This window comes from Musa acuminata, chromosome BXJ2-3 (assembly GCF_036884655.1).
Source record: "Musa acuminata AAA Group cultivar baxijiao chromosome BXJ2-3, Cavendish_Baxijiao_AAA, whole genome shotgun sequence".
NCBI lineage: Eukaryota > Viridiplantae > Streptophyta > Magnoliopsida > Zingiberales > Musaceae > Musa > Musa acuminata.
The window spans coordinates 3100762-3377771 of NC_088340.1; the positions used below are offsets into that span (position 1 = coordinate 3100762).

A 277010-nucleotide genomic window follows, 5' to 3' on the forward strand; every position below is an offset into this window, starting at 1 on the left:
CAACAACTATGTCGACGTAAATATAAAGCAACTCTCACCCTTTTGTCGTTACTTTTTTTATAAATAAACTTAAATATTTTACTTTCATAAGTGAAGATAATAACCTCATATATATATATATATTATATTATGCATCCTAATTAGAGAAGATCTTAACTCATCAACTAGTTTTAAAGTTTTAGTGTGTGTGTGAGAGAGAGATTATTAAGAACGTATATTTCTCTAGGAGCATTGAGATATGTATATTTTCTTTCTACAATAGAATCTAAAAGAAAGTAAATATAGCATTAGGCTCTTGTCAATGTGCCATGTAAGATGATTGATGTGTGCAACTCTGTATTATTATATATAGAGATATTATTTTCGGAGATTCGAACTTTAATCTTTTATGTTCTAAGGAATACTAAAGCACATCTTTTTCTATATACAACAGAATGTACTCATGGATGATGGTGATGATATTGGAAACAGTCAACGCCTAGTAGGCGTTGACTGTTTTGATAGACTTAGGAACCGAACAAATGTCTGAGGTCAGATCAACCGTCACACTTGTCCTCCATGCTCCGATCATCCTGCGTCACCGGCGGCCAGCGACCGATCGATAAAGGCCTGTTCGCAGCTCCCCCCGCGCGTCGACAGTGGTGCATATATGCTCACTTAGTTGGAAGCCTCGCCGAACGATTACGACTTGACGTCGTCCTCGGAGGTGTTGAGATCGTCGACGGCGTTGGCGTAGAGCTCCTCCATGGGGCGGTCCCGGTGTGCTGGTCGGCCAGGTTTTGGATGTAGGAGGGAGTGGGCGATGGTGATGTCAAGGGCGACGAGGGTGAGCCCATTGACGGCGGTCGCGGTGATGCATCGGGGTTGCATGCTGGTGCATGTGCCGGTGATGAAGGCTTCATTTGCGTGGGAGAAGCGGACGTGTGGTGGCGAGGATATCATCAAGATATAGCCATGTAGTGAGAAGAACGAAGGCTTTGACTTGACCGTTATGTGCGTGTATGTGGCTAGCGCACCTGAGTCAATTCCCAGGTTGGCGGGTCAACGGCGGAAGAGATCAGTACAGCGAAATAGGAGGAATCATGTGATGCATGCTTCAACCACTGATGTAGTCTTTGACTTGACCGGTGGACGTAAGAAGGGGAAGTAAAGCTGTAGAAGACGATTAAGCGAATTCACGTGCGTGACACGTGCTCATGGGCTGTCGTCGAGAACGACACGTCCACATGGATCGGGCCGCCATCACTGCGTCGAATGACCCATTCGCCTTCTCACCTCCTCACCTCTACCGGCTATTGACGTTCACCTCAAGGAAGACAACGAGAGGTAAACCAAGCAAGATAGAAACAAACAAGGCGAGAGAGAGAGAGAAAGGGAAAAGGGAAAGCAGAAACGGGTCCTCCTCCTCCTCGTCTTCCTCGTGGGTATCTCCTCTTTCCAGAGAGAATTCTACTGCACACAGAAGAGACGCAGGTGACGATTCGATCCACACTTGTTCCTTGTGAATCAGCTTCAGTGCTCACCTATTGCTTCTTCTTCTGCTCGCTTGATCGAGGTAGTTTCGGGAAGGGAGCAGGCGGTGATGATGGAAGGCTTCTCGCCGGCTTCTCCTCCCCGGATCTTTTGGAATTCCCGCAAGAGATCAGGTGAAGCAAAGATTCTCATCACTGTCTTCTCTTCTCTTCCCCCCAATCTCATCGGATTCCCTCTCCAATTTTAGTCTATTTTATCTATATTTTTCCTAAATTTCTTGGTCGAGACGGAAGAGAGAATTATTATTGTTGTTGGTAGAGAGCAGAGATGATTGCTTGGGTGATACGATACGTCACGGATCAGACAGTGCAGGTTTCTTACCGGTGATTGCCGATTTGGGGCTGCCGTGCCAGTTATTCCCGCATCTTCGCTTTGCCGGCATCACCGGGAGTAAGCAGAGGGCACATTGCCTCGAGCTTGCCACTGTGTAGAATCTGCTGATGGCGCAGGAAGAAGAAGTACTGACGTGTGATCGGAATCTGCTTACAGCTACTGCCCGGAGCTTGGAAGACGCAGCGGTGCGCGCCGTCGCTCGAGCGAAGGAACCGGGTGAAACAGCGAAAGCCCACCCGGCTGCGGCTGACGAGCACCGCCCGGAGGAGGAGGAGGAGGAGAAGGTAGGCAAAGCCGCTTTGTCCGAACGTCGGCAGGCGCTGTTCGAGCCACTGGAGCCCAGCTCCTACGGGCGTCGCACCCCGGCCGACGTCCTGCTCCCTCCGCCCGACTTCGATCCCACCTGCTACCCCAAGGGGTGGCTGGTGGGGAAGAAGCGGAAGCTCGTGAACGTCGACGTGGTGGAGAGCATGCGGAGGATCGCGATCCAAGAGATGAACAGAAAGGTCTGTAGCTTCCACGCACGCATGGTATTTGCAGAAATGGCAGATCGGGATTCACGGGTGTGCGATTGGTGTGACAGGACAAGGAGATCGACGGACTGAACGAGCAGCTGGAGGAGGACGCGCGCTGCCTGGAACACCTGCAGGTGCAACTACTGGAAGAGCGGAGCAAAAGGGTGGAGGCGGAGAGGCAGAACGCCATGCTTCAGGACCAAGTCTCGATGCTCATGAACGTGCTGGAAGAAACCCAGGCAGTAGAAGAGGAGGCCTCTGGGGATCACTAATGCCTCCGACGATACCATTCCTTCTACCTTCTACTCTATATGGATCACATTAAATTCATATGTTCAACTAAATTCATGTACGTGTGTTGTGTGCATTCACTTGTAATGTTGCAGTCTGCGAAAGGTGTGAAGATGTAATTAACAAAGCATATATACAAAAGATTAGTTTTGCTATTCGATCAAAAGATTGATGGCTCCAAAGCATATGAGAAGAAGGCTAACATCAGTTGCATAGAGGCACAAATTGAGGAGGGGCAAAGAGTTACCTGGTTTCCATGCCTGCTTGTTTCAGCATCTTTGAGACATGTCGATCAACAACTTTGGCCACTCGAGGGAGATCGAGAAGCACCTCAAATATCTATCTCTTGAGATGAGATGAGTGACTGTCCACCATCAAGTAACTCGTGTTGGATGATGTTCATCATCAAATCCAGCGTTGTATGTCGTGTCAGTCTCTATCACTGAGAAGAAGATGCATCAGCTTGCACGTCGCTGCTGCGCTCCATTTGGAAGCTGTGTCAGCCACTGTAACACTGAGAAGAAATGTCTGAGGTCATCGGCATGGATCCTTGAGGTCCAAGAAAGTTCAATCGATCCCACCAGTTCGGGTAGATTGCCCGTCCCCCATTGATACTACTTTCTTCCACGGACCAAGCTTTGGTATCTGAAATGATAGTGCAGGTTCAAATTGAGAAAGATCAAGGTAATACTGGATAACCAGTTTAACAGCATAGCTCTGGAGCTGGTCTTATTACCTGAACTTGGTGCAGGAATATCCTGAGAATCAAAATCTGGTGTCCTTCCAAAAGAATTGTGTACCTCATTCTTATTACACATTGACGAAGTTGCAAAAGGAGAATCAAGTTCAAAGAAGGCTGAGAAGGCTCCATAATCATCCTTAATGTCATCAAGAATATGGCATTTATTATCACCTTGATCCTTGTAGACAGAGTATGAAGAATCAAAGTATGGAGAATCTGATACAATGACTGGTTGCTGACTTAGTGACTTCAGATGTGGATCACGATCAATAAGCTGCTTCGAAAACTTGATTAACTAGCCTCAGGGACATTGAAGGAGATGCCTCCTACAGCAACAACACCACATGAAAAATCACTTAGGTATGACAAAAGTAGTATTGCTTTTGCATTTCCAATCCGACAGTCAAAAGCATATTGCAAATTTAGGAACAGAAACCATAGTCGAGCAGTCAGCAGTCAAACTTATTCTTGTAATGTGAAGAATAGGGATAAACCTGTTGTACATGATAAATCAGAGGTGGAGGTAGTTTCTAGGCCTAACAAAAAGAGAATTACTGGACAGAGATAATGCCTAATACACTAATTGCGTAGTTTACAGAAAACTGGTATATTTTTGCAGTACATAAATCAGCTGCAGTTATGTTTTAAACAGCTTGAAATAATAAACTGGTGCATTGATTAAACTTACAAAATTTTGTTACTGACCGGTTTGATCAAATTAGTAGCTAATTAACACAACACCAAACTAGTAAATTAAAGTGCTGGCGTTTGACCATATATTACAAAGTGAAAAAAAAAAAAAAGGTTTCCTTCAATATAAGGAAACATGTCATTTTAGTACCATAGTCTATTCTAAACATGTTCCAGAAACAACCAATTTTGAAACAAGAATAAATTTTGTTCATTTTCGGCATGGCATCTTCGATAACACATAACTGGATCCATACTTGATTTGTAGAAGCACCAAAATCCTTGCAAAATATAAATGACAAAGAGCAAAGAATTTTTTTTTTTTTTTTAACTCCAAGATTATGTTGGTGCGCATGGCATATTAATCAAAGATTAAAACATTCAAAAGCAAAAGAACATTAACAAAGGTTAGAAATGCATCTCATGTATATTGTGTGAAAACATATGAAATGTCCTCATAAGACAATTTTGGAGACAACAGGTAATCATTCTGACAACAATTTCCTAGTAGATTTCCCAAAATTATTATCCCTCCCCCAACTAATCTTCCATGGTAGTCAAATAGCCCACTCAGCCCCAGGTGACAAACCATTCCTTGAGTTTAGGCAATATCCTAGGCAAATAAGCAAAACCAAATGTCAAAAGCTTAGATAATGTCACTTTATCTTTCTTAATTAGCTATCACATAACCATTGTAAGTGACTGATACTATTTTTCAGAAATTACAATCTCAACATACCTCTAGTATTGTTGTAATATCGGTATTCAATGATACTATAATAACTTGAAAAAGCAATTAGGCTAAACATTTTAAAATAAAAACATTATGATTTGTATCTCAAGTGAAGCAGTAAATAAATGCACATATGCATGCATAAATGCATTTGTTCTTGTCATAATGAGTATACAAATATACATCCAGTACAAATATACATGATCACACATACGATACATTAGTTAACTATTGCCCAGCCATTGCGAGACTTGGCTATCACCCAGGTATTAGATCAAATGCCTAGTTGATAACTCGTAATGAACAATGTACTGAAAGCTCTATCTATTGACCCATCATTTGAATGAGGAACTTCTGCTCTAGTTTAGGTGATCTAGTGTGAAGATGAACAAATTTCTAATCTCAGGTCAAGTACGCAGTCACTAATCCTAAAACAGGGTGGACAGTTCCCCAAGACTTTGAAAATGGATAAATAGTCACTCGAGATGAGTAGGTGATCTCTTGTGACTGAAGAGCAACTTCCTAATCTCAGGTTGAGTAAGCATTCTGTAATCCCGAAATAGGATAAATAGTTCATCAGACATAAAAATGGATAAATAATTTCTCAATTTTGAAGATAATGTGAATACCCCAATATTCATCAGTCACTAGTTTCAACCTCTTTAATAGTATTTTAAACATACACCTGGTTACCAACCATGAATTTTACATCAATTTTTTTAATTTCTATTTTACTTTAAATTTTGAAAAGAAAAAGACAAAAATAAAGGAGGGGCTCTACATTTTAAGTTGGGAGAAAATCTATATAACAATTTGGAAGTAGGCTTATACAAAAATTTGATGCAAAAGGGACATCACTATGATCAAATTTCTACATCAGATCTATTAATTAGCAGAAGATGACATACCTAGTGGAACTTTAGCATAGGGAAATAAGTATAGGGGCCTTCCAAAGTGGTTTTTATTGCTAAACTAGCCTGATGCCTTAGACATTTACCCAAAAAGAGATGGGCTTGCTAACAGCAATAGCATAATTTGGGAAAGAATATATATGCATGCATATTAAGGACAAACTGTATTACATAAGGAACTAATAAATGAATGCACCTTTTTTCAGAGATCTGGTACGCCAAAGTGGTAACAGACCAGTTCTGACTATCAGCAATGGATATCTGGTATGCCAAACCTCCATTATTTTGTCTGCCCAAATATGAGTAAGCTTTTAAATTGGAACCAATATTTTCTTCAACTGGTTCATTATTAGCTTAAAAACTAGCTTTAGTGACACAAAATAAAAAATTTGAATCCATGCATCTTGCGAATTCTGTACCAGTGCTCTCCAGTTATGGACATCAACTGGAAAAGTACAGTCCTGTATCAAGGATGTCAATTTACAACAAACAAAAAGCAAGTTTTTCTGAAATTAAAAAAAAAACAAAATGCAAGTTCAAGACAATTCGATTCACAAGACCATCAGCATACTAACTAGCCAACACCAAAGACAAAAACAGCATAAAATAGTATACTTCCTCAAAAGTAAAAAATTGAGTTTATTGACATTTTGGTATCATGAAAGGACAAACATTTGACATCGATGGCCAAATCAAGAAATGCAATTTACCTATGTATTCTTGATTGACCATTTGTAAAGTCTGGTGCTGCTTGCCACATCGTCTGCTTCTTCGACTGAGGATCAGTCTCTTGGAAGAAAAGAGATGGTATTGAGTATTGACAACTAATAAACTTAGCTTGTTAATGGCTTGTTAGTGAAATAAACATCCACTTAAACAACATCCATAAAAAAAACAAAAACATACCACTATATCCAAAGTTCCATGACCACCTTTACAGCATTTTGCCTTAATAACAATGATGCCAGACCAGTGAAATTCAATCTTGCTCTTGAGGTGGTATCCGAGAACTTCCCATATAAGTTTATGCTTCGCAAAGTAGCATTTTGCCACTAGATCAATTTCATTCCTTGAAACAAACTGTTCATCATCAGAACTCAGTTAAATTTTCAATGATTATGCCAAATCAGGAAAAATACTTGAAAAAAAGAATAACACAAACATACTGATCTGCATTACTATCAAGAATCCAAGATTATAATTGAACCAAGCTACAATCTTATACAGGGACTTTGAATCAAAGATTTAAATCGCAGTCTAATATTGATTTTGGTAACCCAGATATTGAAAAGTACCAATACCCTGAATGGTAAACTGACCTGTGCAGCTTGGAAACATTCAATGAAACAATAAAAAATAAAGATAAATGATATTGTACTAGTATCAAGCTGCATGTCTCAATACTAAAGTTTGGTCCAAGTGGTAAATACTGATTCATATTGACTGGTACAATCGATACGTGAAATATTGTTATTAAGAAACAATGTGCTCAACAATAAAACCCTCTGATTTATAACGATTGAAATCGAGAAAGTGAAGGTGAGTGACACAGCTTGGTTCACAATAATCAACCGTTTCACAGAAAGGAACTAATGTCATATAAGAAGCAGAGAATGAGCAGTTATGTAGACCATAAGCAGAGAAAATTTGAACAATCGAGTAACTTAGGATGCACGAATGTACAACAAATTGTGATGAATGAATGGATGGGCCGCACGATCTATCTAAAACCCCAACCATGTTGTCACCTACAGAAGTTCTCACCTCCCAGTTCCCAATCCTCAAAAGTGATACAGAAAATTTCGTAGGTTCTGTCTTGTTAGAAGAGCACCAAGAAGCTAAAGGATTCAGTCCATGTCTGCTACCACTTTCCGAACACCCAAAGCTAGTGGAGCACGACACACAACCTGATGGAGGAAGTATCTTCTGAACCACATCCACTACAGACGGGCTCTTCGTGAGATGAAGACCAAACGGGCTAGCTTCCATATGCGCATTGTACTAAAAAGCCTGTAACAAAGCAGCATCAAAAGCCCTTCTTACCCCTTTACCGCACAAGCAACCAAATCAAGAAAAAAAAAAGATTTGACGATTACTTTCTACTCGATCGAGTAAATAAAGATCAAATGGAGAAACTGGATGGCATCAAAGAGCAACGAATCTAAGGAAAGAACCGTAAAGCCGAGAGATATATCTACCTGCTGATCTGGAGGGTTCGCATGCCCGGATCTCTTGTTCGGAGGGCCGTGCTCGTCGCCCAACGAGTCCTCGAATCCCGACATCAGCGCTTGCGGTCGTCCGGCAGCCAAACCATACCGGAAAAGATTCCAAAGACGACGCACTAGAAAACGATTTCCACCGCCCCGTACCCCCTACGACCTCAAGAAGTCCCCGAGAAGAGTGGATTGAGACCTAACCCCGGACGCACGAATTCGGTAGAACACGAGTGGGACAGCCAACATCTTTACATAGCTTCATATGGACCACGTCACCGAGGTGGAGAGATTTCTCCGGAAAAGGAAGGGGACAAAGATGGTCGATTTGGAGTCGAAGGACGGTATGGAGACGAGGAAGAACGGCTGACACGAAAGCAACCGTACACTTGTTTACACGTGTCACTCCGACGTTTCCACGTACGTAGTTGATGTTTTGACTTGACACTCAGTCAAATCTTTGGCGAATTATCGAAAAACTTTTGATCTTTAATAAATTTTCATAAAATATCACTTGCTTTTGCATGAGGAAGGAGGAGCGACGATCATTGGCCCTCAACATCCTTGCTCGTAACCCTCTTGCATGAGGAAAGATCTAGCAAGATCCATGAATGTGACGATGATAACCATCATACAATGGAGGGGGTATGACGATCCTCATCATTTTTTGTTTACAACCCTCGCATATAGAAGAGGATCCAACAAGGTCATCATCATAGCCCGCTACACAGGAGCAAAAACAACAACGATAGATCTAAGAAGAGGGGGGGGGGGGGGAGCAAGACGAAAGACTTCCGTTCATTAAGTATACCATTATGCTTAATATTAGTTGTTGGGAGGTGATGCAAATGAAATCCTAATTAGCAAACAAGGTCATGAAATATGTAAAGATTAAGTAGACAAATCTTCAATTTGTAGGTCTAGCTTAATGGTGTGATTGATTATACAAATAAGTCCACAAGAAGAGTCCTAACAAAAAAAATTATGTAAGCAAGAGTTTAGATCAGAAAATACCTTACTTGATAAACCATTCATCAAATATGTCATGACTCCCAAATCAAATAGTTAATATGAGAGTAAACTCTAGATATGTCACTCATAGCAAGTCATGTAAAATATTAACTGGCTAAGTAAAACAAAGAAATCAATCTTGTTGAGTCCAGTATAAATGTAGATTAGTATACCAAGTAGCTGACATGAGCTAAAATAGCATTAGAACTTAAATCATGAGCAGTACAACCCATTGATCTCTGGTACAAAGTACTAACAATCCTCTTCATGTTGGTGTTGAGAAACAAACTTTACTGAACATGACTGCCAAATTTGTAAAGATATGAATAAGCACAAGTCATCTAACTACTAAAGGCACTGAAGCAAATGGATATAAACATGATTCAGATGGTATTCTAAATGTTTAATGCAATTATTTGTTTCTGGCATGATGGAAAATAAATTTGGAAAGAACAAGAAAGAGCATAGAAAGAAACAAACTGCAATAGTATGTAGCAACAACCTAAGGGGATTCATAACATCTAAACATTATTGCTCAAACTTGTCCCACTCAAGTTTGTGCAACCTCTTACAAACGATTATACATTTAGATTTGGCAACGATATTCTGCAGCAAAGTATATTCTTGGCAACAAAATAGAACTGATTTATTCTCAAGAATCAAGCATGTATTTATGGCTTATACAATAAACAGATATAACATTGCCAATAGTCAATAAAAAAAACTGAGACTTCAAGCTCTATCTTGCACAAACTTAACCGAGATTGTTGGTTCATATCATCAACTTTCTAATATGGTGTGGGGGAGGCGTCTTTGATGTTTTAGGAGCAAAAAGGAAATGATAGCATAGGGAAAAGGAACAACATGAAATATCAGACAAAGGAAACTTCAGAACATGTTATACAGCTTGTTTTCCTTGTGTATGTCTATGACTACTAAGAATTATTTACTGAATTCTATTTAAATAGACATTTGCATTTCTTATAGTCATAGTGTAAGTTCAAAAATTTGATAAATGCTATGACTAACATGATGATGTAAGCAACAGATATAGATCAACTAGATCAAAGAAGGTCCACCACAATTTTTGCATGGAAAGACAAAAGACTGAATGACTGCAAGTAAAAATTGTCAAAACTGATGCTGTTTGTGTTAAAGAAGCCGAAAATTGTTAATTATGTAGTAAAATCATTAAAATTCCTAAAATATTTTGAATGTCATATCTTGTTGTTAACCACCATTTAATTAGAACAAGGAAACAAAATACACACCGTTACAAGATACAACAACAATAACAGCAGTCTTAAGTGAAAGATGTAAAGAAAAATGCCCTTACATTTTTCGGCATTACAATCCCTAACTCATGAGTATATTGCATACTGAATGTAACAAATATTCGAAGAATGAAGACCTTACAATCTCACTTCTGGATCTTGACTTCTATTAATAAGATGAATATTGAATAAACTGACCCTTTCTTCTGGATGCCCTATCAATTATCATTTTATGGATACCACAAGAGAATCAACAGCTTCTTCTTCCTGTCAAATATATGGACTTCTTGGCTCAACTGAGCAATAAATAAAAAAAGTCTTCAAATAAATCAAACCTACAACAGCCCTCCAAATTTGGCATGTGTACATTCTTCCACTCAATATCGGATTTGATCAACAAGAGAAACCAGTTCAATATTTTTGATGTCATCTATGTCTCTTTCATGAGCTTCCATATTATCATTTCCATTAAGCAAGTCAGCAGGAAGAAGCGTAGAATTTTGATCACTTATGGGTACTAAAAACAACAGAACTAATGGTATTACTCGCATTATGTTCCTAATCAGTATGGCAGCCCAAAGATTACTGAATTCTGTTCGTGTAACTTTTAGCAAATGAAGTAGTAGACCACCAGCCCAGGACGATGTGAGTAAGCCGAAGTTATCAATGGACATGAGCAGGGCAAAAAAGGTGCCCTCGATGCCAGAAGGACAAAGCTTGGAACTCAGCACAAGAAGTGGCATCCACTTGATACGGCTAATCAAGTGTGAAACACTCTCATCGATCACGGCAAAGAAATAATCAGGCAATCCAATCTTCAAGTTTAAACGAAGTACCAAAGCTAAGTCCAACATTCCAGCAAGACCAGTAAGCAACTGACTCCAAAAGAGCAACTGGCGGAAGGGATATTCCTTCAGAATGTTTTGGTACAGTAGCACTCCAAGGAGAGAACCCACAGAGGCAAAGGAAAAGATAAAGCCAATCGTTTCCTGCATGAAAACAGAGTTTCCATATGGTCCAAGAAATGAATATGATGTTCAAACACTTAAAGAGAAGAAATACCTGAGAGAAGGATGGGCCTGATTTTTTATCTGTGTACCAATAAAACATTCCTTCGTGGATATTCAAGCTTAAAGCAAGAGACACGTACATGTATACACATGGCCTCCAGACATAAGGGGATTGTAAAGTTGTCCACATTGTTCGGCTGGCTTGCTGTAACTTTTCGAAGACCTGATAAAAGAACATAACATAAAAGAATGAAACAAAATATTTAAAATTGACAATGTAACTTATCCTCATTTTCAACAGCCAAATCTAACCTGTCCATAAGCAAAGTTTGGTATGTGCATGTCCTTTAGTACTAATCCAACAGAGAGTACAAGTGCTGAAGGGATGCTAAGCACGCCAAATACCCCCTTTGCGATTAAAGAAAGTGAACATTTAGACAAAGTAAAACTCAGAAGGAAGAAACTGTTTTCTTTACTAACAAGGCTTTGGATTTATACTTTAGTATTTGGATGGAAGGTGGAACACAATCATTGCTATTTTTGCAGCACTAATAAACCAGACAAAGGCTTGATAGGGAAAAAACTAGTTTAACTGGGACCTTCCAAGAAACTAACCTGAGAACCAAGTGCATGAACCAGTAGGCCACTGATGGAATAACCCAAAAGTCGTCCAATAGATGAACTTAATCCACACAAGCTTTGCATATCAGAAGCAAGGAAAGGATGGTTTATACTGTTCTGTGCAACACAAGCATCTATAGTCACATCTGCTATTGCCACACTTGCACTTCCTGTGGTTATCGCCAGCAAAGCAAACACAACATGGAGTTTGCTATGCAGAGCTAGAGTGAGCATCGATATAATTCCCAGAAGACCTGCATTTTTCATTAAGATATTCTCAGCTGATGTTATTGAATAATAGCTACAGAAGACACAGTTATGTATTGGTTAAGGTTAATAGCTATGAATCAATGCATAAGATCATAGCTTTAGCCAGTTAAGAACCATAGATGAAGTTTATGTTAGAACAATGATAAAGAAATTATAATGAAAACACAGTTTATTTTGGACTAAGAGGCTGGATAGGCAACAATTAATGACTAAGAGGCTGGATCGGCAAAAATTAAGGAGTAAGAGGCAGGATAGGCAATAATTAAGGACCAAGAGGCAGAATGACGATAACTAAGGGACCAGTGATGCAAGAAGATGCACAAAGAACATGCAAAAGACCCTACCAAAAATCTAAGTAGAGAAGCATATGACTAATATCCTTTTTGTTATCAGACATCACTAGTATGTTCAATATAAGACACCGTGAAGAACAAATAGAAAATTGAATCTTTTATTTGCAAGTCTAATGACTGATATCCGCAGGGCAGATCTTGGATCAAAACCTGAATTTTCTTGACCGGTGTAGACTCCATAACACCCTTCACAATCTAAAGATACATAAGGTGCCAACCCACAGTAAATTAACATCGAAAAATCCAGATGCTCAACAAAATGCAACTTGCAGATCAGAGCAAAATAAATATAATCTATATTAAGCTAAAGGACAATGGCATCGGCTTCCTTGCCTGATAAGATAAAGTAGGGTCGCCTCCTATACCCAGCCATGGGAAGTACGTCAGTAAGAAGACCCCAGAGAGGCTTGACGATCCAAGGAATCGAAATGATTCCATGGTAGACCTGCGCGGCCGAAGGCTGCACCATCTGGACATCCTTCCAGTAGTAATCCGTGGCAACCTTAGCAATGGCGCCGCCAAACCCCTGGCTGATTCCATACACTGTGATGACTCCAAATACAAAGCTCCAGTGCATCTCCTCCGCAAGCATTCTGAACCAGCGCAAAGGAGACCAATTCGGATACCGACACCCTCCATTGGAATCTTGGAAATCTTCATCAGGGGCTTCCTTCTGCTTCACGCCCTCTCCAGCTAACCTAATATTTTCTTCCATGCCCTCCGCATCGTCGTACACTTGGGAAGATAATGGAGACACCATTCAACCAATTTTTGCTCCTCTTTGTCAAGATCTCCACAGAGAACTTCCAATAAATGCCTAAAGGTATCGTTTCTCACGGTTCTTGTTTGAGCTCACTCATATGGGTTTCCTTGTTAAGATCCAAACGAACACGAACCATGAAATTAGGCTACAAGAAGGGAACTTTCAGATCCAGAGGCTGCCGTAATCATCACAGCGCCAGAAGGATACAAGATTTTCTCACCCAGTCAACAAATTTCAGACGAAAAATACGTTGCTTCCCATGGATTTCACGTGGCGTCGCAGAGAAAGGTGTCCTTGTTGCGCTCCAATATGGCCCAAGAACACCGAAGTAAGACAAAAAAAAAAAAGGACTTTTCGATCAAGAACCGTTCCTTTTGGCACCAGTAACTCCGATCCCGCGAAACAGGAACTTGCGTTCGGATCAAATTACTGAGAAGAGAGGGGAAAAAAGCAATTTCTATGACAAGGAACCACCAAAACAAGCACAAACAAGACAAAATTTGAAGACGAGAACGAAACCAAGCTCGGATTTGTAGAAACGACGCCGCAAACTCTCAGAAAATCCGGGATTCCTCGCCGGAAGGCGGTGAGCAGAGAATGCTATGGGCCGAGCCGCGGGGTTGACCAACCTCGCTGCTCGATCCAAACTTAACCCCAGAGGCGAATACTTCCCGCACCAGGCACTCCCTCACACGCGCGTCCCCGACGGCGTGGGACCCGCGTCCTGGTGCCGGCCGTTTTGTTGGAAATTAGCTGTATTTGACCGGCCACCCGTTTTTTGCACCCTTCTCATGCAAATGTTGTATGTGATATCATTTAATCAAAGGGTTACTTCACAAATCAGTACCAAACTTCAACCTAATAAATAGAACATTACATATACACCCTTGTCCTACACAAATAGAAAATTCTAGAAATTCTGATATTTATTTATTTATTTATTGATAACACTATCTTCTTTTTTTTAGGTTTGGGAAGCAGAGAAAAAAATATTAGATTTGGGACATTTGGATCTGGGCGCGTATGATTCGAACGTACGTATAACATCTCCCATTTAATAATGGATGATTTGGGACGTGGCGGAAGGGGATTGGGTCCATTAACTTGGGGACGTCATACAAGTGGATCACGTTGTTTGGCACAGTCAATGATCGGTGAAGCATTTGATCTATTTTTTAATAAATATTAATGATATAATAATAACAACAACAACAACAATATGAACAAGAAAATAAAACTACTGAATTAAAATGAGTAGTTAATTCATAAAATGATTATATGAAATTATCGATCATTAAAATCAAGTTATTTTATTATCTTTCCAATTTAATAATATTAAAAAAATAATATTGAAATTAAGAGAAAAAGGGAACGTAATAATTTCAAAATCAGGAAAGAGGCGGGAGAAGCACCGAAAAGAAAAAGGAGCAGAGAGATAACGGAACGGCGATGGAGGACGCGATGAAGGCCTTGAGCAAGGCGAGCCGCGACCTCGTCCAGCACCAGCACGATCAGGAGTCCCGGCGTTCCTACCAGAGCAAAACCCTAAAGATCAAGAACGATTATCTCGTCTTGTTGCTTGTTCTGGATTTGGATTTTTATCCCTTTGATCTGCAGGCGAATCCGTGCAATCGGCTCGAGGAGATCTGCCGCGAACTCCGCACGGTACTTCTCTCTCTTGCTTAGACGTGTAAGAATTTGTGGTGTATTGATTATATGGAGCTAGGAAGAGAAAAACCCAGTCATGGGCAGTATCGAACGGATTAATGGTGTGGGGATGTTATAGGCATGTGGGCGCATGAAGAGTGTTCGGCGATATGCAGTTGCTTGCAACCTGGGTCAAAGTAGCACTGGGAATGTAAAGTTGACTCCCGTTAAAGAGGATGTAAAGTTATCTCTGCGTAGGAAAGTCTCAGTTGGTCATCTTTAGAACTCGGATGATAAGGATACCAATCATATGAGACAACTACATCCATTGTCATTATAAAGCTGTCTTGTCATCTCAATAGGATTTCAATACAAAATGTAATTGCAAATGAAGGGTGAAATACTGTATCTTGTACCTACACATTGCTTTAAGTCTGCCTTTGGTCATAAAATATTGATAGATTCTGACAACAAGTTCCACTAAATTTGGAAATAAATTGAATGCTCACCATTTTCACCTGCAGGATTTAATCGACGAAGCAAGAAAATGTTTTGGTTGGGCAAAGACGTTCGTAGCAGGGGTTACTGGCTTCTTCTGGTCTTTCCTCCACGAGCACATAAATTGAATCTGATGACATGGCATGCACAAATTTGAACTAGGTGATCGATACTCTTTCTTTTGTTGCTTCATTATGACAAATTTTAGTGTGTTCTTTCTTGGTTTGTTCTATCCTTGGTAGATTTTGTGTAATGTTGAATATTTCTGTTGAATCATGTTAACATCTGAGCTTCTTTCTTCATCCTTTATGTAATTCTGTACGAGCACATTGTGATGAAATGCTTCGGGACTGTCTCAGGTGTGCTTGACCCTTCAGAAGGAAGCAAAATAAATGTGTTATAGAGGCCTTTAGAGGATAAACCATGTATTTGGTACATCGAGTGCTTCCACGATGTCGTGAAGAGTGTAAGTTTATAATTCTTCACCTTTTCTTACTTTGTGTTTGGTTTTTTAGATGGTACAGGATACTGTTACTTTATGTAGACTTTCCATCATTGCTAACCAAAGTGGGTCTTAAGATCCATAACAATATGGGATTTGATTTGAAAAGGCTTGAGAACTTGTGCTTTAAAACAGCTGAGCTCATCATGAGTTGCTAAGCCTTGTAGCAAAACCCGTACGGTGACTAGTCAAATTAAGGCAGCATGTTAAGATAGCTTGTGAAATAGTAGATGATACACATACAAAAGTTGAGTGTTGATCATGAATCTAGACCTGATCATTTGACTGGATGACAGCCAAATATGAACTTTTCCAGCTGAACTCGATCAAGCTACCTGCATACCCTGAACATACGCTTGTGCTGAGCCAAAGCACACCATAGCTAAACTTTTGCAGTTGAGCTTGCTCGACTGTGGCCAATGCCCTAGATATATGTCCGTGCTCAGCCAACATATCTCATAGGTTTTTAACTTCAGATTGTCGGTATTATCCCCAAAATATTGGAATGCACGGGGATCAGCATTGTTTTGCCTATACTCTATGGGCAAAGAAAAAATCGTTTGGTTTATTGAGATGTTTGGTCAATTCATTGGCTTAAGGTCTCTCAGAAACTTGGCTGGGCAAGAGAATCTTAATTTGGTCAATCCATTTATTTTAAATAATTTTTATCTTGTTCAGCTCAAGTTAACTATATCTGATTGCTTCATTATTATGAATGCCTTTGCTCCATGAAAATAGTTCCTCTTCTCACAATCAAAGTCAATGTGATTATGATTCCTCACCAGAAAATTGAAGCTCCTGTCAACTTCAACTTTATATTGCTCATCAAAATTATAAATGACCAATCTTATATGGAAAACAGCTTAACTCATTTACAAAATTCTTGCACCCATACAGGATTTTGAAGAATGGACAGCTCAAGTGAAAGCAAAAACTGATCTACCTCTGCACCTCCACAATATAAAATATATGACTAAACTTTCTCATAGAGACGAGGCTGGGATGCTAATTTATTTCATGGGACGAGAAAGACACTGATGAGTACATAAATCAGATGCTTCTATGGGCATTAGTTCAGGACAACTGAAGTGAGAGGCAAAGAGCAATAAAACCATTGAGCTAACGTGCATGGATGATGTATGCATATACTGGAAGATTTTTTAATGTTATGTTAACACCAGGATAACTTCCTCTTATGCAAATCCTGATAGCCCCCCCTTCTGCAGCATCTGAACCTTCTTCTTAGTGCTAGCCTCTTTTGTTAGTTGCTAAGAAGTGTATCATATAAACTGAAATCGTTCAAATGTATTATCCTACTCCTGTGTGATATTCATGTTGCTCATTTTGTGGATGATAGAGTATCAATTATAATCTCTAAATTTAATTAAACATATGACTTTTTACATATCTCAATGATGATAAAAAATCCATGTAGCTGACCCAAGATAGTTGAGACCTATAGTTTTATTATTGTTGTTGTTGTTAATAGCATATCAGTGATAATATTTCCCATTGATACCTATGACATCTTCATGCTTGAAATCTTCTATTCCATTTTTCCCTTTGAATTCTTCAGCAAATTTTATCCTTTATCGACCTCAATTAAACCCTATAACCTGTGTATAGGTATCAGATAAAGCTTCTCCTCCCAGTTTTGCAGACCTTTTCGATGCTTGGATTAATGATTCTGTTCCTCCATCTTGTATCCTTGCAGTTTTTTGAAGTATCTGATTAATGAAAACAGCACTAGGCTTCCTCACCTATCAGATTTCAATATAGAGCGAGCTTATTGCTAATCTTGTTCTTGATTTTGTTTGTTGACCTGCCATAAACTTGGAGGTGGCAATGGATCTGGTCAAATATACCAACCTGTGGTTCCACCAGTGCTTCCAATCACTTGGCAGGTTTGCCGTTGGGTACTTATTATACTTAGCTTGATGCTTCAACCTTCACATGTGTTTTCTTCTTTATGATTGAGAATTCTGCAGTGCTTAACTTGTACATTACTGTTGCAAACCAGGTGACCGAACTCACTGTTTGTAGTGGGTGATAACCAGTCGCTCCACAAAAGTTTTGCTTGACTATGGCAAGAGGTTACCAAGAGACCACCAAATAAAAGTTCCCCACATTTATCACAACAAAAAGCTCCAATTGCAGTGGAAGGTATGAGCTGGTTTAGCATTTATGATACTGCAATGCTTCTAAATTTATGTGCATGAGCATGTATCATTTTCTATGCCCAAATGTGCATAAGCATGCCAAAATTAAACCTATACGGCTAGCTGTGATACAGATGTATGGAGTCAAACCTTGGCTAGTTAGTTGTGCAAATAAATAGAGGTAGTTGAAGCTTTAATGTCTTCAATCTTTGTGCAGGAACTTGATGTGCCCACAGTGTGCATCCACTTCAACCCAAGTGACCTCATATCGCAGTGAAAAGAAATCCATATCCTGTTCCAAAGCTACACCGAGAATTATGATGCCAGTATATCCTATGAGAACTAAAAAATGCATCAGGACTAGCTTTACTTACCTGTCAGGGCACATCAATGGCTTTGTGTGCAGTCTTTTAGCAGCCAAGTTGATGTGGTTACCTGAACTAGTGACTGTATACAATTTCACCAATGCATCTCAGAAGCAGGTCAACGAAGTTATGTAAGCAGCATGGACAGGGCTTCCATCTCAATGAAGAATGACCCATTTACACACTGTAGCCAGTGGGCACAAGTTGCAGCTGTCGAGCATTTTCTTTACATATTCACTCTGCAGCCCAAACATTTCAGGTTTTGTTTCTTTGCAGCTGAACTAAAGGCAAGCAGCAGATGGAGGTTTGCTGACTTCTGAGATAATTCTGCAACACTCAAGAACTGCACTTGCATTGAAGCCGGTCAAATGGGTGCATTATTGTGCTATGTATTGGAAGCCTGAGTTGAGCTTGGTAAAATACAGTTGTGTCTATGACAGACTGGTGGAAGACTTACAAGGGAAGCCTGTTAATACCTTTACCATGACATTGAATTAAGGGTGTCAGATTCGTAGGCCATAGCTCTCCCACGATAAATGGTCTTTGGTGGTGCTGTACTTTGGTTAAGTACTCAGCTTTGTCAAACATTCTCAACCAGTAGATGTACTAAATGGCAAGAAGAAACATTATGGGTTCCAGCCAAAAGAAGCTCAGAAAATGTTGCCTCACTTCATAACTAGTGTTCACTGTGCTGAGCAGGAATCTTTACCGCTGCGTCAAAGATAAGTTTCTTGAGCTGATTATCATTTTAATGATTGGTTCAGAATCTAACCTATTTTCAATGTCCAGTTTAACTCTTGCAGTGTGGATTTGGTCCCTTCTCAACCAGCAAAGTTGCAGCCTTCGATGGACAGCTGTGGTTTAGCTGGAGAGCTACTTTGGCATTGAATTCAAGCTAATAAAACCTGTTTCTGAGCTACATACGATCAAGTGGAGCACACTGTGGTTGACGGATGGATTCCATTTATGTTCTCCTATCTGTCACCAACTTAATGCTGTCTTTAAGACACTCGTCTTATCCTGCCTACTTTCTCTGCACATTAAACATACACACCATTTCAAGTACCAGCCCTGCTCCCTCACCCTCTCTCATACAGCCAATGGTGAACTCCTAAACCTCTTTGATGGACCCTAAACTGCACCAAACCATCCTTCTCTCTAGCTTCAAGCTCATACCATTCATCTTTATTGCAGTGTTTCTCTTGTCAACTCCTTCGGCATCACAACTCTCTTCAGATTTCTACTTGTTCTCATGTCCAAATGTAGAACGGCTTGTAAGGAACACCGTGGAGTCGGCTTCTGCGCTTGACTCCACCATTCCAGGCAAACTCCTTCGCCTCCTCTTCCATGACTGCTTAATTGAGGTTCTAACAATGTCACCCCATTCCAATATTAGTCTTAAGATTGCTGCTTGGAGAACAGAGTAGCCCTGAATGTCTGTTACATATCTTATAAGAATTGTTTCTCGTTACAGGGATGTGATGCTTCTGTGCTGATACAAGGGAAAGGGACCGAGAGGAGCGATCCCGCAAACAAGTCGCTCGGTGGATTCTACGTGGTAGATTCAGCAAAGGAATTGCTTGAAGTCCTGTGCCCTGGAACTGTGTCTTGTGCTGACATCCTGGTTCTTGCTGCAAGGGATGCTGTGGAACTGGTAAGTTTAGAATGATGAACTTTCATGATTCTAAATGATCAAATTACATTCCAAAATGACGTTGATCGACTTTTGATGAATCGATACATGAATAGTTGTCCTTGTTCTAATACACATAGATCATATGTTATGATTATAAACAAAAAAGTGTACATTATCTTAAATCTTCCTGTGGAAATTGTAGAGTTTCAAAAATCTTTCAGTTAATAGCAATCAATGTTGCTTTAAAAACCTTTTTTTGCATTAGAGTCTTCATGAATCAATGACTTATATCTAATGAACACCTTGAAATTTGATGGCAATTTGAATTAACCAATCGATGCATTCTCATTGAACACATAAGCATCTTATTCCACTAAATCTAATGCAATATTTCGAATCATCGAGTATAGTCAACTGAGTTCTTGGAATTGGATATGCTTTCATCTTACCTTGACTTATCAACAAGATTAATACTCAGCTCAAATATTGGCTGTGCATTTTTCACCGCATTATCATGGGTGTTTTAAGGTGAAAAAAGGCTGAATTAAATGTTAGCATAGCCTTTTAAATCAACAAGTTTAATGAATTGTAGGTCGTAACAGAGTAAATTGCCTGCTAGTGACCTCAGAACCATTTGTGTCATTCCTTTTAGCAGTTGCATAGAGCAGGAAGATCAAAACTATTGTAGCTAACTGAACAAACTCTCGAAGAATTTGATCATATTGTCAACAATTTTAAGGCTCTATATCATGTTCACAGGGATATAGGTATTTGACACCTGAAGATTTAATTTTGTCCTGATTCAAAAGGACACTTAATTGACCATTCAAAAGTAGACTTTTTAAGATTGTCTTTATGTGAAGAACCAAATTCATGTAACAGCTGAAGCTGAAGGATGCTGCCATATTAGTGGAGAAGATCATCTATTTGGGTAATCAAGTATATACAAATTGTAATTTCCTAATACTCTTTGTACTTTGCTATGATGCTGCTTCAAAAATAGGCACATGCTCTTCATCATCAGATAACATAGGTTGGCAATGAACTAGTTTTGACCCATCATATTTGTGCTTCTTTTAGTCTTTGCAAGTTTCTGATACAATTACCACTCACTGACTGATGACTCAAGGCAAATTGTTGAATTTTGATAGACAGGAGGTCCTTCGGTTGAGGTTCCACTGGGACGAAGAGATGGATTGGTTTCATCAGCATCAAATGTCAGGCCAAACATGGTGGACACGAGCTTCTCTGTCGACGAGTTGGCTCAACGCTTCACCACCAAAGGATTGTCCATGGATGACCTTGTAGTCCTTTCAGGTAATCCTCATAGCTAATACTAACTTCCAATGCCTTTTGTAAGCTCATCCAATCTCACCGAATGATCTCCTTTGCCGTCCAAGGTGCTCATACCGTCGGTTCATCTCACTGCGACGCGTTCAGCGAGCGGTTCAAGCAGAGTTCCAATGGAACCATGGTGCCCGTCGACACTTCTCTGGAGAAAGGGTACGCAAAGCAGCTCGCCGAGACATGCCGGGCCGGTGCAAGCGCCACCACCATGGTCGACAACGATCCTTCGACTCCCTCTTTGTTTGATAACCAGTACTACGTCAATCTGCTGGCCAACAGGGGCCTTCTCCATTCGGACTCGGTCCTGGTCACCGATGCCAGAACAAGGAACACAGTGGAGGCCTTTTCCGAGAGCCAGGATGCCTTCTTCATGAGCTGGGCGGAGTCATTCGTGAAGCTCTCCATCATCGACGTCAAGACGGGCGACGATGGGGAGATTAGATTTTCTTGCTCCAGTGTGAATGGCTAGAGAGGGTGATAACTCATCGTGGATTCGTTGTGCAGTTCTTCTTTCAATCTTTGGTTCTACTCTATCCTACCTCTCAGGTTCTCTTCATCAGATAACTACTTGTTTCTCCATAAGCGTGGCAAATATCACTTGCATCAGATAATGTGAAACCAGCATAAGAAATTCCCTTGTCATTTTTTATATTTCTTTTATCTCATATTATTAATTAATTAATTTTAAAGATCTAAAATTAATATAAATAAAGACTCTTCTAAATATATGAAATGAAAAAAAAATATATCTTCAAGTAAAAGTCTTTTCCACTATAAAGAGTTGATATCGCTTGTTGTCTTTTGTCATTTTGTTATGATCCCTTTTAATAATATTTCTTTGATTTTATTTTCGTTCTACCTTAATTATTTTTGCTCTAATACCAATTAACATAATGAAAACAAAATCAAGAAAATACTAACAAAATTATTAGAGAAATTAATTTCTTATAGTGAAAAATATTTTTATAATTCTATAAACTTAGAGGGAGCCTTTATTTATATTAGTTTTAGATCTTAAAAATCAGTTTGTAAAATTTAAAAAAAAATATAAATACAAATAATAAATGAATAACTTTAAAATCTTTAAAAATAGTTTTTGTAGATTATTTTCAAAGAATTTAAAGTAATCCACTTATCATTTTTATGTTTCTTTTATCCCAATTATTAGTTAACTAGTTTTCAAGAACTAAAACTAGTATAAATAAAGGTATGGAATCATTAAACATAAACATAAGATAGAATCCATTCTACGTCATCTGCTTGAGTAAATGTCATTTCCTCGTTCGAGACCTGTTGGCCAAATAGGTGAAGTTTATACACACAGCAGGCTTCCTTTATTGCAGACATGTTTCATTACAAGTGAATCGATCCAAAAGGGACCTTAGTAAAGAATGGAGCAGGCAGCTGATGAGATGAGAGAGGGGACAAGATGAAAACTCCAAGCTAGTTTCTTGGATGATTTCTACAAGTTGGGTCTTGTCTCATCTCAATCAGCCATGCAAGTAGGAGAATGATGACTGCACAAGGATTCCTTGTCTTCATGGGAGCAGTATCCATCAACTCTGGAGATAAGATCTCCATGTCTTTCAACTCTAATGTCATCTATCAGTATCCATCAACTCTGGAGATCAATGTCATGATTAAGAGATTTCCCGAGGCAAGTAGTTGATGATGATGATGATGTTCTGCTGCAACAAATCAAGTAGCAGCAAAATCATATACAGATTTTGGCACCCTCTTTTTAGAACTGTGCTTGCTTAATTTTAGTTTCAAGAATCACCAAAAAATGTTCCATGTTTCTTTCAGATTCAAATCAGAGAGAGAGAGAGATGAAAGTAAAAGATGGCATTGTCATTCGAAAAGTTAGAAGACATTCCCCTGGTTTATCATGTATTCTGTACAACCATTGGCTTCTTCTTCGCTCAGATACTCGAGAATGGAGCTACACTTGCATGAAACAAGTGCTAAATGACAATCTATGCTGAACTAATAGACAAAAAAGTTGGTTCTCCTTTTTCATTTCAAAAGGTCTCAATCTGAACCTATCTCTGCCCTCCAATGAATCTCCACTGGTTCGTTGATGAGTGGTGTGTGTCAGTGGAGAGTAGCGATCCAGTCTGCTTAGAAATTTGGTATGGTTGTGTGATTACAGTGCTTTTAGTTCCTGACCTCCTCATTAGAGAAGACAACACAAATTGGAGTTCTTGTTGAACTCCTGTCATCACAGTGTTCAACATTCAACAACCAACAAAGGAGCCAATCATGTGCGCAAAGCAATGATCCAAGGAATCAGAGTACAGTCGTGGGTGTGCCATAGCACAGAAACCATGAACCCTACAAGACTGTCTGCTTGCAGGCACTGGGCTGCCATGACAAAGAAAGAAGAGAAGGAAAAGGAATATGAATAAAGAGAGGAAGCAGGTCCTCTGGTTGCAGCTTTTACTCCACATTCTCCTCTCCTTTTCATTCCTTGTCCCACGTGCATGGGATGGAAGGAAGCCACCAATCCAAATAACGACCTGATGAAATGGCACGAGCTGTCCCACATCCAAACACTCCCAAAGATTCGTGTGGCCATTTGAGATCTCCCAACAGTTTGCCCCTCAGATAACGTGTGCTGATGTAGAAGGAGAAGCCATGGCTCATGGCTGCAACATGAGCAGAGCAGCCAACACATCAAGCCAAGTGCCCGAGGATTCCAAGCTCGGCAAAGGGGCATAAAGAAGAACCAAACGCATCTCTTGCCACTGCTTCACGTGCACTCAACAATGGGCGGCAATGAATCCAAGCAACCGAGTTAGCAGATGCTCCAGTCCGAGAGGGAATGCAAGTCTAAAGCACACATTGCTTAGTTAGTATATTTGAGTAGGGCAGTGACCGAAGAGAGAGAGAGAGAGAGGGAAAGGCATGAGTGGAGATGTTATTCAATGGGAACGGCGCGTCGCCCACAAAGTAATGTTATAATGCCATTATTAATCGAAAAAGTAGGGGGAAGAAGATGGAGAGAAAGATGCAGCCACTGATGGCTTCAATTATGGTATGCTTACTTCGATGACAGTGATGGTTAGTTTAGGGTTGAATGGCCTTTCCCCTCAGGATCTTGACAAAATTTTGTCAGGAGCTGGACAAGGATCTGCCATCAGATCCCTCTCTCTCTCTCTCTCTCTTTCTCTTTTCTTTTTTGGTTTGAAGAACAGATCTATCAGCAAATCTCATGTCTGGATGGAGCATCCTTTTAATATTAGGTGCTGTAATGGGGAGTACTAGTGTTAGATAAGCTCTCTCTCTCTCTCTCTCTCTCTCTCTCTCTCGTCCTCAACTCCATTATTGCTCATCGTTCCTCTCTCCCTTTGCCTTAGCTCCCAAAATGGCTGACCTCTGCTCCACCATGTACTACTGTTTCCTCTTCCAACAGCAAATAATGTCTTGTCACTTTCTCCGTTGTTGTTGGTGAGAGCTATTAATCCAAGTTAATAAAGTAATTTTGTATTAGTTTCTGGTATATGTCGAGTTGTATAAATGCACCAGTGACTACAGAAACTCTGATTGATGTCTACTGGTTCTGCAAATGATTCATGAAAATGCCTTGATCTTGGCATACTTATGGTTTTTGATGGGTAACATTCTTCTTGGATTAATCCGAGCAGCACCAAGCAGGCTGTGGCCAGAAACCGACATGGGAGTCAAGCCTCGGAGCTGGGATCAGCGGGCTCCCCCCCCCCCCCGCCTCCCGCTGCACCGCACTGCAAGTGGAGAGATGGAGCAACAGCAGGTCGCCCGCCTGTAGCCAACAGTTCATCGACTGCCCGATGCAGCTGCTCTCCATCGATTCATGCATCCCCAACCTTGGACAGCACGTGGAAGGCACTAACCATGGCCACCTCTTCCTCCTCATCCGACTGCTCCTCAGGAAGTAGGCGTACACACGAAGGTGAGCGGTCAAAGCGGTCAAAGAACAAGGACAAGAAGAGTGGGACCGCGGAGGACCAGCAACGCTGTGTGATCTCAACCCCCCTCGACAACGAATCCCTCGATGATGCATGCAGGGTAAATTTCTCTGGTTGTTTTGGCCGGTTTACTTCTCTGCAAGGACCAGTGAATGATGGGCTTCTTCCATGAACGAGAGAAGGTGGAAAGGACGAAGGACAATGAGAAGAAGAAGAAGAAGAAGAATGTAAGGTTTGGGGATGCTAATGAGTACCACTTAGCTGCGATAACAGCTCCATTAGCTTCTCGTCTCAGGGACTGAGTAACTCTGCCTGCATGCGTGCAGTATGATTGCTCGTAGAGATAGGAAGAAACAGGTTTAACAGAGGAAGTAGATCTCAAGAGATCTCATGGAAAGCGACGGAGCTCAGACACCGTCAGATCTGCCCAAAACCATAAAGGTCGATCGCCATTCAAATCTCTCTCTCTCTCTCTCTCTCCCTTCGTCTTTGTTATCTTTATCTCGAAGCTGATGATTAGTGTATATGACAGAATTGGCAAGCTTGGCTGTATCTCCAGACATTCCATGTCTGGTCCTCCACGTAGCCATCTCATTTCCTTGTAGAAGACAATGGCGTCCTGCAGCTGCTCTCTTCCTCCCTTTCCTCGAAGCTCGATTCCAAGCTCCCATCAACCACTTCTTTCTTTTCCTTAGGGGAATAGTTTTACTACGGGGGTACTCACCGAGACCGCTGCAGTAATTTAGTACGCGGGAGGGTGGTCCGACCATGGCGTGCCCGTGCTTCCGTTGCACACCAAAGGCTCCTCGCCATATCTGAGGGAGGAGGGGGTGGTCATCTAGCCATTCCCCCACGTCGCGCCGGTGGTCCCCGCGGGTGGAGATCTCGTGGTCGTCTTGTTGCCTTGTGGTCGCCTGCCCACACGCACATGGGTGGGCGTAGGCAGCTGCAGCTGCAGCTACACCACCTCTCTCTCTCTCTCTCTCTCTCTCTCTCTCTCTCTCTCTCTCTCTCTCTCTCTCTCTACTGTTGTGCTCTGATCGATAACGTTGAACGCTTCTACGATGCATCAGGCAGCCAGGGAAGGAGTGCAGCGGAAATAAATGAGGCCAATAACTGCTCGCTCTACCCCGTCTTGAATGGCGAAAAGGAGAGCTGATGGATGGATAAGCCGCCCATCGCATTTCCATTCCTCTGAAAGCTCAGTGAGCGAGTAGGTGGGCTTTGGCTGCCGCTGTGGCAGCGAACGAGAGAGAGAGAGAGAGAGAGAGGAGGGGAGGGGTGGGAGACATACGTGAAAGCCGGGGGGAAGTACGTCTCCTTCAGCCCGGAGTTCCCAAACTGGCCCTCGATCTCGAGTCATGTCTTAAGAAGGTCGAGGGCTTTATAGTCATTTCGAGAGTTGAACTGTAACAGGGTCGGGCGTGTTGTGCTGGGTTTTGTATGTATATAAAGTAGGAAGAGAAAGTGGAGGAGAGATGAGAGCGAGTTGTTGTCTTCCTCAGACACTCTTTTCTTTCTGGGCGGAAGGAGAGGACGAGGCAAAGGCATTATTATTAAAGCGCCGGCATGGTGAGCACCCGAGGCAGTGCAAAACGAACGGTACATGGATTTAGTGCTTGCTCTAACACCTCTCTTCTCTTCTGTCGTATCTTCTTATAGAGAGGAGGGTGAAGGTGAAGGAGAAGGAAGAAAGTGGCCGGAAGAAAGCTAAGCTAAGCTAAGCAAAGCAGCAGTGCTTCGTTAGAGGATTCGTTGGTCTGCCAACTGAGGAGGAAGGAAAGAGATGGAAATGGTGCAAGTGGCCGCCAGGGCAGCCATCGTGCGGTGGACGGGTGAGGGGAGGTCTCACGACAGTGCAGATGAAGACGAAGGTGAGGATGCCCAAAGTGCGGACAATGCTCCCCTGTTTTGAGGTTCGTGAGTTCGTTCATGGGTTCTGTGATATTGGCATAAGCGGCTCAATCACTCTTCTTTCGTCTTCTTCTTCTTCTTCTTTGTTTCTTTTGGCTACTCTTGCTCACATTACCAACATTTGGTTCTGTAATCGCCTCTTGTTTCCGTCGCCAAATCCTGTAACATTGTCTTCTCCTTTGCTGCTGCTGCTGCTGCTACTGGTGGTGGTGGTGGTGGTGGAAAGAAGGGGATGGGACAGTGGATGGTTGGCCTGGGTTGTCTCGCTTGGCAGCATCATGGTCATCATGCCACCCCCTCCTTTCCCACATCTTCTCCCCTTTTGTATTGTGGGATGTTTTGTTTGGTTTCTTTCTCTTTGTCCCTTGTTGATTGGATGCTCTGGTTGGCTAACATTAGCAAAAATATTTTAGACCCACATTGCTGCCTATGTTATCCATGTGTATCTCAAGCACACCACAAGGTGGTGAAAGGGGACACCAATCTCTCTCTCTCTCTCTCTCTCTCTCTCTCTCTCTCTCTCTCTCTCTTAGGCTCATCCTGTGTTTGCATCTTTTGTCACCCAAACCACCCTCGTGTCAGCTGCCACATTTGTAGTAGGGGGCTACTGGACAAACTTCTCTTCTCTGCTTCTGCTCTCTTTCTTGTGAGCTGTGGGCTTTAGCCCCTGGGGATAGAGCAGAAAGCAGCAGTCCTCTGGGAACTGCCTTCTCTATGTTGATCAATCTCTCTAGCCATTTGCTCTACTACTGCAAATGGTCTGAGAAGAATGGCATGGTTTAGTCTGCAATGCAATTAATTGGGTGTTTCCTCTTACCCTTTGAATGCATGAGGTGTGTGCAGTAAGTACAGACTTTAAGACACTGGTCACCATGGCAGTAGTGACAGCAGCTGCTATTGTAATGTCTGCCCACTGTTTGCTAGAAAAAAGTTGCAAGAGCTATGTGGATGGAAATCAGTGCAGTGTGAGACTTACTCTGCTGCACAAAATGGGTTTGAATTCACTTGAATACAAGTATAGGCATTCCCAAGTTGCATTGTGGCCATTAAATAAGCTATCCAATTGACATTGTAGCCCTCAAAGGAAATATGAGACCAATTGTGGGCCATTCAAGAAGAAGAATGATGCATGTTCTACTGTCATATGTTCTCTCTTCTGTAGCACTAGCAGGTGCCACAGTGTGAGTGTTTCAAGAGGCAGATTGATGAAATGAATCAGCAACAGTGGTGCTGCAAACCATTGCTCATTCACAATAGTTTCAGGTTTCTCTTTTCCCTTGCCTTGGATGACAGCAATCTAGGTAGGCACAGAATGATTTTGTCAAGTTTCATAGCATAGCTAAGCAAATAATAATCATATGCTAAGTTCTCTCTTCAAAATAATATGCAAGGGGTTGTAATTCCCCCTTGTCTATGCAACTTGGGTGTAGATCTCAAAATGGGATGATGATGAGCATCATGCATCATGGATGCATTATTGTATCTGAAGCTAACTGTTCAAATACCAGTTCATGCTCTTGTATTCTATCATGAAAATGTTGGCCTTACATTCCCATCATATCTAACAACATCAAAGGTGCTCATGTTCAAACTTGCAGCTCTTTATCATGCCACAAGTGTCTCTTCTAAAAAGCATAGATACCAATCTCAACACAGATTTGAAGAGACATTCTTTACAAGGGAAGTTCTTACAGATGTAGCCACCACCCCATTGAAAACCAATTTAGCCTTGGAAAGTAATAAAGTATACTCTAAGAATTCACCAAAAGTTTACTATCACAGGCTTTTGTCTCAATGGTTTACTTTGTTAACCACCACCATCAAGAAGCTAAGCTTACTATCACTTTTTTTCTCATAAGAATCTCTTTGTTGAAGAGCCATCCAGCTTAAAGATGTCAAAATGTCATCATTAATTGCTGGCATTAAATAATAATTTTCTACTTGGAGACCAAAATATTAACCCATCCTGCTATAAAATGAACCCAAAATAAACTATACCTTAAGTAGTGTTTAATAGGTTGACATAATCAGTTGTAGCAACATAGAAATAATTTGGAACTTCAGTGTTTGCAATGCATCCTATGCAACATGTGCATGAATATTGTGGAACTGGGACCTCTAACCATCCAATTTGAGACAAGAAAAGCAAACTATATATGTGAGTTACAGCTTCCACAAAAATAGAAAAAAAAATTAAAAGATTAATTTCCATCTCAGTGGAATAAGCATTATTAACCCAGAAAAACATGCAAGCAATACAGGAAAGTATTCATAATAACAAAGACTCAGAAAATTTAAACTGTGTGCCTTCATGATCTATTATAACATGGGATGTCTTATTTAATGCAAGCAAACAAGAGAATAGGAATATATACCTCCTACACAGTAGCTAATTTCATTGAAAACTTTTTGCTTTAGAAGCTGGACCAGAATAAAGAAGAAAGCTACTCAAGTAATAAGAATTTGCCTACTCATGTTAAAGTAGGATTTCTAGAAATTTATCCATCATGAATAAGAATTTTACATCACAAGCACCCAAAAAAAATGAAACAATCAGCAGCAGCAGCATCACTAAATGATTTTTAATACTATTAACAATTATAATCACTCCAATTATAACCATGATTACATCTAGAAAAAATTCTGAATAAGCTTTAAAACAAATTCTATATAATAATGGTAAACAAACCTCTTCCTGAACAAATTGGAACTCAGTCAACTAAAGGATCACATAAATAAAAACTAATCTTCTTCTTAAGCAATACTTTTTATGTGATGACCAACAAGAAGAATAAAAATATGTCACCTGATTGATGCTGCTTTTAGATTGTTCAAAACAACCTTCAAAAATGCTTTCCGGCACTAGTGTGTCACCTTACAGCAGTAATTCCATGGTAACAAAACAATACGAAGATGGAAGACTTGATAAGCAAAATAATCCACTGGGTATCATTGAGTGGCTCACCGAACCCATGTAATATGATTTGATATGAACCACATAGCACAGAAGACTCGTATAACCCTTCCATAAGTTGAAAAGTTTGTTTATCTTGACTCACAAAAACTGAAGCAATGAACTGCAGAACAGCTTAGGTGAAACTATATCAGCCAGCAAAGAACAGAAAAGATTAACATTGTATTCCCCAGAATAACCAAGCATCAAGTAGCATTATAGACAACGAGCATCAGCAAACACAACCATTTTCTGACATCTGATTCCTATAAAAACCAGACTTCTTCACGATTTGTGTGTACAAAGAATTGCCCACAACATGATTAAAGTAGCATATTGATTTCCATACCCCGAAATAGTACTTGAACAATTCATCAATCAGAAGTCACTGCATGTGGCATTGTCATTCAAGTCGCAGTTACCCAAGGCACAATCTAATGCAAGTTGCAAACTTCTGGATGACCAAACAACACCAGAACAAATATTCAGTCTATGAAAATGCTGCTCATTGTGGCAGACACAGCAAGCCACCTAGAGCTTATGCTTGACACTAGTGTTCCTACACATACATATTACTTCAATGCAAGGCAAAGACTCAGATCATTGTGTAGGCAAATACCTATGCTTTCGCCATCTTCTTGACCAAACAAGCTAAAAGGAAACACAAAACACTAGAACCCCTTAAAGCATGGCCAACTTTACAAATAATATCGTCCTCTCATAAACTCTTCTTATTTCTCCATTACCTTTTCACTTTAAAAGCATCATCCTTTAGCATGATCTTTCGCAGTCCTATCCACATATTTGCCTTCCCAGTAAGGCAGGGTGGATCTTGGTGACACCGCAGTCACAGCAGAAGCAGCAAACATCTGGTATATCGACAGCCCACCACCTGGTAGCTCTTGATCCACTCTATCTTTGCAGGTGTAACCATCAAGATGTATCTTCTCAGCCCAAGTGCCTGCTAGTCCACGGTCACCTAAGATAGTAACTGCAACAGAGAACTCTGAAGGGCCAAAGCACCTAAGGACCCTCTCAACTAAGTCCTGATACACCAAGGTGAGAGAATTAAACCCCATTGCTTCATAACTGGCATAGCTGAAACCCTTCTCAGGTGTCACATGGATAGTAGAGAGAGCCGGGCCATGAATCCCATTCATGGAATAGCCACAGGGCTCGAACTCAAAGTCGCATATCTCCATCTCAGGAATAATATTAGAGATCCCAGATATCTCAGTCATCTTCTTGGCGGAAGAACTATGGCATTCCGCTGAATTCTTATAGAATATTAACGCCTGATCAGTGTTCAATCCGGTCATGCACATCTCGAGTGTCACCATCGGCAGCTCAGGTTTCTCAGTAGCATAGTATATATGCCATTTGCGATTTGCATTTGTTGAACCACCAAGCACATACGCATTACCACTTGACTTGAGGCTACCGAAGAACTGATTGAGCACAACGACTTCCTCGGAGAAGCTCCGGTGGGGAGACTGCTGTGCACCAGGAAAAATAAAGGTCCCACGGGAGTACCTTGCAGACAGAATAGATAGCGAAAGCTCTGCGGCAAGTTCAAGAATTCTAGGGATGGACAGAAGGAGCTTTGTAGTCCCGCAAGTTTTGAGGATTAACTTATAGGGGTAAATAAACAGGCTTGACTCAGAGAGAACATATGAATCGAAGACATTGTTCGAGAGCTGAGAAACAATGGTACATCGTGCCAGATCCAGAATGGAGTCAATCTGTGGCCGTGAAAGGGCACGCAGCCCCCATCCATGGGGGTCCAAAAAAATAGATGGCTCTGAGAAAGTGATCTCCAGGCGCTTCTCATATCCTTCAAAACCGATCGGTGAGGCTAGGAGAGAATTTGGAGAATCGACCAGTGAGAGTGCCATCGAATCAAGCAAGAACAGGTGAGCGTGGTGACAGGAAAAAGGGAGTGGGAGGTCAAAGGAGTATTTGAGAGACGGTAGGCTGAGATTGTCTAAAAGCAGAAACGAAGCACAGGAAATCCTACTCTACAGAAGAAAGCAGCATCGGAAGGACTCTCAGGATGGCTTCCTCACACACTGAAAAAGATTGAAAATTGATAAAAATTAACAATCAATACACCATATGCATACAACAAAACTAATATCCACATTCTAAATGAAGATAACCATAGTTAGAATTTGGTTCTTACGTTGGAGTATGTAGCAGACTGAAACTTCCTGATTCCGCCGTGTGGTCGAACGTCTTCAACAGTGTAGTCAAGGGGAACTTCGTACTGTAATGAGCTACTACTACTAGACTGCTTCTTCCCAGATTTAAATTCCATTAAAACATTCGCACCTCCTGCAGCAAGCAACAATGGAAGAACATGTTAATCATAACAACCACCTTGTCTTCAAGATTATGGACAACATAAAGTCCAAGTTCGTCAACAAGGCAGAAGAGACATTCTTCTAAGACCCACAAAGAAATTTAGACAATGGATATGGCTTTCTAACAACATGAGCAAAAACAGGAGCAATTATTACCATGAGAACATAACTTAGAACAAAAAGCTGTAAAAGGATACAAGAAGAACTGAAAAGGCTGCATTTTTTGGAAGAGGAAAGGCTGAAAGATGACTACATTACAAATCAATGGGAGAAATAAATAAGAACATAAAGATTAAAACAACATATTCTCTAAACTACAGGATAATTCATTGAGGAAAAAACAGAAATAAAAAGATCTGTACAGAAATAAAGGTTACAAGACAACAACACACAAAAAGATCCACCTTAATGCAAATCAAATCAGGGAAAAAGAAAGTCACAAAAGTAAACAGGAAACGCGACTAGAAATAGCAGATCATACCCTGAGACATAAGAGTAGTAACTACAGCTGACACAACGCGATACATGACGGCCAACAATTACTTGATAATCACACAGGCTAAATCATATCAGGGACCAACGATTCTCTTATCTACCATCAGAAAGCACCCCACGAAACAAATCCAATGTTATATCCTCAAAGCAGAGCACAAAGAGACGGCGAAAGACAAAAGATGGCCGCTTGGCAACACAACGTCAGGCGAAGCAAATTTTGTGATGATCATAACATATCAAGAAACCAAAGCATAATATTTACGATAAGACAGAGATGGAGTAGAGGAAAAGCTTACGCAATCGAAGCCGACAGGATCAGCAAATCAAACGGCCGAGGCGATGAAGAGAACAAGAAGGATGCGCGAAACCCTAGCGGACGATACGAGGGCCGACGACGAGCCGAAGAGACGGACGCGGCGAGGAACGAGAACGAGCACGGCCTTTATATAGGGCGCAGAGGGAATCCGCGAACGACGGGAGACTTCCCGATCCTTTAGTCGGATCCGGTGTAACGAACGAGGCACGGTCCTTCTAACTCTCCTATTCAAGCGAAGAATCCACTGGCAATTCTTTGTGGGCCCCATCTAATCGGCTAATCATCTTCTCTGTTTTCTGAGAAGAAAATTTCAACCATTATATTATTATTTCTATCACAGTTATTAAAGATTTATAGAAATTAATATAAAGTTTTTTTGGCAATGGCTAATTGATGAACACAATTTGTGGTTACCATCAAACAATCAATCTAAGTTTTTATCTGTTAAGTTAAATGATATCTTTAAAGATTTATCGGTTTAGTCAAATGATATCTTTAAAAAATAACTAATATTTTATATATTATTTAATAATTAAAAGACATAAACATAATATTTGAAGGTGTTGTTTTCTATCACAACATGGAATTGACACCAAAAGCAGAGCAGCATTTTGCCACCAATCCTTCATCATCACCACTTCTTCCTCTCTCATGAATGCATGCTGGAAGAGTTCATCCTCCTCTCACATGAACACAACCATCACAACCCACACAAGCTGAGAAGATTTAGTCACCTGTTAGGCATAGATTCTCTTGTCACCTGTGAGCTGTTTCATTCTTTTGCTTGCAGAGGATTTGGCAGTGGAGAAAGAAATGCTGTCCACCAACATTTCCAATTAGTGACAAAGCCACTCTCCTCTAATCAGTGTGATTATTCTATTGTTCTTGGAGGATCTACACTGATGTTTCCATTTGTTCATAGTTGTGGACAAACTTGGGTTCATCTGCAATGCTACTTTGTTGACTGAGGTTTTGGTGCCCCTTTCATTTGTTGATTTGTAAGTGAGATGTGGTGAGGTTTTGGTGCTTATGATGGAGAAAACCATTGCTGAACTTTCCTGCAATAGACTTCATCACCTGTTTCATGTGACATGATGCACTGGTAGCAAATATATTGAGAAAGAACAATGCTAGTTCCTATGATCCTCTCTCCATAATCTTGAGAGATGTTGCTTCCTAGACTTCTATCACCATTACATTCTCATAGCCATTCTTCCTAGTTTTAATGGTTCAAAGATCTGTTCCAACTTTTATCTGCACCTACAAAGTCTCAACAGAAGAAAATGGTGAGAAGCAGAGACAAGTAAACAAAGACTTCTTCTTCCTTAGACATACATCAAGTATTTATCGTGGGTCTTCCACATCAAGAGTGGTTGATAAGAGAGATCTCAAGTTGGAAAAAGTAGCATGTTTTAGCACCCAAAAAAAGGAGATGATTCCAAGGTCATGCTTATCTTTAACTTTTACAGGTGCAGCAAAGGGAGATGGCAAAGTGAAGAGGAAGGTGCTTGGCCTTCTTCTTCACCTTAGCTTTGTTCTCCTCCACTTTGCCTTTCTGATACTTTTGACAACAAAAGCATGCGATTAGTCGATCGTGGGCGAATCACTTTGCGCGGATCAACACACAAACACCTTCTCTTGCCAATCCTCTGAGGTTAACCATGCAATGCTTTCATGTACAAGGACTTTAGAGCTGGACTTCTCTCTCTCTTTCTCTCTCTCTCATCGGTAGCCAATTGACAAGTAGAATCTGTCCAGCTCCAATCTTGCAGATTAAACTGATCGTTGAGCACAAGAGATGGTGGCCTTCTGCCAAACACAGGAATGGTGATGGTGATGTAAGCTGCATTAGATTCTAGAAAAGCAAGCAAACTGCATCATTTATCTTAACTTTCAGCAATTTCTCTTCGTCTTTTTTGTTAGTCCCAACACCAAGCACAACTCACAAGCTTTTAGAAGGAAAATATGATCACTGGTTGAAACTTGGGAGACAAAACCTCTGAATAGAGACAGCTCAAGAAACCAAGGATTCAAATCTACGCAAGTTCCAACTTTCTGCAAAGTTGCTGTTTTAGTCCCACAAGGAGGCAGAGTCCATTTGAGCAAGCAACAGCAGTGATGGAGCTCAACACCAGCCGAATCCAATCCCCTCCCACCACCTTTATCCAAAGCAGAGAAAAGAATGCATAAACAATGGATGACATCTCTCTCTCTTCTTTCGCCTTTACCAGTTGTCTCTCTCTCTCTCTCTCTCTCTCTGTTTCTCCTTTTCTTCTGTCCCAATGAGTGTTGTCGCTCTGGGAAGAGGGCTCGCTACATGTTCATGACTCTCCCACTCTCTCTCTCTCTCTAAGCTTCTGAGCTTCATCAGATTCTGACACCCAAATTAGCCCACCCCATGCATTGCTGCTTTATGCCCATGTCATGCCCCCATCATGGACCCCTCTTCCTCATCAGCAGCCTCTCTCATTGTTCCTATCATCGGTCTTCTTCATGATGGGATGACATGGTTCCTGACAGAAGGCCACATCCATCATGCTCCTTCCTCCATCTCCCTTCTCCCAGTTGGTCACATATAGCAAACACCGCCTCTTATGCTGTGTATTCTCTCTGCTGCTCCGATGGCTTCCAAGTGCTTCTACTTAAATCTCCTTGTCGTATTCTTCTCCTCCTTCGACGTTTCCTTCTCCTTTGAACCACTAAACATTGAAGGTGTGTGCTTATTTTTGGATCTTCTCTTTCCATCCTTGCGTGTGTTTTCCCATGGATTGATCTGCTTGCTTGCTCTCCAGTGGAGGCTCTGATAGCCATTAGAAGCGAATTGCACGATCCGCATAAGGTTCTGAACAATTGGGACGAAGACTCTGTTGATCCCTGCAGCTGGGCGATGATCACTTGTTCCTCAGAGAATCATGTTATTAGCCTGTGAGCCCGCCACCACCTCCTCTCTTTCATTTCTGTGCTTGCCTGTGGAAGATCTTTCTTCAGCTACATCGAGACCTCCTGATGATCATATATTGGGTTTCGTTTGTGCTTATCTGTAGGGAAGCATCAAGCCAGAGTCTCTCAGGAAGGCTCTCTGCGAGGATTGGGAACCTCACCAATCTCCAACAAGTGTGAGCGACACTCACAGACTACTCATCTCGATCCTCAAAAACACTATGCCTGTTTCCTCTGCATGAGTAACTCTGCTTCCATCTTTCTTCAGATTGTTGCAGAACAACAACATATCAGGCGGGCTGCCACCGGAGCTGGGACTACTTCCAAAGCTCCAGGCCTTGGACCTCTCCAACAACCGCTTCAACGGCAGCGTACCCGAATCCTTGGGCCGCCTCCATAGCCTTCGATATCTGTGAGCTGTTTCACCAGTCTTGATCCTTAACACCATCGAAAGAATAGGAGATCTCCAACATCGGTCCAAGCCAAGCATGCATCTTTGTTTCCTTTGAATTGTTGTTCTAATCTTTCTTCCTCGATCCTCACCACAGGCGACTAAACAACAACAGCTTGTCTGGTGTCGTCCCCGAGTCGCTGTCAAGAATTCCACAGGACTCTTTCCTGTAAGTAACTCCGCTCCGTTTCCTCTTAAAAGAATGGATTTTGCTGTGTCTTCTGTTCTGTTTAGAAGCTTGGAACTCACCAAAGTTTCACTGGTTTCCAGGGACTTGTCTTACAACAATCTCAGCGGGCCTGTTCCTGTGTTCCCAACCAGAACTTTCAAGTAAGCTTTCTCTTCTCCTCCAATGGAAATTTTCTCCGATTCATACACTCGTCTCTAATTCATCTTTATCACTTTCTGTATCTGTCAGCATTGTGGGGAATCCTCTGATATGTGGAAGCCGGAGGAGGGAGGAGTGCTCGCGAACAACCCCCAGCCCTCTTCCCTACCTCTTGGATTCACCAAATCAGAGTAATTAATTCATCTCCTCATCATCTTACCAATCTCTTAGACGTGCAGCAAGTTTAGAACTTTAAGCTGGAATTTGCTGTCCCGTGTGTTTCAGAGAGATCGAAGGCCAAGAAGCTAGCCATTGCGATGGGCGCCAGCGTCGGCGGCTCGTCGCTATTGCTCCTCCTCGCGCTGTTTCTCTTCCTCTGCCGCCGAAAGCGGCAGAAGAACCAATGGAGACTCGGGCTGAGTGGTAAGTGTGGCATCATCATTGAGTTCTTCTTCTCCTACAGGAGAATTTACGTTGAGGGCATACGTGAACAGAGAGGGAAGAGGAGGAGGTGGTGGTGCGGGGGCTGGGGAACCTGCGGCGGTTCACTCTGCGGGAGCTGCGGGCGGCGACGGAGAACTTCAGCTGTCGAAACGTGCTTGGGAAGGGCGGGTTCGGGCACGTATACAGGGGCCGGCTTGCTGACGGCACAGTGGTGGCGGTGAAGCGGCTCCGGGCGGACGCCGTCGGCTCGGGCGACGGCGAGGCGCAGTTCCGCACGGAAGTGGAGATGATCAGCCTCGCCATCCACCGCAACCTACTCCGCCTCCTCGGCTACTGCGCTGCCGCCGGCGAGCGACTCCTCGTGTACCCCTTCATGCCCAATGGCAGCGTCGCAGCCCGCCTTCGCGGTACGCTCCTCCCTGTACCCTGCTTTTCCATCGGCCTCCGCGAGCCTCAGGATCGATCCTCTCCAATTGCTGCAAGCACACAAGAACAAATTTGCCCGTCAATCACGTGGGGCCCCTTAAACCGACGGCTATAATGTGCTCATTGGAAGGTGTCGCTGCAGTATAAAATTGGAGAGGATCCGTTTCCTTTTCCCTGCTAAGGCTTCGCGGTGAGGGGCTTGTTCTGTACTTTCGGTCTGGAACTGGGTCCCACTAGAGGGTCCTGTTTTGTCGCTTAGTAGTCAGTCGAGGGTACGACAGAGCTGAGTACGGTTAGTTCGGTTCGCGTGAGCCGCCCTCGTCTCCGCTCCGTTTGACCGCCGCGAGCTACCGCGGCCGTTCATGTGCTCTGATCTCGATCTGTAATAGGGTGTTGACGTGCATTAAGATGCGTGCTTTGTGATCGTCTGCCTCAGGTAAGCCTCCGCTGGACTGGAGCACGAGGAAGCGGATCGCGGTGGGCGCGGCGAGGGGCCTCCTGTACCTGCACGAGCAGTGCGACCCCAAGATCCTCCACCGGGACGTGAAGGCCGCCAACGTGCTGCTCGACGGCTGCTGCGAGGCCGTCGTGGGCGACTTCGGCCTCGCGAAGCTGCTCGACCACGGCGACTCCCACGTCACCACCGCCGTCCGCGGCACCGTCGGCCACATCGCCCCCGAGTACCTCTCGACGGGGCAGTCCTCCGACAAGACCGATGTCTACGGCTTCGGGGTCCTCCTCCTCGAGCTCGTCTCCGGCCGGCGCGTGCTCGAGTTCGGCAAGGGGCCGAACCAGAACCACAAGTGTGCGATGCTGGGCTGGGTATGTTATCACCTCATGCCTCCCGGTGTTCTGCGCCATCGCTGCTACGTAATGCATGCATGAACAACACGTCTCGTCTCGTACGTAGGTGTGGAAGGTGTATCAAGAGAGAAGACTCGATGCATTGGTGGACCGGGATCTGGGCAGCAACTACGATCGGATAGAGGTGGCGGAGATGGTGCAGGTGGCGCTCCTGTGCACCCAAAACCTGCCGTCCCACCGCCCGAAGATGTCGGAGGTGGTGCGGATGCTCGAGGGTGACGGGCTCGCTGACAAGTGGGAGGCTTCGAACCGGCCGGTGATGCAAGCCGATGCCCCCAGCTCGGGCACTCATCCTGACACCCACGCCTTCTTCGCGGTCAATGGCGACGACGACGATGGCAGCAACGATGACGCAGCTTCGGCCGACATGGTCGAGGAAATGGAACTATCTGGTCCCAGGTAGCGGTGGTTGAACTACTCCACCCTATTGTAGATCGACCAAAGAATACGATGTTGCTTGTCGTGCATTATCTGTTTCAGAAATGAAAGGAGAATATAATTCCTTTCTTTTTTTTTGTAGCTGTAAATGTAAGCGATTTCTTTTTAATTCTTTTAAGCAGCCTTTTCTTCACCTACAGGAACTATTTACATTTTAAGTAAGATAAAATTATTTAAAGAAAAACTTCGAGTTAATTAAAAGAAGAAAAAAAACATTAAAGTTAATAATAAAAAAAGGGAGATAATTAACACAAAACCTATCTTTGTGTACTATTAGTTGTTGAGAGAAGCATAAGAAAAAAAAAATGGAAGCATTTATAATGGACTATTTTACAGTAGAAATATGAATCAGTCATTTATGACCTCTATGCATGGATCTCTTTCTTCTTACCGTTGGGCTAATAAATAAAACTGATTCAGTAAACTATTATTCCCCAAAAAACACATTCATGAGAATGAACATAAAAGGCAGCGGGTGAAGGATGCATTAGACGAGTAAGGTAATCTTAGAATATACCATGATGCAGGACTTTGTATGTACATTTGACGAAACCTCAAGTTCTCAGCCTCAATCTCATTGGGGTGGGAAGAGGAGTTCTGCTCATCCATCCTTTCCTGCTGCTGAAGCAAACTGAAATGGTGGTCAGTCGTGTTGAGGACACAAGGGATTGGCCTGAGCATTTCTTGCTCTTAGCCTTTTTAGTTCGTCCTGCGTGCATGATAGCCTGCAGCGTCAAGCAAAATGTCTCAGATGGGAAGTTTTGAAGCTTGAGGATACTTTTCATTTGCATTGCAGTCACCTCCAGTGCAGATCACAAATCTCCTGTATCAGCTGCTTCTCCCTTTCGGTAGCTGCTTCCATCTGCACCACCAAAACAAAAGAGTGGGGCAAAGAAGCAATCAGAAGCAGCGTGTAAAATAGTTTGTGGTAAGTGCTTTTGCAAGGTATGTTTGATACAGTAATGGTTCAGGTTAGTTTCTTGATAGTGATTAAAAGATGTGATGCATTGGTGGTGTAAAGAAATCCCAACCTCCAGAAGCCAATTCATTAAAAATAATTCATGAAATATCATTGGACCCCGAACATTTAGGTTCTCAATTGTGACAAGATGGAATGGCTTGTGACAGACGACAGGTTTTATTCTACGAGTGAAAATGTAATATCTACTAACCTGTGTGCTTTGACCCTTTTGAGGGCAAATAGGTGCAAAAGCCTGTGGTAGTTAGACATCAAATTACCGTTACATTAGACAATACTAGCAAAGAATTAAAGGTCAGACAAGTTTTACTGGCTTACCTTATCTGAATCAATATTCTCAGACATCACCTTAAAACGGCCTTTACGTTGAACGAGTGGATGCTTTGATTTATCTTCAGCATCTTCAACACCTGCTGCTGAAGAAAGATCTAAAGTGAGGACAAAATTCTATCTAGAATTTTCTCTTATGGAGGAGGTTTCCGACACAATGCTAAAATAAATAAATATTAGATAAGGAGGTAAAAAAACAAAAACTGAATATTGTAATTGCTTGCCTGTCGATTTGGATGATTTAGGTGCCACTTCAGTAGGTATATCAGTTGCTTTTTGAAACTCTCCATTGTAATTTCCAATATTTTCGTGCTGATTTTGTTTCTTCGGACTAACAAGTATTAATTCATTAACAATTCTATCACGAGCAAAAGAAAACTAGAGATTAGTACATGGATGATTTTCAAGTGATTCATATGTGGGAAAGTTTTCAAGAGATCGATGCAGTATGAACCAGAAAAGGGACTTTTACAATCATTTAACAATGGGAGAATAAGCATGACATTAGCGAGTAATATCCTTGAACAAAAACAGAAAAAAAATCCTTACTGGAGAATATTGAGTTAAGTAGATTAGAAAAGGAAAAACAAGGAGAAGTGCCGCTAATCCTTTCATTCACTTTTTTTTTTCATCCATCAGTTGTTTCATCAGTCTATATGTTCTATATGTTCTTGATTTCCTGCATATGTGGCTTCCTTTTGTCTATAGTTTGAACTAAGTCCTCTGAGATTTTCCAGTTCAGTTACCTCCAACCAAGGCAGGAAGTTTATACATTATGCAAATACATCATTGATACTGATCAATAATAAGGGAAACATAACATGACTCAATCAAAGCAATGGAACCCTAATTGACTATCAAAAGGTGGCTTGAGAAGAAACATTTTTCATGAGCAACACATGATTGCAACGTTAACAATAATGAGGGAAATAAAGCCCATGGGAAACTAATAGAATAAGTATTAATTGAAGGCAATTAGGTACCATGTAAACACAACACATAGAATGATAATAACTATTGCATATGTTCTATGTTATGTTTCATAGGGGATGTAACAAACTAGTTCCCATTTGATGAAGAGAATATTCCTGATAAGTACAAATTCATAGAAGGCCTCTGTTCATAAAAAGATTGAGCATGGAAGTTGTCTAGATGCTTTTCATCATAATCTAGTCAGTAACTTTTACCGAAACTATTTCCCTCATGGTTGAAGTGTGTTTTCGCAAGAAAATTTTGATCACTCATATAGCAGCTTTAAATTCATGGTCTGATCCATCAGAATTGCTTTTGGGAGTAAAAAATTGAACAAATCTACTACCATCCAAGTTCAACAGTAATTACAAACCGGAATTTTATGTCTAAAAATATGCAGAACATAGTGACATAATCAACATTTGGCCTCCATGATCTTTAGACTGTAACTCTCAGTGACAAGGAAAGATACTAAACATATTGATTATAAATATCAACCCCCTTAGATTTAAGAAATGTGAATGATCAATCCACTGACTTGATAGCAATTATGGATGGCTTCTAACATTTCTTACCTCTGGTAGCATGCAGGTTGATAAGGCGACGAGAGAGTTGATTCATCCAACACCTCTTTTTTCTGTTCATTTGATATGTTGTTAGAATATAGAAATCTGAATAACCTAATGCCACTATAGAAAAAAATATATATCAGAACTTACCACATCATCATCATCATCCTTTGATGAACAAGATGCACTTTCTGATATTCTTTCTTGCAAAGCATGAATCCCAAACATTTGGCATCCATTTGATCCTGTAGTTTCATTATTTTCCAGAATCTGACAGGAATGCACATAATTTACCAAAAAGTTGTGACAAATGAATTCAGAGAGAAGGATTAAAAGACTGCATGATTACCGATGAAGCCTGAGCTTTCAGATCCTCAACATCAAAATTCCATGCACTAATTCCTCGTTTGTATTCCCTCTATTCATGATCAAAATGGCATCACTAATAAGTGAAAAACATATATGACCATGAATTTATGCAACAGAGAATCTCTAGCATCAAGCATGTAAAAGGATAAGGGAACGGGATACTGATACAAAATGATGCAGGTATGTGAGTCCACTAAATATTAAAAAAAGGAATACATGATGAGGACACAATAAAACAGTATCTTAAGATAAATGATATTATATATTACAGAATTTAAATTTATTTTGTTTGAAAATATGTATTTTCATAATTCAGATTATTAAAAACTATATAAGTAATTTACTAGCATCTCAGACCTATTAGTCATCAAAGATAATAGCATAAGAGATAAGACTCGAACAATGTAGAGACTATAATACAGATACACATGAATAACAAAGCTACATAAAGTCATTCATTATTTCATTGAACAAAATCTAAAATTCATAATGTAGAATCTGAAGATATATATATTCATCTCCTATTAATCAAAGGGAAAAGAACAACACACTTATACGATGCATTAATGTGTTTGACATAGATATACCAAGCAAATTTAAGCATCCATATTTTAGAATAGCATAAGATTCCATATGGCCCCTTGACCAAGTTATTTGAATGGAATGAAAACAATCATCCTGAACTAAAGATAGTTCAGACCAAAGAATGAATTGTTGATCTGTGCATTTACACTTAAGGAGGATGATATAAAGGACCAAGTTTTACAATGCTCCCAGCTCAACCATTTGATGCATCCAATTTCAGCTTGATCATACCATCACTCAAAAGGTTGCCATATTAATTATTCTTTTCTTCATGACTTTTATCCACTCAAAACTTATAATCATGATCCTTTAACCTTCAGTTCCATGATGCTATCAAAATATTCATTCTTACTAAAGGTCTCATAAATATTTGTAAGCTTGATAAGTTCTTAGTTTTTGAATTTTTCATCCTTTAGTCTGTTCACTCTAATAGCATTGTTACTTGTCCCATATCTCATACTTAAAGAGACATGATTATATTTTTTTTTCATTGAGAGCCTATTAATAGACTTTACAATGTCATTTATGTTTGTATTACATGCAGCAAAGGGAATCCAGAAATTATATGGAATTGATAATTGGGCCAGAGAAAGCTGGTTTTTAATTAATTTCTTCGATCCTCAATAATTCAAAATGGAAAATACTTTTAATCGGCTTAGCTCAGTGCATAATAACCCTAACCTGTGATAACTCCTCTTTGTCACTGTCGAGCATTTTCTTCTGTGCAAGCAAATCTTCTTCCTTCTCCTGTTCTCAATGCAAAATCAATGTGATAAACTTTGATGCTAAATTAAACTATAGGCAAAATAAGATCACAATTCATTACCTTCAAGGCTTGATGGCGATCACCTAGTGTAGGCAACCCATCCAAAATTTTTCGTACTATGTAGTCCTGAGATCTGGCTTGCTTGAAGAATGGTTGTTTCAACAGCTTATGTGCAGTAGGTCTTTTTGAAGGATCCTTCACCATGCACATAGCAATCATGTCCCTAAAAGACTAGTAGCAGAAGTAGAGCTTGAGAATGAGATGCTCATCCGCATAAGAGACTACAATTAAGTATAACACAAAAATACCTTTGAGAATTTTTTGTCACTTTCATAATCAAGGCCTGGTGGAGCATTCTGCAAGTTCATCAGCAAGGCCTGCCAATAATTTGATTCAACAACTCAAGAAAAATAGAAATTTTGGCATATGACAGCTTCCAAGATGTCTCAAAATTATCTACATAATTTGCGACCAATATGAAAAGAAAAAATCTTTAGCAAATTGTGATACGTTCACATGTTGTTTGGCATCAAAATACAGATAAAATATAAGACAGTATGCTTGATGCATTGGGGGAAAATATGGTGCCACTGACACAAAATTATTGATAAATGATGCACAATTCCAAATTGATGAAATACATACCTTAATTGGAGGATATTTTGAAAAAGGAGCATGACCATGAGCAAGTTCCAAAGCAGTAATTCCAAAAGACCATATATCAGCCCTGCCGATAATTTGTAATAAGTGCTTGCACTCAAAATAACAAATTAATGATATTACCAGACATAGAGAAGTTGGTAGACCAACTTGAAATCATAACCATGCAGTTGCTCCATCACCTCAGGGGCCATCCTATTTAAATAAAAACATTATATTTCATTTAAAGGATATTATATCATAATCATACGGAAATATCTGAACAAAAGAGCATTTGCACCAGCAAGGTGTCCCCACAAATGTATTCCTTGATCTTTGCCTGTTACCGGAATCGAAAAGGCAAGCTGAAACACCAAAATCTCCAAGTTTAATGCCACCTCGTGCATCAACTAGAATATTCCCAGCCTAAAATCATGAGTGAACAATATTTCACGGGAAGTTATTTGAACTAAGACAGCACATGAGCACCTATGATTAATGTGCAACTGTGCAAGTGCTTTTCTCAGGGTATAAGTCACTAAAGTTCTACTATAACAAAACAATTCAAATCTTCTAAAAAATTAATAAAATACATCCTTAAAAACTAGGTTTGTGGATGGTACTTAAATCCATTTTTTCTAAGATTAAGTGACTTGGTTATCTGGTAAAATAGGTTATGAAGTTACATGACCATTGATAATGTAATTTTTGTCAAGTCTAATAGTGTGCTTTATCAGCATATATTCATATGTCTATTTTACCAGCTAGTGTTGTATATTGATCTTTCTTATCATTTATTTTGGAGAGCTGTAAATCATTAGTGTATTGAATCTAATACCAAGTAAATATGCAAACACCAAACATATACAACATAACATGCCATTTGTATAAACCAAAACTGGACCTGATTTTGATCAGTATATCGTGTGCAGTTCATACACCGTTAAGGCATCAACAAACACATAATGATTACACCATCACAAGTGAACAATATATCCTCTCCATCTCCTCTCCTAAGTTGATGCTTCACATGCATAAGATGAATGGGCATCTTTGCATGCCCTTAGTAAATTAAACATACTAGCATGAAATTTCATTCTGAAGTTTCAACTGAAAACAATATACTGAACAAGATCAGTTACATAATAATGCGAAGATTGTATTGAAGAACAACATGCACATTAGCTTTGTTAACAGATGAAAACACATAACAAAGAAAAATTATGAGGGCCGACCTTGGCAAGGTAGAAAAATGATGATATGAAACTGATAGAAATGATGTTGCCATAGGTATGTAAACAGAAAGGATAAAGTTGATTTCCTTAGAAAAAAGATAAACAACCCTACAGTGAAAAAGAAGATTTTATTTGTTAGATTAACCTCTTTTTTTATCTTGATGACTCTCGCTACTACATTGGATGATATATCATCATACAATTGCCAAGAGTCGATATTAAGATTCATGACAAAATAACTATAATGACAACCACTTTGAAAAGTCTCCATCACATAAAGATGAGTCAACTTAACCAAACCTTTACATAACGGTGAATGTGCCCTTGGTGATGAAGATATTCCAATCCCTTCAGTACTTCACGTAACACTGTTGCAATTACAGATTCTTTAAAGCCATTGGGATAAGCAGACTTCATTATGTGAAGGCAAGACCCTTCCTCCATGTAAGGCATGACAACCCATAAATTGTGATCATTCACAAAGGAGCAGTGTGCCTTGAGAACATTAGGATGGTCTATCAAGATCATAGTTTGTGCCTCCCGACAGATGTTGTTCTGGAAAGAACATACAGAAAAAAAATCATTTACAAAGCCTCCAGACAGACGATGTGCTCGAAAGAGCATACAGAAAAAAATCATTTACAACTTTCAAGACAATGGATGAACTAGATGTACAGAGTTACTTATAGATATTTGTATTTTTTTCTAAAGAACACAGCCGTGTATAAATAATATAATTCTGTGGAGATTGCCAGTAGTTAGAAAATCAGGTAAACGCAATTAAGACACCTATTTTCTGCATTATACCCTGATGAACTAGAATGAAACACAAAGTACACAGTAATAGATATAGCCAAAAGAAACATGCTTTGCTTAAGTTGTCATGCTGTGTCATCTGCCACATGAAAAAAAGAAAAAGAAAACTAACAATAGCAGTCACCATAAATTTTAGTGACAACTATTCTTATAAAAAAAGAAATGGATACTGCAAGCAAGAAGTTGACACGATATGATGGTCATTGTGACACGAGGAAATTTTAAGTTTATAAACTTGTGTTAGATACATAGAACTGCTTGTTCTAAACATGTTATCATTAATGACCTTAGACATTATTTCCTAACGGTTGTATTCTTCTATCGGAGACCGTACACTATAAGGAACAAATAAATCCCAAGAAATATGCACAAGTTTAAGGTTATTTTTTGTGCAAAACAATCCTCCCTAGGCAAAATGATTCGTTTGTCAAATAGTCAATCTAAAATCTACGGAATTAAGTGAAAAATTGAAATTTCTATTTGTATCAAAATGGCATACCAATTCTCAGTGCACCTGGTTCCTCTCATCGAATAAAAAGAATATAGAAGAAAAAGATGAAATTTAGCTAATGACGAACGCACCAGATCGCTGTTATTCCTCTCGAAATCGACGACCTTGATGGCGACGACCTCGTCAAGGGGAATGCAAAGCGCCCGGTAGACCGAAGCGCTGACCCCCTGCCCCACCGGCTCGCGCAGCTGGTAATCCTCAGCGCGGATCGGATACTTCTTCCTCTCCATCGCTCTCTTCGCAGCGGGAACCGCTGCGACATCAATCCCTAGAAACCGATCCAGTCTGAGATCAGAAGCAACACCAAAGAATCCGAAAGTGAGGCGCGAGAAAGAACGAGAAAATTGGGGAATGACGCCTTGTTCGATCGGATCGGGGATAGGGAATCGCTAATTGGGAGGAGGAGAGTGCTTGTCGAAGAGGGCTTTCTCGTGATGCAGAGAAGCTACCGCGAGATTTAGGGGGAGAGAGAGATTTCGTAACCAGAGAGTGCGCGCGCCACGGGAGCAGCACACGAGCACGTGATCGAACAGTGCTGCACGTGACCGAACACTGATCATTCTTGTTCGTCACCCGTGAAGAATGCAGGAGATCGATCACAGCCGTCCGCGCCATTTCATCTTGGCCCTAGCTTTTCAAATGGACGGTGATTGATCAATCTGTTTAACGAAAAAAAATATTTTCGCACTAATAAAGATTAAAATTCTCTCTTTCTTTTCGGATTTAGTCGGGCCAACTCAGTTCGTCCCTCCGACCCGTTAAGACGGACCGATCTTTTCTGCTCCAGTTCTTCTCGAGGGCTTCGCTCTTGCTAATCGGAGGCGGCGTGGGGGAGGAGGAGAGGGAGGCGCGGCAGAATGAAGCCGGTAGTTGGGATCGTGGTGTCGAACAAGATGCAGAAGTCGGTGGTGGTGGCGGTGGACCGGCTCTTCCACCACAAGCTCTACAATCGCTACGTCAAGCGCACAAGCAAGTTCATGGCCCACGACGAGAAAAACCAATGTAACATCGGCGACCGGGTCAGTCATCTCCTCTTACCCCCTACATCTCTTGTCCCCCGCTGTTCCCATCGTACTTAGCTTCCCTCTTTTTTGATGTGAAGGTCATCTGTAGGTTCCTTTGTTGATCGGATAGCGTTTGGTAGTTTTCCACTGACGTCTTTTATTGTTTAGTCTTGTTTAGTCCACTGATGTTGGGGTTGTTGCCGGTGAGATTACTGATAGGATTCGCCTTCCCTTTATCTTGAGAAAGATTGGACCTTGGAAGCATGCTCTTGATGGTTCAGTCCTTGTAATGTAGGAATGCCTTAATGAGTTGTAAGAATTATGTCTTTATGTCAGTAATTGTCTGTATAATTTCTTAATGTGGAAACATGGATTCTAAGATTTGTGTGAGCAGTAACTGTACTTGGAGGTTGGAAGCTATTTTTCTATTGAAGAAATTGCCAAAATATTGAAGTTCTAGGTTCACATTATCAGCTGTCTCTCTCCTTTACTGGTTAATCATTTGATGCACTTAATGTTCTTCTTAAGCCTTATGCTTAAGATGACTGCTGGAGGAATCTTTTCTGTTCTCAGTGCAGAGAAATCTGATGAGCATAAACTAGCAACACGTTTGTGACATTGTTTCTAGCGTTTCACTAGATTTTGTGTCAACTATTATGACTTTTCATGGACAGTTAACAAAGATGCTTTTAAGTGTTTCCTACGATAATGCTGTACATAGATGGACAAAAAAGGGCCATACTGACAGATAAATTCTATCCTCTTATTTATACTTTCTAATAATTTCTTGCAAGCAATAGTATTATCTGATTGAAATTATCAGAATAAACCAAACATTTGAAAGGTTAATCAATGCCAACAATGCAAGTTAATAAGATATTGCTTTTTTATTAATAGAACCAATGCTGCATCCTAATAGTTGATGTACTAGATCAGGTAGATAAGAAATTATCTTCATGTAAGTTCATTTAAGGAAAAGTTAAATTTCAAGCGATGAATTACCAACGAAGGCTTCATGCTGAGGTAGTACAAGTGGCATAGTGTGCTCCATGGTCCTTTCAAGAAAGAGTTTGAAGTGGATGCTGATTGAAAATATATTTTTTACAACAGGAAGGCCAATGCATGGAAATGTAAGCTTTTTGTTTTTTTGTCAATAATATAGACTTGCATGTTTCAAATGCTAGCATTTTTTAAAATGTCTCTAATCATTCGTACATGTTTAAAATAGAACATGTTTGGGATTCTCCTAGAAATATTTCTTGTGATAAGTTAATTCTTTTATCTTATATGTTATTGCTTGTGGTAAGTTACTCTTGTATTCTGTTTCTTACTTGCAAATATTCTGGCTAGCCTGAACAACATGCAGCTCCGGTCCTTTTTAAACTGCTGACCAGTTAGAGCAGATTACCTTTGAACAAGGTTACATACATCGATATGGCTGATAGAGTTGCTAGAGGGGCTAGTAAGATTTCCGTCAATGTTGAACGTTAAGAGATGCAAAAACCATACATTGCTAGCTAATTTTATACATGCTTTCTCAATCTTCAGTCCTTAGTCTGTTTCCTTTCTGAAAATGCTTAATCCATAAAGATATCTGACCTCTGAGTTTTGATCTGTTCTGTTCATTGTATCTATTTGACGAACCTTTTTTTTTTTTTTTTTGCTTTTTTGCTCATAACCTGTTCCATGGTGTTGGTCTTGCTTGATACAAAGAAAGTCCACAGAATCTTCACCTCGTTTTGGAGTAATAACAGTTTACTTCTTTTAACTGCAAAATGAACACAATGATTCAATATTCATAGTTATGACATCCATTGATGGAAATGTTTTGCTTACCTCAAATTCTATTGGCTATTATACTAAGACTACTGTCTTTCTTGTAGTGTGAAAACATATGTCCTTGTCGCATGCTCTGAAAAGCTGCATCGCGAAAAAATGGTTCCAGAAATACATTTTAGCTAAAGCTTTTGTCAGAAGCTCTTGGTTCCTTATGCCGTAAAATATTCATGTGTTGTTTCTTTTTCTTTTCTTTTTTCCCCAGGTTAGGTTGGATTCTTCAAGGCCACTGAGCAAAAGAAAGCACTGGGTTGTTGCTGAGATTCTACGGAAGGCAAGAATCTACGTTCGACCATCTCTGGCAGCTCAAACACCCGGTGAGCCAGCTGCTGCTTCAACTCCATCTGGATCTCTTCCTTCTTCATGAGGTTAACAGCAAAAGCAGAATCATCTTGTGTAATATAGCAAAGTTTGCAAGCTTATGAGCTTCAATACCATTGATAGTGTTCCTCCATATAATGCATGAACCACCGTTTGTACAACTACCATCTTGTTCTGCATCCATTGTTTCCTGTGTTGCTCAAAATCTCTACCTGCACAGTCCAGTGTTTCGACAGGGTGTTTGTTTGATGTAGGAAAGAAAGAATTGAAAATAAACCTGCTTCAAATCATATGATCCGCATTCGATCAGCTGTAAGTGTCTCTTCACAGAATTTATATTTAACAAAGTTGATGCTGGGTGGTTCTTCAATTGCATAATCACGAACATTTTAAGTTTCTATTGCCACCCAAAGTGTTGAGATTTTGGGCTTAATGGGTATAGCCAACTACAGCATCTGTTTCTTGAAGCTGAAACCTGTGATGCTTATGAAGGCTTTGTTCCATATGGATAAATTCTGGTTCAATTGGTACCAAGTCATATCTAACTCAGACCTGCTTTAACGTGGCACTCATTTAGCACCATTTAGTCCCTAAAGTTATCTAAACTGTAAAATATGTATGAATTATATCTGTTTTCATCTACACTCTTTTTAGATGAATCAACAGAAATAGTAGTGTTCGAGAAAATATTGTCGATCTATTAACTTGATATAAGAGAGATGCATGGACATAAGTTCAAAGTGGATGATTATGAGTTGTCTTCTTTTTTTTTTTTTTTTTTTTACTGTCTACATGAATAGGAGTCCAAGAGTCGACCTTCTCGGAGAGTTATAGGTGGGCTCAAAGTGTATAGATCGACCAAGCACAACCCAACCTCCTTGGAGAGCTTAAGGTGGGCTCAATGTGTGTAGGTCAATTAAGTTGCACCTAATCTCCTCGTAGAGCTCGATGTGTGTAGATCTACAAGCTCGACCCAACCTTTTCGGAAAGCCCAAGGTGACCCTAAGGTGCATAGGTTAGTCAAGTCAGACCCAACCTCTTTGAAGACCTCGAGGTGCGTACATTGGCCAAGTGCGACCCGACCTCCTTGGAGAGCCCAAGATGGACTCAAGATTCATAAGTCACCAAGTCCAATCTGACCTCCTTGAGAGCCCGAGGTGCATAGGTCGAGCAAGGTCAATTTGACCTCCCCAAAGAGCTTGAGGTATGTAAGTTGACCATGCATTGAACATTCCTCCACTTTTATATGGCACACATGTCGAGATGGTTTATAGTTGTATTTTCAAACCTCTCAAAAACATCTCAGAGGGGAGACACAAATAATAGAAGAAATATTATCAAATACATGATAGCCTAGTTAGCATAGGAAAGACAAGACTTACCTCATCGGTCTACATGCATAAAAAGTTCAAAATGAACTATTAGAAACTGTTAAGGATTATCCTCTCAAATAATATACTATCCCCTTTTTTATCTAATATAAAAATCTATTTTCGACTTAAGAATCGATATCAGTCACCTTTTTAGCACTTCTGTCGGACTAACTTCGAATATCAAAATAATCATCACCTCGATAGTACCTCAACTGCATATATAATCGAATCAGACCTCAACATTGAATTATTTTCTCCAAACAAATAGCGATAGTAATATGATACAACCGTCACCGAAGGAAATGCATTAAGACGGCCACCGACTTTGCAGTGATGAGAAAACTAAGACTTGTTCATGTGCAGTTTTCTCTTTGAGAAGACGAGGATTGATGTCTGGATAAGTTGAATTCAACGTCCATTGACCTCTTATGTTTCCAAGTTTGGCACATACATCGGAGATCAGTACAGCATTTTAGTAGGTCACCAAGTCATTAGAAAGTCTCGTTTTGACATTCAAAAACACTATCAAGCACAGTTTCTTGGAGTTAAATCGATGCCATAAGCTCACAAGGGCCCGGCGCGCGTCTGGCGAATGGGAGGAGGACAAGGCAGCGCCGGGTCGCCCCCTCCCACGGCATCTCGCGATCACCGGCTCTCCTCGGACCTCTCCCGCTCATCCCTCTCCCCTCGCCAACCCCCACGTATCCTCCGCCGCGAACCCCGCCCTCTCTTGTGTCTTCCCCCCCGCCCCCCCCGGGCCAACGTGGCAAGAAAAAGCTCTTCGCAGTTCGGCAGAACCACTTCCCGACTTACCCATCCCCATACCCTTCTGCTGTTAAAGGGCGCACGTGGATCCCGTCTCCAAGCCAGGTTGGCAAGTATAATAAGCAGTTAGAAATGTCGTGTGATTAGAATTTATCCACGGCTGAGGTGGACGGTGGGCCGATTCCTCGGCCTCCAAGTAAACGGGCCTCGCTCGCCATTTATAGGCGGAGGGTAAACTGCCACAGGCGAAATACTCGAACACCCAATTTGCATTCGCTTCCCGCTCGGCATTTCCTCGAACACCCAATTTGCATTCACTGCTCTGCCTCCTCCGCCTGGAAGACAGCGGAGACGATGAAGAAAGAGATGATGGGGTCGATGGAAGACGAGTTGTTTCCGTCCACGCCCGGGAAGGTGAAGATCGAGCGGACGCACGCGATCAATCGTCAGCTCCACCAGTGCTTCGCGTCCACCAGTACCATGTTCCTGTGGGCGCTGTTCCTGATCGCGCTCACGGCTTCCTACCTCAGCTTCCAGAGCTTCGTCGACTCCTCGTCCCGGTACTTTGACGCGTCGTGGGGCGGGATGCAATGGGAGAAGCAGATCCGGGCCTCCGCCACCGTCCGCCGCCCCGGCGGCTTCTCCGTGCTTGTCACCGGTGCTGCTGGGTTCGTCGGCACCCACGTCTCCATCGCCCTCCGCAAGCGCGGCGACGGCGTGGTCGGCCTCGACAACTTCAACAGCTACTACGACCCCTCGCTGAAGAAGGCCCGCGTGGCGCTGCTGGACTCCCGCGGCGTGTTCGTGGTGGAGGGGGACATCAATGACGCTCGCCTTCTCGCCAAGCTCTTCGACGTCGTGCCCTTCACCCACGTGATGCACCTGGCGGCCCAGGCCGGCGTTCGCTACGCCATCGAGAACCCGGCGTCGTACGTGCATAGCAACATCGCGGGGCTCGTCGCGCTGCTCGAGGCGTGCAAGTCCGCGGACCCGCAGCCGGCAGTGGTGTGGGCGTCGTCCTCGTCGGTGTACGGCCTCAACGAGAAGGTGCCCTTCTCGGAGTCGGACCGGACCGACCGGCCGGCCTCTCTGTACGCGGCGACGAAGAAGGCCGGCGAGGAGATCACCCACACCTACAACCACATCTACGGCCTCTCCACCACAGGGCTCCGCTTCTTCACCGTCTACGGACCCTGGGGCCGGCCCGACATGGCCTACTTCTCCTTCACCCGCAACATCCTCCAGGGGAAGCCCATCACCGTCTACCGCGGCAAGGACCGTGTCGACCTCGCCCGCGACTTCACCTACATCGACGACATCGTCAAGGGCTGCGTCGCCTCCCTCGACACCGCGGAGAAGAGCACCGGGACCGGCGGCCGGAAGCGTGGCCCCGCCCAGTACCGCATCTACAACCTGGGCAACACCTCGCCGGTGACGGTGCCGGCGCTGGTGGGCATCCTGGAGCACCACCTCAAGATGAAGGCGAAGAGGAACGTGGTGGAGATGCCGGGCAACGGGGACGTCCCCTTCACCCACGCCAACATCAGTTTGGCTCGAGCCGAGCTGGGCTACAAGCCGACCACCAACCTGGAAACCGGCCTGAAAAGGTTCGTTAGGTGGTACCTCCTCTACTACGGCTACAACACGAGAAGCGGCGGCTTAGCCGGCTCAGCCAAGAGCTTGTAAAGATGCCTCTTTCCCCTTACATCTCCGACCCATTTTTTTCTTAAAATTAGGGCTTTTTTTTCCCCCTTCGTTGCATGAGATTCGAATGTATAAGATAATTAGGCCTCATTTAATCGAATCAGAAGTCACTGTATTTATTTTCCACATACGCGAAGGCAAAGCATCGCCATCTCATTATTTATTTTATATTATTTATTTATACATCAAGGATGGCAGTAGAAACACCCGAGTACGTCTCTCTCAGTTGCCAGAACCCGAGCCACAGCCCGAGCCGGAACCTTCGCCGTTCCCCGCACCAGAACCCGCGGAGGAACCCGCGTCCGAACCTGCCGATGATCCCGCGCCCGAGCCTGCGGAGGAACCTGCGCCGGAACCTGCCGAAGAGCCCGCGCCGGAGCCTAAACCAGGCAGAGTCACCGAAAACGAACGTGATTCCGACCTGGAAGTCGAGCTGGAGTGACCAAACCCAGACTCGGAGCCAGAGCCGGAGCCCGATCCTGAGACGGAGACCGTACCACCATCTACGCCAACACCGAGCCCAGTGCCGAGACCGACCCCGGTGCCAAGGCTCCCAAGATCCATCCTTGCCACCCGGCTCTCCACCACCAGAGCAGAGAGAGCGGCGAGAAGAGTGGCCAGGAGCAAGAGCTTCGAATGAGCCATGGCCGTGTTCTTGGTATTACCGGAGCAGTGGTTCCTTTGTGGAAGAACAGACGAGGCAAATGCTATTTATAGGCCGCAGAAGAGGAGTCGAAGAAGATGGAATGATCTGAGTTGGCTAACAGTAGCAATTAGCTCTCTGGTGGAGCAATTGCTGCTGCTAATTTCTTCTTCTCGCACGACACGTTACAGGCAGTCAACATCCACTTGGGTCCCTCGCACTAACTAAGGTCAACATTTGGCCGAACCATGTGGCCTCCGGGGCGCCATGCATGAGTGCGCAAGTCAACGCTGAAGTGTTCATTGCCGGGGGAAACACCACACGCCACAGGAGAGTCAAGCAACTAATTGGTTTTGGATAAGTACTCTTCTCCATTCAGAGCTTCGTTATACACAAAAGCAACTTTAGTCAGGTGCACTTGGTGACTATGTATGCATGTCATAGGCAAACGTAGTCTAAACCTCTCGGTGGATCAGATCAGCAACCATGTAGAAGGCTTCTTGTATAGTTTATTGCTCCAAGAGAAAGATGATGAACATTCCCGGAACAACCATAGCCATGCACTTAAAGCGAAGTGATTACGTGAACACATTCCAGTATCCTGTGCAGCAAAAATGGCAACTTCAGGTGCTGAAAACGTGCCTGTGGAGATGTTGTTTTCGGATTTCTAGTGCGCATGAAGAGGAAACCACTACGCCGAAACCCGGTCACTGTTTGATATCGATCTTAGATGAAGCTAACCTTGACAGATCGGTAGGATAAACTAGGAGCAGCTGGTCAAAGCTTGAAATGCTACTTCGTTGATCTTAATGGGAAGATGCCCTTCTTTTAGTCAGTAACAATGTCTTGGCAGAAAGTTCAGCTGAAGCTGCACTCCCAACACATAGTGCAACCACAGCAGCACTATGTGGCAGCATTCCTGCGTCTCGTATATGGTAGGTGTCTCGGGCAGTGGTTTATTTCTTGGCTTCTTCTTTCTCAGATGGACGTGTAAGATTCGCTGTGCATGCGTAGCCATGCACTGAGACCTAAGTGATTAGGTGAGCACACACAATCTGATGTCCAACTCCGGCAGAGCCCAGTGCTGATAACGTGCCACCTTACGTGTTCTTTTCGGAACTTTAGTGCGCGCCTGAGGGGTGGGGGGTGGCCTCAGAGTTGTCTTTATTGCTTCTCTTCCTCTTGCATCATCCTCCCTTTGACAGAGATGATGGATTCGTGGAGCCACCACTACCTTCTGCACCACCTCTCTCAGCCACAAACTTAATTATACGGCCACCTTTCTGCTTTCGGCCGATATCGTTCCAACTTACCCCGTCCCGTTTCCACATGATTGACAGGACTGTCGCATGCCTCAATAATTAGCTCGAGAAGAAGAAGAAGAAGAAGATCGCCTATAAATATCTCGTCACCAATGCCACTGCACTCCATCTCATTCTAAGCTTGTGGTTGCACTAAAAGAGTTTTGACTATGGCAGCTACGAGAGCTTCCGCTGTAGCATTGGTGTTGTTCTCATTGTCACTGGCAATGGTCGCCACTGAGTGCCGGCCTGCCCGGAAAGACCTCGGCCTCGCCCTGGGTGGCGGCCTGGGCCTCGGTCTCGACCTCGGGCTAGGTGGTGGAGGCTCGGCCTCCGGCTCAGGCTCCGGTTCCGCCTCCGCCTCCGCCTCCGGGTCTGGCTCTGCCTCGGGTTCGGGTTCTGGTTCCTACGCCGGGTCGTACGCGGGCTCGTACGCTGGTTCGGGCGGTTCAGGCGCAGGCTCTTCGGCTGGTTCTGGTGCGGGGTCCGGTGCCGGCCAAGGAGGCGGGCGTGGCGGGGGCTCGGGGTCTGGCTACGGCGAGGGCCATGGCTACGGTGAGGGCCATGGAAACGGGTCCGGGTCGGGTTATGGCGAAGGCTATGGATATGGATCCGGATCCGGTGATGGGCGTCACTGATGACGTTAAGTAGTCAGTCTGAGTCGATGCGGCTCGTTCAATAGTGGACGAATAAGGAGGGAGGTTGTGGCTTAGGTTGTTACGGAGGTCGTATCTTTCTTTGTTCTGTTGTTCTATTGGTCTCGTTCGAAGTTGTTTCCATGCACTGTGTCAATAAGATGGGGTGTTTCCCTTTCTCATCATCTTCACGTCCACCTTTTATCATTATAACTAATTATTAAAAAAACATGAATTTATGTTCAAATTCGAAGTTTTAAATAAATTTAAAATGAATAAAACAACTATGGTATGTGGTCTACACCTTATATATTCACGTATGTACCATACATATTGGTAAGGAAATTATGACGCGAGTGATATCTTAGCAGTAGCCGATACATTGATACTATATGTTGAACACATTGATATTACATGATCGAAACCTTGGTACTATTTTATTGACACCTTGACGTTACGTAGATGACACATTAGTGGTACATTGTGACACATATTGATACAACGTGATCGTTGTGTTGTTGACATTTTAACTTGCATCATCCACTCGATGGATATTACCAATCGTATCATGATCATTACACATTCTATGAATTCAACACAAACATAACTCCATGAAGATTGGGAGATGTGTGTGACCTTCCGCAATATCAATATAACATTCCTAATATCATACTATAAAAAATCCTCTAGATATATTCCACTCCACCCAATAATTCATGGTGTACATTTGACTATAGCAATCTTGACACATTTAGTTGATACTTCACTCTATAAATTAACTTAAGAGTTTGATAGACATCTTCGATATAATTTTATAGAGTTTTGACGCCCTTAATGACTCGATATTTTTTATTCTAATTAGAAATAAATATAAAATAGAACCTCAGTGGGTCCCAAATCAATATTCCAATTGATCAACCAAATTTTGACTTAACATATATATGCATATATTTCATATATATACATTTAAAAATTCTTAAATATTCAAGAATATTATTTTTTTACTCGATCTGCATCAGTTGTAAATGTTTTCTCATTAACAACAACAAAATTATAATATCTCAAAATATTGAAAGATTAGCTATATGAATCTTTTATGGTAAACAATAAGATTTCACATAGACTAGTTTAATTGAAAAAAAATTTCTTGCATCATCACAAGATTATTGAATTAAATTCCTACCATCTTAACTTATTATTTGTAAAAACAAAAAAAAAACATATTTGAATTAGTCAAATCATATGCCTCCACACCTTCTCACCAAATTGTTATTCAAGTATGTATCATCATCATCATCTAACTTTTTTAATGGCCCAATTGTGGATCATATGGGCCTTAAACGGGCCATGCAATCCCAATCTAAGTCAACATGCGAACCGCAACCGGCGGCTTCGTTCCGTTCCAGCTCGGCTACTCTCCAGTTCAGGACCGTCAATGGGGACACTAACCATCCTCGAGATTAGCAAACCAAAAAGATAGACGGTGTAGATCTTTCGCGAGGCCTCGTCGCGAACCGGTTCGCCGAGTTAATTAGGTGCCTCCGCGGTCGCACAGCCCATTGATTCGCGAGGTCGCGTTCGAAGGGAGCTTCGTTGGTTTCTGTCTCGCTTTGGGGATCTTCCGATGGCGGAGGTACTCAGCTCGATTGCTTCATTCTTTCTCTCCTCGTTCTCTCTCTTTCTTTCTCTCTCTCTCACACACACACTCGCGCGCGCGCGTAGATCACAAGCCTTGATTTGGATCTCTCGCGTGTCGGGTCGGCCTGTGGATCTTTTGGTTGGTAGATCATCCTGTCCTCCCATGGCCATCGGATCAAGGAATAAATCGGCGTCTTTTTGGGATGTTTTCTTTTTTCGTTTCGTCTATTTCAGATACTAGGGTTTCTTCTTTGACTGCTGATCTATTGATTCTGTAGCTTCCAATTAGGCTTAAGGTTGCGGCGATATCTAGAAAGATTTATTACAGATTATTTTGTGCATGTGTGTGAAAAGTGGTACTTCAACGTTGTAGAGTACGGTAGAAGTTGTTGTCATGTTCAACATCATCAAGAAATTTTGTGTATTGTGTTGGATACTCGAGATGAAGGTTGTTTCCTGATGCAAAGCCGACTTGAAGATGTTTCTTGTACAAGGACATCTGTTTCATTTCTAGACAATTTGCAACCCAATGGAGGACGATGATAATGATCTACTAACTAAGCAAGATATCTTGATCTAATTATTAAATAAAATAAAAAAGAACATGGAAGATCGATAATACTACATGGACTTTGATGGTCCCAATAATATTACAAAGGCAACAAAGGAATGCTTAAAAGGCATTAAAGGTAATATGTAGTTTCTTTGACAGGCTGATTGGTCAAATTAAAAGGTTAATGAATTAGGTTGTGCAAAAGAGAATGTCATGAAGTTTGGAAACTTTGTGAGAATAGTAAGAGGAGAGAACATCGAAAGATTTAAATTGGTCGAAAAGAAATCAAGAAGTTGCTAGTGAAAACAATTTTAAGGCTTCTAATATTATTTACAAGAAGTTTAGTAATAGAGGCTGAGAGTGAGATTCCCAAGCTTGCCGAAATTTGGAAAAGAAATGTTAGGTTTTTAGGTAAATATTAGGTGCATTCAGTTTGAAGATGATAAGATTTTGAACATAAATAAATGACCTATAAGTAGGGAGATGGAGTTCCCTTTCATACATTATTCAATGAGATTCATGCAGGTTAATTTAGTTTGGAGCTAAATAACTGGAAATTTTGCAAAAATAAAATTGTTACCGAGAAAAAAATAGGCCAAGTGAAATGAAACATGAACTACAAATCCGGTCGAAGGTGACTTGTTCTGAATAATCTTGATGCAAAAGTGCTTAGAGGACAACAGGCTGAATCTGTTTTCTAACTTTCTTCCAATAATATTTTAATAAATAGAAGAATGCTGGATTAACGGAAAAGTATTTGGTACCTATGTAAAAGAACAAATGAGGAATTCCTGTATTATGGTATTTAGCTTGTGAGGTAAATTATTAAGTTTTAATATAATAACAGTGTTCTTAAAAATCATCTTGCTTTTAAGCTAAGGAAGATACTAAATCATGCAGTCTATTAAAAATACATGTGATAAAATTCACAACAACAGCAAACCAAAAAAAAAGCCGTAATATCCCAATTATTTAAGGTTGATTGAATGGATCTTTTGCCTCTATTAGTCAAATTTAAAGTATTTTAATCTTTACTTGGGAAAGTCTTTTAAGGTCGCCTTCCACCTCTTTTTGTATTACTAATAGTAATTATCTCATATCTTCTAACTACAAAATCTATAGGTGCCCTCATAAAACATTCTCCATTACTTTATCCTCTATTGAAGCTATAATTAATTGGTCACCAATGAAGACATTGTTTTCTCTTATCTTTCTTATTAACTCCGCACGTCGAAGGGCGTACCCAGAGCATGAGGTTCTGCCAGTGCGGGGTCTGAGGATGGATCAATGTACACAGCGTTACTTTTAAATATTTAAAGAGGCTGTTTCCGTGATACGAACTCTGATCTCCTAGGTCATAAAGGAGCAACCGATAAAAACCAGAGCCTTTTCGACATAACTTGCTTCCCATGATCCTCAGACTTGAGAGTAAAATTTGACTCTTTAGGAGGTGAATCGTATTCTACACTCCCATGCAGCTGGGTTAACAAAAAACAGTAATGTATTTCTTGTCTATAACAGTCATAACTGTCATTCATTAGACGCATATTTACTCCTGCATTGACCAATTGAAATTTGTGTCTATTTGGTCATTAATTCACATGGTTGGCCTAGTTGTTATAAAATAGCTTGGTTAAAAAAAAAAAAACTTGTTCTTATGTATCTGATACGGTTTGCTTCTCTTTGTTAGATTGAGTTGAAAACAGCACCAGCCGATTTTCGCTTTCCCACTACAAATCAAACCAGGCACTGTTTCACTCGCTACATCGAATATCACAAGTATGGTTCAACAGCTGAGAATGTTTTGGTACAGAATACGTTAGTGTAAATATCTAATATCAACTTTCGTATTAGTCTGATGTATATTACATTGTAGGTGTGTGGCAGCTAAGGGTGAGGAGACTCCTGATTGTCATAAGTTTGCCAAATACTATAGATCTCTCTGCCCGGGGGAATGGGTAAGTCGTTATGCTTTCTTATTTCTACCCTCGATACTTGTGATTAACTTTATCATCTTTTCAAGGCCATAAGGTCTGTCTTGGCATCAACTATTTTTGTTGTGTTTACAAATTGTTCATGAGTTCTCTGATGATGCCTGGGGCTATTTGATCTATCTGATTAGATCCTGTGTTTTCAACAAGTTTTCATTCATCTACTGGTGGGCTTTTTCACCATCTTTCACCTTATGACCTAGGTTGAGAAGTGGAATGAGCAAAGGGCAAATGGCACATTTCCTGGTCCCCTGTAATGGTCAGAAGCATGAGAAGACAACCTCTTCCCCTGATCGTGGTGTTTCAAGAATCAAAACGTCGTTCCAAACTCAATCGTTTGCTTTAGTTTGAATGTTACATGATCAGTTCAGAATTGCCGTCTCTGATGTTTTGGAGTACTGTGCTGTAATAAGAGGATAAATCTATGTCCAGGTTTTGTCTCTATTTCAAGTACTGCGTCTGTTGTCGGCTTGCATGTTTCTGTTGGTCAGCTCATTCAAAATCTCTGCTTCTGTAATTAAGAAATGGACCCGACAATTGAATCTTGTTGCCTGCACAGTTGTTCTGTGATGACCACATCTAATTATTGCGGCAGAGGGGAGGGGACACCGCCTGAAGAGTAGCATGCCCTACAATTGGATCTCCGGTGGAACATTTTAGGAGGACTAACTGCGGTAACATGACTCTGTTCTTCCTCATTTCACATGTTAATAAAGTTTTATCGTATGTTATGTCATCCATAGCATAGTTTCTGTGCTAGCTAAATTTTTTGTACTGGTTATTTATATCAGGTTACCATTCTGGATATGAACATCGCATAGTTTGCTTGCATTACATGGATTTCTACGGAATCCATATTATATATATTGTCGAGACCAGTTTAAGTCTCCATATCACCAATGGTAAGATCAGTTTCTACGAAGGATAATGATTTTTTAGGATCATCTATGATCAAAAGGGTTCACCTAAAGTACTGATTTGATACTAGTCCAGAATCTATACATTTGTGCAAGAGCTGATGTAGCATCAAAACAAAACTGATGTGAAAACGTCAATCTCAAGTGCCTGGTTTGGACATTTCAGTACCATGAAGGAAACTTTACAGCTCTGATCATGGACAAATTTGGCAGGGTTCATTAAAAAAAAAGACAAGAAAACTCTTTTTTATTTTGTTGTCTTTTTTCTATATAAGTTGCTCCTTTGTATCAACTCGATGCATTATTGTCGACATGACAAAAGATCAAATAATTATCTACTAAAATCAAAGGTGCGTGCGTTCACACAACATCACCAAGATGTTCATGGGAAAAAAATCTATATATAGATTAGATATATACTACCTTTTTAATTAGAGAATATTATATAATGTGGGAGATGGTGTCCACCCACGGCCATATTCCACTACACTTACCACTGCGGACGTCTCGCACATACCGAGCGTAGTCTTCATCGCATTTCGTATTTTATGTTCTCGTTTTCCTCCTCATCTTTACCTTGAAATTATTATTATTATTATTATTATTGTTGAGCTAAACGGACGGTCGGATGGACTGCTCGCATAAAGAAATCAACGTACGGGAACATATCCGCCGTCTGCTTCCTCTATTCCACCTCACCTCCTGTTGTGGCAAAACCACAAAACCATCACACTCACCCCCTTCTCTCTTTCTCTCTCTCACAGTCGCTCTGTCTCTCCCTCGCCCCCTCCCCTAGCCGACATAGGCGATCTCCCGGCGTCAGCATCTCCTCCCGCAGCTCCGGCCCGATCGTCACCTCTTCCCCGCCCCGATCGCCGGCGGGGAGGGACCGATTTGTCTTCTTTCCGCCGGTTCGTCAAGATTTCTGGCGGATCTCCGCGTGGCCACCCGCATCCCGCTTTCCAGCTCTTCCGAGCTCTGGTTTTCCAGCTGCCGGTGGAATTAGGTCTTCGGACTAGTGAGCATTTCTTGATTTCGTGGTTCTCTTGGTTCTTGGTATTCGTTGTTTGCGATGAGAAGCGAAGATTTCGTTTGAGCAGAGATCTTCTCTTGCTTCGTCTTTTGGACAAAGTTAGGAACAAGAAATTACTTTTCCCCCAACTATATTAACATCCTTCTCATGAAATATGCGAATTTAAGATGCCTCTGATGGTCGAAGACATTAAGTATGTTGGCAAAGACTTAATAAAAAATTTTCAGTTGTGAGACTCCACCATGCCTTGAAGAAGTGATTCCGACTGCACGCATGTCGAGATCTTTGAATGCCATCAAACTACTGGAGTGTCGGCAGTGTGTCTATTAATCACTGGTCTTTCAGTTTAGACCCTTAACTTAGGTTTGATTCACCAAGTTTGAATACTAATGGAGGGGGGTTGTTATCTATTATGATGATTACGTTATGCAAGTTGTGCATGTAAGTTTCATGACTTTTGTATGCCATATTTGTAAATTTCATTCATGCATTTCATTTGTTACTCATATTGTTCCCTAAGATATGAGCCGTTTTTGAAATGATCAGAACCAATATTTTTTATGAAGCATTATCATTGGAGGCAAACTTAAAAGGGTGTACTGGATTGTGGATATGTAAATTAGTCCTACAATAGAGTTGATGAAAAGTTAAAACGAAATAGTGAGTGTGTAAATTAGTTATTGTTGATGTAATAATATATATATATATATATATATATATATATATATATTAGTCAGTGAGTCTTTATTTTTCAACTGTTGGTTTACACAAAGATTCAATTTTATGTATGTATCCTTTTATTATTGGTAATGGACATATCACTAGCATATGTAGGATTAACTTCCATGGCATTTGTTGTTTGCCGATGATATTATTGTACCCGATGAGTCTAATTGGAATTAGCTTTGAACATGAGTAACAAAGATAAAAATTTGATATTTTTAAACTAAGTATAACTAAGACCTATATGAAACCCAATTTCAGTAATGCCACTAGAAAAATTGAGGGTTTTGTAATGATGGGTGGACAAAACATTCCTGCAAGTGAAAGTTTTAGGTATCTTGTATATATTAATAAATAGGAAGGAGAGCCTGGTGAAAACATTATTCACAGAGTAAAAGTGGGTGGTAAAAATCAAAGATATCGGGTGTTTTGTGTGATTATAATATGCTTCTTCGTTAAAAAGTAAAATTTTGTAAGAAAGTTGTAAAGCTAACTATGCTTTATGGATTATGATGTTTATTGGATCATGGACCCAAGTGTTGTTAAATGGTCTGTAAAATCTTATTATCTTTGATCTGATTCTGTGATTTCAATGCTAAGGACCTCATATTGATCCTTAATTTGGGTAGAATCATGATCCTGACAATGTTCTTACTTCTTAGAGGAGGTAGATGCTGTTTTGCTGCTTGGGTTACCCGTTGGTAACCAATCATTGCACTTGATGTCACCCTTCAATAAAAGAAATTTTTGAACAAATTAGTTTATTAGAGATCCACCAAGGCATCATCATAAGTGAGAAATTCACAAACCATGCGTTGGCCTAGTGGCTTACTCCCTTCATCCAAAAGGTTCTTGGCTCAAATATATGTTGAAACTGTGTCCAAGTGTCTTTGATCCACGTAATTCTATTTGTGGGGAATAATATTTTCATTATTCTCAAAGAAGGTGTCTGAGGAATTTGATTTGTTTCTGTTTTTCCATTCAATAACCAAAATATATTATAGTGTTTGTTTGCTTGCTCATTAGTCATTTGCTGACAATGCTATTTATGCAAAACTTATATGTTTTTCTCTTACCTGTTTAGATTTCTTTTATTCTTTCATCTTATTGATGGAAATTTGAACTTTCAATGAAAATTAGGTTCTTGATGGAGCAGATGTGGACCATATAATTGTTTAACGTAGTCCCATTATGCTTGACGAGCACTTCAATGAGACAATTTTTGATGAAATGTCAGAGGCTACTCTTTGTTGTGATAGTGCCACTTTTAATGAGTTTAACCAACGCAATGAGTCCAGATGGTATGAGATGATTCTTTAGACTACTAAGTTTTGCTCTATTATTTTATGTATAACTTTTAGGCTGAATTATTTTACAGGTGAGGTGTTGCTTAGCATTAAGACAGCAATTGTTGGTTCAGATGGTGTTTTCCTCAATTGGAGACAAGAAGATCCTGATCCTTGTAGTTGGAGAGGTGTAACATGTGACAGTAGTACTAAGAGAATTATTCATCTGTAAGTATATGTTGGTAGGCTCAGCCGATCTCCCAATGGCTTCCAATCTGATCCTGTGAATACCAACCATTTTCCTTTTGGTTTTGGCAGACTTTCGGCAAATCCCTGTGTCCTAGCTAGGTTTTTTTTTTTTTTTTTTTTCGCTCAAGTTAATTTCCCAACTTAATGGATTCTGGTCAATCCTGATGATTTCAGTTGATTTCCAGTCATTTAAAAAAAACAAAAAGTTTATTCCATAAATGGTTTTGATGGGTACAAATTTATCCTGTTCCAAAATCCTACAAGTGACCCTGAACCCAACCTTATCCTGTGAACCTTAGCAGTTGTATTTAGTGCCTGTTACTCTGCATCTAAAACCACTATTGCTCAATAGATACTTCTTATCAACCAGCTACTGGTACCTTACTTCAAAGGGGAGCTTGAACTCTTTGTTGTAGTGTATGTGGGTCAAGATTGTCACTATGCTCTTAAAATATGTAAACTTCACATGCTCAAGTAATCATGATTAGACATCAGATATTTCTATATTTTTTTTCACCTCAAAAGGGGTAGTATTTGTCTTGCCATATTTGAATCTCATTTATAGCATGTGAGAGTCATGATGGTAAGGCATCATCTTGCTGCTTCTTGTATTTGGTGTCCAGTATGTTGTATATGGAGTTCACAAAATTCATCAATTGGATAATTTTTGGTCATTAAATCCTTTCTTTTTAGTTTAATGGTCTTGGGATTGTTGTTATGCATAACTAGTTTAGTGTGTTATTTGTTTCAGGAGGCTTGCCTACCACAAGTTGATTGGTTCCATATCACCAGAAATAGGAAAGCTAAATTACTTAAAGCTGCTGTCAGTATCATCCAAAGAGAGTCTATTAGTTTCCTCAGTTTCTGTTAAATAGTCATTATTTACTGCTACCTTAACCCTTCTCTTGTAGAGCTCTGCATGGCAACAGCTTATACGGTGTCATCCCTCCAGAACTAGGAAATTGCGCAGAGCTACAATATTTGTAAGTTCTTATTTGCTTACTGGATGTACTATTAACTTATACGCATAAACTGCTACTAACTTGTTACTATCAATTATTGTAATTATCATATTATTAATGCATACTTTTTTTCCTTTGAGAAAAAAAGCCAACTGTTGTTTTCAATGTTAAGATGTGTTGAGATTGGTATTATTGCACTAGCAATCCTGTATGATCCAGCAATTGTCCAAAAGTATTAGTAATGTCATTTGATGGACCAAAAAGGAGTTCAAACATATGGATTTCTAGGTGAATAGTCTGTTATGCGATTGTCATTTTAGAATTTTGTCCAGGGTTTCATTCATGCATAATCTATATCGGGTAGACCGTGTTGTTGTGATTACTACTCTACATTCAACTTGAAGCACTTAGCTAGAGTGTTAAAGAGAACAGAAAGCTAAGATTTTTCATGAGCAACTTTGAGAGTTGGTCGAGTTATTCTGGCTTGTAGTGCTTTCTCTTGAAGTTGCTACATGAATTCTTTCTACTAGGATAGAACACACATATGAGGATTCATTTTGCAAGGAATCTGTATATCATTGCCATCCATGCCATTTCTTCAGTTTATTGGTTTTGATATGTGCCATTTTTCTCGCTTGTCATCCCTTAAACCATCAGCCTAAGTCAAACTGCAATTTGATGATGCTCGTCACTTCATCTGTCAATTTGTCATTGACCCAATTGTCCTGGTTCAGAGAAATGTACTTTGTTTCTCGAGTTTTGTGGCAAATGTACTGCCATTCCTTTTCATATCACATATACTTTTGGAAAGTTCATCATTACTCAAGGATAGATTTCATCTGTTTGATTTCACTTTTTAACACTCAAAACTTTCCTCTCAAAAGGGATCTTTTGAATGGTCTTCTTAATATTGTCATCAGCAGGCATTTCCCATGTTTATGAAATTTACTATAGAATTTGCCTCCAAGTTGAGTTGGCTTCATGAAAGATTTGCAAGAATCATATGATGGGCTGTCAAACTGACAGCACCCATCCAAAAACTCATGATTTTTCTAAAGAAACAATCACATGAGATCAAGATACTGAAGTCCATGTCCTGGTCACTAATTAATGGAAAGAGGAAGTGCACAATTTTTCAAGAGTTAGAACTCCCCTTCTAACAGAGAGGAAACTGGGAGTGCCTCTAGAAATGTTCCCTGCTGGGGTGCAGAGACATTGAGATGATTGATAAATAGATTGAGATTTTGATTACTGAAATTGCTATTCAATTCTAAATTTCTAATCATAGCTTTTGACCTGCTTAAAATGTGGATCTTTGCCATTCATGTCACCATCTCACGACAGAGAATAGCCAAGGTTCAAGCCAAAAAGTGCTTAAATAAATTAAATCATCTCCTGAAGTTAAGCTCTATTAGCTACCTTTTAAAGATTCTACATAGACTCTTTCTGATGTAGCAACCAATGTGTTTAACAGAGTTTATGACCTTTCCAGTTGTAGGATTGGGTTGACCGACCAGCCCTTAGATCAGATTCATGAACTATTTTATGTTTTAGTTTTTCCTACAGTTGTACTCATTTATCTTATGGTAAAAATATATTACAACTTGGGAACCTCATAGTATCAACTCTTTGCAGATCTTTGCAGGGAAATTATTTGAGTGGAACTATTCCACCAGAGCTTGGTAATCTTTTGGAGTTGCAGATTTTGTAAGTCTGTATTCTTGTTGTTCCACTTGTATTTTAACGGTTATCTACAACTTTTTAACTGTCTGATAGCTAAATATCTTATTTGACTATGATTAACAAACCTCAAGCTATTTCTTCTGGTTTATGCGCCATCCATGTTTATAGAAGGTAAGATAGGTTATTGTGTTTTGGGAGCAGTATTACTGGCATGGTTAAATATCATGGTGCTGTACCACACCAATGCAGGTGCCAGTCGATTACTGATGTTATGTGCCAACATTTATGTTGGGAACATACTCTGTTATGACCTTAAGCTGATTTATGTTTCTCTTGTTGATGTAATATGTTTTGGCTATGAAATACTTTTCTGTCATCTTCTTGGATGTCAAGAAATTCAGTATTTCTTTGTTGTACTTTACATTTATTTCTGCTTACTCTGTTAGGGATATCTCTAGCAACACTCTGAGCGGAACCATTCCTCAATCTCTTGGTAACCTCACAAAATTAACATTATTGTAAGTGATTTTCTATGTTCATATATGTTTAGAATGAATTTATTAGTCATCAAAACTGATTTCTGATATCTTTTTGAAGCAATGTATCAATGAACTTTTTGACTGGAAGAATATCATCTGAAGGTGCACTCTTCAAATTTAATGAGGCTTCGTAAGTAGTACATGCTCACTTTTGATGATAGCTAGTCAGGAGTATGAACCTTTAAAAAATTCCTTTTCCACTCTACTGAAGCTTCTCCATCTAATTATTTTGTTGTTTATACTGATTCATTTTAACACGAAAGGTGAATCTAAAGGTTATGTTTATTAACATACTTTGCATTCATGGATTTAAATGTTGTGATGTGCCAATTAACTAACAGTACCAAGCCATTCGAGCTGCTTACATGCAAATACGAATATATTACTTTCTTTTATTATTTTACTGCAAAATACTTCAACATATTTGCATACCACACGAATCTGAGAGAACCAACTGCAGGTTTGGTGCTTTAGATTTTATTTCTTGTACTCATTTATAAATTAGCAAGGGCTAGGCTGATCATGAATAAAATAATTAAAAAAAAGCTGGTTACTCATGCAAATCGTACTTAATCGGTCTCGTATGAATGACATTCAGCTTTATTGGAAACCGTGGATTGTGTGGAAAGCAAATTGGTGTTGTCTGCAAGGATGAGATTCCATCACCCTCAGGAGGTTCTCAACTATTCTATCCAGGTAGTATGCACTCTCCTTCAGATACACATTGTCTCACAGTATCTGTCACCATTTTCATTAAGAGAAGTCAATTTCTGTTGTCTTCATAACTATGCAAGCAAAACTATCTTAAGCTTTTATTTTCTTGATATTTTGAAAGAAAGGCAATTAGCTTTTTTAAGTTTGTATTTGTCCATATGTGTTTGTTTAGAGAATTATGTTCCTGGGATCATATGATCTCCATATCATCCTGGGGTCTGAATCAGGTAGAATCACAACGCATAGGCCTAAACTTTCATGTTATAAAAACAGATAGGTATTCTACCTAAATGAGATGAGTCAATTTGGATTAGTGGCATGGGATTGGTAAAGGAAGATCTCAGAAAACCTTTCTATTTGAGGAAATGATTCTATGAAAAAATTATCTGAAACAGTAGATAGAGATTGTTGGCTCTTAGTTTGACAAATGATATTGCCATCAATAGAGCTCTGTGTCAGGAAAAAAAATCATATAATCAGCCTCATAGCTGGGGCCTTGGCTTCTTGTTGCTTTTGGATTTAGTTGAAAATGTGCAGCTTGAAATTGTTATTTAGAAGTGGTTAACAACCAAATGAGTTTTTATGTTTCTTTAATTCGTCATCAGGGAAAGTGAAATGTTGTTGCTAATATGTATATCAACTCTGTCTTCACTGTTGGCATGCCAGTGACTGTTGGACGATTGAAATATGTAGTGGAGTCCTGAATAAGCAGATTCATACAAGACATTTATGATTTCTTTACATTTTAATTACCATAGTTATGCATGTATAATGTATTACCAATGATTGTGTCCATGTCTGTGAAACAATACTTGCTTTTAAGAAAAGGAGATTTAGAATTTGAAATGCATACAAAGGTAATATTTGTGTGGATCGACCACTTGAGAATGTGTTTGTAACTTTTTATAAAACTATTATTTTATGGAGTCCTCTATACAAATAATAATTAGGAGACAGCATCATATTTGTTTTAGTATAACTTGCCATTCATCTACCACTTAAGTTGCATATGCTTACACTTTTTTGAAACCTCCAGATATATTACATTTTCTAGGAATTTAAAAGGATCTGAGTACTATGAGCATATCCAATTTAAGCTCATCTGCTATTTCTAATATGATCTGGATCCTAACAACAGTCACTTTAGGTTTCTGCAATAAGATGTGCATCTTTAAATAGATTTAGAACTTGTATTTACTTTTCTGAATTTTTATTAACTTGGGGAATATACATCTAAATGAGGACCTTATTGACATATTTTGACTATTATAAAATTTCTGACCATGGCATGTTGTTGTAAAATAATATTACTCTTCGGGGCTTCACAATGTTGGCTTATGCAAGCACTTCCAGGATGACTTATATTTGACTTTAGAGAATGTTGGAAGTCTAAAAACTAAGTAATTACGATTAACATCCTTTGTTTCCTTTAACATTATTCTCACTGTTTGTTTATGAGATTGTAATGTACCTGCACAGATAACCTAAAGCACCCGTCAAAGAATTCTGCTAAGCTTGTTACAAGTGCTGTAGCAACAGTAGGAGCTTTGTTGTTGGTGGCACTAATGTGTTTCTGGGGTTGCTTCCTTTATAAGAAGTTTGGTAAAGGTGACATCAGTGGTCCTGCGATGGATGTTAGTGGAGGTACCAATACTTGTTGAGTTGTTGTTACAAGCATATTGACATATTCATTTTGTTATTCTGGAGATAAGTATTGGAGAGTTTTCTGACACAGTATCCTATTTCAGGTGCATCCATAGTAATTTTTCACGGGGACTTGCCCTACTCATCAAAAGATATTCTTAGGAAACTAGAGACCTTAAATGAGGAAAACATCATCGGTTCTGGGGGCTTTGGAACTGTATACAAGCTTGCCATGGATGATGGAAATGTTTTCGCATTGAAAAGAATAATGAAGACAAATGAAGTCCTGGATCGGTTCTTTGACAGAGAACTTGAAATTTTGGGGAGCATTAAACATCGGTATTTGGTTAATCTTCGAGGATATTGCAATTCACCTTCCTCTAAGTTGTTAATCTATGATTTCTTACCTGGTGGAAGCTTGGATGAAGTATTACATGGTTAGTTCTGCACTCGCTGTCAATTTGAACTTGGTTTCTTTTAGTGTTATTCTGCTCCACATGTTTGTTATGATTATTAATTCCTTTTTCTAGTATAATTTGGCATTGAAAACTTAGTAGAATTTCATTGAGCAGGCCACTCCTTTGCTTCTTGTATTGAGCACTTAGTTTTTATTTTCATTTTTTAACTATTGTCTTTGTTTACAGCTTGAAATGGTTTGTGAATTCAAACTTATAAATACTAGTCATATTACTCATACTGAAATCTTATCAGAGTAGTATGTATAGTTCTTCACCGGTGCAGTATGCCTCACTATAAAAGAAAGGAAACTAAATGTTCAATATATGGGCATCATTCATATGATAGGCACACCAGTACACCAATACCATGTGAATCATTTAAAGGCACAACGGAATACAATTAAAATTTTTTTAAGCGATACCAGGTGGTATAAGTCAGTATACCCATATATTCTTGGACTACCAGTTTGATCACTTGCTGAAACTAGTGTGTGTGACCAAGATTAAAATCCTTGATCAATTTTTTTGTGGATTTTATTTGTTTCTGTCAGTATGTAGTTTATACACTCAATTTCATCATTTTCATCTACCAGTTAAACCTGGTTTGCACCTTGGTAAGAACATCTGTGGATTTTATTTGCTTCTGCAAGTCTGTAGTTAAACACTCAGTTTCATCCCTTTTTATCGGCTTAGTACATTCTTTTGAGTTAGACTCACGTTAATAGTATGCCCCTATGTTTTCAATGAATTCAGTATTACTTGCAGGTTCATATTATTAGGCGTCCTATCTATGTGATGAGGTGGTCCTGGTCATTTATACAAGTCATATTGACATAACAATTTGATATTTATAATTGTAATTGAACAGAAAGAGCAGAACAATTGGACTGGGATGCACGCCTTAATATCATCCTGGGCGCTGCAAAAGGACTTGCGTACTTGCATCATGATTGTTCACCTCGAATAATACATCGTGACATCAAGTCCAGCAACATATTACTTGATGGGAATCTTGAAGCTCGTGTATCTGATTTTGGACTTGCAAAATTGTTGGAGGATGAAGAGTCACATATAACCACAATAGTTGCTGGAACCTTTGGTTATCTTGCTCCAGGTACATCACACAATACACATTAGATAAATCTGTTTTCTTGTTGATGAATTTTATGCTCTCGTATCAAATTCTATAAAGCTTCTAGGATTTCAATTTGCTTGAACAAGCACAGATCTTTACTTGGTAGTGTAACTGTAAACCATACTGGACGTTGGTCATGGTTATCTACGACTTAATGATGCGTCTATATATTTCTTCATCTGTGACTTAATGATGCATCAATATTTCTTCATTTTCTTTTAAATATGGATACATTACTCTGGTGGCAATATATTTCAAGATGGAACTATACATTTTTTTGTTATTTAAAAAGTTGTTAAACTATTCTTGGGGATTTAATTCTTTTTCTACTCCAATAGGTGGCTTATTCGAATGACTAATTGCTTAGGTGGCAAGCACCAGTAATTGAACAGTTGGTGTTTGTTTCTTGCAACAAGCCAGTCATCTTTACCTAACTGAGTATTTACGAATGTGATTATGGGGAAACTTAATAGCTAATACCACAGTTATTTCTTCATGCTATCCAGCATTCTGCTTCTCTTTCCATAAGTATTTTCATCATACTTGGCTAATAACTGCAGTTGTTATTTAGTTTTTTTAATAAAACACCACAACTCAGTACCATATTCGTCTGACTTTAATTGCAATTTATACCTGGCATGTCTTTGTCATAGCTTAAGTTAGTTTCACCAATTTTCTGGTTGTGTATTGGCATCGAAGCATTGCTTGCTGCTCTTCTATTTTCTCAAACAATTTGACCATCTGAACACTTTTTTTACTTCTTCGAAGAATTGAACTATTACTGTTCTGTTTGTAGAGTACATGCAGAGTGGTAGGGCTACAGAAAAAACTGATGTGTACAGTTTTGGTGTCTTGGTGCTTGAAGTATTGAGTGGAAAACGGCCAACTGATTCATCATTCATTGAGAAAGGTTTGAATATAGTTGGATGGGTAAGTTTTTATCATCTGCCTTAATTATTTTCTTTATCTGACATGATCCATATGTACTGATCTGTGAAATTATTGTTTGGTTTGCTTTGAAGAAATTTGTTTTTTCTTAATTGTTTATCGTCTTTGATTTTAAATTAGATATATAGTTATCTACTATCATATGCCATTTGTATTAAGCTTCAATTAAATATTAATGAAATTCAAATGGGCTTCATAATTAAAGGTTATTGCTATCTTACATCCATGAAGTATGTTGCTAAAGCTATCTTACATCCATGGTGCAGTGGAACTCAAATCTAATATGGTTGTAGTATAGATTAGGGTGGTTACTTTCCTAGTTAGAGTTGTATACTGAGAGTTAGTCTTTTAAAATGGAGATATTATGGGGATGGGAGACCATCTATTTCAGTTTCTGTTTTTCTTAAGAAAAAGGCCTGTACTTATGGTTGAAAATGAGATAAGGGAAAGTCCACTTCTATGACTAACTCTAGTTATTGTGTTGCTGACTGGTGCATTTGATCTATCAAAGTCTGGTATCTACTAATTTCTTCTGACTTTATATTTGCATTAAAATTTCTCTTAAGAACCATCAAGATATAGGCATGGTCTTAATGGAGGATCTAAAATTTACTACATGTAGAAGATCAAGAGGAGTCTAAATGGATCAAATCAGGCTTAAGGATCTTGCACAATGCAGTTTGTCAGAATCCTCTATGTCTTATTTTGACTGGGTGACTGTATGCATCCATTATCATACTGTTCATATTAACCTTTGCTTAACCTTATTCGGGCAGATATTTCATTGGACCTGTTGTGGATCCACTATGGCACCTTGTCAATTTTTGCATCACTTGCTTATAACAAGACTTGATTCCGGGTACTTAATCTTCTAATTACTATGCTGTTGATGGAAGATTATTAAATTTCTTTGGATATGGAATAACCGAGCCTTTATACCAACTATTTGGTGTTGGTTATATAATGACATATGGAGTCTGAAAATAAAATTCTTTGATGATTCTTGGTTTGTCAGATTAGCATGTCTATGCTGGGTTTTGCATGGAGCTCGTTCTCTGTTTGCTGGGGCTTTCCTGAGCTGGAAGTTATCTTTAGATTGGAGTTTTTCTCTTTGCTCTATCAGTTGTCTGAGTTCAAGTGAACAGGGTGATTTTTTTTGTGCTCAGCTTTAGGAGGATCAAACACCCATGTTCAGACTTGGGCTCTGAGATCAGTCTGCTTTGGTTTCAGAGAAGGGGGAGTCGGGGATGTGCAGATTGAGGAGAGATCTAGAGTCGCAGCCTAGTGGGATCGGGTAGTTAAGTTATATTTAATGGATTCATAGTTGCCCATTATTCTTCTCCAAATGCAATTTCCCAGATCATGGTGCTACAATGCTACTTTGTTAGTGAGAGATGTAATGGGGGCATATTGCAAGTACTCCATTTTTATTTCCTTTTTTGTCCATCCTGGCATATGGTCAGGGTTGTTGAGTTCACGGGGAAATGGTGATGATGCTGGAATCTGAATGAAGAGAGGGATCCTACTGCAGAAACAAACCATACTCTTTCATCTATTTGGGGTAAAAAACACTAGTGTTTATATCTATTGGATCTGAGGGTTGGATCTCCAACATTCTATGAAATTACACAGCTGAGATTAGCTGATACATAAGTTGATCGAATAACTCAGTCTTAATGAGCTGAGCCTGAGCTAATTGGGTTTTGTTTGGGCTTTTGGCTCGTTAAGCTGCTCAGGAGCGTTGAACTGTTAGTGTGTGTTTTATTTGCTTTGAAGACGAGCTATGCTCGAGCTGCTCGAGCCTGGGGGCTGAGCTTAAGTTGTTCATGAGCAACAAGTCCTAATCACATCTCTTGCTGAGGGCTAGTTGTAATATATGCAGTAACCTATTCAGGTATACTCTAGGGGTTTGTTCTTGCTTATTCCTGGATCAAGTAATGGCATGATGATTTCCTACACGATCTTTTGTAGCCAATTTTAAGCCTGTAAACATTATTTAAGAGCATGCCAATTGTGGAGGCTTTCTCATTGACCTTTTTTTGTATAACCACAATCACAAATTCCAGGTAGGAATGGGTCTTTCTAACTTCTCATGCGCAAGCTTTACATTTGGAAAATATGCACTGGGGAAATTACATATCAAACTGATTTTATAAGTGAACGAACCTATATTTGGTAAGAAATGACTTGTACATCATTCTCATTTTCTGTTTCAGCTGAATTTTTTGATTGTGGAGAATCGCCAAAGAGAAATTATAGACCCTTTGTGTGAGGGAGTGCAGAGGGAAAGCCTAGATGCTTTGCTTTCAGTTGCCATTCAATGTGTGTCATCTTCTCCGGAGGACAGGCCGACAATGCACAGAGTGGTGCAAATGCTGGAATCTGAGGTGATGACACCATGCCCTAGCGATTTCTACGACTCAAACTCGGATTGAGCTGCATTACGCTTGCTGTCTGTTAACTCCTGTTTCTTGTGAAAATGAAGTTGATACAGCGGCGTCGTTAACGCATTTTCACAATTCATTCATTCTTTCCACTGCAGTTCATGTAAATGATTGTCTGTCCCTTCTGCAAATTAGCGAGAGTCCTGTTTTTGTCAGAAGAGAATTTATCTTCAGATGGTGCTATCTTTAATAATTCAGTAATAGGAAATGACTAGTTCGAAACACCAGACCGCATGAATTTTTCTGCAAACTGGATTCATTATCATGCTTTTATCATTCGAGTGATTTTGTTTTCTCCTCTTATCATTGAATGTGGACAAGGGAGATTGTTCTTCATGAGGTTTTTGTCGGGTCATCTTATGAACAAGCAGTGGAAAGTGTGTTGTATCATAAACTTCTCTCACTGGTTTCTTTACCTTTTGCATTTATTGAAAGCCTTGTTCTGTATTTATTTTAGTTTATATGTTTTCCAGGGACTATGTCGTGATTTTGTTGGTATCGAAAGCTTCATCTGTAAGTACAGCATAGAATGATGAAAGATCACTGTTGACTAACTAGGATTATATATATAATATTTAAGAGATGAAATTGCAGATCTGTTCATTGGCTTCTATCACGGGATGCTTGCAAAAAGGACTGTTCTGCGATCTCGAGTTGTAGCTTTCGATGGATTATAAGTGCTAATTTCCTATTGGCAAACAGTGAATCCGACATAATTCCCTTTGATGATCGAGTCAGTCGGCAATTTGGAGTTTCATTCTATTATTAGGTAGCCGGAGAAGGATTCGGTCCTTTAAGTGTACCTGTCGCGTTGCAATCGCTCATCACTTCACGGTTTGGATGAGCGAGCGAAAAAAGTCTTAGGACCTTACCGTCCGGCAGGCTTCGATCGATCTCTCGGTCCATTTCTATGAGAATGAAGACGAATCGACACAAACAATTTGGATTCAGTGTGTGTGACGGTAAGAAACCCTACTTTTTTGTTAAGCTGATATGATATATTTGGGCATTCTACTTTCTTGCTTTGCGCAGATTTCTTGGTACAACCTATTCACCAGGGAGTCCAGGCCTAGCTTGTAGGAGGAGGCTGCAAACCATGGGGTCTATGGTAACATTAGAGGGAGAAAGAGACTTGGAGGACCTCAGGGAAGGGATGAACAAACTAATAGGAAAGGATGTAACAGGAAACCAGTGCCTTTGTGTTAAAAGGCACACCACATGCTTGCGCATATGCTGCTTGGGGGTGGATGGGATTGCACTAGGTTGCTTCTCTTCTTATATGTGGCAATCCAAGAGCTGGCTGAGATCATGGTTGAGGGACATTGGCTGTCTGCCTTGTTCGGCTATGGACATGCCTTTTTCTAATAGTTTGACCCCTTTGATTGCCGAGAGGCATGCAGCGTTCTGCAGCCTTTTTACTGTGCCTGAACTGGTGGGACTTGAGATAAACTCCTGAGACTAAGCATAGAAAGGCCGTTAATTTTAAACCCTACATGTTATAGATCTTAAGCACCAACTGATGTTATTTTGCTTGCACTAGCCACTAGGCACCATAAGAGATGGAAGAACCTTTTGGATATAATTCCACTCTTGAAACAAGGACAGGAGTAGGTAGATTTCTTCTTTACAGCCTAGCAACAATTAGATGTGTTGCTTTAGATATTTCCTCAGTTGCTGCATGTGGTTTGGTTGTAGTGTAAGCTGTTTGATTTGCTCAAGTTACAAGAGATGCTAGAGAATGTATAATTTAATGATAATATATAGTATGTATGATGCACAGATTCTAACTAATATTCCAGGTGTTATGGATGAGACTATGATCAGGTCAGTCACAGAGTAAGCTGTTTTTGGCGCATTGAATAGGAGTATGAACTTCAAAAAGATACCTGATAGCTATCATCTGAATCTTGACCAAGACAAAAAGAGCTCCACTTTGTCCTGCAATGATTCTTAGTTTGTTTTTTAACTTTTTTTATTAACAAGTAGTTGTTTCTCTGACAGATCTTCTTATGATTTGTGCATATGTTGTCCGTTCACCACATCATTTAATTTTGGCCATGAAACTCAAATACTCAAAGCCAGAATATATACTCTTACTACTGACCTCAATGATTTTGCTTCTTTAGCAACTGATCCAACCATGAAATTTTGGTGGCTTTATTTTTTTTTCCTTAAATTTCAATTTTATTCTCAAATCATTTACTCTTATGGTTCAATTAGCTTTGTCCAATGTTTATAATGAACCACCTTGAGTTATTTGTGGACATCTTTGTTCATACTAATCATGAACCAAAACCTATTAGTGCTGAACATGTATGCTTGCTGTATCATTTTTTGGCGATGGTATCTTAGCAGCTGTTGAGGATGGTCTCTGATGCAAAACCAAACTTATAGCCATGCCAGACTAATTTTGTCATAAGTAGATGAGAAACAAAAATCTTCAGGTTCTACCACTTCACCTCTTTTTCAGGGAACTGAAATCACATGAACTCAGTTCACTCCATCATGATATATTTTTTCTTTTCTTGTGTGAAGAGAAAACATTTTGTCATGTGTTTTGTTTACCATAACTGCCATTGTTTCTTGTCTGTCTAATGGAATCACATTTGCACCCAGATTTTTCTTGCAAACATCTTCTTTTCAGTCACATCAGGTCAAAAAAGAGTCAGCTCAATAGGAGTTCAAACATGCATTTCCAGTTCAAAATGGCTGATTCTTAGATTTTCTCTTTATGGATTAAGATTTGGCTGACTGCCTCACATGAAGACGGCATGAGAAATATCAAGTGTTACATTATGTTGCATCTCTTAGACATTCTTTTTCAATCAGACTATCTTTGTAGTTGATTGTGAATAATCACTTTAAAATAGTAGTGCATGAATTCCTTGCATCACCTTTCTAACTTTAAGGCTTAGACAGCTGAAAAAAGCAATTTGGAGATCTGGAAGAGTAACACTAGTTTCTTCTCGATTTATAGTGCTAATAGATCATGATGAGTTTCCGGCTGATCAAGTGTTACACTAGTTTTTTTGTTTTTCTTGAAAGTTGTGTTTCTGCTTAGGTGAATGATGAGTTTAATCATTGTAGGTGATCCCATCAAGAAACTATGATGACAGAGGAAATGGATATATTATGAGATAATCTTGCCAAATATCTTAGTAGAGTTGCTAGCAGGAATTACAACAGAAAATAAAACTTACTTTCTATTTCTTAACCATATAGCCTGGATTAGCCTTTAGAGAAACTATAGCCTGAATCACCCTGAAGGTTTGATATTCTCCTCAGAATAATTACTTGCAGCTCCAGGAAGGCAATATACTCGGCTGTTCTCTGAAGCAGTTCTTCTAATTCAACTTCTTGGCACCCTGGGATGATCTTCTTGAGCTTCTTTAGTTTCCTTGTCACCATAGCTTGAACATGGCTCTTCCCCCTCACTGGAACTGTCCCTCTTATTCTCCTTCTCAGGGAAGTTGAGGGAACTCCCATTGTTGATGACCTATCCATGCAAGAGAAAGTTGGTGAGCCATAGGGAAGTAGGATGGAGTATAAATAGATATGAAATAAGGTGATTTTGCTTGGCATTTGGGAACAATTATTAGCCTCCTACCCCATGCAAAGCTTATCAAGTCAAGTCATAGCAGTATTTGGAGCTCACCTAGATCACCAGCTGACAAGATGACATGTAGCAGCAATCAAGAGCATGCGGGCCATGCCTTCTTACTTTTAAATGGCAAGTTTGCCTAATTTATGGACCACCCAGGTAAACTTAGTGGCCAAGTGGGGATGAAAAAGTACTGACTTTGATATGATACAATGATGCCCTGAGTTTTAGCACCATCTTGACCTTTTTATCAGAGTATAATATTTGTAGAGATATTTTAGTTTTGAAGTAGCAATTAACAGTGTCAGATCTGAGCTAAAAGCTTATATGACAACCAATAATAGTACCTCATTCTTGTTTGACAACATACTGAGTTACAATGTGTCTATCGGATGGTTTACAAAAAATTCTGAATCTTGGCTCTGTAAGTATCAAATGTTGCAAAAGACATTATCTATGTTATTGATACAGCTGGCGATGTATGCCACTGGGAATGAGGTGGTAGCCTTCTCCGGGTTACAAGACAGCAAAATAGATTTGTGGATAGGCATGATATGAAACCTCATGTTCAGCATTGTCTGCATAGCCTTCCTATTCATGTGCCCATCTATGTCTATTCTATAAGAATGGTTCTCTTGCTCAAACTTGGATTCATGCTGTTTGAAGATTTTCTGCAGCAGACAGACGCAACTCCTTTTCTAACAAGTTTAAGGTTTTCATGTGCATGGAAAGTCTCTCAGAACTTAATGATTGACAGCAAATGAGTACCGTGATAGAAAGGTGAATTGAAGCCATTTGGGAATACTACTTGCCTGTAAACGAGTACTTGGTATGTTGTCTGTAAACGAAAGTTGATGGAATCCACCTTCAGAATATTGGAAAAAATAATCAAACTGGATATAAGTTCAAAATTTTCTAGGTTGGCTTTGGGTTATATATCTAAATATAACCTGTGTTTTGTTGAACTGCATTAATTGGTTCCTGTCTGCTTTTGGCCATGTTCTAACTTGTCATGATCATATCTTGTGATGTATTGGGTGAGTAATACTTCAGGTGCATAACATTTGGATCTGGTTGAACCTTTCAGGTCCAAAAAGGGACAGTGGTCATCTTTATCCTCATCAGTCAAGGAGAGGGCACAAGCAAAGTTCATCTGCAACATTTGCTGAATTCACTAGTCACAGATGGGAGGCAAATCCAGCTTCCCTTTCAAGCATTGATGGAGCCTATTCAAGGTTAGTGGGCATGATCATGGGCACCCCTTGAGACATGGAAGATTGCTTTTAGACCTGCTGACAAATCTATTTAGTCAGTCAAGGTATCCCTGTGCATATATTGCTGGAATCATAAAGAATATAATCCTACAGTATGAAATAAATATCCATCACAAACAAATATATACATAGATCCAGGATATCTTCTTTTAATAATGGCTATTCCTTCATAACAATTGGAATATATAATCCTTGTACGTTCAGTATGGGCTATTCAGCTGATCATTTAATGCACTTAAATTGCTTATATGATATCATTGCTTCCAGAAATGTAGTCAAGATAATGTTGGTATACATTGAATATGCTAGGAAGCTATAAGTTGAGTTGTGTCAGATAATCTCTTCTGCAACATTCCGAGCTTTGTTTGTGTCTGATGCTGCTGAAACAAATGAAATCAAGTAGAAGTTGACCATTCTGTGTTAACCTGATTCACTAGCATGAGGAATATGAAGAAACTTTCTTCTAGGATAGCTTTTGAGAGAGAGAGAGAGAGAGAGAGAAGGACACGTAGGCGTTTGGTGAGGATAGGCAATGCCGAGACAAGAGGCATGTGAAAGTCCCCAGCCCCTCATGGGTTGCACCAAGTTCCATGGTCACCCATGCAAGGGAGGAAAACTCCCCTGTGCATGTGGGGCTTCACAAATCGGTGATAGGATGTTTGGATTTGAGCTCATAAGATTGAGCTCTGTGTATGTCGGTGGAAGAGCCAAAAGACTTTGATTTCTTAGCTTAGCAGTTGCAGACAGACCATTCCAACAGCATTATGCCTGCCATCTCCTTTCAAGAGAAACTGAGAGAGTGCTAGGAGACATGGACAATCCATCAAACATCTCCTATTTGAACTTCTTCTTCTCGTAATATGTATGGTGGTACTAAGCACTAATCATCCCCCGCCTGTTTGGCTGTTGGTGTACTGCATGTTTACTGTTCCATGTGGGTGCAATACTAGGCTGTTTCAGCCAGCAGCCATGGCATGTCCTGAGAGAAAAAGTCCAAGTCCTAGATGTACATCCAAGGAAGATAAATCAACTAGTAGGGCCATCCCAACACATGGTGTGTGTTCTCCTACATCACATGTGACCACCCTTGATTTTAGCTGCAGGAGTTGTAAGTACACTGATCAGTTTGAGGAGTTTTCAACTCTAGGCTTTTGGACAGTTCAAGAACAGTGTCTCTATCAGATTCATTTCAGCACCTTCGTGTTGATCTAGCAACTCAAAGCCTGCTTTAATCTTTCCTGCTTGGCTGGGGTCTGATTCAGAAGGTCACAGTAGATTTACCAAACAAATCTTAGGTTATATTCATGAATTGCTTCACAAGTTCTTCTGGACACTCTTTGGAGGCTACTAATTCTCCTGTTTTTAACATATAGACACCAACTAAAGCTGAATGCAGAGTTCTTCACATGCAAGGATATATCTGTAATCACCTACATGATCGTGAAGACACGATGGTCTTTGCAGGGAAATTGCAACCTGCAATGGGGTCTTCATCAATAAATGGTTGAAGTAAATGCAGCAGCAGCAGCAGCAGCAGGGAGCAAAACGCTTGCAGAGAGCAGAAGTGCTTGCAGCAGCACATGAAGCTATTGCACCAGATGACACAGAAGCCAGCAAGAAGAAGTCACTGAAAGAGCGCGCAGTTGCCACTGCAGCTGCTTTAGTCGCAGCTCAATGAGCCCAATTTGCAGAAGCTGTGGGGTGCAAAGTGTCAGCATGTCTTCAGCTATTTAAGAAGCTTGCCACAGATGCAAGTAACATCATCAATTAGCTACTACCGCAGCAACAAGTAATCTCAATAGCCTTACCTATTCTATTTGAAGCGTACATAGACTCATAAAAAAGTACTATGATATGAACGTAAATATTTTTCTCTGCTAGCAAATTTTGTAGGTAAACAATAAGCTGATGCCATCCCAGCTTGCAAATGTAACGCTTCTTTTTTGTGTCAGCAATGGAAGGTGTAGTCACACGCAAGAGGAAGACAAGATCACCAGAAAACAAAGGGGAGTTCACCTACACTTCCTTCTGATGAGTTCAACTTGACTTTGGGAGGTGCAGGGCATTACTCGCAAAGGGTGATGATGATGATATCCTTGTTGCATCACCAGATGGTAAATAACATTATACAGTTCTGATTTCATTTTCTGTTCTATGAAATCCAGCTGAAGCTCAATCATATCTATAACTAATCTGGTGATGACCCCAGGAATCATACTTGACATTTACTGCCACCAAAAAAAGCTTCTACATCCTAAATTTATTAGCTTCTTTTGAGATTGATATTAACATTTCAAACCAGCTGACCTGGAAAAATGGGGCCTCAGATATAGCCCTTCATCATTCTCTAGCCTCCACTATCAACAGTCAAACATCTCAAATAGTTTGCCTCACTTTATTCACTGTTGAGCTACTCAAAGTAACTTACTAGAATGTTCTCCTTGATAACTCTTATATTTATTATTTACAGCATTTTCTCAATTTCTGATAGATGAATTAGTGACTAATGATGTCAAATGCCCAAAATCCAACTAGAAATAGCAGAGATGGGTTTTATGGTCAGTCAAACAATTCATCATCAGTCAGTTTTCTTTTATGATGTTGCTCATATTCCATATTGTTTCCTCTTCATGTTTCAAAGCAGGTAAATGCAGATTTAGATCAGCAACAGCTCTCTTAAACAAGGATGCCAATATAAAATCAAGAAGAATGCAAGTTGAATATTTCCTGCCTCACTGTGCCACATAAATCCATCTGGTTGGTTCTACATAATGCAGATACTGTATATGAGCCTCTCCAGGTTGCAGGTGGAACCTATTGCATTGAGCAAAGGGAAGTTTAAGACACAAAAATGAATGACTACAGCAGACAAGCTGAAATTTTCATGTTCATAACAATGATAGCAATAATCAATAATGTATCCAAAATTTTCTTCATACATGTGAGTATCACTTACATTTTTCTGATAAAACAGGTTTGTTTACATGAAAATGAATTAGAGCTATTATTCTTGTTTCATGATTGTTTCTTGAATCCAAATTGTTTCTGAACTCTCAAGCTACCATCTTTTGCAATTCAATGTTGTCCTCTTACATGTAGCAATTCAAATGATTCGAGGATTCCATGCACATCAAAATAACACACGTAGCTAAGACAACTTCTCTGATGTCAAAGCATTCTATCACTCGGACTCAGCAAAGTCAATGACGCAGGGCTTCTTCGTCCTCGTAGGTCAACAACACTAACTAGCATCACCTATCAAGAATCGATGAAAGGAAACAGCGCCCTGCCGAGTGGCAGACCCCAACACACACTGATCTGATCCCTCCCCATCCATTTCTTGCAGAAACGAAAGCAGCTTCGGCTGATATGGTGGTTGGAGCAGTGATGAGATCACAAGAACAGTAACTCTAGAATTGAAAGCAAACACTGCCCCTCTCTCTCTCTCTCGACCGAATCCGAGAGGACTTTGTTTGCAAGCCTAGCTTCGTCTCCGCCTGTGTTGTCACTTCTGCCGTGGATGGGCATAGTGATCATGAAGCGGTGGGTGGTCGTCAAGTCTCGCAGGGATTCTCTGTGCCCTCGAATAATTACGCCTAGCGTAGGCCAAGCTCGCTAGGGCACAGAAATCTTAAAGAAAGCAAGAACGGAAAGGAAAACCTAGAAAGCTACACCACAGCGTGCAGGCTTTTGGGAAGATCTGCTGATTGTTTCGCCTCAACTGAGCAAAAGATTTGGTCGCGAGGCGAGCCGATTGGATCTGACGAAGGGAGGGAGACGCAAGTAAACCTCCGCCACACCACAGTATCTGTGAAGGGATGCATGCATGCACATGCAAGGTGGCCGAGAGTCTTACGTACGTCGACTGCATAACCATATCAAATATTAACCCACACATCGAAGTCAAAAGAGTCTTCATCTCATGAAAAGAACAGCACAATGGCACTGCCGCAGTTTCCGATGGCGTGCAAAGTCCACAGTTATTGGCTTTCTTTCCTCCTATAATTCGCATATGACACATCTCCATCTCAAGTTGCGTGAGTTAGCAGCTAAGAGATGTGGTATTTTGTGATGTGGAAGTAACACTAACCACAGCTGCTGCACGAGACTGCACCTCTCATCGGTACTTTCCCCCACTGTGAGCGACTGTAAGCATTGGTTGCTGGTTGTGTCATGTTTGACTTCATTGTCTGTGGAGTGGAGGGTGGGAAAGGCTGACTCTTTTTCTCTGCGGCAGGTAAAGGAACACAGATATGGGAATGTTAGGATAACTCTTCTATCGCATCACATCACATCAATCCTCACGGTGTTGTTTTCCTATATAAGACGACTCCATCCCTCCACCATGCACTACAGCTTTTGCCGTTTTCGAGTGCCTACGGTTGGGAAGAGCCAACATGCAGTTTGCCTCCGGCTGCAGCCTCTCTTCTTCTTCTTCGCCTGCTATGATGTGTTGCTGGAGATGGAGAGCTGCTTCGTTTTGGCCTCCTGGCTTTGAATGGTATCAAAGGAGGAGATCGAAGGGTTTAAATGTCAGCTGTGCCACTTCTAATGGGTGCTATCCTTACCGAGCTTTTCTCTCTCTTTTTTATTTTTATTTATTTTTTTCATTCATCCTCTATATATGATTTTATTTTTATTCAATGTTGAAAGGATTGCATGTCATTTTCTTGACCTTGCAAGACTTTCTAAACATGAGATAATATTTCTGGCCGCTCTCTACTCCGTTTTAATTTACTTTGAATTTTTTTATTCTTGTGAATCCCTTCTTCTTTCGCCTTTCTTTCTATCCCTTCTGAGCTTTAGTTTCATGATATGAGAACTTTGCATTCAACTATTTGTGAGATGCTTCAGTCTTTTTTTTCTTTTTGATATGTAGTGATATTTTTGTTCTTTTTGATGTCTACTTGATTATAATTTTTTTTCCACTTTTGGATGGTTTTCTTTTTTCTGGATTTCTCTCCAACTGAAGCATGTTAGATCAGTAGTTGAATCTGCAGTGACAAGATTTGCCAGCAGTAGAATGTGGAAGTGGTGAGTTAGCTGAGAGATGCAATTGCTGTACTTGTAATCTTAGGTGGGTTTTAGCTATAACCAGCCATTATCTTGCTTGTTGAGCTTCTATGGCTACACTCACTCAAAGCACTATTTCAAGTTGCTTGCAATGAATTCCAAGGTTTGGATGCCACAGATACAATGTTGTGATGGTTCACTCACTTCCAAAGTAGTAAATGTTCATATAATTGTGTTCGGCCTCACTCCATACATCACAGTATAAAGATTGATGCCATCCCAAAACTTTGAAGCCAAACATTGCTGATTCACAACGGCAAGAATTGCATTTTGATGGTTGCAGCAAAGCTGAGCTCAACGACGCAGCACAATAAGAACTGTGATCGAAGCAACTAGCAAAATGCCGTCCATACACAGCACACCAAAAGCACAAAACAATCTATTCACAGATAATAAGAATATTTCTATCAAACCATTCACGCAATGCAGCAGCAGAAGAGGATGACATGACGCGGCCATGCACCAAGTCAACTGCTGTCGGCAATATGGCTGAAGGCAAAAAGACACGATCTCCCACTGCTCTCCCCTTGAGAGGCCGATCGCCTCAAAGACCTCGAGCATCTCATCAGGCATGAGCTCGTCTCAGGAACTCCCATGCAGAGCGAGGAGTATAGCTTGGTGGGGGGGAACCTTTGGCAGCTCAATGACCAGAACGAGGAGGAACCCAGAGGAGGGATCCGTGTGCAGTGGAAGTCTGGCTTGCAGAGCTGAGTGGCCATGGGAGTAGTAGAATCCGATCCGTCCGCGGCTGGGCATGTGGCGCAGAGAGACAAGGAGAGGCTCGTTCTTGGCAGCTCCCTCATTGGGCTCATCCCTGGGATCTTGGCAAACGATACGATGGCGTGCCGGCAGAGGGGGCAGGGTATTGATCCCGGCGGAGAAGACAGGATGGTGGATGTGCTGTTGGTGGAACACAGGTAGAGAGCACATCTGGTGCAGAACTCATGATTGCAACCTGCGATGTGAGAATAATTCTGCTATCAGTATGCTACAGTTTCTCTAAGCCAAAGCTTCTTTGTGCCTAACAGATGCATTAGCCAAGTCTTAGCACCATTTCTATCCATGAATTGGACTACAGGTGGAGAGAGATTGACTTGTAACATCAGCTAATGTAATCTTGTTCGTAGTCAGCGAATACGACTAATATGTTAATCGACGACAGGTTGTTAACAAATACTTACGACTAACATATTTATCGACAACAGTTTGCCGCTCATAGTATCATTAACAAATAATTGCGACTTACAAGTAATATGTCTATCGACAACAGTTTGTGACTTTACGAGTATCATTTACAAATAGTTTAATAAATAGTTACGATTTACGACTAACATGTTTATCGACAACGACTTACGACTAACATGTTTATGTTTATCACGGTTGTCGCTTATAGTATCATTAAACTTATGACTAACATATTTATCGACAACAGTTGCCACTCATAGTATCATTAATAAATAGTTGCGACTTATGACTAATATGTTTATCGACAAAAGTTTGTGGCTTTAGGAGTATCATTTACAAAGAGTTCGACTAATATGTTTATCGACAATAGTTTGCGGCTTCTCTTACGACTTACATACAACAACGGTTTGTGACTTTAGGAGTATTACTAACAAATAGTTACGACTTACGACTAATATGTTTATCGACAACGGTTTACGATTTTAGGAGTATTATTAACGACTTACATACAACAACGGTTTGTGACTTTAGGAGTATTACTAACAAATAGTTACGACTTACGACTAATATGTTTATCGACAACGGTTTACGATTTTAGGAGTATTATTAACAAATAGTTATGATTTACGACTATCATGTTTGTTTATCGACAATAGTTTACGGCTTTAGGAGTATTATTAACAAATAATTGTGACACTTATGACTAACATGTTTGTTTATCGACAACGGTTGCCGCTTAGAGTATCATTAATAAATAATTGTGACTTACGACTAACATGTTTGTTTATCGATAACTGTTGCCACTCAGAGTATCATTAACAAATAGTTATGATTTACGACTACCATGTTTGTTTATCGACAATAGTTTACGGCTTTAGGAGTATTATTAACAAATAATTGTGACACTTACGACTAACATGTTTGTTTATCGACAACAGTTGCCGCTCAGAGTATCATTAATAAATAGTTGTGATTTACAACTAACATGTTAATCGACAACCGTTTGTGGCTTTAGGAGTATCATAAACTAACAGTTGCAATTTACAGGTGCATTCATAAACAAATCATTCAGCACAAAAGAATTAGTTCGAGTAAAGTGTCATGATCAACCTAATGTGATAACTGATTCATTAACTTAGTAACAATAAACCCTTATGTTCAGTTAATAGATCAACTTAATCAGACTCCAAAATGCTTAACCTAAAGATAATAGTACTCATCCTGTCCTATATATCAACTTAATCCTACTTGAATGGTGACTTTGCATGATGTATGCATCTGCAGTTTGGTTCACAAATAATCCTCTCTTGATCCATTAATTGTCATCATCTGACATCTGACCCAATGTGAAAATTGACTAATTAACTCCAAAAATCTGAAACTACATGATTCACTTCAATCTATTGAAATCTTCATATCTGAGTGATCAGGTAGGTCCTGACTGAAAGCATTATTAGTACATGGAATCTGAAAGTTTCAGAGATGTGTACCTTCAGCAGCAACTGTGCATCTTCTTTCCAAGCAAACAACACATGGATCAATGCATGCAGGCGACTGGATTGTGCTTCTCCAACCAAATTCTCTGCAGGAGATTAGATAATTAAAATAAAATACATGAAATTTAGCAAACAACCAAAACAAAAAAAAGCACAGAACACTTACCTAGCAATCCTCATGATGCTCATAAGGGGAAGAGATATATACGGGGAAGGAAGGATCTTTACGCGATGATCTGGTTGATTACTTAAGATGCCCTCAAGCCAATTTCTATGCCATGAACGGGCTACCATTAAAGGAGTCCAACTGTTGAGCAAAGCAGCACTATATAAGATTATCCATGCATTCCAATTTGACAGAGAGATGGAAATAAGTTGAACATAAAATAGAAGTAAAACAGTAAAAATGGGTAAGAGAAGGCATCAAGTTGCAGTATATCTAGAGAGCCAGCATCAGCTTATGCCATCAATCGGCAATGATATGGTTGACACTAAAGGATCCCCAAGGAAATACATGGACAATTCTTCAGAGCGATTAAGAAAAGAAAAGAATATTGAATTTGGTTGTTTGATGACTAAAAAAAGAGCTGGGATTAAACAAGCTAAATTTTCAGAAACAACTAAGAGCTCAAGCTTATTTATTACATTAGGTAGGCTACTTAACAAATGCAATGGATCAGTATATATTTTGTTATTGTTAACTATGTGCTATGTACTTCCCCTTACTATCTTTGAAGAATTAACAATCGGCTTGAGCCATAAAAGAGGATAATTGAAGTCCATATGGTCAAAAAAGGTGTCAACACAACAAAATTCTCCAATGTATAGTCAAGTTTGGCACTTCATTAGATAGTGTGCAACAGAAAATCAACTGATTCAATCCCCCTTTTAATTACCATGGAAATGTATCATCTATTTGCACTTTCATCAGGATTTGATTAAAGTCCAGAGAGTCAGACAAGGTATCAATCCTGAAATGAATTTTGCCAAACTTGTTACTTAGATTAATTAAGAACAGAAATTGCAGTTGATAAAGCATCTAATTAGTCCTGCAGATTCTAGCTCTATCTAAAGTTTAAGTTCCATATCAACCTAGAAAGCTTTTAGCATATCAGATACATACCCATTCGAGTTTTCAGCATCCAAACTAGCTCCTCTGGCAATAAGAACCTGAATGCCCACATCTAATAAGTAACCACAGTAATTAGCATACCAACAGACAAAACCAAATAGACATGAAACCAACTTACCTCACAGCAAACTGCACTTCCACCACAAGCAGCATAGTGGAGGGGCGAGCTTCCAGCACCTGCAAAATGAGTTTATTATACTTGTTAAGCTAAACGCGACATCAATATGGTCACAATTTGTTCATACATCACGCATTAGCTCTATAATTTGCAATATGGAATAAACTTGCATTGTTCTAAATTATCGATATCTTTGGTTGCTAGATCAGGTTAAAAGATATGGTAATTGAAATCGGTAGTGAGAATTATCACTCTAATAAGCTGAAGTACAATACAGTGTACAGAAACCTTTTATTGTAAAGCAAGAAAATTCAGAACTACTTCTTTCTCATGGTATTCAAAAGTGATGACTGGAATTTGAGAACCGAATGGAAGCAAAGAAGGAAAGACTGAAAGCAACAGAGAGCACTCCGTATAAATGAGTTTACCCATCAATCCATCAGCTAAGTGTAACATTTCTTTTCCACATCATTTGCAACTAGTTCCTACACATCGCCAAAACCTTATACAAAAACCAGTATTGTCTTCCTTTTAAGTCATGCTAATAGTATGTCCCATCTGAGCACAATTAAAAAATGAACCTCCATCAAATCTCTCCTCCAAATTATGTGCTGGAAGTGCAACAATCACAAAGACATCGTTTGGCTGGTGCAGATTCTGGAATTAGTTTCCCACAGTACTAGCACTGCATTATGGGTAATGCTCAGTCTCAACTACAAGCATCAACATGTAGTTCCTCCATGATCAAGTAATTATGACTTGTCTTTCTTTAACCTTGTTTCTATCCAGTGACTAATGCTTCCTTTATGCAAAAAATGTCATCAACACCATCAACTTATAAAATTTCTGTGTATATCTCAGGTGAATTATTATTTTACTGCAACTTGTGAGACCTTAGATGCAATATCAGATTATACGCAATTGAAAGCATTATATGCTTCATGAAGTTCTTGATCTATTCTCATGAACCTAAACTCCCAGCCATATCTACTATGACTACTCTGTTCTGTGCACGAACTTTCAACACTTCCTCATATGCCAAGTATCTATCAACCTAGAATCTAACATATGCACCCATCCATAACCTAGATCAGGAAAATATGAAGTTCCTTTTGTATGGCAGAAACATTAAACATAAGCAATAGAAGAAAAAAGTTTAAAGACAAAAATAACCACATAAAAGCACGCAAGATAACCACACAGAAATATTTTAAAAGGATTTTTGTTGTAGGAACTAAAATACAACAACAGTTTGTTATGACAGCACAAAGAAAGGTCCAAATGGAACATCTCATCTTATCATGAGCAGAGAACTATATTACACGAGCACATAAATAATGCCTAAGACAGACAGACAAATGAAAACAACCATTATCATTTACAAATTTTCCTGAACAGGTTAAAACTTAAGACTATTTGCAATAAAAGAATGTGAAAAAGAAGAAATCATCCCTCCTAAGAATGTTAGCGGCCTTTGTGTGAATTAAAATGATAGGAAGTGAATTAAGTAGTAGGCCCACTTAGGTTAATACTAGGGATGTAAGGATGGATCTCACAACCAAACAATACCAGTTCTCATTATTCCAAAACAATATGAACAAGCCCAAATTTTCTTGGTAGGCATGTGGTCACATATGTTGAGTACCTCTTCCTACCTATCTATGGATCAGCTACATGGAAACTTCTTCTTTGCAATTGAACTGTTGAGTGCAACATAAATAATTAAAACTAAGAGCCAGCAAATCCTTTTTGTTGTTTCCCAAATATTATGATTATATCTCCATCTTCCAAAGCTCTCTAAAATGGGACTAGCATGCATCATTCTAATAAAATCATGATTCTAGAACCATAACCGGTGGTATGCTTACGAGAATAATTTAAAACAACCAGAGTTACTAGAAACAAGAACTGACATGCAATTAGAGAACCTAGACACACCAGTGTTGTAGTAGGATTATAACTGAAACAATAAGTTTAACAATGTCCACATAGATACTGGCAATTCCAAGATATCTGCAACTAGTTTAAAAGCAGCAACCACATGACTGTACAAGAGACAACTAAAGGTATGAAGCTTTTCGGTGGAATCTTAAAGTGACCAAGAATGAGGATGACAACAAAAGAAACAAACCTATCAGATCAATTGTTGACCCGTCTTCCACCGTGACCTGGGAAACAGAAGCACCCAAGTCTAAGAGTAAGTGCATAGTCTCCGCATGCCCATTTAGTGCTGCCATATGAAGTGCCGTGATGCCTCCATCTGCCTTTTGGTTAACTAGTTTAGACAAGGAACTGCCAAATACCAGTAGAAGATATAATTTTTTTTCTAATAAAGATTTAGAGAATGTCCATAAGGATAAAAACGTACCTCTTGTCAAAGTCAGGAATAGAGGATTCATGGGTTGATTTTCCCCTCATCATATTCCAAAATTCAGGTATGCTTGGAACATAGTCGGTAAGGAGAAGACGGACGCAACGAGTGTGCCCATTCAGAGCAGCTAAGTGGAGAGCTGTTCCACCATTGAGATAATCTGTTCTGTGAATCTATCATACAATTTCCGAATACTACCTGAGAGTTATTATGAGACCACCATGGAACAAAGAAACAAAAAAACAAGCACCATGGGAGAAGAGAAAAAGAAAAGCAGCTTACATTAGCTTTGAAAAGCATAAGAGTCTGAACAACCTCCCAGTGACCATATTGACAAGCTTTCATTAATGCAGTCTGCAACAGAACACAATTGTTGATAGTAATAAATGTGAAATTTAAACTTTTTCTCCTTCCTGAAGACAAAGAATGTACACTAACTAATTTCAACATCCACTTTTCCAGAATAAAAGATCACCAGATATTTAACAAGTTTCCGGCCATGTAACACACAACAAAACAAGAACAATCAGAGGGATAAGGATCTAGGTTTCACCTGTCCGCTTATGTTCCTCAGGTTAATGTCAACTCCAGATTCGATCAAAAGAGAGACAATCTGAAGACCAAATGACCAAATGAGCTTCTACAGAAGCCATAGATTGACATAAATTCTGATAAAAGACATCAAATTGAACAGGAGCCTGTGAGAAATTACCTCATGGTGGCCCTGAGCTGCAGAATAATGAAGGGGTGAGTTCCTAACACCAAAGGTCGAGTACCGGGCAAGCCGGGGATTGTATTCCAGTAGCGCTTTGGCCTCCTGAAGGTCCCCATCTCTTGCCGCGGAGACCAGTCTCTCCCCTGATGCAGAGCACCCGAAGGAATTCCCCATAATACTTAGAAACCCCATAATCCCCAAAAGCTAGCAACCAAATCGGAGAACAATGGACAAAAAATCGCTACTTTTTTTGTGGCAAGAACACCTTTCTAAATCCACCAAGAGCAATCTAATAGAAAACTCTCAGGATGGGGAGATTACCACCCAAAACAATCTCCACCAAGATTCAAGAACTCAAAGAAAAAGAAAAGAACAAAAGAATCCTTCTGATGACTAAAAAGACCCCTTTTTTACGAGGAAAATGAGAGCTCGAACGCGAATCCCCCACCATTGGCATGCATCATCGAGAAAACATGTCCCCAGTCGCCATCCTTTGTCGCCCGGGCCTGCTTCCAGATGGGATTCAACCCAAAGACGACGCCTTTTTCTTGGCTTGTTGCAAGGAAAGAACAATGGAATACCAAACGGCGCTTACAACAAGAGGAAGGAATAATTGTTTAGAACAACAAGGACATAGGAATGGTAGAAGATATTATATATATAGGATGAGAACACAAGAAAATAAAAAAAAAGGCCACAAGAGGAATGGAAAGGAGAAGAGAAGGGAAGGGAAGGGAAGGGAAGAGAAGGGAGAGAGAGGGGGAAAAAAGGAAAACGGGGGAAGCAAATGGTAGAGAGAGAGAGAGCGAGAGAGAGAGAGTTGATATTGCAAGCAAAATGATCCTGTAAAGGAAAGCACGTCTCCATGATCGGCGTGGACAGCACCAACTCAAGTCAAATTGCCTGGTCAACTCCTGTTTTCTCCAGTGAAGATATAGGAAGGTTGACATATATCTGTAGATCCCTACAAGAGTCAACTCCTATTGAATCACCCAAGAAACGGTTCAGGGTTGACGTGGTCTCTCGGTCACGAGGACTGTGCATGGTTTAACAACAACCATTGTACTTGTCAGCGGTGATTCAGGCTGCCTGCAGACTAACTTATCTTTCCTAAGAATAAGTAGAGGATTTAATATACATATATATAAGAAATCTTGGGCATTGATAAATAAAAAGAATATAGGATAAATGTTGATACATATATCATCAATAAAGATTTCGAGGGTTACATTTTTATCATGGGAGTGGGGCATGATTGTGCCTGACCACATCAGCCCTGAAAATTTTTAAGGGTGAGATATCCCCATGTCCTATAACCAAATGTATGGAGATTTGCAAGATAAAAAATAATTATATATATATATATATATATATATATATATATATATATGTATATATATATATATATATATGTATATATATAATGCATTCACCTCTAGTGATCACATCTAGTGTCTCATATTTTCCATTCACCTGGTTCATGATTAATTACAGATTATTGAACATCATCATATCCTAGACTTGAACCTCTCAGGTGAGCTAGAGCTACGAGAGAATTGTCTCGTACTCAATTTCGTTATTATATATTTTAAACTCGAATCGAAGAGCTTGCTTATACACTTGTCTGTTCGAGCCTTTGAAAACTAGTTCGACGTCGCCTCCATCCGAGATGACAGTCATCCACAAACAATGTCCTTATAAGAGGAGCGTGCTTGTCAACCTCGGACGAAGGAAGAGTTAGTTCTAACATAAAGTCCGTCAACGCTTAGGTCTTTATAATAATCATTGAGACATCGGATATCGTACTCCCCTAGCTCTACTAACCACCTTAGCAGCCGACTTGAGATATCAAATTGAGAGATAACCTGTATAGCATGTGCCCGAAAATAGAGGTGAATATTCCTTGTATTCAAGACTAGCACAAATGTGAGCCTTTTAATACAGGGTACCACTTCTCGGATCTACTCAAAATGTGACTAGTATAGTAGATGAGCCTTTAAAGTACTGTATCATTTCGTACTAACACCAAACTGATAGCTAAGTTGGTGGTAGCGAAATAAGAGACTTAGAATATCACCTAAGTTAAAGGAAGTGGACCGTGGTAACTCAGTGATATGGTCTTTCAACTTCTCTAATGCATCTTGACACTTCTTGATTCATAGAAAATCCTTCAAGTCCTTCAATGCCCAAAAGAATGGCAAACATATATCATCGAATTAGGATAAGAATTGACTAAGTGGTGCTAGCCAATATATTAATTATTGAACCTATTTTACTGACTAAGGTGGATGCATCTCTAATAATGACTTATACCTTCTCGAGGTTTATATTTATTCCTCTCTGATGTATGATGAACTTGAGGAACTTCCTCGAGTTAACTTCGAAGACACATTTGGTTAGATTGAGGCACATGTTAAACTTTTTCGAAACTTGAAATATCTCAGCCATATCTACCAAATATGAGTTGGTCATCTTGCTCTTCACCATCATGTCATCCACATAAGTTTTAACATTTCTCTCGATCTGATGCTTAAATATTATATTCACTATCCTTTGGTATGCTGATCTTTTATTTTTTAACCCAAATGACATGACTCGATATAATATATATCGTAGTTTGTGATAAAGGTAGTATGTTCTCGATCCTCCAATGCTATTCTGATTTGGTTATACCATGAGAATGCATCTATAAAGGTGAGGAGCTCAAGACCTGAGGTAGCATCAATCAATTGATTAATTTAAAAAATAGGTCAGTTATCCTTTGGGAATACTTTATTATGATTGGTACAATCAACACATATCTTTTAGTTTCTATGAGATTTTTTTAACGAGTATAACATTAGCGAGTCATTGGGCTACTGCACCTTGGTAATAAACTCTACTCCTAACAACTTATCCACCTCCTCACCAATTGCTTGCTGGCAGTTAAGGGCAAACTTACGAGGCATTTGCTTTATTAATCGTGTCTTAGGAAAAATATTCAAATGATGCTGAACTAAGTTAGGGTTGATTCTCGACATGTTTCGGTGACCATGTGAATATCTTAGAATTTTTTTAGTAGAAGTTAATAGGCTACAATTGATTCTCCTCAAGAAGGGTCGCTCCAACCTTGATAGTTCAGATATGTCAGGCTTTATCTATGGGTACCTTGATCAGTAGCTCTATTGGCTCGAGATGTAGGGTGGACCTAGTCAAGTCTCGAGGGTCCATAGGTGGTGTCTCGGGTCGGGATTTCAGAGATCACTATTAGGTAGCACTGGCATAAGTCTCTTGGCTTGCTTTTTAGCTCTCCGATACTAGCTCTCATTAGGAATTTCATCGTTATATGGTAAGTCAACACCATCGCTCTTAGTTTACTCGGTGTGGGTTGGCCAATGATCACATTGTATGTCGAGGGGATATCTATCATAATGAATTTAATCAATATTGTATTAGAGCAGGGCTTACCTCCAAATGTGATGTGTAGATTTATAGCCTCGAGAGGCAAGATAGAGTCATTGGTAAACCCCATCAGTGAAGAAGTTAGAGAGGTAAGATCGTTGGTTGACAACCCAAGTTTTAAGAAAATATCAAAGTAAAGGATATTAGTAAAGCTATATATATAGATCATGACCTTTTCACCCAAGCGTTGATCATCCTTATAGATACTACTAAAGCATTATTATAATTTTGGTCATGGTGCTCTACCTCTTCTTTTTTAAAAGTTATTTTCGAGTCACCCGCTATCCTCAAGTATTTTTCAGTGGTAGCTCGAGTATAAGTCTTATGGACCGAGAAGTTGTCTCTCCCTAGGGTTGGTCTACTAATAATGATATCAATTTGCCTCTCTACTAGCCCCTGAGATCAGGGTGAGGGTTCTTAATGCTTTCAGATGAACTACCCGAGGTGTCCTCGATGTTTAAGCTTTTAAATTTGCTCTTTCAAGTTGTGACAATCTTTAGTGTCATAGTTGTAATCTCGATAGAACCGATAGTGCTTGGACTTATCTCTTTTCGTCAATGGGGTCTTCGTTAGATCGGGGTCCCATAAGAGCATTTTTTTCTTTTATATGGAGGAAAACTTTAGTTCTAGTTATATTTAGATGGGTCAGCTCAAACCTCTAACGAGATAGCTTCGGTCGTTCATTTCTCTTCTATCAAGGTGACCTCGGGATTGGGGCTGATTGTGGCTACTCCTGCTTTGGCCTCTTATGTGACTATTCACGCTTGCTCAAGACCATTGTCTCAGCGACAATGTATTGATTGGTCTTTTGAAATATTTTGGGTACAATTGTTAGTAGTTTTTCTATCAATAACCAAAAGAAACGAGAGAGCCTAAGTCCCATCATAAAGGTCTATATAATAAATGAACATCTAATATACCTCGTATCTTATTCGCAAATCGAGTGATAAAGTTTGTAAGCATTTCTTCTTCCTGCCACATAAGTCCAAGGAGTGTTGCCACTGAAGGCCAATGATGTACGTTCCTAAGAAAATGAAGTTCAAACTCCTTCACTAGTTGTGCGAAAGAGCATATAGAAAGTAGCTTTGAGCGAGTGTATTGTTCTTATGCTAGGCTTGGACGGAAAGGTATGATATATTAGGGTGTTTGAGGTGCCATATAGTGACATTTGGGCATAAAAATTGTAATGTTCTCTATCAGATCAGATCGATATTATCGTCAAATACCTTCAAAGATGGGAGATGGGAGATGAAAGTTTTCTAAAATTAGTTCCTCCTAGATGTTTGAAGTGAACAGTGATTGACCCAATGTGGGGTTAATAAGCACTTCCCCTTCTGGTTGTTGGAGTGTTCATCGCATCTCATCCAAACGTCAATCCATCTGTTTATTGATTGGGCCTTAGATTCAGGTGAGGCAGACCGAGAGTGGTGTGGTCCGTTGAATTCCATGATCATGGACTATGGTGCCCCCTTAGCCGACGATTCGATAGACCTCAAGCGCTCTTGGAATGTTGATATCACATTGAGTTGGGGAATCTTGACGGGTGTCGGTATAGCTGGGGAATGAGGTGAGCTGGTGGCACCACCCGTTGGGCTTGTATCAAGCCTGATAGCATATGCACTTGTTAAATGAGGTTTAAGAACACATTGACAGGGATGAATAGGTGGATCGAGGCCATTTTTAGAGGTGAGAGACCTAGGTTGTTGAATAGGCATTAGTAATTCATCTATGTCTATATCGAAGTGGATGCACTAATGTACGAAAATGATAGCTACTGCTCCCCTTAGGTGAAAGTACTTTGGTTTGGGGGAAAAGCCTCTTTACTCAAGTGTTCATTGAGATGATTGACGGACGGGTGTAATATCGAGCTATTCTTCTAGCATTGAAAATGTTATGAGAATGTGTCATTGACATCTTGATCTGCTTGACGTAATTTTGACTCGTATGCATAAGATTGTCCGAAGTATAGTCGAGCTGTCTCCGAGATAGAAACGTCGAGTTCCAAAGGTGCCACTTGTACGAAGATTGAGGTTGAAAGAGGTTTTCTAATTCGATCTCTTTCACGTGCAAGTTAGTAACTCAGGTAAATGGATATCATAACCTCCAATAATTATGTTAAAAAGTAAACTTTTATAACTGATAGTGAATGGATAATATATTTTATTAAATATTCTTTGAGAGAATAATCTTTAACAGTCTTTAAAAATGTTGTTATCATCTAAAACGTTGTTTTCAGTGTAAGAGATCACTAGGAAGAAAAGACCACTGTGGAGTATTTCCAGAGAAAAAATTGCAGTGTTTTCTGTATGGAATTGAACTTGAAGATGGCAGGGAGGAATCTGCTGCTCTTCTGAAGAGGAATGAATGATACAACAGAAGATAGAATGTGTGATGTTGATGAACACACTGTTCCTGTTTGGTTCAAAGTTTCATATTGAGACTGCTCGATTCAAGGAAAGGAAAATACTTGATGGATTCAAATTAATTATATTTCAAGTTGCAAATAGGTTTGACTTCAGATGAATTTCTTCATCTTTATGAGGAAAAAAAAAAGAAATCAAGTAAAAAATTTGAGATTGTTTTGCAGACACTTCCAAGAAAGCAAGTAAATTTTCGAGTATCAAATTGCCTTCTTGAAAACCATCTAATATTTTGGTGACAATTAACTTCCTAAATTTCTCATCATAATATTATTGAGTCCATCTCACCATATCAATGAGTTTTTATTCTTACATCTGACAGAATAAGATATAGTAACCAATTGATGAGCATCCTTTGTGACAGAATATTATCATTATTGTTATTTCTGTGAACTACTTTTTGTTGCTCACATGATATCTGTAGTCATTGAAGGAGGTAGGGATCCTTTGTGATGCAGAAAATAGCTGAGGAACTCAGAGGCAAATCCATATTTTCCTACTTGCAGAACCACATTGTTCATGCTTTAAAGGTCATGAATTGGTCCAACCATGCATGGTTTCTTGGGTGGGTCTGTGGATTCAGTAAACACCACACACTGTGTCTTGGAAGATCAAGAGAGACAGCCATATAAACAAAGATGAGGACAGGGTAGCCAATCCCTTGTACAGCTTTCGTTTTCTGTCCTTTGTTTCATCACATGATCATGAGTGTGACAAGTCTACTGGTCCATTAAATGGTTGTAAAGACAGGCTTACAAGATTCAAAGTTAAAGCTGAGTTCTGAATCTGAATTTGAAGTAAATGTTTGCATCTCATCTGCTGCATGAGACAGGTGTTCTTTTCTTTCTTCTCTTTCTAAGCTGAAAAATCTTGACTTCAAGAAATCAAGTCTAGTGAGATTGAAACTAAATGATAAAGATAAAGTGCACTTGGAAGAGAACAAGAACTTGGATCAGCACTGACAGAATAATACTTGTTATTAACAAGAATACAAGTCTCCTATTCAGAAACCATATAGATGGAAGCTTCAATAGCATTGGAAAAGGAACCACTGTGGCTATCAACTGACATCACTTGTTCTTCTTCACCTAAAACAATGCCACACTCATGGAATTACAAGTTAGCTATACTTCAAATCTAAATGATAATCTTGTTGTACCCTCCTAGGCTGACTGATACTGGAATTTAGCAAGAACTGTTTTCTTATTGGAATTCAGATACTTTGTGGGTGAGTGAAGTAGATTCTTTACTGATCTTTCTCTTAAACAAATCAATGGCAACCACAAAATTCTATTTAAATGTCAGCTTTGTGTTGAAGACTCCATGATCCCATAGCACACAAGGCCTCCCATGAGACCCCAATCCTCCTCCTTGCTCAAAAGCCATGAGCTTTCTCACCCCCAGTTATGTATGCATTACACAGTGGTGAAGAGGAAGATGAACTGCCATGATCTCCATTTCCAGTCTCATGATCATGTGTTGAACAAGTACCATTAGGCGAATAACTGTACATGTATAAACACATTCAATTCTATTTGACCAGCTGGGGGCCTTTCTTGTGGTGGTCTTACCTTCCCTCCCTGCACAGTAATCAATTCTTGTTTATCAGGTCCCATCAGCTGTCACCTCTTCATTTTTTCCTCCCGTTAAGGATCACATCTTCCTAAATTGACCTGCAAATTCTGCTTCTCTTTCCTTCCACGACCACAGAGATCAAGTTTCGTGAGCCTAAAGTGCTCAATTCAGAAGAGAATGACAGGGGAATTTCGAGATAAAGATGATCCAATTGAACTGCAGACAAGATAACAAAGGCCTGGTGAGTCTTATCTTTCTCTTTTCTTTCAATCTTTGTGCCTTTGCCAATACCAAAACATGGACTGGGTCTTGCATGAAAGCATCAAAGGAGGGGACTTTTCTTCCCCAATCCCACTCCCATTACCAGTCCCACCACCTCCTCCTCCTGTTATTAATTCTGAGAGAAGGATTAATCTTAGTATCCTTATCATATTTCTCATACTAGCAATCATCTTCTTCATCACTGGGCTCCGCCACCTCCTTGTGAGATACCTTCTCAGGCCTACCAGCAGGGAGCGAGAAGACTTGAACAACGTTACAGCACTGCAAGGACAGCTGCAGCGGCTGTTCCATCTCCATGATGCAGGGGTGGACCAGTCCTTCATCGACACTCTCCCAGTCTTTCTCTACAAATCCATCATATACCTCGGGGACCCATTCGATTGTGCTGTCTGCCTCTGTCAGTTTGAGGCTGATGACAAGCTCAGGTTGCTCCCAAAGTACAGCCATGCCTTCCATGTACAGTGCATAGATACTTGGCTCATGTCCCACTCCACCTGTCCTCTTTGCAGAAGAAGCCTTCTTCCCGACCTCTCTCCCACCGACAGTTTTGGTCCCGTAGTCCTTGTTCTTGAGCCTGGAAGTGAGAGCTCAAGAGAGACTGCTTCTGAGAGGGAGGACTCTATGCCCAATGTTGACCTTGGTTCTAATGGAGACGAAGACACTGGGCCTTCCATCGTCCACACTTCCCAAAGGGCGGTGGAGATGGCAGAAAGGGAAGAAGTTGGTATGGCACTGCCAGTTTCAGAGGCTTCGGAGACAAAGGTAGTGCCCGTCAAACTTGGCAAGTTTAGGAGCGTGTATGTCGGTGAAGGAAGCAGCACTGCCAACGGTAACTTGGACCAGAGGAGGTGCTTCTCCATGGGTTCGTACGAGTATGTGATGGATGATAGGGCATTGCTTCAGGTTCCCATCAAACCACCAAAGATGAAGCCCGAGCACCGGTTTGCGGTGTCGAAGTTCGGTTGCCATTCGAGAAGGGGTGTGTTTAAAGGATCGGATGCACTGAGAGCTACAGAATTCAGAGGTGACGCTGGTAATGTCGGTATCAGCAGTCATCTGCACATGAAAGAGAGCTTCTCGGTTTCCAAGATATGGCTTCAGTCCGAGAAAGAGAAATCTATGGCCGGGGATTCTTCCCGGCGGGCCCTTTCTTTCAGGACTGGCGATGAATTGTATCTAATAAACGGTATCAGCCATGCTGCTACTGCATCTGAATTAGATCCCACAGCTGGGGAGAAGAGTGCAAGCGAAGTAGATTTAGATGTGGAGGTAGGAAGATGCAACGACGGCGTCGGATCTTGGTCTGATGGGGCATTCTCATTTGCCAGGAGAACATTGCTCCGGTTAGCAGGAAGGCAGAATTTATGATTGTCTGTGCCGAGCATTCTTGCATTTACGAGATGCAGGAGGTGATCAAGAAAGACAGAAAAAAGATCATTGCACACACCCTTTGAGATTCCCTTTCTTTTTTTTTTGTCTTCTGCTTGCAAATTCTTCAAGAAACTGATGGAATGTCATATACATGTTTCTCATCAAAATCTGAAACTGATGTGTTGCAGGAAGTGGAATTTGTTCATCAGTTTGACTGTAAGCAAAGTTGTCATGAATTGTGTTATGTCACTGAATATGTGATTAGATCCACTTATTCTGACCAAAATGAAGTAAATAGCTGCAAGACAAACAGCAGAAAATTAATATGATATATGCAGCAACATTATTAGACTAAAATAACCAGACTTCTTCATGAAAAGAAAGACTCATTCATGAAAAGAAAAAAGATGCAGCAAATTCCACTCTCAAATTCAAATGTGCTTCTCTTCCTTGTCTAGTAAGTTGGTACTGTTTCAACTTAGAGCTAGCAGAAAGGAGCTCTCCATTCAACTTACAAGTTTCACCTCACTGTAAACATCAGTTATCACTGTACTCATGCAGATGAAGACAGTTCCCCATGTAATTCTTTTTAGCTAGAAAGGTTGCTACACTTCAATGTATTCTCCTATATGGCAATTAGAAACTTATGTACATTTGTCCTTCATAAAAATGTTCAGATGATTATGATCAAGTGAAGTAAAGAAGGATCAACCAAACTCTTTTAGTGTAAGGCTGATCCTTCTCACTATATCATGTGTACCAGTGAGATCAAAACAACTTCATGTTCATATCTTGTCATATGGTTTAACCAGAATTGAAGGATCAAAAAACATGAATGCACGTAAAACACTGTGAGTTTAATGTTTGCTGAAGTAGTTTAAGGTTTTGAACTCTTTTCAACTCAAATAAAGAATGCAGCAGTGAGTAAACAGAGGTACTTCATGTCACTTCTGGATTGTTTCAACAGCATTGCAGATTCTTACTGAGGAATAAAGACAAAGTAGATATCAACTCACAGTCTCATTTTACCAATGCCATTGGAACTCAGAATTAAAAGAGGGAAGCTGCTCCTGAAGGTATTGTGATTGAATTAAGTGAGGATTATTCATAAACTGGACTGATAGAATTGATTGCTTGAGTTATCAGTGCTAACAAAAACCTACTTCAGGAAATTAATTCTCTTTTCTTTCTTTTCCTTTCCTTCATTCTTAAATACCAAAATCTTTCAAATTATCTATATTCAAAGTATTTTATTCATATTGCTGATTCAACATTCATTTTATTCATTTATTTTATGTTTTTAAAATACATTTATAAGATTAAATTATATCATGTTATTTTATTTTTTTTTCTTTTATAAAATTTTTTATATCATTTTAGTTATAATTTACTTTATAAATAATGAATGATAAGCTTGAGGTCAGATTTTTTTCTTTTTGCTAGGTTGAATTTAATTGGTTGATTTGGGTTATTTGTTTTGCATGATAGGGAGAATTAGCATTTTTCTTATTTTTCTATTATTTCAATATATTTTATCGATTTATTTATTCAAGTCCGGTCTGGCGCGGTCCGCTCCGGTTTATTTTTATAACGACAGACCGGACCATGTTCGTTCCGGTCCGAATATCCGAAACCCTAGAGCATACACACGTGAGAAGCACGTGATACCAGCATCTCCGTTCGCTTCCTTGTCATATAATTCTTTTGGCCGACTCGACGCCGCCGCCCCTTCCTTCCATTTCTCCTCTGCTGTCAGTCGCCTCGTCCCCCGGTCTCTGCGGATCTGTAACGAGAGCGTCGTGGTTTGAGCATCCTAAAAGGTCGGAGTTCAAGCCTTTCTCCGTTCGATTTGATTTCCGTGTTGTTTTCTGTCGTAGGTTCTTTCGAATTCCTTCGCCTTTTTCTCCGATCTGTTTTTCTCTAGCTTCCGTGCCAAGGGTTTATCAGAAATTCATCTCTCTTAGGTTATTTTGTTCTTTTTCGGCGCTATTTGGGGTTTCTTCCCCTTCCTTCTCGATCCTGTCTTTTTCTTGCTGATGATACGGTTCATTTCGACGCAAAAATTACCGCTTACTAATTAATTTGGAGATTGGGCTTATTATCGGCAGATCGTTTCCTGTGGAATTTTAGGGTTCTTTTCACGGTTCGAGGTAGAAGAAATCAGCAAGAGCGATGGCGTCTCGTTTCTGGACGCAGGTGCGATTGGGTTGCGAGATGCGAGTCCTAAGACATTCCTTTGGTTTGTTGTGCTTAAGAACCTTTTTTTTTTTTTTTTTGGTCTCAGGGCGGTGACAGTGACACCGAGGAGGAGGAGGAGAACAGCGAATATGAGGACGGGAGTGAGACTGAGCAGCCGGCCGGCGATGGTGCCGGGGCCAACGCCAGAAGCCGTTACCTCCGAGATAATGCTAGCGATAGTGATGACTCGGACGGGCAGCACCGTGTGGTCAAGTCGGCCCGCGACAAGCGGTTCGATGAGATGGCTGCAACTATCGATCAGATGAGGAATGCTATGAAGATCAATGACTGGGTTAGTCTGCAGGAGAGTTTTGAAAAGATCAATAAGCAGCTTGAGAAGGTCATCCGGGTTACAGAGTCTGAGAAGGTCCCGAACCTTTACATTAAAGCTTTGGTGATGCTTGAGGACTTCTTGGCTCAGGCCTTGGCTAATAAGGATGCTAAGGACGCTAAAAAGAAGATGAGCAGTACCAATGCTAAGGCTCTCAATTCAATGAAGCAGAAGCTGAAGAAGAATAACAAGCAGTATGAGGAGCTGATAGCAAAGTACCGGGAAAAGCCAGAGAGTGAGGATGAAGCAGCTGAAGATAAGGATGATGAGGAGGAAGAGGAGTCAGGCTCGGAGGTTGAGGAGGATCTGTCAAAGATCACAATGTCTGACGAAGAGGATGATGAAGAGGAAGATGACGATGAGCAGGCTGAGGGTGGTGGGACCTGGGAGAAGCAGATGAGCAGGAAGGATAAGCTCATGGACAAGCAGTTCATGAAAGACCCTAGCAAGATCACGTGGGATATTGTCGACAAGAAGCTTAAAGAGATTGTGGCAGCGAGGGGTAAAAAAGGAACAGGGAGGGTAGAGCAGGTTGAGCAGCTTACTTTCTTGACTCGTGTTGCCAAAACACCTGCTCAGAAGCTTGAAATTCTTTTCAGTGTGATATCCGCACAATTTGATGTCAACCCAAGCTTGCTTGGCCATATGCCTGTAGGTGTTTGGAAGAAGTGTGTTGGTAATATGCTTCTTGTGCTTGACATCCTTGAGCAGTATCCTAATATTGTAGTCGATGACACAGTTGAGCCTGAAGAAAATGAGACACAGAAAGGTGCAGATCATAAGGGAACAATCCGGGTCTGGGGAAATTTGGTTGCATTCCTTGAACGTCTTGATTCAGAATTTTTTAAAAGTTTGCAGTGTATTGATCCACACACTCGTGAGTATGTCGAGAGGCTTAGGGATGAGCCTTTATTTTTTGTCATTGCTCAAAATGTTCAAGAATACCTTGAAAGGATTGGAGATTTTAAGGCAGCTTCTAGGGTAGCACTTCGCCGACTTGAGGTTATATATTATAAACCTCAGGAGGTCTATGATGCAATGAGGAAATTGGCAGAGCAGACTGGGACAGAAGCTGGTGGGGAGACGGGAGATCCAGATGAAAGTGATGAGAGTCAGACGGTGGAGGAAAATAGGGGCCCACCAGATTTTGTCCCAATCCCTGAACTTGTGCCTAGGAGGTCTACATTTCCAGAAAGTAGTAGAACATTGGTGGATGCATTGGTGTCTCTTATCTATAAGTATGGTGATGAGAGAACCAAGGCCAGGGCTATGCTGTGTGATATATATCACCATGCTATATCTGACGAGTTTCCTGTAGCTCGTGATCTTCTGTTAATGAGTCATTTGCAGGATGGGATTCAGCTCATGGATATATCTTCGCAAATCCTGTTCAACAGAGTAATGGCACAACTTGGGCTATGTGCCTTTAGGGCAGGGTTGATCCAGGAAGCTCATGGCTGCCTCTTTGAACTATATCAAGGTGGTAGAGTAAAAGAGTTACTGGCTCAGGGCATGTCACAAAATCGTTACCATGAAAAAACTCCTGAGCAGGTTTTTTTTCTCCGACTCTCATTGATTTCTCTGTATTTTACATAATATGAGCATCTCATCTTGGAATGTTGTATGTATCACAAAGTGAATTCTGAACTCAAACTATTTATTTTGGTGTATGTGTGGATAAAATCTTCTAATGTGCTTGTAAATTTATGTTGTATGTACTGATCAACAAAGGCATGATCTAGCTTTTGATTCTGTCATCATAATGTATTATCATAATAGTTTAGAACATGTTAAGTACTATTAATAAACATACCAGCTTATATGAACTAACTAATTGTACATAAAATGTAGACGTTAGATTATAGAATGATTGCAATGCCAGAACACCAATCTGATCTGTTGATACATGCATCTAGTTGAACATTAACCTACCTATTTCTGATTGTTGTAATGTTTTTAAAAACCGATGAACATCAAAAACTGATGTGTACTACTCTGTGCTAACTACATTTTACAGCACAGTCTGTAGTCGCTTTTTGAATTAATAGAAATTCTTTTCTTATTGGGAAAAAAAAGTTAAACATTAACCTACTTCTGATTGTTGTAATGTTCTAAAAAACCATTGAACATTAAAAACTGATGTTTACTACTATGTGCTAACTACATTTGCCTGTCTTCTAAGCAAATGTCATTTCAAAGTAGGTGTGGATAGTAGAATTAATCTATTAACATAATTATTTAGTGAATACCTTTAGCCATTGGATTCCAAGTGGTTTTTTTGAAAGTTACAAAGTATACAGTAAGTGTTCTCAGATACACATCCAGAATATATCCTGAAAGACTTCTGTCACAATCCGACTCAATGGGAAATTGACCCATTACTTGAGTTTGGACCATTGATTCAAATGCTTAAGCTCATGTTAGTAAGCTTTGATTAATAGGAGGACAACCAACTAGTCTTAAAAATCAATTTGAATCTTCTCCTGCTTCCGATGTGACACTAAATAAGGGTCATGTAAGAGCTTAACTTATTCATCGAGAATCAGTATCTTGGCATGGTGTATGTGAGGCCTAGCCTAGCAAGGTGTCTCCACATCATTTCATACCTTGTGCTTCTCTCATAGGGTTGATGTTTTCTATTTATCTCTATTGTCTTGGACTGCTGCCACTTTTCACTATTGACTTACCAATTTTCATCATCATTCTTTGTCCCTCCAGTTAGATTTCATGTATTTTCTTTATTAGCTCATTCAAGGATATCCAGGGAATCAAAATGATATGCTTCCCCAGTGGAGTAGCTTATGGGTGCATGTACCTATGTGGTAACTGCAAGATATTATGGGAACCAGAAAACCGTATGTTTCCTGCTGTGACAGTTATCAGCTTAAAGAACTTTGGTCATCCTGTTTTGAAGTTGAAGCAGCTGGTGAAATGTTAGTCATAATTGGCATTCCAAGTCTCCAACAAGATATATTTAATCTGTTGCATGTACTTATATGATATCTTTTGTAAATCACTCATTACAAAGGTTTTCTTTTGCTTTTCTCTCTCTTTTAGGCCAGAGTTGGAACATCTGCTAAAACATAATTTCTTGCAATAAAGCTTGCACCTCAACTTGCTTTTCTTTCTAGGATATCTTGTTTTGAATGTGCAGCATTATTTGATCGTTCAATAGCTATCTTTCCCTTTACTAAATCTCCATTAGCATTGTGGCATTCCTTATTCTTGTTGGCCTAATGATGATTGCGATAGCATTATATGCCTGCTTGAGATTTCATAGCACAATGATTTTAGTTCTCCTTTTGATGATTATGATAGCATTATCAGCCTTGGTTGAACTCAACTTTTCTTGTATGTCGACTCATTTAGTTTTATTTCATCAGGAAAAGGCTGAGAGGAGAAGGCAGATGCCTTATCACATGCACATTAACCTTGAGCTCCTTGAAGCGACTCACCTGATATGTGCAATGCTTCTTGAGGTCCCCAACATGGCTGCTACCACATATGATCCAAAGCGCAAGCCTATTAGCAAGACATTCAGGAGGCTTCTTGAAGTGAGTCAGAGGCAGACATTTGTTGGTCCTCCTGAGAACGTAAGGGACCACGCCATGGCTGCCACAAGAGCCTTGACCAAGGGAGACTACCAGAAAGCTTTCAATGTCATCAACTCTCTTGACGTCTGGAAGCTCCTTAGAAACCGAGAAAGTGTGCTAGAGATGGTGAAGTCCAAGATCAAGGAAGAGGCTTTGCGGACTTACCTCTTTGCATTCTCGTCCTGCTATGATTCATTGAGTTTGGGCCAGCTTACTTCAATGTTTGACCTCTCTGAGGTCCATGTCCATAGCATCGCTAGTAAGATGATGATTATGGATGAGCTGCATGCTAGCTGGGACCAACCAACAAAGTGCATCGTCTTCCACAATGTGGAGCAAACCAGGCTGCAGGGTCTACTCTTCCAGATGGCAGATAAGCTTGTAATTCTGGCTGAAAACAATGAGAGGGCATTTGAGGCGAGGACCGGCGGGGGCCTTGAAGGTCTTCCACCAAGACGTCGAGAGGGTCAGGACTATACCGGCTCAGCATCTGGCAGATGGCAAGACGGCTCTGGTTCTGCCTCGCAAGGTAGGCAGGGTGGTGGCTATGGAGGACGCGTTGGATATGGCGGCAGGACAGGGGGTTCTGCACAAGCAACTGGCGGAGGTTATCAGAGAGATCGCAGCGGACAGGGCTCACGGGGTGCTGGTGGCTACTACGGGAGTGCTGGGAGGGCAGCTGCGAGAGGTTCACAGTTGGAAGCTTCTGCAGGCATGGTCAATCTCAGCAGAGGTGGTAGAATTTAGTGCCGGAGACAATACAGTAGATCGATCCAAAAGAACGTAAAGCAAGCCCCCCGGTTTTTGGTCATCATTTTGCTCCTATTGCTTGGAAGATACTCTCATTGACTGTTATATTACCCTACCCATTAGGTTTCCATTGAACTAATATCTCTTTTTTTATTCGATGTACTGTGGATCGTGAGAACTTATTATGACTTGCGTTTTCTTGGTGAAATTTGTTGTTCATGTCTGTTCTCAATATTCATAATTTCCTTTACTTTTTCTGAAATAAATCCTTGATGCCAACATTGAATCTAAGCCTGCTTTTACTTGTGCTGAGGTGGGTTAAGAAGATCTTCATTACGGATAATGTTAAGAAGATCTTAAATCCTTGATGTCAGCAGTGACTGTTCTTCATCATGCATCTTTTGATTCCTTAATTTGGTAGTCACCGGAGTAATTATTCCCAGAAAAAAATATAGATAATTAATATTGGGTTCAGAAGAGATAAAAGTATTCATTTAATGGTGCAAAAAGGTGATTGATATAAAAAATCTCAGATGATTGGAACAACTTATCGTGTGTTATTGGTGACCACAAAAACTATATATTACCGCTAGAAGAGATCTGATGTCATGATTATGGTCAGTATGAGTACCATCAATCGAGTATTTGTAACTCTACAGAAGAAGAGTTGGTGGCAGGCAGCCATCGCAAGTCGAAAAAAAATGTAACACAGTTTGTTCTTTCTTGCAGACTTAAATCTTCTACGGGATCTTTTTCCTCCATAATATTCTTCTTAGCAGTCAATTCATCTTCAGGCAAAAGCAGCCTTCATTTTGAGATGTGGCACGGCGTGGACGCCGAGATGAGATCAGGAAGCACAATGGCATATTCCAACGCCACTATTGGCCTTTGCCATGATTTCTCACGACAAGGATATATCTATAGTTGACAGGTCTCCCACGACTCTCCCATCTCCAATATTCTCCGGTCTTCTCGCCAAAGATTCGTCCAAGGATCTAAGTGGATAAAAAATAATAGAGTTGGATCTCCTCACGTTTCTCCTGTCGCCCCATTGGACAAAGACGGTAATGCCCAGTGGCCAGTGGTTAGGGATAAAGATTTGGACCTCACCATGGCAACAAACACTGCACTCGACAAGAACACATGATTCTTTTTCCTCGACCACAACAGCACTACACTGCACTCATCTGTTCAACTTGTTATCCTCCTCTGTGCAAATGGGGAGGAAGACCAGATGCAGAATCTGTGCAAGGGAAGAGAACCATCAGATGTGCATGCCTCCTGCTGCCAAATTCATGTTGGGTTTAGGGTTTCATGGACATGGAGGAGGCTGCTGTTCGATGAAGTGGTCCTTGTCTCTGAAAAGTTCCTGGAAAATGATCCATGGGGATGAATTTGCATTCTAGGGTTCCAAATGCATGGGGTAAACCTAGAAAATGACATAACGTTAGAAGGAAAACATGAGCCGTGTCGGATTATGTATCTGTTATGGTCTACAAAGAAGAGAAAAGGAAGAAAGAAATACTTTTAGGGGATATTTACAATGGAAAGGATGAATTGATTTCTGCCTACCAACTCTGCTTAAGGTGTAAGTCGATTATTTAGACATCTGAACCATTATGATTATTTTGTTCCTCGTAAAAAAGTTCCTAAAGCTTTCCACAGCCGGTGGTGTCTCCACTTCTTCATGCAATAAATCCTCCTCCTCGATTACCAAAACCCAGTTCAGCCAATTTCCGATACTTCATGCGAGAACTTACTTGCTCGGCTCCTGCAGAAGAGATGTATCATTCAGAGAGCCCCTTCAAATGACACTCCAAGGTCTGTATGTTTGTGTGGCTCTGCTGATGCATGGACAAGGCCTTGAAGCAGTTTTATGACATCGACTATATCATCAAGATAGTACTTAGCCTTGCTCGGCTTCTTGCCAACAGTGCAGGCAAAGACTTCAGCTAATGCTGGAACCAATGCCTCATTTGTGGAACTAATGATGCTCTCAAACATGTCTTCATCAGACTGGTCATCACCAATGCACAATATGAAATCCGGTGGCTTTCCGGTTCTCAACATGGTCGACAAAAGGTTTTCAACCACCACGCCTTTGCTTATCCCCTGCAAATGATCCCCCATATGATCTAGTTGTTAGTTGCTGTTGTCCAAATCAATTTAACAGAAGAAACAAGAAGTCATGTTTAAAAAAACTGCATCTAACTAAAAAAAGGAAGAAACAACTGAACCAATTCAACACATGGCTCTACAGAGGTCCTGATTTGTTTAAAAAAAATATGGCAACAAAAGGTGTGGGCACAATAAGACTGTCATATGCATTCAGATATATGTTTTGCCACACATGGTGATGGACAGAAATTGTCTGAAGTCAATCCTAATCCATACCCCATTATTTGAAATTGTTACTTATTAGACCGTGAACATGTTATGGATGTGACATTGATGGTTATTCTTTTGGTTGGACTGGAAGCAAACAACTAAAGCAAGGTGGCAGAACCAAAAATCCATGTTACTCCTCCATACCTGGGGGTTCACCTCCACTATATGCTGGCCCCTTTTCACAACGACAGGCTCGTTGGCAAGCACGTTTTCTAGGTGATCAAGGAGTTCTTTTGCCTGGCAAGATCCAAAATCTGGATCAGCATCTTGGTGATGCCAAACTAAGCCGCTTTCTTTGAATTCAATGCTGGATCCATCCGTTGCCTCAGTGTACAGCCTCATTACAGGTTCCGCAATCTTCTTCCAATTAAAATCTGTAGCTAGCATGAATGATTCCCATGGAGAATCCCGATTCCACCTAATAGCAACGAAACATAGCCCAACAATAATCTGTTAGCCATTAAACAGTGACAACTCCATACAAATTTTATAGCCTGGAGATACTTAGCAATAGCATTATAGTGCCACCAATCAGTTCAGTATCCTCCATATATGGTTAAACATAATTTATTTCACAAGACAGTTCATAATGTCGTTGGTGCTTATGTGCATAGTTTAAAGGATTTTCAAGTATTTCTTATGTTCCACTTGAACTTCTAAATAGCAAACTATGACCATGTCATCTAATTTGATTACATGGAATGCCAAAACAATATTTGGTTCACGACAATCACAAGAATTTGCTACGATCATTCTATATGATTTACATCATCATGCAATCTTCCATGTACATATCAGAATGGAAATAAAGTGATAATTTAATGTGATTTTCAACAAGCACATTACTGGTCTAGTAGACTTATAACTCCCTATAGAGGAATATATGAGTTCCTGTAAGTCAAATCAGTTTGTATCTGAACTGTCTACCTGTGTGCAAGACACTGTACTTTCTTTTTTAATATCTGATTTTACTCGGTTTCAAAATTGAAGTGATAACCAACAAAAAGATCAGTATAGAACAAGGTACTAAGGGTACTAAAAATTATAATAAGAATTGAATATGAGTGATTACCTTGTAAAATAGCCATGTTCAGCAGAGATTCCTAACTTCTCACAAGGGGCAAACCACTTGCTCAGCTCATCCTTCCCTCTACCACTGACCACAAAGACTATGTTCTTCGGGTCGCTGCATAATTCATTCAAAACTGAAATCACCTCGTCACTTGGGCCTTTGTCGACGGAAGTCTGAGGCATCATCGTCCCATCATAATCAAGCAAAATGAGTCTACTATTTGTATTCCTGTATGCTGAGACTATGTGCTCGACTGATAGCTTTCTGAAATTGGGACCCAGTGCAACTACTCGGAAGCTCATCCCAAACCCAATGCCCCAACATCTCCTGAGGAAATGGTCCTTGCAAGCCCGCTGCAAATCCTGATCAAAAGACCTTGCCCAGTAAGAAACATCATGAGAGCTAACATACTTGTAGTGTTTCTCGTGCCGCAACTGCTTCTCAACCTCTGGCATTGTGATGGCCAAATACATTGCATCTGCTACAGCATCCACGTTCCATGGATTTACCCGAATAGCTCCGCTTAGGGACGGTGAGCACCCGATGAACTCTGAAACCACAATCACACTCTTCTTTGGAACACCTCCAGGAGCAGGGCTGCATTGTCGACACACTGTGTATTTGTAGGGTACCAAATTCATACCATCCCTCACCGGGTTCACCACACAGCACTCTGCCATGGCATAGAAGGCTGCCTTCTCATGTGTCTGCACAGTGCGATCGATCAGCACAATGGGCTCATATCCAGGCTTTCCAAACCTTTCGTTGATCCTCCTTGTGATGGAACGGGCCTCTTCCTGGACCTCCTGAACATCTCTCCCTTGGCTCCTGGGAGGGTTGGCGATCTGGACCAGCACAGCCCGTCCCCTTAATTCCCGATGCTCCTCCAACAGCTGCTCCATCGCCAAGAACTTCAAGCCTATACCTTTGAAGAGATCGACGTCATCAACCCCAAGTATCAAGATCTGATCTGAATACTTCTCCTTGAGTTCCTGAATCTTTGCGGTCGTCTCCGATGAAGATATCACCGATTCAAGCTGGCCCAAGTCAATCCCGACAGGAAGGATCTTGACGGTGACAGTCCGGCCATAGTACTCGATGCCGATATACCCTCTCTTGGACTGGTAGTCGAGGCCAAGCAGTCGGGAGCAAGAGGAGAGGAAGTGGCGGGCGTAATCGAAGGTGTGGAAACCGACAAGATCACTGTTGAGGAGGGCCCGCAGGAGCTCGTCGCGGACCGGGATGGTACGAAAGATCTCAGAGGAAGGGAAGGGAGAGTGGAGGAAAAATCCAAGCTTTACTCTAGGAGAGCGCCTGCGTAGGAAGGTGGGGAGGGCGAGGAGGTGGTAGTCGTGGATCCAGACGAAATCATCGTCCGGGTTGAGGAGCTCGATGAGGCGCTCGGCGAAGAGCTTGTTGGCAGAGAGGTAGGAAAGCCAGAGGGTGCGGTCGAAGGCGAGGCCACCGGTGGAGGAGGGCGACAGGGGGAGAAGGTAGTGGAGGAGGGGCCAGAGGTAGTGCTTGCAGAAGCAATGGTAGAAGCGGTGGTGGAGGTCGGCAGGGAGGAAGACGGGGAGGCAGCGGAATCTGGCGTAAAGGAGTTGGGAGACGGCGGCGCGGTGGGCGGGGCCGACGGCGGCAGGGAGGGTGCCGACGTGGAGGACTTCGGCGTCGGGCGGGAGGCCAGATCGGAGCTGGAGCCCGAGAGCGTCGGGGTCCCAGGCGAATGCCAGCCCGGAGGACTCCGCGGGATCAGCGGCGACGCGGAGGGGGAGGCGGTGGGCGACGACGATCCGCCGGTCGCGGGCCGGCGTGGGTGAGAAGGAGGAGAGCTGGTCGTCATCTCCAGGAGCGGCGTCGGCGTCGGCGTCGGACATGAGGAGAGCGGGGGGCAGTCGGGGAGGGCGGCGAGGGTCGGGCTCGTCGGCAGCGACGTCGAGGAGGTTGGAAGATGAGATGGAAGGCATGGCCGTAGTGCCGCGATTAGGGTTCGCTATCGGTGGGTGTTACAGAGGGGGAGGAGGAAGGAGAGAGGCGGAAGCATTTGATGCGACGAGGTTTACCACAATGTGTCATCTCTGGGATCACCGTGATATATATATATAGGAAAGGGGCGGATAGGCGGAATAAGGTATCCCTGCGAGGATATCTCCTGCATTGGAGTCATCTCTGAAGGATGGATAGAGGAGAGGCGATAGGAATACGGAGGCGGAATAAAGAGGGAAAGAGGATAAACTCGGAAGACGCTATCCATCCATCGATGCATCCATCCGATACAACTTCTCCATAAATTCGGTAAAATTGTGCCCTTGCATGGATCAGATTTGCCCTAATAAATCCAAAATCTACATAGAGGTAAGAATTGACTGTGGCTCATAACACGCACTGTTTGGTCCGGATTGGGTAGAGGGAATCGATGTGGGGGGATTAAGAGTGTGGATGGAGCCGTGTGGGACAGGCGTTAGGAAGGACCCGTGCAATGTTGGGCTGGATGATTCATTAAAGTCACGTGTGTTCTCATTGTCCAGTTGTCTCTGTCGCATGCTTTGGGTTTCCCACCCGTCCATCGATTTATCATGCCATTTTTATCCTGCATCTACCACTCCATCTATCCACGTTTAATCTAAACAATTACAATTACAATGATTATAATATGAGTTCCAAACTCATTTCTTAATTTTTTGTTTTCTGTAAAATGCGTTGGATTAAGTCCTTAAAAGGACACAAGAGTGAGAGGGGTGGTAGAAGAGTCGGGAGGGAGGCGCGCGGATAATTACGTGCACCTCCTCGAAGACTGCGCACCTTATCCGACACGTGTCGGTGGGGGTAAGTGTGCAAAGGACGCGTTCGGTGAAAGTACGTACCTAATTCTCCGCGAGAGAGCCACGTAGGACGGGAAGGCTTTCGGGTCGTGGCAAGATAGGATCGGCCGGCCGAGCAATGGGACGATCCAAGTGGGCCCAGAGTGGTGGACCCTTTCCTCCAACATCGCGTGCCGGGATCGGATTGAACGGATAGACTTGCGCGTCCGTTCCGCGTCCCCGCATAGAGCTTCTATGCGGGAAGCATTGCTCGCCTGGATCGTCGAAGTCGTCGAGCAGGGAAGAGGCATCCTCCCATTCGCAGTCGACGGTGGGTTCACGAACCGGAAGATGCCATGTTCCCTGGCTCGGCAGTGCACGAGGTAGCCGCCACACGCATCATCCTCATCCTTACCCCGCACGGCACAACACGTCACCACCGATGAGGCCTACCCACGTTATCCATAACAAGGCTTCCATTTCCTCGAGGCAAAATACAAAAAACACAACATAGTAGGTTTGAGATATAAAAAAAAAATGATAGAGGAATTAAGTGAAGAATAAATTGTAATACTTCAACGATTAGTCAGATCCAGACACGAACAGCGATTAGTCTATCATTTTCATACATGACTTTGTAAATCCTAAGGTAGTTATGGCAAATTCAGTGAAAAAAAATGCATCGGATGACCAATTAGGAAGCTGACGCTTGTCCATGTTCTTAATCGTCTTCAGAGGTCACACATTTGTTTGGCGATTTAGGTGGTATGTTTTACGAACTACATATCCTACCTAACACACCTACCTTTCTTATGTGTCGTATGAATATCTTCGAAATTAATGGAAGAGGTAGAGGTGTGCATTGGATCAAATACCTTGTGCACCTTATTAGTCTCTGTCGTTTTCGACGACATCGAGGGTAAGATTAAAGAGGAGGCAAAGTTACATAGATATTATAAATTATAGAAACCCTACATGCTACGTTTCGTCGCCGGACAAGGGACACGAATCCCCAAACTGGTGCACTCCTCGTCCACTGGGTGCGCGACACGTCTCCCATTCATATCAAGAATAATGGCCGGCAGGATTAGGTCAAAATCATGTGTCACTCGATCACGGAGAATGCATGCACTTCTCAACTTCAACTACAAATTATGACTTTCATACGAGGTCATACAACAATCCTTTTGATTTATCTCTCGGGAGAACACGCTGAGAAAAGAGACTCAAGATAAGGGGGCATGAATGATAGATACGAGACGAGAAAGTTGGATGAGGGGGAGACGGTTTCGTCCACATGTCGAAGTAAAAGAAGTCTCAGAGATAAATATTGACCGCTTTCCAACCTCATCCAAGAAAAGATGGCCCTGCGAATCTTCCACCAGCAACAAGTCAACAACCATGTCGTGAACATAAAGACAAGTGCCGTTCTCTGTTCTTCCACCATTAAAAAGTGCTTTTCACTTGTGCACGTATCGACCACTGCTCCGTCGCTTTTTACGTTGTACCATTCATTAACTTGGGATGATTTTATTAACGTGCACACCTCCTTCGAACATTGACACCTATCGACTTTTTAGGGTAGTTCCTATGTCCTCATTTTTAGGAGGGGGCATCGATATAGGTTTCCCAATATTCGATTCGTATCCAAGTAGTTTAATTAGGACGAATCTGCCACTTCCTATAAAAATTATTGGGTCAAACCTTCACATGTCAAAATATTGGGTCAAACCTTTCTTGCACTCGATATTTACTGATCTGATCAAGTACTGGTAAAGAAATCATAACTCCTATATCACTTGAAATCTATAATTATCATTGGTACCAAGATTAGGAGTTGTTACTGGACAAGTATCAACAATTTTGGTGGACCATTTGGATCTATGAAGTCCAAGGACTACCCAACTTTACAAAGGACTACAGGCGTCATGTACTTAAATGTGATTTAAGATAATTTTCCTGATAAAACTTCTGCCTAATCCTCCTCAGCTCCATACCCCTCATCAAGAGATTAAAACAAAATAAAAAAGGGAGTGGCCATATCTGCAAATCACAAACAAATGTCATGAAAACCACCCGAAAATCATGGAAAGCGTGCAATGCCCACATACAAGATCCCCACACTCTACCCACCAGTTCCCTGGTCATTGGCTATCTAGCTTTTGTCAACAAATGATTCAACCTCCTTGCCGCTTTTCATTCTTGTTCAAATCCAAAGAAGATAAGACTGCCTACTTGTCCGGGAGATTCAACTCCCATGTGTTGGCATTAATGGTGGAGAAAAACGTGGACCTTTACACTGTCAGGGTGGGGTTCCTCTCTCTTCCCCCCCATCCCCCACCCCCCACCTCCCCTCCACACATCTGATCCATGGAGGACTTGTACCGAAACCAGGAAATATCTGGAACGGAGCTCGCATTCGTGGCTTAACAGCAGCAAGTGAAAGGCAAAAAGGGACGGAAGAACAGAAACAGGTTGAAGTGCCTAACTTTTGGGTGTCACTTGGGGCATGGTCTTAACTTGTCATGAAAGATAAGAGCAAAGTGTAGAAGTCCAAAAGCCAGTAATGTATCGGAAGCTAAATGTTCAAGACAAGCACGATGGGAACATGGGCTTTAAGTCCAGACTAGATGGAAATTAAATGTTGAAGCTAAACATCCGAAAATACTCCAGCTGAGTCAATAAATTGTGTTATAAGACTTAAGTTCATACTAGACCTTGGGAAGAATTTGCTACACCAGAAACAGATATAATTGAAATTTCTCATGAACTCCAAACCCAAAACCTTGAGAGCAAATAATTAGCATCAAATCAGCACAAAGAGGAATTTCAATACGTGGCATGAAATTGACAGATATCAGAATTCCTAGAAGTCAATGTAAACAGAATCTAAGAAGTCAACGCCTAATTGATATACTGAACGAACTCACCTTCATTGCACTGGTCGAGCAGTCTCCAGAGAGTCGCTCACCACAAACTTGTAACAGTAGCAGCTCTTCGTGGTTGCTGTCCACAACTGCAGCTAGATGTCTCTCCTGTTTACCACTTTCAATCACCTGGATGCATAAAGAATCACAAAATCATCAAGCAGAAATTCAAGCTGCTTATAGAGGATGAGTGGAGACAAGTTAAAAAATAATGTAATCATATCAAAAGAAAAAGTCAGGAGGAATTCCAGTAAATGATGGAAAAAGACAGATAAAACAGAAATGCTTGCAACTGCCAGAAGTCTCAGCAGGAGTACGACCCACTGTTTCAAAAACAAACGGAAAAGAAAATTTATATTGCTTGCTTCTGCAGAGATCATTTGTCAATTTATTTGATAAATGGCATGACATATTATACATTATTTGTCAAATTTATCGTAGAGTGATGTACTATTGTTGACTAAAACGATATAAGTTGGTAGCTAACAGAACATAGATACACTTTGGTCTGTAGATTTTGCTTCTTCAGGACCCAGTACCGTGAGCCCTTACAAATACAATGTTCCATACGGATCTTCAATATCTTTCAATGTTTGCCTGGACAGCAACCAAATCTCCAGAGAACATTTACACAGGACCACATTGAATCTTTCTATTGTTTGCTTAGACATTAGCCAAATCTATGTGAAGCATTCACATAGGACCACATTCTCACTTGTCACTACCAAATATTGGTGAAGCTCCACAAACAACTTATAGTTTGTAATAATAACAAAAATTTATCTGCCACATCAGCAAGCAAACAGATACCCTCTTTTCTTCTGATGAGATAGATGAGCTTAAAGACACTAAAGGTGTTGATGATTTAGCTTCATGGTGAGACCTGATAGAGTCTTGGGACTTAAACTATGCATGAAATGTATATCCTAAAATATATTTTCCAAATTAACCACCAATCTCCGCTTCATCTTATCCTGAAGTGCATTTCCTCATGACATTCTTTAAAGTTTAATCTGAGCTTTTCTCTTAGCTATGTCAACCAACAAATTTCTGATATCAGCAGTACCTTTCTAAAATCCACTTTATGAGCCTTTTACTTGTCTTAATTGCCGAAGATATTCTTGATACAGTGATCAGCTCAGACCCACTCCTACAACTATGAAACTGAAATATATAACTCATTCACAACGCAAATGAATTCCAGCACACCAACAAAACGTGGGCATTGAGTCCTTTTTATGCCAGTCATTAGGTGTCAGTTCAAGGAGATGAATTTATCACTTTCTTATTATAACACACTGACCAAAAAAATGTCTATGCAAGGATTGTCATGAAATCAAAGCTTATATTACTTATCAAACCATTTATGATGATCTAAATACTTTTGGTGGTTCCTCTGTCATCTGTAAGTTTGTAAATATTCTCAGAAATCCATTAGGTGAAGCAGAATACTCAAAAGGGTAACAACTTTTGAAATATTATACTCTCCAATACAACAATTATAGATTGATGTGGGCACCCAAATCATTGATGTCCAATGAACACTTCTAATCTCAAGCATAACTAAAAACAAGACTGTTTAAAATGACAAGAAGCAATTCTAGAAGTAATAAATGCTCAGATTTATATCAAACATTGATCTTACCATGTTCTAATAAAATATAGACAATTAGATCAATGAAGGCCAGAAATCATCTACCAAGTACGACCTTAAAGGGCCAATACCTAATAGTCAACCAACTTTATGAACCCAAACAAAAGACAGGGCAGCATCATCTCAAGCAAAAAAATTCAAAAATGAAATGCAGATAGAAAGATTTTGGAGGTCTCATATCTCAACTTAAAAAGGGTAATAATAATGACAGTGTGCATCCTGTTTCATAGCCCGTAGTGTATGGGCTTCAAGTTAAGTTCTATTATGAGAACAAACCAATCTGTCACTTGACAACAGTAAATATCGGCTTAATCATTATGTCTAATTAGTGTTCTTTTATTTCTCCTTTCTTACTAAGAAAAGAAGTTTAAAATATGCTTGCAAATATCTCAGCCTTCTTTCTAAACTATGGAGCAACATACAAGAATGAAACATCAATCTGACTAAACTTCATACATATTTCTGCTTTGCATCAGCAGCTTTTTGTTCCATTGGATAAATTTTGGAGTGAAAGAAATACTGTAATCTAAGGAAATTCATGGAGACACACAGGGTTCAACGATGCTACAAGTGATCCACGCCTCGTGATGCAAACAAGGCACGAGAACGTGTTCGGAAATGAGATAGAAGCACTGGTTGAAAAGTTAAGTATCATGTGGCAGAATGAAACACCAACCCAAAGTCCTTTCGTGGAGGCGAACGCTGCAACACCGTAGGATGAACCCTCTTCAGTCCCTCACACCGCAACGCCATTGCCTATGTCATCCAACCCCCTCACTCTCGATGTCCGTCTGATGAACCCCGGTCGGGATTAGGGTTTCGACAGATTGGTGGACGGATACTTAACGATCTTGTTGTTCTCCACCTACTCCTTAATCTTCTTCAGCGTCTTCTTCATCCAGATCGGAGAGCTCCAAGCCCTCGCGATCGTGTACATGGCGCAACAGAGAGATTTGAATTCGAGAGGAGGAGAACGGCGAGCCGGGAGTTGGGCTAGTTTGGACCTTCGTCATAACAACTATCTTGACGGTTAAGCTCACTAGGTCGGTGCGTAGAACATCAGAGGTCTTATTTAATGAGTTACTTTATGTCTCGACCAGTGGTTGCTTTGTCTGGCTTACGATTTCAGGATACAGTTTGGGCCACACTTCTCCCAATAAAAATCTAGGTAACTACTTGGGTAACATAGGTATGGGTGTCAAATATAGATTTGTTTTTATTCAACTCGCAAACAAGCAAGGCGGTCATGTTCTCACCTGTGGGGCTCGCATGGACCTCACGGTTACGTCCAATGACAAGGCAGGTAGAAGTGACAAGTAATGTCTCAGTGGTCACTGAGAGCATTTTTCTAGTCAGCGAAGTCGCTTCGCGTGACACCAGAAGTGTGGATAGGAATCCACACTTTAATTTTTTATGATCCAATGGTTGAAGGCATTATAATAGGTGGGGTCCAACTTAATGGACGGTTGGATATGAGATTGGACGATTCGTCAACAAGGTCTATTGGAGAAGATCCGCCCCAAGAAAGCATAAGAAACCCCACTGAGGGTTTTGGGGAACTCCGATTGAGCGCAAAATTGCGACGCATGAAATGGGTCACACCGTCCTCTCTCCTGCCACTCTCCCTCCCCGAATCCAACTGCAAGCCTTCAAATTAGGGTTAGGGGGTCGAGAACCCCCGGCTCGTCCTCTTCGTCTCGCTTCGCGCCCGAGATTTCTGCTCGGCTGGAAGCCTCTTCGCCTCAAGGCGGTTCCGCGGGCGGTGCGAGAGGAAGGCTTATCGCCGTGGGACGATAAGCCGTACGAGCTTCTTCCCGGTGGAAGGAGGTCGTACCTTGACGAGCAGGACGTCGTGAGCTTCCTTAACCCACCCAAGGAGTTTATTCCCATCGATCCCGCTTCCTACCACCCGGCCGCTTATTTGTGGTGAGATTCCGCTGGCAGCATCATGCTTTCTTGTTATACTTTGCTTTCTTATATTTTTGGGGTTGTATATATGATTTTTTTGTACTTGTTTTATTGGGCACAATGTGTTGATGAAACTAATCATATGAAAATAATTAAGTGCCTCCGTTCTAGTCATGCTCCATATGCCTCAACAGCGAGAAAAGCTATAACTATTGAACCAACAAATGAAGCAAATAAGTAATTGTTGCTGAAGACAATAATCATACTTTATTTGTAAGAGTGTGTAAGGGTCTTGTGGTCTTTGCATATTGTCGAAGATTATGTAAACTTTATATAAGTGAGATTTTTGGCACCTTGGCGCCTTCTAGTGTCTAGTGCCGTTGACTATACTGGTATAAAGAGACTATCGAGAGGTTAAATGTGTATTGAGTTTGCTAAGGACAATGAACTGCAGCACAGATGTAGTCAATGCTATGTTTTCTTTTTATGAAGCGCAATAAGTTGTATTGCCAGGCTGGACTATATGTGAACGTCGGTGTTACTATATGTTAAACACTTTTGCATTGAGGTGGTACCATTGATAGGCTCCTTTGCAGCTGCAATCACATTTTTTAATAGTGTTTTCATTTAAGTTTTGTTAAATGGTTTGACTTCATAACAGGAAGAAAATCGGAGATATTCCTGAAGAAAGGCGACATAGGTTGCTTTCTATTGTTAAAGGAAGGTATTCCACTTAAATTATAGTTGATTGCCGAAATCTATCCTTGTGCATAGAAATAATGATCACCTTGCTGTAGCTATCTATATTTTATTTCTATAGTGTGGTGTAATCTCATGTACTTTTAGACAAAAAATATAAGTAATTGATACAGATGCTTTTTATAGTGCAGACTAGTATTAAGATGTTGGGAACTAGCTGGAACACGTTATCAGGATGCTAAATTGGCAAAACAAAGTGCATCTGCATTGTTGACCTTTGAAAATAATTCAACGGCATTGGAATTTTGGAACTGTCGAACAAGTGGAGGTACTTTTGCTTGATAAAGTGTAAATCTTGATTTCAAATATTACTTTTGAACTCAACTCCATAAAAATCCTTCTGTCATTATTTATTTATTTGTTCTAGTCACGGATATCAAGGATTTGTTGTGCCAGCTCAGCTGTCATGCCTGTTATGGGCCCATTGGCCATTAAAATAGGTTAACATGATATGCAGATCACAATGGCATATTGACAATTATCCAACTTGTGCTGTACTTGTGTCACCTCAGATCTGAAATTATATGCTTAATACTGTATGTAGGTGTTCGCTCCACCTGGCCTTGTCCAGCCATGATAACCCACGTCTATGGGTTGGACAGTTAAAACATTGTAGGTTATTACAAGGTTGCTTTTACTTGACACCAAAATTTGTCATAGCCTACTTGAATTTATGGCATGGAACATTTCTTTTGTTAGCTATACATTCATCTTAAAGTTTTCAATTGTAATTGCACTTGCATTTGTATTTGTCATTACTAAGCTATTAATCTGATTAGTTATGTTTCTTTGATGTACTTTCTGTTACCTCGTCTTAACACCTGGTAGATGAGGAAGACCTCTTATCTGCCAAGTTTCACTTCCCTCACATTCTTGTTTACATTGAACCAGGTCCTTTGCCTGTTGATTGGCTTAATGACTTCGGAAAGGTCTGTGCTTCCGTCCAACATCTCAATTCTTTTCCTTGCTATAAATCTTGGTTCAATTTGTATCGGTTGTGTGCATAAATTCTTATTGTTCTTTATCACTTAGTTCAGGTTATCTTCCATGCCAAGGATGGGGATACATATGGACGAATAATTATTGGTATTATTTCTGCTGGTGGATATGTTCCAATTTACACCACGTTCTGTATATCAATTGCATTTGTTCTTGTTATTTCCTTTGGATCCTTTTCGCTGAAGAGCAAGCAGCAAGATGACTGAGCCATCTCAAATCAACTATGCAACTTGCATATTGATTTACTGTTACTGACGTAACTCCTGAAACTGTTATTAAAATTTTACTAATTTTAAAAGTTTCCAAGAATTGTTGTTCACCTATGAGATTCATGCAATTTAACTAATATTTGTTGGGATGACCTGAAAGTTTTTAGAATTTTGTATATCTCATCGAATATTGGTGCTCTGTACTTCTGTTAGTGGTCACTAAAACATAGTAATCAGTTTATGCTTTTTAACGCTTCAGGTGGATCAATACCATTCGGTTTGGGTAAATATTATAGTCCTCTGTACTTCACGGTGACACCACTCATGGAAGTTATGTCAACGGAGCAGCCTTGTGATGTGGCTTATGAGTTTGGAAATGGGCTTTTGGATCCATGGAAAATTCCTGCAGGCTTCCCGAAACCAGGTAAAACTAACCAATTAGTGGACAACAAACTACTAAATAGCATCGGTTCTGGCATTTGATATGATATGAACCACTGTGTTAGATAATTAGGTTTTACAAATTGCATCTTGTATAATGGCAATCACACTGTACTTGACTACAGGCTCTGTTTCGTGTTGTTTGTGGTGATGTTAGCTTTACAAAAGTTTGTTGGTTATTTCAACTTTCGATCCATATGCTTACACCAATAAACACCATACGAATTTTTAACAGATCTGATTAGACCAGAAGTGAGGTCTGGCAGCTACATACAACTGCAAGTGTTTCTATTTGCAACATCATAAGACATAACTGTTTTTAATTTCTTTGTTGATGGTATTCTCAAAAGCTTCATTGCAATCTCGATCATATATGTTTGTCTGTGTTGCAGTACATTATATAGTTCCTCATAACTTATGTTAACGTCGGATTTTCATTGCAAAACTTACATGCCATCAGTGCTATTTCTGCAAGCTCATAAAGATTTTTAACTTGTACATCTGTAGATCATGCTTGTTTCTTTTTTTCAAAGCCATATTTAGTTCTTTGCTGCTCTCCTTGTAGTATATTTTATTTACTTCCATCCTTATAGGAAAATTGATGTGCTCCTATACAATGAATACTATGGTTGAAATGCCACTTCCCTCGGTACCTTATAAATGCATGTCTTATGACTGATATACGAGTAATACCACATGGTTCTCATTTTCTTCTTGTTGTTGACAGCCGAGCATCCGTGGCCATTCAACGATCATTTGGTTATTTATGTACGCCATGCTGGACCAGGAGTGATGGTAGGGCAAGCATGGCAAGAAGGGAAAGAGTTGGAACAAGTGCCAAAAAAATTATGTGGTGAGATATTGATGGTAAAATATTTTGCTGCCGGTGGTCAGTGGAAAGAAGGTTGTGCTGAATCTGATTGATTAAATCCATTTTTCAATAGATATCAAATTGTGTACTAATTTGAGGACCTTCCATGAAATTCTAAGGTACCGGTCGATTCTCTTTTAATATAACAATTATTTTCATGCTTCATTCATTCTCCGTGATGTACACGTGAAGCCGCATCCATCCAAAGCTCTCTATTTTCTCGGTCTTTCTTTTCTTGATGGGGTTGATTTGTCCGTCCTTCTCTGTTTTGTGCACGGATCTCAAGACTGATCGGACGGTGCCGCAGAGGATAGCAATTCCTACTACCCGCACGCTCTGAGGCCCACGCTCGAGGTACCTGTCGGCACTGAGCTGTCTTTTGACGGTAGCTTTACTGGCGGAAGTGGGTGCTCGTCGGCAGGTCGCTGGAATTCTGCCTCCAACCCTGACACAATTAATGGCCGTCACGACCACTTCCGCAAACCATAAAAACTCTTCCGCACACTATCACTTGCCATGTCGTTGCCTCTGCTTAGGTGGGTCCCAAAACCGACGGTTCATTCCTCACGTTCTCCTGCCATCACCGCGGCGGAAGAACACTAACACTTTTCTCACCTTTTTCCTTACCTGCTCTTTCTACCTTCTTACGAATAGAAGGAAGTTGGGACCCACTCATCACCGCGACCGAAGAAGGCCATGACTTATGCACCTTTGTTTCTTATCCATGTCATTTACCTTCTTGTGACCGGAGAAAATATGGGACCTACTCAGACGTCCCGAATCACAGGGCGATTGAAAACCGAGTATTTGACTTGACAGTAGGAAAGGCGACATAAAAGAAGGGAGAAGGTTTCGAGCTCGAGTCGTTTCCGTACATTTCCTTGTCTCTGCTGAGCTAAGTTTACAGTTCACGATAAAAAAAAAACAAATTTATTGCAATTAAAAATCCAAAAAAGCTTTTTCTCGGATTAATTAATCTTGCGTCGTTCTAAGTCTCCCCTCGGTCTTCCCCATCGGCCGTAGTCACCGTTGACGGGATCCCTCTCTCTCTCTCTCCCCGTCGGCGTCTGGATTAGAGTCGGCCTGAAACATTCTTTCTTCTGCTGTTCCTAAGACCCCGCCGAGAAAAAGATCCGGCCTTGGCGGTTTCGGAGGTCCAATTGAAGTGAAAAGCGAGTCTTCTGTGGTCTTGTACGTTTCGGTCGCTTTTGGTCGCGAGCTATGAGGAGGCATGTGATTTCTGAGATCGCCGGTTGATTGCCGATCGGATTTTGTGGTTCTCCAGTGGCCGAGACCGGATTTGGAGCCATGTTTGGGTCGAGGAGGGTTGACGACGAGATGGAAGTTAAGAAGGAGCGGGCCGTAAGGTCAGTTATCGTTTCTTGTTTCTCGTACTTTCGAGAAGATTGAGTGAAAAGATCTTATCTTGATGCGGTCCTCTGTCTAGGAACAGAGGTGTATCTGAACCAAGGATCCAGTTCTTAGCTAATAGATCATGAATGAACAAAATTTTAGTTTTATTCTGTTATAATTATGGATTTGCTTCGAAGTTTTGCTTGATGAAGCCTCGGGCCGAATCATGATACAGAAACCCTTGCCTCTGCTGTTCCTGATATTATGGGTTGTTCTCTATGATTCCCATCCAAAATTTCGTAGAGAGATGAAACTAATTCTTTAAATAATCCTATGAGCATATTCAACCTTTCTTGGTTTCTGGTAACATAGCAGAACATGACCACTTCTGTCATCTTCTTGATCTGTTAGTACTTTTGCCGAGGCTTTTAACTTGCTGTTTGTTTATGCAGGTTCTATCCTAATGACAAGCAAAACCCAGCTAAATCCACGTACCAAGGACTGAAGCCTGATGGTTACATATCCAGTAGAGTTGGTAATTTCAACACCGGGAAGTCCATAGTATTTGCCGAGGACCACGAGCCTTGGAGGAAGCGCATACTTGATCCAGGAAGTGACATTGCATTGAAATGGAATCGGATTTTCCTCATCTCAAGCTTGGTCACTCTGTTCATAGATCCATTGTATTTCTATTTGCCTAAAGTTGAACTCGAGACAAGCAACAATAGTACATGTATGAAGATGGATGAGAACGTAAGTGTAGCTGTGACCATTTTCCGGACGCTTGCTGATCTATTTTACATACTACACATAGTGATAAAGTTTCGGACTGCATATGTGGCCCCAAGCTCAAGAGTGTTTGGACGAGGGGAGCTTGTTATGGACCCTAAAAGAATTGCTATGAGATATCTGAAATCAGACTTCATTATAGATCTAGCAGCTGCTCTTCCTCTGCCGCAGGTTTGTGCTCATGCTTCTTTCAAAGTCAATCTCATCAAGTGAGTGATGATTTATGATCTTTTTAGAGATTTTGCTGAAACCAACACTAATTTTCTTAACAGCTAAGATTTTTTTTAATTCAAAGAAAGGTAAATATTTCGACATTAGTTGGTTGCTTTATGTTGCTGGTAGATCAAATTAGGCATCCGGTGATATGTAAATTGAGATACAAACACATAATTCTCATCAGCAGGGGATAAGGCAAAGGTTAAATCCTAGAGATGACATTATTATAGTTGTTTTTTTAAATCCTATAGTCAATTCTTATGAACCGGGAAGGATGTTTTGTTCTTGTTTGAAGAATTAAACATGTTTAGTATTTGTTGCAATGAACCTACATGTTATCATTGCTGCAATGAACCTATCTGAGGATGGCAGAGCAAATAATGGTATCAGTCAGTGATCTGGGGTTTATAGTATTGTTAGTTGCGATGATGTAGTGCTTCTGAGGTGATGGTCTGGTGATGAAGGTCATCGGTGGTGGAAAGGTGTTGAAGCTGGATATGTTTTTGGTTTCTGCCAACCTTATAGATTTGACAGTTCGATGGTTTCAGAAAGTGAATAGTTCCTTTGCTATACTTATGTAAAGGTTGTTAAATTATTCATGTTTTTTTCTTACATCAAATTTTCTGTTATTTGAGATCACAACTTTTCTGACATCTTATTATCTTTCAGATTCTTATTTGGTCGGTTATTAGGAACTCAGGAGCTGATCATAACAATAATGCCCTTGCTTTGATTGTTCTTGTACAATACATACCAAGGCTTTATCTCATATTTCCTTTAAGTTGTCAAATAGTCAAAGCTGATGGTGTTGTCACGAAAACTGCTTGGGCTGGTGCTGCATATAATCTACTCCTTTACATGATTGCTAGTCATGTAAGTCCATATTTTCTTTTGTCAGTCAGTCACTTGTGCTATCCTTGAGAATCATCACACAATGTTCTATGAACACATGTTATAAGCATGTCCTTTTGTTTCCTTTAGGCTTATTACTGAATTGCTTTTCAATGTTGCAGGTTTTAGGAGCTTCATGGTACTTACTGTCAGTTGAACGTCAGACAACATGTTGGAAATCAGAATGCATGAAGGAAAATGGCACTGATGGGCCATCTTGTGTTCCTAGTTTTTTGGATTGTAGCTCCTTCAATGAATCAGTTCATCACAATTGGGCTAACCTTACAAATGTGTTCCACAATTGTGATCCTAGCAATGATAATATCACTTTCAAGTATGGTATTTTTGAAAGTGCATTAACAAATGGAGCTCTCTCTACAGCTTTCATCAAAAAGTACTTCTATTGTCTTTGGTGGGGTTTGCAAAACCTGAGGTATAAACTTTGATACACTCCAAATTTATGAACTCGAATACATTCCTAAAAAGACTTTAATAGAAATTATAAGTAAAGATTTAAGTACTCTGAATTTAACTAAATATATGACTTTTTATACATCTCAATGGCGGCAAAAAATCCATGTAACCGATCCCAAATAGTTAAAACTTACGGCTTTGTTATTGTTGTTGTTATAGGAAACATGATCTGCATTATCTATCTCAATTACCATCATTGGACTGTATGTTTGACTTTGATTTAGAACTCTTTGTCTTGGGAAACACTATAAAGTCAAGCTGAAACTCCATCCTGACATGCTTGTATCAATCTGAATCGACCATTTGTGTATCTGGGTTGCATCCAGAGCACAGGCATCCACATACTGGTGCAATAATTAGTCTTGCTACTAACCTTGACCACAATCGATCCCTATGTATTGAACCATTGCCAGCCTTACAAAAACCCCATCAGTTTTAGATGTCATTTAGCAGGGACATCTCGTGCAGGGTTGTTTGATGTGTTAGTGGTATGGTATCTTCACTAATTAGTACTCATAGTTAATGTACTGTCTCATAATGCAAATATTAGTTTTATTATAAATCTCCACATTCTTAAATGCACATGTCTTGACAAAAAAGTAGATGGTTTAATGTTTCAGTTAATAGTTGTTCTCATGAGGCATTACCTTTGTTTTATCAGTTCCTATGGTCAGACTTTGACAACAAGCACTTTCATTGGGGAGACATTGTTTGCTATACTCATCGCTATTCTTGGACTAGTTCTATTTGCACACTTGATCGGAAATATGCAGGTACTGCATGAGGCTCTTTCTTATATTTTAATGCGTTATATAACGATCTAGTGCAATACCAAGTGATTTGGTCTGTCTTTTGACTTGGCATGAGAAAGACTCGGCTTGTACAAAAATAACTATTGTTATGAAAATGATTAGTTGATTCGTTATAGTTCTAGCATGACATCAAATGCTTTTTTTCCTAAAAAAAAGAAGCTTTTCTTCTCTTTATTTTCAAATTTGGCCTATTTAATTGGTCTTTTGGCATCCACATATTGCGTCATTATATACTTTACAGAGAAAATTTTAATTCGGTTTTTACTAGAGTGAAGGGTTTCTATATTTTATCTTATCTTTCTACATCCTGCATGCTTGCCATATCAACTCAAGTTTTATATTCTGATGACATGCTTCACTGCTGTCTGTCTCCTAAAAACATGAGACCTTTAGGGTCGGCTGCTGTTAAATTTATATTCACCTCGGTGGTAATTAAGATGTAGACATAGCTTCGTGATATCATGTGTGAAAACAACCAGGGAAATATCATTTTTTATGTATATTTCCCTCTCGCTGCACTGATACCATGTTTGTCTCAGCTTGATACCGGGGAGGGTAGAATTACAGAATGGATTTTGAAAGAACACCGATAGAACAGTTGTTCAGATAGAAAATGTCACAGAAGGTAATGAACGAACTCGTGAAGAAACTTCGGTAAAACGTAAAATAGTTCACCACCAAGTTTAAAAATCAAAAGGGATACAGAAGATCACCACCCTAATGATAATAAGCAAGGATACAGAACTGAAAGCAAAAGACTCACCACTCAAGGACACTTTCAAGAGATACAGAGTTCACAAGAGCACTCCAAAAGAGCTTCTGCCAATATCCTTAGTTTTTCTAAAAGTCCTTTCTAAGTCCTAAACACCAAAATAAATACTAGTGCATGAAACAACCCTTCATGCATAGGAAATTTCGAAATTAAGTGTTTACAGCTACTAACCAACTATTTTAATGCACTCATTGGTAATGAAGAAATGTTCACAGCTGTCAACCAACTCCTTTAATGCATTCCTTTGTCTTGAAGAAAAGCACCTTGAAACAGCTTTAACTTTGTGCAGAGAATATGGTGATGAGCTGTCATATTAGAGTGTGCTGAGATAAAGATTATGAGGCATCATTATTGGCTGAAAAAGATACTAGATCATAATCAAGGCTCATATAATCAGATTGTAGTAAATTAGACACTCCCGTGTCAATCTCCCCCGGTTGAATGAAACTTGTCCTCAAGTCTTCGTTTGATTCATCAACATGATTATAAAAAGGACTCAAATCAGCCACATTAAATGTTGGGGATACTTCGTAATCTTCAGGTAGCTCTATCTCATAAGCATTTCGACCAATTCTCTTAAGCACCTTGAATGAACCATCAGCCTTTGGTTTCAATTTTTCAAATTTTCCCGGCGGAAACCTCTCCTTCCTTAGATGAATCCAGACCAAATCACCTGCATTAAACTCCACAAGTTTTCTGTGTTTGTTAGCAGCTTGCATGTACCTCTCATTTTGTTTCTCAATGGTTGCTTTCACACCCTCATGTAGTTTCTTTATCTGCTTAGCTCTTTCATCAGCATCTCCACTAAATTGCTTTGTTGTAGAATGAGGGATTAAGTCCAAAGGACCAGCAGGATTAGCACCATAAACTACCTCAAAAGGACTCTTACCAATACTGATGCATAGAACGATTGTAGGCAAACTCAATTTGTGGAAGAATGACATCCCATTGCTTAATATTCTTGCCAACATAGCTTCTAAGCAAATTTCCCAAGCTTCGGTTTGTTACCTCAGTTTGCCCATCGGTTTGTGGATGATGCGAGCTGCTGAAATTCAAAGAAGTATCCAGCTTCCTCCAAAGAGTTCTCCAAAAATGACTAACAAATTTTGAATCTCGATCAGACACCATAGTTCTTGGAATACCATGCAATTTAACAATCTCCTTAAAATATAAATCAGCAATATGAGATGCATCATTTGATTTATTGCATGGAACAAAATGAGACATTTTTGAAAATCTGTCAACAACAACCATGATAGAATCCATGTTCTTTTGAGTTCTTAGCAGTCCTAAGACGAAATCAAGACTCACATCCTCCCATGTAGCATTTGGCACTTGCAATGGAGTGTACAAACCATAATTTTGACTTCTTGTTTTTGCCAAATGACACAATCGGCATTGCTTCACATGTCTATCCACATCTCTGAACATTTTAGGCCAGTAGAAATTTGATTGAACAAGAGCTAGAGTCTTGTCCCTGCCGAAATGTCCTCCCAAAACACCACCATGAGCTTCAGCTAGAATTACTTGTCTCAAAGAACAAGATGGAACACATAAAGCATTAGCTCGAAAAAGAAAACCATCAAAGATCGAAAATTGTTGACAGGAACCTGATTTGTAATTCTGCCATATCGAGCCAAAATCCACATCATTCTCATATAGATCTTTGAATGTGTCAAATCCAACCACTTTGACTTCCATTGCTGATAATAAAGAATGCTTTCTACTCAATGCGTCAGCAACTACATTTTGAACACCAGATTTGTGCTTGATTGTAAAGTTGTAAGATTGTAAGAACTCCACCCAAGCTGCATGCCTCTTGTTTAGCTTGTGCTGATGATTAATGAACTTTAATACCTCGTGATCAGAATATAGAACAAATGGCTTGGCGAGAAGATATTGACTCCAATGAGACAAAGCTCGATAAATCGCATAAAACTCCTTTTCATAAGTAGAGTATTTCTTTCTCGTATTATTCAACTTTTCACTAAAAAATGCAATGGGCTTTCCGTCTTGACTCAAAACAGCACCAATTCCCACATTAGATGCATCACATTCAACTTCAAACACATTGTCAAAATTTGGTAGAACTAAGATAGGAGCTTCAGTAACCTTTCTTTTCAAAAGCTCAAAAGCATCATTAGCCTCGTTAGTCCATTTGAATTTATCACATTTCAGACATTCGGTGATTGGAGCGACAATAGAGCTAAAACTCTTGATGAATCTTCTATAAAAAGATGTTAAGCCATGGAAACTCCTCACATCATGTAATGAAGCAGGTGTTGGCCAATTGAGAATAGCTTCAACCTTGCTTTGATCCATCATGATTCCATCTTTTGAAACAACATACCCCAAAAACACCACACTAGAAGTAAAGAAATCACATTTCTTTAGATTAGCATAAAGTTTTTGCTGCCTCAAAATTAGAAAGATCTCTTTCAGATGACTCATATGCTCCTCTTCACTCTTGCTGTACACCAATATATCGTCAAAATAAACTACAACAAATATTCCAATGCATGGCTTAAGTATGTGATTCATAAATCTCATGAATGTGCTAGGAGCATTAGATAGTCCAAATGGCATAACCAACCATTCATATAAGCCTTATCTAGTTTTAAACGCTGTTTTCCACTCATCTCCGGGCCTCATTCTTATTTGGTGATAGCCACTCCTCAAATCAATTTTAGAGAAAATATAAGCACCACACAATTGATCAAGTAAATCATCTAACCTTGGAATAGGAAAGCGATAGTCCACTGTGATTTTGTTGATGGTGCGACTGTCCACGCACATTCTCCAAGAACCATCCTTCTTAGGCACTAACAAAGCAGGAACCGCACAAGGACTCATGCTCTCCCGGATTAACCCTTTTTTAACCAATTCATCAACTTGCCTTTGAAGTTCTTCATGCTCCTTGGGACTCATTCTATATGCTGCCTTATTAGGTAGAACAGCCCCAGGAATAAGATCAATGTGATGCTGGATATCTCTCAAGGGTGGAAGGCCATGTGGAATCTCATCCGGTATAACATTTTGAAATTCTTCTAGGATTGTTTGCATGATTTTCGGTGTCTCCTTATGTTGTTCGTTCTCCTCTACTACCATTAGGGCCAAAACATGACCGCCCTTGTCCAATTCATATCTGCATTCTCTATAAGAAATAAAAGCACTAACTTCCTTCTTTGGCGCACTGATTTCGGAAGGTTGTAACGGAGCTAAGATAATCTTCTTTTCATTCACTTTAAAAGAATAAGTATGTTTATAACCATCATACAACACTCTTCTATCATAATGCCAAGGTCTTCCCAATAGTAAATGACAAGCATCCATAGGGGCAACATCACATCACACTTTATCTTTATAATACTTGCCAATAGAAAATGAAACTAAACATCTTTTAGTTACCTTGATGTCATTTCCTTATTGCAACCAACATAATTGGTATGGATGTGGATGAGAGATCGTATCCAACTTCAGCTTTTGCACCATCTCCAAAGAAACCACGTTCTCAAAACTGCCACTGTCGATGATCACCAAGCACACCTTGCCAAGAGAAGTGCATTTAGTGTGAAACACATTTTTTCTCACCCAACTTTCATCGTCGGTCACATATGACACTTGTAAACTACGTTGCAATACAATAGACAAACCATGATCAGCATAAGTAATCTCTTCCTCATCATCATCGTATTTTGGTTCGTCGTCAGCTTCATCTTCGCCTCCATCACTATGATCTTCAACCAAAGTTACAATCCTCCTATTTGGACAATCCGAAGCAATATGCCCAAAACCATGACATTTGAAGCATTTTCGGCCACTTGGGGTAGAAGAATTAGGTATTTTTTTGTTGCCAGCAGACTCTTCACCCTTTTCTTGCACCTTCGATATCACCTTGCTTTGGACAGTAGGCTTGGAACTTCCTCCTTTTGTGTAGCCTTCTTTTGAGCCATACCGAAAACTCTTTTCAAACTTCTGTTGCTTTTCAACTTTTAATGCCAGCTTGCTCACATCATTTAAAGACCAATATGGCTGTAGCTGAACAACTTTAGAAATCTCATACTTCAGACCTCCTAAGTATCTTGCAATTGTTTGCTCTTCCGGTTCCACAAGCTCTCCCTTTAACATCAAATTATCAAATTCTGCAGTGTACTCCTCTACACTAAGATCTTTTTGCTTGAAATCATGTATTTTGAGAAAGATCTCTTGTCTATAATTATCAGGTAAATATTTTCTCTTTAGCTCCCTTTTCATTTTCTCCCATGTAACGATCTTACTCTTCCCCTCATGTTCTCTTTGTTTCTTCAGATTTTCCCACCAAAAAGATGCATTCCGCCTGAGTTTGAGTGCCACAAGTTTGACCTTTCTTTGTTCTGGTGGTTTATGAAAATCGAAAATTCTTTCTACTGTATTAAGCCAATCGATAAAGTCATCAACATTTATTTTACCTTCAAATTCGGGAATATCAAATCTGGGATTATATTTATTCTGCCACTCGTCTTTGACTTCATTTCTTCTCCGACAGCTTCTTGACTCCCTTGGAAGATGAGGTGTTTCATCATCAGAAGTAAACTCTCGAGCATCATTTTCATGCTGGTTGTGTCTACTTTGAAGTTCGACGATTATTTCATTTTTTTCTTGTAGGCTACGCAGCAATTTTTGTAGCTGCAGCCTCAACGACTCAGCGTCATCTCCATGGTCGCTACCTTCACTAACTACACCTTTTCCATTCCGCCTTGCCATGATCTCTAGCCTTTAGCTCTGATACCAAACTGATACCGGGGAGGGTAGAATTGCAGAATGGATTTTGAAAGAACACCGATAGAACAGTTGTTCAGATAGAAAATGTCATAGAAGGTAATGAACGAACTCGTGAAGAAACTTCGGTAAAACGTAAAATAGTTCATCACCAAGTTTAAAAATCAAAAGGGATACAGAAGATCACCACCCTAATGATAATAAGCAAGGATACAGAACTGAAAGCAAAAGACTCACCACTCAAGGACACTTCCAAGAGATACAGAGTTCACAAGAGCACTCCAAAAGAGCTTCTGCCAATATCCTTAGTTTTTCTAAAAGTCATTTCTAAGTCCTAAACACCAAAATAAATACTAGTGCATGAAACAACCATTCATGCATAGGAAATTTCGAAATTAAGTGTTTACAGCTACTAACCAACTATTTTAATGCACTCATTGGTAATGAAGAAATGTTCACAGCTGCCAACCAACTCCTTTAATGCATTCCTTTGTCTTGAAGAAAAGCACCTTGAAACAACTTTAACTTTATGCAGAGAATATGGTGATGAGCTGTCATATTAGAGTGTGCTGAGATAAAGATTATGAGGCATCATTATTGGCTGAAAAAGATACTAGATCATAATCAAGGCTCATATAATCAGATTGTAGTAAATTAGACACTCCCGTGTCACAGCTACCAAGATTTGTCTATAAAGTATGATAGATGTTTTGATGTGGATGCATCTGGTTTGTACATGAACTTCATGTCAGTAAATACTAAGTGGAGATTTTGGATGTTTCTGTCATTGTTATTAATTGCAAAAAGATAAAAACATGGATACTGACTGTGTAAAGACACAAATTTTGAAGTTAATAAAGGTCATATTTGAGTGCTTGTGTTAAGTGTCAATACAATACGAAGAAAGTTTATAGGTTCTGAACTTATAGCTGCCTATAAGCATATCCTTTTCGATCATGACAGCTAAGAGCCAGTCAAATTCTTAAACCAAATTAATGCTCCAGACATAAGAATCATTGATAAAGCTAAGAGTCAATCAAATAGTTAGCCTACACTCTGATTTTTCATGTTACTAAATGTTTGACTGTATTATGGTTTTCTACTTTTATCTTTAGAATGAATGTTTTGATGATTGTAAGTCGAAGCTGGCTGTTGGTACGTTGTAGCTGGTGGAGTAAAGAACAATGCTTCCCGGAGCAGAGAATCCTGGTTTAGAAGACTCGACTTTGGGAAGATAAGAGTTAATATAATTGTTCAAAACTATTTAGACTTTCTCATTTAACTCATTATTGATGACCTTTCTGGTTTAGGGTGTTAATAGAGTCAGAAAAAGAGATAGGAATATCTTGTCACGTAAAATAGAAAACAAGGATGATTACCAGATCAGATCTTCTGTTCTAAAAATTTCATCCAGATTCAACATAAGTATAATCTAAGCGCCATCAGTGAGCCATTTCATCCATGTAATTCTGAATTTATTTATGAACTGGCTAAATGATGCTCATCTTTTCTACTATTTCAGTTAGTAACTTACTTCATGAAGAGATTTGCCTTCTGGTACAATTTTTCTATGTAGTTCCTGGAAAATTGCATAGACATATCTGCAATCCATAACTGATTGTACCTTTTTTCTGTACCTTAGACATATCTGCAATCCATAACTGTAAGACTTGAAGAGTGGAGACTGAAGCGGAGAGATACAGAAGAGTGGATGAGGCATCGCCAACTTCCTCATGATCTGCGGGATAGGGTTAGACGATTTGTTCAATATAAATGGCTTGCTACACGTGGAGTGGATGAAGAATCTATATTGCAGGCTTTACCTGCAGATCTTCGTCGAGATATCCAACGTCATCTATGTTTGGATCTTGTTCGACGGGTATAAATCTGCTTCATTTTTTTCCTCTATTTTCCAACATTTATAAACTGACATTTTGGATTATTGTGATTGTTACTCTAAACGAACCTCAAGTTAGCAATTTACCTTCTTTCTATGACAATAGCTGAAGTACACAAAATTCTTGTGGTTTCATGGTGAAACTCTTGTTTGTAATATCTTTCTTCATCCCTGTGGAAAGTAAGAAATGTAATCAGGTAACAGATAGTGAGCTGTCTCTTAAGCAAGAATAATTGGAGGAGATGGTAGGGGATAGATGCGACAGGATGTATTAAATTATCAATCATCATCTTCATCAGACTCTTCCTAGAAGAGGTTGAGCTTTAGAGTAATAAAAGAAAGGTGAAATTCAAAAAATTCCTATAGGAGATTCAATAAACTTTGTGCCAAGTTCCTCATCAAGGCAAATTGGGTCAAGAGAATTGCCTGCTTGGAATATGGGGAGCAATCTCTGTATTTGCCTATGCCTAGGAATAATTAAGTAGAGGAATGATATTCTTTTGACCATGGAGCATGGTGTAAACAGAAATTAGCTAACCAAACACAACCACCAAAAAAAGCCAGTGTATTACACTTCAATTAAGTTAACCTAGATCCATTTTGTACATCCCTATTTTTTTATACATTCAAAAGAAAGAACCACCCATTTGTTTTACACTTCCCTCAAAACATTGTTCATTTTTGTATGACCTTTGATTTTGTGTAATTTCAAGTGTTTAATCAGACTGCAACCCTGACAGAGATAAGTGAATGCTATTGTTCAATTTTCAAAAAAGAAAAAAACTGCAAACTGATGGCTAAACAAAAATTTAAATGTATAGTGTATAACTAAGAGGTGTGTCATAATGTTCATTTTGAACATATCAATCATACCAAACACCAGGAATATTTTAACTTCTTTTCTACTGATCCCACGATGCAGCCGGTTGAGAACTGGTTTTTGTTGAACCGGTTTCTGGTTTCTATTCTTGTATTGGTTCTTTATTGATGTTTTTGTCCTTGGCAGACTCCTTCAAAACAATTGCATCCATAAAGGACACTTGGAGTTCATTTTATGGCTTTGCAATCTTACTTCTCTCTTGCAAATTATCCACATCTCGAACATTCCCACGATTCTGCAATCTTTAACGAAGTTCTAAGTTTTCGCTAATGCTTTCTTTTCACAATTCCAAATTGCAGGTCCCTTTTTTCTCACAGATGGATGATCAACTTCTAGATGCCATATGTGAGCGTCTCGTATCCTCTTTATGCACAGAAGGCACCTACATTGTTCGAGAAGGCGATCCTGTGACGGAAATGCTTTTCATTATCCGTGGCAGATTGGAGAGCTCTACTACTAATGGAGGTCGAACAGGTTTCTTCAATTCCATAGCACTCAGACCTGGTGATTTCTGCGGTGAGGAACTGCTTGCTTGGGCTCTTCTTCCAAAGGTCACGGTGAACTTGCCTTCCTCCACAAGAACTGTAAGAGCACTTGTCGAAGTCGAGGCCTTTGCTTTACGGGCAGAGGACCTCAAGTTTGTTGCAAATCAATTTCGGCGTCTCCACAGCAGAAAGCTGCAGCATACTTTCCGGTTACATTCTCATCACTGGAGAACATGGGCTGCCTGCTTCATTGAGGCAGCTTGGCGCCGCTACAAGAGGAGAAAGATGGCAAAGGATTTGAGCATGAGAGAGTCATTCAACTCCCAGACAGATGAGCAGACTGCTGAGGAGACAGTGCTGGAAGAAGATGAAGTAAACACATATTCCACAAGTACTTCTCAACCAAAACAAAATCTTGGGGCCACAATTCTAGCTTCTAAGTTTGCTGCAACCACTAGAAAGGGAGCTCAGAAGATCAAGTTACAGAAGCCAGAGGAGCCCGACTTCTCCACAGACCCTTATGATTAGTTATCGCTGAACCTGTTATGATGGCAACTGCTTTCTGCTCACTGCAATTACAATTACAACACAAACTGGTTTGAGTTAGGGTTTCTACCTTGTAAATTACGATGCTAGGGATGTAAATCTTCACAACAAACCAATCTATACACATGGCTAATAGGATGGTCCATCATCACCTTAACTGAATCAAAGAAAGTGTTTAATCGGCTTCGCATATCTTGTATTTTAGCATGGGTTTTTTTGGCTTGGTGTTGTATAATCATGTCTAGGATGCCAAGAACAGTCCATATTTGTTATATGATGACACCTATTCATTTCCTCCTTTTATCTTTGCCCACTTTTGATTTCTATCTATATCTTTGGATAAGAGTTAAGAGCAGCATAAATGAGGGTATAGCTTTGACAAATTGGTGAAACATGGAGCATACTGTTGACTGAGGTCTACAATTCAAATCTGATGATTCCAAATGAATCCATCACTCCAATGTGTGCAAGAATTATGGGTGAGTGACAACTCCCATGAAACATGGCCATCACCTTTGTAAAATGTCTGTGACGTTGTCTGCATTTGTCCAGGATTCTTGTTCATTGCATATGCTTGCTCCTCACCAAAGGAATCAGCCTTTTCTTGTGCAAGGTGGGTTCCTTGTGTTGTCAAGTTTTAAGGAATCCAATGGCACAAAAGCTATGGAGCTAATAGGGATGTGAATGAATGACTTCATAAAGAGAGAAAGCATAGCTTTTTCTGAGTGCATCCCCACTCAGAGATGGTCATGATGCAGAGTTCCTTTTCCACTTTAACCTTTTGTGATGATGGTTCCTTGTTCTCCCAAAAGGAGTTCCATGTTCATCAACTGCCTAACCCTTGTAAAAGGCAGGACCTTTATTTGTCATGATCACAGATATTGGCACAAGGCCATCATAGCCTAGTCAAGTCCTTGCATTTTCCCCTCCATGGAAGATTTGTGAAAGAAGTTTTGATGTGAGGCATGACATGACCTTTTCCTGAGTGGGGGAAGTGATCATTAAAGTATGATGGTTTAGATTTGGTTTGGTAGAGATGGAATACCAACTCTCAAGGAAAGTTCAGACACCCTTCAAAGCAACATGCTCAGCTGCTAACTTTCATAAAAATAAAAAGTGTTCTTTTTCTTCTTCCCAGGACATCATGCAGTATCATCTGAGCTCATGATGGTGTTCATGGACTGAGTCTATTCTTCTTTCCTTCAAAGTTTCCTTTTAATTATTTCATCTTACCTGTTCTTTTTGATGTTTGCCATTGTCTCATTCTATATGTAAAAGTGACAAAAGAAAAGCCAAATTTATGCCCCCACTTTTTTTTTTTTTTTTGCTTTTTTTTGGGAAAAAAACAAAGAGGACATAATGTCTTTACTTGGAGAATTATTTGGACAAAGACCTTATTTATGCAAATAAAGGGAATGTATTGTTTCCATTTCTACAATCCATTTCATTGACCAGCAAGAATAAAAAGCACAACCCCCTACTAATTAAATGGAAAGCAGGTGTTAGTTATCATGTCATAAAGACATAGGTAGGGCACAATTGTTGGGAACTTGACTTGATCATATCCATCTTAGTCTCTCTAATAGATTAGAAAGATTTCCTTTATTGTAGATAAATTAATGCTATTGGGCTTGGTCAAACATCCAATCCAAACAAATTAAATAGCAATAACAAAATGAAAGTTCCAATAGCTTTAGCATTATGTGATGAGATTGTTTCTTTTGTTCCTTTGGCAACTAGATGATCATGTTTGAATTAACTTCTATTAACTGCATCAACCTGACCTTATTTCAGCCTGATTTAATCCATTTCTAGCTCAAGCTTTTTGGAATGGTATGTTTGGAATATTAGGCATTGGAAGCAAATTTATCTATTTTTTTTTTCTTGCAAATGATAAATTCTTGGATTCAAATTTAACATACATCATATTGGGCACAAATTCAACTAAAACACTTAAATGTTTAAGTTACAAGTCAATTCTAATATATATAACTTGATTTCTTCGATCCTTAGTGTAATATATTTTTAATATATATTTCTATGCACGTATAGGTTGTTTGTTTTTCCCTACTTAATCTATACATGTTTTAGGGCGATTTACTCGTCAACAAATATTCATCATCGTTATGCGACTCATCTTCGTCTAGATAAACCCTAGTTCAATCGATACCATGTTTTTAATTTATTCAATCAAACAATAGCTTAATTTTGGCTAGCAAATCTATCTTAGTTCGATCATTTTTTTTTTTATGATTAATTCAAATCAAATTTTATTCACTTGTGTCTAATGTCAGTCTAAGTCAAACTAGTCAACATGATCATCAAATCAAATCTATGCGCATGTTATGTATATACAGGTAAATAATAAATATTGCTCATTTAAAGGGTGTTTCCAGTGAGAAAGAGATCTCAATTCATGTGGTGGTGTGGTAATAATTAAAAGCTAAAAGTGGAGCTTTGACAAAAGCTGCTCACCGACTAATAGAGAACTCAAAGCGAAGTGGTTTACCTCTTTACCATTTACCAACCCTACCGCTGCTCGAGAAGCGCGCAGCCAAAAAGCAATGGCAGGGCAAAGCCAGCGGGCGTGCGAGTCACGTCTCGGCGACGCTCATCATCATCTCTCGTACTACTTTCCCCTTGTAATCGAAGCCTTGGCTGCATCTCTCCATACAAGTACGAGATCGATGCATGGACTTGTTTGCATCTGAAGTCTGAGAGGAAGAGCTCGGTGCAGTTTGGGTAAGTAAAGGACTGATGGAGAAGGGCCGATGGGAAGATGTCAACAAGGCTCTACAGAGTGCTCATGATGGCTGAAAGCAGACTTGGATTGCAAGTTCCCTCTCTCACTGTAGATTTTGTGCTCATACATAGTATAGTGGGGTTATCCTCATCACGAAACACAAGATTAACGTGTAATCTTAGGCAAAAAGGAAGAAGATTCTTGTTGGTCCTCTCTCTCTCTCTCTCTCTCTCTCTCACTGTGAACTACACCTGCGGTTAATCACCTTGGAACGGGTACATCATCTCTCTTATTCAAAGCTGCCTTCTATACTGTGTAGGAGAGACTGTGTCGTACGTCCTTCTTCTATATTGTCGCACTGTATAGTTCGGATTGGTTGGGGCTGCAGAGACCGAGAGGTGTCCTCGTTTGTGGTAGTGTGTGTACATATTGGAGAAGGAGAAAAGGGTGGGGGAATCGATGAGGACGGAGGTGGCGACGATACAGCAGATGCTGACGCCGGAGGCGGCAGCGGTTTTGATGCGGTCTGTCGAGGAAGCGCGCCGCCGACGCCATGGCCAGACGACGCCGCTCCACGTGGCAGCCAACCTCCTCGCAGCTCCCTCGGGGCTCCTCCGCCGAGCCTGCGCCGTCTCCCACCCGCTCCTGTCTTCCTCCTCCCACCCCCTTCATTGCCGGGCCCTCGAACTCTGCTTCTCCGTCGCGCTCGATCGCCTCCCGGCTAGTGCCAGTTCAAGCAGCGCCGACGCCGAGCAGCCGCCACTCTCCAACGCGCTGGTTGCGGCAGTCAAGCGCGCCCAGGCCCACCAGCGCCGTGGGTGCCCCGAGCAGCAGCAGCAGCAGCCCCCGCTGCTCGCCGTCAAGGTCGAGCTCGGCCACCTCGTCGTCTCTGTTCTTGATGATCCCTCCGTCAGCCGCGTCATGCGCGAGGCCGGCTTCTCGAGCCCCGCCGTGAAAGCTGCCATCGAGCACTCGCTCTTCTCCGATTCTGACGCTGCCGCCGCTTCGCCGAGCCTTCCGGGCACGAGGAACGTATACATCAGTCCTCGGTTGCAGCAGAAACAGGGGAGGAGCAGGCCGGACGCAAAGAAGAGGGAGGAGGTCAAGAAGGTGTTGGACATAATGACGAGGGTGAAGAAGAGGAACCCGGTTCTCGTCGGCGACTTCGAGGCAGCGTCGGTGATGGAGGAGGTGCTAACGATGATCGAAAAGGAGGAGCTCGGCATGGACAACCCGGCAACATTACGTTTGGCTCAAGTCGTGTCCTTGGAGAAGGAATTCTCGTCTTCGGAACGAAGCTTGATACCCAGAAAGATCAACGAATTATATGGCACTTTGGAACACGTGATTCGTGCTCGCTCCACCAATGGTGGCATGGCAGGTCTAGTTCTCGATCTGGGGGACTTGAAATGGCTTGTGGAGAGCCCCGGCGGATCCGGTGCAAGCTCGGTTCAGCAGATGGCCCGCGCCGCACTGACGGAGATGGGGCGGCTACTGTCCAAGCTCCGAGAAGGCGACGGAAGCAGAGGCCGAGTTTGGGTGGTCGGGACTGCGACATGCGCGACGTATCTGAGATGCCAAGTCTACCACCCGACGATGGAGGGAGACTGGGACCTCCAGGCCGTGCCCATCCCGCCGAGGTCGCCACCGATGGCCGGCTTGTTCCCAAGGCATGAAACCGAGATTACACTCTGTTCCACCTACTCTGTTGCTCTGCTCATTCTGATCTTGCGACAACTCTTGTATGATTCCAGGTCCGGAGGCAATGACAGCGCAAGCAGCTCGATCATGGCAGCTGGTACCGCTGCCATCGTCCTGACTCGACCATTGGAAAGCAGCAGTTGCTCGCAGCCGGCAGCTTTGTGCCAACTTTGCATGGCGGGCTATCAGCATGAGCTTGCCAAGCTCGTACCAAACGAATCAGAGGGCCGCTCTTCAAAGCCCGGACAGCAGTCAAAGGGAAGTCTACCCCGGTGGTTGCAGATCGCGGTTCCCAGCAGGACACCCGCATCCGATCACCACCTTCAGGTTTGAACTTTGAATCGATTGCGAGTCTCAAATTCATCTCCATGGATTCAAGATACGAGCTAAGGTTACATCGTTTGCACAGATCGAGGAGCAGGAGCTTCTTCAGAAGGAAAAGGCTGAAGAGTTGCTGAGGAAATGGTGTGGCAGATGCACTCGCCTCCACATGAATCTTCGTGCAAATGTTATCACCTCTGGAAGAACTCCGGCCCCAAGTCTTCCGATGCTAAGCTCAAGAAGCTGCACCATTCTTCCACAGCAGCATCTCGAACCAACTCCAACTCGAAATGACGGTGATGGCAGTCTGAAGCCGAACTCACTGGAAGACCATATAAGCCCGGTGAAGACAGACCTTGTTCTGGGGCTCTCGCGGCCTCTCAGTGCCCCATTGCAGAAACCCCATGGCGAGCGCACGGTGGCCTTGTCGAAGAGATCTTGGGATCAATTTAGTGACCAACGAAGCAAAACAATCACAGGTATTCCAGATGCTGATTCCCTGAAGAGGATCTCTAATGGCCTGACCAAGGCCGTCAGCTGGCAGCCGGAGGCCGCCTCTGCCATCGCCGCTGCAGTGGTGCGATTCAAGTCCGGGAATGGTAAGCGGCGCAGCGTTGGGGCCAGGGCTGGTTCATGGCTGCTCTTCACTGGACCCGATAAGGTTGGGAAGAGGAAGATGGCTGCTGCCCTGTCGGAGCTCATGTTCAACGCTGCACCGGTCAGAATCAATCTCGGTAGCCCATCGTCTGCTGATGGTGATGATGGAGAAATGGATGTCAAGACTTTGCTGGACCAAATCGCTGAGGCCATCCAGCAGAATCCCTGCTCCATAATTGTGCTCGAAGACATCGATCATGCCGACGATCTCGTAAGGGGGACTATCAAGCGTGCCATCGAAAGCGGTCGACTCCTGGATTCTCGTGGCCGGGAGGTCAGCCATGGCGGCATCATCTTCATCCTCATTTCAGATCGGTGGCCTGACAATCTCAGGAACTCAGAGGACTGCCATCTCCAATGCAGAGGGTGGCAACTGGAGCTCTCGTTCGGGGAAAAGAGCAGGAAGCGACATCCCGATCCGCCATTGAAGAATGAGCAGCCGCCGAAACAGAGAAAGCAGTCTTGCAGTCAGGGCCTTTCTCTCGATTTGAATTTGGCTGTCAGCGAAGATGATGATGATGGCGAAGAGGGTTCGTGGAATTCCAGTGACCTCACAGTGGAGCACGAGCACAAGTACGGGCAGCTCGCCGTCGACTGCCCAACATCATCGTCGAATGCCTCTGAGCTAATCGATATAGTGGATGAAGCCATCGTGTTCAACCCCGTAGACTTTAGCACATTGAAGAAGACACTCTCCGAGTCGATATCCTCGACATTCACAAGAATCATGGGCACCGGTCGACCATTACGGATCGATGAGGAGGCACTCGATCGAATAGTTGGCGGGGTTTGGCAAAGCGGAGCCACCACGGTGTTCGACGAATGGACCGACAGGGTACTGGTGCCAAGCATCAATCAACTGAGGAGCAATTCAGAGGTCAACAACCGATCTACGGTACGGCTATCATCGGTGAAGGCGAACAACGATACAAACAAGGGAGGCTGCGCCGGGAATTGGCTGCCGAGCTCCGTCAGCATCGCCATACATGGAGCTTGAAAGCTTAGGATATAATCGAAGGATAATTTCCTTTTTCTTTTTCTTGTTCATAGCGATTACATTGATTAGTATCTCTGTTCATGTACTAATTAATGATAATGGAGTACGTTTAATTCCACGTAAATTCTCATGCACCATTGCCAAACTTACCGGATAACTACGGAGTGCAGAGTGTGGAAGACGTCGAGCATCATGTTGTCGACACTCGGGAAAGAGCATGGAAGCAAGAAGCAGCCGTGTCACTGTGTGGGTGCAGCAGCACGTCTTCCGAGAGAAGACAAGCGGGTGGAGCTGCTTCAGAGATGGCAGAGGCCATGGCGAGCACATGACCGATGAACACCGCTTAATCTTTTGACCCATGAGACGATTAAAGCGGAAGCACTCAGGATTAACCTTTGCCCAGCGAGACCAAAAGCTGCGCTGCCACATACAGTCGGTCCCCTTTCTGCACTCCAACAGTCTTTGCCTTTCCCTTTCATTCCTCGCCTTATCCTTACTTTCTCTTATCGAGTAAGAAAAGAAATATCAGAGTGACTGTGAACAGAACCTGTGGTTTTTAGTGGTCCAATTGATCTTTTCTTTTTGTTCTTCCTAAATCCTCATTCTCATTTCATCTTTTGGACTCGCTCTCATCGCTGTTCGATGGTGATCATGTCTGCAATGGACCACCAAAACCAGTGTGCATGGATACCAATTCATGGGGAAAGATACAAGGTCTCGATGGCTCCACAAAGGAACACTGGTCATCCATCTGCAGTAAATAAGAGATCGGCAATGGAATCTAGTTTTAACTCATTCAGCAATCAAACTTTCCTCTTCTTCTCTCTCCCCTCATGAACACCCATGGATTCTGCTTCTGCAAAAGGCTTGTCAAAGCGAGAAGAGGAGAAGAGCAGCTTTTGGACGAACTTTACAAACAAAAGAAGGAAAAGGGAATGTGACAGTGTCAGTTAATTGTTCCCACTTTCGTTCCTGTTTGCAAAGCCACGGCTTCAGCCCTCAACTGTGGGTTGGCAATCGATGGTGGAAGAAAGAGGACGTACTGGCAGTCCATGCGGCCACAAAAGAAGGGCACGCCCATCGAGACTGTGCTGCCGTCCCAGCTTTGTAAGCTTTCGACCTCCAATGGCGTGGTGATGGCTTCTCCTGGCAACTTCCGGCCCTCTCTTTACCTGCGTCCTCGTCGCTTTCTTCAGCTTTTCCTTGCCGTCAGACCTCTCTCTCAGATCATTAAAAGCGTAAAGGCAACATGTTCATCGCTTGGATGTGACCAACCTGACACTGATATATGTTTTCCGGCCCTCTCTGCACATCACCACAACCAGGATTTGGATGTAAAGATTCTCTCACTGTGGATGTTAGATCCAATCACATGAGATAAAATCTAAATTGTGGATCTAAAATCCACTAATATACTGTAGAATCAATGTTTAATTCAGTGATGACTTCTTATCATTTCTATCTATTGGAAATATAGGACTAAATCCAAAGCTACATTCATGATTCTGTCAGCATGTTTAACTGCAGAGAAGTAATATAAACAGGCATTAGATTGTGTGGGTGTTAAATAGAGTGAGTGGAATGGTGAGGCAAGAGAGAGAGAGAATAAGACAGATCATGGGATGCTGGAGAAGAGGTTGAAGGAATTGATTGCCCACAGCCACTTCCACCCAAAACAAGACAAGGTCTGCTTTATGACAAATCCAGTGGGTGCACACAGATGCTTCCAACACCCACCTCACCTTAAACTCCTCCACCTTCTTCCCCACACCCCAAATCTGCCTTTTTCCTGACGAAAACAACACCTCAACTGCTCTCCTCTCTTGCAATCAGTCTCCTTTGCTGTGTGGAGGATGATCATGATGACCACACATCTCAGAGGCCTTGGCCCATGTGAGGGTGTCACCCACTCTTTTCCTCTTTGGTTGTTTACTGCATGGATCCATGCATCTGTTGTTTCTCCTCTCCTCCCATTCACTTGCATGGATTCTTTCCAGTGGCCCTCCACTGTCAGTTCATATGCCTTATCTTTTTGGTTTACCAACAACAGGCACTTCTTCCCTGTTTCTTTTACTGTCATATTGGGTTCCCACTGAGTGGATCAAACCTTGCTAATATGCTTGCCTTGTATTGAAGCAACATGATAAATGGGCCTAAACTTTCATTCACTTATTTTGGGCCTAAAGATGGGTTTACATATGGGCTATCTTGGAGCAAGAACATGCACACACCTAGCTAATTACATATACCCTATAGTTACAGTTAGACCTCTTTAGCATCTCGATTTCTATACCTAAAAAACTTGTATCGAAATCCTTATTAGACCTTTTTACCATTTCGATCCTTAGAGTTAAAAAAGTTTACGGTGAAACATTTAATCCAATTAGGTAAAGCCCAATGACGTTAAGATAAATATTTTACTTTTATAACTATAAAAATTTCAGTATAAATTTTATAAGTATAGAGATCGGGATGCTAAAGGTATTTAACTATAAGAATTTGAATATAATTTTTTTAAATATAGGGATCGGATCCTAAATTTTTAACTATATGGGGTTTAAGATTGAATTACAATAATTTAATAAATATATTATTATCAATTTTAGTTTAAATATTTTGTTGAAGCTTAATAATCCCATAAAATCGGATCATGACAATTAATATGTCAAATAATATCATAGCAAAGTGGACATTGAGTCAACTAAGCCTCACATATACTATGAGTAGATTTGATTATAGACTAAGTTGGATCCTTTAGTGCAAAGACTATCATACATTCCATCACGTTGGATATTATGAGTCTAATGCTACACATCCAAATTAGGTAAAGCAAAAGATTATAGTGGAATATAGAATTTTTTTTTTAATTTTGTTATCATTTTACGGAACACGAAAAAGTGTCCATCCAAATAGTTGAAATATTATGATTTATATTTATTATTATAATTAATTTCTTTGTTGTATGATTGAATTATTTTTCTTTAATAGTTATTTAATTTTGTTCACATTTTTCGTTAATGAGAAATTGCCACGTGGATATTGGGAGGTGCGCGAGGTGAGTGCTCGCTTTCTCTTTTTCCCTTTGCTCGACACAGCAGCGGCAGAGAAGGGAATGCGAGAGAGATCAGAAGGCAGGGAGGAACAGTAGGTCGAGGGGCGAAGAAGCAGCTCTCCTGCGAAGTAAGTTTTCTTCGTGTGTCGAGAGTTGTTCTTATTTTTAGGTCTATGACTTCTTTATGTTGTCATCAAGCTCCGGTTCCTCGACATGTCACCCGAGAACCTCGATAGGTTCCTTTGTCTTGAACCACTTAGCTTGATTCGTTCGACACGGATCTGATGTGGAAGAGAATTGGTATTAGGGTTTCTTGTGTTTTCTGATTCCTATGTCAAGTTTTTCCTAGAAACAAGATAGTAAGATAGATGTTCATCTTGTGCATTTAGCTTTAATCATACTGGATGCACATTATAACATTGTGGTCTTCCAGTGGATGTAGTCGCAGACTCATCTGTGGTTGAACCTCTGAATTCTATAGTGATTTCCCGGCGTTGGTCAAAATTCTTCTTTTCACACCGTCTTTGCAAACTCCAGTTATAATGCACTATGGGTAAGAGAAATCAATGATCGTTGTGCCAGATCTTTTTATTTATGAAAAAATAGAAAGGCCAAGAAGTGAAATATATAGGAGCCCTTTGATCTTTCATCTTAGAGGATTATGGCAATTCATTCGTTTTCATTAGCGAAATTTCCATGCTATAACTTCTCATCAGCATACAACTTTTCTCCATTATATTAACTCCATATGCACAGTTATATATATAGAGCCATTATTGCAACCTTGAAGTAGGCTTCTTTTAGTTCAAAATGAGGGAGGTAAGAGAAAGAAAAAGGGGAATCACGGAAGCACTGACCCATGGCAAACAACACCAAATACTGCTGTCAGGGACTCATATGTCACCATGCATTGCGTTAAGTTTAAAAGCGTCAACTTAAATCATAGAACTTTGTTAGGACTTCATACTTTGAGCTCTTGTCGCTTGAAATTTTTTGCCTATGGTTTTAGTTAGTGGTATATGATTCTGATGGGATCATCTTCGCCTCCTTCGGTTTACGGGATTTGGAGAAATGAAGATCTGATCACTGATACTTGAAACATCTTTGAGAAACTCTTGGAGGTTTTACCATGAGAATGAGAATGAATTAGAAAATGATACATGTAGTGAGCATAATGTTCATATGAAGCTCATATTTGTAACAATTACAACAACAGTACCTAGTTGACCTTATGCAGCTATCCTGGTAATCTCTCCAGAGGAGCTTTCTTCCACTAGGGGGTAATGGGTTGCATCCGAGTCAGTCATAAGAAAACCTTGTTGATTCGGTGAGTTCTCACAGGTTGTGGCTTCAGGGTCTGCCACATCTCCATACTTACTGTTGGTAGCAGGAGATGTATTATAAGGTCCATCAGCCCGAAATGTGTAAGAGTCCATGTCCTTGTTGTTGTAGTATCTTGCCCAAGATCCAATTCTTTGCCAGATTGGCTTATTGGAATCAATACCTTTTAGTTCATGCCAATTCTTATGGAGGAACATAAGTAAGAATATGAAGAGGGCACAAGTCGATACCACTCCAGTGATCATAAAGAGTCCCCAGAAGTTACGGAAACTAAGATTATCTGAGCTGATAATGCTACCTTGTTTTAGACAAGCATTCTGATCCCCAAACCATTTCCTCTCTATCTGTAGGATGCTGTCTCCATCAGTCAAATTCAGGATTGCCCTTGAAACATCAGGAACCAGAGGGGAACCTTTGGGAAATACCTGCAGGAGTAGCAGGTGCTATCAGAATTAAGGTAAGCATTTGCACAATCATCTAATAAGCATTGTAATATGGTTCAAGTAACAATTAGTTTCCTCATTACCATCACTAAGTTGCAAGTATTTCTTTACATTTGCATTTACAGTTGAATATATAGTTCTGAAACAATTCATTGTTATACATGGAACTGTTTGATATCAAAGTAAAGTTTATTGTTTTTATCTCACTTCATGATGTTCATTTGACACAATTTTACTTGGACCAAGTTTGGTTGTGGCGGAGACTAAGAATGTTGCAGACCAATATCAGATTATGTTTCGCTGAAGAAACAGAAAATACAAACTAACTTTAATCCAATTTTCTAGGAGACAGCTCATATTCATTGCTTTGCTAATTTGCTGATAAATTCAAGCCTCTGAGAACTGTTGCATTTAATAAGTAGATCTACTTTCTGACTTCTCTTTATGATTTACTAGTTTTCTTTTGTTGTAAGTATTTCTACATGTGGAAGGCTCACAAAAGAGAACAAGAGAAATAACTGAACTCACAAATCCAAATCCTGCAGTCTTATAAATCGGTCCAATCATAGTAAATCCCGTGCAGTGCTCTGCAAGAAATAGCTTGATGTATGGAATTTCATGGACAATAGCTGAAACACCACCATTCTGACTTCCCTTTGAGAGGGCCTCAAAATATTCCCCAGTTGTCTCATAGGCCCTCAACTTTGACTCATCAAAGTTTAGTTGCTTCAAAAGACCTTCCACAAATGATCCTTTATGATATCCGACATAGTCCCCATGCTTAAGGAGCTCATGCACATCAGTCACTGTTGGTTGAAGCTGTTGCACTGTGAGCATTGACGTCAAGCTAGCAGTGTAGCTTGATGTGAGTACCAACACCACGAATACCCATACAATTACAACAAACTTAGATAAGATATTCTCTATCTTCTCTCCTGCAAGCAAGCAAGAAAGAAACATTTGACACGATTCCTTTTGTCCAAGAAAGGGAAATGGTTCAAGCACACAGAAGGAGTGTCTTTGAAGGAAAAAAGGGCGAAGCATATAGGTGGGTCAACAATATTATGAGGCTGAAAAGTTCATATTATCCAACAAAATAGAAGTTTCTGAATGCTCTTTAAATTCAAGTGACATTTTTGAGTAACTGGTGCTTGTGCTAAAATTTAATACTCGTAGGGCAGAGAAATCTCTTACGCAACTGTGCGAGAAGACTAGTGTCGAGAAAGAGAAGAAAAAGATGGTCCCAAGCTGCTGGGAGAAGGGTCCCCTGAAATCAGTGTTTATCCTGTGCTCCATGACCCAAATGACAAAGCCTGTGTAGATGACAAATGCCAAACTTCCCAGCCACATATCCAGAGTCAATGGCTTTAAGAAAACCCATGCATTCTTCTTTGTACCATCTGTAACGGGAACTATCATTGATACACCTGATTCGGTAAATGGCAATGTGAAATCCACGTACAAAGATCTATTGTGTCTAATTGTTACATCCCCCACCACAGCGTCATATTTCTGTTCTCGTCCCATAAAAGCACAGGAGAAACAAGTTATTGTAGTAAAATATTTTATGGCAAATTTAACGGACACTAAATTTGTGCCATTTAAGTGCAAGTGGAAAATTGAAAATGCTTGTTCCACAATTTGAAACTTATAATAGTCCAGAAAATGATCATCTGTTCTATTTAATAGTTCAGACAATTCTGAGAAAAGCTGATTAAGCAGTCCATTACTTGCAACGCAAAAACTTGTCCGTATCAGTTATTATATGAGGAAGATTATAGTGTAATCCTTCTAACCACGTTATGTAATTAAAGACTATATTAAGTGGATTGAAAATAAAAAAAACATTCAATATATGTAAGAATTTTTAGTTGTAACTCTGCTTCCTCAATTTGTCAGGTAAACCATGAGTGGAGATAAACCATTTACAAACCACAACCAATATCCACGATAATTTATTGAACAACTAGAAATGAATAAATCGATTGATGCCAAAGTATCAGATTCTTAAACAGCATGAAATCTGTTGTTTAATTATACTAGATGCACTACTTGTTATTATCATTAGTTAGCTACATCTTTCTTGCTCTTATTCATTTCTCACCTGAAGATAGACTTGGTAGGTGAGATCATTATATGAACCTCCTAGCTCCCCTTGTATAGTCTTAAATGGAATATACTCATAAGGAATAGAGTAGCGTAACTTCTTTATTACTGTTTCAAAAACATCGATGCAATATCCATTTCCCATGGTTGAATTTGTAACAGGATCTGTTTCTACATTCATGAGATGAGGAAATCCTTGGGTGACTGGAACTCCAATCCTTAGCTTCTTTCCACTTACCGGAATCTCCCATCCCTTTGGCACTGCATTGTAGTCCCCTGGCCAGATCACAGTATTCAGATCAGTAATCAAGGTTGAATACCCTTTAGTATTATTCAGCTGTTTTGAGATTCCATATTCTGGGGTCCAAAAGCCTATCCCTCTTTCTCCTTTACCAACCACATTAATTATTTGGAATATAGAGGATCGCAATTGTCTATCGATGAGATAAAACTCACCACTTAAACCTTTAAATCTACTCTCCAGTATTGCTTTCAAAAGCTTTGGACCATTCATCGAAGCTCCTAACGTTTCCAAGACTGTTGAGTTTGGGACAATTCTCGGCTTTCTAAAGCTAGCAACTTTGATACCGATCTTCTCAGCTGCCATTGCCACGGCCCAAACTGTATCATAAGCCCATAGTGCAAATATGCTCAATTCGGCTTGCTGATCATTGGGATGATCTTGCTGAAATCTCCGCTTCCATCTGGTAGTGAAATCATCAAGTTTTCTTGTCTTGGGTACATACAACTTCACCCCTAAGGTGCCCTGCATTGATTCAATGACAGAAGGGTCAAGTGAGTCTATGATGTTTGCGAGACCATCACTCATTATCCACACAAACCCTCCAGTCATCATCCCTGCCTCCTTAGCATTTAAAAAGAGACGGGAACCCATAAAAGATGACACGTGCACAATGAAGATCCTTGTTTGCATGGTCATCAGTTTGTAAAGTTCTTCCATGATTTGATCATCGGTTGCTGATACTGGTATGACACTGTGATAGGGTACACGTGTATCTATTCCTTGCAAGGCATTTACCAGGATAGGTATAACACCCCTACCATAGTCAGTGTCCTCATAAATCAATACCACCTCTCTCCATCCATAAGCCTTGATAATGGAGGAGATGCTGTTCACCTGAGATGAGTCATTCAATGTTGTTCTGACAAAGTATGGGATAAGGGAGGAGGTCAGTGTGGGGCTTGTTGCAGAAAAAGAGATAATTGGAACCTGACTTCTGTCACCAAGCTCCGCAACAAAAGCTGCTTGAGAGGATTTCTGGGGTCCTATGATGACTTCCACCTCAGAGTTCTCTATCAAATCCAGAGCTGGTACATATGAAATTAACAGGTTTCAGCTGGAAGAAAACTGTAGTGGAAGAGCTTAATAAAATTCTACTGGTTATAAAGCATTGAACAATATGTGAAGGGAAAAGGAACCAAAAATAAATAACCCTTTTTCCATTTGAGAAAATTTAAAAATAACTTATGGGAGTAAGATCCTTAAATCCCAATTTTGTGTCAAGACATATTATAGAAGTTTCTAGCATTATGTGTGATGGGGAACATCTAGATTTATAAAGGATTTCAGAAGAATTTATACTAGGCAAAACAAAAAATATCATTAATTAGTTGGTCTAGAAATTCTAAAAATTGTGTGAAAATGTGAAGTGTCATTTGGTCTTTTCTAGGTGTAAACATTGGAACTCTGCTTTTGTAAAGTGTGCACTTATATTAAGTGCACTCTTTTTCTTCTCTGCTATAATAAGTTCTAAAACTATTTAGGTCTCTTAAAAGTCACATTTTTGGTTTCTAGGAGGTATAAAAGTTTCCTAGGAGGTTACTCTTGGTGATCACTGCTTACATTGATTGTCCTAAGGCTTCTAAACCCCTACAAATAGTAAGCTTGTCAATATTATGAAGAAACGAAAAAATCTTGCATCTTCTCTCTTCTCTAATCTCTAATCTTAATCTTCTCTTTCTGATTTCTTTCTCAGATTTGAAGAAACACTTCAGATTTCTTTCTCTCCTCTCTAATATCTAATCTCACTCTTCTCTTGTTCTATTTCTCTTGCTCTCTCTCTTTTTCTCTACCCTATTCTACATCAATATGTTTGTCATTTCTATATCATGTTAAAAATACTGGACTGCAGACCTGAATTTTATCCTCTTGTTAAAAATACTTCATATGAATGTAAATCCAAGCGACAGGTGGATCAAGCTGTCAGCAGCATAGTATTATGTGGTACAGCAAATCCCATTCAAAATTAATGATAAAAAAATAAATTATTCGAGATTAACCAGTATTCATCTTTTGTGAAAATTATACATATAACCTTAGTTAATGTGCTAGATTTTCATTAGTAATCAATGTGAACACCTTCATGGATAAGAAGAATGTGGAGGATCTGAACCATTATTAAGTGTTAATTTTTGGTGAATAACAAAAATTGAAACACTATTGCAATTTTTTGATTTTGCTCAAAACTTTGTTCAACTTATGGTTGACTGGAGAACTTGTCCAATTACAAAAGTTCAGAAGAAAGACTTTGAAGGTTCCAGAAATAAATTTCAACTTCTTAAACTGACCTAGATTGTTTCTGATTGATGAATAAAATACTCGTAGCTGTATAAGAGTTTACGTTTTCATGGTACTCTTCCATGTTTTGTTCTCTTTCTGTTTAGTGTTTGTTTTGTTCTTTTATTTTCCCACTTTTTGCTAAAAGGGAGCAGGAGAAACGTACTGTGACAGGGAAAAACTTGCATTTTAAGCAGTGGATACTTGCTGTATCACTCTGTTCAAAGTTTGTGGTATTTATTGTCTTGTCATAATGCCATCCATAATTTATGGTCTATCTTCACATATTAAAGGCTCTTTCTTATTCTCATGGTAAGAGTAGTAGGTGACCATTGACTTTCTTTGTATGGAAAATAATAAAGAAATTGTCAGCTTACTTTTTAGAACAAATCAAAAATGCCAAGTTGACTTTCTTTGTTATGAAACTGCTTGACACTTTCCTAGATTCTTGTGAATGGTTTTCACATTGATCAAGATAATAGCAACTATACATGAGTCAGGCAAACATTCCTATATTATTTCTCTTGATTAACCTGAATGGATTCGTATTCTACTAATTTAGGTACAAGAGAGTGGGATGCATAACTGCAGAATTAGAGTTACTGCTGTTTTGTTCATCTTTTTCTCCTTGTTGTGGAAAGAAGATGGGCTTGGACTACTCAAAATGAGATATGGAAGAACAAAAAGCTACCTGCTGATGCAGCTTGGATCACATCACTCTTGGAATCCTTGGTGTGGAAAACTATCCTGGAAGTGTAGTTCCCATGCATGGCATAGAAGTCCTCAACTGCCATGGAAATACTGGTAGAACCCATCTTCCCCACCAACGTGCCCAGGTCGAGGATGACTCCTACATGGAAAGCAGCAGTCGAGTTCCTGCTTCCATTCTGAGCTGCTGCTGCTGCTGCTAGAACAAAGCATGAATAAACAAAGAGGAAGAATCGAGTTGTTCTCTCCATGAGCTATGGTTGTCCAAAGCAAACCCAAAAAGGTCTCCTTTATAGATGCTGGTAAACTCTGAAGTCAACTACCAATTTTATACCTGAACAAATTAAGTTAGGCTTTGGAGGGCAAACTGGTGATTATGCATTTTGATATCATATCGGATGGTTGAAACGGTGATTGTTGTTGGGGAGTTTGATAGATTAGATAGTATCCCTCTTTTCAGCATAATATTACATGATTCTATTTTGTTTTCCCTTTCTTGCGAGAGTTTTCCTTGAGGAGCAGAAGATGGAAGCTCTTCGGGTGGTGATTGAAGAGGAGAAAGATGAGGTAGTGCACGACCCTTAACAGGTAGGGATCTTTTAGGTTTTTCTTTCTCTCTATATTGTTGTTTTCACTGCACAAATGATTTTGGTATGATCACATGAACATCCTCTCTTGCTATATATCTGGATAAAGAATGTGTTTTCTTTTATACTATGTATTATGCATGCGAAATATTCATCCAAGAAACCTGATAGCATTCTGAATTCCTAGAGTTTCCTCCCACCATCATTGGGGTGGGAAAGGAATGTTGTTATGGCTGCGTGCAGCCATACAGCAACCCTATGAATAGGTGAAATTCTATGCATATACCTTTATATGATATCTTAGATTGTTACACATGGATGAATGCCTATCATGATGTATATGCATGTTATTGTGAAATACTTGATGTTGTTACATGAAGAGTTCCTGATGCTTGTGATATGATTATGTACGATATTGTGATGATGATTATGGACACTTGATTTTCTATCAAGGGTAGTAGGCCAATACTAATAAGGCGATTCCCTTCAGATGCTTATGAGACCTTAAGGGATTAGCGAGTCGTCAAACGTGATGATTGTTCGGTCTCCTGCTCGGGATGGAGGAGTTGTGTCGTCACCATAGCGGGTGAGACATCACTCCATCAGTTGTCGAGAGTGTGACATGATTCCTTTCTACCGGCTATCGAGAGAGTCGAGTCATCTCGATGAGTAAGACGTCTCCATCTATTATTGAGAGAGTGCATCTCGAGCGTCCAAATGCCATTGATGATATATGTGCGCAATGATGCATGATTGCATAAGTTTGATGATGTTATTTGTTATTATCTATAGAAGAATTCTTTTCTACTCTTTTTTTTTATTGACCCTATCGATTCATGCATAATATATGATTAGCTTTTACATATGATATTTATGTATATAGCATATTGTTGTTAGCTTACCCTTGACTTATTTCTTTTCTCTACTGCACATTTGTGCTTATTTTATTGTTTACCGGATTGCAACAAAGATTGAAAGGAGGATTCTTTCAGAGCTTGGGTGGAGAGTTACATGAAATGAACGAAAGACCAGACGACTTGATTGTCAGCTTGATGATATTTATTTTATAATATACATTCCTTGAAGATTATATATTATAAATGATTTGTAACTTTATAAGATGAATTTTGGGGTGATGGTTTACTCACAGTGCAATTTACTAGCTTGACAAAGTCTTTTACACGTTGGTTTGGCACATGTAATATATTACACTATCTGGATGTATTTTATTGAGCTACATGATGTCTGACTAAGACAGTAATCCCACATATTATTATTACATGTTCTAAGATCTTTGGCACCGTGCTTCGACTGCGTATATGCAAGACCTGATGCTTATTAAGCCACTGGAATGTGATATCGTCATCATTAGGAGTCGGCTCATTTTTTAATGGGAGTTAAGGAGTGATGACGGATTCTTTGTTGGTATCTCAATTGGGATCTCTTTTGCAGACTGCGACACACCATTTCCAGGCGTTTACTTTGTACATGAAAGATCCAAGAAAACAGATTGTCAAAGCGTTGACTAATTATTTTTCAGTTCCTGAGGTAAGAGGCTAACTATGATATAAGATCTATTTTTTCCCTTAAAATATTAATTTATTTTATAGATTTTTTTAAAAAAAATATATTTTGGATATTTTTCAATCAATTTGCTCATTTTATTTTTTTTTCAAATAGCGCTTCTAATTTGAAAATTACTCAAAGTGTTCCTGAATTTTTTTTTCGTTTGCTACAATATTTTTAGCATGTTACAATGTTTTGGCCATCATAACAAAAATACCATAAAACTTAATTAAAAATATTATAAATGATATAAATAGAATCTTAACATTAACCAAACTAACTATAAACCTAAAAATATAATATTATAATGATCTATAAGCTATGATAACCAGAGAGACACGATATAATATTACTTATAATATTTTTTAATATCATTTATAATATTTTTAGTATATAAAAATACTATAAATGTTATTAAAAATACCATAAAGGACCCAAATAAAAATATTATAATAATTAAAAATGATATATATATATATATATATATAATTTCTAAGGAAATTGCCCGTGAAATACATATCGTTATAATCGTAGATATTTTAGTCAGAGAACATATCGTTATAATCGTGTCCGAGAGATTATAACGCTTCGTTACGTGGACCCTTTACAACGAATACATAAAAACCGAGGCGCCGAATTCTGTTCGCCTCAAACTCTCCCGCTTCAGTTCGCGGCCAAAATACGCATCTCCTCTTCCGTCCGCTGTCCCGTAGGGTTTTCCTCATAGATCACTCCTATCGTTTCGGATTCCTCGTCAGGGATCACATCGGAGCAGTGGATCTCCGATTTCGTTCCTTTGAGGTTCTTTTTGTTCCTCTGTTATGCACTTCCTCTTCGTCGACGAATTCGGAGCGGGTTTTGTGCGAATCCCGATCGCTCTTCAGGTTCTTGGATTAGCAATCTCATCCTTTCCCGTTTCTTGGATGCACTTTGATTAGAATTTTGAGAAGGATAATTGTGGTACCAAATTTCTTTATGCTAATTTTGCGAACTGATTTGGAAATTGGGTTTTCCTTGAAGATCGAGGGTAGTATTCTCATTGTACTTTTGATCTAATTTACTGCTTTGTTAACTGATTGTATTTCTCAGATAAGCCACAAGCGATGAAAAAACCCGAGTCGGCGCTCTACTGTTTAGAGCGCTGCTCTGTGAGGATGCGAAAGCGAAGGTCTGTATACAATGCACAAATGGATCTAAAGCTTAAACAAAGATTTGAAGACCTAGGCAGTGAGTTTCATAGATTTATTTAGATAAAGCATTTGTTTGATAGATCAAAGATGCCTATCTCAAACACTTGCTAGATCAGCCTTTGAAGTTAAGTAATATGGAAAAGTAGTCTTTAAAGGGTTGATTTCATACAAAGTAGGGTCCTGAAGATTCAAAGAGAAGAACAGACTGAAATGCAAACTGCCAAAGTTCAAGTGGAAATTATTTAAGGAACTGGGTTTTGAAGACACCTGTGGAAATCTAATTTATACAACCCAATCAGAAAGTTCTTGAGCTTTTATAATTTACATCAATGAGGCTTAGAAACATAATAGGAACTCAAAAGTGTAAATTGCTGAGCACTTCAAGTGATAACTAACATAGATTATGTGGAAGTTTGCCCTATCTGAAAGATATATTAAAAATGTCCAGAAATTATGTAATATAATCACAAGTAAATGACTTGGCATGAATTGAGTTCATTAGAAGCTAAAGCAAATGTCAAATTCTCTTTCACAAGGAATGCAAATAATTTGGAAGAGTTTTGGATTTTCCTAACCAACTAGAATGGAAAAGAGAACCTATTGAAACTTTTCTTTTGCTTTATGTTTGAAAGTTCAAGAAACAGATTATTTTTTTCCCCTTTCGAATGATCTCTTTTTTTGCCAACTATCGTTTCTGCCCCCAATATTTTGGAATTTCATTAGATGGAACTATAGTTTGAGATTGTTGTTATTTTCTGTTGCGCAGAAAGACATGCATGCATGCACAAGCAGAGATGTAAATGCATATTCGATTTTGCATATTAATATTAGGAAAGGCTTATAGCAGAAAACTTAGATGGATAGGTTGATGTATTCAGATGATTTTGTTAGCTCATAGGCTAAAATGTGACTGAGTTTGTGGTTACCACAAATGATGGAAGGCTCCAATCAGCCCCAGCTTGAAATCGATTGTGAAAAACCATGCTCTTGACAACTGTACATGCTTACCAGGTTTGATTATCTAGTTTGAAACTGGAACAACAAAAGTTTGGAATTCCTTCTTTTCTTAACTATTATGGTCTTTGAAGTTATGTTTAAAATTTATCTTCTAATTAAACTAGTATGCCTTTGAAGTCTTCCTGGAGAATTTTTTTTTGCATTATAAAATCATTTGAGGATCTTGATATGCTTTATTTATTTCTTTGGATTAATTTTAAATTTCTTTTGTTGGAATTAGTTTTGGATATTACCTTTATTTTCTTTCCTTTTGCTTTTGCTAGTTTGATGATGAGGCATGGCAATGGCAAATTTAGCGAGAGCTGTGTTCTTTTGGATCTTGCTTTGATGAATGAGCCTACTGGTACGAGTCCCTAACTTGTGTTAAATTAATGCACATCGAGTTATAATATATATATTTTTTAGCTCAACAGAAAATTAATTTTTATTCAGCAAGAAAGCGAATATGGCCATCTCCTTTCTTATTAGAAGAGATCAAAACCTCCAAGTCCCAAGGAAACACATCATACCAGAATTCATTATAATGGTTTACCCTTTCAAACTTTGCTAACCAATGCGCAACACAGTAAGCTTCTCTAAAAATGTGCGTTATCCTATATATATTCACTGAAATGTTGAAGCAATCTAACAATATCTCGAAGTATGTTAGTGATCATCCAAGGAGGAGTTATCTTGGTATTCAACATCGTGATTAGGCTTTCCGCATCACATTCGATGTGGATTCTTTGTATGCCCTTATTTCTTGCTGCCAATAGCCCTTCTTTAATTGTGACAATTTCATTATGTAAGGCAGATCTATCCATGGTATCCCTGCATCTTGTAAAAACAGCAAACCCCTCATCAGTTCTCAAAATAAAACTTATATCATCATCCTGCTGTATTGAGCTTGTGCCAACCCTTCTCTAGTTTGCTAAGAGTCACATACACACTACTCTCAGATCCATTGGAACATGTGGTGCGATTACAATCTATAATGAAATTAACTAAAATTATGTAAAGGTTAGGTCTCACCCGTTGAGTTTAGCATCATTTTGGACCTTTCATATTATCCACAAAATATTTACAATAGTGACTTTCAAGATCAAGCTATTATCATGGGCCGTATCATTACCTTCCACGAGCCAACAGCCTTGCTTTCAAATATTTAAGTGCTAAAATTGTATGGCAAGCTTCTATCGATATAGTTGACACACTTCGAAAGTGACAACACATTCAAAAATAAATAAATGAAGAGGAATCTGCAGCCTGATTACACGAGGGACTGTTATAATATGCAGTTATTGTTTGATAGTCATTAATTGCAAATTGATTGCCTCTATCGTGATTGATATCAATCGATTTTGTCTTCACCATCAGTTCCCCTTGTTAAATCCTTTACAGGATAATGCGTCTGAAATTGTCCTTGTTTGCTTTAATTGTTTTTTGCTTTCCTAATATTTCCTATGGCTCTCTTGCTGAAACTTTTTTCTAGCTTATGACGTATTTTACAGTCACCTAACACAATTTCACTCGTTATATAAACTTTCTGCATAAGATATCTGATGCCTTCTATAACCATACCAAATGAATCGTTGAGGAAAATAGGTTTTGTAATGTTTCCTTATGCATTTCTTCATTGTGTTGTTGGCACCACGATGAAGTCTTATTATAGGTTTTGGTCTCCTTTCTCCACGAATAATATTGAACCTTAAGACTCATGATGCGTTTATAGAAATAAAATTTGATTCTTTAAAGAGTATTCTTCTTATTTAGATCCCTAATCTAAATTTAAATCTTAATCTATCAAAGAATTTAAATTTAATTAGGACCCTCCTAAATAGTTAAAATCTGATTAGGATTCTTAAATTATTTAAGAATCTTGACGAATCTAACGTGTGATTTAACAAAATTGAGGGCTTTAAGAAGGGTAGCAACTTTGTGTCATCACGGGGCTCCAGACGTTCCGAAGGCGGCATCCGGCAGCAACATTGCGGTTGTCTTCAGTCTTCAAAATGGAACCAGTTGTAGCCGAGTCATCTGCAAGACTGAAGGAAGCATCACATTCCATTCCAAGTGGTGCAGGAGGTGGAGAGCAAAATGTTCAGGTTATGAACAGAAGGCCCCATTAGACTTTTAAGTAGGTTTACAATTGAGTGGCATCAATGGAGTCCTGGTTAGATGCCCAGTGACAATGCATGAGGTTATGAGACAAACGGGAGCAGGACATGAACAAGATCATCACGCTTCCTGGACCTCAGTCATTTCTACGGGCTATTGGGTTCCGTAGAGGAGATTCCTTCTTCCGGCGAAGTAAAACTGAGCCGTGAATGATTGGATTTGCTCACAGGGCTCAAGGAACCCACCAGATGAGGCAGCGCTGCACAACTCCGGGTTGCGTATGTTGATTCATTTCCCCAATGTCTATAGCAGCAAAGTCATCCCTCTTCAGGGTAGGACAAGGCAGAGGCTCGTTGACATCATGATAGTACTTGAGCAGGACAACCATTTTCTTCCAAAGTGAACTCTGCCGCCCAGCTGCAGCTTGTAGCTCATCCCATTCCGTGTAGATGAATCTTGCTAGGAAGATCAACAATGCGAGCACCGAGACAACTCCTGTGATGAGAAAGAGGCCCCCGAAGCTCCTAAAGGCTAGACTCGAAGATGCCAAGTTGTTGCTCTGGTTTGGACAACTTGTCGGATCCCCAAACCATGCCTTTTCGATCTCTGTCATCCTTTCCCCTTCCGTTATGTTTAGGATAGCCCTGGAAATGTCAGACACCAGCGGCGACCCTCTAGGGAAAACCTACAGGACACAAAGATACAGATGCATGTTGGATTCATCTGCAACAAAGAAGAAAGGAGGTATAGAAACTTACGAAGCCAAAACCGTCGGTCTTGTACGTCGGACCGACCATGGCGAAGTCATCGCAATACTGCGATAGGACGAGCCTGAGATAAGGTATCTCATCAAAGAATGCATCGACCCCTCCGTTTGCGCTCCCGTTGGACAAAGCTTCAGCGTACTGCCCAATCGTGCTGTAGTTTTTGAGCTTTTGCTCTTGAAATCCCATCCTTTTGAGCATACCAGCCACGAATGATCCGTCTTGGTACCCAATGGAGGCCCCTGATTTCAAAAGCTGGTTCACGTCGGTCACCGAAGGCTGAAGCTGCTGCACGGTGAGCATCGATGTCAGGCTCGCTGTGTAGCTCGACGTCAGTATCAGCACCACAAACACCCAGATGATCACCACGAACCGTGTGAGGTTGCTCTGCAGCTTCTCCTCTGGAAAAACACAGAGCAAGACCAAACGAGTTGAATTGGTTGTCATCATCCACTCGGAGTAACGATAGGGGTCATCACGATGAGGACATACTATGCGAAAAGACGAGAATGGAGAAGGCGAAGTAGAAGATGATTCCAAACTGCTCCAGTGGTTTCCCAGCAAACTCCTCGTTCTCCCGGTGCTCGATCACCCAGACCACGAACCCAGTAAACACAAAGAAGGCTAAGCTCCCGAGCCAGAGGTCGATGGTCAGCGGCTCCAAGAAGATCCACATGTTCTTGCTCTTGTCCCCCTCCACCGGCACGATCATCGACACTCCTGATTCAGTGAATGGCATTGTGAACTCCACGAATTGAGATCGGTTGGCAAGGATCGTGGTGTCGCCCACCACTGCATCAAAGTTCTGTTCACCATCCAAATTAGTTGGAAGACACACACGATGGTAATCTCATTTACTATCGCTATTCAAGCGGTGTGGCACGTGAACCAACCTTCAGTTTAACTTGGTAGACGAAGTTGTCGTAAGATTCGGACGAATTGGGGAAGGGGATGTACTCGAAGGGGACGGCATATGGCAGCGAATCCATGACGGCCTGGAAGACGTCGATGCAGAAGCCGGTGACGGTGGTTCTGTCGGTTGCCGGATCCGTAGTCACCTTCACGAACTGGTCGAATCCGTGCTTGACCGGAACGGCGATCCGGAGCTTCTTTCCGTTGGTGGGCATCTCCCAACCTTTGGGCACGTCCTTCGGCTCGCCCGGCCAGATGACGGACCTCAGGCCCGCATCGTTTGTGGACTCGAGATCCCTCGAGATCCCGTTTCCCGGAGTCCAGAACCCAATCGTCCTCCCGCTTTTTCCGTTGACATTGACGATCTCGAAGGCTGACGACTGGAGCTGGCCGTCGACGAGCTGGAACTCTCCTGCCAACCCCCGGAATCGGGTGCCCATAATGGCTTCCAGTAGCGCCGGCCCGGTCTGGCTCACGCCAAGCCGCCCCAAGTCGGTGGAGTTATTCTCGGACTGTAGGCTTTGGAAGGCTGTGCGGGCTGATACCGCCTTTTCGACGGCCATCGCGACGGCGCGGGCCGTGTCGTACGCCCACAACTGGAAAACCGTGGGGTCGGTGGGTTCGAGTGTGGGGTTGTCCTGCCGAAATTTCCGCTTGAACCGGGCCGTGAAGTCGTCGATCTCCTCGGATCGGTTCACGTAGGGCCGCACGCCGATCACGCCCTGCATTGCCTCGGCGACCGTCCGCTGATCGAGCAGGTCGAGGACGTCGGTGATCCCATCGGTGGTGATCCACACGTAGCCGTCGTCCATCATGCCCAGCTGGTGTGCCCTCCGGAAGAGGCGGGCGCCGAGGGCGGGGAGCATGTGGACGACGAAGACGCGCGTCTGCATGGTCATGAGCCTGTACAGCTCCTTGTCGAGTTCGTCACTGGTGGCTTCGGTGGGGATGACGCTGCGGTAGGGGACGCGGGCATCGACAGCTTGGAGAGCGTCGATGAGGAAGGGGACGATGCCGGCGCCGTACTCGGAGTCTTCGTAGACGGGGACCGCCTGGCGCCAGCCGAAGTACTGCGTCACCGCGGCGATGGCGTCGACCTGGGAGGAATCGTTGGTGGTGGTGCGGACGAAGAAGGGGGTGTGGGCTGGGGAGAGGGACGGGCTGGACGCCGAGAAGGAGAGGACGGGGACCTGCGTCTTGTTGCCGATTTGGATGACGAAGTCGGCCTCGGTGGATGTCATAGGCCCGATGATGGCCTTCACTTGGACGTCCTTCAGCATCGCCACCGCTGCCGCAAAGCGCAAAGAGTTAAAGAGTTAGACGTCACGCCAAAAATGGACAAAATGCACCTTTCATTCCGCAATTTGGCCCTCGTTACACGGTGGATCAGAGCCCAAGTGGCCACATCCAGAAGGTACGATTTGCTTGTTTGTATTTTATTATTTTTAGTAATTCGAACGACGACTTTGACAAGTCCAAGTCAAACATGGTAAATTTGACTTGCAAGCATAGAACAACTACGTGACTGGAGTCATTTTTTGCTGATTGCTTGTCATTCCGAATGCAAGTTTCTTTATGGAATCGAAATCTCAATCACAGCCCCCAGTCCGTCTTTGGTTTTCCTAAGTATCTGCTATATGCCGTGAGATCGGTGGTGCCATACTGGGGAAGGGGATTGATTACCTGCTGCCGCTGCCCCGATGGCTTCGTTCTCCGAGTCCTTGACTTGTAGAACCACCCTCGTGGTGTAGTTTCTATGGACGGCATAGAAGTCTTCTATCGCCATCGAAATGCTCGTCCGGCTCATCTTCCCCGGAAAAGACTGAAGGTAGAGAATCACGCCGACGTCCACCGGCACGGTCGAATTCTGCGCCGAAACCAGTACTCCGAAGTCATAGCGGCCGGCGAAGAAAGAGAAGCAGCAGAAGAACACGAAGGAAGAGGCCAGGAAGGGAAGATGGAGGGATCTTTCCATTAACTCCAACCGCAGCATCCCCCGAGCCAACCGAGTAGTACTCCCGTCCTTTTAACGGCGGAGGTTGGCTAGAAGAAGAAGGAACAAGTCAAAGTAGGACAAGAATCTAGCGTGTCTGGTTTACAAATCGGTACGATAGCTTTGACATATATGGTTTCTAAGTGTAAGTATGCCACTCCATAAAGCCTCGGACTTTGAAGGAATCCGGTCACCGCCTTTAAAACTTGAGGAGGGGCTAACTACATGTTGCCTCTACTTAGCTGTTTTCGATCTTTATGTTTTAAAAAGTTATATTGGTATCTTTATGGTTAAAAAAATAAAATAATTAGATCTATTTACTCTAATAATATCAGGTTTTATTAATAAAAATATAAAAATAAAAGATAAATTTTTTTTAAGTTTGATAATTGATGGCATTGATGGCATATGATAATGCCACTAGTGTCGATGTTGGCATATGATAACACCGATGGCGTCGGTGGTGGCGGACCCCTCCCCCTCCCCCCTTTTCCCGATGTCGAGTGATCGTCGCCCTTTGCCTCCTCGACCACTTCCTTGTTGCTACCACTCCACCTCCCCCCTCATCCTCCCTTTCTCCTTCTCCACCCTCGCCCCCAGCATCGAGCATGTTCGCCACCTTTGCCATGGCAACTATGTCATTGTCCTTATGTTGAGAAATTTATGGTGATATCATATGCGTATGGAAAGAACAGAAACAAAAATTATAAATTTTTTATATAAAAAAGGTTTTTTATTATCGTGCAAAAATTGGTGTACAAAAACCCGTGAAATCAAAAACTACGTGTAAGATAATTACCTAAGCATATCGTATATCCATAAATTTCTATAGATATGTGAGAGAGGATGAAGGAGGTCAAGCGTCCTCCTCTCTAACGGTGATCCATGCGGTAGGGGTTTTGAAGATGCTCCTCAAATCGTTGCTCAAATCTTCTCGTTGTGTGCACCATGCAATCAAGAAGGGGCCGATCTTTCTTGTTGTCCACACGTCCTAAATATGGGTTGTTGGTTGAGGAGGAGAGGTGGAGAGGAGAATAGGAGGTGACAGCAAAAAATCTTAGCCCTTTTGGTTCTTTCATATTTATAAAGGTCCCTTATCAACTTAACCCTGATTGATCTTGTCATATTGGGTATTGGATTTTTATCTAATTACTCAAGCCTCTCAAATTAGTGAGCCTCTATATAATAATATCTTATTAGCTCTTATTTGATTTCATCTATGAGATTCAATAATTCAGGGGTTTAATGGATATCCAATAAGATAGGGGCTTTAGCGGATATCTCATATCCAAACCTTTATTTGTCGCAACACCTATCATATGCATGTGACCCTTTGGGCTCAATATCGAGCTGGTCGTGAGTCATACATGTCAAAACTCCTTCTGGCTCAATGAATTATTATCTCAATAATAATTCACTCGACTCATCGACTGCGGATGCACTAGGCTATTATGCTACAATCCCCATACGATATGAGGGAATCCAATCATTTGGATATATCTGTCTTGAGTTACCATATATATGTAGTTTTTTATCCATCTAATATCCCAAAAATTATATACCGATCATAGTGTTATCAGGTCTATACAGTTTCTACTCGAGTCTTGTTCTAATCGGATTCTTCCGGAGAACTCTTTCTCTCTCTCACTCCGAATTACCTTGGCTAAGGATTTGTTTAAGCAAGAACATATGAAATATTCCTCTTATGATACCACAAGCGGATGATCCTCTATCGACACTCAATAGCCCTCGTAAGGTTGATTGTCACTCTCGATGACCATATGTGTTATATCTGAAACTTCTAAACTTATAAGTCATGTATCAAAGAGTGGAGTACTCATACTGGACATCCTTGGTATCTTAAGTCTAAGGACCAAATACACTATTGGGACGATGGAATCGTTGTCTGACAATAATGTATCATCAATCATTCAGCATTCCATGAGTATATCAATCAGTGAACTCATTCTCTAATAAGCACTTACATTATAGTCCTAGTGTCCCCATATGAGCAGCTATGAGATTAGCCGCCTCCATTATATGGATAGATATATAACATACCGATTTTTTCAGTTATATCGATGTCTCTCTCGAGTAATATATGACCAAAATTATTTATGGTTTGTGTTTAAAGATGAATCGGTTTCATTATCGTGATCTTATCATGATTTGATTCCCATTGTACAGATCCATTGATATCATAATATATTTATATGATAAATAATATAAACTGAGAAATTATCATAATAATAATAAGTAAAAAAAGTTGATGTGATGTCTCTTGTGTTATTACTCGCATGATTGACTTGCCCGACTAACATCTCATCCACGCTCTCTCCTCCATCTGCCCCGTAGTCGTCTACTAGTCCTATTCCCTCACCTGCCCTCCTCTTCAACTTCTTCATTGGCTGATGGTAATAATTTGATGGAAAACTTAGAGCGCGAAGTCTTGGATGATGGTTATAATTCATTCACGATAAGGAAAGCCACTAAGTGTTTGATTCTTTTACACGATGGTTAAACCAACGAAGTCTTGACAACGATGGTAATAGATATTGCGATTGGGAAAACAAAAAACAGAGACGGGTGACATGTAGAAGATGCGAGGGCCACATCTTCCTCATCTCGATAATGTATCGGAAAGCGAGGCAAATACTATCCACTCAAGTCTCTATTGAGACATCTAAGTTGGTTAATATATTATTACACAAGTAATAAATCCTATATTCAAGTTTTAAGAAAAATACTACTTGCTCAACATGACCCAAGACTTTGATGGAAAACTTGGAGCGCAAAGTCTAGGATGATGGTTATAATTCAAGTTGAAGAAAGCGACCAAGCGTTTGATTCTTTTACACGAAGGTTATACCAACCAAGTCTTGACAATGATGGTAATAAATATATATTACGTTTGATTCTTGTAATGTTTTCAGCGTTGGCATTATCAAATCCATCAATTATGTTACTGGTCGGATGCACTCGAAAGACTTTGGGAAGAATGTAGAGAACTTTCTTATGCAGAAGAAGCACAATAATCTTCGTTAGTTATGTGACATGTAGGAGATGCGAGGGCCACATCTTCCTCATCTCGGAATGCGAGGCAAAGACTATCCACTCAAGTCTCTGTTGAGACATCTAAGTTGGTTTCAAATGCTACCTGCTCAACGCGGTCGATCCATGACTTTGATGGAAAACTTGGAGCACGAAGTCTAGGATGATGGTTATAATTCAAGTTAAAGAAAGCGACCAAGTGTTTGATTCTTTTACGCGAAGGTTATACCAACCAAGTATTGACATCGATGGTCAAAGATATATATTATGATTGGAAGAGAAAAACAGAGACAGATTGCTTTCTTTCTTGGGATGTTTGCAGCGTTGGCAGTATCAAATTCATCAATTATGTTGCTGTCGGATGCACTTGAAACACTTGGGAAGAATGCAGAAGAAGCACAATAATCTCCGTTAGTTATGTGACATGCAATTAATATGGTTGGAAAATTCTAAACCTTGATTTGACTCAACTCATGGAGAGAAAGAAAGGGACGAGCATGCAACAAAATACTTTGGAGTTTGGTCATGGAGAATATAGCCTCTATTCTACGTTGCTTGTGTTGGTGAAGGAATCAGCATGGTTCGGTTCGATCCCGGATGTGTAAGGTCGCTCAGGTGGAGACTCGGACAGCGGAAGTGCGTGTCGGGTGGGTTGAGCTAAGAGTCTTGTTGTTTGTTTCTGCGTCGCCAACCCCTGCACACGGGTCGAGATCGGGAGAGGGATTTTCTGACTCGATCCTTTTGAAGCTTAAGTTAGTGTTGAGTGATAAGAGTGAGTTGAATATGTGAAAAGTCCTCCTCCATCTGATTAAGGAGGGTTAGCTTTTATACTTACGAGAATGAGTTGGTCGTACGGGGTCAATTAATTATAGTCGGCTTAAGTTTCTGTGCGACCGTCGATCGACTTGCATGGATCAGCATCGTGCGGTGCCGCCTCAAGCTTTCTGGGACGATTGTACTGTGATGATATCGTTTCATATGGAGGGGGTGGCGAGCGGCTACCTACCACGTTCGTATCATTATGTCAGCTTGTTTTGATCAACGTGCGCGATACCAAAATGTGCCCTATCAGCTTGTAACCCCAATCTATCGTGAATTAGGATGCTATCAGCATTGACTATTATCCGATCACTTCATGTTTTTTATTCTGGATTAGAAAAGTCAACGATTATTTTTTTTGACGACAAGTCCAAATTAATGGAGTTGACCTCATTCATGCGTTCTTAGTGTTGAAAGAATAATGTTGTGGTGACGCGGATTGCTTTTCTGTAGCTTCATAAGTGTCATCAAACAAATTTGTTTGTCTTGTTTACTTGGGTATCTTTGGGGACAGAGACGATCCTTGTTCTTGTCGGGCACAGTGTGATGAAGCTTCACGGTGGTTTCTGCGTCTATTCATGTGTCATCATATTGTACTTCTCTAGATTATTTTGTCGTGGGAATGTGTGTCCATCAGATGCTGTTCCATAGTATTGTAATCAGTCGATGAGGAGAGAGAGGATGTCAAGTGGATTCAACGTCGTCATTGCACTGAGACGGGAGGATAGAACGACTGGCTCGTCTCTTTGAGTCCTCCTGCGAGTGCCAACTTGTTCCTATAAAGAAGTTGCCAAATGCAGAAGGTCAATGGCTGACAAGATCTCGACATTGTCATGCGGGAATAGAAGGATTTGGACTCGAAAGACAAGCAATAGATTAGACGATATAAGAATGCATCGGATGCATAGTTGTTGTGGGAAGGAATTTTCATGTCAATCGTGAGATCATCGGCGACAGGGGTAGTCTTATTGTGAGGACGTCCTCTTGTGTCAAGGAATGGCCGCCGCCCCAAGAGAGGAAGGATGTAGAGGTGGCTGCACGAGTTGTGTTATAAGATAATATAGATCGGATCATTAAGATTCATTATTGCTCGATCAAAATTTTTGGATGTAATTAATTGGAGATACCGACCAATAGTTGTTGGCGAAATAAAGAAAGCAATCATGTGAATTTTGGATGATGAAAGCCAAATATGAGTGAGGACATCAAAAGTTACTTGGCCAAATATAGTGGAGCTTCTGTAGTTTATAGGGCTGTAAACAGATTGGGATCCAAAGAGAAGAGGAAGGCATGATTCAATTTATTTTATTTCATTCTTCATTCATCATCAAAAGATTAGATAGAAATTTTCTTTTATTCATCTACCTCTTGATCTAATTACACTGATCATTTTGTACATTCTATAGTATAGTATAGTATAGTATAGTATAGTATAGTATAGTATATATATATATATATATATATATATATATATATATATATATATATATATATATATATATATATGACACCACATATCAAATAAATAGATATTTGATAATATCCTTATTAGGGATGAACTTTGCTATAGGGCTTAATGTGGAAGGAGGGTTACTCCTTATTAGGGACACTCCAATGAGGAGGTGCTACCCATGGCCCTAGGCCCCTTTGAGCAACGAGGGTATGTGCCCCCCTTCCAACAAGCTGAATGTCGAAGGAGGGCCGAATGTTGCATGAACATCCTTCCAGTACCCCTCCCAATGAGCACTCCAATGAGGAGGTACGACCCATGGCCCTCGGCCCCTTTGAGTAGGGAGGTCGAATCAAGACCCGACCACCCCCCCCCCCCCCCCCCCCTTTCCAGCAAGCTGATGCTAAGGTATATTTGCTTTCCTACTCTCGCCTACGACGATCAAATCAAGACCCAGTACAGTGGACTAATATCAGCACTCCCACCCACGATAGTCGAATCAAGACCCGCTACAACAGAAGTCGCTATGGCAAACTGATGTTGATACTCCAGCCCATGATGATCAAATCAAGACTTACTATGGCGGACTAATATTGATCCTCTTGCTCATGCAGTTGAGCCAACACTTGCTACTGTGGACCTACACTCCCACCTAGGCGGTTGAGTACCTACCCCTATAAGTAAAAGAAGGGGTAAGCCCAAAAGAAGACCCAACCTCCCAAGCATAAAGGAGAGGCAAAAATGGAGAAAGAAACCTCTCGAAGCAGAAGGGGGGGGGGGGGTCAAAAAATAAGAGAAAATGAACTCTCGTGTGGAAGGGGGAGAACGAAGATAGAGAGGGAGGAAAAAAAGAGAGAGGTCTCTTAAGTCAACACTCATCTAAATAAAAAATTGCCCCAATAAGAAAGTACACCCCACCCCAAATGGGCCTCGAACCAACCACAACGGTGCTAGTAACAAACCCAAAGCTAAACAACGATCATGTCACTACGTAGGAATGCAAGAAAGATGACATCCTTTGATACCTCAATTCAAAGCTTTAAAGAACATCTTTTTTGGGGGCGGGGAGGAGGACAAATGATATGGATAATCCTAGACATTGCCGGCTTCCTCTGCCACATGGGCTAAAAGACAACACCCAGAACAACAAAGCACAAGGACCAAGGGTTGCACCGCTTACCTTGGCTTCTAGAAATGGGCCCACATGACCTACTCATGATTGATACATCAACAGAAGCTATGCCTCTACATAATGATTGACGGCATGATCCGACTTCACAAGCCTTTCCTTCCGAACGATCGGTAGAGGGATCACGTCCTACTTGACCCAAAAATGTAAAGGGATCAACCGGAGGAGCCCTCCCAAAGGTCCACCCTAGGCACCAGAGGACACACGCCAGCAAGCCGATCTCATTAATACCTCCACCATACAAGGTAAATGAGGCTTTGTCGAACATACATCCAAGCCACTTAGCACCCAAGTATAAAAGTTGATCCCCGGGCCAAGCACGGGCAAGCGAGCAAGAGCTCTTCACTCTCTCATTTATATCTCTCTCACTTACATTGTTAACCTCTCCCTCTCTCTCTTTCTCTCTCTCTCTCTTTTTGACTTCAGCATCGGAGGGATCAAGTCAAGATGCTCCCGACGCAAATCTATTGTGAAGGACCCTCGACGCCATCCGGTGACGTAACCAGAAAATGACCCAGGCTCTCCAACCCGACTCCACCATATTAAGGGTTGGACTGCCCCCAACAAGCTCCCTGCACAAGATCGCAATGCAATGCTAACCCTTTGTGTCAACAAGAGGGAGTCAATGTGAAGAATCTATACTTTATTGCAGAGGATCAATCGGGCCAACTCACCCGTCGATGCTTTTCGTATTTATTAAATGTTAAGTTTATGAACAGAATGCCCCCTTGGACTTCAAGTATGTTTACAATTGAGTGGCACCAACTGAGTAATGGTTACATGCCAAGTGACAATAAAAGCATGAGGTTACGAGACAAACGGGAGCAGGACATGAACAAGATCATCATGCTTCCTGGACCTCAGTCATTTCTACGGGCTACTGGGTTCCGTGGAGGACATTTCTTCTTCCGGCGAAGTAAAACTGAGCCGTGAATGATTGGATATGCTCACAGGGCTCAAGGAACCCACCAGATGAGGCAGCGCTGCACCAACTCCGGGTTGCGTATGTTGATTCATTTCCCCAATGTCTATAGCAGCAAAGTCATCCCTCTTCAAGGTAGGGCAAGGCAGAGGCTCGTTGACATCATGATAGTACTTGAGCAGTACAACCATTTTCTTCCAAAGTGAACTCTGCCGCCCAGCTGCAGCTTGTAGCTCATCCCATTCCGTGTAGATGAATCTTGCTAAGAAGATCAACAATGCGAGCACCGAGACAACTCCTGTGATGAGAAAGAGGCCCCCGAAGCTCCTGAAGGCTAGACTCGAAGATGCCAAGTTGTTGCTCTGGTTTGGACAACTTGTCGGATCCCCAAACCATGCCTTTTCGATCTCTGTCATCCTTTCCCCTTCCGTTATGTTTAGGATAGCCCTGGAAATGTCAGACACCAGCGGCGACCCTCTAGGGAAAACCTACAGGACACAAAGATACAGATGCATGTTGAATTCATCTGCAACAAAGGAGAAAGGAGGTATAGAAACTTACGAAGCCGAAACCGTCGGTCTTGTAGGTCGGACCGACCATGGCGAAGTCATCGCAATACTGCGATAGGACGAGCCTGAGATAAGGTATCTCATCAAAGAATGCATCGACCCCTCCGTTTGCGCTCCCGTTGGACAAAGCTTCAGCGTACTGCTCAATCGTGCTGTAGCTTTTGAGCTTTTGCTCTTGAAATCCCATCCTTCTGAGCATACCAGCCACGAATGATCCGTCTTGGTACCCAATGGAGGCCCCTGATTTCAAAAGCTGGTTCACGTCGGTCACCGTCGGCTGAAGCTGCTGCACGGTGAGCATCGATGTCAGGCTCGCTGTGTAGCTCGACGTCAGTATCAGCACCACAAACACCCAGATGATCACCACGAACCGTGTGAGGTTGCTCTGCAGCTTCTCCTCTGGAAAAACACAGAGCAAGACCAAACGAGTTGAATTGGTTGTCATCATCCACTCGGAGTAACGATAGGGGTCATCACGATGAGGACATACTATGCGAAAAGACGAGAATGGAGAAGGCGAAGTAGAAGATGATTCCAAACTGCTCCAGTGGTTTCCCAGCAAACTCCTCGTTCTCCCGGTGCTCGATCACCCAGACCACGAACCCAGTAAACACAAAGAAGGCTAAGCTCCCGAGCCAGAGATCGATGGTCAGCGGCTCCAAGAAGATCCACATGTTCTTGCTCTTGTCCCCCTCCACCGGCACGATCATCGACACTCCTGATTCAGTGAATGGCATTGTGAACTCCACGAATTGAGATCGGTTGGCAAGGATAGTGGTGTCGCCCACCACTGCATCGAAGTTCTGTTCACCATCCCAATTAGTTGGAAGACACACACGATGGTAATCTCATTTATTATCGTTATTCAAGCGGTGTGGCAAGTGAACCAACCTTCAGTTTAACTTGGTAGACGAAGTTGTCGTAAGATTCGGACGAATTGGGGAAGGGGATGTACTCGAAGGGGACGGCATATGGCAGCGAATCCATGGCGGCCTGGAAGACGTCGATGCAGAAGCCGGTGACGGTGGTTCTGTCGGTTGCCGGATCGGTAGTCACCTTCACGAACTGGTCGAATCCGTGCTTGACGGGAACGGCGATCCGGAGCTTCTTTCCGTTGGTGGGCATCTCCCAACCTTTGGGCACGCCCTTCGGCTCGCCCGGCCAGATGACGGACCTCAGGCCCGTATCGTTTGTGGACTCGAGATCCCTCGAGATCCCGTTTCCCTGAATCCAGAACCCGATCGTCCTCCCGCTTTTTCCGTTGACATTGACGATCTCGAAGGCCGACGACTGGAGCTGGCCGTCGACGAGCTGGAACTCTCCTGCCAACCCCCGGAATCGGGTGCCCATAATGGCTTCCAGTAGCGCCGGCCCGGTCTGGCTCACGCCAAGCCGCCCCAAGTCGGTGGAGTTATTCCCGGACTGTAGGCTTTGGAAGGCTGTGCGGGCTGATACCGCCTTTTCGACGGCCATCGCGACGGCGCGGGCCGTGTCGTACGCCCACAACTGGAACACCGTGGGGTCGGTGGGTTCGAGTGTGGGGTTGTCCTGCCGAAACTTCCGCTTGAACCGGGCCGTGAAGTCGTCGATCTCCTCGGATCGGTTCACGTAGGGCCGCACGCCGATCACGCCCTGCATTGCCTCGGCGACCGTCCGCTGATCGAGCAGGTCGAGGACGTCGGTGATCCCATCGGTGGTGATCCACACGTAGCCGTCGTCCATCATGCCCAGCTGGTGTGCTCGCCGGAAGAGGCGGGCGCCGAGGGCGGGGAGCATGTGAACGACGAAGACGCGCGTCTGCATGGTCATGAGCCTGTACAGCTCCTTGTCGAGTTCGTCACTGGTGGCTTCGGTGGGGATGACGCTGCGGTAGGGGACGCGGGCATCGACAGCTTGGAGGGCGTCGATGAGGAAGGGGACGATGCCGGCGCCGTATTCGGAGTCCTCGTAGACGGGGACCGCCTGGCGCCAGCCGAAGTACTGCGTCACCGCGGCGATGGCGCCGACCTGGGAGGAATCGTTGGTGGTGGTGCGGACGAAGAAGGGGGTGTGGGCTGGGGAGAGGGACGGGCTGGACGCCGAGAAGGAGAGGACGGGGACCTGCGTCTTGTTGCCGATTTGGATGACGAAGTCGGCCTCCGTGGATGTCATGGGCCCGATGATGGCCTTCACTTGGACGTCCTTCAGCATCGCCACCGCTGCCGCAAAGCGCAAAGAGTTAAAGAGTTAGACGTCACGCCAAAAATGGACAAAACGCACCTTTCATTCCGCAATTTGGCCCTCGTTACACGGTGGATCAGAGCCCAAGTGGCCACATCCAGAAGGTACGATTTGCTTATTTGTATTTTATTATTTTTAGTAATTCGAACGACGACTTTGACAAGTCCAAGTCAAACATGGTAAATTTGACTTGCAAGCATAGACAACTACGTGACTGGAGTCATTTTTTGCTGATTGCTTGTCATTCCGAATGCAAGTTTCTTTATGGAATCGAAATCTCAATCACAGCCCCCAGTCCGTCTTGGGTTTTCCTAAGTATCTGCTATATGCCGTGAGATCAGTGGTGCCATACTGGGGAAGGGGATTGATTACCTGCTGCCGCTGCCCCGATGGCTTCGTTCTCCGAGTCCTTGACATGTAGAATCACCCTCGTGGTGTAGTTGCTATGGACGGCATAGAAGTCTTCTATCGCCATCGAAATGCTCGTCCGGCTCCTCTTCCCCGGCAAAGACCGAAGGTGGAGAATCACGCCGACGTCCACCGGCACGGTCGAATTCTGCGCCGAAACTAGTACTCCGAAGTCATAGTGGCCGGCGAAGAAAGAGAAGCAGCAGAAGAGCACGAAGGAAGTGGCCAAGAAGGGAAGATGGAGGAATCTTTCCATCTACTCCAACCGCAGCATCCCCCGAGCCAACCGAGTAGTTCTCCCGTCCTTTTAACGGAGGTTGGCTAGAAGAAGAAGAAGAAGGAACAAGTCAAAGTAGGACAAGAATCTAGCGTGTTTGTTTTAGAAATCGGTACAGTAGCTTTGACATATATGGTTTCAAGTGTAAGGAAGCCAGTCCATAAAACCTTGGACTTTGAAGGATTCCGGCCACCGCCTTTGAAACTTGAGGAGAACAAGTGTTGTTCCAGCTTAGAACGGTAAGTGCAGTGCACGAGTCTTTATTGAGACATCCAAGGTCTTAGGTTCAAGTTCATGTGTGAACGTCACGTATATAATAATAATTTCTTTTAAAAAATACTTCCTGCTAAACGCGGTCGATCCAAGACTTTGATGGAAAACTTGGAGTGGGAAGTCTAGAATGATGGTTTTAATTCAAGTTAAAGAAAGCGACCAAGTGTTTGATTCTTTTACGCGAAGGTTATGCCAACCAAGTATTGACATCGATGGTCAAAGTTATATATTATGATTGGAAGAGAAAAACAGAGACGGATTGCTTTCTTTCTTGGGATGTTTGCAGAGTTGGCAGTATCAAATTCATCAATTATGTTGCTGTCGGATTCATTTGAAAGACTTGGGAAGAATGCAGAAGAAGCACAATAATCTCCGTTAGTTATGTGGCATGCAATTAATATGATTGGAAAATTCTAGACCTTGATTTGACTCAGCTAATGGAGAGAAAGAAAGGGACGAGCCTGCAACAAAATATTTGGAGTTTGGTCATGGAGAATATAGCCTCTATTCTATGTTGCTTGTAACCCCAATCTATCGTGAATTAGGATGCGTTCAGCATGACTTCCCTATTATTCGATTACTTCATGTTTTTTATTCTGGATTCGCAAAGTCAACGATTATTTTTTTGATGACAAGTCCAAATGAATGGAGTTGACCTCATTCATGCGTTCTTAGTGTCGAAAGAATAATGTTGTGGTGACGCGGATTGCTTTTCTGTAGCTTCAATAGTGTGTCATCAAACAAATTTGTTTCTTGTTTACTTGGGTATCTTTGGGGACAGAGACGATCCTTGTTCTTGTCGGGCACAGTGTGATGAAGCTTCACGGTGGTTTCTGCGTCTATTCATGTGTCATCATATTGTACTTCTCTAGATTATTTTGTCGTGGGAATGTGTGTCCATCAGATGCTGTTCCATAGTATTGTAATCAGTCGATGAGGAGAGAGAGGATGTCAAGTGGATTCAACGTCGTCATTGCACTGAGACGGGAGGATAGAACGACCGGTTCGTCTCTTTGAGTCCTCCTGCGAGTGCCAACTTGTTCCTATAAAGAAGTTGCCAAGTGCAGAAGGTCAATGGCTGGCAAGATCTCGACATTGTCATGCGGGAATAGAAGGATTTGGACTCGAAAGACAAGCAATAAGACGATATAAGAATGCAGCGGATGCATAGTTGTTGTGGGAAGGAATTTTCATGTCAATCGTGAGATCATCGGCGACAGGCGTAGTCTTATTGTGAGGACGCCCTCTTGTGTCAAGGAATGGCCGCCGCCCCAAGAGAGGAAGGATGTAGAGGTCGCTGCACGAGTTGTGTTAGAAGTTAATATAGATCGGATCACTAAGATTCATTATTGCTCCATCAAAATTTTTGGATGTAATTAATTGGAGATACCGACCAATAGTTGTTGGCGAAATAAAGAAACTAAATTCTACGAAATCTATAATCTGAATATAATTTTTTTAAAGTATTTTAATTCAAGAAAACAATCATGTGAATTTTGGATGATGAAAGCCAAATATGAGTGAGGACATAAAGGTTACTTGGCCAAATATAGTGGAGCTTCTGTAGTTTATAGGGCTGTAAACAGATTGGGATCCAAAGAGAAGAGGAAGGCATGATTCAATTTATTTTATTTCATTCTTCATCCATCAATAGATTAGATAGAAAATTTCTTTTATTCAGCTACCTCTTGATCTTATCACACCGATCATTTTCTACATTCTATAGTATATATATATATATATATATATATATATGACACCACATATCAAATAAATAGATATTTGATGAGATCTTCATCGAGAAGGCTTAGGGATGCACTTGGGAACGAGGAAGAGGAGAAGAAGATGAGACTATCGTCGTTAATGCAAGAACAGATACTAAGAATTTAATTCTTCCCATACAAGTTAAGGCAACAAAACTCAACCCATTCGTATAGCAATCGTCCTGCAAATTGGCTTACCAATTTTTCTAGGAATTTATTGGTTCACAGTGATGCGAACAAACAACAATAAATGACTCCTAAGAATGCAATGCAGTCTTTAAGCAAGAGACATGTTAGTGGAAACCCTAGAGATAAATTGCATTGTAAGTGAAGTAGCAGCAGTGAAATGAGCAAAACTTGATGGTTAAAAGTAATGGCTAAACAGGTTGAATCATCAGTTCATCATCCTGTCAAGCATGAAAGAAAGACTTAAAGAGGATAAGTAAGTTCATGGTCTCCTTCTTTCAGGAACAAACATTCTTATATGCATGCTGCTTTCCCTTTTGAATTTTATTTCAACTCTCTTAGGTCTTATCTCTGTAGCTGTGATCAATAAAATCTTTTGAAATTGACTATAATATAAATGATTGAAGTATCATATGAAAAAGCAGCTAGATTTGGTTTTGGATGCCCCATCATATCATATACTCCTCACTTGGCTACCTAAAGGTCCTCTTAAATGAACTCCGATGTAAGCTAACCATTTACTTTGCTAGATTCCATGTCTTGATGTGACATCATATTTAGTTCCAAACATATTCTGCCTTATCTGATTTGTCATTCAACATCAGGTTCTCAGTATGGACAGGTCATAGTGGTCAGTGACAATAACTCAGAATCACAACTTGATGATGCTTCCTACTCTTTCATGCTCTACTATTCTGGAAGATCTTATTCATGCATGGATGTGTCTGTTTAGCCTAAATGAAATGTGGCACCAGCAAATCGAAAACACGGTGTAGGTATCAGCTAACATAAATCAGAGAGTTGAAAGCATGAATGGGAAGAAAGGAAGGAACTCATTGCAGTAACCCTAGTGAGTGCGAGAAGTCACAACAGTAACCTACTTCACCCACTACGTGGTGCGGTGGAGAATGATGTAACATACAGGAGGTGGAGGACAAAGCTTCTTCCCCTGGCGGCCACCACCACCACCACCACCACTCTCTTGTGTGCAACACGTTCTTATCCGGGTCCGTCCTGTGGAGGCAGCTCGATGCCTTCGCCTGGCCGCTCCGCCAATCCGTGTGCGACGATGGCAACGACAACTGCCGCTGCAGCGGCGCAGATATAGAGCCAACGTCGTCGCCCACTCGGGCACCGATGTGTGCGGCGATGGCGACCGTAGCTTCTGCGTTGGTGGCCGACTGGCTGTGGGCGTCACCCACCTGTACACCCAGCGCATACAGCGTCGCCATCCACAGCCGCGATGCAACGATGCCCCCAAGCCTAGTGTCTACCTAATGGCTTCTACTAATTCAATTCTAATATAAATGCTGCGGGAAGATATGCATGATAGGTCGATGTCGTTCTTCTGGATAAACTAGAACAAAGGGAAAGCAAGCAAATAATTCATTTCACAGGATCACCAATAGCGTGTAGGTCCCAAAATGATTTGATCCGGTTGGATTTAGGAGGGTTAATTATAAATTATATTCTATAATTAGTTAACTTTAGTATTTCGATTCTTATATTTTTTAAAAGTTACATTATCAAAGTAAAATATTTAACATCGTTTCTTCTCACGTCATTGACTCTGCTGACGAAAATATTATAGGGTTTACCACTGAGCACGTACTATATTTTCATCGTCAAAATCACCGAAGAAATAAGATTAAATATTTTATAGAGTTCTTAATGTAACTTTCGAAAAGTATAGGGATCAAAATACTAAAAATAGTTAATTACAGAGGATTATTTATAATTAGCCCGATTTAAAGCATATTCATATGTTAAGATTTAGCTTCATCCAAAACATATAAAATAAGCTAAATTAGTCAACAATTTGAGTTATTATTATACCTTCAACATAGCCTTTTCTATCATAAAAAAATATTAAATTCTCATGTTGACTTCCTTTTAATTTAAATTAATAATAAGATATAAAATATTAATTTAACATTGAATCTAAGAAGAAATTAATTAGATCATAGATTAGATATTTTAATTATGAAAGAATATTGATCGTAGTAAAACTAAAATATACAATTTGTAAAGCTATCTCCGAGTAGCACAAGCCACAAGGAAACTCTCTAATGGGGAGGGATAGGAATCAAAATGCAAGCAACGAGCACAAATTCTAAACTTCAAACATTATTCTCCATGCATCATGCATCATGCATCATGCATCATGCATCATGCATCATGATCACGACAAGTCCTATCTTCGTGGAGAAATGGAGTCATTGTGTGGTCGATTCCTTAGCACAGTGGCCGATTCCCCTCCCACGGAAAAGCCTCTGCATTGGGATCCTATTTCTCGAGGTGGTGAAGCGTTCCCTCCGGTATTCCCCACAGGATGTGACGGCCATGTCGACGCCGAATCATCTTCCGTTCAAGTGAGATAGATCACTGCCACGTTGACTTACCGTGAGATCATAAGGCCTACAGTCGTATGTATTGGGGCAATTGGGTGTTGGTGAGAGCAGCGTAGATGCCGAATGCGACGACCACGATGGATCCGATCCACTCCACTCCACTCCACTCCACACCTTTTTGAGTGGGGGGGATCATACGTTACGTTGTTGGATCTTAGTTAAGCGTCCGTCCGTCTTGTGTGCAAGAGGAGTGGCCAAGTATCCGAGACTCGTGCTTGGTGTTTCATGGGATGAGTCGTCGTCAGGTGACAACCTGGACCACATGATCGTTGTCTGGTTCTGTTTGATGACACCCTGCAACATGCCCTAATCGCTGATGCCGTCCTCCTCCGGAAGAATGCTTAAAAGAAGGAGAGCTCCGTTCGAGTTGATGCCGAATGCTGATGTCATAAACCGAGAATATTCATCACATCAATATGTATACGATTAGATCTCAAATGTATGCTTTAAGTAATCTTATTGATGACGATAGTAATTATGATAAGACTCGGCTGACGTCAGTCGACGCCTCATGCCTCGATCGATGTGACTGTACTCGATCGACCGAACCGGAACACCGGCCGAGACGCATTAACGCCTACTCAGGCGTGATTCTTCACGTCACGCCAATGCCCATGTCAGACGCTATCAACCTGCCTCCTGCAGGCGGGCACATCAAACAATAGTAAGCTTCCCTATAAATACCCTCTCGTTCATCAAAGAGGGGGGGACCGAAGGGACGCAGGAGAGAACACTCCAGGGAGACATCTCAAACTTTTCTCCTTTCTACCCCCTCCATCTTCTACTGACTCGATCGTCGGAGGGGTCGGGTTGAGAGCCTCCCGACCCGACCTATGTGCAGGACTGTAGACGGAGCACGTGCCCAGCCGAGGAGTCCCCTTCGGTAGAGTCGGTCGACCCCGTCCTGATCGGACCACCGCAGCCGACCACCTCGGCAAACCCGAGGGCCGCATCGGGAAGATCCCGCCTTTCGGACCCGAACCGAGTCACGGCTCAAAGTTGTTTACTACAACACTTATAATATCGAGTTCATACATTTTATTTTTTCTTCTTATGCATGAAGTAATCTTATAATGTATGACTTGCCAACATCTTGCAGTCCCCTTCGCTTTGGTCCCTCCAATTGTTGATGTCGTCACCTTCCGAATATGATGCCCACTTCCCATCATTCATCCCCCCCACCAAACCAAACCACAAGTAATCGGAGACATGGAGGCAAAAGCGTCCCTCACACTCCTCTCTCTCTCTCTCTCTCATTATGATTAACGTAAGTGTTTGCTATGTAATGACAACTTTAATGATAACATAGTCCTCCGCTTTTCCTGTTATAAATATTCGTCCCCTCTTCCCACCTCCCGTCAACTTCTCTCTTCTGTGGACAACGGAGGGATACGTCCAGGATGAGGGCTGGGGCGGGTTTCAATGCGACGGCGGTGGCGGCGGCGGCCGCGCCGGTGGTGACGGGGGGAGGCGACCACTTGACCTGGCACTCACCGGTGCCGTACCTCTTCGGCGGCCTGGCGGCGATGCTGGGCCTCATTGCCTTGGCGCTCCTTATCCTTGCTTGTTCGTACTGGAAGCTCTCCGGGTACCTCGAGGGCGGCGAAGACACGGGCAGCGGCGTCGAGCTGTACGTCAAGCCCGTCGCGGCGCCCACGGTCTACGAGGAGAAGGTCGTGGTGATCATGGCCGGCGATGCGAAGCCGACGTTCCTCGCCACGCCCATGTCGACCCGGGCGTCCTCTTATGGTGATCGAAGCTCTCAGAACGACGATGATGATGATGATCACGATGCGAAGAAGAAGGAGGAGACTGGAAATGAGACGATGACGAAGACGAAGGACCAAACCCAAAGCCACCGTGAGAACCAGGACGCACAAGTCTGAGGCTCCTTTTCCCTTTGTCTTCTCCTTTTATTCTTCTTCGAGCCATCAAGGCTGTAAAATTTTCAGGTGAAGATGAAACAAAGAACTGACCTTTTAGCGAAAACAAATCAAAATGATCTCTTTTTAATTGAAACTATTCCGTCCGAATGTCGGATTCGATGAGGAACCGAGAAGAAGGTTGAAGCTTCGCTGACTTGTCCTCTTGCATCTGTGAATGTCACTTTTCTGGTGGACTTCTTTTAGTGGGACGGAAAAAGTTGCACGTCATGAGTTGGTGCAGCTCGTGACTCGTCTTTCTGGTGGTTCGTCTTCAGCTGGCGAACCGCACAGCGGTGGCGGTGATGGCGTTCGGACAACTCGTCGGAGGACACCGGATGTTTGGTTATGATTTGGGTTCGAGGGAGAGGGAGAGGTTGGACCCTTTGCTAACCCAATTCCATCGAATTACGTTATTTGATGGACCGCATTTGAGCATCTCCCCGTTTGGATTCACTTGCCGATGGATCGGTAGAGTACGTATAAGAATATATATATATTAGAGATTATATTGTTAGTTAATCTTTATCCGACATATGACTATCACTTGATGCTTAAGGTTGAAAGGAGAAGACAGGTTATTTATTCTTTACCCATTTACGTATATAGATAAGGGTCTAAAATAAATTATTATAGACTATCTTCTAATAGAATATTTCATGAAAATTCATCTTTAAAACAATAAGAGAGGGATTACCTGTTTGACCATTTATGTTTACACTCATATACATTGGTTACTAGTTTGAGTATCGGAGAGATCGGTCGAAAAACTTATCTCGACCATAGTCTTCATTCAGGTAATATTTCGAGAGTTTAACATTTTTATCTCGGAGACAACTCGGATAATTCTATGAATACGAATTCGAATTCGAATCATGTTAGAGTAATCAAAACATCAACAATTTCCTCAACTATATATATATAAAGCCGATACTTCCACCGGTATATGCATCATTTTGAATTCGAATTTGAATTCAAATCCGTGCCAAAATCGTACCTTCTTCGAAAGCAGTAGGAGATGGACGGTCGAGATGAGACATCGACGGGTGATCACACGAGTAGCAGAGGTGACAGCAAATCGGCGGTGGGTATGTTGCTGCCCTTTCTTGAACGCTTTCCCGCTAAGGTCTGCTCCGATTTCAATCTCGGATTAGGGCTTCCGATCCTCTGGTGACGGGTCTTTGAGGCCTCTAGTTGGTCTCGAGAAGACGCCTGTCGCATCCTCGAGCGAATCGCGAAGCGAAGCCCTCCACGATCTGGTAATCCATTCGAGGGCGTTTCCCCCACTCCACGACATCATTGTAGTTTCCGGATAGCTCTTGCAGCGCTAACTAGTCCGTAATCTTCTGATCCATTTGTAGGATAGATGGTTGATTAGCAGGAAAGTGCTGCGGATGCTTTGGATTTGTGTCGGAGTTGTTACTCGACCAGAAGATTTGGATTTTCTGATGCTCTTTTTTTTGTTGGATCTGTTTTTTCCGATGATCCTTGGAAAATTTTGTCATGGTGATTACCTTAATCTTTTTCCAGACATGAAATTTTGAGAACTAAATGACCGTATGTATCTTGAAGACTAGTACAGGAACCGGAGGAACAGGTGATGGGAACATCTGGTACCAGGCTGCGATTCTTTGCTCCGGGAAGATTCACGTGTGGGTTTTCTTGCCGACCTCCAGCATTAGTCTCACAGTCTGCACTAGCGGTAGTGCGAAAAGGGTATGTGCTGGGACTCCAATACCATCTGGATTATAGTAGTTAGGCGGGAATGATACTGTTCGGCGTGCTAGTTGGTCAGTCCTATACGATGATGCTTTTGCTGTAGAGAGGAGAATGTAGAATTATACATTCACTGGATCTGGGTCAAATGAAATCTTGTGTCCTAGAAAGTGACAGTAGCTTCTTTGAACGCCTTGATTCTAAGGTGTTTCTACAGAAAAATCCGATGCCAAAAGCAAGTGCTTGGTAACTTGAAGGGGCACTAGTAGTGAATAGATAAAATCCATCACATGTTGCAACTACATGCACAGGATTTGCAGGGGCCAGCAAATGGTTGTCTGCTTATAGAATTAGCAGCAAGACCTTCGGTCGGATGCATTGTAAGTGTGATACAGCCCCTGAGATTTACTTCTAGCGGTGGCTTATGGCCTCGCTAAAAGTTTATTCTCCAATGGTTGTTGATGTAAGGAGCCTGCTGTACAACCCTACTGTCTCGTATTTACTACAAGATAGTGTGGCTTATTGTCTTAGAAATAGCTACTGAAGGTCATATTTGCCTTGCAAGCTCTGTTGTGTAAACACTAATAGATCCATTCAAAGTTTTGACCGAATTAATCTGTTCTGTACATGATATTCACACCAGGAGTCTAAGATTTTCCAATCATATGAAAATTTTATTGTGCATTATTTCCTATTAAGAGCTTCCCCATTCATAAAAAAAATTGTGCAAGTGCCTGCTATAGTATAACTGTAGATCTTATTTTGAATCAAGGCTTATAATCTACATTTGATACTAGTTTCAATATTTTGTCAAACCGATATGGTATCAGCATATCAGATAGTATACAAATCTGTACAGCTTCTAGTACTGAAAGCATAATAGTAAAATGACTACCAATTGATGCTGAGCTGTGTACTGGTCCTCCGGATTGATAAAGGCCTCTTAGTGCATATCAGGCCAATCGGGTATTTGAAACCTTGCTTTCAATCTTTTTTTCATTCCATCCCCATACTTACTCATATGAGGTGGCTCTCTCGTGAATCTTATTTCTGCTGACCTCACCTTTAGGCTCCCACAAGTCAGGTTTAAAAGAGAACCACTTCATATGAGAAACTCTAGAAATGGAACTTTGGTATGTGGATTTTGATCTCTTTTCTAACAAGTCCAGTGGCCCCTGGGTTAATTTTTATTGTTCTATAGATCAGGTTTAAAAGGGACCAGTTAATTGTCTTTTTAGTGCTTATATGATGGCTTGTTTCAGGAATATGTGATATGAAGGTTTTCATGGTTTTGAATAGGTGATCTTTTGTCTATGAAACTTGAAAGGCTTTCACATTGTTTTTAGATTTGGTATATGCAGGAGATGCTACCGGTGAAGAGCCAAAATGTGAATCTGAAGCATTCGCTTTTACTTGATGTTATTTTTCTGAAATATCCTTTAGAATATCACACTACAAAACACAACGACAAAAAATATCCTTGTAGGTGACCACAAATAGTTGGACATGTCTAATGGGTTATACAAAAGAAATGGGGGATGCTATAAGTGTTGAGGTGGTTCTTGCAGCCTATATAGCACAATTTCCCACTGTTGTCTTACAGCAAAAGCGAATTGAAATTACATCTTTATAATTTTTATTTTTAGCTTATTGTCACTATCTCCATTTGAGTAGTAGAGAGGCATGAAGCTTGCATAAGGATCCTGCATGAAGCTTCTTGTCACTATCTCTCATCTTTGTTCTGCCTTTGTGGCCAAGAACAATAATGGCTAATTGTTTCGAGTAATTAATTGCTGCCGCCGAAGCAAATCTATCAGATCCATTTCTCTTATGTTTTTTCATTTACTATTTTAGTGGCTAAAATTGATTCGAGTTTGAGACTCTAGTCATCTGATGACCGCGGCAGATGGTCATGCAAAATGAGACCCTTGAGCAATGAAAACCTAGATGCTCTAATGATGTACCTCCTTGAAGACTGAAAAGTCTGGAAACTCTTGGTACATGAAGCGTTGGATTTCCTATAGCACATATGTAAGGCTGCACAAAGCTGCTCTGTGACCAGATTGTATTGTCACCATCTGGAACAATGCAAGTCACCAGTAGTGAAGAGGTTATTTTTTGAAAAAAATTGAGAAGATCTGTCTAATTGATTGATATTTTTTGCTTTGCCCTATATACTACTTCATACTCAACACAAGCATCATGATGTTTTGGCTCAAAGGTGCTTATAATCCTTGTAGGATTGAAGATATTTATCATTATTCCATAGGTCAGATTAAGAAAACAACAGTTATTTATAGATTGCTTTGTTCTTTTTACCATTGAAAATATTTAATATGGTCACACATGGTTGATAGCTCTAGATTGTCTTTTTTCTTGTCTGTAAATTTATTTTTCTTCCAATTGTTTCTTTTGTATATGGAGGGGGCCTGACTGTTGAATTCCAATCATATCTTTGGAACATTGTTTTACAGTTTATGTTGTCTTCTTCTGAATAATTGATTTGGATTGGCAAATCTGTATCCATATTCATCAGAGCGGCAAAACCTTTTCCATAGTGGATAATGAAATTTTAAGTGAGAACCACTGACAAGATCTTTAGCGGCCAAAGAAACTGTTTGACACCAGATCTGTACACATCATATATTTGAGATTTTATTTGCTAAGGCTGTATTGAAATATTGAAAATGACTGCTGCCTCAAACTTCGGGTAATTGTTCTTGATCAGTCTACTTTTCCTTGAGATGATTAGTTTGCTTGCTAAAGCAATATGCTGATGCTTCTTTTTGTCAACTTAAGTTTTGCACATCAATCAATTTGTTTCAAAGTTCAGCTTGATGTGTTGATATACATACTATCTTATGATATCAGACCTATAAATTTTATTTTGTTCGTAACACAAAATTCCCATGTTTAGTACTTAAAAAATGTAAGTTGGTGATGCTGACATAGTTTTAGGTTGAAATGCCCTTAAAAATCATATGTAGCAGCCTTTTGCAGTTCATATTATGTCACTGTTTGATCGGTGTTTCCTATTAAACATCAGGTTTTTGATACTGTGTTGGCCATCCACCTACAACCTAGCAGCTGATGCTGAACATTTCCGAAACTCCCAAGCACAACGGTCCTCCTGTCTCAGAATGGCTATGGGATGCCATTTGTGGTTGTGCCGCAACCATCAAGGTAATGCCTTCTAGATGTTTACAACAGCTGTTTACCTCACTATCACTTGATCTTAAGGTTTGCCAAATAGCTTTATGCCGACTTTGCAAAGCCATGGAAAAAGTGACAATGTCGTGATGCTCAGGAAACTCATCAAGGACCAAATCTTTTGCAGAGGGGACCGGTGATGCATATCTCCACGGTAGCTGTTGATGATGATGTTAATCCATGCACTCCATCATCCGTCGCCATCCTGGAATGGCACTGGAGGAGGCCCCCGCGGTACGTGGAAATGAAGTGTATCAGCAGTAGTTGTCGTTTTCATTCATATGCTTGTTGTGAGCTGGATTGAGATGAGGCTGATGATTTAAGCAAAAAGGCCTCGCGTAGGGGCACTTGGAAGAATCTGATCCACTCCCACCAATCCGATTCTCTCGTAGCCTAGGAGCTACAACACCAGGCAAGCGCCTATGAGTTGGTGGAATCTGAACCGTCCGTCTTGAAAGGTACACATGATGGACGGTCGGGATCCACCCCAATTTGATGGAACTAGGATTCTTGCATCTTTTTCTTTATGCGCATCGCCTTCCCCTGGTAGTATGAGGTGCCAGCTATCGGGTTTCTAGGCTGTGAGAAGGTAGTGGGCTCAACACAACTTGGTTCATTTTGCCGACATATCTATCAAGGATTTTGGTTACGTGAAGTAATGCGATGCACACCTCAGATCAATGGGCAAAGTGATGAATCATCATCTTTCTTTCTTTTATTGCGTCTTCTGTCACTTGTAATTACACAAATTTGTAGAAAAACTATAATATTAAAATTAGTGCAATTTCATATGCAAGCTTCAAAATATATAAATATTTCATTTCCACTAGATGCAATTATATATCCTTGATTATTCGTGCGAATTATCTAACTCTATGTATTCTTTTAATCAGGGCTGAAGACTGCTTTAAGATTTTACAATGCGTGAACTGCAGAATGATTGTCCTGTTTCTGATATGGACATTCCTCAGCTCGCGATGTCTTGTCATCGGTCATGGTTTCTTTTGAACAGGCTTCGATTGGGTATATTATATTCATATCTCAGAGAACAAAACAGGTCAGTACTTTTTGTTTCCTTAATGTTCTACCCTATTCAAAGTGGAGTATTTATTTACTTGTTTTGGCTAGAATTGCACTATTTAGATTAATTAAATGATACCAGAAGCTTTTTTTTAATGACTTAAATAACCTAATATCATTTTTCCTTGCGTGCTGGTTGCGTATGTTTATTAGCTTTATATTAGCTTTATATGGTTATTATTATGTCTATTGTGTATGTTTACATGCTTCTTATTTGTAGTGGCACACTTGTTCGAATAATCATGAAACAAAATCACGCAAATCCTTGCCTGCTGATTAATCTAAATTTTTTGGGTTTATACTCTTCATCCCGATGCATTCAAGTCTTTAGTAGTACAGAGTGATCTATATATATCTATTAATCTTCTTAAATTTCACATGAAGTTGAAGATCATATGCGTCTTCGTCTATGTCCACTCACGCAACTTCTACTTGAACACCTTAACTTGTCCTGTCTTGATATGTGGTGGGAAAAACATGTTAAAGCGGAATAATTCTTTCTCTCTTTGTGTATCAAAATAGGTTTTTTATCAAAATACCAACTTGATATCCAAATGCAAATATTAACCAGCATAGCATAAACAATAGAGCAAAAAATAAATCACACAGTGAGACCAAATCTTTTAATGTGGAAAACCCAATGTGGGAAAAACCACGGGACCGTAGTCCACCTCAAACTTCCACTATCAATAATAATGATAACGAGTTTACAGTAGGTCTTCTCTAGAATAACTAGAGCATCAGAATAACATTAAGATCATAGATCTTGGCTCAAGAAAAGCATGTCTTTATCATGTCGGATGGATCTCCTCAAAAAAGAATTCTAAGTATATATTTCCTGTTTCAAGCCCGATTCCTGTAGAAACTTTTTCATCCATAAAGTTTCCTTACAGGCTTCAGTAACTGCTATGTATTCTGCTTATGTGGTTGATAGAGCAACACATTTCTGTAACTTAGACTGCCAAGAGACTGCTCCTCCTGCAAATGTTATTAAGAATCCCGAAGTGGACTTCCTGGAATCAGTATCACCTGCCATGTCTGCATATGTGTAACCTTATAACACAGGTTCATCACTGCCAAAACATAAACACAACCTAGAAGTACCTCTTAGATATCTTAATATCCATTTCACTACTGCCCAATGTTCCTTTCCAGGATTTGAGAGAAATCGGCTGACAACTCCAACTGCATGAGCAATATCTGGCCTAGTACAAACCATATTATACATCAAACTGCCTACTGCAGATGAGTAAAGCACTCTGGACATTTCTTCTTTTTCTTTCTCACTTGTAGGATATTGTTTCGAACTAAGCTTGAAATGACCTGCAAGTGGGGAACAAACTAGTTTGGCTTTACTCAAGTTGAATCTTTCAAGAACATTTTCAATATAAGTCTCCTTAGATAGCCAAATCTTCTTTTTCTTCCTATCACGAAAAATTTTCATGCCAAGTATTTGTTTCACCGATCCCAAGTCTTTCATGGCAAAAGACTTACTTAGCTCTTTTTTAAGCTTTCCAATTTTTTCAATATCATGGCCAACAATCAGCATATCATCAACATATAGTAGTAAAATAATAAAATCATCATATGAAAATTTCTTCATAAACACATAATGATCAGATGTGGTTCTATCATACCCTTGGCTCATCATAAAGGAATCAAACTTCTTATACCATTGTATAGGTGCCTGTTTGAGTCCATATAAGCTTTTCCTAAGCTTACATACAAGATTTTCTTTTCCCTTGACTTTGAAACCTTTTGGTTGCTCCATGTAAATTTCTTCTAAATCACCATGAAGAAATGATGTTTTTACATCAAGTTGCTCAACTTCTAAATTCAAGCGAGCAGGCAAACCAAGAACAACTCGGATAGAGGACATTTTCACAACCGGAGAAAATATTTCTTCAAAGTCAATACCTTTCTTCTGACTGAATCCTTTCACAACTAGTCATGCCTTGTATCTCTATTGTGAGCTATTACCTTCAGTCTTCAATTTGTAAACCCACTTATTCTTGAGAGCTTTCTTCTCTTTAGGCAACTTTACCAAGTCATAGGTGTAGTTCTCAAGCAAGGATCTCATCTCTTCTTACATGGCTTTAACCCACTCGTTCTTATTCTCATGTAGAATAGCTTCTTGGTAAGTTTCTGGCTCTCCCCCGTCAGTAAGCATAACATACTCATGTGGAGGATATCTGATAGAGGGTTGTCGCTCTCTAGTGGATCTTCTCAATAGAATCTCAATTGGTGGTGGAGGTAGCTGTTTAGTTGGTTCAGCATCATCAACTGTAGGTGTATCATCACTGGTATTCTCATCGCAATCTTCTTGTTCATCTCCCCCATGATCATCATGAACTACAGGTGAAGTAACTGGACCCAAACTCCAAGGAATATAAATAGAGGTTTCTGGCTTCTCAACATTTTCACCATCATCAAATAATTAGTCTTCAAGAAACATAACATCTCTGCTTCTAATAATCTTCTTGTTCACTTGATCCCATAATCTGTACCCAACTCTTCATGACCATATCCCAAGAAGATACATGCTTTTGCTTTACTATCAAGCTTGGACCTCTCATCTTTGGGAATATGAACAAATGCTTTACACCCAAAGACTTTTAAGTGATTATAAGATATATCTTTTCCTCTCTATACTCTCCGGAACATCACCTTGCAGAGGAACTGATGGAGAAAGATTTATCAGGTCAACTGTAGTTCTCATAGCCTCCCCCCAAAATGACTTTGGTAACTTGGTGTGGGAAAGCATACACCTAATCCTTTCTTCAATGGTTCTATTCATTCTTTCTACCACACCGTTCTGCTGAGGAGTTTTAGGAATTGTTTTCTCAAGCCTGATACCATGGAACCTGCAATAATTCTCAAAAGGACCCTTGTACTCGTCACCATTATCTGATCGAATACACTTTAGTTTTCTGTCAGTTTCTCTTTCAACACTGACATGAAACTCTTTGAAAACATCGAGTACCTGGTCTTTAGATTTCAAAGCAAAAGCTCACACTTTTCTAGAATAGTCATCAATAAAAGTAACAAAATAAAGAGCACCTCCAAGAGTTCTAGTTTGCATAGTACAAACATCAGTATGAACTAAATAAATAACATCTGATCTTCTAGATGATGGATATGTCTGAAATGCAACTCTATGTGTTTTTCCAACTAAGTAATGATCACAAGATTTAAGAGATGTACCTTGCAACTCTGGTAAGAACTGCTTTCTAGCAAGAGTTTGAAGTCCCTTATCATTGATATGTCCAAGCCTCTTGTGCCAAAGATCTATACTTTCACCTTTTCGAATTGTATTAATCTCTCCTTTGTGTAGCTTAGCTTCCATGACATAAAAAGAGTTAATCTTCTTTCCTTTTGTCACAATTAGAGAACATTTAGTGAGTTTCCATTTACTTTCACCAAAATAGTGTGTAAAGCCCTCATCATCAAGTCTACCTGTAGATATCAAGTTAAGACGAATATCTGGAACATGCCTTACATCTTTGAGTATTAATTTGCTCCCAATACTGGTCTCAAGCAAATATCTTCAATACCCACAATTTTAGATGTACCATTGTTTCCCATTCTTACATTACCAAAATCACCAACAGTGTAAGATATAAAGAAATCACCATGAGAAGTGACATAAAATGAAGCACCAGAGTCAATTACCCAATTACTGTCCTGAGCTACAAGGCTAACACAACCTTCATCACAGATTAGTGATATTACCTTCAGCAGTAATTGTATTGGTCTCTTTCTCATTTTTCTTCATTTCATTCTATTCTCGCTTCCAAAACCTACACTCTTTCTTCATGTGACCTGGCCTGTTACAGTGAAAACATTTGATATCTTTTCTAGACTTGGATCTTCCTCTATATCCATGTGGATTTCTGATATGACTTCTTCCACGTCTTTCTTGTTTTTTAGTAACAAATGCACCAGAAGAAGATTCACCCTGTTCTTTCCTTCTGTCATCTTTATTTAGCAAACTGTCTTTAACCATATCTATAGTTAGTGTCCCTTCTGGCGTGGAGTTACAAATAGTCACCACATACGTTTTCCAACTTTCTAGTAAAGAGCTAAGAAGTAATAATCCTTGCATCTCATCATCTATATTCATTTTCATAGCAACCAACTTGTTTGCAAGACTCTGAAATAGGCTTATGTGCTCAACAATGTTACCACCATCTTTATACTTCAAATTTACAAGCCTTCTGAGGAGAGAAATTCTATTTTCCACTATCTTTTTCGCAAAGAGGTTTTCTAACCTTTGCCAAACAATATCAGCTTTGGTTTCATCTCAAATATGCTCATGTAAGTTTATATCCATCCATTTTCTAATATAGGCAATAGCTTTTCTATGTTGAACTTCCCATTCTTCATCGTCTATAGTAGAAGGTTTATCTTTAACCATTATAGGCTTATACAAATCTTTGCAATATAACAAATCTTCCATCAGACGCCTCCAAGTGAAATAATTTGATGAGTTCAATTTAATCATACCATCTGACTGCTCAATTTCAATCAAACAAGAAAAACTAGCACAAAACAATCTGATGCTCTAATACCACTGGTTGGGAAAAACCTGTTAAAGCGGAATAATTCTTTCCCTCTTTGTGTATCAAAATAGGCTTCTCATCAAAATACCAGCACAACATAAACAATAGAGCAAAAAATCAATCACACAGTGAGACTAAATCTTTTAACGAGGAAAACTCAATGTGGGAAAAACCACGGGATCGTAGTCCTCCTCAAACTTCCACTATCAATAATAATGATAACGGGTTTACAGTAGGTCTTCTCTAGAATAACTAGAGGATCAAAATAACATCAAGATCATAGATCTTGGCTCAAGAAAAGCATATCTTCATCATGTAGGATAGATCTCCTCAAAAGAGAATTCTAGGTCTCACAGAATATATATCGCAGGAAAGTACCTTAGAGAGGGTAAACTGTAGATCAACATCGTTAGGATTGTAGAGTTTGCTGTAAAGATTCTCCACATAAAATTTGGGTTGAAACTGACAACGTTTGGCCATCTATCGTCATGTAGAAAAATCAGAAACCTAATCTTTCTCTCTTTATTTCTCTCTCTTCTTTCCTACAAGTTGTAATCTGATCTATTTTCCTCACTTTCTCTCTCCTCTTTTTAATTTTTTTCATTTGTTGATTTAGGCTTAATAGGCCCGATTGTCCAAGTCCACATATGGGCTGGACCCAACAATTGATGGTGGAGGTAGCTGTTCAATTGGTACAGCCCGCCATATGAGTTGGAGGGGGAGAATTGTTGGGTCCAGCCCATATGTAGGTTTAGATAATTGGGCTTATTGAGAGAGAAGATGAGGAAAATAGATCAGATTGCAGCGTGCATAGAAAAGATGAGAGAAAATAGAGAGAGAAAGATTAAGTTTCTGAGTTTTCTGCTTAACGATGGTGGCCAAACGTTGTCAGTTTCAGCCCAAATTTTATGTGGAGAATCCTTGCAGCAAACTCTACAATCCTAACGATGTTGATCTACAGTTTACCCTCTCAAAGGTACTTTCCTGCGATATATATTCTGTGAGACCTAGAATTCTCTTTTGAGGAGATCCATCCTACATGATGAAGATATGCTTTTCTTGAGCCAAGATCTATGATCTTGATGTTATTCTAATCCTCTAGTTATTTTAAAGAAGACCCACTGTAAACTCGTTATCATTATTATTGATAGTGGAAGTTTGAGGTGGACTACGGTCCCATGGTTTTTCTCACATTGGATTTTCCACGTTAAAAGATCTCACCGTGTGATTGATTTTTTGCTCTATTGTTTATGCTGTGCTAGTTGATATTTGCATTTGGATATCAAGTTGATATTTTGATGTTAAACCTATTTTGATAAAAAAAAAGGAAAGAATTATTCAGCTTGTCGTCCTTGACACTAAGCGTGGACTTTGTTAGGTTGAGGAACTAAATTAAACCTCCAACACCGAAGAAAAGTTTAGAGGCCTCATTCGTTTGCCTAAACGTTGACACTTAGAAGTCCAATAGGGCGTCTTGAGATACTGTCCGGTGTGTGTGTATAATTTTTTTGAAATGGACAAGGCAACAGGGCTTTCGAGGTACGAACCGTGGAAACATTAAACAAATTAGAAGAAGGATGTAGCGGTTTGTGTGTCTCATGGCGAATGAGGTGAAACTTGGATAGGCGTTTCTTTGGGATTAGCCTGACACTGTGTACTGGCTTTCACATGGGATTGTGAGAGGATTCAGACTTTTTTGCTTATTATCATGTCATTCCATTTCCAGTATTCATCGACTAATTTATCCGTGAACTCTTAAGGGCAGTGGAAAATTAGTATTTATTTTAGATCCAACGACATGATTTAGGGTTTAGAGTTTACCATTTAGCTATAATATAATTTTGTTGATCAATATATAGCAAATAGACGCCGTTGTAGATCTTAAAAGTGTTTTTACATATTCTGTTTTTGTATTTCTTAAAGATTTGATTGGGTGACTAACAATCAAATCCTTAATGTAGCATAAGTGTAGATCATGAGTTTGAATGTTGTAGTTATTTTTTTCAGTGTTCAATTAAAAATTTTCTACTTTTTTTTTCATGACATAGACTTAGTTTTCGTTTACACATCAGACCTAACCAACTTAGTTGTGAGAGGAGATATTAAAACATATATTGAGTCATATCCTCATAGCTCTCATAGCATTTTGAAGATTTAATTATGCGATCGTAAAGCTCATATGCTTAGGTTGGAAAATACCCACCCCAATATATACTTCTAACAGTATTGATCTACACAAACCCTTGTAAGCCAAGTTACTCGATAGAGTCCAAATGCAGTGGTAAAACGTGTGAATATAAGCTATGTTCCAACCAGTGACACGGGTTGATAAGTTGTTCTGCAAACTTAACGTCAACTTCATGTATACCTTCAAAGCAAGAAAGGAGTTGTGTATCATTAATGGAATCTCTAGTACATCAGAAGTGGGTATCAGCCACTTCTCTAAGTATCATTCATGGAATCTTTAACTTAGTACATCGAGGGTGGGTACCAGCTACTTGTAGCTTGAGATGCATGCGCGCACACCACCTGAACACAGATAAAGGAGAGAGTGAGAGGAAGGAAGGCAAATCCCTCTGCCCAACCTCTCGCTTTTGTATGGGATTCTCCGCTTCCTTCAGCTTTCCGCAGCCCACCACGTCGCGTCCACCTCTCATCCTCTCTCTCCTCTCTCGTGGAGGAATCATCCCGTCCCCACTCCTTTTGTTTCTTCTCTTTTCCTTTTTCACATTGCATGCAGAGTTCAATGATATCCTATCACTTTATCCTGCCTGCTACTGCTGCAACCTTTGCTGCCATGAATGAAACGTTGGGATTAGATTTGGGATTGCGCGAGCATTTGCTATATCGGGCACCGTCTGATCCTCTTTGAGGAGGATCAGATGAACCAGGTTTTCATCAGGCGGTGCTGGTGATTTCTACCACCCCCAACTTTTTCAGGTTTTGGGTCCACTCGCTTCAGCTGTTTGCCAGGTATCTTAAGAGTCGTGCTACCTCGACAATCCATCGAACAGTTGCTACTCAACATCTTTTAACTTATACATGGTGTAGTTGTTGGTGGTAGGTGATAGGAAAGGTTCCCGTAGCAGTCATAGAGCGACAACTGATGGCCATGAACCGACGTGGAATGACCCGACACGTGACTAGTGGAGAGAAGCTGACTTGGTAAAGTGCATCAACGACTCAGTGTCGCTCGGAACCATACGGGTTGACATTGTGCAACAGAGCTTTGGATGGATTGAGTCATGTCGTCGGAAACATACGGGTTGATCGCGAACGATCACACTGAACAAGATAACGGTGGACATTAACAACACGCATACCCTTGGGTCATCTCATAAGTATAAATGTCAACCTCTTAACCTGATGAAATAGAATCAAACTTTTGATATTACAAGACCACCTGCTAACTTAAACATCAGAGGGATCGAATCGAAAATTCTTTTTCCGGACTTATTGTATAGGAACCTAATGCAAGCAAGATAATTTGAATCCCACGAAATGTGCAACGAAAGCTAAGAGCTAACCCCCTAACCCGACCTCCCTTGCCCTGAGGACCGTGCATGATCGAATCGTACTGATTCGTGGGATACGGCATAAAGGTGTGCAACAGTAGGTACTACTTAGATTTGTTCTCGGTTATATTTCGACTGCTCCTACTTCATAGTTCAGCTGACGATGGTCAAAAGTCAATTGGATCCAGTGTTGAATCTAAATAAGACTAGCGCATGCATAAGCTTAAGCTTTATGCCAAAAGACATGCATGTAGTAATACTTCGTTTTCTTTCGTTAAAATATTGTTCTAAGTTATCTTCTCTGTTAAAATTTCTATATAATTGATCCTACTTATTTGGGAGTACTAGTAAATATTTTTAGATGAACTGTTGTTGGAATGATTGGTCAGACTGATAGATAATAACAACTAATAACATCGTTGACACGACCAGATGATTAATATTATACTGATCTGATTGGGTGATTTGGATACATGATGTCTACATGGGATGTGACCCAAATATCCCATATCTATGAAGACAAAAACACAATGTGCACCTTCTACCACACAAGGCCCTCTAGCTGTGCCATCTCCATTGACTTTTTTCTTGTGCCGTTTGGCCCAATTCTTTTAAGATGCATGTGATGCACAGCACATGTATGGTTGGATAATCAAGCATCAAGTTGGATACGTTTTCCTTTTGGATCAATTCACACCGACTATTTTCTCTCCCATGTCTTCTTTACAAAAAGAAGCTGAATTCCTGCATCGACTTTCTTAAAGCAATATTAGGCATATGAGGATTAGATTATGGATGACAACTTGAGCTTTATTTCCCAGGCTATTTTTTATTTCTCATAATTTTTATCTCTCAAATAAATAAAATTAAGATCATTGGAAATTTAAGAAATAAAGGTGCCAGCAGGCTTACTTTGGCTGAACCAGTCGTATTAGCATTTTCTTCATTATATATATGTATATTGATCTATTTATTACTACGCCAAAGGAGGTCAGAGGCTGTTTGGCATTATCTTTTTTACTCTTATAGATAGACAAAAAAAATTAGTCTATTTCCAAGTTATGTGTAATGTGAGATAACAGTTTATAAGTGATAGATTGATTAGTCAATTGAAAAAAAAATAAATTTATAATTATTTGAATGTATCAATTAACTTAGTTGATAACAGTTTATCTTTATTTTTTTTAAGAACAATATTTAAGCTTATTCTAATGGCAAAATAAAACTATCAGAAATTTAGAAAAATAGAAGGTTGACAATTGTATAGATCGATTTTTGAGTTGTAGAAAAATGGAAAAAATAATAGAATAATGTGACGGCAAGATGACCTCTAACTTCCATCGTTCCTTTTGGCACCTCACTCCCCCATTTCTTCTCTCCTTTCCAATTACCGCCACACCCATCTAATTTCTGAAATCTCTCCTCCTCCCCTTTCTCTCATTGCTTCACACCCAACTCAATCTAATAAGAAAATGACAGCCTCCGCTTCTGTTCTCTCTAGCCGCCTCCTTGCAATACAATACAGAACAAAGAAATCACAAATCTAAACCCACCCTCTCTCAATCATTCAATCCTTTCCTCTCTTCCTCCTTACCCACCGCCCACCACGCTCTCTCTCTCTCTCTCGCTCCGTTTCTATCGTTATAAAGCGTGTGCTCTTCTCCTCTTCTTGATTATAAGCGGCCATGAGACCCGGGCCGGCACCCGTCCGGCCGGGTCATCCCGGCATCCCGAGCAGGCCACGCCGCCGGCCAGACCTAACCCTCCCCCTCCCCCAGCGTGACCCCTCTCTAGCCGTGCCCCTCCCCCTCCCGCCGCCCTCCGCCCCGTCCACTGTCGGCGCCCCGTCGGCGGAGCCCACTCTTGGCCCCCCTTCCTCCTCCTCCTCCTCCCAGCCGCCGAGCTTGTCCGACCTCGAGCGGCTACGACGAATGGGCAGCGGGAGCGGCGGCACCGTGTGGATGGTCCGCCACCGCCTCACCGGGCGTCACTACGCCCTCAAGGTCATCTACGGCAACCACGAGGACGCCGTCCGCCGCCAGATCCTGCGCGAGATCGAGATCCTCCGCACCGCTGACAACCCCTTCGTGGTCCGGTGCCACGCCATGTATGACCACGGCGGCGAGATCCAGATCCTGCTCGAGTTTATGGACGGCGGCTCCCTCGAAGGCCGCCGCATCACATCCGAGTCCGTCCTCGCCGACGTCGCTCGCCAGGTCCTCGCTGGGCTCGCCTATCTCCACCGGAGGAGGATCGTCCACCGCGACATCAAGCCCTCCAACCTTCTCATCGACTCTGGCCGCCGCGTCAAGATCGCGGACTTCGGCGTCAGCCGAATCCTGGCGCAGACCATGGACCCCTGCAACTCCTCCGTCGGCACCATCGCGTACATGAGCCCGGAACGGATCAACACCGACCTCAACCACGGTATCTACGACGGCTACGCCGGCGACATCTGGAGCTTCGGCCTCAGCATCCTCGAGTTTTACCTCGGCCGCTTCCCCTTCGGCGAAAACCTCGGCCGGCAGGGGGATTGGGCGTCTCTCATGTGCGCCATCTGCTACGCTGATCCGCCGGAGGCGCCATCCACCGCCTCCCGCGAGTTCCGGAGCTTCATCTCTTACTGCCTCCAGAAGGAACCGGCGCGTCGCCTCACCGCGGTGCAGCTCCTCCAGCACCCGTTCATCGTCAACAACCAGCCCTCCCCCTTGACATCCTCCGCCCACCCCTAATCCCAGTTCGGATACATCGAACGATGAATGCCGAAAGGAGAGAGCTCAATGGGCGTGGGCAACCGAACAGGTGCCAGTCTTTCCCGACCTTCCTCGCTGTTTGATCGGACTGGATATGAGAAGCGCGAGCTCGACGGTGCGGGAAATGGGATAGGTGTGTCTTTTATCCTGTTTTCGATTTGAAGCTAGCTTTTCGTTACCTTTTCTTCTTTGATCTCGAGTTCATAAGACATGGATTCCTCCAAACGTGTTGGCGACTTTGTTTAGATCAAGATGGATGGTTCTGTTTTCTTCATCGTTCCATTCTGTTCTTGTTCTTCCTGATATTGTGGTGGTGGTGATGGGAGCGAGTTGATGTGGAAATTAATCCACCATTTCTGTCCTTCTTTTTCTTCGATGTGTTAAGATTTGGGCTCTGCCGCCCATTTCCTCCTCCCCCCTCTGTAGCTGGGCGTATGGATTTGGTCGTTGGAGTTGCATAGATTTCCTTGTCGTCGAGAATGAATAAATGAGTGGCGCATTGAAGGACGGAACGGAGGTCGGGGGGAGCAGCGAGAGCTCTCCATTACGGGAGACATATGTCGTGGCCGGAAAGCGAGATTGTGCTGATGAGGAAAAGGAACACCATTAATGGGATGCATGTGAGGAGGAGGAGTACAATGCTTGGCACTCCCAATGGGATGCATGTGATAGAGAGCTCATGTCAGCAGCAGCAGCTCTGCACCAGTCTCTATTCACATCAAGTGAGTTGGAAGGAAGGAAGGAAGGGGACGATGCAGCACAAGCCTTCCTCTCCTTTCCATGTTAAACCTCTTTGGTAACCAGTGAAAAGGACAGAGTGATGGCTGGCTTCTAGCTATATTATCGATGAATCTAATCTTAGGGCCGCCAAACACATCTCCTGAGATTGAATTCGGAGCACTTGTGGTGGATATTCGACATAGGAAATTAGTTTGAGGTCAAACATGTTAAACTATTTTGTTCAGGTGATCAGCAATTTAATTCCCGAATCCAATGTTGGTAGCAGTTTCTACCTCAGTCTCTAGTTGAACACCTTTCTCCTCTCTTCATCGGCCCAGTAATGTTCTCTTGCTGGCTTCCGGTTGCCATGGTGGCCTTGGGCTGAAATCGGATCTGCATGGATTGCAATGTGACAGATTAATGGTCGAGATCGACTTAAAAGCTCCATAAATAACACACAAAATTTGATGTCAGAACAGCAATCAAGCTATAGGTTTTGTCTACTAGCAGTATAAATATGCAGCGCAACAGGGCATATGGATATGTCCTCTGAAAACAGATTGGAGGAACAGTACTAAAGGTGGTAATTAATGGCTATGTACGATCTCTTCCTACCAGTGATACTTCCAGTCGCTCACATGGGACCATGTGAAGTCCAGTGGCGTCATGTGTACATTCTCTTCCGCTTATATAACACGAAATAAATACGCTCGTTATCGTATTGTCATGCTATGGTTTCATCAACGCCTGACTTCGCAATTACTGGGGGGGGTGTCGTGTCGGCCCAACTACGTCCATCGCATTCACTAACTCCATTCATGTGGTTCTACGACTACGACTCGTGCCAGCCACCCTGCGTTACACCCAGTTGGTGTGGATGGAGGCGGAGCACCCGCCTCGGCTGCGCCCTGGTGACGTGCAGCACCGGCGACACCTTCTTCACATGCAACTACATTCCCCATGGCAATGTCTTGGGTCAGAAACCCTTTTACTGCATTCATCGTCTCAACCCATACTGTTCGATTCTGAGTCCACATTGTCAACTATATGTATACTTCCCTCGTGATGCCACCTCAATCAGGAGATGGTCACATGACCCGTCCAGGGGAACAAACCACATAGCAATCACGGGAGGGATCTGAGGAATGCTTTTGTTACTCCCCTCGCAATTTGTCGGGCCCCAGCAACGAAACGATATGACTGGAGGGAAACTGGGACCCATTGTGGGAACGACGCCATCGTCCAATCGAATGGCTTCCTCAGTCAGGATTGCGAGTAAAAAATGGGGCAGCAAAAGGTAATTTTGCTTTGCTCATTCCCAAAGTCACGAGAGCAACAGTCGCACGGCCGCACTTTATAGCCGTCCTCGCTATCTCCATTATAGCCGTCTCTCCTCGTCCTCGTCCTCCTCTTTCCCTCGCCATGAGCAGTCTTACGCTTCTCCTCCTCTTCCTCCACTTTTCGACGAGCCCCTCGTACGCCTCCTCGCCATTGCTGGCTTCCCCCATCAACCAAACCATCTACAACATAACGAAGACGCTGTGCTGGGGATGCTGGGCGGAGGCCGTCCAATTCCTCTACGCCCACAACGTGGTTCGGGCTACCCACTGGGAGCTCCCCCTGGCCTGGGACCCAACCCTCGAGTCCTACGCCCGGTGGTGGGCCACCCAACGGAAGGGCGACTGCCGGCTCCAGCACTCGTTCCCCGACGGCGGCTTCCAGCTCGGCGAGAACATCTTCTGGGGTTCCGGCTCGGGGTGGGGGCCTTTGGACGCGGTCCGTAATTGGGCCGGGGAGGAGCGGGACTACTCGTACGCCGCCAACGCCTGCGCCCCGGGCCGGATCTGCGGCCACTACACCCAAATGGTTTGGAAGGATACACGTCGCCTCGGATGCTCCCGCGTCGTCTGCGACGGTGGTGGTGTGTTCATGACGTGTAATTATTTTCCACCTGGAAATTACATCGGAGAGAGGCCGTATTAGTGATGTAAAAAAGTACTTGGAATCATAATGTTGATGTATGCGCCTAATAAATATGGACATATGTCCGTGACCGGTTAACTTGCTCCGACAATGACAGCGTGGCCCCTTGATGGTTGTCCGCCATCTAACCGTCCAATTATTGTCGTGATTCGAATAATAAATCTTATCATCTTCGTAAGAACATTTTGTCATAAGATGATGACACGTCGCCTCTGTAGCCTTGGAATTAGGTGAGACCGGGCAACGGCGAGAGCTCACTTATGGACCTTTTATGACGGCCGCTCAACAACACGTCTTCCTCTACCACCTGCAGTTCCCTCTATAAACATCCGTACCTCGCCCTCCTCCTCGACCAGCCGCAGTGCCCCCCATGGGATCCCCTGCATCCAAGCAGCACGTAGCCTTCGTTGCATTCCCATTCGGTTCCCACCCGGGAGCCATCTTTCCCGTCGCACGTGCCGTCGCCGCCGCTGCCCCCTCCGCCGTCGTCTCCTTCCTCGCCACCGCTCGGGCCCTCGCTTCCCTCCCCGCTGCCGACGATACCCCGAACCTCCGTTTCGTCCCCGTCGCCGACGGCGTCCCTGACGGATCTCGGCCGCCGCGGGAAGTCCTCGAGCTGATCGGCCTGTTCCTGGAGGCGACGCCGGGGAACCTGAAGGAGGGGATTGCGGCGGCGGTGGCGGGCGCAGGCGGCGCGCCGGTGATTTGCGTCGTGAGCGACGCGTTCGTGTGGAAGTCCGGGGAGGTGGCCGAGGAGATGAGGGTGCCGTGGGTCCCGCTGTGCCCGGGCGGCACCGCGGCGTTGTCCGCCCATCTCCACACCGATTTGCTCCGCCGAAAGCTCGGGGTTGGCGACCAAGGTTGGCAGGCACATCTCCTCCGTTATTATACGTGCTGTGTTTATGTATGTGGTACGATGGTTCTGTTCGTGTGCAGCTTTAGCTGGCCGCGAGGAAGATCTCCTCGACTTCATCCCCGGCCTCTCCGTGCATCGAGTCCGCGATCTCCCCGAAGGAGTCGTCACCGGCCCACTCGACTCCCCCTTCTCCGTCCTCCTCCACCGCATGGCCGACAGGCTCCCCAAAGCCGCGGCCATCGCCTTCAACACCATTCCAGGCCTTGAACCCGCCATCGAGGAGAGCTTGGCCACGGTATTTTCCAAGCCCTTCATCATCGGCCCCTTCCACATCCTGGCCCCGCCCTCCGCGCCCGCACCCGATCCGAACCGCTGCCTCCCTTGGCTCGACCGACACCGCCCCGATGCGGTGGCATACGTCAGCTTCGGCTCCATCATGACCCCGCCGCCCGCCGAGCTGGCCCAGCTGGCGGAGGGCTTGGAGGCGAGCGGCGTCCCCTTCATCTGGTCACTGAAGGAGACGGCTCGGGAGTGCCTGCCGCCGGGGTTCTTGGAGCGGACCAAGGAGAGGGGGATGGTGGTGGGCTGGGCGCCGCAGCTGGCGGTGCTGGATCATCCGGCGGTCGGAGCGTTCCTGACGCACTGCGGGTGGAACTCGGTGCTGGAGGGGATCGTCGCCGGTGTGCCGATGGCGTGCCGGCCGCTCTTCGGGGACCACCGGATGATCGCCAGGTCGATGATGCTCGCGTGGGGAAACGGCATCGGGTTCGAAGGCGAGGCGATGACGAAGGACGGGGTGTTCAAGGCTTTGGACGCGTTGCTGAGAGGAGAAGAGGGGAAGAGGTTGAGGGCGCGAGCGGCGGAGCTGAAGCAGATGGCCAACAAAGCGGTGGCGCCCGGCGGGAGCTCCACCAAAAACTTCGCTTCGCTACTGGATTTCCTTCTGCCTGAAATTAAATTAAACTCTTAATTGTGTTTTACAGTATGAATAATGTGTGATTATTGAATTCCAAGACCATTACCTCACCAATTAATTGATCCAATAAAACAACAGAGTGACGAACGACTCTTCGAATTCCATCATAATCAAGTCCAGGGCGACACGTGTCCTATCGTTCGATGTGGCAATGGGCTCCGTGTCAAAATGTGCAGTGCACATCATATATATATATATATATACATTGTGTCTTTATATGCTTGCATACGTACATACATACGTGCAAATACACGGGGAGAACATAATCCCTCGGGCGCCAAGCCTATTTATTGCTTCCAGTGCATCGCTTCGGCGTTTAACTTCCATCTCCTCTCAAGAAGCCACCGTTTTCCCTCTTCGCCGCACCTCGTCCTCCTCCTCCTTAGCGAACTCGAGGACCGATCTCCGATGCCTCACGTGTCGGATCGTCGAGCCCTGACGACGGTGGTGGCCATGGAGGTCGCAAGAAACGGTATGGTTGGCTGAACACCTCCCGACGCTCGTTGAAACCCCGTCGAAATCCTACTCGAATCCCTAGCCTCCGATGGCTCCCGTTGCTGATCGTAGATATCTATATCTCGCTGCGCGGTAGCTCGATCAGGTGAGCTTTCTCGTCCCGTTTCTTGATGGGGGTTTAGTCGGGTTCTTTGCGGTTTTGAGATGTTCTTGGGAGCAGGTCTTCCACGAAGTGGAGGTGATCGTGAAACGGTACGAGATTCGTCGCCTTCTAAAGGCCTGGTTGAAACCCTCGTGGCCCGAACCGCAGATGGGCCCAAGTTTTTGGATCATCGAGCCGTAGGGGTGGTGGCTACTTGATCAGGTGCATTGTCTCTCCCAATCTAGATGTGGATCTGTTGTGTTTTCTTGGGTGCTTTATGGTTCTGCGATGTTATTGGGGCTGTTCTTTAAGTATTGCGTTCGACGCATTCTAAAGGCCCCCAACCTCAGATGACGCACGTTTTGGATCATCGTGCTGTAGGGATAGCGGCTACTTGATCAGGTGCTTTCTCTCTTCCCCAATCTTGATGTGGATCTGTTGTGTTTTATTGGGTTCTTTCTGGTTCTGAGATGTTATTGGTGGTGTTCTTTAGTTCTTGTGTTTTCGCCGCCTTCTAGAGGCCTCCAACCGCAGATGGCATACGTTTTGGATCATTGAGCTGTAGCGATGGCGACTGCTTAATCAGGTGCGTCCTCTCTTCCCAATCTTGCTGTGGTTCTGATCTGGTTGTATATTCTCGAGCTCTTTATGGTTCTGATATGTTATTGGGGGATATTCTTCGAGGAAGTGGAGGTCGCCAAGAAACGCCATGGCAAACCAAACACTGCTGTTCTTCACGGAGGCTTGCATCTGTTGCTGGGACGTGAATTCTGCACGCCAGGTGTTTGAAGAGATGCCCAAACCGGATGGCTGTGCTGGTAAGTCTCCTACGTGATTTTGTTGAAGGTAATTGTAGCTTTGTAGTTTTATCGCTTGGTAATCTATTATTATGATGCTATTATGGAGTCATGTTTTATAAAGAAGACTTCCCAATCATGAATAGGAAAGGTCTAATGTGCTCCATAGAATTGGAAGACTTAACGATTAGGATAGTTGTAATAAGTTCTTTATGTTCAAGAAATCACTAGTTGTAATATATTCTTTATGTTCAAGAAATCATTAGCGCAACATACGAACAACCTATTGATCATATATACTTTTCATATGAACAATATATATATATATGATACACCTCTTGAGTACTACTAATAGTTGATCAGCTTGACTTAGAAAAATCTTACCAAGGCTAGTGACCATCCAATTGTATGATGTTGTTATTCCTCTGTTTTGATGATTGAGGTGCCTTGTTTTCATATGTTTTCTTGACTGGTATCATATAATTTGCTTCAAGACTTGCTAGCTTTGATAAATAAGCAGAATGTTGATGTAATGTTACTTGTGGATTGTGGACACAGCATATTACAAATAAATTTGCATTCCCTCAATTTTGTATATATAGGTCATTAGTTGTCGAGCTGGCATATGCTAACACTGTTTGCACATACACTTTAATGGAATCAAATGATTTGACCGACAACATTAACCTGAATCAAATGGAGTTTTTTAGCTGGTTTCTTCAATGTGTTTTTTAAATAGGTTCTTCCTTGCATGTAATATGAATTTAAAGGGATATGGTACATGGTATATAGCTATTTCCCGTTCTCTTTTCTGCAGATCAGTTTTGCCAATAACTTGTTTTTTTTTTTACAGTGTTTGGTTTTGACGTTGTATATGAATTTCAAAGGATATTTCAATATCAATTTAATCAAAATAGGGATCTCAATGCTAGAAACTGTTGTTGAGTTATATATAAGAAAAAAAAAGGAAAATAATTACATAAGAAAAATAAAAATAAGAAAAAAAATGTAGTTCTTATTCTGTTCTATTAAGAGACCAACCAAAGCAGCAACTGTAAATAGAGAAAAAGGGATGAAAGATGTGTATCATTTTTGGCTTAGCCCTAAGAAATGCATATTATAGTTCCTGGGGATTTAGTCTGTTAATATTAGAAAAAAGAATATATATTCAATAAAGAACTCTTATAAGACAGTTCTTACTCTGTTCTATTAAGAGACCAACCAAAGAAGCAACTTATGTAAAAGAAATTTTTTGTAAATTAGTTGTAAGGCTATTTATGTTTTATGGATCTGAAATTTGAAGTATCTAGAAATTCTTCTGTGACATTAACATAAAATGAGATGGAGATGAAGATGTTGAGATTGTTGTCTAATATTGTTATAAAAAGATCGATATAAATAATAACTTCATTCGTGGTTGCACATGTCCATAGGAAGTATTAAAAAAGATTATTGAAAATAAAATTTCAATTCCTTCTACCTTTAAATTTCATAATTATAATATTTAATATATTTCTTAACAAGAAATTTTTAATTTTTATAATTTTTAATGAAGTTAATGTCGTTTTTTTTTTCTTTTTTATTTAGTTTTAAATTTCATTGAAATAATAAATTTCAATTTCATTGGAAATTTATTTTAATGAGTTCAACAAATTCTAAATTAAAAAATTATCAGGATTTTTGTTCAACAATTTTAAATTCCAAACTGATGACTATCTTTTAAATTTTGTTTGGAAAAAAGAATGATGTCAAACAATCAAAGCTGACAGAAAGAACAAAGACCACAAAGAGAAACTCCAAAACCAAATATTTTCTTGCATCACCAAAATCTAAAAATATTCAAGTTACACCAAAGAACCCATCCCAACCAGGTGGGTTCAAGTTATACATACATCAAACTCTGACCGATGAGGATCACTTATTTACAATTTTCACTGAGATTCAAGTCTATTTTAATAACAGGAATTTGATAATATGATGAAGCAAGAACATAGAAAATCAAAGGTAACCGAGGTCAACTTGAAAGAATCATTGCAACAGTAGCACAAAATTGTAGAAACCTGCATTTGATATTATTAAAAGGTTTTTGGCCCGTATTCCCTCGATTCACATAGTCCCAGCAAAAACAAAACAAGGTTTTCATAGCCCAGCTACCTTAAAAGCTAGAAAAGGGGCGAAAGTTCAAGAAGGGAAAGGACGTATTCTTGGGAAATTAGCAAACCATTTCTCCACTTGTAATCATAGGCAGTTTATAACCCCATAAAACTTGATGTCTTTATCAAATGTTGAATAGCCCATGATCTTTATAGTCCAGCAAGGACAGAGCAATGGGGAATGTAAAGACAATACACAACTAAAAGTGCCACATTTAACCCACATAAAAGGGAATGGAAATATTCCTAGGAAACTAGAAAAATGTTTCTTTAGTTTACTATCTAATCAGCATATAATTCATTAAACCAGACCCTAGCACTCATAAGTTCAACTCTAACAAGTGAAAGGAAGTTAATAGGTGTTGTGTGTTTTTTAGATGAGGTTTTTTAGATGAAGTTAATATGGTTCGACCAAAAATAGTTTAATCATCTTTCCACCTCAATTTGCTACAGAAAGTATTATATTCAAAATGCTGGAAGAATAGTCATCTCATTTGTCAGTTATAAGCAGATTATTTGCTAATCAAAGTATATAGACTGACAAAGATCATTTGCCTGCAGTGCTGCAGGGATCAAATTAAGCATCCACCATTCCAACAATTCCAACAACTTGGTTGCCAAAGCCTGATATGACTGCATTGGATGGGCATCCTACCTACGATGAGCATTTATGGTGTTGATCATGGGCTGACCCTTTGTAAATTCAATTGTATATTATGTAAACAAGCAGCCATGATAGCCTTTAATTAAAAGAATGAAGATTTAATTTCAAAGATAAACTCTAGTTTGCTAGCAATAAGATCAGCGTTTATATCTTTCATTTACTTTGTAATGCTGATCACTGTGGAATAAACTTCAGTTATCATTTTGCATTAATAAATAATATATATTCATAAATGAATATAGTATCTTCTTCCAAATTCCAACATTACTCCAAAGCTCTCATTTGTTTCTCTGCAGCAAATATCAAACAACTAAATCGTAAATGTTGTCATGATCATTTGCAAGGTTTGGCATGCCTCGAGTGGCAGTCTATATTTTGTTGCACGGACTCTGTAAAGATGCATACACGAGACATGATAAGCTGGCATAAATCCACATAATATACCAATATCTTGGTGACAGTCGAGGCATAATTTGGTACTCACCGAAATGGCGTAGTAGGTTACACTCGCTTTGGTTGATGTAAACAAGAGCAAATGATAATTAATTATGCATTTCTTGGCAACCTCCACTTCCTTAGATAACAGCCTCAATAACATCTCAGCACCATAAAGAACCTAAGAAAACACAACCAGATCCACACAAGATTGGGAAGAGAGAATGCACCTGATCAAGTAGCCGCCATCGCTACATATGGTTGGGATCCGGTTGGGGGCCCTTAGAGGGCGGCGAAAACACAAGAACTCAAGAACAGCCCCAACAACCATAAAGAACTCGAGAAAACACAACCAGATCCACATCAAGATTGGGAAGAGAGGACGCACCTCACCTGATTAAGTAGTCGCCCTCGCTACAGCTTGATGATCCAAAACGTGGACCATCTACCGTTGGGGGCCTTAAGAAGGCGGCGAAAACACAACTAAAGAACACCCCCGATAACATCTCAGAACCATAAAGAACCCAAGAAAACACAACAGATCCACATCAAGATTGGGAAAGAGAGAATGCACCTGATCAAGTTGCCGCCATCCCTACAGCTAGATGATCCAAAACGTGGGCCATCGGCGGTTGGGGTCCGGTTGGGGCTACGAGGGTTTCGACGAGGCAGGCGACGAGTATCATTATTGTGGTCGTGAAATCATGCATCAAATTTAAAGATGCGAAACAATGATTTATCAAATCAATTTTCATTCATCAAATTAATTTTCATGTCGAAACTCACCCGTGGAGCTTAATCAAACCCCTTGTCGGTGTATCGATGTTATGCCGACGTGACCAAATGAGGTCGGAGTGAAGAGCAAGTGGGCCTAATATGTACGCTATGGATAATATCATTTTCGCCTATCACAAAATGTTCTTGTGAAAATGATAAGATTTATTATATAATTAGTTATTGAATCATGACAAAAATTGGGTCGTTTGGTGGCAGACGAAACATTTAGGGGACACGTTGTCATTGTCGAAACCAACTAGCCACGGACATGTGTCCATGTGTGCTGACCTTATTACGCGCATACATCAACGGGGTATGGCCACCTAAACCAAGATTCCAAGTGCTTTTTTACATCACTAATACGGCCTCTCTACGATGTAATTTCCAGGTGGATAATAATTACATGTCATGAACACATCCCCACCGTCGCAGACGACGCGGGCACATCCGATCCGATCGTTCCCCATGATTCCACCCCGCGATTTTAGCCTACGCCACTAGAGAAGCATCGCAAATCAAGAAACAGAAAGAGACACAAAGAAGGAAAGAAGGCGATCGCCAGAAGAAAGAACAAGAAAGATGGGGGTTAAGATTCTGATCCACGCCATCAAAATGACTTCCGAAATCAAGAACGAGGAGAAGGGGGAGAAATCACGACAACTGCTAAAGTTCGAAGATTAGGATTGAGACAATCGACCTACAAGAGAATGGATTCTATACAATTGGTGCTGGGAAGGGGATCGGCCCGGGCGGTAGCCTCCGTTTCAACCTCATCCTCCTCCATCCCGCAACGGGATCTGGTCTCGCCTAAAGGTGATGGCGAAGCCGCTTCTTGAAAGACACACATCAAATCAAAGAAGGGAAGAAGAAGATCACGAGTGGAGAGAACAACTGAGAAGGGGGTTAGGGCTCCGATCGACGCTATCAAAATGACATCACAAACGAAGCAGGGAAGATATCACGAGAACCGCTAAAGATCGAGGATTAAAGTTGAGATCAATCGACCTCGAAGAGAGTGAAGCTTACCCTACTGGCGCCAGCAAGGGAATCGGCCAGGGGCGGGGCGGGGCGGACCGACAGCCTCCACTTCACCCTCTTCCTCCTTCGTCCCATCCCAGATCTGATCTCTTCCGAAGGGTATGCCGAAACCGCTTCTTGAAGAGGGGGAGAATGAGATGGGATTCAAACCACACCGTATATATATATCAACAGAATCCACCAAAGCCCGAATCCGATAAGCTTGTGGATGCAAACGTTAGTATTAACTCGTTATCGGGTGTGGATCCGAGATCCATACTGATACGCTTGTTGGATCCATAACAATGAGCTGCAGGCCCCCATAAACTGCAGCCCCATCAAACTGTAGTCCATCACGAGCCTTGGGGAACCCACGTGATTTCGGCTGGCAATTATTGAGATGCATACTCACAAACGAAAAGATAATATAATATTTAAGATCAATTTTGTGTATCATGCGACTAACTCTAGTATTAGTCACGTCAGACTTATTTCTAGTACTAGTTTAAGTTGTCATGTGAATCACTTCTAAAAGTGGTTCCAGTTAGTATGGAAGAGTCTGTCTAAATGCAGAGGAACGTATATAATGAATCCCCAGAGGGAGGGTTAACCAACTTTGGATCCTCTTGGGGGGCAATCCATTTAGATCTTGAAAAGGTTGACAAAAGGGGAATCCAGTTGGAATGATGAGATGGGTTCATAAGGGGTGGTGGGGTCAAAAGGACCTAAAGGTTGATGATTGGCATCCAATATATATCTTGCATGCTTCCAGCTGATCACCTCCTTTGTGGTCATCAAACATGGGTCCACTGCCATCAGCTGTAGCTGGACCATGGTTGATGCCTGTTCCATTCAACTCCTCATCCCAAGTCTTTCAACCGGTGATCATGTCCAAGCAGAACATCATAGTCTCCATTGCATGTTCTTAAGCTTGTGATCGCACATATAAGAATATCGGCATCTCCCTTTCAAGCAATGTGTGTGTGTGTGTGTGTGTGTGAGAGAGAGAGAGAGAGAGAGAGAGAGAGAGAGCTGTTGCAGAGAAATGATTTGACTGCAGGAAGTGCCAACTAATTCTGGGGCATCGTTTTAGGTGGTGGGAGGAAGAGGATGAGTCCCACTAGGGGGGAGAAGAATCTCCTCCTCAGGCTCTGAAAGAGTTGCAAGGACTTCTTTGTCCGCATTCAGCAGAGGGATTCGATCGACACTGTTTCTCACACAAAGATATGCATTATCCATCACGTATCTCTCGGTAATCCATCGTTGCTGGCTGGCAGCTTTCCCTTACCAATTCTCTTTTGTGGCATTTTTATCCTTCAGTCGCTCGCGCTGTCTCTTATAAGACAAACCATTAGGTTTCGACCATCGTACCGCAAGATATGATGCTGCCTTCCATACGCGACTTGTCATCATCCTCCATTTTGCAGTAGTTGGAAGCTCAATGAGAGAGCTCAGTCATGTAAAATGGGAATACAGGCAACAAAGCGTGTAGTTGAATGTGGACATCGACAAACAATGCATGCTTGCTCATGCAAGTTGATCCAAACAATAGGAACCTACATGTTCAAGAAGAGTACAGTTTACATGCTCAGTTGACACTGATAACTTAAAAGAAAGAGAAAGATAAAAGCAATGATGGAAGGCTAATACACGTTCCTACTCTTCGTTCTCCCCATTGCACCGATTTGCTGCTTCCTTACCTTCCTTTGGGCTCCCTAATGCCCGCTTCTCCTGCTCTTCCTCCTCGTTCTCCTTCTCGAAGGCCTTCAGAGATCCTCCTCCTCTTCCCTTGTTCTTTGCTCTGTTCTTGAGCACCTCCAACAGCTCCGCCATGGCCTCAAGCTTCTTTCGTCGCCGGTTCTTTATTAGAATCTCGCTGACATCTGCTGGGGTTATGTCGACACCATTAATCACCTCTTCCAGTTCCTTCAGTAGCTCTGCATTCTTCCCCTCGTGTTCCAGCTCGACATCCTCCGGTGACAGATAATTCTGCATCAGCGTCTTTAACGCTTCGTAGGAGCAATAGCTCATGCAGATATGCATGTCCATCCTCCCCGACCTGAGGAGCGCCGGGTCAAGCTTTTCGATATGGTTCGTGGTGAACACGAAGATCCTCTCGTTCCCGCAGCACGACCACAACCCGTCGGTAAAATTCAGCAGCCCGGACAAAGTTATCGTCTTCGCAGCATTGGCGTCATCCGAGCCGAAGGTAGAGTCATAAAGGGGCATTGCCTTCTTCCAGCCGGAACTACGGTTGGTCAGATTGATCGAGCAATCTATGTCCTCGATGACAATGATCGACTTCGAAGTCGTCTTCATCAGAAGCTTACGAAGCTCCGAATTGGTATGCACCTCGGTGAGCTCGAGGTCAAAGACGTCGTAGTTGAGATAATTCGCCATAGCGGCGATCATGCTCGACTTGCCAGTGCCCGGTGGGCCGTACAGCAAGTAGCCTCTCTTCCATGCACGCCCCGTCCTCTGGTAGAAGACCTCCCTCTCCGCGAAGTCCTTGAGGTCGGCCATGATCGCCTCTTTCTTGATCGGGTCCATGGCGAGGGTCTCGAACGTGCTTGGGTGCTTGAACGGCACAGACTCCCACGGGTGAACGCGGGAGTCCATGGCGCCGCCGCGCGAATTGGTGTACAGTAGCCGGTCCTGGTTACTGCGGCGGAGCAGGGTGGCCGTGTCCATAATGTGTTGGAGGTAGGCCTGGAGGATGAGGGGCTTGTCCTTCTTCTTGATCATGAGCGTGAACCCACGTTTCTCGTCGGGAAGGGGGCGCCACGAGAAGGCCTGGGCCTGGCGCTGGGTGACCACGTGCTCCCACGTGGCGGTGGCGCCACCGAAGGTGTCGACAAGGCGGTCGTTGCTGGCGAGGCCGAAGGTGAAGGCGGAGGAGTTGAGGGGCCGGGAGACGCTGAGGCGGGAGGCGGCGACGGAAGCAGAGCCGCTGAGGTAGATCTGGACGGCGTTGTAGAGCTCGTTGGTGTTGACGCCGTCGATCTCGGTGATGTCGAAGTAGCAGGAGGAAGAGAAGCAGTGGCAGAGGCGGTAGAGGAACTTGTCGGATGCGAAACGGAGGTCGGGAGGGAATACGATGTTGATAAGGCTCTGGAAGAAGGCGAACACCCCCATGAGAGAGGCAAGAAATGCCCAAAACTCCATCTTATCTTTCTTGTAGTGGAACCCTGAAGAATGCTTTCTTCTTCCCACTCAAATAAGAATTGAACCGAATTCAGGGAACAGGGGAGAAGAGGTTCTCCTCTGGTTTAGTGTTCTCCTACTCTGTCGTTCTATAGTACTGTTCTTTTCTCTCTTCTTTTTCATAGATGTATCAATTCAGCTTAAGAGGAAAGGGATGAATGCGGTAGAAAAGAAGAAGACAGAGTTCTCTACTAGTTGGCAAATGGCAGATATCTTGAACATGTCTTTAAGAGTGCGGGGGGAGGGGAGTGATGGGCAGTCTTCCTTGTGTGGGACGGGGATTATATAGAGGTGCCTTCCACCTCCTCCGTCCAAAAGGACTTCAAATTATTTCAGAGATCTAACAAGTGGCAAAGAGGAGAGAGGATGGGTTAGAGATTTACTGTGTAGAAGTTGATGGCGATGTATGCATGTGAGCTTGCAGTGATAAGTATGGAATTCGGATGGTGTACTCTAAATCAAATCAAAAAGAAGAAAACCATGGTGGTGGTGTCCTCTGTTGAGGCAAGGGTCTCAGGCTTTTTGGTGAGATCACTTGGCCTTTCTCCTCTTTTGCTCATCATCTGTCAAGTCTTGAAGCTCTTCCTCTGCTACCTGCTACTTCAGCTTTTGATGAAGATTATGGAGCATTCACACAATTTGGTGGAGTGTACAGTGGTAAAGATCTGCTGCAGACATTACGATATCTTTCTCCCACTCTTTTTGTCATCCTTTTCGGCTTCCTGTTTTAACCAGCAAAACTTCGGGCTCGACGGAAGGTTGTTTCCTGCATGTCCCAGGGCCATTAATGGCCTACTTTGGTGGCGTGTCCTCAGTATCCCATCTGTCTCACTCTCCTCCGTTTCGGTGTAGCTCGTCGATATCCGTCTCGAGCCATTCCTACGACCACATGTCTCTTGAGAGAAGCTTCATCTCGTTTTTGTAGACAACCTCGAGATGGGATTCCAACAAAGTCCAACGAGTGGATCGTATAATATGGAACCCAAACGGGTTGCTAGACGAGTCACTCTGTACGGGGATACAAGCATGGATCTCCGGATGAACAGCGTCTCCTCGAGGGCTAAATACTATGGTCTCGTCTCCGGGCATCGGAATTTGCATGCACTGCAACTAGATTTTGCTGCAATATTTTAAGCTCATTGACGCGTTAAGATGGAGTTGGTCTCCTCGATAATCGTATATGTCCAGCGATAGGTTGCTTTCATATGGTAAACTGAGGATGAAGCGATCGAGCAAGAGAATGGCCAAAGCGAAAAAAAGGGAAACAGAGAGAAACAAATCAAATAATAGGTTGCAAGTTTTTCCTTCAGTCGATGTGGTAGAATTTGGATGGCTTCAGGCCGTCGGTGACGTTCAAATACTTGAGGGTTCTCGCCCACTTGAGGTGATCCTTCAGCCGATGCACGGCGATGGTGTCCGGCATGAACTCGTGCGAGCAGGTGTCGATGGGCACCGGGATGGGGAAGTCGTACATGGCGTACTTGGTGTTGTACCTGTTCTTTCCCTTGTTCCCTTCCCTCAGCCATTTCCCGGTCATCATGTCCTCGGCTCCGACGGTGTTGTTCTTGGCGATCTCCGACGTCGATATCCACTCCACCAAGTCCCAGGAGAGCAGGTACCCCATCCCCGACATGTACTCGTGGAACGGATCCATGCTGTCGCAGGGGATCACAAAGCCATAGTACAAGTCCTCCCTCGGCATCTTGTTCAGCGACTCGATCAATTTGGGGAGCCGGAAGTAGATGTCGTCGTCCGCCTTGAGGACGAAGTCGTAGGGCTGGTCGTCGCCATCGGCGCCGTTGAACAGCTTGGGAATGCTGGAGAAGTACGTGTACGTCTTGCCATCGTTCATGTTCTCGTTGCAGTCGAGGATGATGATGTCGTTGTAGCGCATGATCTCCAGGGCGATCAACACGCGCTGGTCCTCCTTGGTCAGGTTGCAGAAGACGAAGCGGACGTCGACGTGGGCGGTGAGGTTGGTCTGGAGGGAGTAGACGAGGCGGAGAAGGTGGCGGCGCTCGTACAGATCTGCGCGGGAGAGGACGCCGATGAGGAGGCGGAAGTCAGGCTTCACCGTGACGGGCTCGGTGAAATGGGTGACGGCAGCGGCGGACGAAGAGCGGCACGCGGTGACGAACGACTGGAGCTCGAACTCCTTCGGGTAGATAACGAGGTATATGAAAGCCAGGAGGGCGAGAGCGAGGAAGACGATACCAACAGTTTTAGGAGGTGGCTTGTGCAAGGAGGGTTTCATGGCTGCTGTGATGTGGATGGTGATCGCTCAAGCCTCAAGGGCCGGGGGGGGGGGGAGTCTGTCACAGAGCAGCACAAGGCGAAGACTTAATAGTCGTATCGTCTGCCCACCCAAACTGCGACCCAATAATACTGTATATAAAGAAATAAGTTAAAACATTGAGTTGGAATCGGATGCGACAAGGGATGCAAGGAGAAGAAGAAGAGCTTTCATGTTAGGTGCAAGGCCACAACGGATCTCATAAGCCGTGGAAGAAGAGAAGAAGAAAAGCTTCAGATTGGGTACAAAGCCATATTTGACCGTCGTGCATCAAAAACGTGTGAATCTAAGCGGAGTAAAGGCGAAGTTTGAGAGAGAGAGAGAGAGAGAGAGAGAGAGAGAGAGTTGAAGAGATCTCACACGGATTACTAAGACGGATCTGAAGAGATGGTGATCACGTGGGCTCTTGACTTGAAAGGAAGAAGAAGGTGGCCTCGGTTCTCGTGTGCGGCTACGACTTGAACGGGTATTGACCGAACCCTTCTTCCTTCGATTGCTGAGAAGGTTAATGTCTTCTTTTTGTAGTTATACGGCTAAAATCGGTAGATACATATGTCTATTGCCTCTTGCATAGATAATTCCATCTCCTCATCGGTGGGCCGTAAATAAAAGTCAAACAAAGTGAGTCAACTCGCAGCGATGGATTCTCATCTCTTAATTGGAAAGTTGAATTAAAGGGAATATAATAATAACAGCACAGTATGTAACTCCGGCAATCCATTTGAGCATCCATGACATCTACGGAGTCACCATTTATATGGTTCGAGTAAGTCGCGTAAATGGTAATGTTTTCATGTTAAGTCGAATCATAATTCGTGGCACGATTATGGCAGCCAGCATCAGATTTCGAACAATATTTTAGGTCTCGATCTGTTGCAAATTGATACGTTCCAGCAGATCCCAATGACCTCTTTCACCTACCTAAATCGATTTGTGCTCTCAATTAAATAAAAGAATACACCTGCTATTGTGTTACTTTTCCTTAAAATCTTCCATATCATCATTCCTTTTCACTTCCAACACATGTTTTAGTTAGGAATATTGAATCACTTCCAACGCATGAGATAACTGCTATTAGATTTCCGACGGAGAACTGACTGTTACGGTATCTTGCAGTTGACAATGTCTAATATGGATCTCCATCGATCGTTGCATGGCTGAGCAGAGCAAGTCATGTGGGAAAAAAGAATCATTGATGACCGAGAGAAGAAGGCAAGATAGAAGGGAAGCGCTTCAAGGAATATGATACAGCTTAGAGGGCTTCAACCCCGCAGTGACGTTGAAGTAATTAAGGGTCCGCGCCCACCTCAGGTGGCTCTTGAGCTTGTGGACCGCGATGGTGTCCGGGATGAACTCGTGGCGGTGGCACGTCCGCGGCTCCTCCATGTAGTCGTACATCGCCGGCTCCATGTTGAACTTCTTACCTCGGCCTCCTTCTCTCATCCATAGCCCGGTCTGGAAGTCCTCCGGCCCAACCTGGTTCTTTCTGGGCAACTCCGACGTCGCGATCCATTCCACCAAGTCCCAGGATAATAGATATCCCATTCCGGTCATGTAGTTGGTTTTATGTTGCGGGATCCAACAGGGATTGATCAACCCATAGTAGACGTCCTCCCGAGGCATCTTCCTGAGTGATTCTGCCAGGTTATGAAGCCGGAAGTAGGCGTCGTCGTCCACCTTCATGACGTAGTCGTAAGGCCGGTCGCCGCCGTTGCTGCCCTCGAGCATCTTCGGCAGGCTGGAGAAGTAAGCGTAGGTCTTGCCGTGGTCCATGTTCTCGCCGCAGTCGAGGATGATGATGTCGTCGTAGAGCACGATCTCCATGGCCACCAGCACTCGCTGCTCCTCCTTGGTCAGGTTGCAGAAGACGAAGCGGACGTCGATCTGGGCATTAGTGATGTTGGATTGGAGGGCGTAAACGTTTCGCATGAGGTGGCGGCGCTCGTAGCTGTCGGGGAGAGAGAGGATGCCCATTAGGAGACGGAAGTCCGGCTTCGGGGTCACAGTCTCGATGAAGGTGGCGACGGAGGAGGGCGGCTGGGAGCCGCACCGGGAGGTGACGATGGACTGGAGCCGGAACTCATTCGGGTAGACAACAAAGAAGATCAAAGCTACCAGCGCTGCTGAGAGGAGGATGAAAGGAATGGTGGATGGAGAGGAGTGCAAGGAAGGCTTCTTCATGACTTTTCCGGCTAACCCAGAAAGATGATAACAGTTGGGAGTCTTATAGTTGGAAGTGTTTCACCGATTACTCGAAGATGAGCAATTTGTCTTCCAATGACTCGGAGTAAACATGGTTCTTCAATTCCACAAGATCACATGACCGATCTACCCGCACGTGACGATGCATGGGAGAATGCGACGGTGAGGAGGAGTTTAGCCTTACAATAATAATATAGTCTTCATGCAAGCTGCTTCCTCCTGTCTTTGCTGCACTCTTTAAGGGGTTGGGTTTGACTCCTAAGATCTGATGTCAACTCTGGGAACACGAAGCAACGTTTTAAATGTATCGTGTAAGGGAGCCCTAAGGACGAGGGATGTTGTTTGCCTCCTTCACTCGGATCACAGGATGCACCACAAAGGTTTGTTCATTGCTGGACATTGTACATTACTGCTACTGTTCCTCGGGAGATCATGTATCATGGGATCGTGCACGATCTTGGAAACCGAGTTCCATCGACTTGGCTTTAAAGACACAGAATCGACATCTGACTATAGTATTGATTTCAGCGGGTCAACCACTGTAGCAAATAAAAACAAGATTAAGTGCTTCAGCAGACAGCAAAGAGAGGTGCTCAAACCATCGACCACGAAACATAAGCCACCAAGGAGAAAGAAACAAGGTTTGATAATCCGAACCGAACCACTTAAATATGGGCCAGAGAAATAGACCGTTGGTTTGGGATTTAGATCGGGTATGCTCTATTAGGCTATCGGATCCCATGGGCCGTATCAAGCAGGCTCGATCCACTCATTCCAGTTCCAACCAATGGCATACTAGATGTCCACATCGCACGGCTATTAACAAAAAGAAGGCCTTCTCACGGATCGACAACTCATCCAACGGCCATCCTTTTCCTAAGTCCTCGATATAATGAACCTCTCTCCTTCCCGTTCCAGCACCAGATCAAGGAACGTGAGGAGCGCGTGGGAAAGAGACAGCGAGAGCAAGATGTCCGGGCGAGGAAAGGGAGGGAAGGGGTTGGGGAAGGGCGGGGCGAAGCGCCACCGCAAGGTCCTCCGCGACAACATCCAGGGCATCACCAAGCCGGCCATCCGCCGCCTCGCGCGCCGCGGCGGCGTCAAGCGCATCTCCGGGCTCATCTACGAGGAGACCCGCGGCGTGCTCAAGATCTTCCTCGAGAACGTTATCCGCGACGCCGTCACCTACACCGAGCACGCCCGCCGCAAGACCGTCACCGCCATGGACGTCGTCTACGCCCTCAAACGCCAGGGCCGCACCCTCTACGGCTTCGGCGGTTGAGCTCCCCTCCCGTGCTCGTCCCATTGGCCTCCGTAGGGATTTCTTTTGGTTTCTCCTTAGTGACTGGATCGAAGTATGTCATCATGTATAAAGAGAGCAGTTCATTGGAGTTCCAAAGACGTGCTTTATTAGCGGCATTACAGATTTCTGTGGATTTAGAAGCTATACTTGTCATTGGTTTTGTTTGGGATCATAACAGCCGATAGTAATTCGAAGACGCAGGGTTGAGTTTTCGTGACATGTAGGTGTACAATATCATATGGTGGCCGTACTGTTTCAGTATGAATCCCAATCTAATCACTCTTTTATCGTGAATAAGAGTCGTGACGATTTTAATCGACTCGTCTTGGTTCAGCAATTCGACCCGGTCTGAATCGGATTTGAGTGGTTCACGCTTTAGTTCGAGCCAGTCTCGAACCTGTCGCGACGCTATGGGCCCCGTTACAGCTCAACGACCGGAGAAGCTTCCACGGGCCGTTTCTCTCCCTGTTCTTGCACCCCGTCGCCGTCGGTGGCGATCTCCGCCTTGTCTGCCGATTTCTGATGTCTTCCATCACCATGGCCGCCGGCATCCTTTTCGGCGCGAGCACAAAAAGATACCACTTGGGCTGCGGTTTCATGGCCGACGGCGGGTCCGGGTCCGACGCTGCCCTCCCTTGCCCTTGCCGCTTCCCCGCGGGACCTCGGGGCTGGCGGCTCTCGTCGAGGGATTCAGTCCGCCGGTGGACCAAAGGAAGGGTTCTGGGCGGCGGTGGACGGGGCTGGGGAGAAAGAAGCTTCCCCTCGAGGAATACGTCCTCAGCGTAGCACATATCGATGGCGGGGGTGAAGAACTCGAAGGCTTCCGGAGAAGAGGAAAGCGCTCGGTGCACGGGGGACGGCTCCGGGCCGCTGGGTCCTTCCCGGACGGCGATGGGGATGTATCGGAAGGAGAGGGAATCGTGGGAGTCGGACATCGACGGCTTCTGATCATCGACAACTGCCATGGCCTGTACTTTGGTGCGTGGGCATGGATGAGGGTATTCCGGGAAGAAGATACTTTGGACACCCGCGATAAAGAGAAGGCAAACTTGATTGGCTTGGAGAGCGGAGGGAAGCATTATTTAAAGGGAAAGGGCGCAGCATTTAGGGAATGAACGACTTTGGTGTATCTTTCGGCCTTTGGGGTCTGTCCTCATCTGTTTTCCCAAAGACATTGGGATGCGAAGGCATTTGGGACTTTGTCATGTTGCTCTTCGTCAGGGAAAAGAATATAATGGGGTGGGTGGGTAGGTGGGTGGGCCTTACTCATTTGAAGTATCAATTTATGGTGCTTGCAAGAAACTCAAGATGCCTCTGTAACATATGCAAATGGGTTGGCAGTCATTCCACGCATTAATTCCCTTTCTGTGTAATGTTCTGATATGTAGATGATGGTTTTTATTGAAATAATATCCGTTATGAGTGAACGATATTTTCATGTAAATACTTAAACTTGGAGTTCACTACAGCAGTGATTGATATGCTACCATGAGTATGGTAAATAATAGACTGTTGCTTTCTTATGTCTACTTCGGTTATCTTACGCGATTCATTCCTTAGCAGTGAGTTTTTCTACGTGGCAGGAACAAAATAGTATCGTCTATATCAGTGTCTGATCCTAGCAAAAGCAAATCACTCGTAAATCCACAGTCTAATATAAAGTCGACTCAGTGCTGCGTGCGTCTCTTGCTTTTATCTGAAGAAGTAACGCTACATGTGTCTGGCATGGAAATTGACGACAAGCTCTTCTCGTTGAATACGTACGAGACGGCAGCGAGGTGCGTGAATCGCCGTCTAGACTTCCATCTTCGTTTTGCTTCCCATCCATCGCCGCCCTCGACGCTTTACGAAGGTGGCCTTCACGAAGAACAGGAAAGCCGAGCCTTGCCGTCGCTGTCGTGGGGAGAGACGCTCACTTACCTTTTCCACGACGTTGCAGCCACCCTTTCTTTGACTCTCTAGAAGAACGAACATAAGCAGAGGCTTCGGCCGCAAGAGAACGTAAGCAGATCTGCAATATGGCGGATATTCGACTAAGCAGATATGTGCTCCTTATAATACTTGGCGTGGGTGCCATGAAGGGCCTTTATTATTGGATAATTAAGTACCACGTGTGAGACCACTAAACGAGCGCATCTGGTGTAGTGGTATCATAGTACCCTCCCACGGTACTGACCGGGGTTCGATTCCCCGGATGCGCATTATCATTTTTGTTTTGTAAAATTATAAGCACGAATACAACAAAGGATGAATTAATGAATCATAAACTTTTTTAAGATCAAGTATAAAACTCATCTTTAATATAATGGGATGAGGGACTTATTTGGATTACTCACTTTGGATTAATAACTGGGCATTGGAGATATCGAGTCAGGAAACCTCTCTTTACCTTAATCTTTGTGTAGGTGACACCTAGGGAGCTCGATATTTCCACCTTGAAGACATCTTGGATAACTCTACATATACGGGCCTTCTACTAATCCTTATAATGAATGCTTGAGTGAGGAGGCCCTACCATGGACCTACAGTATATATATATATTATGATACTTTTTTATCTATGCAATATGAATCAAATTATGATTAGATCATGATTTATATATATATAAATCATGATTACAGTACTTTCCACCTTGAAGACATCTTGGATAACTCTGCACGGGCCTTCTACTAATCCTCATAATGAATGCTTGAGTGAGGAGGCCCTACCATGGACCTACAATACTTATATATATATATATATATATATATATATATATATATATATATATATATATATATATATATATATATATATATATATATATATATATATATATATATATATATATATATATATATATATATATATATATATATATATATATATATATATATATATATATATATATATATATATATATATTATGATGCTTTTTTATCTATGCAATATGAATCAAATCATGATTAGATCATGATAATGAGATCGATTCACCTTTAAACACATATCGTAAATAATCCATGATGTATTTATACTCGTCCATATGATAGATGCAACTGATCTCATAGTTGCTCGTGTGATGACACTAGGGATATAATACAGGTGCTCATTAGGGAATGAGTTTACTGATTGATTCGCTTACAGAATGTTGAATGATTGATGATGCCTTATTGTCAGGTAGTGATTTCATAGTCCCAGTAGTGTATCTGGTCCTTAAACTTAAAGACACCAAGGATATCTTGTATAAGTGTTCAACTCTTTGATACGAGACTTATATGTTTGGATGTCCCAAATCTAACACAACCGGTCATCGGGAGTGATAATCAATTTTACGAGGGCTATTAAGTGTCGATAGAGGATAATCCACTCTCGGTGTCATGAGAGGAATGTCTCATGTATTATTGCTCAGACAAATCCCTGACTATAGTCATTCAGATTGAGAGAGAAAGGTCTCCGGGAGAATCCGATTAGAGCAAGACTCGAGTAGAAACTGTATGGGTCTGACAGCATCATGCTCGGTATACGATCTATGAAATATTAGATGGATGAGGGACTATAGATGCACGACAACTGAGGTCAGACATATTCAATGGATTGGATTCCTCTGTATCATTTGAGGACTGCGGCGTAATAGCCTAGTACATATACAGTCGATGAGTCAAGTGAATTATTATGAAGATAATAATTCACTGCATTAGAAAGAGTTTTGACAGGTATGACTCACGGCTAGCTCGATATTAGGCCTAGAGGGTCATACACATATGGTAGGCATTGCGATGAGTAGAGGTTCGGATATGAAATATCCATCGAAGCTCCTATCTTATTGGATATCCATTAAGTACTTGAATTATTGGATCTAATGGATGAGATTCAATAAGAGCCCATAATAGATTATTAGATAGAGATCCACAAATCTAAGAGATTGTGTAGTTGGATAAAGATCCAATACCCAATAGGATATGATCCATTAGGGTTAAGCTGACATGAGACTTCTATAAATATGAGGGTTTCAATTGTTTATAGGCTAAAGCTTTTTACTTCCTCTCATATTCTCTTCCTCTTCTCCACCTCAGAACATGCCTGAAGTTTTGAAGAGCGTCGTCGCAGCCTTGTTATTTGGATCATCACTAGAGAGGAGGGTGCTTGACCTCCTTTACCCTTTCCTAGAGATCTGTAGGGATTCAGGGATATACGATATCTCTATGTAACACAATCTATCTCGCACGTGGTTTTTTATTTCGTGGATTTTTATGTACCAATCTTCGCACAACGACGAACATATCTTTGAGAATTAGCGATTTTGTTTTTTGTTCTTTTGTTGCGCATGTGATGTCAACCCTAAGATTTTTCAACAGCAACCACCCTTTTCACACGTGGACAGACTAGTCGAATGAATGAGATTCCTCTATATCATTTGAGGACTATAGTATAGTGGATAAGTATGTTCGTAGTCGATGAGTCATATGAATTATTATAAAAATAATAATTTACTGAGCCAGAATGAGTTCTGATAGTTATGACTCACGGCCAACTCGAAATTGGACCTAGAGAATCACACACATATAGTAGGTGTTGCGATAAGTAGAGGTTCTAATATGAGATATTCGTTAAGCCCCTATCTTATTGGATATCTAATAAACCCATGAATTATTGGATCGTGTGGATAAGATCCAATAAGAGCCAATGAGAGATTACTTGGTAGAAATCCACTAAACTAAGAGGCTTAGGTAGTTAGATGGAGATCCAATGCGCAATAGAGCAGGACCCATTATGGTTAAGTTGACAATAACATCTATAAATATGGGAGAACTAAAAGGGCATAAGCTAGACCTTTTTTTGCTACCACCTCCTATACTAACCTCTCCCGCTTCTCCTCAGCCAAACACCCCAGTTTGGGGTGTGTAGATAGTAAGAAGGCCCGACCCCTTCTTGATTGCATGGTGCATATGGAAAAAGGATTATGCAATGATTTGAAGAGTATCTTCGCAGTGCATGTCGTATGGATCACTATAAGAGAGGAGGATAGTTGACCCCCTTCAACCTCTCCCATAGATATATAATTTTTTTAGGGATATACGATCTCTTTAGGTAACACATCTTTTATATATGTGTAGTTAATCGATTTTACATTTTTTTCGCACACCAATCTTCACACGACGATAAGAAACTATTTTATGCAAGAAATCTAAGGTTTTTGTTTTCTATTTTTCTACTATGCATATGATGATATCCTAGATTTCCTAATAGTATTTTCAATAATACTTACAGCAAGAAAGCTCCACCCCTATTTTTAAGCACATGCCATATAGATGATCACCAACCAACCACTTTAATAGATTTTTATTCAACGTCTCAGGTCCACTATTGAGAATGTTAGTAGAGTTGGGTGAATTCGATATTCAATATGTGGGAATACATTATCGACTAATCATCATCCAACACATCACCACCACATGATGTCCAAAGAGGAAGGAGAAGACAAAGGTCACCCCTTGACCCAATTGCCCACATGGAGGATTATCCAAAGCAGGCAATCATAAGCTTTTTTTCTTGTCCTTTATAATCAAAAAAATAATCGTAAGCTTCTTTCTTACCTTTATAATCATGTATAAAAGCTCACTTAAAATAGAGGGCAAGAAGATTTCTTTGAATGACATACATTCATATTTGTATATCTCATATTACTAATTTGACTATCGAAGGAACTGAGTCGGAAAACCTCTCTTGATCATAATTTTCATGTAGGTAACATTTAGGGAGTTTGATGTTTTCACCTTAGAGATATCTCATATAATTCTATGCATATGAATCCGGATCCTATCGAAAGGCATCAACCATATTTTTCGTAATAGATTGTTGCTTTATTATGCTCATTTTGGTTGATAAAGTAAATAATACTCTATTGCTTTTGTTGAGATTTGATTCTAGTTATCTATCTAGATTATTATCATGATCTAGTGGTTACATGATGATTTCAATAACCACTTGAATCATGATCTAGTAGTTATAAGGTGGTTTCATTAACCACCTTATGATCTAGTAGTTATAGGGTGGTTTTCATTAGGTCCTATAAATAGGACCGTAGTTCATGTAGCAAGGTATTGGTATATACATTGAGAAAGAGAGATTGAGGAGAGGAAGATAGAGAGTCTGTGTGCATTTGGTATCTTGTAAGTGTCTTTTCAATCCTCCTGCTTTTAATACTACATCAGTTTTCTTGAGTCAAAAGGATTCTTTTTACTCGTATCGTAGTATTCTGTTTTTTCCTTGCTCCTCTATCCCCAACATTTGTGGTATCAGAGCCTAGTTTCAATATGAACTGGGCATTATGGCTTTTAACGGCAATTCCGTGTCTCAACCCCTTATCCCTATCTTCTCGAGTAAAAGCTATGAATTTTGGAGTATCAAGATGAAAACTCTATTCAAGTCTCAAGATCTTTAGGACTTAATAGAGAATGGATATGCAGATCCAGATGACGAAATCAGGCTGAGGGAGAATAGAAAGAAGGACTCAAAGGCATTGTTCTTCATTCAACAAGCTGTACATGAGACGATCTTCTCAAGAATTGCAGCAGCGACAACCTCAAAGCAAGCTTGGTTGATACTTCAAAATGAATTTCAATGCTCATCAAGGGTGATTACGGTAAAACTTCAAACCTTCCGTCGTGAGTTTGAAATTTTGTTCATGAAAAGCAATGAATCGGTGCAAGATTTTCTTTCTCGAGTGACTGAAATTGTTAGTCAAATGAAATCTTATGGTGAACATCTTCCTGATCATATAATTGTTGCAAAAGTTTTGAGAAGTTTAACTCCGAAATTTGATCATGTTGTTGCCGCAATTGAGGAATCAAAAGATTTATTTACTTATTCATTTGATGAACTAATGGGTTCATTGCAAGCACATGAAGTAAGGTTGAACAGATCACTTGAAAAAAGTGAAGAAAAAGCATTTCAGATTAAGGAGGAGTTTTCTACTTCAAAAGAAGACAAAAAATCAACAGGAAGAGGACGTGGCAGAGGAGGATTTCGTGGTAGAGGAAATGGAAGAGGTCTACTTCAAAAGAAGACAAAAAATCAACAGGAAGAGGACGTGGCAGAGGAGGATTTCGTGGTAGAGGAAATGGAAGAGGTCTACTTCAAAAGAAGACAAAAAATCAACAGGAAGAGGACGTGGCAGAGGAGGATTTCGTGGTAGAGGAAATGGAAGAGGAAGAGGACACTTTGATGAACAAGGGCAATCAAATTATGATCAAAATTACAAAAGTGGAATTCAATGTCACTATTGTAAAAAGTTTGGTCACATGAAGGCAAATTACTGGAAAAGAGAAAAGCAAGCAAGCTATGTGGAGAAAAATGAAGAAAATAGTAAGTTGTTTATGACTCATTCACAAATTCATAACATCTCAAATGATATTTGGTTTTTGGATAGTGGATGTTCTAATCATATGTCAGGCATAAAATCAATATTTAGAGATATTGATGAGACTCACAAGTTGAATGTTAGACTTGGAGATAACAAGCAAATCTAAGTGGAAGGGAAAGGAACAATTGAGGTGAAGACAAAGCAAGGGAAGGTAAAATACCTTGATAATGTTTTCTTTGTTCCTACTTTATCACATAATTTGTTGAGTGTTGGACAATTAGTAAATGATGGATATTCAGTAATATTTGATGATGGTTCATGCACTATTAGAGATAAGAAAACAGGTTTGATTATAGTAAATGTTTGCATGACACAAAACAAGATGTTTCCACTTGATGTGTCAAATATTGAAAGACATGCGCTTATTACAACTCAAAAGAATGAGTCTAGTTTATGACATTTAAGATATGGACACCTTAACATTAAAGGTTTAAGGTTGTTAAGTTAAAAAGGAATGGTTTTTGGATTGCCTAAGATTAATACACTTGATGTATGTGAAGGATGTATTTATGGCAAACAAAGTAGAAAATCATTTCCTATTGGAAAAGCATGGAGAGCATCTAATTGTCTTGAATTAGTTCATGCTGACTTATGTGGACCTATGAATACAAAATCATTTGGTGGAAGTCAATATTTTTTATTGTTTACGGATGATTATAGTCGCATGAGTTGGGTATATTTTTTGAAATTGAAATATGAAACATTTGATAATTTTCGAAAATTCAAGGCACTTGTAGAAAGGCAAAGTGGTAGATATATAAAGATACTTCGGACAGATAGATATGGTGAATTTTTATCTAATGAGTTTAGTTCTTTTTGTGAAGAAAATGGTATTCACAGAGAATTGACAGCACCATATACACCGGAGCAAAATGGTGTAGCTGAGCGTAAGAATCGGACCGTCGTTGAAATGGCAAGAAGTTTGCTTAAAGGAAAACATCTTCCAAATCAGTTTTGGGCAGAAGCAGTTGCAACAGCAGTTTATTTGTTGAATATTTCACCAACAAAGGCTGTTATGAATCGAACTCCTTTTGAGGCTTGGTATGGTATGAAACCAAGTGTTAGACATCTAAGAATTTTTGGTTGTATTGCTTATGCTTTAGTGAATTCACAAAATCATCACAAGCTTGATGAAAAATCAGAGAAATACATTTTAATTGGTTATTCTTTACGATCTAAAGCATATCGATTATATAACTCTGTTAGTGGCAAAGTTATTATTAATAGAAATATTATGTTTGATGAAAGGGCAAGTTGGAATTGGGAGACCAATAAAGGTGAAACACAAATGCAGATTCCAGCAGAACTAGACACTCCGCAGAATCAAGTGACAGATCCTGCTCCAATAAGTTCATCGTCAGCCTCACCCAATAGCAGTTCAAACTCGGATTCCTCAGATGAAACCCCTCTAAGAAATTTCAGATCACTGACAGAAATTTATAACTCAACATTTACTTTGTTTATTTCAGATCCGACAACTTTTGAGGAAACAGTTAAAAAAGAGGAACGGAGAAAAACAATGAAGGAGGAAATTCGTTTCGCTTCCCATCCATCGCCGCCCTCGACGCTTTACGAAGGTGGCCTTCACGAAGTAAAGGAAAGCCGAGCCTTGTCGTTGTTGTCGCTGACGAGAGATGCTCACTCACCTTTTCCACGACGTTGCAGCCACCCTTTCTTTGACTCTCTAGAAGAATGAACACAAGTGGAGGCTTCGGTGGCAAGAGAATCTTGTGACTGAATCAATCTGGTGAAAGACCACTTTGGAGACAGTGAGACGTTGAGGATCCTGTGGCTAGCTTCTCCTGACCGAGGTCTCGGCCATGGAGAACCTCCACCCTCGCTTAATCCTTGTTTACAGTGTTCCACGTGATGACAGCTGCATCAAATGATGCATCATGACGCTGTCGACTTGATGAGGCACCCGATCCACCGACTGAAGAAGGGCAGACACCACTCGCCTAAAGAAAAGAATCCCTCATGATCACTCATTGACTTGATCGTCGGAGGGGTCGGGCCGAGCACCCCGACCCGACCTTTGTGCAGGTGCGAAGCCGAAGGTCTCCACTGAACGTACAGGCAAGGAGCTCTTGCCCGGAGGGAATAGCGACCCCGTCCCAATTGGAGCACCGTGATCGGCCATCTCAGCAATCAGGAGGAGCATCCCGGTAAGACCCCGGATTCGAACCAAACCGCGTCGGTCCCGAGGCCACGACTTAAGATTGTTTACACTAACAGTACCCTCCCACGATTCTAACCCGGGCTCGATTCCCTTGATGCGCATTATAAGTACCAACATTAATTGTATCCGGATTCGAACCAAACCGCGTCGGTCCCGAGGTCACGACTTAAGATTGTTTACACTAACAGTACCCTCCCACGGTTCTAACCCTGGCTCGATTCCCCTGATGTGCATTATAAGTACCAACATTAATTGTTTCAGGTTCCAAGTTGATGAGTCAATGCAAACCGGAACGCTGACCGAAGCGCATTAACATCCTGCCAAAGCTCAATTCTTCACGCCACGCCAACACAAAGTCAGACGCTACCAACCTGTCCCCTGCAAATCAAGAAGCAGTAAGCTTCCCTATAAATACCCTCAGGAGAATGGACAGACACACAAAAACACTTCGTGCAGGTGTGAGGCCGAAGGTCCCCTCCGAACCGAGCCACGTCGGCCCCGAGGCCACAGCTCAAAGTTGTTTCCCACAACACAAGTCAAACGCTGAGATGTCTTTATTTAATACTCAACGATGGTGGTGAAATCTTGTAGTCAACGCACATCCAATCCATGCACAATGTGTGGACAACCTGCTCCTACCAGATTTGGTATAACAAAAGATGAATGAACGAATACAAATGTCAACCAAAACGAACGTTAGATTCCAAACCCAACAGTGAGACCTTCCAAACCCACACAATCAAAACCCTCCTCCTCTTCAACCAATTCAAATGGCACCAAGGATAGCAGCAGCACCCATGGTAAGCCCAAGGGTCAGACCTGCAACCACCCGGGCAGCTGAAGAACTCGGGCCAGGCGCTTCTGCAGGTGCTGTGGACGATGGTGGTAATCCAATGCTTGAATCGGGTGCATCTGCACTTGCATCCATGACGGGGGCGGCGGCACTGGTCCTCGGAGACTCCGCTGGGGTGGCCGCGCCAGACCGCGGAGCTGCGGCCGCGGTGGTGTTTCTGGCCTTGTGAGCCTTTGCAGACTTGCTTGGACTGCTCTTTGGAGCTGCTACAGGAGTGATGGGGCTCGACTTTGGCGCTCCAACAGGTGCGCTGATGCTCGACTTTGGCGCTCCAACAGGTGCGCTGCTGCTCGGCTTTGGCGCTCCAACAGGTGCGCTGCTGCTCGGCTTTCGAACTCCGACAGTTGCGCTGCTGCTCGGCTTTCGAACTCCGACAGTTGCGCTGCTGCTCGGCTTTGGAGCCCCTACAGGTGCGCTGCTGCTCGGCTTTGGAGCACCGACAGGTGCGGCGGTGGTCGGCTCCGGACCCTCAACAGGGGCGGCGGTGCTCGGCTCTGGACCCTCGGCAGGTGCGGCGGTGCTCGGCTCTGGACCCTCGGCAGGTGCGCCGGTGCTCGACTCTGGACCCTCGGCAGGTGCGCCGGTGCTCGACTCTGGACCCTCAGCAGGTGAGCCGGTGCTCGACTCTGGACCCTCAGCAGGTGCGCCGGTGCCCGACTCTGGACCCTCAGCAGGTGCGCCGGTGCTCGACTCTGGAGCCTCAGCAGGTGCGCCGGTGCCCAACTCTGGACCCTCAGCAGGTGCGCCGGTACTCGACTCTGGACCCTCAGCTGGTGCGCCGGTGCTCGATTCTGGACCCTCAGCAGGTGCGCCGGTGCTCGATTCTGGACCCTCAGCAGGTGCGCCGGTGCTCGGCTTTGGAGCCTCAACAGGTGTGCCGGTGCTCGACTGTGGAGCCTCAACAGGTGTGCCGGTGCTCGACTGTGGAGCCTCAACAGGTGTGCCGGTGCTCGACTGTGGAGCCTCAACAGGTGCGCTGGCGCTCGACTGTGGACCCTCAACAGGTGAGCTGCTGCTCGATTGAGGAGCCTCGACAGGTGCGCTGGTGGCTGGCTTTGGAGCCTCAACAGGTGTGCTGGTGATTGGCTTGGGAGCTGCCGCGGACGCCGAGGGGCTAGTTGCAGGAGCTGCCACAGGGACGACAGGACTACCGTTGTTCTCAGGAGCCGGTGACGGTGTGACAGACGTCGCTGGCGTTGTCGTCGGTGGCGCAGCCGTTGCTTTCGAGGGTGTAGCGGCAGGCGGCGTCGACGTCGCGGGCACCGCGCTCCCGATGCCGGGCGGCAAAATGGCTTTGTCGATCTGGAGCACCGACAGGTTGTACGGCCTCGCTCCGACGACTTTGATCACCATGGAGTCGTGAGGAGCGCCGGGCGCGGCCGACCCGAACACCATCTGATCGTCGGGCATCTCCGTGTACTTCAACAAACCGGCGCCGCTGGAACCGAGGAGGGTGGGCAGGAGAGCGGACTTGTTGAGGTCGCCGTCGAGGACGTAGGGGTCGTAGTAGCCGAGAAGGATGTGGGCGGAGATGGCACTCTTGAGCTTGTCGGCGGGGAGGGAACTGAGTGGAGCGATGGCAGTGTTGTCGAGGACGAGGACGGTGACGGTCTGACGACTATTGATCACGTCGACCAGCTTCATGTCGGTGAGGTACTTAGTGAAGGTGGAGTAGTCGGGGTAAGGGCCGAGGATCTCCATGACATCGAAAGCCGCAGCTGAGGAGAGGAAGAGGGCCAGGAGGAGGAAGGAGAGGAGGGCTCTGGGTTTGGAGGCCATTTGGAAATGGCCTTGGCCTTTGGCCTTTGGCCTTCTTAGATAGGAGAGGTGTAGGGATTGGTGTCCAATGGTAGCAGAGGAGGGGAGCGTGATATATATAGGAAGAGAGATGGAGAGAACCTCCACAAGCTCGTATGCCTTCTAGCGGGAGGCGGAGAGAGTCCTCTGGCGATTATATCGGAGGATGCCGTTTTGACCGAGTTTGGATGGAGGAGACCGGTGGAACGTCACAGCTTTCGTTGGACAATTCCACCTGCTGCTCATCGCCTCTATTATTAGACCGCCAAGTCCAACCCATATGCAATGTGGGCCGGGTTTAATCGAATCGTGGGTCCTAATTAGACCGCAAGGGGTCGAATTGTGTTTTCCCATCGACCAGCATGACTACGCAATTTCGGATTCAAGTTTTAGCCAAATCTTATAGTCACAAAATGATATTAAGCAAATACTGCTATTATTACTCTCATAAATCATATCTTATAGTGGAGGTTTGTACTCATGCAGTTGCATCGACAGAAGAAAACAAGCCACTGATGGAAAAAGATAAAAGCAGTGAGCAGCACTCCATCTCTCCGAATACTCAAAACATTGAATGGAAAAGAAGAGTCTGCTGCCGCCATCCTTCAAGCCTCATGACTGGCATGCAACAATGAGTAGTGATATGGCAAAAAATGGCGGACCCCACTCCTGGCAACGTCCCCCGCACGTGGACAGGCGCGGCGCCCCAGGAAGAGCAATGAGGGTGACGACCTGCGTCCGGACGACAGCCTCGCTGAGCCCACAGCCCCCTTCAGTTGACCCTGCACAGTAGGACGAGACAAAAGTAGGTAGCGGTTGGAGCTCGCCCATACCCTGCGATTCCCCGGTCCCCTACGCAACATCCTCGACGATGTCGGACGCTATCGGAGGTACGGCCCCGACTGACGGGATGGCGCGCCCGGTAATGCCGAGTCCCCCTATAAACACCCCCGAGCCAGAAGGAGAGGGGGACTTGCTCCTGAAAGGAAAACGACCTCCACGTCACTCTCTAACTTGATCATCGGAGGGGTCGGGTGGAGCATCCCGACCCGACCTTTGTGCAGGTACCGAGCCGAGGCCCCCGTCCGGATACGCAGCATCCCCGCCCGGAGGAAGTCGCAGCGTCGCCCCGAGGCCGAGGCCGCGCCCGACCGCCTTGGCAGAGACGAGCAACGCCCCAGGGAGATCCTCGCCATTCGGACCCCCGAACGAGCCGAGACGACCCCCCGGGTCACGGCTAAGAAAAATGTGTTTACCCTAACATAATGGCGCTAGAAGGAGGGCCGGTCCGAATGTCAAGCGATCAACAGGCTCACTCCGACGAACCCCCAGCCGTCAGGTCGCACACGACCGACGCAACGGAAGAGCATCCCCAACAGGAGGGGGTTCGGGACGAGCGCCCCGCTGTGATCTCGGAGCGCTATTGGCGATCGTTCAACGACCCTGGTCTATCGCCGCCCATCGCCAATCCCGGTGGCCCGTCCCCCGTGCCGCCTGAAGCCTTCTACGACCTCACACACCAAGTCCGGGCTCTTACGGGAGTGATGCAGACCATCATTCCGCTGGTCTCTCCTCCAACGTCTTCGCACTCAACCCTGCCTCCACCACGGCAACGGTCCGCCGCCCAGAACCCCGCACCGCTTCCCGAGTCTCCCACTTCGCCTCCGGGCCAATCGACCCAACCCGGGAGCCGAGGAGCGGAGGACCCAGCGACGCACCCGACGCCCGTAGCCCCGCTTTCAGACTTGGCGGAGGGCCTGTGGGCCCAGCTACGCCTCGTAGGCCGCCGACTGGACGAGGTGCAGCGTGAGGTTCGCCGGACCAGGGGAGACCCGGGGGCCGAGCAACACCGGGGGTCCCCTTTCACCCCCGAGATTCAAGAGCATGCGATCCCGCCGCATTTTCGGCTCCCTTCATTAGACGCCTACGATGGCGCCACCGACCCGGCTGACCACGTAGCCGCTTTCCGCACCCAGATGGCGCTGTATGGGACGTCCGACGCCCTGACGTGCAGGGCTTTCCCGACAACCCTGCGAGGCCCAGCCCGGGCGTGGTACAACAATCTGAAGACCGCGTCCATCGCCTCTTTCGACCAGTTGGCCAAGGATTTCGAACTTAACTTTCTGGCTCACGCCAAGCCGAGGCCGTCGGTGGCAATGCTCCTCGGGCTCAACCAGAAGGAGGACGAGCCCCTTTCTCACTTCGTGGACCGCTTCACCATACAAATTCGCGGGCTGACTGATGCTCACCCCTCTTTGATGATGCAGGCATTCATGATGGGCCTGCGGCCTACCCGATTCTTTTGGTCTCTGGTGGAGCGACCCCCCACTTCGGTACCCGAAATGTTACAACGCGCAAACCAGTTCGTCGCTGCTGAAGCATGGATGGTTGGAAGGCGCGACGAGCGCAAGAGGGTTAAGCCAGAGCAGCCCCGGCAGCAACAGCCCGCTACCTCCCGGCGTAGGGCTGGCGGACTCGACAATGCGGTACCCAGGTCCCCTCCCCCAAGCCTGAACTCCTCCCGGACCGAAATATTTCTCCACATCAAGGAGAAAGGTCTTCTCAAAGATCCTCACCCGATGAATAGCCCGCGCGAACTCGCGGACCGCTCTAAATACTGCCGTTTTCACCGACAGCCCGGTCACGACACCGAGGAGTGTCGAGAATTAAAAAGGCAAATTGAGGAGCTCATCCGCCGAGGACACCTCGGCTCATACCTCCGGCCAGAAAAGGAGTTCTCGCCACGCCCGGAGGGACCCATCGAGCGGCACATAGATGTCATAACCGGCGGGCCAGCGTCCGGAGGGAACTCCATGGCGGGCGGAAAGGCCTACGCCAGGGCCTCCCGAGCCGAAGCTTCCAAACATGAAAAAGGCCCCGAAGTCACCTTCCCGACCGGGGGACCCGTGCCAGCCGAACATGATGACGCACTGGTGATATCAGCCAGAATCGCCAACGCACAAGTAAGAAGGATCATGGTCGACACTGGAAGCTCGGCCGATATACTTTATTGGGACGCCTTCCAAAAGCTCGGCCTGGTGAAGGAGAACATGAAGCCGGTATGCTCAACGCTCACGGGGTTCACCGGCGCCTCAATCTCGTCACTAGGGGTTATCACCCTACCCCTAACTTTGGGAGTTTCCCCGAGGACAAAGACAGTGATGACCTCCTTTCTAGTGGTTGACCTCCCCACGGCATACAACGCCATCCTCGGACGACCAACCCTCAACAAGATCCGAGCCGTCATCTCAACTTACTACCAAACCATCAAGTTCCCGACCCACGATGGGGTCGGAGAAGTAGCGGGGAACTCCTGGGAGTCCAGGCGTTGCTACTTAACCGCCGTATCACTAAACAAGAGAGCGAGGATCCAGTCCCCGCTGGAGGACCCCCGGGAGGGAAAAAAACCGACCCCCCGCCCCGAGCCGAAGGAATCCACCATCGACTTACCACTGATCAAAGGCAGGCCCGACCAAACAGTCAAGATCGGGTCAGGACTGCCCGAACAGGAGCAACAGCAGCTCGTCGGCCTTCTGCAAGCCAACGCCGACATCTTCGCTTGGACGCCATCTGACCTGGTAGGAGTCCACCCGGAAGTCGCGCAACACCACCTAAACATCTCGCCCGATGCCCGTCCGGTGAAACAAAGGCCCAGGCGGCAGGCCCCAGATCGGCAACTTGCCATCCGAGAAGAGGTAAGCCGACTTCTGGCGGCCGGTTTCATAGAAGAGGCCAGGTACCCACAATGGCTCTCCAATGTAGTCCTTGTCAAAAAGCCTAATGGAAGCTGGCGGATGTGCATTGACTACACCAGTCTCAACAATGCTTGCCCAAAAGATTGCTACCCCCTACCGAAGATCGACCAGCTAGTCGACGCCACAGCCGGCCATGCCCGTCTCTCGTTTATGGATGCCTTCTCCGGGTACAACCAAATCAGGATGGCACCCGAAGACCAAGAACACACAGCTTTCCTCACCGAGCAAGGGATATATTTTTACAAAGTCATGCCGTTCGGGTTGAAAAATGCCGGGGCCACCTACCAAAGGACGGTGAACAGGATGTTCGCCCACCAGATTGGACGAAACATGGAGGTATATGTCGCCGACATGATCGTGAAAAGCCGAACAGCCGAAGCTCATCCTTCCGACCTGGCTGAAACATTCGACACCCTGCGAAAGTTCGGCCTACGCCTCAACCCTGCCAAGTGCGCCTTTGGCGTAACCTCGGGAAAATTCCTCGGATTCATCATACACGAGAGAGGGATTGACGCCAACCCGGAAAAGGTCCAGGCTGTCATAGACATGTAGCCCCCTCGGACGATCAGAGACCTGCAACGCCTTAACGGGAGGTTAGTCGCCCTATCACGCTTCCTTTCCCGATCGGGAGATCGCTGCCTCCCCTTCTTCAAGGCCTTGAAGTATCCAAAAAACTTCCAATGGACGGCGGAATGTGAAAGGGCCTTCGAGCAGATGAAGCAACACCTGGCCAACCTCCCCCGACTCGTGTCAGTCTCCCCAGGGGAGAAGTTGAGCCTCTACCTCGCCGCCTCTCAGCACGCGGTCAGCTCGGTTCTGGTCAAGGAAAACTCCGGCGACCAACTGCCGGTCTACTATGTCAGCCACATGCTAAGCGGACCAGAGGGACGCTACCCGCCAATCGAAAAGCTGGCACTAGCGCTCGTCCTGTCAGCGCGAAGGCTCCGCCCTTACTTCCAGGCCCACCCGATAGAGGTAATAACTGACCGGCCGCTTCGGCTCGTTCTGTCTAAATTCGACGTTGCAGGGCGCCTCCTCAAATGGGCAGTGGAGCTCGGCGAGCATGACATACAGTACACGCCTCGGACCGCCATTAAAGCCCAGTCCGTGGCAGACTTTATCGCGGAGCTGACCCCGAGTACAGGCGAAGAACTCGAGCCACCGCGTGACACGTGGACTCTCCACGTAGACGGGTCGGCCAACGCAAAGGGCGCCGGCGCAGGGCTGGTGCTGGTGACACCTGATGGCCGCTCGATTGAGCGCTCCTTCCGTTTCGGGTTCAGGGCCACCAACAACGAAGCAGAATACGAGGCTCTCCTGGCAGGGCTCCGATTGGCGCTGGAGATGCGGGTGACCGACATACGCGTAATCACCGACTCACAGCTGGTGGCTAGGCAGCTCGACGGCGAATACGAAGCCCGGGACTCGACCATGGCGAAATACTTGGCACAGGTAAAAAACCTTGCCACCAAGTTCATCCATTTTGAATTGTCGAATGTTCCTAGGAGCGAGAACCAGCGAGCCGACACCCTGGCAAAACTGGCGTCCGGCTCGGCCCCCAGGGCTCGACCCGAGACCGAAGAGCTCCCCCACCGAGCCATAGAGGTCGTCGCCACCGTCACGGACGACGCGCCGGCCACCTGGGTACAAGAGATGCTACGCTTCAAGCGAGACGGGACCCTACCCGACGACGAAACAGCGGCTCGACGCTTGCGTCGGACGCAGGCATGGTACTCTGAGGAAGGAGGACGGTTGTACAAGCGGTCTTTCTCGCGCCCCTTGATACGCTGTCTAGAGCCGAACGAAGCCCGGACAGTTCTGTCCGACATGCATGAAGGGGCCTGCGGGGAACATATGGGCGAACGAGCCCTGGCGCACAAGATACTCCGACAGGGGTATTACTGGCCGACCATGCGCCAGGACGCGAAAGCTTTCGTGCGGCGATGCAGCTCATGCCAGGAGCACGCCCGCATCGCCCGACAGCCGGCGGTCCTGTTCACCCCCGTCGACTGTGCTTGGCCATTCGCGCAGTGGGGGCTGGACATACTCGGGCCTCTCCCACCCGCCTCCGGCCAGCGGAAGTACATCATCGTAGGAGTGGACTACTTTACCAGGTGGGTCGAAGCCGAGCCCCTAGCCACCATTACGGAGTCACGAGTGGAAAGGTTCGTGTGGAGAAACCTCATAACACGGTTTGGCCTGCCCCAGTCCATCGTCACCGATAATGGACCTCAATTCGCCGGCAGGAGGTTCCAAAAGTTTTGCGCCGAGCACAAAATTCAGCTGAGATTCAGCTCGGTGGCTTACCCCCAGGCGAACGGGCTAGCTGAAGTAACCAACCGGTCTATCGTCGACGGTCCCAAGAGGAGGGTGTCCGCTGCCCGATCGGCTTGGATCGAAGAGCTCCCGAGCGTCCTGTGGGCGCTGCACACTACCCCCAAGACCCCGACCGGGGAGTCTCCCTACAGCCTCTCGTTCGGGACCGAGGCCGTATTACCATCCGAAGTAGCCGTCCCAACTCCGCGGACAGCAGGCTACAGCGAAGAGGCCTCGTATGAAGGACTCCGATCCAACCTGGATCTGCTCGAGGAAAGACCGGCCAGCGCACACCAGAAAGCTCTTTCTTACAAAAGAGCCGTGGCAAGGGTCTACAACCGGAGGGTGCGACCCCGGTCGATAAAGATTGAGGACCTGGTCCTGCGCAAAATCGAGGTCAGCCACCCAACCCAAGTAAGGGGGAAACTGGCCCCGAAGTGGGAAGGACCCTACCGGGTCATCGAAGTATCCCGACCGGGGACGTTCCGACTCGCAACAATGGATGGCGACCCCGTGCCCCGGACTTGGAACATACAGAACCTTAGAAAATACTTCATCTGAAGACGCGGGCACTACGCAAACACGGAAATCAGAAGAAAAGAGCATTTTATTAAAAAGGAGGGGATACAGAACCATAACCATGAGGAACAGAAACCAAAACTCATACAGAAAACCCCTCACACCCTCGACCTCGACTCCGACATACAAAAAAACAACGCTCATCACTCTCCTGGAGTCTTCGGGCGGTCGTCGAATGGCACGTCCTCCGGCATGTCCACCTCCAGATCCACGGGATGGGAGGCAAAGGGATCCCTTTCCACCTCGGAGCCAGGAGGGCATGAGCCGAAGCGACCTAGGGCGATTCTGTATCCGTACTCGTAGGATACTCGCCCCATTCGGGTCAATCCAAGCTCGAAGTTCTCGGACTTCTTGTAAGCTTCGATCGTCTCTTTATCCTTCGACGGGCGAAGGCGGACCTCCTCGGCTAGCGCGTCCGAAGCTGCGCGGGCTTCAGCCTCGGCCTTTTCCGCCCTTTTGATAAGGCCAAGCGCCTCCGACCTCAGTAGGCGCAGCTCCGCCCGATCCAAACGGAGAAACTCTTCGAGTTCCTTGACCAAACTGCCCGATTGCTCGAGCTCCGCCTTCAGGCGCGCCACCTCCTCCTCGGAGTCGGTCGCGCGTTTTTCCGCGGCCGCCACCGTTTCTGGGCCCGACCTGGCCCGAACTTCCTCTAGCTGGTGGCACAGCTCGGAGTTGCACTCGCTGAGGTTCCAGATTACCTGGCCAGCATCACGCACTCGGTCCATCAGCGCCATCGAGTAGTGGAGGCCCTACCGCAGAAGAAAGAGGGTCAACGCACGGTCACAAAGACACTTGAAGTTAACAAAACACTTACCAGTGTCAGAAACCTCCCCGCCTTGTTGAGCATAGCCTCCGAGGGCAGGGTGTATAGGTCCCGAGCCAAGTCGGGGTGGAGCACGCCTCGAAGAAAAGCGGCCGAGGGATCTCCCCCGGCCCATACCTTGTCCCCCCGGGATAGCCCTTTCCAGCGGGCGACTAGCGGGTCGGAAGCCTCCCCCGGAGGAAGCTCGCCCATAACCAACGACCATAGAGGCTCGTCGGCCCCCGTGCGTAGCCCGCACAGGTCGTCCACCGTAGGCAGGCTCGACCTCTTCCCGGCCGCCCCTTGGCTAGACCCGTCCACTTGGGAAGGCCCTTCATCCCGAACGGCCCGCTTTATGCCAACGGTTGTCGAAGGGAGGGCCCCCGCCTTGGCTTTCCCGGGACCAGCTGTTTTCGCCTTCTTTGACGGGCGCCCCTCCAGGATCTCTAACGGAGCGTCCGCCAAGCCGGGCAACGGGTCGGCTGAGGGATGCAGAGAGAGAGCGACGGACGGGCGTGGGGAAGAAGCCGACGACGAGCGGCCACCGCGTAGTGACAGAAACTTCATTCCTACAAAGGAAAACAAGCAAACTATCACAAACTGTGGGAACAGGCGAGACACGAAGAACACCCGCTATAAACGTACCCCCGAAAGCCGGGCTAAGACCCGCCTCGGCCAGCCACTCCTCGGTCATAGCTCGGATGGCCTGAGAACCGGGAAGGATTGCCCGAAGCCTCTTCAGGTCCCGATGCTCCTCGTCGTTCAAGTCCGGGACTGTGTTATCTATTACCCTCACTGCCCACCGAACTCCGAAGCCCCAATCCTTCGACCAGCTAACGTAAAAAAACCACCCCTTCCACCCTTTGTTATTCGAAGGGGCCCCCCCGACGCGAAAGCCGGTCCGGGCTGACACGAAATAGCCCCCCGGCCCCTTGAGAAGGCGAAAACAAGAGAGAAAGAGGTTTCGGGTAGGGGTGATGTTAGCGTAATAACATTCCCCTAAGAACGCTACTAGGTAACGCCATGAGTTAGGCGCCACCTGGGAAGGCGAAATCCGCCACAGAGAAAGACAGGAGACAATGATAGGGTGAAGGGGAAGGCGCAACCCAGCCTCTAGGGCATCTTGAGTCAGCGCGAAACCTCGAGGGACCGGGTCGTACGACCGCTGCCCCGGATCGGGTGCGACCAGAACAAACTCCTCCGGGATGTGAAAACGCTCCCGGAGCTTTTCCAGCAACGACCCGCTCACCGCCGAGTCGAGGTCGTGCGGCCACATTAGAGCCTCAAGGGCTCGCGCCGCCTCCTCGTCTGGGGAGGGCGGAGGCGTGCGCTCCCGGGCTCTATCGAGGGACAAAGGTGGAGAGACAAGCGAGAGGGGCATCCTTACCGGCTTGAGAACGAACAAGAGGGACGGCGAGAGAGCGATTGGGGCGTGACGGCGTAGGAAAGGAGAAAGCGCGATGACAGAAAGGACGACGAGGCACAAGACTCAGCAACAAGAATCGAGAAACGGGCCGAGTGCGCCGTTTACATAGGAAAAATCCCGCCGGGAGAGACGTCCCTTCGTCTCCCCATAGCGGCCAACAGCTCATTCGCACACTCACTCATCGCATCAGGAAAGGTCAACGAACACCCCATCATAAATGCGGACCCAAGGTCGCTGCAGGGAAGGACAGGGAGAACGGCCACTGCGACTCCTCGACGCCTAAGAGGAACGACGATCTTTTCGCATGTTCCCGAGACCACCTCCTCGGCGCGGCCAGCCCGCCCGAGACGTGCTCCTCGGCTGCATGTCCCCGAGACCACCTCCTCGGCGCGGCCAGCCCGCCCGAGACGTGCTCCTCGGCCACATGTCCCCGAGACCACCTCCTCAGCGCGGCCAGCCCGCCCGAGACGTGCTCCTCGGCCGCATGTTCCAGAGACCACCTCCTCGGCGCGGCCAGCCCGCCCGAGACGTGCTCCTCGGCTGCATGTCCCCGAGACCACGTCCTCGGCGCGGCCAGCCCGCCCGAGACGTGCTCCTCGGCCGCATGTCCCCGAGGCCACGTCCTCGGCACGGCCAGCCCGCCCGAGACGTGCTCCTCGGCCGCATGTCCCCGAGACCACCTCCTCGGCGCGGCCAGCCCGCCCGAGACGTGCTCGTCGGCCACATGTCCCCGAGACCACCTCCTCGGCGCGGCCAGCCTGCCCGAGACGTGCTCCTCGGCCACATGTCCCCGAGACCACCTCCTCGGCGCGGCCAGCCCGCCCGAGACGTGCTCCTCGGCTGCATGTCCCCGAGACCACGTCCTCGGCATGGCCAGCCCGCCCGAGACGTGCTCCTCGGCTGCATGTCCCCGAGACCACCTCCTCGGCGCGGCCAGCCCGCCCGAGACGTGCTCCTCGGCCACATGTCCCCGAGACCACCTCCTCGGCGCGGCCAGCTCGCCCGAGACGTGCTCCTCGGCTGCATGTCCCCGAGACCACCTCCTCGGCGCGGCCAGCCCGCCCGAGACGTGCTCCTCGGTTGCATGTCCCCGAGACCACGTCCTCGGCGCAGCCAACCCGCCCGAGACGTGCTCCTCGGTCGCATGTCCCCGAGGCCACGTCCTCGGCACGGCCAGCCCGCTCGAGACGTGCTCCTCGGCTGCATGTCCCCGAGACCACCTCCTCGGCGCGGCCAGCCCGCCCGAGACGTGCTCCTCGGCTGCCTGTCCCCGAGACCACGTCCTCAGCACGGCCAGCCCGCCCGAGACGTGCTCCTCGGCCGCGTGTTCCCGAGACCACATCCTCGGCGCAGCCAGCTCGCCCGAGACGTGCTCCTCGGTCACATGTCCCCGAGACCGCCTTCTCGGCGCGGCCAGCCCGCCCGAGACGTGCTCCTCGGCCGCGTGTCGCCGAAAGCACCTATGCAGCGCGGCCTATTTGCCCCGGACATATGCCTCAATCGTTAACCGCGAAGAGAACCATCGCTTACCGATCAAAGCCACGCCTCGAATCCCCGCCGTCCGATGCCGAGCCATGGCTTCCTTTGGGGGGGGGATATGATATGGCAAAAAATGGCGGACCCCACTCCTGGCAACGTCCCCCGCACGTGGACAGGCGCGGCGCCCCAGGAAGAGCAATGAGGGTGACGACCTGCGTCCGGACGACAGCCTCGCTGAGCCCACAGCCCCCTTCAGTTGACCCAGCACAGTAGGACGAGACAAAAGTAGGTAGCGGTTGGAGCTCGCCCATACCCTGCGATTCCCCGGTCCCCTACGCAACATCCTCGGCGATGTCGGACGCTATCGGAGGTACGGCCCCGACTGACGGGATGGCGCGCCCGGTAATGCCGAGTCCCCCTATAAACACCCCCGAGCCAGAAGGAGAGGGGGACTTGCTCCTGAAAGGAAAACGACCTCCACGTCACTCTCTAACTTGATCATCGGAAGGGTCGGGTGGAGCATCCCGACCCGACCTTTGTGCAGGTACCGAGCCGAGGCCCCCGTTCGGATACGCAGCATCCCTGCCCGGAGGAAGTCGCAGCGTCGCCCCGAGGCCGAGGCCGCGCCCGACCGCCTTGGCAGAGACGAGCAACGCCCTAGGGAGATCCTCGCCATTCGGACCCCCGAACGAGCCGAGACGACCCCCCGGGTCACGGCTAAGAAAAAGGTGTTTACCCTAACAAGTAGCTTACTTAGCCTTCAAAGCAAAGACACTTAAAAGGTCTCCTCTTACGAGTTCTACACCCATTCTCCACTATATAGTTGCACCAGAGTTCAGCTCATATGCAACATAAACTATGAAGGGAACGAAGGATGTCATGCAGGACTCCGAGGTCTTCTGTGATCGCCTTTCTTCTGGTGATTCTGCTAGATCTGTAGGGCGTTCCTCCAGGGTTTATTACAGAGCCTGTGGCCAAGTTCCATTTGAATGGGAAATAGAACCTGGGCAGCCAAAGAACCCTGCTGAATCCGTGCCCCTACCGCCGCTGAGTCCTCCTCCGGCCATGCAGAGCGCACGGCTTGCGCGGTGGTCGAGGTTGGATCATCCGAGTGCTCCTGCAAAGACAAGGAGAAGCAAGCGTCAATGGCGTGCAGGAGAGAGCAAGTGCATCTGGAGCAATGGCCATCCGACATCTGCAACGCCGTCGCCGGGCTGCTTCCTCGGGACTCTGAAGCTAACGGTGTCCGCATCGGTGAAGAGGTGGGATTTGTCGCGAGCGATTCTCGGCATGTTTGGAGGAAGGTGACCTGCTCCTGCACTGCTCTGCTGCTGTGGCTGTGGAGAAGACGAAGTGGTGAAGATTATGCGATGCGATTCGTTAGATGAAACAAGAAATAGCGATGTGTTGATATGATAAGACACATTATTATGCAATATTGTCCTGAAACTAATATGATCGCTTGCTGTTAGTGAACAAAGTATGAGCCCGCACTGTCACGGACAAACTTCGAAACAGGGTGTTTGATGTAATGTTTATGTATGTCCGTGTCGTTTGGCATGTTCATGCCTTGTACAGCAGGTAGAGGGGCGGCCGAAGGCTTAATAGTCCCATGTTAGTTGGGTTGGTGGCCTCTTTAGGCTTGTAAATAAAGGTTGTGTCATGTGGACACGTTCGAGAGCTTTTCGGTATGTAATGGACCATTTTACCCTTTGTTGTGCCACTGTTCAGAGCTTGTAAAGTCTGTTTGTAATTTGCATTGTCTATGAAGTGTTTTTCGGAGATGTTTGCTTGTGGATCTCGATTAAGGCGTTTTCTCTAGCCCGTTCTCTCTTTTGTTGGTCCTAAGGGACGATGGGAGGCTTCGGGGAGGCTGACCTTTGCGGACGGACACGCAAGGGTGCCGCACGCCTTAGGCAAAATCAGCTAAGGTCGTGACATTATGGTATCAGAGCGGGACAAGCACTCATAGAAACACTTAGCATGCAAACGTGGGGGACCTAGCGGGGCTGCGTTGAGTGCAGTCAGCACACGCGCGACCGTTTGGGGGAAAACGGGCATGGAGATGTAGGGAAAAGGAGTCACTCGGAGGAGCGGGCATCTAACATTGGCATTCAGAGGAATGGCCAACCCTTCGCGCAAGAGGCACCACGAGAACAGGCAAGCTTGGAAGAATTTGGAGCGCACAAAGGTTGAGATGGCTGAGTTTGAGCTATGGCTCAACGTTGACAACTATACTTGATGGTGCTCTAGGCAAGCGAGGCGCTTGGCAAGAATGAGACCATGCAAGGTGGAATGAGTTGCTCAACGACCAAAAGAGTTATGCAAAGCTCACAGATGTGAGGGGAATTGCTAACTCGAAGAATTTGGTACTCATGCATGGGCTTATATGCGGACGATGGAATGTTCGTGGCCATCCCAAGGCGACCGAGACTCGGCGCCATGGAGCATTGAAACTTTCTCTTCGGCATGTGAAGGATACGTCCGTAGGAGGCTGAAGTGTGCAACGAGTTCAGCATGTTGCTAGGCCTTGAGGGGTGCAGTGGGGACTGTATTGACGGGGAGTCGCAATCTAGCAAGTGCGTTTGCAGGAGGCAGAACAATGCACAGTTTGTTCAGCAGATCGGAGTAGTCCAAGGGGATGGTGGTCTCCGAAACGAAGAGAGATGTTACTCCAATGGGACAGTTATCCAGGATGGATAAGTCCCGACTCTCCAGAGGGAGAATCATGTGCGACGGACTGCACATGTTGAGGAGGAGTACCTCAACAAACAACAACTCCACGAAGCTCGATGGACTGAGCAAGCGGCGAGGAGTCATCGCATGATCTCGCTTGAGAGAATGCATTGGTGGATGCATTGCGAGATCAAGTGGGGGAGCAATCCAAAGCAACTCAAATGGAGACACACTTGGAGTCGATATGGAGATCGGACTCAAGGAAGGGTTGACCCGTGGAATGGTGGACTCAAGGGCCACCATCGACTCAATGCAAACACGAGGAGCGGAGCAACTTGGGTGTAACTTGGCGAAGTACTCAAGCCGCTTGAAGGGAGCCAGCATAGAAGTTGGAACATGGAGCTGAGGCACAGTGCTTTCCCTAGACAGAGGTCAAGGACATGAACTCTTACAGAGGCAGGAGTATAATCATGTTGTTCCATGGGTCCTTCATTCTGATGGAGCGGACTCATCTTGCATGGTGCCAAAGACGAAGGGAGCTTCGGGGCACATGCACCTTATCTCGGAGGAGCATTTGATGGAGGAACTAAGGCGACTCAATTTGCGGAGGCGAAGTTGGGTTCAGAAGGCCTTAGCACGGGGCAAGAGGACAGAGAGGCAGGTACTCTTGAAGAATATGCCATAGTGTTGCCATTCAAGTTGCCATGAAGGAAGCGGTGCGCAGCGGAGATTGTGCTGGTAGGGGCAGAGGCCCAGGATCCAGACAATGGTGCACTAATTGCAGCGAAGTCGGGGGACTTCGGGAGCTACTAAGCGACGGACTGTCCTAGAGCGGTGCTTCATCTAGGTGTGACCCAAGAGTGGGTGGATGAAGGTCGATTGCCAAAGGAGCGAACAAAATCGAAGGTGGAGGAGACCCTGCGATGTATTGGCAGAGGCCACACATGGAGGGTTCACAATTCGAGTTTATTCCACAAGGATCAGAATGCAATGGAGATGTCACCAGGAGGCGACATGGTGCAGCGGATCGTGGTGGAACAGTTCATGGCAATGCGACACACACGACATAGTCCCATGAGGGATGAGATCATATGGAGGTATGATCGGGAGCTACTGGGAGCTCCGCTTTGGTGAACAACACGACGGCAAGAAGGGCTATGGATTCAATGAGTGAAGGCCATGGTACCGCAGAGGCGGGTCTTCCGTGCGTGCATCGAATTTTGCATCGGATGAAAACCTTGGTCATCAGCATATGGGGGCTGTGTTCTACCAAGGGAAAAGTTCGAATGCAAGTACCAGAAGGTCCCATGGGAGGGACTTGATCATGCAGAGGTATGATCGAAGCAGCTGGAGAGTTAGACTGCTCCAGAGTTCATATTCGCTTAAGGGAGCCCGACAAGTCAGAGGACAAGGTCGAGTAAGCGAACGTTGCTACCAATGAAGCTAAGGAGAACAGAATCGGTGCAAACTCTACAACGTGATGGCAGAGGCCATGCATGGGAGTTGTAGTCTGTCTTTCCATCGACAAAACGGACTGCTTGGAAAACACAGAGGTGTTGAAGCAGGGGGTCGAAAGGGGCGAGGAAGCGACGACGAGTCCAGAGGGACTTAGCTACCCAAAATCAAGCATCAGTTAGAATGGAGGTGGACTCAGAGGAGTGCCACAGAGACATATCTACTGATTGTGAAGAAAAGGGATTCAGAGGCGAGGCGATGGATAGTAGCGCCATGGTACCGCAGAGGCGGGACTTCCGTGAAAGTCATTGATCCCTTGCTCTCATGGAGGGAGAGCGCTTGGTCGTGAAAGGGGCCGAGGAGGTGGAGCATGCAGAGGCAATCTCCAAGTACCGAGACAAGGCTGAAGGGCAGAGGCCAAGAAACTTCGTAAGACCGGTGTCAACAAGTTTCTCATCAAGATAGCCATAAGTGAAGGACTTCGGGTCATGCAAGAGTGCACAACCAAGGAACGAAGCAAGCCGTACGCGGTGCTGTACCTTTGCTACTCAGTGGAGTAGGCGGCAGGGTTGATGGAGAAGACGGTACAATCCCAGAGGCGACCTTATCTATCAGAGAATTACTCCAAGTTGGGGTGAAAACTTCCTGCATTCCAGAAGTTCAATGGCATTGAGAAGGTGAATCACAGTAACTAACTCAACGCAAGGAGTGCAAACACTTCAAGTGCTTCAGAAGTGTGAGCAAAGAGCAAGCGAAGGCCAGTAGCCAGCTCGATGCATGAAGTACAACCTCGAGGAGGCGGGCGAAGTCAAGTAACCTTTGCCTTCTCAACTCTTAAGAGAATGGGCGAAACCGAGTACCCCAATTCTCTTATCTATCCAGCAGAGGAGCTCTGCACAAGTTCAAAGACCCTTCGAAGAGAATGGAAGATAACAGTTGCCAAATCCTCACCAACGGTGATCAGTGCTACTGAGAGTAGATTGTCCGCTTCATTTCCCAACGAAATGCCAATCGAAAGCGGAAGTGATGCGAACCTACTTGGATGTGACAACTAACTGAAAGAAGAGTCAATGAGCAGATGTTGTGGAGGAAGGACCCAAAACTTCAAAAGTTTGCGAGGCGATGCTCGTTAAAGCTCCAACAAGCATCCACCCAGTTCAAGCAGCATGTGGAATTTTTGAGAGACTGGCGCAGGAAGGATGGTCTTTTCCTTCATTTTGGTGGATCCGCAGGAATCAACGAGGATCAACATAACTCAGCCAACCCTACACCAGAGTCAGAGTCATTGGCGAGTTGAAGCAGCATGGCGGATCAAATGTTCGACTACTCAGAAACAGCAGCGGAAAGCGGCTGGGAGCCAGGAGGCGCATTGCAGCTGGAGCAGAAGATTGAAGACTCAGCAAAGGCGAAGAGTTGCAGTGTTCACAAAGGCTTCGACGAGGACGTCGAAGGGATAAGTGGGGGAGAATGTCACGGACAAACTTCGAAACAGGGTGTTTGATGTAATGCTTATGTATGTCCGTGTCGTTTGGCATGTTCATGCCTTGTACAGCAGGTAGACGGGCGGCCGAAGGCTTAATAGTCCCATGTTAGTTGGGTTGGTGGCCTCTTTAGGCTTGTAAATAAAGGTTGTGTCATGTGGACACGTTCGAGAGCTTTTCGGTATGTAATGGACCATTTTACCCTTTGTTGTGCCACTGTTCAGAGCTTGTAAAGTCTGTTTGTAATTTGCATTGTCTATGAAGTGTTTTTCGGAGATGTTTGCTTGTGGATCCCGATTAAGGCGTTTTCTCTAGCCCATTCTCTCTTTTGTTGGTCCTAAGGGACGATGGGAGGCTTCGGGGAGGCTGACCTTTGCGGACGGACATGCAAGGGTGCCGCACGCCTTAGGCAAAATCAGCTAAGGTCGTGACAGCACGGTTAGGTCTGCGGGTCAATGTCGGGAGCTTCTTGCGGGGTGACTAGGATGGTGAGGTGGCTGCGCTCTTGCGAAGGAATGTTGACCGACGATAGTCGGGATCCGGGTCAGCTCACTGCTCTCCTTTGGGCGATGGAAGGTATCTCTTGGGTCGAGACGTTCGTTGCTCGGGAGTGGTCGTTTCGGAGCAACTCGGATAAGAGTCGGGCCGGCGAAGTTGGTTGGGCCCTCATGAGAGAATGTTGATCCGAGCTTCTTAGTTTGTCGACCCGGGCGCCGTTTGTGGTGGGATGCGTCTCTCCGACTCTAGGATGAATGGCAATGCGTCCTTATGTACTATATGGCAATTCTCGAATTGAGGTGCTCGTCGTTCAGGGGCATCCGCCTTTCTGCAAAATGGCCTTCGTCGGGTGGTTCCCGACTTTGTCCCCTTCGACGAGCAAGTCAGTGGAGTATTTGATAACGAGTTTTTTTTCTCTTCTTAGCCAGGCGTCGGCCACGGGTTTATATACTATTGTGTGAGGATTGGTTGCGCCTCAGTTCGGTGTGGTCGTCAACCCTTGTGAGATGGAACAGCTTTTCTGACGAGCTGGTGTCTTGGGGGATGCCTGAGCGGCATCAGACGGCACTGCCCCAAGCCCTCAGGATAGTCGTGTCGCATAGTGTCTCGATACGGAACCTGGCTTGACGTGCGTCACGGGGTTTTGATGGCGTGCAGCGTTGGATTCTGACATTGGTTGGGACGTGACGTGTGACGTCGGTGATGACTCATCTGGGGGCCAAAATATGCCATATCACTTACTATTCATCACACTCACAAGTTGCATGCAACTCATTTCACGTCAGTAGTATCTGTCAGCACAATGCATGTTCATGAAAATATTTTAACATAAACAAGTAATTATTTGAAAAATAAAAATAAAAATCGTTAACATGCAACTCATTCTCTGTTCTTCCTTAATTTGATTCTGAAGCTTGTAACTTGCAAGACATGAACGTCCCCTCATTTTTCACTCCACAAACATGAATGAACAGTGCATGAGGAGCCGATCATGATCACATGTTACCTTTGCTCTCTCTATGGCTACCTAATCTTATGAAATATTAACGTTTTGACTCGTTTTAATTGCCAATCTTACGCTTGCTTAGTATTAACACTATCCAACCCAATCTATATAGACAATTACAGTATCTATCCTGTTAGAATCGATAAATATTTTTAAGAGTTCTAATTTTATTTAAATTAATTAATAAAAAAAATTAATATTTTCCTAAAAAATTAAGATTTATTTCTATAAATATACATTGAGTCTCAGGATTTTGGTAAAAAAATAATAAGACATGCTTTGAGGGTCACCTCTATATTTCTAGAAAGACTGAGAGAAAAATTGATAGGTGTACGTGAAAGATATTAAGTAGTAAGGATAACTTAAAGACCTTGTAATTAATCTCAGATATTGAAGAATTTGAATTTCATTGTACATATGGGTGGGATATGTTGAACCATATTAATCTTTTATTAATTTTTTGCTATACTTTTGATTGTTGATCTCTTGGTTTTTTTTTTTGGTTTTGGAATTCTCCTCTCCCTCTCAAACAAAATTATATCAGAGCTCAAAAGATTCATTAATTAGATATTTTTCAACAAGGATGTTATTGGTGGTTTCTATTGATTTTATTATTAAAAACTTTGATGGAAGAAATAGTTTCACCCTATGACAGACGAGAGTAAAAGATTTTCTTGTTCAACAAGGTTTAGTAAGAAAGTTGAAGGGACAACAAATAAACTAAAAACAATAAGCAACGAAGATTGTGACTAATTTCAAATAAATTGCATGAGTACTATTCATCTTTGCATCACTAGTAATATTATCAATAATGTAATTGATGATGAGTACATGTTGATAAGGTATATTTTGCCCCCAAACACGTCACAACTAATGCCACACGTCACGTCATAATCTGTGCTCCCAAGACACTGTTCGACACGTCTGGTCCCGGTAATCCCGGGACGGCAACGCCTCGCACGCCAAGCCAGAATTCGTACTGATGTCGTGCTATGCCCACAACGTCAAACCGCGTACGACCGACCCTCTTACGGTAATATAAAGACCTCGATCCTGGCCTCCAGTAGGGGGCAAGAGAGAAAAACAATAAAATCTATTACTAACTTGCTCGTCGGAGGGACCAAAGTCGAGGATAACCCGACGAAGGTCGTTTTTGCAGGAAAGCAGCCCAACCTCGGAAGCCGAGGACGGGCGTCCTTGCGGCGGGCCATCGACCAAACCCGACTCTAGGACCTAGTCAGCGTTGATGGCCAGCTCAGCCGGCAAGAGGCTCCCGACGTCGACCCGTGGACCAAGCCGTGTTGGCTCATCAGCCACGGCACATTCGTTCACTAACATTTCAGCCCAACCTCGGAAGCCGAGGACCGACGTCCTCGCGGCGGGCCATCGACCAACCCCGACTTGAGGACCTAGTCGGCCCCGATGGCCAGCTCAGCCTGCAGGAGGCTCCAACATCAACTCGTGGACCAAGTCGTGCTAACTCATCAGCCACGACACATTCGTTCACTAACTATGATTATTTGGGATAAGTTAGGATAAAAAAAAACTTAACTAATAAGTTATATATAAAGTAAAAATTATATAAGTTGAGGATGGAGGAAGAAGAAGACTTGGTAAAACATCCAAGCATATTTAAAAGAATATTAAATTAATTAAAAAAAAATATATGAAGAATTATGAAGAAGATAATGTATTATTGCTTATTACATCACTCATCGACTCATATGAGAATTTTGTGAAGATAATACTGCATGGGAAGGATACAACAACTTTGGAACAATAAGTTTCGATATCTCATGCTATTAGAAAATATAATAAATTTGATAATATGGATTATGAGATATTGGCTGGGTGAAGGTTACCGAGGAGGGGATTTTTTAACAATGATAGATCTGTAGGTTGAGATCAAATGACAGGTCTTTAGATAATGTTTAATATTATATATGCAAAGAGTTCAAATATTTAAGGTGAAATTATTATTATTATTTTTTAAAGGAAGAAGAGACTAGTGAATGCTCTCTTATGATGAATGGTGATGGAGATATCCTCACAATATCGAAAGGTAATAATATATCTTTCCAAATGAGTTGATTTTAGATTTTGCTTGTGTTACTCATGTTTGTTCGAAGAAGGATTGCTTTGATTCACCAAATCATATGATAACTAGTAAATTGAGTTTGTGTGAGAACACTATATTGGAGGTCATGAGTATTAGTAAAGCAAAAATCAAAATGATTGTTGGAGCTACATACATTGATGGATATGACTTATTTTTCACAAATACATAAGAATATAATTTCTTTGAATATTATATATTCTCAAGGTTTTGGCTAAAAAACTAGAGCTAAACTAGAGCAAGAAGTATAATAAAACCTCGAAGGGTTGAAAATATGTGGAACGTGTAATGGATGATAAGTACCCATGACAAAAAGCTTTGTCATGGTACAAAAAAATAAATGATGATATTTATGATGTCTAAAGCATAAACAATTATGACAAGAAAAATCCCGATGGTGAGATGAAGGTTTCTCTCTAGAATTAAGTTGCCCCATTGATTCAGTTCCAACTATGAATAATGCATTAGTGAATTTATTGGAATGAGATGTTATCATGAACTGATTCGATTTACATAGCTATTGGTGAAAATTTTAAACTAATGGTTCAATTTCAAGATAAAGATTATTATGGTTGCTAAGTATTTTTAAATCTTAATTAAATGTAAATTAATTGATAGAGTTCTAAATTAAATTAAAACTCAGTAATTAAGATTTATTCTTATAAATATACCCTAAGCCTCATAATCATGGTGAGAGAAAAATATATTATATATATATATATATACAAGTTTTATTAAAACATTTTAATTTTATATTAATTTATTGATAAATATTTTTATTATTAAATTTTAAATTTTTTGATTTTAAAATTCGCGTCTCCCTCCCTAACGTGTCCATACTCCAATCGTTTCTATCATCTTTAAATGCTGAAGAAGTCAGACCATGCACTCCAAAGTTCTCAATAATATGTTTGAGCCACAAGCATACCTGAGGAGGATAAGTAAACAATTCAAAAGCTTTACGCATCTTTCGTGTTTATTGTATGCTCCTACCCCTTTGAGCTCGATCTTATCCTCCCCCCCGTGCTATATAGTTAGTATGTACAAAACGCAAAGTGGCACTTGCAGATATGCCTAAGCATGCAGCAAACCAATGAAGCTGCAGTCAAACACATTAATGGCGGAAACAATAATACGGCAAGCACATGGCTACCCCTCCCCACCCCCCGAAACGAGCTTATCTCACCCTCGAAGCAAAGCTGCAGTGCCTAACCACGTACACACTTGCATTAAGCTTTGTCCATAAGATTCAGTGTGCTGCTACCAAAGATATCTTTGAACGTTCCCATCCACGGCTTCTCGTCCTTGTGACGATGTGTCCCACCTATCACCCCCCACCTCCCCCATGCTTCGTGGTTATCCTTGGCTTCCTTGTTCCCCACCTCGAGCATGCTTCCTTTTCACCTCACTCCATTTCTTTTCCCACCCCCCCCACATGACATCCACCATCCCCACCCCCGTCACTTCCTTTTGACCGGATTCCTCCGCTCTTCCTTGGATCCTTTCCCGGTCGCACGTGGGCCAGGCACGTGCAAAGCCCGGCGCCGACTCGGGGCGCCCCCTCTCACGTGATCTCCGCGCGGTCCGGTCTCGTGCTCCCCGACGCGGTCCACCCACCCCCGGTTCGTACACGTGCAGCAGCGTAGGACGCATGCCACCTAGTTATATTAATCACTCTCCCTAATAAGTTAATGACACGCGGTGATTAGATTAAGCAAAAATTTGCCTTCCACATTCGCACGTACCAATCTCGCCTACCTGCCTTACGACTAGGGTTCGTGTGGGACTCACCTGTCCTTCCCAATCACAAAGTAGATAGCTGCGACGAGTGGGAAAGCCAAGCTCATTCGAGAGAATGATTCGTTTCACTGACAGGGGCCATTATTTTAATCTCGCTTTGACCATCGGTTCCCGTCACCGTCCCCGCCAGCTCTCGAACTCTTCATCTCGTGGTAAACGTCACTTGCCGGTGTAAGGATCCACCTCCTCTTTCGACCGTCCGATGTACACGCCAAAGTTTCATCGAACGGTGGCGCATGATGGTTAATGATAACATGGGGCCCGTGGTACGGTGGACCTGCGCTCGTCCGCTTTGTCTTTTGGGGATCGCATGATGACGGAGAGATAAAAGGGCGACCCGTCACCGTCTGATCTCTTTTGGACCGTGATCCTTACGCCGATTAAGTTCGGTGTCACCATCACCATGTGATGAGAATCAGACGCTGTCGGACGTGGGTTCCACGGCTTCTTTTTCTTTACTTTATTTTTATTATTTTTATTTTTTGTTCTTTTACCAAAAGAGAGCAAAGCGATACCGTTATTTTGGACAGCCCAGGGTCCCAGATGTAACGTTGACCACTAGATTCGCTGATCCGACGGCCAAAATTCACCGCCTCGATTCGACCCACATCCGCCATCCGATAGCCATCGGACGCGTGGCCCTACGAGAATCCGGGCACGACGTGGGACGGTGAAGGGGGTCGGGCGAGGACAAAAGGAGGCGAAGGGGCGAGAGCGGGGGAGAAGGGACACGCGGCGAAATGCCATAGCGCGATGAGGCGGCGAGATAGAGCGAGAGCGGGGAGATGGTGGTGCGTTGCATACGAGGCACCATTTCTTATAGAGAGAGAGAGAGAGAGGTGGGGTTGATCGTGTACACTCGTCTGCCCGCTTGCTTGCCTCCCCCACTATATACACGCATTGAATCTTTCTTTCTGTTCTTCTTGCAGAATCTTATTCGCTACCAAGATCCACCCTTCGGATCCGGATCGCACTGTTAGATGTCCGTACGGACGATGGTTTGTTTGGTCTGTTTGTTCAAACCCGAAACAACTTTGATCCAAACTCATCGGTGATGATTGAACGTGAATCATTTTACTTTTCCTGAATCTTTATATCTTCCGGTCGCATACGGTCGCTTCAAAATATCTTTTATTTCTAAATGATCGATTCAGATGTGATCTGATATGTTGTGGAAAAAAGTGGAGAGCTAAATCTATCGAGTTATCAGCCGTGTGAATCTTTGAGTCTATAGCTACGCAAAATCTAAATGTCAGTTGTCGAATTCGGATTCAGATTGAATCACGATTTCTTTTTTTTGTTTGTCAGATTTGGATATGATCTTTTTGAGTATTCGACCCTACAGAACATCAACTGTTCAGTGGCAACGGGTTCCGAAGGAACAGCATACGCGAAAGCCTTCTATTTCCTCGGCAAGCGGTCATGCGGAAAGCCTTCCACTTGCCCCCCTCAACCTTTTCTCTTTGCTTTCGTTGCGTTTCCATCCTAAAACAAATAAGTAGGAATTTGGAAGACCTCTTTTCTCGTGCTATCGCTTCTCTCCTCCCTCCCTCACCGTCATCATCTTCTCCTCTCCTCTATATGTGTGTCCGTCTTCCCCGTTTCTTGCCCTACTCTTCAAGCCAACCACCTCTTCGGTGTTCCGATAATAACCCTGCAATTTCAAACCATGGACATGGACGCTTCCGATAGCTGGCTCGCCTTCTCTCATTCCCAACAGCCCTACTTCCTCCAAGCCTTCTCCTCTTACCACCGTGGTATCTCTGCTTCTTTACCTCCACCTCTTTGTTGTTCCTTTTTTCTTATATCAGTTCTATGTGTGACCGACGCCCGCGTTTGGTTTCAGGTGGTGTCGAGGGAGCGGACGAGGAAACCAACGCGGCGACGGAGCTGGTGGCTCTGGCGGGGATGGGGCCGAAGCTGGAGGACTTCCTCGGGGGCCCGCTCGGGAGGTACTCCGGCGGTGACGACGCCCCCGGCGCTGAGGGTGTCTATGACTCCGACCTGAAGACTATCGCGGCCGGGTTCCTGCGCGGCCACCCGGCGGAGCAGCAGGAGCTCCAGGCAGCGAAGGAGGCTGCGCCGCCGGCGGAGTCAAGGAAGGCGGCGGAGACCTTCGGCCAGCGGACCTCCATCTACCGAGGCGTCACCAGGTAACAGCCCAACGGAAGTCACTGCACTGCATACTGTGGGTGGGCTTATGGGAAAGCAAGATTTCTTCCCGTTCTCTCCGCATGTATTTGATACCATGTTGGGGTATTTTGAGCAGGCACCGGTGGACGGGAAGGTACGAGGCGCATCTGTGGGACAACAGCTGTCGCCGGGAAGGGCAAAGCCGCAAGGGCCGACAAGGTACTCCGGAGACACTAACCTCAACCCGCTTTCCAACGCCTTGGATTTTTTATCCTTCTCATATTTGCTTACATGAGCTCCATTTCACGTTGCTGTTCTTCTGCCTTGTGCTCTTCTCTTCTCGCTGCCACCGCAGTCTATTTAGGTGCGTCCCTTTTTGTTCTCTTCCATGACTTTTAACATTTTCTGCAAATGGTTATGATGTCGATCGTAATTAAAGTATCTTTATTGTTTGGGCGGAATATTGTAGGTGGGTATGACAAGGAGGAGAAGGCCGCAAGGGCGTACGACCTGGCCGCGCTCAAATACTGGGGTCCGACGACCACCACCAACTTCCCCGTAAGTTAACCGGAATCACAGAAAAGCCTAACGTGCGTAATATACGTGTAGTAACTGATGTGCGTGAGCGTCTCGTACTTTGTGGTAGATCTCTAACTACGAGAAGGAGCTGGAGGAGATGAAGAACATGACTCGTCAAGAGTTCGTCGCGTCCCTCCGAAGGTGAACCACCACCACCTCCTGGTTTCGAAGCTTGAGACGCATGCAAGCATGCGTTGCGTTGCATCGGTGTTTGAACTGATCTTTCTTTTGTCCCGAGGAATCAATCAATGGTGTTGATGCTTAGTTGTTCGTGCAGGAAGAGCAGCGGGTTTTCTAGGGGTGCCTCCATCTACAGAGGAGTCACCAGGTTTGCTACTCTTTGATACTAATTTATTGTTAGACTCAGCTGTATACCTTTCATATTTCAGATTTAGTATGGTTTGCTTGTGTTTGCAGACACCATCAGCATGGCCGATGGCAAGCAAGGATCGGAAGAGTGGCCGGCAACAAGGACCTTTACCTTGGAACCTTTAGTGAGTACTTCCAACAATACTGCTTGGCCTGAGAACGTTACAGTAAGCACAATAGGTGGGGATTGTGATGCATGATAAATCGGATTGGATTTTGGTGCGTTTAGGTACGCAGGAAGAGGCGGCGGAGGCGTACGATATAGCCGCCATCAAGTTCAGGGGCCTCAATGCGGTGACCAACTTCGACATGAGCCGCTACGACGTCAACAGCATCGTGAACAGTAATCTCCCCATCGGCGGGCTGTCGGCCGGGTCGTCAAAGGCGTCGGAGTCGTCGCCGTCATCCTCCTCGGATACCATGAGCATCGATGTCAAGCATCAGCTGCATCGCTATGACCCTTCGGCCTCCCTCGGGCCCGCCACCGTCGCCATGAAGCAGGATCGCGACTACTGGTCCCTGCTTGCTCTCCACCATCACCAACAGCAGCAGCAAAGCAGCCAAGCCTCAGGCTTTAGTCTGTTCTCTTCTGGTTCCACCATGGACTTTGCCACTGCTGCTTCGAATAAGGTCATGAGCCAAGAGACCGGTGGAGGTGGAGGTGGAGGTGGAGTGGCGTGGAACGATGGGATGTTAGAACAACAGCACGAACAATCTCAGGGCAGCAGCTGCACCTCCATCCCTTATGCTACCTACGTTGCGTGTGGAGGTGGCTATGGTTACGAGGGCGCCACCGCGAGTGGCTGGGTTGCACCGCCTTCTTCCTACTATCAGCAGACTTCCAACCCGAATGTGGCAGCCTTTCAGACAGCAATCTTTGGGATGGAATGATGGGAGGGTGTGAGACGACGTTCGCAGCTGCTGCTTAGGCGATGGCTAGCAAAAAAGTGTGGGAGACATAGTGAGCTGATGTGAACTGACAAGCTTACACAAAGGAAGGAATGAGAATAGGGAGAGAGGGCTGACAGAAGAAGTCTAACAAGAGATTCAAAGTTCTGTTCATGGTCATGCTGAAACCTCTTTTACTTTTTTTTTTGTTTTGTTTTTCTTTTACTGACATGATTCTATATTGTCGTCGTCGTCGTCATCATCATCTGTGTAATGGAAACAAGAAGCTTTTTGTAGCTTTATCTTTTCCGTTGTTATTTTCCAAGTTCAGCTGTTATCTTCTTTTTTCTATATATATCTTTTTTGTAGAACGATGTCTTCCTTTCACTGATGGGCGAGAGTCGAAACCATGTCAGCCTTTTGAACTCCATTCCTCGTAGTAGTAGTTGTTAGGATGCGTGTCGAACATGCAGTGGATATTGGCATGTGTCTCAACTTGTGTCGATACAACAATAAGTGTGGTGATCTAATCTACGTCTATCTGTATGGTTGTTGTACGTGATTCACCGAGATCATCTACAATGTATTGTATGAAAGATGAAAAGAGAGAGAGAGAGAGAGAGGTGGGAAACCTAAAAGCAACAAGAATGACTGTCCAATCATAACAGGATGGGATACGTATGGATCATGATGATAAGATAAAAGATGGATACCGAGGCAATGATGCAGATCATAAGGAATACGCAGTGTTCTTTCATCTAGTAATGCAGCACTTTTACTGCTCAGGTGTGTATCCGACTAGAGCGCATCGATCTCATCGGCTTCACGAGTTCTCCTCATCTCTCACGTAACTCTCATCTTCGTTTCGCTCTTTGAAACGATCGCAAGTGGTGATGCGAATGCAATGCTCGACAGGAAAAGTAGCTACTGCAACGACAAGGGGTTTCTTCTTCCCCATGTTGCCAAAGGGTGGACGGAGCGGGGTATGAGTGCGTGAGAAAGTGCCACACGTAGAACGTATTCATACGGGACAACAGCCGTACCTCTCACCATGCAGCAGAACTCACAGATTCAAAACGCGTGTGGTGCTCCGCGTTCTAAAGCTTGCTAATAATCGAAGGAAGAAGGAAGGGGAATAAATAATCAAATGCTTCGTGCAGCTGTAGCCGCTGTCCAAAAAGATGGAAAAGATGAAGAACACAGCAAAAAAACTAATCAGAATGGAACACCACCACGCTGAAATGGGGAATATTTGGTGCTGTCTTTTGGGTGGCTTCGGAGTCTCTTTCATGCCTCATCTCCGGAATCAGCCCTAGGAAGATGGCTATCGGGTAGCTTCTTTCGGCGCTAGTTGAAGAAACCACTGTTGCAATCTCCTCCCCAAGGATTTTGACTGGGAACGACAAGGGTTAGTGTACTGCAGCTATAGCTGGCCGGGTTAATTATATTGGAGTTTGGCGATCACAGATTCTTACTGTTGGATATGAGATGACACTCGCATGTGACGATGCGGCTTTTGGTCAAAGTTTGACTCTTCATGCCTCGCTTGGTTCACGAAGCGGTAGCCATTATTATGATGCTGCATCGAGCAGGAAAGAGATGGAGTTCTTGGATGCCCTACAATCACAAACCTGTTCATTACTACTGCTTGGCAGTTGTGGATGCAGCTCGTGGAAGCAAGTCAAACGCACAAAGTAAAAGGAAAAGAAATGGCAAACAATCAAAGCTGGTCAGAAGGGAAAAAGAGCCAAACAAAAAGCAATTAGTCAAACGCACAAAGTAGGGAGGAAGGGGGGGGGGGGGGGAGCAAAAAAGAAGAGCTAACATTTAATAGGGTTTCAGTGCATCTGTTTCATGGAGTTGTTACACTAATGGCTATTTGAGAAGGAGATTTCTTTTGTGGTTTCTGCTCAACCATTCATCAGTGCCTGTCACTCTACCAAGAGACCACTTAGTGAATCAAGGACTGTGTTCATTGACCTTCTCTCTCTCTCTCTCTCTCTCTAGCATCATCAAGTGTGGGAGACAAAATCCCAACTCCTCTCATCAAATGCTGTCATGTTTTGCTGAAAACTGGGACCATTGGGTTCACAAAAGAGATCATCATAGTTTTATGTCAGAAACATGCATCGTTTGAATGTGCACATTTGGTGCTGGTTTTCTTTTCATCAGCTTTGGTAACTCGAGTAATCATGAAAAGTCCCTCTCCAACTGCAGCAACTCTCACCGATCCTCACAAGAATGACTAACTAAAGCTTACATTGATACAGAGTTGTATTTGAGGGCATCCTTTTCCTAATGTATTCTCATCTTTGAGATTAAATCCATGAAATCACATATATTATTGTGTGTTCCCAATCCAATGTGAAGAGCCTCAGAAACTGCCATGAGCTTCCGATCCCAAGCACACCTGTTTTGGGCCCATTCTCGGCCCATTTGGGTTTACATCTCAAATTAAACTTAGAGAGCCAATAATTATACGATTCAGTATTATTTTGACATCAACAACAACTACAATAATAATAATAATAATAATAATAATAATAATATATTTTGATCAAAGATAAATGAACATTAAAATTCAATAATTCATAAAAGAAAGATGAGAGAGGCACTACACAAGAACACAAACCAAATCTAATTATAGAATTATGTTTGGGGATGCTTGTTTGAGTGATGCAGATTGGAGGACATCATGGTTGTGCAGACTAAGATAGAGGAATTATGTGACACAGAAAAGGAGTGTCCAAATGTTAAAATATCAAATAATTGTAAGCAAATTGCTAAAAATATAATGTAAATAATGACAGTAAGTTCGAGTTAGATCTAACATGCAAAATAAATCAGATGAGTTGATATGTTTGGCTAATCCAATCATGAGAGAAGCGATAGACTGCTAAAATGGTGGCTACGAATCCATCCATTTTTTGTCCTCTTATACATGTCGATGATAATGGCAGAGGCAGAGCGACTAAATAATGCATTGAGGATGTATGAGCATCACGTGAAATGAAATATATCACGTCCATTATGTTCGTCTTTCTTCCTTTACGTTCTATTGTTTGTATCGATGGGATTTGGAAATGGTGTTGGGTGGGGTTTCAACCCACATGCTGTGTCAAAAAATAAATAAATAAAAAGAAAAATATTCTATCTCGTCAAAAAGTGTTATAAAAGATAAAGCAAGGATTGTGAATTAATGCATCGATCTTAACATTTAATCAAGATTTTAGCTTTAATTAATATTAAAAACCATGTTGAATAAGTAGATAATGATCGACACCTCAATATTATATTATCGACATATCGTTATCACGTGGTTGATATTTCGATGTCATGCGTGACCAACACGATGATGCTATCTGAACATTACCAACTATATTGGGTCAATCATATTTTCTTTGAATTCAATACAATACTATTTTACCTTTCTAAGAATCATCTTTGACATTGATGTATGTCTCCGAGCATAAAACAAAGAGAAAAACTTAAATTTAATTAGTACCTTGGATTTGATTGTTCTTGACACTTTATCGACACCTTAACTCTCAATAGTTTTTTTAGGTATATACTCTTATAAGATTTAACATCTTTCGAATTCAATCTGATATCGATAAAAGAAAATTATCGAATTGCTCAAAATTAGTATCTAATTTGAAATTTCTAACTTAACAATATTCAAGAATTGCTTTTAGATCAACCCATGTTTAATTAATTGTGTCATAAAATTGCACCAGAATCATTATCATATATCGTGCAGGTGGAGCCACATGAGTTCACATTATTTTATGGCCCAAAAGATCCCTCTTATCTTCCCAACTAAGAGACAAAAGAGGAGTCGTTCAATCGATTCAGATGGAGAATAGCAGCAGTGGGTGAGTGGATGAGGCCTTAATCGACCGCTTCTCTCGCTGTCACAAGCAAAATAAATGCCGTTCCCAATTGCTTGTGACGTCGATTCACAATAATACCACGAATAAGACATGCATGTCAATCATTGTAGCGATTAGGTTTGATCATATCCTCGGTGATAGGAAGATGATGGCGATCGGACTACTGTTGGAGATAATGTCCGATCTTATGTGATGTTAGTTTCATGCAATAATAATATTTCTTTCACGACAATCAACTATGTACTTGTGTTAATAATACATTCTTCTCAAAGATTTCAAGTCAAATTGAAATGAAAGATGTCTCACTTATTCTCATCATCCGTGCACACAGGAAATAGACAAAATATTACAGATAATATAAATTTCCAAGTAATAATAATACAGGTGGGTTGGGTTGTCTGTCCTTTTTGAAGTCAAAAGGATTATGTCATATTTCACGAGGAATCAAACTTAAACTAGTCCGAGACCAAACACTCCTAACATGTATTCAAGTCGTAGGAATAGAAGAGAAATAAATGTGTCAAGTTGGAGTAGTATAAACAAACACTATTATTCATATATTTAACAGCAACCCTTATTCTATGGGTTCCACCAACCCTAGCGAGATGAGAGAAAGGTTAGTTGATTATTTATATAAATAATTCGAGAAGAGTTTTGGGTTTCGATTTGGTGCTGACATGCGAGAAAATTAAGGTTAGGTGAAGTTTTCGACGTGATCATTTCGACGGTCAAATTAATAATAAAATAAAGTAAAAAATAAATGTCTTATAATTTGATGGGTCTTTTATAATTAATACCATCGAAAAAAATATTTTGAATAAAACATGTTTGATATATTTGATATTTTAACTTGATAATTGATCGAGAGACTTGCTGACTGGACAACCACGTGTCGGACTAAGTTGCATGGGAATCGAGACCTCGCTCCAAACATATCCATCCAACCAAGAGTGGCAGCGTCGATGGAGCCGTGTTATGCAAGCCATGTAATGACAACAACACAACGTGACAAGCATGTAATTCCAGTGTTCCATGTCGGCATCATTAGAAATCTATAAAATTGGATTGAAATATGTGCTATTTATTTTAGTTTATTTAGAAGGCCATGATAAATAACAGTGTGTGTCTAAAAATTATTTCTGAACCTTTAATTTTTAGTAAATAAATATAGTATATTATTCTCATATTAATATTTTTCATATTAAAAATATCAAATAAAATTTTAAATCGGATTTAAGTTTATTAAAACATATGTATATATAATTCAATATTTTATTAAAAATAAGCATAAAAACAAATCATTAAATCATTAATTACCACGACATATAAGCTAGTCTGTAACAAAGAATGGTGACGTAGATTGGTCCTGCACACTACGTCAGCTAAAATAGATTCATTACATCATACACTGCGTTAGTTGGCACGACATATAAGTTTCCCTCTCTCTCTCTCTTGCGCCTCCTTCCCCGCGACGTCCCAATCTCGACGTGCGGATTCCGTGCTTTGTATTCGTCTCCCTCTCTTTCACTTGGTTGGGTAGAGTAAACGTGACGGCAATTTTGATGGGAACACTGCTGTCACTCGATTTGGATCGGCAAGCGGCGTCCCGGGGGCGGAAAAAGGTTCGGGCTTTTAGGGCAATGTGAAGGGCGGAGGAGCTCTGAGGTCGCCCGCCATGGATCCCCCTTTCTCCGGTAGCCGTCTCGTCCCTTTTCCCTTGCCGTTTATGATTCCTTTGTTGCGTTTTTTTGGCGATTGTTGCGCGGGGCGCTCCCGATCTGCTTGTTATAACGGCGGATTTGACGGGGTTTCCGTCGAAGTTGGAACTCTCAAGGGTCTTCCGCGTTCTTGTGTGGTTCCTGCTCTGATCGAATTGGGATGTTAAGGGGCTCTTTGGCGAGATAAAAATTGGATTTTTATGGGGTCGCGAGTGGTTCGCTTTTGTTCCCTTTCGTGTAGTTCCATTTGCTTGTTTGCTATCAAATCGATCAGCGGTTTGTGAAAGCTCCATTGGGAATGCTTATAATTGCCTAAGGAAAATAATAAACTCTTTTTTGCCTTTCTTCAGGAAAATAATAAAATGTGGTTTTAATTCATGAGGAGTTCTTTCTCTGATTACTTTTTTGCCTTTCTTCAGGTCCTGAAACATTTTGGGGTTCTGTGATAGATGGAGTATCTTCCACTTCCACACAAGACTTCAAGTTTAAGCCATGCGTTTCCATGCTTCCATCAAATAGATAATGGTTTTATAAGTTGAGCATTTGCTTGCATCAAATAGTGCATTTATTTCACTCATGCACTCGAGCAGGAATGTACTGTTATTATCTTCAAATTACCTTTAATTTTCTTCAATAAGTTCATTTTGACCAGAGGTTTCTGCTTCGGTGGTATGATCCTCTGCCTGTTATACTACAGTTCTACAGTACTAAGGAAAAAAAAATTGCAGTCAATAGTTAGTCAGGGAATTCTACAGTAGTGTAAGTTTCATGAACACTAGATGGATCATCTTCTTTTATCATCCTACATTTTGGTTTCCTTCAAACATCGTATGCCATCGACATGTTTTAGATGCATCGATCTTTCACTAAATCTGAGTTCGCTCTTCAGGATTTGCACTTGACCCATCTAAATGTAGCAAGTTGAGCATAGAGGAGAAGAGAGATCTCGTCCGCGAATTGTCAAAATGGCCTGAGAGTGCCTCTGAGAAGCTGCAGACATGGAGCCGGCGTGAGCTTTTGGAGATCCTGTGCACAGAGATAGGAAAGGAGAGGAAGTATACCAGCTTAACAAAACAGAAAATGATCGAATTCCTTTTCAGAGTTGTCTCTGAAAAAAGATCTGAAGAACCTGCAAAGGACGGGGATTTTGCTAAGGTTCCATCTACACTTGGTCCTCAAACTCCAGCAGCTAAGAGACACAGAAAGAACGAGCATCCATCGCGTTTAGCCTTCATCATGAACAACCACCTTCGGTCAAGTGACGCCGAACAAGTTCCAGAAAACACAAGACACTGCCTGAATTCAGCCTGCAGGGCTATTCTTAACATGGAAGACGCGTTCTGTAAGCGTTGCTCGTGTTGTATCTGTCGCGAGTATGATGACAACAAGGATCCTAGCCTTTGGTTGTTTTGTGGCTCAGAGACTCCTCCCCGAGCTGACTCTTGTGGCCTATCTTGTCATCTTGAGTGTGCTCTTAAGCATGAACGAGCAGGTATCATGAAGAGTGGGCAGTGTACAAGATTGGACGGGAGCTATTACTGTACAAACTGTGGAAAAGCTAATGACTTGATCGGGTAATTCCTTCGACATACTGCTAACTTGTTTACAATGATTTCCTTTACATGCATTTAGTCATTCATAATCGACGTTTCTTTGCAGTCTTCGTCTGAAAATCTCAGAATCTGTGTCTGATTAATACTGATGATGCATGCCTTTGATAGAACACAATAGCTGTCTTTGCACGAACAGTTTTCATCCTATAATAGCTGTCTTTGCTTCACAACTGAAACATATAGCGCTTAGCGATATGTATGTAGGTCACATATCGAACAATTCTGATGGTTCACTTATAACCTTTCCCTTTTGGTTCTGCAGATGCTGGAAAAAGCAGCTCATGATTGCCAAGGATGCGCGTCGGGTCGATGTTTTGTGTTACCGGATTTCTCTTAGTCATAAACTTCTCGGAGCAACAGAGAAGTACCAAAGTTTGCACGAGATAGTTGACATGGCACGAAAGAAACTGGAGGCTGAGGTTGGGCCTATCGATGATTCATCAAACATGGCACGTGGAATTGTCAACCGGCTTTCTGTTGCCGCTGAAGTCCAGAAACTTTGTGCCCTTGCAGTAGACTTACTAGATTCGATGCACTCTAGTTCCTCATCAGCTAATGCTATAGTTCAACGTAAGCTTCTCAAAGCCTCAGATTTCTTGAACCTTTTCGGTATCTTTTTGATGCTATAGTCATTGTTTCCTTATAATTGTTTGTTGTCTGCAGAAGCCGGTTCGGTATTCTCAAGCTTTATCAAATTTGAACGGATATCATCAACATCTGTTACTGTAGTTTTGGAATTAGAGAATAACACACCATTAGCTCAAGAACTAGCTGGTTTCAATTTGTGGCACCGAAAGGCTGCCATCTCAGAATACCCTGACAAACCATCATTTTCTCTATTGAATCCAGAGAAAAGGTTGGAAATAGCAGAACTTTCTCCAGCTACAGATTATATGTTTAAGGTAGTAGCTTTTAGCAATACCAGGGATCTCGATACATGGGAAGTTGGAGTTAAAACTGAAGGTATTGCACTGGAGAACTCTATCAACTTGTCATCGGAGATGACTGCATCAAAACCACACGGTCAAAGCCCAAAAACAAACGGTAGCGGATCGTCTAATCCTTCTGAGGGAGACGAATATAATGCAAACACTACTGCATGTGCTGACTTGAATAAGCTGCCCAAAATTGATTTTGATGACTGTGAGAAGCCTGAGATCCTCGAGACAGAAAAATCATCAGGTCATGGCCACCAAATGAGCAAGGGATGCATCGGTGGAGCCAGAGTTCTTCAGCCAGAGGAGTCACTAGGGCACTCTGATTCTGCATTAGATGAGGAACCAAACTCAACTGTTCTGATAGATTCCACTGACTTCTTGGAGAATAACCAGGCATCCGACGTCCAGAAATCAGAGAATGAATCTAACACTCGGGCTGTTGTCAGCGATATGGTGATTCTCCCTGCCACCCCATGCGGGGTGGAAACAGGAACACAAAGCCTTGAGAGGTGCAGCAAAGGGAAATCTGGTGTTGAAATATATGAGAATGGCTCGACGAAGGCAGATCGGGAACCAGGGAGTTCATCCGAGAAAAGAGGTGCAGGGAAAACTGAAGGCATCAACGTTAAGGACAGGTCATTGGAAGGGGCATACGAGTACTGCGTGAAGGTGATCAGATGGTTGGAATGCCAAGGGCACATCGAAACCAACTTCAGGGTGAAGTTCTTAACTTGGTTCAGCTTACGGGCAACCCTACAGGAGAGAAGAATTGTTAGCGTTTACATCAACACTTTGATCGATGATCCTGCAAGCCTCGCAGGGCAGTTGGTGGACACCTTCTCGGAAGCCATCTGCAGCAAGAGGCCACCCACGACACCGACTGGCTTCTGCACAAAGCTTCAGCATTGAGACAATTGTTAGATGCAGATCATTGCATTAATTTAATTATTCGACAAATATGAGTATTCGTGGATCAGCAGTTTCAGGTCCATTCATATTGTTGCCCATTGACAATCACACTTTATATGCACTCAGGACTAGTCTTCATTAAGAGGACACTACTGTCGTCTTAATGCTCTTCTGTTCGTATTGACACTATGGCACTGCTCTTCGTTAAAGGTCCCAACTTTTTCTGTATGTTGAACCAATCCCTAAACTTAATGCAGACATCCATCGTGCTGGTTGACATATCACAGGTTTACATCGTACCTCAGAAAAAGATTATTTCTTTTTTTTTCTTTAGATATATGTTTATGCTAATCAACCATTGTGGATATCCTATTCTATTTTCTTCAGGGTTTGATCTTGTGTTTAGCTAAATTCGCATTGTTAAACGAGAGACCCCGAGCCCATTAGGTGTTTGTCGGGATGCCAACCCGAGCATCTTCGATGATCAAACAGGTAAAAAAGAACAGCAGAAAAAAAAAGATGGAAATGGAGTTCAAAAGAAGATGAGATCGGTACAATTCTTAAGGCGCAACAAAGGCATGAAAGTTCTCCAAATTACATCTACAAACAAAATTGAAACACAATTCAGATAAATTAACACTAAAAACTCCTTTCTTGAAAACAAAAAGAATTTAACATGGTTCCCTCAATCACACAGGATCTGAAAAAGGATTATTTTCTATAATATAGAAACTTCCTACGCCATGCACGAAAATGAAAAAGAAAAAGTGCTGCACAAGACAAGCGGAGACATATACATGTTAAGTTTGAAAATGATGTGCTGTATGTCAGAGAAATATTATGCTGAGTTCCGATACATCATTTCCTATAAGTTAGGCATTAGGTTAGACAAGAAAGAGACTAAAATTTTCATCAATGAACATGTCATGAAATAGGCAGGAACTTTAACAGTGTTATTTTCTTGAATTGCAGAAATCCCAGATAATTCCACTGCACCTGATGATTACTGAGTAAATGACAATGGGTGGGTGTCAGCTTCTTACCTCTTTAGGGCTGGGTTCTTGTGCAACGGATCGGAATAACAAGCAAAATGTCAGCATTCAAAAATAAAGATAAAGCCACACCAACAATTTCTTAGGACTCACCAAAATATATGAAACAGCGGGCATCTTGTCCAATAGGTAAGACTGACTTGAACACATCTGCAGTCATGAGAGGCAGAGGGCAGAAGATGAAACAAAGCAAAACTCTTAATCTAGCATCCTATAAATGTTTCAACAAGTAATAACACTAAGGCAAGGCTTAAATGTTATAATATATATAATGGATAGAAGATGATATCACACAATCATGACTGACCACATCCCTGGATCAAATTCAGAAAATGAAGACTTGCAACTTTTCCCAACTCAACAGCTTGATTTCAGAATCTGAAATAACAGAAATATGAAAATCAGTAACTTTATGAAAAACAACATCTTTTCAGGTGGTAAGGAAACCTATGCTAAAAGCAAAAAATGCAAAAGGGATCAAATTGAAGTATTTATTGATAAAGCAAGACAAGTATAACAAACGAAGTTCTTTTAGTGATGCCTTTTTTAATCAACAGAACAAATACTACGAAGAAAATAATGATAAATAGGTTCCAATAGTGATTGTAAAAAATTTGAAGGAAAGAACATGTCACTTAATGTTAAGTGATTGGCATGCATCTGTTAAGGATGAAATAAGAGCACAATACAAAATTTCCTTTCAGTCTTGGAATAATGTCAGGCTACGCATGCGCTTCCACCATGTCTGAACAAGCTCAAGACATAACCAGTACATACAAAAGACAAACCGAATTAAGCTAAAGGTTCAATACTCATATTTATAAGAAAGCTTAGTTAATAGCTATAATCCCAATCGAAAACCATAACTGATGAAACAAACACAACTCTCTCCCGAAAGGGACACTTATATAACCCATGAAAAAAAGTCTCCCATGGGCTAGGAGCCTCAGTTGAAACTGTTACTCTATCAGTGTCGACAGACGCCTCTTCCCACTGTTAACTTTATAAAATTGTTGGTTCTAAAGTGTAAGGATTAAACAATCTACATTTTCTGTTACTGGTTAACTGCTCTTCTCCATGGATATATGCCGTATATAATATTTATTTTCACACTAAAACTTATATGATACATATTTCACAACAGCCTCAATAACATGGAAACCAAATTTCACTTATCAATATCTGAATCAGACAGCAATTTACAAGGGACATTGGTCAAAGCATTACTAGAACCCCTTTTGTTTAGTATGTTCTCAAATCTACTTGTGATGTGTTGTGAACTCACAATCAACTATAGTGCACTCATAGATCTTGATGTCGCTCAAGAAAGTGTATGCCCATCCCTGAACTAATGCTATGTATTTCTAGTTCCTGTGTCAAAAGCTTGTCCAGAAAATTTGGAAGTGTATAACCAGAGTAATTATATGTATTACACAATCCTAGCAATTTGTGCCGCCGACATGCTACACAATGAATCTAGATTAACACACTTGGTCTTCACAATGTATAGTAGTGGCTCTATCTAGCGGCCATTGCTCCAGAACATCAAAAGATCGATGGGAAAAAGCACATCAACTCCTTACACCAAATGCAAATCCTATTTCAAGATTAAATTCACAACCTAAGATACCTCAAGCAATTTTTTTTTTATAGTAAAGAACTCAAATAATTTCATTAACTCTATGGAAAATCACACAATTTAGTAGCTATATAGCAAGAAGAACCAAAATGTTACGGATTTAGAAACGGAAGTAAAAGTTCAATGGCAAAGTAAATAAATAAAAACTGAAATGAGGGCAAGACACAAGCCCTAACCTTTTCGGCCGGATATCAGATTTTAGCGGTTCGGCTCCGGGGGCAAGGGCCGATTAAACCCTCCCCTCCTATTCATGTACTGCCTCGGTTGCCGCTTAGTCACCGCCCTCACCCCACTCACGTCGTTGCCTGCCACCGGCTTCCCTTTGGTGGAATCAAACCCTAGCGGGATCCCTAGCATCTTCATCATCTCCACCTCGTCGGGGTCCGCGTCCGTCGGCGCTGCTGCCTCTCCGTCCCTTTGATCGTCGCCCGCCTGCTTCTTCTGCTCCTTAGGGCCGCCTTCGGCGTGTTCCGAGGCGGAGGAGCGGCGGCGGTCGCGATCGTCATCGCTGCCCTCCCGGCGGCGCTTGTGGCGGTGGGTGTCTGGGGAAGGTGAGCGGCGGTGGTGGCGGCGGCGGTGGCGCTCGGCCGAACGGGAGCGGGACCTCGACAGGGACCTGGATCGCGACCGCTTCCGGTGGTCTCGATCTCTGTTCCGTTCCCTATCTCGATCTCGGTTTCGATCTCTCTCGCGGTCGCGATCCCTGTCCCTGTCCCTCTCTCGGTCGCGGTCCCGAAGCTTCTCCCTCTCCCTTCGCCTCTCCGACATCTCCCTCACACCCCCGGAAGGAGTTTGAGCTGTGGAAATGAATACAGCGCTGCTCTTTTTATCGAAGGAAAGCCGCGCCAAACACGAAAAACTATCGGGGAAACGGGTCGGATGCGAATCCAAGACTGGAGAAACTATACCCGGGTCCGATAATGATCGGCCATGAGCGTGGAGTTATTACAGTGCACGGATACCAGTTTTGTATTTTATTTAATTAAAATGGATGACGGTTATATATCAATCAACATGTAAGTGAATAATTAATATTCCTGCCAAAGAAGCCTTTCTAAGTATATATGGAAAAGGGAAAGATGACAATAAAATAAAATAATTCATACATACTCATTTACTTAGTTTATTAAATACATAAACTTTCTTTTGGTACATATTTATGTAATCACATCTGACTTAGAAAACAGAGGAAAAAGACTTCTTTTTGCCTATCTCATCGTCAGCCCAACACTTCAGCGTTGATACAAAGACATCCTCTGTAGACAAACACTGTATCATATATATATATATATATATATATATAAACAAATCAATTTATCTTTTGAGAATCATGTCACTAAATCACTTGCAACACTTGCATCTTTATTTTGCAAATGATCACATTATTCCAACTTCCAACAAAATTTGGCAGGGGAATAACAAAGTGGATGTATATGTTCCTGCAAAGAGACCCTATTTACACCTTTTCTTGTTTTTTATTCAGTCAAAGGTTAAAAAAACATCTGACGCATATCAACCATTGTATGCGGACTTGAAATGATATTCATCAACTGTAGAATAAATGTAGCCCACATCCACAAGATAGTTAATTGCATTGCTGCATTGGAAGATGGAAAATAAACATCACAGATCCTACCTTGGAATGTTGAAATTAAGATGAAATAAGAGACTCACATGACCGTATTCTTCGGTATCCCCAATTTTCTGACAATCTCATCAACGTGCAAACCATTTTCACGGCCTCTGATAACATAACATCTTTAGGTCAGGAAATCAAAAGCAACGTCTGGGATATAGGGACGGGTACATCTACTAAAGTAAGTCCACAAGAAAAAGAATTTAAAGGTAATTACACAAGATTTGTGTCTAATGTCTCTGCGGTAGTCATACAGAATACGAATTGTCACAAAGAAGAGTGAGACTATTGAGTTGCTGGATAGAGACTTCAAAAAGAAATTAAGGGAGGACAGAAGTGAAAACAACCAAATACAAAAGAACAAATGCATTAATTTCCATGAGATGGCACAAAAGAAAAACAATAATACTATAGGAGGTAATTGCTTATATGCTGGCCTTCAGCGGGTGACAGATAACCATAACTAATTAAAAAATAGAAAAAATAAGTGAAACGAACAGTTCTCTTGTAGAAAGAGCCTACTAATGCAATTGCTTCCAAATCACAATGGAGAGACCAGCGAGTATAAAGCACTACAAATATACATATATCCATATCTAGATAATAAGGAAATATCTACACACAGCACAAGCAACAAGTTTTGCCTGCTTCGGCACCTTAATGACGTTTTAGAATAGAAGTTAATGTAGAGAGAGACCATAAGCAACATTGCAAGAAACAATTTATAATAGACTTCTTCAAGATTTCATTTTCTGCAGGCTCATATATATATATATAACAACGCAGATGAGTAGCATAACTTACAGGTTTGCTGGCTCTTGGAAAACCCCCCAAACAATGTTGCAAATGTTGTTCCCAGGTCCATCCATGGCTACATAAGCAGAAAACTGACCAGGAAAACTAAGGATGGTTACCCTAATTGCTAGTGTCTCATGAATCTTTGGTAAACTAATAAAGCTCAGTCATACTAGGAAGAAGAAAAGAAATTGAGTTTTAGGACAAGTCACTTGGTGGGAAAAAGGAGCTGGGTATTCTTTTGCTCCATTAGGAAAAGATGAGGCCGCAGTTAGATTTGTTGGTATCTGAGCAGAACCTCCTCCCTGTTCAAATGAAAAGAAAAGGACATTGATTCAAGCTTTTCAACCATTTGAACGGTTAATGTCTAGACACACAGGCATCACCACAAAAGATAGGATATATTGCATATCACTATTTTCTGTAAGCTACATGGTGGATATGTTAGCACGAAGGCATTGTCACAATTTCAAATGTGTTTCGCAAGTACCATTATTTTCTTGACATCCATATGTACAAATATGCATTCGATGAAGTGGAGCACAACCTCATTGAAGTCATTCACAGGCCTGAAAAGAAAAGGTATCCCGAGGGTGTAATTTCTCCCAACAAAATGATGCAACAGATTGAAATTGCATGGTTCTGTAAATAAGGTTTTTTTTTCTTTGAACTGCAGTATGCAATTCATGATTTCCTCACTAATAGAGGAATATCCACTAGTTGAACTCTTAAAATAACAAACCGTCAAGAAGAACCTAAATACAGCATAATCTACCTGGTTTCTTTACCCTATATTTCAACCAAACTAAGCAAGCAAGCAGATAGTGCTAAATAAGTATCCTAATGGAAAAAAAAAGGAAAGGAAGAGGCTGATCATGATTGAAGAATCTAAAATTCCAGCTTTTTATCATAGTTGTTCGGCTACATATAGACAATTCTGATACAGATTTCCACAAACCAAGGGAAGATGCCATCACTCAATCAAAGTAGGCAAATCAAAATTATCAATATCCTTGGGACTGTGTGCATTGAATTTTTTATGGTCTACAAGCCTCAAAGTTTGAAATGGCACTAATGAAAGATTCTCTTTACTTGAGACTGCCAAACTGAAGATGGATGTGATAACTGTAGGTTTATCAAATTAAGTCACGTCAAACATTAATCATGGCCAATGCTTAATCAACTTAAAAAACAGAATACTAAGATTACAGGGCCTCTACATATTATCATACTAAAGACTTTGTTGTCAATTGGTTGATTACAAGTACATCTAGTCTTACACAACATCAACATTGTTGTCTCATCAAATTCTAGAATCATGGAGCACAACTCAAAGCCTTCCAGAAAAGGAATGAGCACTGTAAAACCCATTATCTAACTTATTACCATTTAGTAGTTATGTGAATTTCCTAGTCTCTGGATCATTCAAGGTATATGTAGTAAATTAGTCTTTCATCCTTCTGAGTATTACGTAACATAGGTTTACCTTGTTATAACAGACAGATTTGAGAAATAAAGGTGAGAACAGACAAGGAACATAAGAACAACTATACATACTCCCTAGGCAGTTCATTTATTCTATACCACACATATAACACAAGATCCTTGTATTGACAGGGATAGACCACCAGGAAGCAAAACAAATAGCAAGCCCTGATAGGGCTTATGGTTTTTGTAGCATGTTTGTAAGCAACAATTATACAGCAAGCAGAAGCTACATGGAGTCAAGGGAATATAGTTAAGACTTAATATACACCAAAGGAATGTAGCTAAATTATAGCATTCAACAAAAAGATAATGGTTAAACCAAAGTAAAATACGAAGGCACTGTCTTAATTGCAGATTAGAACAGCACATAAACGTCACATCATACAAGAAGATTCAGGTGTCTTACCGAACCGAAAATGCAGATGCATGCCTTTTGCTGTGGAATCCTTTCAAATGACCATGAACTTTTACATAAATCCCATTTCTTTAGCATCAAAAAGAGTATACCAACATAAAGTAAGGCTCTTATTAGAAAGACTAAGACATTAAAATATTCTTAATTCGAAAAAGAACCATTACGCAGCACCTACTGGATAGCTGTCACTTCATTCGCATCAGGGGCTTCATTAATCCTATAGAATCGGTCAGCAAGAAGTACGTACCAACATCATTGTTCAGTTTATGAAAAATAAATTAAACAAAAATTACATGAGAAAATGATCACCATCTATTGATGTCAATCCGACCGGTTCCATCATCAAGCGTGAAGGTGACATCAGTGACCCTCTCCACCTTATTCATCACCAATCCCAAAAGCCGAACCTACAGTCGCCCAATCAAACCCCAGTCGATTCACTGTTAGCTCCGGATAAGGGGTTTTAAGAGGTAGGGTTTGATCGAGAAAGAACAAGGATCGGATCACATTAGTGACATCAACTCCATCAATGGAGAGCGCGGATTTGTCGACGCCGGAGTGGTAGGCAGCGGCAATCTGCTTCGCCGTCAGCGGGAGCACTCCTTGAGACCCACGATTCTGCGACGAGTAGCGGCGATGGGAGTGCTAATGCCATAGATCGAGAAAGGGAGGATCCGTGAGGTACCTTGGCGGGGTATGAGGGGTCGGCGGCGATCTGGGTGCCCGGAGTGGGCATGAAAGCGGTTCCGGTGAAGAGGCGAGGCGGAGCTCCATGGAACTGCCTCTGGATCATTGCCGCTATTTCTATGTAGAGATTCAACGGAAAAGCTGCGCCTAAACGCAGGTTGTTAGGAAGAGGAACGACGAAAAACGATCGACTCCTAAAATGCGTAGGCATCGGATGGCGGGAGAAGTGGAGTATTTATTTTATATATAGGAGTGCAAATTACTTATATACCCCTCTACATGTATACATACATATATATATATATATATATATATATATACACTAAAAATTAAGAACTAAATATATAACATCACCAACCAGTGCAAAAAGGGACCAATAAACCCAATCAAACAGGGTTAAGTAGGCATTCCAAAACCTCCACTGAGTTGAGACACTAATGATGCAACACAAAGAAAGACCAACAGTTTGTATACTTAATGTTTAAGGATATTAAACACACAGACTTCATATCATTAATTACTTACAACCATGACACAATGAAAAACTGCAACCATGATTGATGGCAGCCAAAGGCCAAGTAGCAATGCATTTTTCTTGTCACTATCTTAGCAATGATCCATAGTAGCACTCGAACTCTGTAAAAAGGCATAATATAATAGGGAATCAAAGTATTTAAGAAAATATTAAGTAAATAGGATATTCATATTACAGGGAAGAGCTGTTTATGTCATACAAAAAGCAAACTGTGACTATTTTGATTGCTTTTGGAGAGATGAGTTGATAAATTTTCAAAGACAGTTCACATCACTGATACCCAAAGGAGCAAATATCAACATGCAAACAATGGAAAACATTTGCAGAGGAACTTATTTATTGTATATTCTATCCCCCTAAAATGGACTGACCACTGCCCAAAGGACCAATTTGTCAGTAATGCATTGACTGCTTCGAAGCATTGATACACTATCATAAACTGCATTCATCAGACATGTTTTTAACTCTATAATCCACACACCAGTGTTGAAAAAGTTTGCTGCTGCATGACAAAAACACAATAACAGTTTCAGAAATAAGCAAATGAAAGGAAGAAATGGAGATAATAATTTACTTCACTGAGATAATAATTTACCTCACTGGTAAGTTATTAGACAGAATGTCCTCTATCGACGAGCTCTTTTGGTTTATTGACTTTACTACTTTCCTTATCCTGCAACCAGAAGAAATTTGGAAACTCGACTCAAATCCTTGAGCCATCAAGCTGTGCATATTCATATAGGATTTGTCTTGTTTCGTACATCTAATATCAGATTAAATCATTCATCATACAGAGGGATGATATATGTTACAAGTACATCTAAACCCAAAATACAAAGTTGAGGATCGGACAATAACATCCATTGGTCCTCAAAGATCATGCAAGATACATTTGGGAAGGAAACTTTGTGGTAAAAGAAAAGGCAAGCATTATGTGCTGCCTGTGCCCTCTTGCCTAGGTACCTCAAAATTCTCAGACTTATCGCTCTGCACTTTATTAAAAGCTGAAAAAACATGTTTTAATTACATACATAAAGCACAAGAAATCATGAATACTCATCACAGGAATATAGTTAATGATTCTAAGTAAATGGAACCAAATGAATATTGCAAATGCAGACACCTCAGTTGACTCAGAGACCTTCCCATAAACATGCATGGGAAACCAAGAACTTGGGTCAAAAGAACATCAAGTGTTACTTAGAATACAATTAGATCAAGTACGCAAATGCACTACTTTTGTCATAAAAAACATGATATGCCAACACTTCCATATTGCTTTTATCTGACGTTTCACGCATCAAGATGGACAAAATCAATAAAATTTCTGAGATGTTTATGAAATCTTTGCTCATTCAAATTTAACTGGAAGTCCATCCAATACTGACCTCTCCATGCAGGCTAAAAACCTCCGTACTTGTAAACTTTTACATGAACATATTGGGAGGAAATCAAACTTCCCTACTCCAACTGCTAATAAACCAATCATAGATTATATATACATATGTGTATGTATGCATGGATGTGTATATAGATAGATGTATACATGTCTTTTCATTTTTTTAACTTTCCCAAGCACATTCACAAATTGAGATGCTTGACTATTTTAGAACTGCTTTATTTACTTCAAGATGCATGGCCATATTTGTCCCACCTCTAAAATTTCTGTAAATTACAAACAAAAACAACTTGGCATATCTCCAGGCAAAACACACATCAGACAGTACAAAGGCACAGTAATTGCATTCACATATATAGATAACAGCATGAGATGTTTTTCTTATCAGCATATTATCAGCTCATCAACCCTTGCTGATCACTGGTGTGTGGAAAATATATAAGATCTCCAGATTTATGAATTTGCACTTCATTTACCAAGCTTGAATACATTGATGATGTTGTCTCAATTATGAATGGTTCTTTTCTTCAAATCCTCAAATGAAAAAGGGGAAAGAACAAATAAAAAAACCACATGATGTACCTCGAGCAAGAACTATTGATAGCATGAGATACAAATTATCATAGCCAAGGCATTTGACCATATACGTGAACAATCAGAGCAAGTTGCAAACATCTGTTTGTATAACTCAAAAAAGATTTCTAAATTGAAAATAAATCGAGTAATTGCTCTAGGAAACAAGTCCAAGGAATAAAATTATAACCACTGAAGAGAATAACAAATTAAAAATCAGCATACACAAAGCAAAATAATGACAAATATTAATTAGTTTAATAGCATATCCACATCCACAACAACTAAAAGAGCATTACAAGGCAAGAGGCAAGAGACAAAAGAGCAATAACCTTCTCATTGTGCTCGTGGTATTCATTCAACGCCCACTGGTACTTGGAATGGTTTAACCCAAACCAATCCGCCAAGAAATCGTCCAACTTTGAATGCGCTGTGAGCCAAAACCAAAAAATTATGGGAATGAAAGAACCTATTATACCACCGAAGTTAAATAGTTCAACAAGATACCATCTTGTACTTCGGCGACGGCGTCCCAGAAGAACCCGAACACGGACCCAGATGACGTGGAGACTGGCTTCTCGAACCGCAGAGGTGGGACCTGAACCGGTGGCGGCGCCACGATTGGAGGCGTCGGCAGCAGCGGAGAA

The 277010-nt window shown here is 42.5% G+C and overlaps 36 protein-coding genes, 8 long non-coding RNA genes, 1 other non-coding gene and 1 pseudogene across 73 annotated transcripts in view; 28 read left to right on the top strand and 18 right to left on the bottom strand.

Moving 5' to 3' along the window:
- The first annotated feature begins 1298 nt into the window (after positions 1-1298).
- On the top strand, positions 1299-2827 carry LOC135606931 (protein HEADING DATE REPRESSOR 1-like). Of its 3 annotated transcripts, XM_065098315.1 has the most exons (5): positions 1299-1473; positions 1560-1646; positions 1846-1923; positions 2023-2372; positions 2450-2827. In XM_065098315.1, the coding sequence occupies exons 2-5, from the start codon at positions 1583-1585 to the stop codon at positions 2651-2653; spliced, it is 696 nt and encodes a 231-aa protein (XP_064954387.1). In that variant the 5' UTR covers positions 1299-1473; positions 1560-1582; the 3' UTR covers positions 2654-2827. The 3 variants fall into 3 exon arrangements, with proteins under 3 accessions (XP_064954387.1, XP_064954388.1, XP_064954389.1); XM_065098316.1 differs by lacking the exon at positions 1846-1923 and having other exon boundaries at positions 1310-1473; XM_065098317.1 differs by lacking the exons at positions 1299-1473; positions 1846-1923 and having other exon boundaries at positions 1489-1646.
- A 7369-nt stretch (positions 2828-10196) lies between these two features.
- Positions 10197-13937, bottom strand: LOC135581893 (probable folate-biopterin transporter 2). 2 transcript variants are annotated; one of them, XM_065098313.1, is made up of 6 exons: positions 13783-13936; positions 12834-13692; positions 11872-12131; positions 11569-11664; positions 11309-11479; positions 10197-11235 (listed from the first exon to the last, which is right to left on the bottom strand). In XM_065098313.1, exons 2-6 carry the CDS (start codon positions 13258-13260, stop codon positions 10624-10626), a joined length of 1566 nt encoding a protein of 521 aa, XP_064954385.1. In that variant the 5' UTR covers positions 13261-13692; positions 13783-13936; the 3' UTR covers positions 10197-10623. The 2 variants fall into 2 exon arrangements, with proteins under 2 accessions (XP_064954385.1, XP_064954384.1); XM_065098312.1 differs by having other exon boundaries at positions 12834-13937.
- Positions 13938-19463: 5526 nt separating this feature from the next.
- Positions 19464-22059, top strand: LOC103976913 (peroxidase 18-like). The gene is made up of 4 exons (XM_009392264.3): positions 19464-19798; positions 19909-20088; positions 21222-21387; positions 21471-22059. Exons 1-4 carry the CDS (start codon positions 19559-19561, stop codon positions 21884-21886), a joined length of 1002 nt encoding a protein of 333 aa, XP_009390539.2. The 5' UTR covers positions 19464-19558; the 3' UTR covers positions 21887-22059.
- Positions 22060-24881: 2822 nt separating this feature from the next.
- LOC108952297 (uncharacterized) lies at positions 24882-27637 on the top strand. Its single transcript, XR_010485019.1, has 3 exons — positions 24882-25805; positions 25897-26936; positions 27027-27637. It is a non-coding gene; the product is annotated as an uncharacterized LOC108952297 (long non-coding RNA).
- A 2970-nt stretch (positions 27638-30607) lies between these two features.
- Positions 30608-33517, bottom strand: LOC135606932 (S-adenosylmethionine decarboxylase proenzyme-like). Its single transcript, XM_065098318.1, has 3 exons — positions 33386-33517; positions 32414-32565; positions 30608-32300 (listed from the first exon to the last, which is right to left on the bottom strand). Exon 3 carries the CDS (start codon positions 32124-32126, stop codon positions 30996-30998), a length of 1131 nt encoding a protein of 376 aa, XP_064954390.1. The 5' UTR covers positions 32127-32300; positions 32414-32565; positions 33386-33517; the 3' UTR covers positions 30608-30995.
- Positions 33518-35713: 2196 nt separating this feature from the next.
- Positions 35714-39429, top strand: LOC103976911 (probable LRR receptor-like serine/threonine-protein kinase At4g30520). The gene is made up of 11 exons (XM_018824054.2): positions 35714-36117; positions 36198-36330; positions 36450-36521; positions 36614-36757; positions 36894-36965; positions 37067-37126; positions 37215-37315; positions 37410-37547; positions 37619-37975; positions 38431-38816; positions 38905-39429. Exons 1-11 carry the CDS (start codon positions 36000-36002, stop codon positions 39259-39261), a joined length of 1938 nt encoding a protein of 645 aa, XP_018679599.2. The 5' UTR covers positions 35714-35999; the 3' UTR covers positions 39262-39429.
- Positions 39430-39752: 323 nt separating this feature from the next.
- Positions 39753-47513, bottom strand: LOC103977341 (uncharacterized). Its single transcript, XM_018823826.2, has 16 exons — positions 47139-47513; positions 46041-46295; positions 44807-44931; positions 44677-44721; positions 44512-44593; positions 44175-44243; positions 43927-44097; positions 43782-43847; positions 42496-42564; positions 42297-42416; positions 42153-42214; positions 40830-40963; positions 40594-40688; positions 40469-40510; positions 40097-40158; positions 39753-40021 (listed from the first exon to the last, which is right to left on the bottom strand). The coding sequence occupies exons 1-16, from the start codon at positions 47295-47297 to the stop codon at positions 39940-39942; spliced, it is 1638 nt and encodes a 545-aa protein (XP_018679371.2). The 5' UTR covers positions 47298-47513; the 3' UTR covers positions 39753-39939.
- A 349-nt stretch (positions 47514-47862) lies between these two features.
- Positions 47863-50389, top strand: LOC135606934 (uncharacterized). The gene is made up of 2 exons (XR_010485020.1): positions 47863-48086; positions 50113-50389. It is a non-coding gene; the product is annotated as an uncharacterized LOC135606934 (long non-coding RNA).
- A 2001-nt stretch (positions 50390-52390) lies between these two features.
- Positions 52391-54196, top strand: LOC103976907 (UDP-glucuronate 4-epimerase 1-like). Its single transcript, XM_009392260.3, has one exon. It carries the CDS (start codon positions 52721-52723, stop codon positions 54050-54052), a length of 1332 nt encoding a protein of 443 aa, XP_009390535.3. The 5' UTR covers positions 52391-52720; the 3' UTR covers positions 54053-54196.
- Positions 54197-54292: 96 nt separating this feature from the next.
- Positions 54293-54715, bottom strand: LOC103977340 (uncharacterized). Its single transcript, XM_009392834.3, has one exon. The coding sequence runs from the start codon at positions 54713-54715 to the stop codon at positions 54293-54295; it is 423 nt and encodes a 140-aa protein (XP_009391109.2).
- Positions 54716-56184: 1469 nt separating this feature from the next.
- Positions 56185-56652, top strand: LOC135606594 (glycine-rich cell wall structural protein 2-like). Its single transcript, XM_065097632.1, has one exon. The coding sequence runs from the start codon at positions 56185-56187 to the stop codon at positions 56650-56652; it is 468 nt and encodes a 155-aa protein (XP_064953704.1).
- Positions 56653-58146: 1494 nt separating this feature from the next.
- LOC103976905 (cytochrome c oxidase subunit 6b-2) lies at positions 58147-61387 on the top strand. Its single transcript, XM_009392258.3, has 4 exons — positions 58147-58282; positions 60531-60619; positions 60717-60798; positions 61035-61387. The coding sequence occupies exons 1-4, from the start codon at positions 58274-58276 to the stop codon at positions 61086-61088; spliced, it is 234 nt and encodes a 77-aa protein (XP_009390533.1). The 5' UTR covers positions 58147-58273; the 3' UTR covers positions 61089-61387.
- Positions 61388-62462: 1075 nt separating this feature from the next.
- On the top strand, positions 62463-75793 carry LOC103976904 (LRR receptor-like serine/threonine-protein kinase FEI 1). Of its 4 annotated transcripts, none has more exons than XM_009392253.3 (14): positions 62463-62766; positions 64645-64805; positions 64883-65018; positions 65791-65862; positions 65951-66022; positions 67637-67708; positions 68131-68202; positions 68282-68353; positions 68822-68919; positions 70417-70581; positions 70686-71018; positions 71908-72153; positions 72971-73104; positions 75339-75793. In XM_009392253.3, the coding sequence occupies exons 2-14, from the start codon at positions 64715-64717 to the stop codon at positions 75555-75557; spliced, it is 1782 nt and encodes a 593-aa protein (XP_009390528.2). In that variant the 5' UTR covers positions 62463-62766; positions 64645-64714; the 3' UTR covers positions 75558-75793. The 4 variants fall into 4 exon arrangements, with proteins under 4 accessions (XP_009390528.2, XP_009390530.2, XP_064954392.1 ...); XM_009392255.3 differs by having other exon boundaries at positions 62463-62754; XM_065098320.1 differs by having other exon boundaries at positions 62466-62785.
- Positions 75794-85587: 9794 nt separating this feature from the next.
- Positions 85588-93318, bottom strand: LOC135606935 (probable E3 ubiquitin-protein ligase XBOS32). 2 transcript variants are annotated; one of them, XM_065098322.1, is made up of 11 exons: positions 92980-93318; positions 92529-92674; positions 92370-92429; positions 92099-92170; positions 91814-91989; positions 91577-91737; positions 89446-89504; positions 89319-89365; positions 88362-88502; positions 88190-88281; positions 85588-86469 (listed from the first exon to the last, which is right to left on the bottom strand). In XM_065098322.1, the coding sequence occupies exons 1-11, from the start codon at positions 92993-92995 to the stop codon at positions 85982-85984; spliced, it is 1458 nt and encodes a 485-aa protein (XP_064954394.1). In that variant the 5' UTR covers positions 92996-93318; the 3' UTR covers positions 85588-85981. The 2 variants fall into 2 exon arrangements, with proteins under 2 accessions (XP_064954394.1, XP_064954393.1); XM_065098321.1 differs by having other exon boundaries at positions 92529-93318.
- Positions 93319-100247: 6929 nt separating this feature from the next.
- LOC135606401 (RING-H2 finger protein ATL13-like) lies at positions 100248-101953 on the top strand. Its single transcript, XM_065097423.1, has one exon. It carries the CDS (start codon positions 100265-100267, stop codon positions 101615-101617), a length of 1353 nt encoding a protein of 450 aa, XP_064953495.1. The 5' UTR covers positions 100248-100264; the 3' UTR covers positions 101618-101953.
- Positions 101954-103288: 1335 nt separating this feature from the next.
- On the top strand, positions 103289-108751 carry LOC135606936 (eukaryotic translation initiation factor 3 subunit C-like). 2 transcript variants are annotated; one of them, XM_065098324.1, is made up of 4 exons: positions 103289-103440; positions 103729-103816; positions 103905-105740; positions 107573-108751. In XM_065098324.1, the coding sequence occupies exons 2-4, from the start codon at positions 103793-103795 to the stop codon at positions 108527-108529; spliced, it is 2817 nt and encodes a 938-aa protein (XP_064954396.1). In that variant the 5' UTR covers positions 103289-103440; positions 103729-103792; the 3' UTR covers positions 108530-108751. The 2 variants fall into 2 exon arrangements, with proteins under 2 accessions (XP_064954396.1, XP_064954395.1); XM_065098323.1 differs by having other exon boundaries at positions 103303-103440; positions 103751-103816.
- A 315-nt stretch (positions 108752-109066) lies between these two features.
- On the bottom strand, positions 109067-114162 carry LOC103976901 (probable alpha,alpha-trehalose-phosphate synthase [UDP-forming] 9). Of its 3 annotated transcripts, none has more exons than XR_001977248.2 (4): positions 111993-114160; positions 111065-111338; positions 110075-110644; positions 109067-109961 (listed from the first exon to the last, which is right to left on the bottom strand). XR_001977248.2 is itself a non-coding variant. In XM_009392246.3 (4 exons), the coding sequence occupies exons 1-3, from the start codon at positions 113957-113959 to the stop codon at positions 110324-110326; spliced, it is 2562 nt and encodes an 853-aa protein (XP_009390521.1). In that variant the 5' UTR covers positions 113960-114162; the 3' UTR covers positions 109067-109961; positions 110293-110323. The 3 variants fall into 3 exon arrangements, 1 of the variants encoding a protein (XP_009390521.1); XR_001977247.2 differs by having other exon boundaries at positions 110058-110644; XM_009392246.3 differs by having other exon boundaries at positions 110293-110644; positions 111993-114162.
- A 3468-nt stretch (positions 114163-117630) lies between these two features.
- On the bottom strand, positions 117631-120400 carry LOC135606402 (uncharacterized). Its single transcript, XR_010484813.1, has 2 exons — positions 120051-120400; positions 117631-117849 (listed from the first exon to the last, which is right to left on the bottom strand). It is a non-coding gene; the product is annotated as an uncharacterized LOC135606402 (long non-coding RNA).
- A 521-nt stretch (positions 120401-120921) lies between these two features.
- On the top strand, positions 120922-124726 carry LOC135606939 (uncharacterized). Its single transcript, XM_065098326.1, has 7 exons — positions 120922-121300; positions 121944-122006; positions 122173-122309; positions 122933-122970; positions 123079-123127; positions 123509-123673; positions 124418-124726. Exons 1-7 carry the CDS (start codon positions 120966-120968, stop codon positions 124612-124614), a joined length of 984 nt encoding a protein of 327 aa, XP_064954398.1. The 5' UTR covers positions 120922-120965; the 3' UTR covers positions 124615-124726.
- A 796-nt stretch (positions 124727-125522) lies between these two features.
- On the top strand, positions 125523-138735 carry LOC135606938 (cyclic nucleotide-gated ion channel 17-like). The gene is made up of 7 exons (XM_065098325.1): positions 125523-125928; positions 126367-126874; positions 127589-127792; positions 127933-128243; positions 128946-129057; positions 136269-136505; positions 137703-138735. Exons 1-7 carry the CDS (start codon positions 125870-125872, stop codon positions 138414-138416), a joined length of 2145 nt encoding a protein of 714 aa, XP_064954397.1. The 5' UTR covers positions 125523-125869; the 3' UTR covers positions 138417-138735.
- A 2143-nt stretch (positions 138736-140878) lies between these two features.
- On the top strand, positions 140879-145480 carry LOC103976898 (protein SMAX1-like). The gene is made up of 3 exons (XM_009392241.3): positions 140879-142847; positions 142932-143205; positions 143288-145480. The coding sequence occupies exons 1-3, from the start codon at positions 141637-141639 to the stop codon at positions 144851-144853; spliced, it is 3051 nt and encodes a 1016-aa protein (XP_009390516.2). The 5' UTR covers positions 140879-141636; the 3' UTR covers positions 144854-145480.
- A 2414-nt stretch (positions 145481-147894) lies between these two features.
- On the top strand, positions 147895-156850 carry LOC108952302 (uncharacterized). Of its 5 annotated transcripts, XR_001977084.2 has the most exons (5): positions 147895-148033; positions 149597-149703; positions 154936-155383; positions 155587-155669; positions 156159-156694. It is a non-coding gene; the product is annotated as an uncharacterized LOC108952302 (long non-coding RNA). The 5 variants fall into 5 exon arrangements; XR_010485022.1 differs by having other exon boundaries at positions 154936-155669; positions 156639-156850; XR_010485024.1 differs by having other exon boundaries at positions 154936-155669; positions 156661-156850.
- On the bottom strand, positions 148407-155197 carry LOC135606940 (glutamate receptor 2.7-like). The gene is made up of 5 exons (XM_065098328.1): positions 155065-155197; positions 151794-153124; positions 150889-151201; positions 150218-150624; positions 148407-149671 (listed from the first exon to the last, which is right to left on the bottom strand). Exons 1-5 carry the CDS (start codon positions 155186-155188, stop codon positions 149135-149137), a joined length of 2712 nt encoding a protein of 903 aa, XP_064954400.1. The 5' UTR covers positions 155189-155197; the 3' UTR covers positions 148407-149134.
- A 1030-nt stretch (positions 156851-157880) lies between the features above and the next one.
- On the top strand, positions 157881-172332 carry LOC135606942 (uncharacterized). Of its 5 annotated transcripts, none has more exons than XR_010485028.1 (4): positions 157881-158118; positions 158324-158461; positions 159705-159784; positions 172143-172332. It is a non-coding gene; the product is annotated as an uncharacterized LOC135606942 (long non-coding RNA). The 5 variants fall into 5 exon arrangements; XR_010485029.1 differs by lacking the exon at positions 172143-172332 and adding an exon at positions 168268-169335; XR_010485026.1 differs by lacking the exon at positions 172143-172332 and adding an exon at positions 161335-161579.
- LOC103977337 (glutamate receptor 2.7-like) lies at positions 161507-165242 on the bottom strand (annotated as a pseudogene).
- A 68-nt stretch (positions 172333-172400) lies between the features above and the next one.
- On the bottom strand, positions 172401-176305 carry LOC135606941 (glutamate receptor 2.7-like). Its single transcript, XM_065098329.1, has 5 exons — positions 175800-176305; positions 174099-175405; positions 173698-174010; positions 173200-173606; positions 172401-173126 (listed from the first exon to the last, which is right to left on the bottom strand). The coding sequence occupies exons 1-5, from the start codon at positions 176089-176091 to the stop codon at positions 172587-172589; spliced, it is 2859 nt and encodes a 952-aa protein (XP_064954401.1). The 5' UTR covers positions 176092-176305; the 3' UTR covers positions 172401-172586.
- A 5797-nt stretch (positions 176306-182102) lies between these two features.
- On the top strand, positions 182103-182764 carry LOC135606403 (protein GLUTAMINE DUMPER 3-like). The gene has a single exon (XM_065097424.1). It carries the CDS (start codon positions 182146-182148, stop codon positions 182629-182631), a length of 486 nt encoding a protein of 161 aa, XP_064953496.1. The 5' UTR covers positions 182103-182145; the 3' UTR covers positions 182632-182764.
- A 976-nt stretch (positions 182765-183740) lies between these two features.
- Positions 183741-193413, top strand: LOC135606943 (uncharacterized). Of its 4 annotated transcripts, none has more exons than XR_010485033.1 (5): positions 183741-183926; positions 184029-184383; positions 187430-187566; positions 187691-187827; positions 188487-193413. It is a non-coding gene; the product is annotated as an uncharacterized LOC135606943 (long non-coding RNA). The 4 variants fall into 4 exon arrangements; XR_010485032.1 differs by having other exon boundaries at positions 187721-187827; XR_010485031.1 differs by lacking the exon at positions 188487-193413 and having other exon boundaries at positions 187691-188377.
- Positions 193414-198184: 4771 nt separating this feature from the next.
- On the top strand, positions 198185-199777 carry LOC103976896 (mitogen-activated protein kinase kinase 5-like). The gene has a single exon (XM_009392239.3). It carries the CDS (start codon positions 198436-198438, stop codon positions 199480-199482), a length of 1047 nt encoding a protein of 348 aa, XP_009390514.2. The 5' UTR covers positions 198185-198435; the 3' UTR covers positions 199483-199777.
- A 1591-nt stretch (positions 199778-201368) lies between these two features.
- Positions 201369-202284, top strand: LOC135606945 (pathogenesis-related protein PR-1-like). The gene has a single exon (XM_065098331.1). It carries the CDS (start codon positions 201646-201648, stop codon positions 202204-202206), a length of 561 nt encoding a protein of 186 aa, XP_064954403.1. The 5' UTR covers positions 201369-201645; the 3' UTR covers positions 202207-202284.
- A 147-nt stretch (positions 202285-202431) lies between these two features.
- On the top strand, positions 202432-204075 carry LOC103976895 (myricetin 3-O-rhamnosyltransferase UGT77B2). Its single transcript, XM_009392238.3, has 2 exons — positions 202432-203066; positions 203143-204075. Exons 1-2 carry the CDS (start codon positions 202577-202579, stop codon positions 204030-204032), a joined length of 1380 nt encoding a protein of 459 aa, XP_009390513.2. The 5' UTR covers positions 202432-202576; the 3' UTR covers positions 204033-204075.
- A 264-nt stretch (positions 204076-204339) lies between these two features.
- Positions 204340-208374, top strand: LOC103976893 (uncharacterized). 2 transcript variants are annotated; one of them, XR_671062.3, is made up of 5 exons: positions 204340-204639; positions 204715-205038; positions 205130-205222; positions 205321-205454; positions 208148-208374. It is a non-coding gene; the product is annotated as an uncharacterized LOC103976893 (long non-coding RNA). The 2 variants fall into 2 exon arrangements; XR_010485034.1 differs by having other exon boundaries at positions 204344-204639; positions 205325-205454.
- Positions 208375-208770: 396 nt separating this feature from the next.
- Positions 208771-210622, bottom strand: LOC135606946 (uncharacterized). 2 transcript variants are annotated; one of them, XR_010485036.1, is made up of 3 exons: positions 210489-210622; positions 209260-209334; positions 208771-209168 (listed from the first exon to the last, which is right to left on the bottom strand). It is a non-coding gene; the product is annotated as an uncharacterized LOC135606946 (long non-coding RNA). The 2 variants fall into 2 exon arrangements; XR_010485035.1 differs by having other exon boundaries at positions 208771-209334.
- Positions 210623-212034: 1412 nt separating this feature from the next.
- Positions 212035-214672, bottom strand: LOC103977334 (AAA-ATPase At5g57480-like). The gene has a single exon (XM_009392829.3). It carries the CDS (start codon positions 213642-213644, stop codon positions 212136-212138), a length of 1509 nt encoding a protein of 502 aa, XP_009391104.2. The 5' UTR covers positions 213645-214672; the 3' UTR covers positions 212035-212135.
- A 290-nt stretch (positions 214673-214962) lies between these two features.
- Positions 214963-216104, bottom strand: LOC135606944 (beta-1,3-galactosyltransferase pvg3-like). The gene has a single exon (XM_065098330.1). It carries the CDS (start codon positions 215935-215937, stop codon positions 214990-214992), a length of 948 nt encoding a protein of 315 aa, XP_064954402.1. The 5' UTR covers positions 215938-216104; the 3' UTR covers positions 214963-214989.
- A 953-nt stretch (positions 216105-217057) lies between these two features.
- LOC103976891 (beta-1,3-galactosyltransferase pvg3-like) lies at positions 217058-218191 on the bottom strand. The gene has a single exon (XM_009392234.3). The coding sequence runs from the start codon at positions 218155-218157 to the stop codon at positions 217210-217212; it is 948 nt and encodes a 315-aa protein (XP_009390509.2). The 5' UTR covers positions 218158-218191; the 3' UTR covers positions 217058-217209.
- Positions 218192-219055: 864 nt separating this feature from the next.
- LOC135606948 (histone H4-like) lies at positions 219056-219698 on the top strand. The gene has a single exon (XM_065098332.1). The coding sequence runs from the start codon at positions 219071-219073 to the stop codon at positions 219458-219460; it is 390 nt and encodes a 129-aa protein (XP_064954404.1). The 5' UTR covers positions 219056-219070; the 3' UTR covers positions 219461-219698.
- A 1913-nt stretch (positions 219699-221611) lies between these two features.
- Positions 221612-221682, top strand: TRNAG-CCC (transfer RNA glycine (anticodon CCC)). The gene has a single exon. It is a non-coding gene; the product is annotated as a tRNA-Gly (tRNA).
- An 8146-nt stretch (positions 221683-229828) lies between these two features.
- On the bottom strand, positions 229829-231694 carry LOC103977333 (flocculation protein FLO11-like). The gene has a single exon (XM_065097634.1). The coding sequence runs from the start codon at positions 231692-231694 to the stop codon at positions 229829-229831; it is 1866 nt and encodes a 621-aa protein (XP_064953706.1).
- A 1562-nt stretch (positions 231695-233256) lies between these two features.
- Positions 233257-234896, top strand: LOC135606596 (uncharacterized). The gene is made up of 2 exons (XM_065097636.1): positions 233257-234675; positions 234861-234896. Exons 1-2 carry the CDS (start codon positions 233257-233259, stop codon positions 234894-234896), a joined length of 1455 nt encoding a protein of 484 aa, XP_064953708.1.
- A 1285-nt stretch (positions 234897-236181) lies between these two features.
- Positions 236182-238344, top strand: LOC135606603 (uncharacterized). The gene is made up of 2 exons (XM_065097648.1): positions 236182-237497; positions 237582-238344. Exons 1-2 carry the CDS (start codon positions 236182-236184, stop codon positions 238342-238344), a joined length of 2079 nt encoding a protein of 692 aa, XP_064953720.1.
- A 16072-nt stretch (positions 238345-254416) lies between these two features.
- Positions 254417-257390, top strand: LOC135606949 (AP2-like ethylene-responsive transcription factor AIL5). Its single transcript, XM_065098333.1, has 9 exons — positions 254417-254861; positions 254951-255257; positions 255374-255456; positions 255593-255601; positions 255707-255795; positions 255884-255957; positions 256094-256144; positions 256234-256310; positions 256415-257390. The coding sequence occupies exons 1-9, from the start codon at positions 254774-254776 to the stop codon at positions 257074-257076; spliced, it is 1440 nt and encodes a 479-aa protein (XP_064954405.1). The 5' UTR covers positions 254417-254773; the 3' UTR covers positions 257077-257390.
- Positions 257391-262413: 5023 nt separating this feature from the next.
- LOC103976887 (VIN3-like protein 2) lies at positions 262414-266425 on the top strand. Of its 4 annotated transcripts, none has more exons than XM_065098335.1 (5): positions 262424-262660; positions 263104-263443; positions 263574-264258; positions 264560-264867; positions 264961-266425. In XM_065098335.1, the coding sequence occupies exons 3-5, from the start codon at positions 263765-263767 to the stop codon at positions 266142-266144; spliced, it is 1986 nt and encodes a 661-aa protein (XP_064954407.1). In that variant the 5' UTR covers positions 262424-262660; positions 263104-263443; positions 263574-263764; the 3' UTR covers positions 266145-266425. The 4 variants fall into 4 exon arrangements, with proteins under 4 accessions (XP_009390506.2, XP_064954407.1, XP_009390504.2 ...); XM_009392229.3 differs by having other exon boundaries at positions 263104-263218; XM_018823849.2 differs by having other exon boundaries at positions 263104-263218; positions 264964-266425.
- Positions 266426-267257: 832 nt separating this feature from the next.
- LOC135606950 (uncharacterized) lies at positions 267258-269640 on the bottom strand. Of its 2 annotated transcripts, XR_010485037.1 has the most exons (3): positions 269012-269640; positions 267504-267574; positions 267258-267346 (listed from the first exon to the last, which is right to left on the bottom strand). XR_010485037.1 is itself a non-coding variant. In XM_065098336.1 (2 exons), exon 1 carries the CDS (start codon positions 269601-269603, stop codon positions 269034-269036), a length of 570 nt encoding a protein of 189 aa, XP_064954408.1. In that variant the 5' UTR covers positions 269604-269640; the 3' UTR covers positions 267377-267574; positions 269012-269033. The 2 variants fall into 2 exon arrangements, 1 of the variants encoding a protein (XP_064954408.1); XM_065098336.1 differs by lacking the exon at positions 267258-267346 and having other exon boundaries at positions 267377-267574.
- Positions 269641-270197: 557 nt separating this feature from the next.
- LOC103977331 (replication protein A 32 kDa subunit A-like) lies at positions 270198-274054 on the bottom strand. Its single transcript, XM_009392826.3, has 10 exons — positions 273855-274054; positions 273677-273787; positions 273479-273576; positions 273345-273386; positions 273161-273238; positions 271757-271835; positions 271479-271571; positions 271276-271358; positions 270510-270578; positions 270198-270432 (listed from the first exon to the last, which is right to left on the bottom strand). Exons 1-10 carry the CDS (start codon positions 273960-273962, stop codon positions 270348-270350), a joined length of 846 nt encoding a protein of 281 aa, XP_009391101.2. The 5' UTR covers positions 273963-274054; the 3' UTR covers positions 270198-270347.
- A 486-nt stretch (positions 274055-274540) lies between these two features.
- Positions 274541-277010, bottom strand: part of LOC103976885 (formin-like protein 3) — a 3138-nt gene continuing 668 nt past the window's right edge. Inside the window, exons 1-4 of one of the 2 annotated variants that reach the window (XM_009392228.3) lie at positions 276871-277010; positions 276696-276793; positions 274987-275064; positions 274541-274890 (exon numbers count right to left, since the gene is read on the bottom strand). The exon at positions 276871-277010 is cut by the window's right edge and continues 668 nt beyond it. In XM_009392228.3, the coding sequence (XP_009390503.2) occupies positions 275002-275064; positions 276696-276793; positions 276871-277010 (301 nt within the window). In that variant the 3' untranslated portion in view covers positions 274541-274890; positions 274987-275001. Of the gene's footprint in view, positions 274894-274986; positions 275065-276695; positions 276794-276870 lie in introns of both variants that reach the window. The other variant, XM_009392226.3, reaches the window with a different exon arrangement.

Coding starts and splice junctions, on each gene's coding strand:
- LOC135606931 (XM_065098315.1), top strand. CDS start 1,583: ATGATGGAAGGCTTCTCGCCGGCTTCTCCTCCCCGGATCTTTTGGAAT. Junction 1,924..2,022: donor CTTTGCCGGCATCACCGGGA/GTAAGCAGAGGG, acceptor ATCTGCTTACAG/CTACTGCCCGGAGCTTGGAA. Junction 2,373..2,449: donor TCCAAGAGATGAACAGAAAG/GTCTGTAGCTTC, acceptor TTGGTGTGACAG/GACAAGGAGATCGACGGACT.
- LOC135581893 (XM_065098312.1), bottom strand. CDS start 13,260: ATGGTGTCTCCATTATCTTCCCAAGTGTACGACGATGCGGAGGGCATG. Junction 11,665..11,871: donor TTCATGCACTTGGTTCTCAG/GTTAGTTTCTTG, acceptor TTAATCGCAAAG/GGGGTATTTGGCGTGCTTAG. Junction 11,480..11,568: donor CAAACTTTGCTTATGGACAG/GTTAGATTTGGC, acceptor TTCTTTTATCAG/GTCTTCGAAAAGTTACAGCA.
- LOC103976913 (XM_009392264.3), top strand. CDS start 19,559: ATGGACCCTAAACTGCACCAAACCATCCTTCTCTCTAGCTTCAAGCTC. Junction 19,799..19,908: donor TCCATGACTGCTTAATTGAG/GTTCTAACAATG, acceptor TTCTCGTTACAG/GGATGTGATGCTTCTGTGCT. Junction 20,089..21,221: donor CAAGGGATGCTGTGGAACTG/GTAAGTTTAGAA, acceptor GAATTTTGATAG/ACAGGAGGTCCTTCGGTTGA.
- LOC135606932 (XM_065098318.1), bottom strand. CDS start 32,126: ATGGCACTCTCACTGGTCGATTCTCCAAATTCTCTCCTAGCCTCACCG.
- LOC103976911 (XM_018824054.2), top strand. CDS start 36,000: ATGCTGTGTATTCTCTCTGCTGCTCCGATGGCTTCCAAGTGCTTCTAC. Junction 36,758..36,893: donor CTCCATAGCCTTCGATATCT/GTGAGCTGTTTC, acceptor TCCTCACCACAG/GCGACTAAACAACAACAGCT. Junction 36,966..37,066: donor ATTCCACAGGACTCTTTCCT/GTAAGTAACTCC, acceptor ACTGGTTTCCAG/GGACTTGTCTTACAACAATC.
- LOC103977341 (XM_018823826.2), bottom strand. CDS start 47,297: ATGGAGAGGAAGAAGTATCCGATCCGCGCTGAGGATTACCAGCTGCGC. Junction 40,511..40,593: donor AGAATATTGATTCAGATAAG/GTAAGCCAGTAA, acceptor TAACTACCACAG/GCTTTTGCACCTATTTGCCC. Junction 40,022..40,096: donor ATTTGTGATCTGCACTGGAG/GTGACTGCAATG, acceptor TTGACGCTGCAG/GCTATCATGCACGCAGGACG.
- LOC103976907 (XM_009392260.3), top strand. CDS start 52,721: ATGAAGAAAGAGATGATGGGGTCGATGGAAGACGAGTTGTTTCCGTCC.
- LOC103977340 (XM_009392834.3), bottom strand. CDS start 54,715: ATGGCTCATTCGAAGCTCTTGCTCCTGGCCACTCTTCTCGCCGCTCTC.
- LOC135606594 (XM_065097632.1), top strand. CDS start 56,185: ATGGCAGCTACGAGAGCTTCCGCTGTAGCATTGGTGTTGTTCTCATTG.
- LOC103976905 (XM_009392258.3), top strand. Junction 60,620..60,716: donor CGCTACATCGAATATCACAA/GTATGGTTCAAC, acceptor ATTACATTGTAG/GTGTGTGGCAGCTAAGGGTG. Junction 60,799..61,034: donor CTCTCTGCCCGGGGGAATGG/GTAAGTCGTTAT, acceptor CTTATGACCTAG/GTTGAGAAGTGGAATGAGCA.
- LOC103976904 (XM_009392253.3), top strand. CDS start 64,715: ATGAGACAATTTTTGATGAAATGTCAGAGGCTACTCTTTGTTGTGATA. Junction 71,019..71,907: donor CTTGGATGAAGTATTACATG/GTTAGTTCTGCA, acceptor GTAATTGAACAG/AAAGAGCAGAACAATTGGAC. Junction 73,105..75,338: donor GTTTGAATATAGTTGGATGG/GTAAGTTTTTAT, acceptor TTTCTGTTTCAG/CTGAATTTTTTGATTGTGGA.
- LOC135606935 (XM_065098321.1), bottom strand. CDS start 92,723: ATGGGGTTTCTAAGTATTATGGGGAATTCCTTCGGGTGCTCTGCATCA. Junction 92,171..92,369: donor TGAGGAACATAAGCGGACAG/GTGAAACCTAGA, acceptor GTTCTGTTGCAG/ACTGCATTAATGAAAGCTTG. Junction 86,470..88,189: donor ATGCACAGTTGCTGCTGAAG/GTACACATCTCT, acceptor CTCACATCGCAG/GTTGCAATCATGAGTTCTGC.
- LOC135606401 (XM_065097423.1), top strand. CDS start 100,265: ATGGACTGGGTCTTGCATGAAAGCATCAAAGGAGGGGACTTTTCTTCC.
- LOC135606936 (XM_065098324.1), top strand. CDS start 103,793: ATGGCGTCTCGTTTCTGGACGCAG. Junction 103,817..103,904: donor CGTCTCGTTTCTGGACGCAG/GTGCGATTGGGT, acceptor TTTTGGTCTCAG/GGCGGTGACAGTGACACCGA. Junction 105,741..107,572: donor ATGAAAAAACTCCTGAGCAG/GTTTTTTTTCTC, acceptor TTATTTCATCAG/GAAAAGGCTGAGAGGAGAAG.
- LOC103976901 (XM_009392246.3), bottom strand. CDS start 113,959: ATGCCTTCCATCTCATCTTCCAACCTCCTCGACGTCGCTGCCGACGAG. Junction 111,339..111,992: donor GAACATGGCTATTTTACAAG/GTAATCACTCAT, acceptor CGTTGCTATTAG/GTGGAATCGGGATTCTCCAT. Junction 110,645..111,064: donor TAGTGGAGGTGAACCCCCAG/GTATGGAGGAGT, acceptor GATCATTTGCAG/GGGATAAGCAAAGGCGTGGT.
- LOC135606939 (XM_065098326.1), top strand. CDS start 120,966: ATGGGTCACACCGTCCTCTCTCCTGCCACTCTCCCTCCCCGAATCCAA. Junction 121,301..121,943: donor CACCCGGCCGCTTATTTGTG/GTGAGATTCCGC, acceptor ACTTCATAACAG/GAAGAAAATCGGAGATATTC. Junction 123,128..123,508: donor ATATGGACGAATAATTATTG/GTATTATTTCTG, acceptor TTAACGCTTCAG/GTGGATCAATACCATTCGGT.
- LOC135606938 (XM_065098325.1), top strand. CDS start 125,870: ATGTTTGGGTCGAGGAGGGTTGACGACGAGATGGAAGTTAAGAAGGAG. Junction 126,875..127,588: donor CTGCTCTTCCTCTGCCGCAG/GTTTGTGCTCAT, acceptor ATTATCTTTCAG/ATTCTTATTTGGTCGGTTAT. Junction 129,058..136,268: donor ACTTGATCGGAAATATGCAG/GTACTGCATGAG, acceptor TCTGTACCTTAG/ACATATCTGCAATCCATAAC.
- LOC103976898 (XM_009392241.3), top strand. CDS start 141,637: ATGAGGACGGAGGTGGCGACGATACAGCAGATGCTGACGCCGGAGGCG. Junction 142,848..142,931: donor ATGGCCGGCTTGTTCCCAAG/GCATGAAACCGA, acceptor GTATGATTCCAG/GTCCGGAGGCAATGACAGCG. Junction 143,206..143,287: donor CATCCGATCACCACCTTCAG/GTTTGAACTTTG, acceptor TCGTTTGCACAG/ATCGAGGAGCAGGAGCTTCT.
- LOC135606940 (XM_065098328.1), bottom strand. CDS start 155,188: ATGGGTTCTACCAGTATTTCCATGGCAGTTGAGGACTTCTATGCCATG. Junction 153,125..155,064: donor GATCCAAGCTGCATCAGCAG/GTAGCTTTTTGT, acceptor CATATGTACCAG/CTCTGGATTTGATAGAGAAC. Junction 149,672..150,217: donor AGACTGCAGGATTTGGATTT/GTGAGTTCAGTT, acceptor CTACTCCTGCAG/GTATTTCCCAAAGGTTCCCC.
- LOC135606941 (XM_065098329.1), bottom strand. CDS start 176,091: ATGGAAAGATTCCTCCATCTTCCCTTCTTGGCCACTTCCTTCGTGCTC. Junction 175,406..175,799: donor CATCGGGGCAGCGGCAGCAG/GTAATCAATCCC, acceptor GCTTTGCGGCAG/CGGTGGCGATGCTGAAGGAC. Junction 174,011..174,098: donor TCTACCAAGTTAAACTGAAG/GTTGGTTCACTT, acceptor GATGGTGAACAG/AACTTCGATGCAGTGGTGGG.
- LOC135606403 (XM_065097424.1), top strand. CDS start 182,146: ATGAGGGCTGGGGCGGGTTTCAATGCGACGGCGGTGGCGGCGGCGGCC.
- LOC103976896 (XM_009392239.3), top strand. CDS start 198,436: ATGAGACCCGGGCCGGCACCCGTCCGGCCGGGTCATCCCGGCATCCCG.
- LOC135606945 (XM_065098331.1), top strand. CDS start 201,646: ATGAGCAGTCTTACGCTTCTCCTCCTCTTCCTCCACTTTTCGACGAGC.
- LOC103976895 (XM_009392238.3), top strand. CDS start 202,577: ATGGGATCCCCTGCATCCAAGCAGCACGTAGCCTTCGTTGCATTCCCA. Junction 203,067..203,142: donor GCTCGGGGTTGGCGACCAAG/GTTGGCAGGCAC, acceptor GTTCGTGTGCAG/CTTTAGCTGGCCGCGAGGAA.
- LOC103977334 (XM_009392829.3), bottom strand. CDS start 213,644: ATGGAGTTTTGGGCATTTCTTGCCTCTCTCATGGGGGTGTTCGCCTTC.
- LOC135606944 (XM_065098330.1), bottom strand. CDS start 215,937: ATGAAACCCTCCTTGCACAAGCCACCTCCTAAAACTGTTGGTATCGTC.
- LOC103976891 (XM_009392234.3), bottom strand. CDS start 218,157: ATGAAGAAGCCTTCCTTGCACTCCTCTCCATCCACCATTCCTTTCATC.
- LOC135606948 (XM_065098332.1), top strand. CDS start 219,071: ATGAACCTCTCTCCTTCCCGTTCCAGCACCAGATCAAGGAACGTGAGG.
- LOC103977333 (XM_065097634.1), bottom strand. CDS start 231,694: ATGGCCTCCAAACCCAGAGCCCTCCTCTCCTTCCTCCTCCTGGCCCTC.
- LOC135606596 (XM_065097636.1), top strand. CDS start 233,257: ATGCAGACCATCATTCCGCTGGTCTCTCCTCCAACGTCTTCGCACTCA. Junction 234,676..234,860: donor CCAGAATCGCCAACGCACAA/GTAAGAAGGATC, acceptor AGTTTCCCCGAG/GACAAAGACAGTGATGACCT.
- LOC135606603 (XM_065097648.1), top strand. CDS start 236,182: ATGAAGCAACACCTGGCCAACCTCCCCCGACTCGTGTCAGTCTCCCCA. Junction 237,498..237,581: donor TGTGCTTGGCCATTCGCGCA/GTGGGGGCTGGA, acceptor CTACTTTACCAG/GTGGGTCGAAGCCGAGCCCC.
- LOC135606949 (XM_065098333.1), top strand. CDS start 254,774: ATGGACATGGACGCTTCCGATAGCTGGCTCGCCTTCTCTCATTCCCAA. Junction 254,862..254,950: donor CTTCTCCTCTTACCACCGTG/GTATCTCTGCTT, acceptor GTTTGGTTTCAG/GTGGTGTCGAGGGAGCGGAC. Junction 255,258..255,373: donor ATCTACCGAGGCGTCACCAG/GTAACAGCCCAA, acceptor TATTTTGAGCAG/GCACCGGTGGACGGGAAGGT.
- LOC103976887 (XM_009392229.3), top strand. CDS start 263,134: ATGGAGTATCTTCCACTTCCACACAAGACTTCAAGTTTAAGCCATGCG. Junction 264,259..264,559: donor AAAGCTAATGACTTGATCGG/GTAATTCCTTCG, acceptor TTGGTTCTGCAG/ATGCTGGAAAAAGCAGCTCA. Junction 264,868..264,960: donor AGCTAATGCTATAGTTCAAC/GTAAGCTTCTCA, acceptor TGTTGTCTGCAG/AAGCCGGTTCGGTATTCTCA.
- LOC135606950 (XM_065098336.1), bottom strand. CDS start 269,603: ATGTCGGAGAGGCGAAGGGAGAGGGAGAAGCTTCGGGACCGCGACCGA.
- LOC103977331 (XM_009392826.3), bottom strand. CDS start 273,962: ATGATCCAGAGGCAGTTCCATGGAGCTCCGCCTCGCCTCTTCACCGGA. Junction 273,239..273,344: donor AATGAAGTGACAGCTATCCA/GTAGGTGCTGCG, acceptor TTGATGCTAAAG/AAATGGGATTTATGTAAAAG. Junction 271,836..273,160: donor GCATCTGCATTTTCGGTTCG/GTAAGACACCTG, acceptor TTTTCTTTTCAG/GCCTGTGAATGACTTCAATG.